Source organism: Acipenser ruthenus, chromosome 18 (genome assembly GCF_902713425.1).
Source record: "Acipenser ruthenus chromosome 18, fAciRut3.2 maternal haplotype, whole genome shotgun sequence".
Classification (NCBI taxonomy): Eukaryota; Metazoa; Chordata; class Actinopteri; order Acipenseriformes; family Acipenseridae; genus Acipenser; species Acipenser ruthenus.
The window spans coordinates 32,604,362-32,832,757 of record NC_081206.1 but is presented as its reverse complement, the minus strand read 5'-3'; the positions used below and the strand labels follow the sequence as shown (position 1 = coordinate 32,832,757).

At 40.3% G+C, this 228,396-nt stretch overlaps 1 protein-coding gene across 2 annotated transcripts; it reads left to right on the top strand.

Moving 5' to 3' along the window:
- The first annotated feature begins 97,367 nt into the window (after nucleotides 1-97,367).
- On the top strand, nucleotides 97,368-227,538 carry LOC131698700 (MAM domain-containing glycosylphosphatidylinositol anchor protein 2). 2 transcript variants are annotated; one of them, XR_009307722.1, is made up of 16 exons: nucleotides 97,368-98,590; nucleotides 140,977-141,116; nucleotides 149,097-149,271; nucleotides 158,149-158,345; nucleotides 160,177-160,309; nucleotides 162,867-163,136; nucleotides 171,058-171,387; nucleotides 173,179-173,472; nucleotides 187,028-187,297; nucleotides 194,681-194,829; nucleotides 211,026-211,203; nucleotides 216,714-216,734; nucleotides 217,992-218,147; nucleotides 221,283-221,441; nucleotides 223,237-224,922; nucleotides 225,461-227,538. XR_009307722.1 is itself a non-coding variant. In XM_058992061.1 (16 exons), the coding sequence occupies exons 1-16, from the start codon at nucleotides 98,518-98,520 to the stop codon at nucleotides 224,928-224,930; spliced, it is 2,784 nt and encodes a 927-aa protein (XP_058848044.1). In that variant the 5' UTR covers nucleotides 97,368-98,517. The 2 variants fall into 2 exon arrangements, 1 of the variants encoding a protein (XP_058848044.1); XM_058992061.1 differs by lacking the exon at nucleotides 225,461-227,538 and having other exon boundaries at nucleotides 223,237-223,367; nucleotides 224,823-224,930.
- Nucleotides 227,539-228,396: the final 858 nt, after the last annotated feature.

Here is a 228,396-nt window from a genome sequence, read left to right as displayed (position 1 = left end):
TTTTAACAATGACTGTATTCAGATGCAACATGGTTTAGATTGATTTCACAGACCACACCAAGGTCTTATCTGACTAAATATCAGCTTTGCAGGGATATATATATATATATATATATATATATATATATATATATATATATATATATATATATAATATTTTTTAAAACCTTTATTTTACTAGGTAAGCACATTGAGATTAAAATTGCTGCTTAAATGTGATACAACTCTCAGAGATGGTTCTTCCCAATGCTATTTATGTCATTTAATTGGGTATTTTCAAATGATGAACGAAGATTGCTTTTCAGAGCAAGGCAGGTAGCCTAGCACAGTGCAGAGAGTGCAGTGATTACAATGTGACTTGCGTAAATTACGTAACCCGCGTTGAACTCTTGAAGGAGCTGGAGTCTCCTGTGGTTTCTCAGGCTGCCATTGCAAATGAAGTTGGCGTGTCAACATCGCAGGAATAAAAAAAACAAAACATTGACTCATATTTTAAATTATGTATTTAACATTTAATCATAATGTGATGTGATTTCATTCTGTTTTTCTTTTCATTAAGAATACAAAAGTGTGATTAAGGTGGTCTGAACCGCCTCTCGTTTAATTGGGGCAGCCTCTTATTCTGGATATTGATACTTCTCCCGAGGCGCCCCGATAAAGCAGCGCTGGCGTACTTCTGACCCAATTGCAATAAATGTAGAACTCTGAGTTCATTTTTAAAGCACTGGAGTCTGCAGTTTAATTAGAAATACACAGTACTGTGCCATGAAGCAGATGGAACCAACAGAGTTCAAAGGTTATAATATGATGTGATAACTCAGAATCAGGAAGCAAGCAACAAAACAATCAGCTATACGTTGAGCATCATGTATCATACATCTGCAAAATATCATGATCTGATAGTCATGATAGGTAAAAGAGAATGTGTCTTAGGAACTCTTGGTAGATCATTAACAATTGTAAGTCGCCCTGGATAAGGGCGTCTGCTAAGAAATAAATAATAATAATAATAATCATGTTTTCAAGTGATTGTATACAGCTTTGCAAGCAGTGTTTGCAGTAGACGGTGATAAGGCACTGAAATACAGCAGTCTGGTAGCATTGCTCCCACTGCACTGCCTCTTCAGGTTTCCATCCAGTTGCCATGACCAGTCCCCTGATCAAAGTCTAGTGCAATTCTGGGTTTACAACAACATGTGTCAGCATCAAAATGAGAAGACAGATACAAATAATGTTTCACCACTTAATCAATAGTTTGTCTCAGATCGGTAATTGAACAGATTTCATTAGCCCAAAGCCTCGCGAAACAAGCAATAAAAAATGTGCTTTCCGTCATTCTTTGGAGCCAATTCCTTGGTGGAAAATATCTCTCCTAATTGTAAGTTAGAGCACCACAAACGTGTCGTTCAGCGTGTTTCGCCTGTGTGCAGAACTGTACATAGAAGGGAATAATTGTTCAAATGCATTTTCAGTCTTATAAGCAATAGCAGGTTCAGAATTAACAAAGTAACACGACTATACCAGAAAATATTCACACACTCTCATCAGTTCTTCCGGATCTTCTTATATTTGTATTTATATTTAACTTCTCTTTTGTATTGAATGTTCTCATTTTCACATATCTATTTGATGTTACTTATTTTTATTTTTTGCCAACTAGCCACTCACACCTCTGCAAGCTCAATGCCCCATTTGTGGATAAGTAGCAAACACACTCACCCACTCCTCTTAATGTGCCCACTAACAGACCATCAATCGGGGTGGAGTCCATACTCAGAAATGATAAGCTGAAGCCAAAACCCTTCCATCATTTGAAGTCATTGAAAAAGACTTTGAGTCGAAATGTTTGTCATTGAATGTATTGTGTTTCTCAATGCATAAGAGAAAATGTTGTGTGTCTAGTCTTGAACCAGAGAGTTAATGTTTAAGGTAATTGTTCAATTTCCAAGCCTCCATAGAATAATTTGTGAGCATAGTTCTGAAAGACACACACACACACACCCACGCACATACAAAGCTTATATATTTGATTGAATATAAAAAATCAGCTTACCACAGCATGAAAATGAATAATATTAATATTTAACAAGTAGAGTTACCTGAGTTTTGTAAAAGAATGAGAAGCTTAGAGATCAAAGGCCCATTGGCCTATGGGGCAGTTGATTAGGAGGAAAGGAAGGATTGCTTAGCATTTTGATGACAATAATATCAATTGTCCTTATTTCAAGCCTACTGGCCTCTCCAAAAGCAATTGAAATTCCAGCAGCTGGAAAGGAGATTGTGGTTATACAGTACTGCTTTTTAAATGTATTATCCTTTAACAAGAGACATACAATAGTCATTTTACAATAATAATAATAATAATAATATTCATCATATTGACCAAGAGGCTATAGCTGCAAACCTGGATAAGGGGGCTGAGGCAGTGCTCTGAAACTGCACATGTATGCAAGGAAAGGAATGCAATTGGGTGATAGTTTTGGTAACTGGCTAATTAATAGCGTGACATGATTTTCATGATATGAGAGTAGCTGTTATCTACTTCATGCTAATATAGGACTCAGTTTTCACCCAGATAAAATGAGATAGTAGTGGTGGGGACCAACCCAGATGTATCTTCACTGTAATATGTGATATACAGTGAACTCCCTCCTAGGGCTTGGAGTGGAATCAAAGCTTCTTCAATAACACTATGTGTATCTCTTTGTACCTCAGTCCCACTTAGAGGCAGGACCATCGTGAAATTTAGATACTATTATTATTTATTTCTTAGCAGACGCCCTTATCCAGGGCGACTTACAATTGTTACAAGATATCACATTATACATTATTTCACATTATACAGATATCACATTATTTTTACATACAATTACCCATTTAAACAGTTGGGTTTTTACTGGAGCAATCTAGGTAAAGTACCTTGCTCAAGGGTACAACAGCAGTGTCCCTCACTGGGGATTGAACCCACGACCCTGTGGTTAGGAGTCCAGAGCCCTAACCACTACTCCACACTGCTGCCCAGAAGGTGTGCAAGGTGTGCAAGCCCCTGTTTTGTGGATACCTGTAAAGACATATTTCTGTTTATCTGTCCTTCACTGATGCAGTTAGCAATGGTGCTTGTCAGAAATTTAAAAATGGCCCTGAAGGTGCTGAGATTACCAAAAAAACGAGAGCCTAAGGGAGAGAGATAAGTGCGCAGGCAGTGGCGCTCGCTGAATGTGATGGAATAGATGTATGGATCTGAGGCGTAATTGAAACCAAATGGAGATCAATAGCTGAAGGTGATTGAAGTGACGGCTGGATGGGCCCCGGAATTGATCTTTTCAGATTGTTTAAATAACATCCAATAGTTCTCTCTGTCGCTGACGGTGCTGAAGCACTCATCTCCCAGCCGGCTTGCAGGCCCTGAGGTCTTGCTTTGTGTTTGTTTAAGAAGTTAGAGACACACTCTAACCAGTATGGGCTCTATGTACTAATATACTTACGTGTATGTAAATACTGCCAATTCATAGCCTCCTTCCTTCATAGACACATAGAGCATACATCTATTTGTATCTCCCAGCTGGCTTGCAGGCCCTGAGGTCTTACTTTGTGTTTGTTTAAGAAGTTAGAGATGCACTCTAACCAGTATATCTATTTGTTAGCAAGGCAAGTAATGGTCTGAGCAGAAACAACACTGTAGAATTATACACAATGCATATAAATTGCATATTAAACAGGCAGCTCATTTGCAGATGATGAAGTATCTCTTGAAGTACTTGACCTCTTGTTCAGAATCGTTATCCTGCCTCTCAGTGAGCTCTAAGAGTATTCACATCAGGATGGTGTGCAGAAAATATAATAAACCAACACAGTTTGGAAGGCACTGAGGGACTCTTTCCTAATAAAGCGTCAAAGTAACCTTGGCAACAAAAGCATCTTCTGAAGATGCTGATTTCTGCTTAATCAGAGAATGGATGTTCTGGTTGTGTGCTGAATTATATTTCTCTTGTGCCTCAGAATGAGCTGCACAATTGGTGTAATTAATCATGACTCCAGCAACTTCCTATTTTCCCTAAGTAAACAATGCATTCATTTAAATCAAATTCAATCTCACTGCCAAGTTTCCATCATTGTTTGCCTTACTTGTTTTAAGAGTCTATGCACAAGGAAATGCACTTTACACATAGACATCTAATGTACATATATGCAATACTGCAATATGAGCTCCAAGTGCTGGGATTCATGAACGGTATCCAATATATACTCTTGGCTACATGGTAAGCTAACCCTTATAAAAGTGTTCCATAGTAAAAGCATAGCAAAGTGTAATAAAGCACAGTGAAAGCATGGTAGAGCATAGGGAAGCATTGCAGTCTAGAGAGGCACAGGAAAGCATATTAAGAATAAAACATGGTCAGCATGGTACACTTTTATATGGGTACATAGATAACTGACTGCATAACGTCAGTGACATTGTATGGGACAGAACTATTCTGAAATGACAGTTTAGGCATGAATATACCTGTAATGCTGTTTATATGTGCTTTATCTACGAGGTTCAGGTATATGTTGTATAGTATTGTAGTTGTAAAGATGTATACACTGTGGTACCATGCTTCTTTCTACCGTCCTCATCACATGCAACATCTACACATCTTCAAACCAGCTGAAGATTTAGACTAAGGCTACTTTAGTTAATCCAGCTTTTTTAATTTAGGATGTTTAACTTTAATCCTCTAGTTATTAACTTTAACTGAAGTATTTCAAACAAATGTCAATGCAGCTGAGAAGATACGAGACATATTCTAACTTCAGAGGATTAAAAAAAGACAGAAAAAATAAACACTAATTCAGATGATTTTGCTTACATGTGGTTATAATAAAGATGGCAAAATATGATAAAGATTTCAAATTACTGCAATGTTATTATGCATAGTTACAATGTACTTACGAGTATATATTTTGCACAATATGTGTAAGTACACAATTGTATCAGAAAAGGGTTAGAGATAGGGTTAGTCTTATATCATGCAACAAAGATTACACATTAAGTACAGTGTAACTATACATAATAACATTGTAATTATGTGTACATGCACATGTATTTACTAAGTAACTACTATGTAAATACACAGTAATTAGAGACACTTAATCTAAGTGTTACCTCCAACCCTAACCTTGCCTGTTACCCTACCCTGACTGAAACCGTGCCCCTACCTCGCTTCAAGTTTGTATCGCTTCAATTTATATTATTATTATGAATCTTATTGAAATTAATCAAATATTGAGTTAAATTCACACACACATACTCCAGAGACAACTCCTCTCATTTAATATATTCTCAAAGGTATATCTTCTAAATCCTGATGGGGCAGCAGTGTGGAGTAGTGGTTAGGGCTCTGGACTCTTGACCGGAGGGTCGTGGATTCAATCCCAGGTGGGGGGACACTGCTGCTGTACCCTTGAGCAAGGTACTTTACCTAGATTGCTCCCGTAAAAACCCAACTGTATAAATGGGTAATTGTGTGTAAAAAAAAAAAAAATAATGTGATATCTTGTAACAATTGTAAGTCGCCCTGGATAAGGGCGTCTGCTAAGAAATAAATAATAATAATAATAATAAAATAAAAGGGATGAAACCACATTTTTTCTCAAGGGATAGAGTTAAGCTAATTCAGTGATTAATAGGATTATGCCACGTGAAACACACTTGGGAGCACTGACAATAAGAAATCATTGAATACGTGTTTTCTGGGCACCAGAGTGAGGCTCAGACATGACTGCCACTGTTAACAAAATCCACGATATGCACTAGCTGTGCAATTCCTTTTCAGATAATATAGGTAAGGCTGCATTTGTTTCATGGTTATCACAGATTTTAATATACCTTTGCATGGTGTATCTAATTACAATGTACTTACATAGTAGTTACTTAGTAAATACACATGCACTTACACATACTGTAATTGCAATGTTATTATGCATTGTTACTTGATGTGTAAAGATTTTTGCACAATATAACCCAGACCCTAATCCTTTTCAGATTAAATTCTGTATTTACATGATAGTGTAAAAAGACTCATTAAGTATATTGTAACTATGCATAATACCATTGTAATTGTGTGCAAGTACATGTGTATTTAGTAAGTAAAGACTATGTAAATACACAGTCATTAGAGACACAATGTAAAGCGCTTGTTACAGGGTGTTCACAGGTTGTTTACCCAAAGCGGATTTTAAAATAATCTTACTTTGTTGTTTTTTTTTCTTTTATTGAATTTGATGTGACCTCAACAATTACCCAGGCTTAGCTGACAAACTACAACATCGGTGTTTTCAATTGCTGGAGCGATCCATGAAAGCTTTCAATGCAGTCCCCTTTGTCCCTTTACATTTTATTCATCCATGACTGTTGAAGTTGTTTTGAAAAACCAAACCAAACCAAAAATCAATTAACGCTATTCGGGAAATGTAAGTGGGGTAGAAAATGGAAGAGCATTATTCTGACAATGCAGTCAAAAAATCGATATATTTTTAAGTATAAAATATTTAGAAGAAGCAAACACGCTCCATATGCTGTACAGATCAAATAAAGCATTCCACCCAGCAGCTGTGTGGAAGTCATGGATTATGCTATACTCTTCACCTGCTAGGTCAAGTTCAGATAGCTCTTTGGGCTCATGTTAAATAGGACATTTCCATGTTTCTATTTCTGTGCACACACTCATTCCTGACCTTCTACAGAACATTGTTAATTCCAAACTAGCTGTGAATCGAGTGATGAGGCTGGGATGAGTCTCACACGTGTGACATGCAGTATAATGGGAGCCTTGGCAAGCTTGACCTCCTAGTTAACCCTATTTTTCCTTATAAATGTCAATATGATTTTGGTGGTGCTACAATTATCTCTTACCGTGTGCTATTTGACCCCGTTGCAGAATGACAACATCACTGAAAAGATATTGAAAAAGACTTTTCCAGTCGAAGCCTTTGTCATTGAGTTTTAGTTTCTTTTAATATTTCTATATGTCTAAATTGAACACTGTCGAGTGTTTAATAGTGTAGGTATGGCTGATGTGAATATTGGATAGATGCGGCTAGCTATAAGAAAGTCAAGTACACATCCTTTTCGGCTTGTGCCTCCTTCAGTCCACTTCAATAAAAAAAGATATTGTCTTCTGAAGATATCAGCTCCTCTTATGCACTGCGCTATAAATAGAAAAGGCCATCTCTCACAGCTCTAACATGCAGCTACTCCCTTTGTGATTGATAACAGGTCGACTCCACTGATCCTTCCTGGCTGCTAACATTTTGTAGGGAAGGCAATTAACAAGTTCCTGGAATAAAAAAAACAGCCAATTAACCTTTTATAGCATCGAAGCTGAGCAGACCAGTAGCCCATCCATTCTCCGCTGTGACAGAACATCACAGCAGGAGGAAGCAAACAGCAATTAATAGAGTTTGTGCACACCTTTAAATTAAGAGACAAGAACTTACCCCCCAAGGAACTTCAATCAATCTCATACTGATCAAATAAATAAATAAATATATGAATAAATAAAGCAGTTTCATTAACTACCAAACAAGACTAAACAATACAGCTCTGTTAATATCACACACACTACCAAACAAGACTAAACATACAGCTCTGTTAATATCACACACACTATCAAACAAGACTAAACGATACAGCTCTGTTAATCCAGGAAGCAATCAGGCTTATATTTTGGTCTTTTTTTTTCACTGCATTTCATCTGTGGTGCTGGACATCAGCAGGCAGCTCACAGACTACAGGAAAGGCTCAAGGATATCAATTATGGATTATTTGTAACATGCAGCACACAACAATAATAAAGAGGCGTGGTGTTTGTGTTTCTATTTACAGTAATATTGCAGACCGGTCCTCCTGTTTCATTAAATGCAGACTGCTTTTGTAGCTATTAACTATTCTGAGTATGGAATAATGACATCACTTTGTCAGACCACTGCTGCTGGTTCCATCGCTCCCCACCTTCCAGCCCTCGGTTGTTATATGGATAGACTTAAGTGGGTTCATACAGTATTGTGGAGTACAGATTGAAAACGTATAATGTCAACATCATATTTAATCTTATTTTTTGCATTTCCATACCGTGTCCCACAATTCCCTGATTTATAACCTGGTTCATACCCCAGGTGCAGCCACAGGACTCCACAGAACGGTTCTGTTAACAAAGTATTAGAGTGACGGACAGATTAGAAGCTGTGAAATCCCACGCACTGAGATTGGAACAGATAAACGGAGCAGACAGCAGGCTTAAATTACATGCCCTTTCAAGTCATCAGCAGATAAGAGCAAATACAGTGTTCAGACTTCATTTCCAGATCTGGAAGAATATGTTTTTAATTCTTTGCTTGATGTAGTTTATCAGTTTAAAAACATCTGCCTACACAAGATTAATATGAATACAAAGACCAAGTGTTGTGTGTATGTGTGTTCATAAAATGAATCACAGTGGTAACCATTGCTCTTATACTCTTTTAAACTCTGAATACTCAACCAATGAATTGCGAAAATGATTTTTAACTTTTAAGATCATGTAGTAAAATCATTAGCAGTTTTTATTTTATATCAGAGGTGTCATATTTTTCGAAAGCTATAACTCCAGTCTTAAATTATGAACTTACATTAAGATAAAGATAAAGTTACTTACAAAACCAAGAAATAGCATGCTTAAAAGACTTTGAACTCAATTATTTAGATCTGTGGTTGTTGCTTTTATAATGTTTTTTTTTTCTCATTTAAAACTTGCCCATTATTAAGCCATGCTGATTGAGGTCCAGGGCATGCATGCTGTTTGTTCTGTTGACCTGTGCTTCAGCCAATGATATGTTATAGTTTCCAACGTTCTGACTCCCTGAACCAATATGCCTTCAGTAACATGGTTTTAAGTTAATGGCTTATTTTTATTGTGCTCTTTACCTTTCATTGATTTAGTAACACGAATCATGCATCTCCATGGAGATTATTCATTCACCCCCTTAAAGTCATTGAACTGTTAAGTGTAAAAATGAAGGGGGTAAGTAAATACAGAGTGTGTCTCCACTGTTCTGCTCTATTTCACCATTCCTCTCTTCCTCACTTCCCCACTTTTAAATCTTCGGCACCATATCTTCTGTTTCACATCAGTCATGCATAAAGATACATGTGTTCTGAAACCAGTCTGATAGCAGTGTTGAGTTCTTTTAAACAGCACCCCATGGGCCTTTGCCTTCTCTGCTGCAGTATGTAAAGAACGCATGTTCTGTATATTAATTGCTCACAGCTGAGCACACACTTGAGTGCCCATTAGGGGAGATAGGCTCTGCACAGTGTTGTTCTCGTTGCTCCTAAAAGGAGGTTTAGTGGATTAGATGTCTTATTTCTGAAGGTTCTCTTTTTACCAGCACAGCTTAGTGCTAGTTCCCATACTACACCTGCACATGCAGATTTCAGCATCTGAATTGCTCGTTTGTTCTGTGGGCGTGTGGCTGACAAGCACGAGGTGGATGTATTGTGCATACGGATTACATATCGTATGTTTTGTCTGCATGGGTGGATCGTGCATTAAATTTGTTTCTTAAAAGGAAACTCTTGTCTGTTTAAAAAGAGAATTTAATTAAAAAAGGTAGAGAATGGAACCTTAAAGTAATAAGCTTCATATGTTTTCTTTGACAGCTCACAATATTGTACAATGCCTATGTTGTTTATTTGATATTAATTCTTTTTTAACACAAAGGCTTACGGCTATCCCCCGCCCCCCTCTGCTCTTGGAGAGAACAGCGTACAGTATGTGAGCATGATAAAAGCCTGTGGCAGGATAGCGGCAGAGGGAAGACTCAGAGACAGAAAGTGCAGTGAAACCAAAATATTTTAATTATCAAAACACAAATAAAAAGGCACGATGGCCAACCAAAAAGACGAACACAAAAACAGGCTTTAAACATAAACTATACAGAAAGAATCACTCACTCTCTCACACACGTCTTTTCACTGTTCCAAACACTCACCTCCTAACAAACACTCTCCCCCTAACAAACCCAACCACTCCCTTTTATACAGGTGCCTGGGCTAATTGGGCAATTCGCACCTCATTAGCCCAGGCACATTCCACACATTCCTCACACAGACTCACTGAACCACACCCCAAACTCACTCACATCCACTCTAAACAATACAAAAAAAACAAAATAGGCTGCACCCCATCACAAAGCCCCACAGCCTCTGAGAGAAAGCAGAGTTACCTGTACTTGGGCCAGAAATATCTAGCTAGCCTGGAAGTCGTGAGTGATGCACTTTTTGGGTAATCAAATATACCGGCACAACTTATAACAAACGTTCATGTAAAGCACATGAAAACAGAACAAGGAACGGGTAATTAAATAGGCAGACGTGTCAGCATGCATTTATAAAATCTCATAGTGGGGATAAAACAAACAAAAAAAACTGCAATATATTTGCAGCCGATTCTGTTTAAATACATCCAGTGTTAATGCCAAATGCTGCTAGTGACAACAAACAAGCAGTCTGCTGTCCACATCGGAATGGCTTGCATAATCCTTCAAACTGGAGCATTACATCTCCTTCTAATTGCTGTAACCCATATAGATGATATGGTAAGTGGATGAATTTTAATGCAAGCTGCAGCTCTCTGGCTGTGTGCCTTTCCAGTCTAACCTTCACAATAAATCATTCCAAGTGACTTGAAGGGATCATTTATTTACCACATGATGTTTAACAGGACTAACAGTTCTTATCGCTTTTAATAAAGACTGATACAAAGTCATTACCATGTCTCTCCTTAATTTAAGTCTTTGTTATTTTTGCAGGAGAAATCTGCAAGAGAGAAAGAACGAAACAAAGATTAACTTAGCATATCTACCAAGCTAAAGCAACTGCAGATCTACATGACTGTACCACAGAGTACTTACTGAATTACTTACTGTTTTTGTTCCGTGTATTTAATCTTAATAATTTGGGGTAATACTTTACATGAAGTGTCTCAATTACTGTGTGCTTACATAGTAGTTACTTAGTAAATACATGTGTACTTATACATAATTACAATGTTATTAAGCATAATTACAATGTATTTAAGATGTAAATCTTTTTGCATACACATTAAGTACATTGTAACTGTGCTTAATAACATTGTAATTATGTGTAAGTACAGGTGTATTTACTAAGTAACTACTATGTAAGTACATAGTAGAGACACATCATGTAAAGTGTTACCTAAGTTTTGTTTAAAACAGAACTGCTTTTGTTGTATGTTTATGTTGCAATTCTACAGCATAGTAATAGCAAGCTCTGACATTTCTGAGAAAAAATAATACTGTCCAACAAAAGCTTTGGTAGCAAATCTGACTTGCTTTATATTAAGTTATCCTGCTAGCACAGCATAGCCTGGCCACAGAATTGGCAGATCAAGTTAAAAGCTTTCCATTGACTTGTTTGTAGTTTCAAGGATGCTCACAAACTTTTTTGATCTCCCTTCACTTGGGGTAAAAAAAGTCATCAAATCTTTTTTTACATTTTTTTTTTTTTAAGAACGCATTTCAGAAATCTGCACGGACGAGCCATTTTTCATCAGAAGGGATTTGCCTTGTAGCCCTCTGAGCTGCTTTGCATAAAGATTGCTTCAAAGGACAGTTCTCAAGAAGTCCATTATGTGCAGTTTTGCTCATGCAAAATCATACAAAAATTGGTCATCTTGCCACTGTAATATTCATCAAAAGAACATGGCTCACCGCTGCATGGATGAAGGACTCTCAGTTACACAGTGGAGTCCCCAGTATGGCATTAGCTATTCTCTGGTGCCTTAATCAATATTTTTTTTTATGAATGCTATATATATGTATATACCTACTGCCCGAACTGAAGTGTAAAACAAATGATATTATGGATCAAAATGGGGTGGCAGATATGAATCTGTGAGTGGAATAAGCATGTCCTTTGATAAACAGCAGTTCTGAGAGTGCGCACACAGACTCGCACAGTCAAACCTACGCTGTTAGAGCATATGTATTTGGGCTCAAGCCGTGTGAAAACAAATGTAATGAAATTGAATGCAGGGCATGTGAGGAGGTCACATCGTGCTCTGGTGGCCATCCTAATTGAATGCGCTATAGAAAGGAATAAATCCCCTCTGCTTTGGGAGATCAAGTTTATGAATCCCACATTGAAAAAAAAGCCAATTAGACTTAATGCTGTTAAATTAAAGTCAGGGAATTCGTTTAATCTGTGCGGTGGGTTTTCAAGAAAGGGTGGTTTTAATCACCATTGAATCTGTCTGCTGAGTAATTAGTATAATATTAGCCCTTGCACTACACAACACCTCTCCCATAAGACACTAATAAATGTATCTAGCATATATCAGAATGATATAATAAATGTAAACTGTATTTAGTTTTTCGGTATTATGTGTTATTAATTAATAATTCATCTTTTCCAAGAAGAACACACATAACCCCCATGGGCACCAAGTCACTTTTTAATAGCCCCTAATCCTCATGTCCACATTCAAACAACACGGGTATTCAATAATTACACTCAATGTTATTGAGTTTATAGATGGAGCTTCTCTTGTTTCTGCTGCCCGATTTCTTCTGGTTCTTAATGTCCCACTTTATCCTGCACAGCTAAAAAATACAATCCAGAATATATCCATATTATACAGCAACCAGACACTGCTCTACCATTGCTTTCTGTGGAGGTCAGCTGTTCTTTTATAACTGCATCCTTCAAATAATTATGTTGACTCGGGACTTCCAGTATTACCTTGTAACCCGCCACAGCAACCCCATTATCCCTCACATATATCTTCTATACAACACCTTCATACACGCTTTGGAACACTATTGAAGCATGTTGTGGCCTGCCAGCCCTGCAGACTCCTGTTAACTGAACTCCTGCAACTTGCAGACAAATATTCCCAGCTCTGCAAACTCTGTTTGTTGAACGCAAATAGAGTAAATGCTGCAGAGAGCACCATGAGAGCTATTGGATGACCGTAGCTCAAAGTGAGGTTTACTCATTGCACACATATACAGACGACCCTCATAATCTCAAACTTCACTAATATACAGGTTACTGACTTGTGTAAAATCCAAATGCAATCCAAAGTCTATGGGTGGCTAGGAGTCTATTGTGAAAGTTCAGAGAAGTTTAGTGAAATATCAAGGCAGTTTTGTAGAATGTGACAGGCATACAGGCCCCTAATAAACATCTATAGTGTGACAGGCATACAGGACCCTAATAAAATCTTGAATGTGACAGGCATACAGGACCCCAATAAACATCTAGAATGTGACAGGCATACAGGACCCCAATAAACATCTTGTCTGACAGGCATGTTACTGAGCCTGTTTTGAAAGGTTTGGAAAGAGGACACACTTCGAAATACAGTGGCGATAGACTTAAGGACAGAGGGTAGGAGACAGAGAATGCTGAGCGTTTGAAATTGGTTATCTAACCATATTGTTGAATCATTGGGATTCTTTATGATCCTTTATGATCAGACAAATCAGCAAATAAGAACCGTATGAGCACTGATGGGACGAATGGCCTCCTTTTATTTATACATTTTATTGTGTTCTTAAATAAGATGAAGTACCTCTGTGGAAGAATTTAGTTTTGTTAGAAGAATGGCATATTATCTTGACCACTGACATCTCATGGGTGAAGCTGCTACTGACATGCCTGCTGAACGATAAATCAATTTGCAATTGTGTCTTCTGCTGACTCTACATACATGATGGCTCTTTTGCTGTTATTTAGATATGGCGGTGGTGGTGGAGGGGGTCTCATTGTTTTCACTATATACAAATATATGCTGTTTAGTATTTTAACACAGATCAACCATTACTCAGCTTAGGAGAATGCCTACCAATGTATTAGCTGTAATAGTTCATCCCAACCATGTTGCTGTTTTTTCTGTTTCAGCATTCACAGATAGGAATGACTGCTGGCATCTATTCATGAGATTTAAATAGATGGGCTATGGTTTGTTCACAGCTAAAGCCCTTTTCTTAACAAAACCGAACCAGGTAACTACAGACCAATAAGCCTGAATTCTATTATATGTAAACTTATGGAAACTATAATAAGATCTAAAATGGAAAATTACCTATATGGTAACAATATCCTGAGAGACAGTCAGCATGGTTTTAGGAAAGGGGGATCGTGTCTAACTAACATGCTTGATTTTTTTGAGGATGCAACATTGACAATGGATAATTGCAACGCATATGCCATGGTTTATTTAGATTTCCAGAAAACTTTTGACAAAGTCCCGCATAAAAGATTAATTCTCAAACTGAACGCAGTAGGGATTCAAGGAAATGCATGCACATGGATTAGGGAGTGGTTAACATGTAGAAAACAGAAGGTACTGATTAGCGGAGAAACCTGGAGAAAGGTAACCAGTGGTGTACCACAGGGATCAGTATTAGGTCCTCTGCTATTCCTAATCTACATTAATGATTTAGATTCTGGTATAGTAAGCAAACTTGTTAAATTTGCAGACAACACAAAAATAGGAGGAGTGGCAAACACTGTTGCAGCAGCAAAGGTCATTCAAAATGATCCAGACAGCATTCGGAACTGGGCAGACACATGGCAAATGACATTTAATAGAGAAAAGTGTAAAGTATTGCATGCAGGCAATGAAAATGTGCATTATAAATATCATATGGGAGATACTGAAATTGAAGAAGGGAACTATGAAAAAGACCTAGGAGTTTATGTTGACTCATAAATGTCTTCATCTAGACAATGTGGGGAAGCTATAAAAAAGGCCAACAAGATGCTCGGATATATTGTGAGAAGTGTTGAATTTAAATCAAGAGAAGTAATGTTAAAACTTTACAATGCATTAGTAAGACCTCACTTAGAATATTGTGTTCAGTTCTGGTCACCTCGTTACAAAAAGGATATTGCTGCTCTAGAAAGAGTGCAAAAAAGAGCAACCAGAATTATCCCGGGTTTAAAAGGCATGTCATATGCAGACAGGCTAAAAGAATTGAATCTATTCAGTCTTGAACAAAGAAGACTACGCGGCGATCTGATTCAAAATCCTAAAAGGTATAGACAGTGTCGACCCAGGGGACTGTTTTGACCTGAAAAAAGAAACAAGGACCAGGGGTCACAAATGGAGGTTAGATAAAGGGGCATTCAGAACAGAAAATAGGAGGCACTTTTTTACACAGAGAATTGTGAGGGTCTGGAACCAACTCCCCAGTAATGTTGTTGAAGCTGACACCCTGGGATCCTTCAAGAAGCTGCTTGATGAGATTCTGGGATCAATAAGCTACCAAACGAGCAAGATGGGCTGAATGGCCTCCTCTTGTTTGTAAACTTTCTTATGTTCTTATGTTCTTAACAACGATAATTCAGCACTCTGGACAGCTCCCAGCAGAAGTCAGGGACTGAAACCATACAACTCAAGAGCCAACAGCAACTGCATATTACTCTCTTTTGACTGCAATAATATACTTTAAGAACTGGATTGATCTGATGGCGCTGTTATTATCTGTTTTTGATAAAGCAGCTTCTAAGATGGAAATGGTTAATAATATGTATTTGCAAACAACCCCATTTCGACTGTATGTATCAATGTATATTACTACATTCACTTGCAACAAGTTATGAATGATTGTACAAAAGGGGTATTTCGTCTCAGACAAACTCTTGAATATGTAATGTGTCCCAATAATTCAAAAAGTTATTTCAGTTTAAATTGCTTCAGTTAGGGAGCCATAAGTGTTTTGTGGTCCATTTGCATTTATAAGGCGATTACATAAAATAATTTTATTTTGACAAAAGAATAATATTCCAACTCGGTCATTAATGTATTTTTTTACTACAAGAGAGCTGAAAGTTGCAAATGAATTCTTCGCAATAAGACACATTCCACCACTCACATTGTATTAGGCAGTGCAGCAGACTCCTTATTATCAGAATAATAATCTTATTGCTGTGCACCTTGGGGAACCATATGCTCAAATTTATGATAATTATCCAGTCCTTTCTCTCCTCGCTGGAAGAAACAATCATCAAAAAATGGAAAATACATTTTTATAATTGACTTTTTTTCATGACTTGGGGCTTTAAAGTCACCTGAAAGGCTATACCTTGTTTGATTGACTTTGCAAGAATTAGATTAAGTTTGCAAGAGGGGGAATGAACTCTCAATCACATGCCTACTTTGTGCATTCAGAGCTTACCTAGAATAATTGAACCGAACTGGGAGCAATGAATATAGCTGGTACTTTGAGATGGGTGTATTATGTACTGTGCTCTTAGCATTTCAGACAGAAGGCCAATGCTGTTAGGGGTCATAGCTGAATAGCTTAGAGATGTTTACACAATGGACAGGAAATGATGGATTGTAAGGCATTCATAATTGGGGAAGAGGGACAGAACATATGTATTTTATTATGAATGTGCGTGGCATTGTGCATAAACAAAAGTACACGAGAGCTGTCTACTTCACATTTAGAAACATTTTATGTTTTTGCCATTTCGCCTAAAGGTATCTATCGTGTGAATGAGAGGACCTTGAAACAGCAATGTCTTGGAATCAACAACTACAAGAGCAAAACAATGAACAACAATAACTGGTATTGTTGCCAATGCAGCATGTCTCTGCACCCATAGATAGAGGTGTTTGTATCATGCTATTGGTCTGTACTGGGAGCCAATGAGGAGCATGCAGAGGTGGAGTTGCCATGATATTGTCTGTGATTTTTTATATTTCTTTTAAACCCAATTTGAAATAGATTCCAGCCAGACCAGTGTTGCAGCAGGCGTGTGGGTTTACAGGACAAGGCAAGCCAACGCATAGACATTGGCTAGTATGCAAACTCGTACTGTACCTTGATCTTAACCACTGTACGAAAGAGCCAGTTGTTGTTTGGATGAGCAGCTTCTGACACTGGTACCAGTCTCGTTCTGCTGCTCGCTGCTTCTCTTTCTCTAAACACCTCATGGCATGACACAAGATAAAACAGAGAAGAGACACAAACCCAGGCTTAAAATGGTAGAAACAAAAGTAACAGTGATTTGAAGTAAAGCCGCCAGTGCAGTACTGTAATATGGCAACACATAACTGATGCTCAGCCTCACACTTATGGTGCTTCCATTAAACTTTGAGAAACATGCGCAGGATCCCACCGAGGAGAAAAGAAATCACATTCTGGTGAGTTCTGGGGTTGAATCTGGTTGGTTAAATTGTCTGTCTGAAACTGTATATACAATCTTGTGGTCCGCTGTTTCTGTACAACATTCAAAGAACAGCTTAGCAACAAGGGCAAGCAAATACGAGGGTCCTGCAATGGTGCTGATTGTCACTTGTGAATGAACATGTCTGAACATCAGTTTTGACCCTTAGTCAATCCCTGATTGTACCCCGGCTTGACTGGCAGTCAGTTCTAATGCATGTTTGGAGAAGGTATTTTATATCTCATCTGCTGGAGGTCATTCCTGACCCTGACTTCCATCTGTTAGTCCTGTCCTAATGGATTCTTCCAATTTGAAGGAATTGATTGGGATTCCAGACCTGCTTCTACAGGCAATGTTTCATAATTAACACTTTCCCCTATACAAGCTGTTGCAAGACAAAAATGATCATAGATGGAGCATAACAGCCTCTTGCGTCAGTTGAGGAGCAGACAAAAAAATGAAAAGAACGGAACCTTGTTTGACTGTTGCACCCTGCCGCTACTAATAAGCTGCCTGCTGGATTGATCAGCAAGTAATGAAAATGAATCTTTGTCTAATTTTAAATTAAAACCACAACATTAACATAATGACACCTGCCCGCCTGTCTTCATCTGGTTTCTGAAAAAGACATGGTGTACATAATTGGACAGTTAATCCAATATCAATGTTTCTGGAAACTGTTCATTTAAATTCTAAGAACACAAAGGTTTCTAAAAACTGCCAAGATTATGGTGTGCATAAACGCACCAATTCAAAACATTGATGGCATTAAACAAGACTTCTAGTTTATCATTTAATGTATTTAATATCTTTCAATATTCCTTCATTTAGCACTATTGAGTGATTTATAGTTTGGGATGTTCTTTATTTTAATTAATTACTGTGCTACCATTAACATTTACAGCCTAATGGAACATTTCCGTAACCCAAATTAAATGTGTTATTTGAAATCAATTTATTGTTCTAATAAACAAGTCTTTCTTATCTTCTTAATTCAAGCAAATTAAACATGATAATGTATTTTAATTAGCATGAGGCAAACATTTGTAATTGCTTTATTTATTAAAGTGCCAGTTTTATTTGGTATCTTAAGAACATGGGTGATACACAGTAACTCCATAATGACGGAGCCTGTCATTAACCTTATTTCATTAAACCTTAGAGGAAAATAAGGCCTATCCCGCTGAAACAGGGAATGCAGTCACAGTGAACCCCTCTGTTGACAGACCCACGTTCACAGTGAACCCCTCTGTTGACAGACCCACGTTCACAGTGAACCCCTCTGTTGACAGACCCACGTTCACAGTGAACCCCTCTGTTGACAGACCCACGTTCACAGTGAACCCCTCTGTTGACAGACCCACGTTCACAGTGAACCCCTCTGTTGACAGACCCATGTTCACAGTGAACCCCTCTGTTGACAGACCCATGTTCACAGTGAACCCCTCTGTTGACAGACCCATGTTCACAGTGAACCCCTCTGTTGACAGACCCACGTTCACAGTGAACCCCTCTGTTGACAGACCCACGTTCACAGTGAACCCCTCTGTTGACAGACCCATGTTCACAGTGAACATATTCTGTATGGACTCGATGTTGTTTCTTCAGACCAGACTAATTTATTCACAAATAACAGGATGCGAGAGGCAATAGGCTGTCTTAATTCACTCTTCCAGTTAATGAGACAGTGCATTTCTCTTCAGCCTCCTTCAAAGGAGTCAGATTCCCATTACCACATTGATCTCATGTCACCGCAATAAGAAACAGTGTTTAAGATGACCTCGATATTGCTACATGCGCACATCAATACACAATATCAGGTCTTTGTCAATTTCATTAACCGCTGTTGGGTGCAGAAGAAAAACCCATCCCAAACTATAACCCTCATTTTAACTGCAGCCCACGGTGCGATCTTTACAGTCTGACTTTATTTACGATATTTCATAAATTGAGAAGCATATTATTAGTTGACATTTCACAGTGACGAATTGTAAACCCTGCTCCCTTAGACTGTGTACAGGATCATTTCTGTAATGCCAGACAGTCCTCAAAAAAAACCCCACAATCTTCTTTAACAATGCATTTAGAGCTGCTTATAGATATCTTTAAAGTGAAGTCTGACCAAATACTGTTCTACTTATACTATGAAAAATTCTGCTATGGTAGTTTAGTTTTGCATGAGTGCCTGAAACTGGTTTTATAAAACAAAATATGTTCTAACTCCTACACGGAATTGTATTGCACACAATAGTTTACATTGTGTTTGAAAGGGACTTACCATGTTTTCAGACATGTTTTTGTGCAATGTAATTTAGTATAATTTTATGCAAGAATCATACAATAGTGTTATGTGGATATAAAGATGCAGTTGAATGACTTGCCAGTACTCATCCACTCTATTAAACAGTCCTCCCAGCACCACGGGCACATGCTAGCTTAAAGGTCAGCGTGTCTTGCAGTTTTGGACGCTTCATTAACTTTTATAAATGTTAGCGCCGTCCTTATAGTGTCAAATGTGTGGACGTGGACAGCAGGGATAAAGGTCCTCATAGTGTCAGATGTGTGGACGTGGACAGCAGGGATAAAGGTCCTCATAGTGTCAAATGTGTGGACGTGGACAGCAGGGATAAAGGTCCTCATAGTGTCAGATGTGTGGACATGGACAGCAGGGGTAAAGGTCCTCATAGTGTCAGATGTGTGGACGTGGACAGCAGGGGTAAAGGTCCTCATAGTATCAGAGGTGTGGATGTGGACAGCAGGGGTAAAGGTCCTCATAGTGTCAGATGTGTGGACGTGGACAGCAGGGGTAAAGGTCCTCATAGTGTCAGATGTGTGGACGTGGACAGCAGGGGTAAAGGTCCTCATAGTGTCAGATGTGTGGACGTGGACAGCAGGGATAAAGGTCCTCATAGTGTCAGATGTGTGGACGTGGACAGCAGGGGTAAAGGTCCTCATAGTGTCAGATGTGTGGACGTGGACAGCAGGGGTAAAGGTCCTCATAGTGTCAGATGTGTGGACGTGGACAGCAGGGGTAATCCTATAATACAATTGCTGGTTGGCTCCCTGAGGCTGGCTCTAACGCCTGGCACAGCACTCAGATACAGAATGCAGAGCTTACACACAATCCTCCATCGCACAGTTGCCAGTGTCTCCAAGCTGATTAAACCCCCTCTGCTGACTCCACTAAGACAGGTCCATTCTTCATACTCCACTCCCTCTGACGAATACATTATTAATGGGGAGTTGTCTGTAATGGGAAATCAGGCTGAGACACAGATCCTGTGGGCTGGAACATTAATTCTTGGTGTCACACACACAATGTGCTCAATGCAATCACAATTATAATGGTTTTCTTTTTTTTCTGGGGTGACTGATTAAACAGACGACTGTTAATTATTTACACAGAAAAGAAATGGTAACACTTTACTATGTAAACACACAGTAATGCAGTTACATAGTGAATACATGCGTACTTAAGTGTGTTCAGTGTCAATGGAAAGTAAGAAGCATCTTTTATTTTTAAAATCATCCCTTTTAAAAAACAATTGATAGGGGTGCTGTGGGCAGAAGCCGCTGAATCTATGAACAGCCATGTTTAACTGCTTGAAAATGAAGACTCTGACATAATTAATGCAACTCTGGATTCAGCTGTCAGCATAGATTAGAGAGACATACGTTAAAGAAACTACGCACGCTCAGACACATTTCTGATGCAGCTGCAAAACTAAACATCTACGGGATTCGTCTGGGCCCAATCGGAAGTACTTGAAGAAAGAGACAACCACAGTTACTTCATAATGCTATACATATTCAAAGTGGGGCTTCATCCTTTTTAATAAATACATACCAGTCAGCCATATGTGTTTATATGCTTCTAATAAATAGGTTAGTTAGAGCCCAAATTTATCCAGCAAATTATTTAGTAAATTCTAGAATTAAGTGGAAAACCCTGCAGTAGTCAATAATACTTTATATTCAAATAGAGTTAAAGGGCAGTCCTATTTAAACCAAAAGCCATTTAGATCATTAACATAGACCCCCTCAACGCCAAATTATTTTGACTGACACTGACAACAGATTCCAATTCTGTTAAAAAGTGTTGGTGACAGCAGCAGCCTAGTTTTAAAGCAGAAAATTAACACATCGTTGCAAAATACCCAAACGTCTTGTGTTTCTATGGGCCCAGTGGAACAGGAGCTTACACAAATGAATCATGACTTAATAGACGAAAGTAATGCAAGTTCTATATAACTCAATGCACACTGCCGTCATTGTATCCAGCGTTTCTTCACAGGAGGTGAAATAGCGCATTGGCATTCGAGGCTCAATAAATTCATATCTTATTACAATTCCAGTCGACCAATTTAAAACTGAGAGGGCAGAAGGGTTTGTTAATCTTGCCATGTAACCCAGGAATAATTAGCAATAAGCAATCATAAAGTAATGGTCAGATAGGATTCAATTATCAGAGCTATGCGGATGCAATTGGTCTATGTTTGCATGTATGTCTATAACACAGTTTATTTAGGTTTTTTTCACCTCCAATGCAAAATAGTAGGATGTATATTCCATTTGTTTGGATAGCCAAAGTTTAGACAGTCCAGTAAATGTCATCAACCGTACAATGACCTTTTTCATTGCAGATTCTTTGGACACTATGATGGATATGTTACTGGTAATTGTTTGTGAAACATTAGTTAATCGTGTTAACTGAGCCAATGGTACTTGACTATCAACATTATTAGCCACGACAAAAGCTCAATCATGACAAAAGTATTGATTAAGCCGAGTTTATTTCTATGCCCAGAAGGGGCTGTTACACAATGCATTTCCTAAATTAAAAACATTATTCAAGTTAAATGGGCTTCATGTGGGATAGTGCTGGTTGTATCTATGCATGTTCATTTGTATCAAACTAAATAGTAATGCCTTCTTTAAAAGCCATGGGGTTGAGTCTGCTCTCAGCAGGACTGCGCAACCTTGTGATAGTGTGAAACCAGGACAGACGGAGAGCTGATAATGTGAAAGCCTCATGTTCTGTAAATTCTGATCGACGTTTAGAGAGCTAAAGAATGAACATTAGACACATTATAAATACCACTCAGATAAAAACAAAAAACAAAAACAAACGTCTACCCCTATCTTTACCAATCTTGCCAGGATTGGTGGATGATACCAATGCTGTAAAAATGCTCCGTGTTGGGTACCTGAATGGCTCCCCTGGTGATCTGCAGATTGAGTCATACAGTTCGGTGAGTGCAGGATTGAGCCCTGGCTGTGCAAAGTGGCCGTTCTCATTTTCAGGGACTTAGACACCTCACCGCGCTACAGCAGCTCAAGGGGACACATGCAGGGACTCAGACACCTCACCGTGCTACAGCAGCTCAAGGGGATGCATGCAGGGACTCAGACACCTCACCACGCTACAGCAGCTCAAGGGGACGCATGCAGGGCTGGTGACACCTCACCACGCTACAGCAGCTCAAGGGGACGCATGCAGGGACTCAGACACCTCACCACGCTACAGCAGCTCAAGGGGACGCATAAAGGGACTCAGACACCTCACCACGCTACAGCAGCTCAAGGGGACGCATGCAGGGCTGGTCACACCTCACCGTGCTACAGCAGCTCAAGGGGATGCATGCAGGGCTGGTCACACCTCACCGCGCTACAGCAGCTCAAGGGGACGCATGCAGGGACTCAGACACCTCACAGTGCTACAGCAACTCAAGGGGACGCATGCAGGGACTCGGACACCTCACCACGCTACAGCAGCTAAAGGGGACGCATGCAGGGCTGGTGACACCTCACCAGGCTACAGCAGCTCAAGGGGACGCATGCAGGGCTGGTCTTTGCCCTTCAGTGGCCAGTAGCTCACCTACAACCTCCAGTACGTCGAGCTCCTGGGTGTAAAGAAGCGATTGGTTTGTCGGTTGTAAAGGAGGATATGCACACACTTTCAGTTCTCATAACCTCTTGTGGGCAGTTGCTGCGGTCAGGTCTAAATTTGAGGAGAAAAAAGGGAGTCAAATAATTGGGCACACTAAATGGTCTTAGAGCATCCAAGTGATTCTGCCTCAGCAACATGACTAGGTAACCCATTCCATACCTGCAGACTCTCTGTATGAAGAAGAGTTCCCTCTGTCCTAAGATTCTTCTGGTTGCTCGCAGAACTTTCTTCACATTTTAACAGGTTTATTTTTTTAATTGGGGGGAAAAAAGTATAGAATGTATGATCTTGAGGAAGCAAGATTTTATTAAAAAGATCAATGCCTGAATCGCAAATAGAATGAATTGCCAAGACAATGCATAAATCTGATCAATAATATCAAGACAGTCTTTTTAAAATGTAGTGTTTTGAAAAAAGGCCATATCATTATGATAAATGAACGCGCTGGTCTGTATTTTTCAGATTTGTGGACCAATTTTAGTTTCGTTTTTAAAATCAATGCAGCTTGACATAAACGCTGTGGTAAGTAACAATTTTTAAAAGATGTAAAATCAATTTGAAGCTAATCAAGCATTATGTCAAATTGTAAGTTGGTCAACAAAAATAACATTAACAAAAAAAAACTCATTTTTTTTACTTGACGTTGTCATTAATAATGTTAGAATCATTACTGTAAAACAAAACACAAACAAAACATATTCTTAAAGGAGCACCAACCAATGTTTTAAAATCTAACAATATCTGAGCTGAGAATCTCTTCATTTTGTAAACTTGTTTTCCACTCATTCAGGAGATGCAGATATTAAAATATAATGGCAGAGGTAAACTGATGCAATGCTGTGGGTCATGTGATCTGATTGCAGCCGGACCAGTGAGTCTGAACAGCAACACAGGAAGTGGTTAGGTTGATGGAATAGCATTGTCTGCATTTGAAAACTGAAGCAATGGACCAAAAGATCTAGAAGAGAAGACAATGGGAAGCCAGTAATAACATAAAAAGTACCATTGTTAACAGCAGGATATGTGTCCAAGGACTCTTACCATTGTAATAGCTAAATGTGTAAGTCATTTATACATTCATACTGTGGGTTTGAACAAGCACTGCCTTGAGCCTCAATGGGTCGAGGTGCTCCTGTGTTGTGTGTTGCATAACAATGTGAATCTTAGTGGATCTGTGCATCCTTGTACGTCTGTTCTTTGTTCTTGTGTGGATTAGACACAGGTGTTAAAAGTCAAGGACGCATTGTAAATCCACAGTCACCTAAGGAAATGTTATTGTAATATCTAATATGCCGTTTTCTAGACCAAGATTTCATTATTTACTCTTAGGTTTTTATTTCTTTAATTCAAATAAAATCTACAGTAGAGGTCAGCTGTCAATAATCTATGTGTCCGGATGGGCTACAGCTGCATTGATAATTTCTTGGTAGTAACATTGCATTGGGTGAAAATAACGGTATATCATTTTAGCAATACAGCAAAAGTTCAGTAAGGTTGCAAATGGTTAAAACAAGTGAATAAATCTCATTCATAACCATAAGTATAGAAAAGGCTAAAATATTATCATAACTACAACTATTGAATTATCACTCTCTTTCTCTTTCTGTATCGTTGGTGTCACAGCCGCGGTCTGTTTAATTTCTGTTTCAAGATGAGTTATATACCGTTTCATTTATTAAAACCCTCCTTTTCCAAGTGCAAATTAACTCCTTATAAATTATGAAATTTAACACAGATTTCCTTTTAAATTCCTGCGCCAACAAAAGAAATCATCGCAAGAAGCGCTGCTCGGAAATCACATCAGCAAGATTATTTAATAACGAAATAGGCATAACGACCGCTTGAAAATGCCAAAATCAATGCTACATACCGATGTGTTGATTCACACTGGAGTCATCATTTACGACCTTTTGAAAATTGTGCCCCTTGTATTGAGATCTGCTGTTGTTTAGAGATGTGGCTCTCAACCCGGGTGTTGGGACCCCCCTAGTGGGTCTCAGAAAGGGTTCAAGGGGTTTTAATAAATACTCAGTCAATTGCAGGGAGTATTTTGTGTTGTGAGTTGTGTTATGAAAGTCCATCTGGCTTAAGAATAATACGTTTTGAAAATGTAAAATATTGATTTAATATGAATTGTTAAGGGGTATATGAAGGGGGTTTGCATTAGACCTAAGATCTAACTTCAAAGTTAGAAAAGCTTGAGAAGTGCTGGTTTAGATCAGTGAAATAGACTCTGCTGTGCTTTTCTTCACTTGCATAAAGACACGCTATAGATATGTGGATGCAATAAAGACACGCTATAGATATGTGGATGCAATAAAGACACGCTATAGATATGTGGATGCAATAAAGACACGCTATAGATATGTGGATGCAATAAAGACACGCTATAGATATGTGGATGCAATAAAGGCTAAGACCATTTATTTTGTTTTCGTTTGCACTGTTAAGCACCGTCTTGAAAAACACATTTAAATTCTTGAAATGGAATGCGCCAAAATGACTTTAATTTCAGTAAACGATTGGAAAGCAGATAAACTCATCTCTTTCTTATTGTCCTATGAGATGGAGTCACTGAGTCTACTTTCTAGATAATAAATACCAATAAATGCTAATCCAATGCTGTGAGTTTTTAAATTGAGCTATATTGTATTTCATCTAAGGCACCAGGAGCAGAGATGGAAGGATAGTAATTGAATAGAAGCCATTTCCTTGCAGAAAAATCCCCATCAGCTAAAGCAATCCGACTGCTGCTACAGTAAACATTCAGACATGATGGTGCATTATCATTTTAATTAGTTTCACGTAACTATATTTTATAACCCTTTATTAGCTTCTGTACCTTTTCACTCTCCTTATCATTTTAGATGCACTTTACATTAAGTTCACTTAATTGCATTGTCATAACACGGTAATTGCACTGGCAGTTGTGAGTAACTGCATGATTAGCAACAGAGTTGTAATAACACTGTATTTATATTGTAATGAAAGTGTATGTAGAGTAACCTCATGTTACCAGTTGTTTCAGAGTGCCCTCGTGCTTTTGTTTTTGCAGTGCGAGAGAGTACACATCCAATTAAAATGTCAATTAAAACCCTTGGAACAACCAGGAAAGTTTTTGAAAACTTCTCTTAAAAACCTCATGAACCAGCTTTTTTAGAGGACAGTGTGAATATTCAAGCCCCCCATTCTAAACAATCTCGATCTGAGAATCTTGAGCATGTCCCAGACAAAAAGTTCCTTGCAAAGTTGCCAGAAAAAGTTGCCTGGTGGTACACAGGAGTAACACATGCTACTATCATGTATTATGCACTTTTCCCTGTGTAGCATGTATTATGCACTTTCCCCTGTGTAGCATGTATTATGCTTTTTAATTTTTATTTTTTTATTTTACTGTAAATCATGTATTATGCATTTCTCTGTGTTTAAAGTATTATGGATTTTCTTCTTGTTACTGCATCTTGTAAAGTGCTTTGTGATGGTGGTCCACTATGAAAGGCGCTATATAAAATAAAGATTGATTGATCTTGACTTGAGGTGTATTACAGAGGTACATGCATTTCAGAATGCAGTCAATTATTCAGAAGAATATTGGAATATTGCAAGGGAGGTGCCTCTTCTGAACTCAAAGCCGGTCGCTCACAAGTTCTTATGCAGAAGTGCTACTTTGTTCCTTCCTGCGATTTGCATTTCAATGACAGCAAAACTTAATAAAAAATCACCACATAATGAAGGCCTGTGTTGCCACCATGTTTACAGCCTTGATTTAGTATAACGCCTGTGCGATTGGCAGTATCTTGATTCCAGCTCAGCATCGTGAGCTGGATTAGCAAAACCTCCTCTTTTACATTTAGGAATGGAACAACATTCTTTAAGGAGAGAGCTCAGTTCTCTTGTTAGTGCATTTCACAGCACTGCCTGGGGCCATTTTAATATCGTCTGAAAATGTCTTCAGATATTTATACATTTCTTTAGACACCAGCTGAGAGTACGTTTCCAATTTCCCTGCAGATAATGAAAAATAAAAGCGTTAATTGTATCAGAAAAGGGTTAGGATTAAGTTTAGAGTTAGGGTTTGGTTTATCTCATGTAATAAAATGTACACATTAGGTACATTGTAAGTATGCATAATAACATTGTAATTATCTGAAAGTACACATGCAACTACTATGTTAATACACAGTAATTAATGTAAAGTGTTATCCAAGATTCTTATTCCTCCTGATGTTAAACTGAACCTACTGCAGCTAAAGGTAAGATGTGGAGGTCCTGTTTGTTTAATAGGCATTGATGATCCCATAGCACTTACCAAATGCTCCTAACAAGCTTTAAATGTTTGAATTGTGGTTTGAAGACAGGTCCTAAGCGTTCATGTGGAAACAGCATTCCTGCATAAGTATTTTCTAAAAATAACATCTAACAGCTCAAAGCCCATAGCGTCCTCTCTCTCACTCCCAAAACGCAATACAGTATTCAGTTCTGTTCTGCAGAAAGTTCTATAGGGTTCTCAGGGTTCCTCTGCTTGATAGATTTAAGCGTTTGGTGGTTAATTGGCATAAAGGTGTAAGGGAATATACCATGTGTATTTTACAACATTCTCACGTCTGCCTCCTGTTGCAGCTAATTTCATTTTAAACACAATGCTGCTTGCTTTACTCTTTTTTCTCGATGTCCTGTGTCGTTAATCAACTGGGGTCGTGACACAAATAGAATTGCTTTAGGAGGGAATTGAACAGCTTACATGATTTTTTTTTTTTAAAACACATTGATATTTACCAGATATTTTTAAACTATACAGATTTAATGTAGTTAGGTTTGGTTTTCGGCCTTGAGTTAAACCTACACCCTGAAACAAGAATACCACATTGGCTAGGTGTCGTAATCTATATATATATAGAAATATAAAAATATTATATACCAGCAAAAATGTTGCAAGCAATCTCAGAATGCACACATATGGACTTAGACTTTGGTAACATTTATGCTTTGAACTGGTTGTGTAATATCAACAAGAAACTAAGTTGTTGCCATGCTGCTGTCCCTCTTAATGAGAGGGTTACCATGCCTTGCCACACTGTACCATACCAATCTCTCATTTATATCTCATTTATATAGCCACCTTCATGCGTACGTATGTCAGGGCGCTTTACAAAAATAAACAGCATGCCAAAGGAGCTCCAAACTGCTCGCTAGTGACAGGTCAAATCAAAGAGATGTGCTTTGATCTTAGATTTTAAAATACTCAGCTTTCCAGATACAATTTGGAAGTGATTTCCAAAGTGAAGGAGCTTGAACACTCAAAGCTCTGACCGGTAGGTTTTTATTCAAGTTCTTGGAATAACCAAGAGGCCAGCATTGTCCGATCTCAAAGTGCGAGCCGGTTTGTAGGGAGTAAGAAACTCGCGCAGGCAGGCAGGGCCAGAACCATGAATAGCCTTGTAAGTGAGGAGCAGTGTTTTGAAATCAATTCGCTGCTTCACGGGAAGCCAGTGTAGTGACCTTAGAACTGGTGAAATACAGCAAATAGACTTTTAATGTGTACAGATTCTTGCTGCAGCATTTTGTATTAGCTGCAACCTTAGTTGAATAATCTTAAACAAATAATTGCTAATACATAAAATATATAAAAAAAAAACAAACAAACAAAAAAACAATACTGTGTCATTGCCACTGAAAATGTCTTGGTAAGGGAAGGCACGTACAACGACCGAACGACTTTTATATGATAATTCCACTGAGGAATCTTGATATGATAATTCCACTGAGGAATCTTGATATGATAATTCCACTGAGGAATCTTGATATGATAATTCCACTGAGGAATCTTGATATGATAATTCCACTGAGGAATCTTGATATGATAATTCCACTGAGGAATCTTGATATGATAATTCCACTGAGGAATCTTGATATGATAATTCCACTGAGGAGTCTTGATATGATAATTCCACTGAGGAATCTTGATATGATAATTCCACTGAGGAATCTTGATATGATAATTCCACTGAGGAATCTTGATATGATAATTCCACTGAGGAATCTAGATCCTTTTTCATGTATTGTTCAGGCTTTGCTTTGCCAGAGGCACAAGCCTTGATCTCTCAATGCCTCTCTTGCAGTGTTTGTGGGAAGAAAAAAAAAACAATAGAAAATTGCTAAAAGCTTGGCCTTGTGATGTTGAAGATAAACAAGAATCATGTCTGTGGAGATTATACCTGTTGATTTGATTTGTAAATCTGTGCCTGGCTGTCAAATATTTAGCAACGCATTTAGTTTGATTTCACATTTCATCGTATTGCTTATTGGGGTGCTTTCTGGATTACCATTGCTTATCCTATGGATTGAATGATTACTTTATTTGGATATTTCTAGCTTGCAAAAGTTTGACAATGACTGTATTACTCAAAAAATGTAGAATAAACAATTTGCAATACTGTTGTCACTCACCTGCATATCTTAATTTGCATTTGTATCAGGAATCAAGATTAACGGCTTTCCTAACTCTGGTCTTGGAGTGCCAATCCATTACAGGTTCAATTACACTACTAAGAGATTCAGGACCTGGCCAGTGGCTTTATTGGTTTGTTTTAATAATAAAGGACATGGTCAAAACAAGACCTGGTCAAGAAGTCCTGAGGCTACCTATCCCTGGATAGAGAACCACATGACAAAGCTGAGCGCAGACTGCAAACCTGACTAACTACTTCACTCAGCTTACTGTACATCGATGCAAGGTTTAAGTTAAACTCATGGCTAGTTTAATTTACAAAGCAGAAGGCAGGAGCGATTTCTGCACTGTTGTTTAAAAATGATTTTCGCTGTGGGGCCCTTTCTCTGTGCCAGAAGTGGAGCCCCCTAGGCAAGAAAGACATGCTGTCCCACAGGGGAACTCGAGGAGCAAGGAAACACACACAGCACTGAACTGTTTGTTCAATCGGAAAACAATTACAGTAGAGCTGTGTAACTCATCTCTTCTCACTTGTGGTTCAGTTTTACACCAGCATATCTAACTGAACTTTTAATTACAAAAAGATCTAAAGAAAAACAATAGAATTGGTTCCTTTCCATATCGCTTTGATCAGTTCACCTAACCCTATAATAATTATCTGCAGAATCATTTCACCTAGTTAGCAGGCAGAGAGTCGTGTGTGAGCTTCGTTAATTCAGGGGCTGCATTTCCAAGTAACCCACATTGCTGCAGTGCAACTGTCTAACTGCAATTTGAATCACACTCCTTCGGTTATCACTCTTCTCCCAGTTTCAGCAGAGTTCTCTCGTCCATCTCCTTACCTTGGTAATATATTGGCCTTAGGGCTTCCGACTAATGTCTGATTGAATTTAAAAAAGCAGAGGAGGAGATGGCAAAGAAAATCTATTGACAAAAACAATAGACAAGACTGCGTATATTTTTTAAAGAAAGTTATAGAGAGAGTATGAAAAAGACAAAACCCAGCACCCAGCCTTGGCTGACCCCTGACCCACGTCGGAGGTCACACCTCAATTGAGGGCGGCTCCTGCTGGACCAGGCTAGATCCTGGGCTGAACAGTCTAATCATCCCGCACTACATTACATACTACATCTAGCCATGCTATGCCTCGATCGTTGAACTGATAAACAGAATGAAACAAGGGATACACAAAGCATTGATGTCTCAAGAAACTCAATAAAGAAAGAAATACATATCAGTGACCCTGCTGACCATGTAGTGTTGAGCAGATTTCACAAGGGCCGCTCAGGCGGACATTCGAGTCCTTCCACAGTAATACATCCTGGCACTAACAGAGCAACTTATTATGACAGACTGACAAACATGGCATTGAAATGACACTGTGTGTCTAGTTGAAGTGATGGGCAAACACATGTCCCCAGATATTACAAATGTGAAAAGAGATGAAAAGAGATTTTAACACTGCTGAAACTGCAGCCATGAAACGAAACACACTCAAAATAATAAAAAAATAAATAAAAAGAGCTAATATTAACTGAAGTGTCATAATGGGCTGGTTTCTTGAGCTGTCGAAAGTCATTGCTAACAAGGAAAAGTTTAAACTAGAGCACTTTTAATAATACATTGCTTCAATTAGTTAGTTAGGAACTGCCTCACAGTCTGTTTGGACAATTAACCTTTCAACAAAACAGTCATAGTGTATGCACAGCTCTGTATACCATGCAGTGGCTCAATACCATCTACTGAGTCCTGTAATTATGTGTAAGTGCACATGTATTAAAACGGCCTGTTTTGGAAAAAAAAATACACAGCTGCATTGTGATTGTTTGCACTGGTTAAAACCCCCAAAGGACCTTTTTCTTTCGAGAAAGAAACTCATTTCACTTCTCATTTATTCAATGCTGCAATATGAAAACGGGGGAAGTCAGAAATCATAAACATGTTGGCCTTTTTAAAGGTCAGGCAAGATTATATAACTTAGGTTAAAAATACGTAATGAAAGCAAACTCTGTTCTGTAAGAAATATAGAAAAGCAGAATGAGCCGGAGCAGCAGTACATACAGTAGCATGCTCATGCTTTCATAATGCTGTTATACAAAACCTGATGCCTGTATGTAGAGTATATTTGAAGAAAATACTAAAAGGTGCAGCAAGATGGTAGATTCAATAACTTTTACTAAAGTCTGCTACCTAGCAGAGAACTACATTGTATTTACTGTGATAACATAGACATCCAGGGGCAAACCTTACTATCTAACCCATATAAAACAGGACTCCTCCAACCCAAGTGGAAAAACCTGCAAAATGCACCCAAAATAATCCATACCCTTGATTCCCCTCCCTGCACCCATTTGTATAGCAGACATGTTATACAATAAGTGAACCCTGTGCGTAACAGGCCTGTAATTGTCAAAGAGATTTAATCTGGTACAGTTTGAGATGAAGAGCAGCAAAGTAAAGCCGAGGTTCGCTGGCTGCTGACCCTGTGAGGAATCACATGTCCTTCAATAAGAGACACCCTGCACACAATGCATTACTTATTATAAGGCACACAAATGAAGACTGTACTTAAGAACTGCAATTACACAGTACATAACACAAGTTTTGTTTGTTTGTGGTGCTTTGTGGTAACTTCCATGCAGGGGATGACAGGATGGGATTGTGTCAGTGTTATCTTGTATCTTTTTGTGTTGTTTTGATGTATATTTGACAGGTTGAAGCCGGATGATGGATGCATGCAAACAATGAACCGCACAGAAGTACATCATCTCAGGAGTCTTTCTTTCCACCCATGATTTCAAGGTATTGAGCTGTCTTTCCATGTCAAGCGCTAATCCACATGAAGTCAGCTAAAGCCCAGGGATACAGTTGCAATCGCACATCGGGGCTGAAAGCCTGTGGATGCACCCAAGGGTTTAGTTGCTTGCTTTTCTCTGCCTAGTCATTTTAATAAAAGGTTTACACCAGTATGTGAGGATTAACATAACAACCATGCCTCTCTAATATATATATATATATATATATATATATATATATATATATATATATATATATATATATAATATTATATTGAATACGTCTCTCATGGATAATGGGAAATGTGTTCCTATTGTATGTTTAGGCTACGATGAACACTGCATGAGAAACTGAATGCAGACCCAGTTCCTTGTCATTTGTTTTTATCAAACTTGGTGAACCATTGTCAAAACGTGTTGATCGCCGACGCCTCCTCAAGACACACCTCTTCAGACAACACCTGTAAAACTCAACTCTCCCCTTCTGGGCAATATAGCACTCTGCCTTTAATGCACTTTAACTTGCACTTATCTGCTCCCTATTTTACTGTATTCAATCCTGCACTGAACCCAATCTGTAGTATCTTGTATTTCAGCTGCACTCGTATCTAACCCTGATGTAACTATCAACACTGTTATCTGCTCTGGAGCTGCCCTGATATCAGATCGTACTGTGTTTTGTATTCGCTTTTATTAGGACTGAAGTCATTGTAGTTTGTATCTTGCTCTCAACTGTACTGTAATTCTTGAGATGTATTTTTTGTACACTGTAAGTCACCCTGGGTAAGGGCGTCTGCTAAGATATAAATAATAATAAAAGATGAACACTAACAGTGACAGGATAACCCCGAATGTGTCAAAATGTCTTAAAGTCAAAGACTCTGTCGTACCATATTATCAATACACAGCCCTTTCCATGATCTCTGGCGCTACACAGATCATCTTAAAACCAAAACAACAACTCAATGTTAACGCAGGGGACAGGAAGAGCCCTGCCAGATTTCGTTTTTGAAAAGCTGGTATGCAGCCAGCGACAGTCAGAGGAGAGTGTGTAGAACCTGGCAAGCCCAGCTAGGTCACAGACACCCAGAAACACAGCAAGTGATGGATAAACCCCCCCTCGTATCCACAGACACCCAGAAACACAGCAAGTCATGGATAAACCCCCCCTCGTATCCACAGACACCCAGAAACACAGCAAGTGATGGCTAACCCCCCCTCGTATCCACAGACACCCAGAAACACAGCAAGTGATGGCTACCCCCCCCCCCCCTCGTATCCACAGACACCCAGAAACACAGCAAGTGATGGCTAACCCCCCCCCCTCGTATCCACAGACACCCAGAAACACAGCAAGTCATGGGTAACCCCCCCCCCCCCCCTCATATCCACAGACACCCAGAAACACAGCAAGTCATGGATAAACCCCCCCCCTCGTATCCACAGACACCCAGAAACACAGCAAGTCATGGATAAACCCACCCTCGTATCCACAGACACCCAGAAACACAGCAAGTCATGGATAAACCCCCCCCCTCGTATCCACAGACACCCAGAAACACAGCAAGTCATGGATACCCCCCCCCTCGTATCCACAGACACCCAGAAACACAGCAAGTCATGGATAACCCCCCCCCCCCCTCGTATCCACAGACACACGGGGAATGTTACCCACGTTCACTCCTGCCAGGGTGTGCCTCAGAGAGACTCGACTCAGCATGATTAAACCCAGGGGACACACATGTGAAAAGAGTCCTCTCTGCTTGTATAACGGTAGATCACTAGATGACACAGATTCTTATTCTATATCCCTGGAGTCCCCGGGTGCATTCATGCAGGTGTAAAATGATCCTGTTAAATCTAATTTATTTAGTCACTGTAATTAGAGGATAAAGACACTAACGATCTTGCCTAATATGTAACATATTTCTATGGCAAGCAACTAGAACTGAAGAGCTGGAGTTCATGAACTCAGTCAGAGCACCATAACTAAACATGCAAAACAATAAGACTCAAAATATCAATCCCAGTACTTGAGAAATTTCATTAGGATTGTAAGCATCACAAAGGGAGGGTAAGGGGGTAAGGGAGCAGTAAACGCATGAAGATTCCAGAGATTCTAACTCTTAAATGTAATACAGGTAAAAAAAAACATAATATATCACTCTATAAAAAAAAAGATATCTAGGGAAAATAATTTCATTTTATAATGCTTGAACAGTACAATAGTAAATTATTCATGATTCTCCCTCCGGCAAATAAAAAATAAATCTGAACTCACTTGACTCTAGTGGGTATGCTCGTAAACATACAACTTTAAAAAACACTGTCTGTTTATTTAAACCTGTGCGGAGATATCGCTGCCGATAAGAGTTAGGGTCAGGCTAGGGCACGACCCTTCCAATCAAACACGCACATGGACTTATTTATACACAGCACCTCACAGTGCTTCCAATTAAACATGCACATGGACTTATTTATACACAGTACCTCACAGTGCTTCCAATCAAACATGCACATGGACTTATTTATACACAGTACCTCACAGTGCTTCCAATCAAACATGCACATGGACTTATTTATACACAGTACCTCACAGTGAAAATTAAGATGCCTTGATAGTTACCTATAGATGTAAATAAGTCTCACTCAAATACTCAAGTGCCTATGTAGTACAGTCTCATCAGCTCAGAAGAGTCAGCTTCCCCACGGTTTCAGCGTGGTTAACATACCTTTCTTAAAGAAGCTTGAGTTTGCAAAACAAACGTTCAAGCTATGCTTTTATGACTCTGATGGTATGGTGACTGACTGTTTTTGCTCAGATTTTTGATAACCTTCTGTAAAGAACAGTGATCGCATATTAGTGGGAGTGTTCATGAGTACAATATTAACAATTCGGCTTGCATTGGTTTTGTTTTGGGATCCAAGTCTTAGGGTCTATGCAGTAGGTGTAAATGGCAGATCTAAAACCACCACTGGTTAAATCATTATCTTATTAGGATAATACTCCAGTTGTATTTAGACATGCCACTAGATGTTAATTTGATGCTAGATGCCCACTAAGTTCGGTATGGTTCCGTTTTTGGTTTGTGCTTTGTGGACACTACATGTTTTTAGGCATATGATTGCATCCCTAGCATGATTTATTTCGAAACTGTATGCTTGCTGAATATTACTTAAGATTCAAGAAAACTTGAATAAACAGCATTTAATAAATACACAATGAAATATAATTATAGAGTACTACTAAATCTTCTGGTATCATTTAGTCAACTTAAATCTGCTTTGATATTAAAATTTTCAATGGATTTATGCATCAGCGCCCTGTCCTTCTGTTAACAGAAATTTAAAATGATTTCTAATTTCCCAGCTTATTATATAGCATTACATTCACTTAGCTGTTTCGTCCAGAACTCCTCATCAAAGCTCTTTTAAATGAGATAATTTCATTGAAAAGCTTTTCAAAACTGCATTTTGATATGATGGCTGGAAAGCCTTATATATGACATTCGAATAAATTGACTCTTTTAAAAAAAAAAAGTTTTTCTCTTTAAAAATATATTTCCATCAATTCCTCTTTAAAAAAAACCCAGTTCTTAAAATATTCATTTGTGATTCCTCAAATAACCTCTGTAAGAAATGACTTTGGTGTTGAAGGAGCAATAAATAAATAAAGTGTCACATTAATCATTCAATTTCTATTACTTTCAAATAAACAACCAGACAATCTCAAAGAGGAATAACATTTCATGCTGAATCAGAGCTTATTCAAATTATTTTAAACATCAACGTATTTGAGAAAGAATATCATTGGGAACTTTCCCCTTTAGGATAGTTTCTGATTCATGATTTTCTGATTCATAAAACTTTAAGGAATGTGTTTTTAAAGCCTATTTTGAGTAATTAAATCACATGCTTAGTGAATACATGTGCACTTATACATAATTACGATGCTATTATGCATGATATAATCCTAACCTTAACCCTATCCCTAACTGAAACCCTAACCCTATCCCTAACTGAAACCCTAACCCTATCCCTAACTGAAACCCTAACCCTATCCCTAACTGAAACCCTAACCCTATCCCTAACTGAAACCCTAACCCTATCCCTAACTGAAACCCTAACCCTATCCCTAACTGAAACCCTAACCCTATCCCTAACTGAAACCTTAACCCTATCCCTAACTGAAACCCTAACCCTATCCCTAACTGAAACCCTAACCCTATCCCTAACTGAAACCCTGACCCTATCCCTAACTGAAACCCTGACCCTATCCCTAACTGAAACCCTAACCCTATCCCTAACTGAAACCCTAACCCTATCCCTAACTGAAACCCTAACCCTATCCCTAACTGAAACCCTAACCCTATCCCTAACTGAAACCCTAACCCTATCCCTAACTGAAACCCTAACCCTATCCCTAACTGAAACCCTAACCCTATCCCTAACTGAAACCCTAACCCTATCCCTAACTGAAACCCTAACCCTATCCCTAACTGAAACCCTAACCCTATCCCTAACTGAAACCCTAACCCTATCCCTAACTGAAACCCTAACCCTATCCCTAACTGAAACCCTAACCCTATCCCTAACTGAAACCCTAACCCTATCCCTAACTGAAACCCTAACCCTATCCCTAACTGAAACCCTAACCCTATCCCTAACTGAAACCCTGACCCTATCCCTAACTGAAACCCTAACCCTATCCCTAACTGAAACCCTAACCCTATCCCTAACTGAAACCCTAACCCTATCCCTAACTGAAACCCTAACCCTATCCCTAACTGAAACCCTAACCCTATCCCTAACTGAAACCCTAACCCTATCCCTAACTGAAACCCTAACCCTATCCCTAACTGAAACCCTAACCCTATCCCTAACTGAAACCCTAACCCTATCCCTAACTGAAACCCTAACCCTATCCCTAACTGAAACCCTAACCCTATCCCTAACTGAAACCCTGACCCTATCCCTAACTGAAACCCTAACCCTATCCCTAACTGAAACCCTAACCCTATCCCTAACTGAAACCCTAACCCTATCCCTAACTGAAACCCTAACCCTATCCCTAACTGAAACCCTAACCCTATCCCTAACTGAAACCCTAACCCTATCCCTAACTGAAACCCTAACCCTATCCCTAACTGAAACCCTGACCCTATCCCTAACTGAAACCCTGACCCTATCCCTAACTGAAACCCTAACCCTATCCCTAACTGAAACCCTAACCCTATCCCTAACTGAAACCCTGACCCTATCCCTAACTGAAACCCTAACCCTATCCCTAACTGAAACCCTAACCCTATCCCTAACTGAAACCCTAACCCTATCCCTAACCCTCACTGTAACTCTAAACCTTACCCTTCTTTGATACAATTGTACACTTACGTAGATGTACACATTAAGTATGCATAATAACATTGTTATTATGTGTAAGTACACATGTATTTCGTATGTAACTACATTGTAAATACACATTCATGTGAGACAATGTAACCTAAAGCCTGGCTGCCCATAGTGAGTACACACCTATTGACAGGCTGTCAGGTGTTTCAGATTGTCACTCCACTCTTGCACCTGGGTCTGGGTTGCAGGCTTTATCCAGCAGCTGTGGAGGGCTTGCATGACATCACACTTGGCATGATCCCTGGGGCTGTGTGCTGTGTGTTGCTGGCATGCACGATGAGGCTCTCTCTTCCCTGCAAGCAAAGCCCCTGCACAAGTTCATTTGCAAAGCAGCAGGAAGCTGCAGTCCTAGAGGCTGCTGCTGGCAAATGAATGGTCAGTCACAGGGGCAGGTGGGGGAGTGGTGTTCGGGCTGCTCAATTCACATTGCTGCAGAGTTAGGAGGGAGACTTCTCAAGTATATACCTGTATTGTGCAGCATGAACATAAGATAGTTTCACACTTCAGCAACACATCTTATTTCTAACTTCTAGAACTGAAAAAGAAGGGAAACCATAAATAAGTTTAAAAATTATTATTTTAGCCCGCGAGGCTCATTTGAAAATTCCCATTTTAATTTAAAAAGAGGATTAAATATTACCAAAATTACACAGTGATATTTTTTTTAACACATTTGTACTAGTTGAATTAATAAAGTACGTTCTACAAATGCCCTGTAGTAACGCTCTACATTTTATGTTGTGTAAAATATATTTCAATTTTATTTTAAGTGTTTGCCCTAAGAGAAGATATTTCAAAACTCACACATACATAATAAATCAATGTATTTCACCAGCCCACATCTGAATAGAGATTATTCTCCACTTCATTTTTTTAAAGTTGTTATTTTTAATTATAAATTAATAAACAAATCCATTAACACCAGGGGTCTTGAAGATTTATTTAATCAAATCAGCTCAGACGAATTGATATTAGAAACAGGGATCACATTTAGATTTCATCCACAAAATATTTGTTATGTTCAGTTTAATGAAATCCAGTCACATACCCATCTAGAGTATTCTTGAACAGTTTCACACTTCTGTAGTCACACTTAAAAATGGACAGATTGGAATTTTTTCAGCAGCACACTTGGAAGAGAATGGATTTGCAGTCCGAGACGCGGTTTTTTGGGCACTCAGCACACACCTGTAGGTCTCCAGCCTGCGCAGTAATACAAATACATCCATGAGGTTTAATATTGTTTGCACACTGTGCTAAATTGATTTCTCCCTATATCATTACAGCCCTGGTGTATACATGTTTAATAGGAGAGAGAGAGAGAGAGAGAGAGAGAGAGAGAGAGAGAGAGAGAGAGAGAGAGAGAGAGAGAGAGAGAGAGAGAGAGAGAGGTGTGTACATCACACAACCTCATGAAAACACCTCTCCTTATAAGGAGAATAGATTTTAAGTGAGGATTTACAGTGAGGCTGGACCACAATTTGTAAAGATATTCAATGCTCATCCCTCGAGGATCTGATAAGCTTTCTCAGCATATGAGGCATGGACTATAAGGATTCGTTTTCAGGATATGAGGATTGATCTATAAGGATTAGTTTTCAGGATGTGAGGCATGGTCTATAAGGATTCATTTTGAGGATATGAGGCATGGTTTGTAAGGATTCGTTTTCAGCATATGAGGAATGGTCTATAAGGATTAGTTTTCAGCATATGAGGAATGGTCTATAAGGATTCGTTTTCAGATTCACAGTGCCATTTTCATTTTTTTTGTTTTGTGTATTGCAGGAACTCTAGAGAGACACATGCATGTGTTTTCTTTCAGAAATTGAATATATTTCTTTCTCCTTTAGTAAATCCTTGTTTCTTCTCACCAGCGCATTTCATACTGCTACTTTGTGTTTCTTCATATAGGCCAAACCGAGGAGCCAATTTAATCAGTAACCTCTAATGCCTTTGGAACTCCTTTAAAATGAAGAGGATGTAAAAATCTCATATACGTTGTATATAGGCTTTACCCTCACTCAGACCCCTTGCTTACTGAATACCTTGAAATCCCCAACAGCATCCCCTTCCATTAAAAGCAAAACATTTTAATGAGCCTCATACCATGGCAGTTTAAATTCCCAGTATTCCAGTCAGGCAACAGTGCTGACACCCCCCCCCTCCCCCCCCCCCCGCTCCCTCCAACCTCCCTCTTCTCTGCCTCTACAGCAGCCCCTAGGCTTATACATGTAGGGGTCTCTGATTGCCCTTAAAATATGCATTGGACGTTCATATTGCTAAACCTCCTTGAGCAAGAGGTCAGATACTGAATCAATATACTGTTGTGATTTATGTGCATTACAGTGCCAATTATACTTTCAAATCTGTTCATTAAAATCCCCTTCTACTAAATATTCGGGCCGTTTGTCTTGATCTCCAGCAATGTCTTTCTCTTAACTGATTCACTGGGCCATGGCTCCTAGTTTGAAAACTTAGGGCAGCAATGTGGAGTAGTGGTTAGGGCTTTGGACTCCTAACCAGAGGGTCGTGGGTTCAATCCCCAGTGAGGGACACTGCTGTTGTACCCTTGAGCAAGGTACTTTACCTAGATTGCTCCAGTAAAAACCCAACTGTTTAAATGGGTAATAGTATGTGAAGTAATGTATAATGTGATATCTTGTAACAATTGTAAGTCGCCCTAGATAAGGGTGTCTGCTAAGAAATAAATAATAATAATAATAAAACAGTTTAGCCCAGTTCTATAATGAAAACAAAGCATGTTCTACCTGCAACCAATATATAAGACATAGGGATTTCTATTGCATTTTATTGCAACAATGCATGTGTTACTTAATGAAGTAGAAAGTCCACGATTATTTCAACCACTAAAGTTATTTCAGGGTCTAAACCTAATACCATCAGTCTTCCCTGTCATAACTAATTACCCTATCTTTTTAACATGCAATATTAATATCCCCTCAAGCTAGAAGCTACTGGCAAACTGCACATAGAAACATTATGAATGTTTTAAACCTCCAATGATAATATCTTGGATCTTTCCCCATTTGCTATTTCTTATTCTTGAAGTGACTAATTCCTTTTTTCATTATCATTATCAACTTCAAACCTAATAACCTCAGAGAAGAATCACTGCGTTTTCCTGCAACCTTGGCCCTTCCTGTCAACTCCATTGCAGGATCGGTCCAATCAGGTCCCTTATTATCAAATTGACCCTGCTGAAGATCAGTTAACAAATGGAAGTTGCATTCATGTGCATTCACAACTCCCATGCCCATCTGCTTCCCCACCCACACAACTACAAATCCACTTGTTGCAACATATTTTCTTAACACAAGAAGGGGTCACAACAACTGCCTGCTCCAATGGGCAGCCAAGCGGTTTAAGGCAAGGTCTGTATGTATTATGCACAATCAGTTCAGTACCGAGCGGCTGAGCCCAGTCTGTGGGCTACTTCAGTCGAGTGTGTTAGAGAGGGCTTGTTGAGTGTTTGCTTCCAAAGTCCAGTGTGTTTAGAGAGACAGCCATCTGGATCAATACAACTACTGTACTGTATTTGTGCTCGGTGATTTTAATGAAAGTCTACAAGTACCTCAACACAATAGGGAATCTCTGTGTGGAGCAGTTATTTGATTTATTGGATTATTGTGTGGGGTGTACAGGAGGGTCATACTGAGCATTGTGAACAAGGCATGAAGTGCACATTGTTAAAAAGGCATCTCAAACATTAGAAATGAATTTCCTTTCAAAGCTCTGAGAATTCTTCACTTGGGCAAACTGGAAATGTTGTGATGTGGAGTAATAAGAAGTTCACTTGGCTACTGAGACTTCACTTCTGTTCAAAAGCCTTTGAATTTGTAATTGCAAATTCACAGTGAATTATTTAATACAAAATGAAATTTTGATTGCACAAGCCTTTGTTCATTATTTACTAATGCATGACTTGTTGCAAAAGATCTGTAGCGTCATGGAGATCCATTACAAACGCTCTCTGACCATCTTTTTAATCATTGCATGAACATTTCATGCCAGCATGCATCTCCCTACAAGAGAATTGACAGAAGCAATGAAGTTCAGCTTGCTTTTCCAGGTCTCATTTATGGTAGCAGCACAAATTGCTATTTTTACTAATACTTTGGCAGAAACTAACAATATTTGGAAACTGTCCAGTCGATTTATAGTGACATGAACAATTTTTGAGCTTCTTTTTTTGGAGTTGAAAAAAGTATGTATAGTTTCTGATTTTGATAAGAATGGAGGCAATCTGCAGCCATTAAAATAATTAATATGTATCACTACATCAGTGGCTCATTGCCAGGGTCTGGATGTTTCTGCAGTCGACTGCTCAACCATTGATGAAGGCATTGCAGTGTAAATAATTGGTATCTCAGCCCATTAAATTGAATGAAGAGGCAAGGGCTGGACACAAACTGTTAAGTCCACCTAGGCTCAGGGAGTTTCAACGCCGGGCTTGTCTCACTGATCACTTGCCGTCCCCCAGAATCAGAGAATCACATGTCTTGCAAGCCAGACGCCAGCAGAAATGCTATAGTTTATAATAATGCAAAGTCCGCCATTAAGTTACCTGTTTCAAACACAGGATCCTGTCCCTGTTCAGGTGCCACTGTAATGAACTGGCATCTCAGACCATTCAATTGTGATTCCAGGCAAAGCTATTTCTGACATTTACCCCCTTTAAAGCATAGAAGCAGAAGAGTTGGTTGAAGTATGATTGTGGAATAGCTGCTGTGTGTGAAAGCCAAAGGTTTTACAGAAAAGAAACAGAGAGAATTAACTCATTGGCTCCCAAAGCTCACCAATACCAAATACCTTCCAGAAATCTAATGCACTGCACAGGCTGCTTGACGTCCAAAGCAGCCAACTTTTGCTTAATAAGTTGTGTTTTTTTTTTTGGCAAAATGGCCACATTTGTCAAACTGGAATTTGAATGCTTTGAACAGTAAACAGAATGATAAACACATTTTCTTAGATTTTCAGAGCATTGTTGGGTTACAGAGGCCTTCAGAAGCCATGCCTAAAAAGATGTACATTGCCAGTTGGCATTATCAGAAACACTCGTTATGAATCACTGCAGCTGATGTGTGTGTTTAACTGTGACAGATATCAACATTGCAAATGGAATGGTTCAGTGCAGCTTCCCCTCTGAGACATGGAATCACATTAAGTAAGATTAAAAGGACCACATATTTTTTGCTTTTTACTGTTTGTTTCTTTTCCCCCTATACATATCTTGGGCCTACAATTATTAATTAATTAATTTATTTATTTATTTTACAAAATGTCTGCACATATTGCATATTGAATGGACTGAATCTGTTTGTGTGCAAGTCAGACCATTTGCAGTCAATAAAGCCACCTGTACTGTATACTAATTAAACATGTAAAGAACACCGACCTCTGTCCTTTTTTATATAAAAAGAGACATTGGATTATCTAACACAATAACACCAACCAATCAGAACAAATACAAAGGAGCACGTGAGTCTCCAGTTACCCCAGAAGTAAAAGAACAATGTGAGCAGAGACGTTCATTTGCTGACACTTTACATTAAGTGTCTCTAATTCCTGTGTATATGTGAGGGGCTGAGATACTGGTATCCAAAGTCAACAATAGGAACACATCAGGTATGTTTGATACCTGCTTCAGTTGCTGTGAATGGGGACAGCATTATCTCTCCATCAAATACTGTATCTGTGTCAGAAAGTGAGTTGGAGATTCAAGCTGATAAAATCTGCAGATGGATCTGTAAAAACTCATTGGATCACCATCAGTTCAGCTGGGAGTCACACATGACAAGCTGTGCTTCACAAAACCTGACCAACCCCTAGAAAACACCAAACAATGACTAAACTTGGTTACCTTCATGACCCAAGGCTGATAAATGATTCAATTCACTGGAGTTCAGGAATAAAATTCTATAATGCATTACAGTTTTTAAATGAGAAACTGGGATTCCATGCATCTCTCAACCAGAACAAAATTATACCCAGAATGTTACATTATTTACTGCATAATGCTTGCTCTGCAGTTCATGTATGAGAAAATGTCCAGGCTATGCCCCAGGCAATCCAGGCTTAAATGTATCATATTTTATCAAATATGCTATTTGATTTGAAAGGATCTTTTCTATATTTAAAGGACATCTGTAACCCAGAGATGTATTGCTGACATTGATCTGCAAGGCGTTCATTTAAAATAATTGATCTCGATAAGGACAAAAAAAATCCTCTCCAGCATCAAAGCAGCTTTGGAAGATAACTAATTAATGATTTGGGATATAAAGGCCACTCATACTCACATAAATAGAACACTTTCTATTCTATAAAATAAAGTGGACACAAAGTCATATCACACATGTAGAAAACTGGAGCTTAAGTGATGGCAAGCAGAAATATCTTTACTTGACTGAACACGCCTGCTCACGCATGACGTGTTCACTTGATTTTGAATTTATTCATGATTTTAAAGGGTTTGGTCGTTGCTTAAGGACATTCAAATTAACACACAGATGTAAGGCATGTCAAAAAGGTTGTCCTGTTTTATGTTAACCAACACTGAAATAGTAATTGATGATAACATTGCCTGTGGGTATCACAGAACACAGAGTGCTATTGATTATGTTAGGGTCAGGATTGAGGCTAGGGTTTGGGTAAGAAAGACAGAGAAAGGAGGACCAGCACTGCTCATGTTCATGTGCTCAGACAATAGGTTTGAAACCCTTTGTTGGCACTCCTTTTAAGAGAATAGTTCACTGATGGGACAGGAACAAGACAAGTGACTTCTTGAAGACATTTGCATTGAATACTGCATCTGTCTGGGAATTCTGTGTCCTTGTGAATGCCTATTGCATCTGTCTGGGAATGCTGTGTCCTTGGGAATCCCACTGCATCCATCTGGGAACGCTGTGTCCTTGGGAATGCCTACTGCATACATCTGGGAACGCCGTGTCCTTGGGAATGCCTACTGCATCCATCTGGGAACGTTGTGTCCTTGGGAATCCCATTGCTTTACCTGGTCTCTCCCTGTTCCTATCAATAGGCTGCTTTTCACCCATTCTCAAATAAAGACATGATAGATTGATCTGTTACTGCTATACCTACAGCAGCACTTGCTTAGGTCTATTGGATTTCCGAGAATTTAAAATCAATAACACTCTTTTTGATCTTTCCTTTGAAGGTATAATAAATTGTAACATAAAGTCATCCTTGATTTAATTTGGTTTAAAAAGGAGAAACACACAGCAGGTCTTCATCGATTAGTTACACAAAGCGTGCATTTAGGCTGCCGTGGTTGATAAATCCCAATATGGTTCATAATGGTTATATTTGATTACAGTAAAAGGAGCATTACATTTAAAACAGTGAATTAAAGGCATGTGTCTCCAAGGGTATTGATGTTTCATCCATATCTTAATATACATCAAGCCTGGGCCCTCCCAAAGCTTTCATTCCAACATTATCTTTTGTTTAGTTTTTTTGTTCTTTTTTTTTTTGAGCAACAATTTCAATAAAACGCAAGCTGCACTAAATGAATGAGATTTGTACAGTATCAAAACCTGTAATGCAGATCATTTATTGGTTTGATTTGATTTATTTATTTTAGCATTTTAAGCAACTATCTTTACCACCATCTATAATTTAATCTCAAATCTAATCCCAGCCTAATCTTGTTTATTTGATTTTTGAACACCTCTAAAATTATTTGAAATAAACCTAGATTTGACATCCACGGCGAATGCATATAGCCACAATGTTCCAAAGGAACATGATGTATTCCAATAAAACATAGCACAGCACAGACATATTTCTATTCTTACTAAACAGCTGTGAACTGTTCATTGGAAGCAGCTCTGTCTCACGTGGACCCAGCCATATCATACTCTGCATCTCTATACAGCGTGCCATCTGTTGCAGAATGAGTACTGGCTCCTCTGTGACTTGTGCTAAATCTCTTGGCTCGTTACTGCACAACTCGCACACGCTACACATTACGTTTTCAGTTTGGAGCAAAGCACAAAGCCACGGGACATATCATTTGTAATTAAAAAATGACACAGCTGTATTTGGAGGCAGCCTATTTAAAATGGAAGTTGGCAGTGAAATAAATTGAATTTCAGGAAGTCTCAGTTAAAGCCTGAGGTTAATTCTGTCATCAGCGTTTTACGGACTAACACTGGGAGCAAAGAAAGCTACTTGCATTGCGAAGGGGCGTTCATTGGTAACCTCAAACACAGAAACACGTATACAGCAAGAAGGACAAGTAGACAAACGTTCCCATCAGAAGTATAATGGGTTAGACTTTGATGGTGGTATCAACTGGGAGGGGCTGGGCCCTACCTGTGAGAATCAGGAGCTAATATGATCCATCATTAGTATTAATATGTTAGGGGTGGAGGGTTAATCACGCAAGAGAGAAAGTGCAGACTGGAAACCTTGTCAACCGCCAACATCATGCTTGCCTCCCTCCGCGATCTAGTAAACTAAATAGACTTCTGTGAGCAATTAACACAACTTCTCGTCTATCAGCTCTGTTCAGCGAGATCCATCCATCCATCCCTTGTCTGCACACACATTATCAATGCACCCACTGCCTGCTACGTGTAAAGAAGGTACCTTCAGCCATAAAATATCACACGTCTGACTGGAGCACAAAGATCCTTGACAATTTAATAAGAATTCCTCTAGATGCCTCACAGACTCTTTCATAATTTGACATTGTGCCTCCAGGCAGAACGGATAGACTGTGAAAAGAAAAAAAATATTAATAAAAAAAACACAACCATAGAGAACGTAATGCATCTGTGTATTTATAATGCTTTCCATTCCAAGTAATTGACTAACAAATTATCATTTTATATTTGATTTAGTTTCACCCTCGCCTTTATCATTAAAGACATCATGTGACCTTTAAGCAGAGATTGTGCACAAGATGACAGTGAAGATGCAATTTATTATCCACATGCCATAAAAACACAACTGAGGTGTTTCTTGCAAGGTATGCTTGGGGTGTTGCGAGTACTTGGACAACGTATGCTGGACTACATGTAGTTCGGAAGAAGATAATCCTGAGATCGCCGTAAAGTCAAGCCCACCCTTGCACCTCCACCCATGCAAAATACACCTTACAAATGCTGCCCAGTGTGGGTCACCACTTTAATAGCTTGGCGTCTCAGCCCATTGAATTGAATGGAGAGGCAAGGGCTGGACACAATCTGCTAACCTCATGGTTCAAACATAAACGTTTTACCATTCAACTCAAGTGAAGGCTCTGTAGTCAAGAGGGAAGTGTGTGTCATATGCAGATGTTGTGTTATTAACTCTGCAGCCACTAAGGACATCCATTACACTGGGGTTTAGCAATGACATGTGTTCATGGTGCTTTACTGGACTAAATTACTGGAAGCTTTACCTGTACCAGTGGATGTATTGCACTGCTTCCTGCCTTTCCTACAGTGCTGTAGAGTGTCTGCATCCTAGCAGGACATCTAGAGTACAGGCAATGCCAAGTGAAATGCGATTGTACCGGTATTATCCATGATGCTGACGGGAATAAGCACCACAATGGAATAATCCTCTGGAATGAAGGCATGCTGGTGATAAAGGTGTTTGTTTTTATTTATTACCCAGGTTACATTAAAATGACATTTGTCTGGGATAGAATGGATGCATTTTAGAAGAGCTTTACCATGGATAAGATACATTAGAGCAAAGCTGCTTATTGTGAACCCCTTGTAAGAGCTTAGCTGTCAACGTTTCAAGTATATAATGTACATAACAGCAGGGTACTGGTTAGAGCCAAGTCCATTTATGAGTTCCAGAAATCTGTTTTGTATGACATTTCTGTAACTAAATTATATATATATATATATATATATATATATATACACACACACCGGGAGTAAAAACAACATTTATTTGTTCATTTATTGGATTTGCTAGAAAAATCGAATTCAGATAAATCAGCAGACCTTTAAATATGAACGCCTCCAGTATTTACTGGAAAATCATCATTACATTATGTAATACAAATCTTTAAACTGTTGAGTATTTCCAAGAACCATACTGACATGAAATGTTACCTCTCCGGGGGACTGTAAGTACAATACATTCATATCCACACGATGACGTATTTTTTCTCATTAGAATCCTGTTGGATGATTAAGCATTGTAACAGACCCATCGTCACAGATCCATTTATGGTGGCTACATTGTTACTGTATATGGAGCCAACGTTTCTCAATACATTCCCATAAAACACAGCATGAAAACGATGTATATCTCTAGAATTTGAAATATTGAATGGGCGGCAGTCCCTCCCTTGTGTGCTCTGGAATATACATGTAATGACCCAGAGATTTGTGGAGCACAGTCTGTTTCGCAGTGATCACGCAATGGTAGGCTGCATTATCCCTAAAGAAGACATTCATATTTTCAATATGTGACAGGATTACTAGTGTCCAATATTATGCCATTGGCCTGGTGTAATAGCTGGTGTAATAAATGAGGTAATGCATGCTGAGAAAGATCTATGAGGGCTGGTGTAATATATGAGGTAAAAAACAAAAACAAAAACAAAAACCTTCCTGTTCTCTTGCAATAGTTATAGGACTTGGTCTATTGCATTTTACTAAATCTCATCATTAATAACTATGCAATTTTCTAAACAGGTTTTTCCCCCCAAGTAAATCCCGCATATCAAAGATACTGTATATTCTCCTGATAATAATTGCACGTGACACATCCCAGTTTTGTATGTGAAGTCTAGCAGAGATTGTCAGAGGTTAAAATTCAACAAAGGGACAGGGCTAATCCCTCAGCAGGTGTTTTATTTCTAATGTCAGATTAAATCAAATCAAAGTGATTGCAGAGATCAACAGTGGTATTCATAAAAGGTCATCCTATTAAGGTTATTCTAATCAGAGATCAATTGGCAATTCATTATGAAGATGGTTATTAAAAATGTCTTGACATTCCTTTGCTGAAGTGCCATGGCTGAGTACCAAAGGGAAGACATTGACATTTGACATTAACTGTTTGACTGTCCTAATGGTCCTTAAGGTACATCAGAAGGGATTGCGTTTCCCCACAAGTCTTTAATAATGAAATAAATGTATAATCCTAGTTTCTCTTTGGGTGGAAGTGCCAGCTTCCAAGTAAACAGAGTTGACAGCTATTTTATTCTCTCTGATTTACTCCCAAACTTAGACACATTCAGTTTGGCAAGTTGGAGATGTTGAAATGAGGTGTACGATTAATTAATTTACCTATGCATTCCTTTTAAAGTTTTTCCTATAAAAGTACTGAATATCTTTGCCTTTTTACATTTCTTTTTTACATTTGCACTTCACAAAGCATAAAGTATCAGTTTTCAAAATGATAGAACTTTCTTTGCCACAGTTTCTCTAATTAGCCGTGTCTGGTTCAAAACCCACAGTACTTATGCAGGGTTGTTCAGAAGATGTGGGAAAGTCAAAATCTTCAATGAAATAACCTGCATAATAACTGGCTGCAAACATTGGAGTTGGTGTTCTACACACTGTACACGCCCTGTCGAACTCTGTTGTACTGTTTGCATGACTTCTGTATAACCCAGTATTAATGATGAGCCCCCTTTAACGCATTCTGCTATCAAGAATGCCTTTATACAAGTTTCCCATAATAAAAGCATAGCAAAGCATAATAAAGCATAGTGAAAGCATTGAAAGCCCAGAGAGGCATGGTAAACTAATGCATAGAATAACCATGAGAACAGCATGGGGAAAATGTGAAAAACACTGTTCATATTTACTGTGGTAAACTGTTGCAAGGGTGTGCTGATACATGCCATGCCTCAGGTGCGTTGTGGGGCATGAGGAACAGCTGAGTGCTTATTATGGGTATGGAACTTTCCTGATTGGAATGAAATGAGAGTTATGTATTATTTTAACCATGTGGGATTAGAAATCCAGCAGCCAGGACATTTCCAAGCCATTGTATTAATAATAATAATAATAATAATAATAATAATAATAATAATAATAATAATAATAATAATAATAATAATAATTTAATTGACCTAAAGACATTACTGATAATTTGCATTTACTCATCTAGCAGTGTTAGCCCAGCTTATCAGTTGAAGTCCTCTCCACCCACACACAGAAAATGCATTGAAATGTCTAAACATCTAAATATTTCATGCATTTCCTCAAAAATATTATCTTGAAAGTAACAGTGATCAAAATACAGAGTTGTAATACATACATCTTGTCATAACTGTGAAAACTGAGCCACTAATACAAATGGGCTTCACTACTAATGAGTACTCAGACAAGACATATTGATGTCGCATTTAATAAGCACATTTCTGCTGATACAATGTAAAAAGGACCTGATGAACCAGATATCATTGTGTTACGCATGCAATTCATTTTAAGTTCCCAGTGTGATTGAAATATGAACCCTCTCATGGTTTTAGGGTCTGTATGACCCATGGAACTGTTTTTTCTACTCCAACCATTTTCAAACTATATTTTAGGAATCGCTAAATAAATAGAGGCAGCGATCCTATCATATTGTAACTAAGACAGAGAACATAATCAACACTGTGAATAATGAGCCAGCATAGTGAGCTTTCAAAATAGCGCCAGGGAGCAGATTTAACTGAAGGGTTGCGATGCCTTACTCAGAATCATTGCATAATTCCATTCATGTTAAGAAAATAGCTTTCCTGCCTTCACACAGTGACTTCGTATTCTTGTGGAAGTCAGCACACTAACTTGATTTATACTTGAAAATCAAAGTGTGGCTATTGAGGGAATAACTTGATTAATTGCAATAAGCTGCTTACCGGCCCTACAGATTTAAAAGCAAAGATTTGACGAGCATTAGTTTATGGTGATGTTAACCCCATCATGCCCTTTCATTCTAATATTGTATCAGGGTTAGGGTTAGGGTTAGGGTTAGGGTTAGGGTTAGTTCACAGTTATTTTGTAAGGTAAGTGTGCAATGTAGAGTACCGAGGGTTGCCAGGTAGCCAGAGGTAGAATGGTGACTTCATGACAGTGTATGAGGGATCCCCAAGTGGCTCACCAGATTCGCATCCTATCTGTGGGATGTTGCCATTTTTCTCATTGACTCTAATGAGCCCGTGGGTAAGTGAGGCAAAATCAACAGGGACTGAGTCCTACTGGACGGGCGGCCCGTGAGCTCAACCGGACTGTGTCCAACTGAGTTCTCAATTACTTATTCAAACCATTAATTGAACTAATAATGTGCTTAATTAGACCTTTTCAATTGTTCTCAGCTCCTAAAAGGTTGCCGATTTCAAGTTATTTATAAAAGTGTATAGTAAACTTGAACTCTCCAATGGTTTAAAAGCTGAAAACAATTAAAAAGGTCTAATTAAGCTAATAATAGTTCAAAGAAGTAATTGAGAACTCAGTTGGAATGAAAACCAGCAGACACAGGGGTCCCCCAGGACCAGGACTGGGAAACCCTGGGATAGAGGATGACCACTGACCTGCAGTTCTCCTGAGCTGCGTAGAGAGTTGCTGTGGTGTCGGACATTCTAAACTGACAGGCAGCTCATTTCCAGTGCTGTGTAGAGACAGATCTACATGCTCATTTGGCTTGTCCTTGTGATAGTTATACTGTTCTAGTTTAATTTCCAGAAACAGCTGCAACACACATCAAATAAGGCTCTCAGACCAACATTTTGCCCAGAAGGCATCATTAGGGCAAGTGAGCGAGGAAGCTCTTCTGCTGACCTTGTAAGCGCAGGTCAGATGAACAGCCGTATTACGCTGTTACGCTGATGTCCTGCTGCATTATGATGGCATGTGGATGATGGCTTAGTGACACAGCCTAGTTTATTGACCATAAACACACAGGATTATTAAATAATGTTAGGTTAATATCAGGTTGCCTTATGACTTGGCACTGCTATCCGCATGCTCTGCTGATTCAATAGGAAGCCCTTCAATGATTGTTGGGAGTAAGTGATTCACCTTATTGCAACGACATGTTTTGTTCTGGCTAATTCCAGAGTTATATCAATTAATTTAATGTGCTGTGGTTTAATTTTCCACTAAACTGATTTGTACACAGGGAGGTTAAGCACTGCCCTAATCACCTGCCGTTGCTCCCCTGTAGATATTGCAGTGGTGTGTTAATTGCACCAGCTCCTCCCTTACTACAGGCTGGTTATTTACAGTGTAATTTACTACAGGTTCCCGTGCAGCCTGGTCACGTTCATCAGTTTGCATGCCTTTGTATTTTCTTTTTTTATTAAGCGATGGTGATGCTGTCATATCATAACATGAGAAACAGAAGGGCTGTTTCTCTTTGCGCTCCAGCAGAATTCCGTCTTGCTGGTCTTGACAGGCAGCAGCGTGTTACAGATGTCATCTATATTCCCAGCATTATGATGAACTATGCTTCAACTTGGAACATGCTGTGTGTGTAATCTACAAACTGAGCTTATGTGAATTACTAGAAGTAGCTGTGACCAGATGGGAACGTTGTCGTACGTTTCTAAAGGCATTGATAACCTGTCAATGGTGGCAGTAAGCATGGGTGATATTTGAGTCTCGCAGATTGAGAGGGATGGTATTGGAAAGCTCTGCAGCTGACTGCTGTTTATTTGCATGCTGAAGATATTCAGTTTGTGTAAACGATGTTCATGCTGCTGGTTCCGATTGTCCCGTCGAGGGATGCGTGTTCGCTGTCCTCGTTTGAGGCTGCATTGACTCCCGCAGTGAAAACAAATCATTCTTCAGACTTAATGAGAACAACCCAGAAGACGGAGTCACTCAGAAATCACTTTTCATGTTGTTTGCTAATCCAGACTGCCAGGCATGTTCAAAAAAGCATATTTCCAGGGATTCTGTGCAGCAAATGTCTGCTGCTATTAGAACTGAAGCATTTTCTTAATTTACATAAGCGCCGGTTTTAGGAATTATACAACTGGAGCGTTTACCATGTAATAAATAAATAAATAAATAAATAAATAAATAAATAAATAAAATAGCCTTCTTTTTACCAGAAGCCAATTCGTTCCACAGTATAAGCCAGTTAGCAATAAAGACTGGGATTCGCAGACCAGGCGGGTGTAGTGATTTTGATTTTATATAGCTTTCTTTCTTTAATGCAGTCGTCAGATATATATATATATATATATATATATATATATATATATATATATATATATATATATATATATATTATATAAATATATATATATGCTACAAAATGCAAGTGCCACTGCTTTAGAGTTGCTTTTACAGGACAATTTACCAGAATAGTTACCTTTCTGGGCTCTTGGATTTATTGGTTATTTAACGGCTAACTGATAGTGCAGTCAGCTTTACTCTTCTCCTGATATAGTTACGTGGATGGGAGATAACTGTAGGCTTCCATCAGTGTTGTTAGTCGGAAAGAAATTGTCTGAGTAAATGAATCAGGGCTTCCAATGGTTCAGATATCCAGAGACAGCCCTGAGTATTTGAAGTGCAAGAGATCCCTCAGACCCCGTCCATGCAGAGCTCTGCACATGCTCTGCTGGAAACCACCTCCCTCATTTAACCCATTCGTCCTCAAAAGGGTTCATTTGCAGTAAAAGCTGTTGATTTGGGACACAGAGTTCAGCCATGTGAATAGCTCTTTCTTCAACAGTGCAAGATATTACCAGTCATTCGTCATCCTCTTCAGCAGTTTGTTTTAATGAGATTTACTGTGAGCTTTAAAATAGACTAGGCTGCAGACGTAGATTTTAATTATTCATGTAGTTAGAGCCTTTTCTTCATCCTTAGGAACCATTAGCCACAGATTGCAAGAAATGCTTGTAAGAAAACATGCCAAGCTGTTTACAGATTTGTGACCTCATCGTAAAGTGGGAAGGTTAAAGCTCAGTAGAATGCAATGCTTTTCACCTTTGCAGAGGAAAGGACTCTTGATATAATGCACAGAAGACATTTCATTCGTCCTTCATAAATACAAAAAAGAAGTGTCACTAAGGAAAGAAACACATTTCTTTTTCTTTTTCTTTTTTTTCTACGCTGTACGTAATCCCTTTTCACAATGCAAACCTCTCTCAACTTTTGACATGTTTCAAACAAGCAGAAAGACAGCATGGTGGTGACCTTCAAATTAACCCCCAATTTAGGCTTCTGACAGCTGTACAAAGCCGTTTATAATAACCATTTCTGACAGGTCTGTTCAGTTATTGCAAGAGGCTGTTATTTCTGGAGGGGAGTTTTCTTTTTTTATAGTTTCAATAGGAGGATGAATTATACACTGTGAATTTCAATTTAATGAGCTTATTAAATGTGTATAATTATTTTTTTAACAGGTAAGAAATGGTACAGCAATTGTCACATGAAGCAACTGCACAAGTAAAATAACACGTTGCACAGTTTTTAGTTTAAAATTGATTTAAACATATATATTGTTGTATTGCAGTAGAAGTATAGCCAGCGTCTGGTATTTTACTTCTTTTTTTAATGTGCTTCAGTCTTTGCCTATCTTTGTAGGTGCTTTGATCCATAGATATTATTTGTTATTTATTTTTTTCTGATATGCATATAGACCACCAGGCATTCGTGGATGAGATCTAGACAAGCTCTCTGTCTAGATCTCTGTCTCTGGCTCTGTCTCTGCCTCTCTTGTTCCATTCTCTCCTGATACTTCCAATAACATTTTATTGAGTTTCTGTACACAGTACAGTAATTCAAATATCCAATTGAAAATACAGCAAGTACCGTTTTGGAAGAATTTCATTGATGAGGCTGAGTGAACCGTGTCTTTTGAATTATTTTTCTGTCGTCAATGATGTATAGCAAACAGGTGTTATTAATTTGGAAGCAATCTTTAAGACATTAGTGGTCCCAGTGTCTTTTCAGGCACGAACATTTCATGGTCTGTTTCTTCAAAATCACACGGGTTTTATAATCGAATTTAAATTGAAACCTTGATACCAGTACTTACATGGAACTTTTATTTTTTTTATTTTTTCTGGGGTGGTACACTTTCAGTGAATATTCAAAAACCAATTACTTGCCAGTTTGTGGCCATGCCATGAATGGTAAAACTGTAATAAACTGGGTAACATTAAGTGTCTCTGATAACTGTGCATTTACATAATCCTGTACTCATCCTCTTTAATTTGCCTCATGATCTCTGAGTCATGACTGAAATGGTAGGCATAGAAGAGACGTTTCACACGTCAAACATCAACATCTCTGTAACGTATTGATGGTACTGTAAGGAAACGCATTTGATATCTGCAAATGAGTGCACACAATACCAATTGCTACGTTAGTAAGTTTCCATTTATTGATTCAAATATTCAAAACTTTCACACATACAGCTCAAACATTATCGTCAGACACAACAATGCAGCACCTGGTTATAAACAGAACTCAGATACAGATCAGATACCTCGTGTTCTAGGAGAAAGCTCAGGTTCGGTGATGGTCTGTCATCGGGAGAAGATTCAGGAAGCTTTTCTCTCTCGCACTCTCAAGTGCCTGTCTTAAATATCTTGACCCCTACAATACCTAGACATAGCATTCAGTATTTAATTCCTTAACATTTCCACAAAACTATTCTGTACCAGGGGCGCTGGAATTAGGGGTGCTGGGGGTGCGGAAGCACCCCTGGCTTTGCATGGCTTCCATCATAAACAGGGGTTAGTTTTGTTCAATGGCATTCAGGACCCCCACTATAAAAATTGTTCCAGCACCTCTGTTCTGTACTGTTCTTTTTTAGCGCCAGCCCAGGAATGTCTACTACATAACAGACTCTCTTCATCAAAGAAGACTTCTTGAAATAAGTGATGAGTTATGATCAGATAGATAGATCAGATAGAGCTCAATGCTGATGATAATGGGTAAGGAAATGCTTTTTCGTTCTCTGTAAACTCAACACATGGAGATCAAAATTAGAATTGAACAGCACCTGTTTCTCTTTTGTGAACGTCATTGCTTGTTTTTAAAAGTGCGTATTTAAGTCACTGTTTATTTTATCCATTTTGTTTGTTTTCTTCTCCTTGTTATAAAAAAGACAATTCTTACTCTATCTGCGATACTGAGGGACCACCCACCGCTCTGGCTGATGAGTAATTCAGTGCTCACACTGGTTCAGTTCAGGATCTCTTATAACCAGTGAATGCTGAATGTGAACGCAGCTGACAAATTACTTACATAAGCTTTGACTGAAGTATAATGTTGCAGTAGGACTCACCAAAAAAATAAACACCCTTTCAATTAAATGTGTCTGAGACTGAAGGATCTATGCATGCTGATGCAACCCATTACTAACAGATATATGAGACATATGCAAGTACACAATTGTATCCGAGAAGGGTTAGGGTTATATCGTCCACAAAGATTTACACATTAAGTACCCAACAATTGTTACCCAATCTGATCTAATCTAAACATTTTAAAACAGAGCAAGCAAAACTCCCATGAGCACCATGGCCTTCAGTTTCTAATATATTCAGATATCAACATTAAAAAAAACAAGCAAAAAAAAACCAAACAAACAGAATTACTTCAGGCTGCATAGGTTTCATATTAATTTGAAGAGGCATTTCCAGTGATGGCACAATTGATTCCACGTGATACATATCCAGTCATTTTTTTTCATGCTGCAGTGTGCCAGTGCTCTAACCTAGGAAAGTGACAGTTCCCCCAAAGCCAGGACTGCTGTAAGAGCTGGCCTGTGGTAAAAGAAGTATGTATATATATATATATATATAGAGAGAGAGAGAGAGAGAGAGAGAGAGAGAGAGAGAGAGAGAGAGAGAGAGAGAGAGAGAGAGAGCGAGAGAGAGAGAGAGAGAGAGAGAGAGAGAGAGAGAGAGAGAGAGAGAGAGAGAGAGAGAGACCAATTCTAAAATGAAATCATCCATCATGTACCTTACAATGTACTTTGAAAGTTAGCAAAAAGAAACTCCAACCAGACTCTCCTAAGGGCTCATGTTAGCTGTGGAAAATGTAAGTTTATTAAAATGCAAATGATTCAGAACTTTATCATCCGTATTCACAAAATGAACTTGACTTGCTGATCTGTGTCGGGCTCCTGACATTCATTATGTGTCTTTCCAGCACTGTGAAGAGTCAGGGTCAGGGTTAGCGTTATATCATGCTTCCATTGTGTGTACGTACACATGTATTTACTAAGTAACTACTCTGTAAATACACAGTAATTAGAAACTCAGTGTAACGTTAACCCGAGCTGAAACTGCTTTTTATTACCAAAACCTGCACTTAATTATGAAACTCTTAAATCCAGAAAGAAAACCAACAGATAAGCCCTATACTTCCACGGTCTATCAGTCTCTACACAATGTAAACTAAACAAAATAAAAAATACAATGACAGAATCCAGCGCAATCTGTTTCCCCACTCCCAGGAAAGCTGAGCTCAGTAGAATCGGCTGCTTGCCTCTGTACTCCGAGAGGTTTTGCCCACATCAATCTTGTAGTTTTGTTTCCACCCCAGAGAAACCCCCACATTTTAGCACCCTATGAGATACAGCTTAGAATGACCCCTGACATATAATCCGCCTGCCAGCCACGAAGCAGCACTGGGCTTTTGTTTTTAATTCCTGAAAGGCATTGTTAAACTGAGAATAAGTCAACAGTCATAAAAGGGCCTGTTAAAGCTCTTTATATATATTTTCCACAAAACAGACACGGGTGCTACTAGGGGTTTTTATTTTCAATCCTCCTGGACGCAATTAAAGGACTCAAGCTCAAATCTCTTAAAGGCAGAATTTCCTATGTAATATGATTCAATTTCTTATTCTGAATGATACCAAAGGTATTTGTTTATTAATATGGCAGAGGTGAGATTAAATAGTTTTATTTTAAAACCAAGTGTTTTTAATAATGGTGAAAAAAAAAGAAAAAGAAAACACTGGCACTGATATAACTAATGAAATGAAAACAAAATCTGTCTGGTAAATCATGTATAATTCATGACTAGCTATAGCTGTGCTTGCCTACTGCACCCAAGGCTCTGCCTGCCTACTGCACCCAAGGATCTGCCTGCCTACTGCACCCAAGGATCTGCCTGCCTACTGCACCCAAGGCTCTGCCTGCCTACTGCACCCAAGGGTGTAGCATCTTGATTACAGTGTCCGGGATACAGACGGGCAACAGAGAACCTCCGGTTCACACACTGAGCCCTACAAAGCACCCGTGAATGTGGCTTTAACCATGTATTGTACCATGCACTCAGCCATTTCAAATGAATAGCCAAATTGTCATTATGAACCTAGCAGTACTTGACAGCTTTCATATAAAGTAACTGTGTTCTGAAATTGTATTATTCTACATTAAAAACCCTATATGAAAAAAAATAAAATGATAATGTGAAAACAGGTGTTTTTGTTCAGTATCACCATCAGTTGGAACTGAAAAAAAAAATTGTAAATGCACGTGTTCCATGAGTCTCCAACCCCCCCCCCCATCTGAACCACTGTTCCAAGAATTCACAGCTCTTGCCTTTTCGTTCAAACATTCTACTGACAAGCGCTGTTGTAATACGAGCTGTGCTGTAGATAGGATGTCATGTCAGGGAAAAGCCTGAAGACCTTCTCTGATTCAGCTCTTGCTACATAGCAAGCGTCAGCATTACCTCCCTGTGAGCTGACGGCAGCCACTGCACTCCTTCTCCTGCAAAGATACACATCTTTACATTAAGAAAACACACATTTCACAAATGTAAGATTGCCCAACCTTGAATCTCGAATTCAGGTTCAAGTAATCCATAAACTTTCCCAAGTCACAGTTTATCAGGTAACAAAAAATAACAACACATTCTTCTATTCTAATGCAATACACAGGTAATCATATGTTGCATTTTATTCTAGATAATATATCCCTTATCAAAGTTTAACTCAGTTCATTTGCACTGTAAAGTTTTCCCATGCTATGCTCATGGTGCTGCTATGTATTTACCATAGTTTACCCTGGTTTGCCTTGTTTATTCATATTCTTTAAGATACCTCTCTGTGCTTTACAATGCTCACCTGTGCTCTATCATGTGTTCACTGTGCTTTTACTATGGGAATCCACTGATGGATTGTACCTTTAGATATAAATATGATCAGATGCTCCATGCCTAGTAAATGAGGGAAACAATGTTGCCTACAGCTGTACTTGTGGCTACAGTTTCTTATGGTTTTTCCTTGGAATTCTGATTGAGCTTTTTAAAGCGATGGCTGCTTATTTCTAATACACTTAAAACATTTAACTGAAATGCTTTCAAGATGGACATCTTTCACTGAAAATATGTTTTAAATGTATGACGCATTTTGTTGCTTTTACAAATCTACACTTTTTAGTCCCTTAGTAGAAATACTCAGCTGGGTGATAAAGGGTGGTGTTAAGATTGCTGTTCCACTTATAACAGGGTTATTAGAATGTACCCAGCCCCTGCTGGTGAAATATTCAAACTGGCCCATTATCTTCAATTGCTGAGAACAGGACAATGTTTGTTTTTCACATATGTTTCTGTGCTACCTCAGACTGGAGCCTGGGAGTCCCGTGAGGTTCCAACGTGATTTCCGACGGCACATGTTAACATACGACACTAAGATAAGGGTCAGCACTGACAGGGTTAAAGATAATTGGGATGTGCCTCTAATAGGGAGAGTCAAGTCCGAATTTCCTGGGTAATCTCTAACACATTGTTCTCAGAAAGCTGCTTTAACGTTTCAATACAGTTAAACCTTCATTAGATCTATAGCAAACCTTTATGTGTTTGCGAGAGCCGAATGAAACAAGATCAAACACATCATTAGCATACTAATTCAAATTGAAAGCCTTTGATGAAAAAGCCAGAAGACATGCGGAATTGAAGGCGATAGACCAGCATCACTTAACTTAGTTATTGTTTTTGCCATGTGATTGGTTTTTTTAAATTATTCTTTTTATTTTGTATTTTGGCAGGCGGGTGCAGGGAAAACACAGAATGACTGTGAAACAAATTGATTGTGTTTCAGATTTAGTAAGCGGATCCTGAATGGAAACTTAAAGCAGGGCACACAGTAACACTACTTGCAGGTACAAATGGAGTAATCTTAAGGCAAGCTGTCCTCGAAATTCACAGTATAATTTAGGAGAATTGCGACTGAGCTTATCCAGCCAACAAGGGAGAACTGCATAGTTCAGAACAGCAGGCAAAAAATTACTCAAAGAATTGAAGCAGTGATATTCCACCAGCCTTGTGTTTAAGGATCCATTAGTAACGCAGCAATAAACATGCTGCCAAAGCATGCTGACAATGCATTACCAGTTTATTACCATATCATTAATCTACTTTTAATGTTGTTACAAAATAACAGTAAGGTTTGGAGGCTATCAAATCATAATTGCTAATCGTCTGTCACTGTGTATGACATCATCATTAGCACACACATACTGTGGATGTGTCATAGACCTTGTCTAATTGTGATGTGATGCACCTGTAGCTGTAGTTCCTAATGGACGAGGCTTGAGAGATGGGTAATGACTTTATTACATATTTATCATCAGATAAAGACCAAACTTATTAGTATACATTGAATCACAAAGCAAACACTTTAGTTAATGCAACAGCTTGGCTAGGGTTTGGGTTAGAGTAATGCTTCAGATTAAGGTTTTAACAATATATATATATATATATATATATATATATATATATATATAATACGTAACGTTTAGAATTGTACTAGTTTTTGTATTTCTATTTATTTAACCCATGCCTTGGTCTGTATGTCTTGAATTGCAAGTACAATTTATCTTTGTGTCAGTAACAATAAAAACAGAGTAATCCATTGTAATATAAATGCTTCCTCTGAAGTACTGCACTGCAATGCTGTGATGTGGATTCCCTGGACTGGATTCACAATGCACAGGCTTCAGCATTGTGGATCCTCTCCTGTCAAGTACTGCACTGCAATGCTGTGATGTGGATTCCCTGGACTGGATTCACAATGCACAGGCTTCAGCATTGTGGATCCTCTCCTGTCAAGTACTGCACTGCAATGCTGTGATGTGGATTCCCTGGACCGGATTCACAATGCACAGGCTTCCGCATTGTGGATCCTCTCCTGTCAAGATCGAGCAGGAACCCAGCTTGTTAAATTGAATACAAATAATCCTATCCAAATGAGCGTGCATTGCAATACATAGCATGTCCGTAGCCAGGAGGTGAAAGAAATGGGTTCTGACAATCAGCTTTGGAAACAAACCCTAGGAATGGAAAGCGCTGCAGAATGGCAATGAAATAGATTGCTCCCCTTAGGCATTTACAATCTGCATGCATTTACTAGTCAGTACTGTCTCGTTACTTACAAATAAGACAGCTAGCAAAAAAAAAAAAAAAACCTACATTTGATACAAGTCTCAAAAAGTCAAACAGCATTTCTGACGAGAGCACAACCTAAACTAAAATGACACTGTTTAATTTTAGGCAGACACAAGGACGGTTCCTCCAAATATGAACTCAGCATCTGAACACAGAGACACAGAATGATACAGCAGTGAATTAAAATTCAATTAAAAATAGATTCAATTTGTTTGGAAACATACAATTAAAAGAACTCTTATGAATTCACATCACAAAAGAACTCGCTTTAGCAGGATGGGAACATAATCGTTTGTGTTGGTTCTCTTCCACATTTTTCTAAGCTGGCTGTTCTTTCACTATTACCAAAACAAACAAGCAAACTCAGTCAATTAGCCCAAGCGATTAGAACAATTTCTAAAGCTGTCTGAATTTGTTTGGAGAATTCATATACATCTTAAAGAAACACAGTCACCAATAACTCCGCAAACAAACTCAGGGTAGATGGGATTTAATGGAGTAAAAGCTACTTCACATGAAACAAATACAGAAACATCTTTCCTTCAAGACTCTGCCTGTAATTTGCGATGAAGACTGACACTGATGAACTTGAATTGCCCTTTTTGCAAACATTTACAGAACCATCAAAATGTCCAAACAGTTCTGCATATGCTGTTTGGGGTCAGCTCATACTGCTGAAATTAAAATGATCCATGGTTTAAGAGGTAAAGAAAGGGAGCCAGCATGACCATGTCTAGTTGACATCACGTGCTTTTTTAATCATTTTGAGCTGTAGTTTGGATTACTGAGGATACAGTTATTTTATGTCAATTCTTTTGATTGTGCACATCTAGGAGACTGGAATGTCTTTTTTCTTTGTACAGGCGTTTTTAATGCCTGATTGCCTGATTAAGTCATGGCACGTACGTTTCTCTAAAATGATCCCATTGTATATGACAGCACTATGAAGAGCTTTTGATTCTGCTGTATTGAACAAACAAGCCTGTAAAAGGAACCCAAAACAAGTTAGTAAAACCCTTTAATGCCACATGCTATTATTCTCCATATTTGTTTCACAAAAAAATATACACACTCTGACTATTGTTGCCTTTTCCAAATGGCAGCATGGTAGGGTGAAGCCTAATGGAATGTGTTAAGGAATCTGAAAGGATGTGCCCATCTATGCTGGTCTTTGTCTGGTTGCTGGTAGCTTGTAATGAATCAGCACTCAGGGGTCACTGCAAGGGGTCCTTGGAGATCGTCCATCAGCGGCAGGTTTGGCTGCAGGTTCGATGAGAGGCCACAAACACAGAGACATGCAGCGTTTCAGGTAATCCAGTTCAAGAGTTTTTATAGGCATTGGGCAAACTGCCTCTACATCGATAACATAAAGGAACAACACAACACATATCCTCCAAGTGCATTGTAACTATGCATAATAACATTGCAGTTATGTGTAAGTACACATGTATTTACTAAGTAACTACTATATAAATACAGAGTAATTAGAGACACTTCATGTAAAGTGGTACCGAATGGGGTTACTTTAAAACTACTGAGCTGTGTCCTCTGTGTTTACATGTGCTTTTTCAGCCAGTGAGTAACGGCCATGTTTCCTGCACATGTGACCCAGTGCTGGAACAACTAGAACTGAATAAACAAGGTAAGGGCTGTCAGTCTCCAACCATCTGTATGCCTGTTTTTGATTTCCAAGACATTAATCCTCAGTGCAATAATCCTGTTAGCAGCACTTTACTGAATTGCCCTTTCTGGCATATCAAGACCCCTGGGCACATTTACAAAGGGACGGGCAGGTAGAGCTATAGCCACCGGAGCGGGAGGGGGCTGTTTGAAGGATCTCGTTATTGTAGCTCTTTAACTCTTCCACTTCATACAATATGAATTCAGAGGAATAAGGCTCATGACAGTTCAGGTTGATATACTGTATATGATATAGTTGAGGGACACGGTGTTTAGATCTGCAGTTTTTTAGATACCATTCCACCTCAGGTAAAATTAGGTATTAAGTACTTTAGGATCTGGATGGGGGGGGGGGGGGGGTTAATTGGTCCAATTGAACAAATTAGAAGAGGGTTGGAAAGACTAGGACTGGAAGGGCCAACTTTGGCCACCGCTGGGATTTATTGATTTTTCAACTACAAAAGAAACCTGAAACTGCATTTCAAATCCCCGGTTAGCACGCCTGTAAAGAAAGTCAATTCCACATTTTCAACACATCTCTTAAGCACAGCCTAGTTTACTTTTCAAACAAACAAAACCAGCGAAGCACTCTAAGTAAAGGAAAATCTAATTTGTCTATGTAAATAAAATGTGCTTTTTCTGAGACAGTATCTCCTTGCACTGGAATATAATAAATGTTTCTAGATAAGCCATTCATCTCATATTCCATTATTCCTTTTTATCAAAAAATTGGATTTCCTTAAAATTTCCAACACCCAAATGGACTATTCTGTATTGATGATCAAACCCTCTGTATTATCATCTCAATGCGATGAGCTCTATATTCTGTATTGATTATCAAACCCTCTGTATTATCATCTCAATGCAATGAGCTCTATATTCTGTATTGATGCTCAAACCCTCTGTATTATCATCTCAATGCAATTAGCTCTATATTCTGTATTGATGATCAAACCCTCTGTATTATCATCTCAATTCAATTAGCTCTATATTCTGTATTGATGCTCAAACCCTCTGTATTATCATCTCAATGCAATGAGCTCTATATTCTGTATTGATGCTCAAACCCTCTGTATTATCATCTCAATGCAATGAGCTCTATATTCTGTATTGATGATCAAACCCTCTGTATTATCATCTCAATACAATGATATTCTGCCATATTCTGAGCTCTGTATTCTGCCATATATCTTTATTTCTATGACGGCTCTTTCTCTGTTAAGGTTGTGCAAGGTATCTTTAACTTGGGCAGCAGTGTGGAGTAGTGGTTAGGGCTCTGGACTCTTGACCGGAGCGTCGTGGGTTCAATCCCTGGTGGGGACACTGCTGCTGTACCCTTGAGCAAGGTACTTTACCTAGATTGCTCCAGTAAAAACCCAACTGTATTAATGGGTAATTGTATGTAAAAATAATGTGATATCTTGTAACAATTGTAAGTCGCCCTGGATAAGGGTGTCAGCTAAGAAATAAATAAATTTGATGTTGACAGATCAATGTATTTTAAACATAACTTTTCAATACGCATTGCTTACCTAACTAACCAGGGCATGACACACAAGTCAATTATTTGTGCTGTTTTTCATTTGTTTAGACCATTGCACATGAAATCCATTCAGTCTATCATCTGTACATGTCATTCATTAGTTCATAGCGCACCAGATGTGCTGGCATACCGATACATTGAGCACAATGATGACTGCTTTAATTAACTTCTGTCAGGTTTCTCCCAAGAGTTGGCATTGAATCAGAATTAATCAGATTCCTCAACCAGTGCATAACCCTTGTAGGACTTTGTGTGCAAGGTACAATAAGGAGTGTGCATGGCTGGTAAATAAAGAAAGAAACTCGTCTGATGTGCAATGGCCTTAACTCTCCCCCACTCAGCACTTCCAGGTTCCACTTGATCTGCCTATAATTGCCTTCTGAGCCTTGCAAGTTACAGGAAGATGTTTATGGAACTCCACACAACCTTTCTAATTTAAAAAAAAACAGACTCAAGACACATTATTGCGTACAGCTGCATGCTTGTAAGAGGGCTGTATCTGATTCTGGCAGTGGATTGCACTGTTTCAACACTCAGAAAGAGATGAGCAAAACCATATTGAACATGTGCTGATACACTGCTAGCGGGATGATGCATGCTGTGATAAGCACGTGTTGCACACATATTTGGAGCACTTGGAAAGAAGGTATTAGATCCATAATTCCCATCTTTCCCGTCTTCATCTTCTGATCTTTGAGAAGCCTGACGAGACTCATCCTTTTGCCACCCGAGAGCTGAAAGGTTGATGCACTAAAGCTTTGTGGTTCCTGCGTCTAGACCAGCATGCCAAGCATTCTGATTCCGTATCTGCCTCTTCATACTTCATCTTAATGGCCGTTATGTATTATTGAATCCCCTGGCATTCTAAGCAGGTTCCTGAAGCAGTTTTGAGTGCCTCTTATATAGATGACAGAAGGTGTATTTTTTGACATACTATTGAAAACACATTTTTGCAGATTGTCACATCAGATCAATCATGACTACCAGAACACGATTTAGTGTTCCGGATTCTCCGAAGAGGGAATTTAGATTTCCTCTGTGCTGAAAATATGCTGTTCCCAAAGGGCCTGTTCTGGATACTGAGGTCCGAGACTTCCAGTGTATTTATGTATTTGACATTTGTCTCATGAGATCACGTTCTGGTGAGGGGGGATTCAGCAATTACATCAAGCATCGCAATTGCGCAACATATAGATGTACAAGTAGGATTTGTATTTCTTATAAAACACTAAAAGTCAGCATGTCTTTGTATATACTGTGTCCTGTTTAAAAAACAAGCACGTTGGGGATTGTTGAATCCCTTGTAGTTATCCTGTGGAAAGCACATTAATGTATTCTCTCTCTTCAACCCAAACATGTAGGTTCCTGAAGACTTGCAGTACTGTACCTGGGGCGTTAAGTGCAGATATGTACAGAAGAGATGTAATGATGGAAAGTGGTGGTTCAGGCAGGGAACCCACTTATAACCTTAGGTCAAAATGATGTAAACAACAAGCATATTATAGGCACTTCCAATACCAGAACAATTCGTCAGTCAAATAGCCAATGATCTGCAAGGACAGGATTTATATGTTACCTCAATCCATTATGTCTCTGCTCAACACCAGTTCTCCTCCTCCTCCCCAGCCTCCATCTGCTTTTTCGCTTTGTCTAACGGGGAGGACAGCTATCCCTGCCATGGCTACCCTAAGGTCAGCCTCTCCATTTATCTGCAAGCTAATTTATGGGCAGGGGTACTTTGAAAGGGGAGGCCAAAGGCCAAAGAATGTAGTGAAAAAATATGTATAATCTAGTAGAGTACCCCTTCAATAAATAGTCTCCTGACTGAATTCTCCTTTTTTTCTCTGCGCACAGGAAGGTGGTGCCTTCCTCTGAACCACACCTCTTCATTTCAGCTTTTATCACCAGGGCACGGTTTGAAAAAGTCTGGCATGAACTTCATCTCTGCAAGGGAAGCAAGTATGAAAACTAAAAACGTTGCCAAAACGCTACTACGGATATGGTTGGTGCTCCTTGCCCGTTGAATTGTTTTTCTCACTGTAACCACAACAAGTACGTGTTTCAGTTAAACATCAGCATCAAACGGCTTCTTTTTCCTTTATTGAAATTGTGGTTTTAAATTATTCAGCAGTATTACTCAAAGTTCCAAGAGATATCAGCTTGAAAACATGATTGCTACAGCCTCTGCATTGGGAGGGTGAAACTGGAAGCTCTTAATGCACAATAACATACCAGGCAATTTAATAATAGATCTATTATGAATGGGAAATGATAACATGCTCCGCTGCTGTATTGTAGCCTTTCAAAGTGCAGCTTTAATTAAACTAGCCTTTGGGAAGTACTCAGTAGTAATCCACTCCAAGTCGCAGTATAAACATAACATTACCATGCATGTTGTCTTAATCCCATGCCAAACTGTTGCATATTTATGTGCCTTTGAGGGCTTCACTGTTTGACTGCTGCTGGCAATATGCAAATGAGTGTGTGTTAAGACAAGGACCTGCATTAGTAAAGTAACTACAGTACTAGTGCCCCCATGGCTATATCTTATAATAGTCATGGCAGTGCCATCATTGTGAGGCCACAGTTGAATACGCTGTATTTTCCAATACTACAACAATAGTAGAACTTGGTCTTTTTTATCACCATGGTTTTTTTTTTCTTTTTCTTTTTCAAAAACTAGAAACAAATTATAGTCTGCAGTATGCATCTTTGAGAATTATAGTCTACAGTATGCATCTTTGAGAATTATAGTCTGCAGTATGCATCTTTGAGAATTATAGTCTGCAGTATGCATCTTTGAGAATTATAGTCTGCAGTATGCATCTTTGAGAATTACAGTCTGCAGTATGCATCTTTGAGAATTATAGTCTGCAGTATGCATCTTTGAGAATAGGGCTCAAAGGGATGTACTTTTTATTATTGCCATTAAATATAATTTGCCTGGGGATCAAAAAAAAAAAAGTATTCAAACTGGCAGATTATTGTGTGTTAAAGCATTCCTTATAAAGTCACAAATAGCATTGGGCTTGTCTCGTACATTTCACCAAAGACTTCCAAGTCGTTTGCAACTGGTTTGCGACTATTGTGATAGGAGCAACGTTTCAGTACACCTTCCTCAAGAATACAAGAGAGCATCAGAACATGCTGGGGAAGATGTACTGTACTGCACAGCAAAGGTCTCCCCTCCTTCACATTGTGCAGTAAAAGCACACAATACAAGCTCTCATTTTGTCATTTCATCTTATTGTCCTGCCTTTTTCAGGTCCACATATGGAAAGTATGTCTTACTTCTGTGCTTCTGAAGGATCAGATCATAAATAAACTCATCTAATCATGCACGGTTACAGTTCTTTCTATTTTCTACACACACATATAAAACACATTGCATCAGTACATCTCTGCTGTAATACTGCAGCAGATTTAAATCAATGGATAATTATTATGCAGACAATCTGATGAATGGTCCTAATAATACATATTTATTCTCTTATTATCCAGGCTGTTGATAAGGAGATAAGATGTCTATGCTGTCAGAGAGGTCTGGTTTATCACAGCATGCTCATTAAAGCTGGGAGTAAAAGCCAGCACTTTTAATTAAAATAACTTTTTGTTATATAAAGAGCAGCAGACTACTTATAAAAAACTGAACGCATAGAATACGAATCCAGTTATTTTAATAATATACCATTTTAGTTCATTACAGTCCTTTCTAGGGAAGTAGGCGGACACTAATACAGATCTTATAAGAGATCTATTTTTACCCTGTGCTGGTAGTAATAAGAGGAAGAGTGTCGACCATGTCAAATATTAAAGCAAAGACGTGGCTTCTTACAGTGCACATTCACGTCTGATCGGGTGTCTGACAGCGTGTCAGCATGGCTTGTCACATCCCATCTATTCCCCTTCTTTCTGAAGAATATTATACCTGGCACTTGTCTTTGTATGCTGATAGCAGGCATGGTATGTCAAAATTGCATTTAATGCTTTTGATAAAGCATTTAGTCTGATGCATTCTCTGGTTTCACACTGTAATCAGGAGGGTTTTTTGAAGGGATGTGGAACAGCAACGAGGGCTTGGTACGGTTAGCACACTGGTGCAGATACAGTCCCATACAGCACTATAGCAACGGACTGTCAGCGTGTATTGGTTCATACCATTGTGGTACCAATCGGTTATCCTTGTGCTGCCATTCTACAGAACCACTGCATTGCCATTGTAGTGTCAAAGCATTGCCACTGAAGTGACAAGGACGGTTGTGTTGGTTAAGCATTAGCATGGTGGTAAAAGCATAGGATTGGAAAGCACTACTGCTAATTCTTTACCCAGCATGCCCAGAGACTCACATTCATCTCAGAAGTACAATGCTCATCTCTGCAAGAGCCCAGGGAGATTAGCCGGTGTGAATTATGTCCTGGTAGCATGTGTCATTCATATACATTTCCTATGCAATTGTTCTGTGTTGAGATACAAAGGTTTGTTTTATTGTACAGTATTGCATAATCAACATTTTCACTGAATAGTATGAAGATTTAAACACATCTCTTTAACACCGTATCTATGCTAACCCAGTATATATATATATATATATATATATATATATATATATATATATATATATATATATATATATATATATGCATGGGTGCAAAGACAGAACTATGACCCGTGACTCATTTCTTTAGTATCTTGAAGTAAACCTTGCCCTTGACAACTCTTTTTACATCAAGCACCTAACTATTATCTTCAATAAAGTCATCATGAATCCTTTTACTTTGAGACATCACATCTAATGCAAAAGAATGGTATTGCATTAAGTCCTGTGAGAATTAAATAAGTAGCTTTAAGACACAAGCCAGGATCAACAGCATTGATTTCGTGTGGCTAGGTGCCAGCTTAGAATGACGCAGGATTGTTTTATTTGTGTGTTATATCAAATCTCATTTTGCTCTTGCAATCGTATATATAAAAGGGTTGTGAACAGTAAGCCGAAAATGACTCTACATGAGAGAGCTGAAGAGAAAAAACAAGATGCTATCAGAACAAGCATTGTGATCCTCCTAAGGTGATTACCAGATGCTATCATCAGGAAGGATGACAAGCAGTCCTATCATTATTAGTTGTATACTGAATTATTCAAGTGGGAACAACACAGTGAAGATAGCCATTAGCTTCCACTCTAATCTGAAGCCGGGTCTACAGTACGAGTTCAGGGAGAGGCTTCAGGTGCTCATATTTTCCATATTTTCAGTGTCCTTGGGATTTGAGCTTTGTACTATTCTGAATCTTAGATTGATAATGCTATCTGTTTTGTTCTGTTTTTATATACTGATTTTTATAATTACTACTATACTACTACTACTACTACTACTACTACTACTACTACTACTACTACTACTACTACCAATTAATAATAATAATAATAATAATAATAATAATAATAATAATAATAATAATAATAATAGCTTGCTTTAAAACAGTGACCTAGCATGGTTAAAAATAATAATAATAATTTTAAGCATTGCACATAATAACTCAAATAAACTTCTTTGTCCAGTTGCAAATGTATCCCCTTTTCAGGTTGCTTCAGTGTAAATGTTTGAAGACATTGAAAACGTATACTCTTCTAACACTTGCCATTAAATGTATTACATGTCTTTTAGTATGTCTTCATTTAAGAGTTTAAACAGCCGTCGCTTGAGAGTACAGAGATGTATAAAATGGCAGTTTTCTGTGATCTGTCTGGAGGCAGAACAAACATGCAAGACACACAACAGAGCGGGGAATGCAAGGCATCTTGTGCAACCCCAGCCCAGGGCACCACCCTTTGCAAGCTCTCGATCACAGCTGCAGTCTTTCAGAAGTACATTGGGTTAAAACATTTACATATTTACATATAAATCTATCTGATACCTTAGAGGGACTTTCCCATTGACCTCAACCCCCCTGCATTTGATCCTGTCACCTTAAAGCACTTTATAGCTCAGTATATACACCCCCCCCCCTCCCATCCTCTCTCCATTAGAATTAGGGTTTTTCTTTAGATTTTGTTTCCCAAACACGTCCTTGAAATAAATTAGCATATGCTTAGCTGGCTTATTGATTCTGTTCCATTTTAGTCCCTATCTAAATAAAGTTAGACTTCATTGCACGGTATTGAATTCCATTGACTGAGAGAACACAAGAGGAGTGGGTGCAAGGATGAGATGAAGCCTGACGCTGGGGAGACTGATGCAGTGAATAATGAATGAAATCAAAACAGCAGTTCAGCATCATGGTCTGACAAGGACTCTGAGCAGGCCTGAGCAAGGGGGAAGGCACCACCAGAAGAAATGACCCCCTTAGAGATAACCAGGGGTGAGCACTGCTAATGTTTGCATCCCGAAAAAAGAAACATTTTCCCATTGGAAATAAAATCAGGGGGGAGAACGTGCATATGTAAGGATCATCAGGCTAAACAGATTACACTGGAGCCCAGCGGCGGCAAGGAGAACGATGATGACAGTCAGCTGGAAATGCTGTGGAGTTAGAAGAGTGAGCTAAGAGAGCAAAAGAAAAGGGAAGGCGTGTGAACTGCTCCCCAGGCAATGCAAATGCAAATAAAATGAGTTATTGTGAAGCATGCTGCAATGAATCAAGAGTGGAGTGCAACTGTCCTGTAATAAGTGAGACTACAGCCTAAGGATGTATTTATGAATCAATAACTTACTGGCAATTCCAGAGAAAGTCTTATGCATTTACCAAAATGCTCAGATGAAAATTACCAGCAACTGCTGGTGAGCAAGTGATCAGCAAGATTAGGGAACTGGAGCACACTTACCAGCGTCTTACAGTCTACCCAAAACACAGCACAGGGCTAGATTAATCAGTGTTAATGTTTGAAAACATGAAAACTGGAGCACACTTACCAGCGTCTTACAGTCTACCCAAAACACAGCACAGGGCTAGATTAATCAGTGTTAATGTTTGAAAACATGAAAACTGGAGCACACTTACCAGCGTCTTACAGTCTACCCAAAACACAGCACAGGGCTAGATTAATCAGTGTTAATGTTTGAAAACATGAAAACTGGAGCACACTTACCAGCGTCTTACAGTCTACCCAAAACACAGCACAGGGCTAGATTAATCAGTGTTAATGTTTGAAAACATGAAAATGAACTTTGTCGAAATGTTTGTCATTTAATGTATTATGTTTCTTTTAGTATTTCTACATTTAAGAGTTAAACAAGCCACTTGATTAGAGAAGGGGTGTCCCATCCCGGCCCTGGAGGGCCATTCCCCACTCCAGGTTTAACAGGTAAAATTAGATAATGAACTACTTTAGGGTCTGGATGGTGGTTTCATTGGTTAAAGTAAACCATTTAGAACAGAGTTGGAACAAAGATCAGCAGTGGAATGGTCAACTTTGGTCACCCCTGCTCTGGAGAGATTTGTAATATCAATTTATTTATTTCTTTCTTTATTTATTTTTAAAAACCCATCTCTACTAACAGCATTGTGGTAATTTGCAACTATGTAAAATATGCGCCCTCTTGAAAGAGACCCTCAGTTCAACATAGCTACTGAGGAGACCCTCAGTTCAACATAGCTACCGGCCTCAGTACCCCACGAGACCCCAGGCCGGTTTTACCTCCCTAACTGGAGCCGCTGTTGTGTTTGGGGCTCAGAGGAGGAGATAGCTCTGATGACAAACACAGAACCGCAGAGTTGCTGTGCCGATTAGAAAGCACACATAAAGGGAGCAGTTATAACTGGAACATGTGACTGGGAACAACTGCTGGGCTGTCTGCAGATCAGAGTCAGCAGCAGCTTTGAGGCCTTTCAAAACAGTAACAAAAGCAACTATTTAGAGAATCAAAGGTCTCACAAACCTCCGAGGAGTCATATCACTTTTGGAATACCTGGCAAGGAACACGGGATGCCAGATCAAAAGCTGGGAAGAAGAATGCTGTAATTGTAGCGCCTCCTTAGAGTGTCAAGAACAGGCCTTTCTTAAAGAACGGTGGATCTGTGCCACTGTCCTTCAGCTCGAAAGTGACCCAAGTGGTGTTTACCCGCAGGGGTGATTTATTCAGCATGATATCAGAGGGTCCTGATGGAGCAGAGTTTTGGGGCAGCTGTAGGTCATTTAAAGTAGACCCAACACAAAGCAGTTGTGACCAGTAAAGGTAAATAAAAATGCTAATTTTATTACATGCCTAACACATAATCATGTTTGTTTGTTTTACATGTTCATTCCTCTGCATTGAAGGATTTTTGTTTAAAAGAAAGACAGACGTAACACACATTTTATTCTATTATTCATACTTTGCATAGATACGTGACAAACCAGAAAATAAGTCACTTGTGTGTATGTTTCCTCATGTTACCTAACATTCAGAGGGAAGACAGCCAACAGCATCTAAAGCTTAATGTCTTTCCTTCATCTCCTACAGGGGCTATGGGAGTATCCATGGCAACCAGGTTGACTTAAACAGTCTGCTACATTTCTGAATAATAGTGGGTGCATGTTTCATGGGATTGAGACCAGGTTTTGAATATTGTAAAATCTTTAACGATGCCAATGCCATTAAAACTGTAGTTTAATTAGTAACTGCTGTGGTGGTGTGGCTCGTGCACCATGAAAAATCTGATCAAAACAATGCAGTTCAGAAATATAAATAAGAGGTTATGATAAAGGGAATTTATTAAGCAAGCATAATGCTATTTGAAGTTTGTCATTATTAACATATGATTGTATATACACTCCATTCATTGACGAGTTCTTAATTATAATTCAAGTTGCAAATGATAATGTTGTTTTCTTTTTCTTAATTCAAAGAAAGGGGATACCCCCCCACCCCAGCAAAAGAGTCTGGACCAGCATTCCAGCTGATTAATCCTAGGATCTATGCATTGCACTGGTGTACTGGATCTGCTCATCCAATTGAATATCTTATTAATAAAGAAAAATAGTCTATAGCATTCACAGAATCTTGGATATAGGTCTTATTTAAAAAGTTCTATCCTTTTAAAGGAAAGTATTAAACTTACAGCATACTTTACCTAGGACAGGTTAAAAGTGAATGCCATGAACGCCTTTAAGAAATGTGCTATATATGCTAATGGCTTTCTTTATAGCTATTTATCTATTTGAAAGGGTCATTTTTACTTGCCATACTGGGGTGACAACGTCACGCAGTATTATTATTAATTAATAGTCTTTTGTCTGCAGACTGCCTTGTGAAAAGCCAGGTCATTTTTATTCATGAGTTTAAAGTCACTGTCCCTCACCTTTTTCAACACCCAGGCTGCTTGAAATTCATTGGGTTTGCTAGCATTTACACTGGAAATTTCCACAGAGAAAATGCATTTTAAGTACTTAAACTCCATCATGGATTATTTACACTGAGCCATGCTGTAAAACACAGTGTGCAAAAAAACCCCAATAAATCTGATTTGCACATGCAATGCATTCCACTAAATGAACGGTGCCAGTGTTTTGTCTCGATGTCAAAGGTAATTGTAGGTTTTACAAGAAAGTGCTTGAAACTTGTCATTTTTTTGTCTGGGGAAAAGCAGGTATTGAAGAAATCAGGGGGAAAAAATGATAGCACAAGAGTCATAAAACAAAGTGTTTCTCTGTGTCTGCCGTGCTGGAAGAGTGATGCTTGTTCAGGAGACACGTGAAGAGCACTAGAGGTCTTTTTAACTACAGCTCTCCGCAGGCATTCGTTTGTTTGGTTTGGGAATACTGTAGCTCCAGAATACAGCTGAGTCAACGGCAGTCTTAATCGCATCAGTGACTTGTTACAAATAATTGGGACGTAATTTAAGGTGAAATGCTGTTATTCATGCTCAATACACAGCATTTGGTAATTGGATTTCTAATTTAGAGTACAGGTTTCTTGTTAACAGATGGTAACAGACAAACAGAAAAACGATATGGTAACACTTTACATTAAGCAGCTTTTAATTACACACAATTACACTGTAATAACATTATTATTATTATTATTATTTATTTCTTAGCAGACGCCCTTATCCAGGGCGACTTACAATAACACAGACGTTAAACACATGGTTGTGTAATTACTGCAGTTAGAAATGTTAGCAGTTGCTTACATCTTTTGCAATTGCACTGCACTTCCATGAAATAAGCAACATAAGAGCAATTAAATAATAAAAATGAGAGAAAAGTTGTCTTGATTATAGCATTATGTCTTTATGAATTTAATAGCCTGCAGTTATTCTCAACGCACACACACAAACACACACACTCATATCTACAATGTGCATGTACGGAGCTGTCTCATGAGGAAATATATCAATGCGCATTACTACAAATGAAAATGTAAAGGGTTTCTTTGATTTATTAGAGTCTTCCAGATAACATATTTCAAGTGGAACTGAGTTAGTAGGTAGCTCATCTGAAAGGATTACAAGAATCTAGAAAAAAGGAAACATTTTAGATTCAGTGTCTGTAGTGTGTAGTTATAGTCATTACTTAGTAAATACATGTGCACTTACACATCATTACAATGTTATTATGCAGTTACAATGTACTGAATGTGTGCATCATGTGTGCATGCTATAACCCAAACCCACCCCTAACCCATCCCTAACTGTAGCTCTAACCCTACAATTGTGTGCTTACAAAAAAGATGTGCACGTTCAGTACATTGTAACTCTGCACAATAACACTGTAATGATATGCAAGTACACCTGTCTATACTATGTAAATACACAGTAATTAGAGACGATGTAAAGTGTTATCAGATTGTGTATAATGCATTCCTGTTTCGTTTCACAAGCTTCCCTTCAAAGCCAGCACATCTCCGGTGCTCAGTCTAGATGCTATCAGCACATTGTCTACTGCGTGTGGCATTTCATCTTGTGTCATGTTAGAATTGAATGGTGGCCTTGACAAATAACTGTGGAGATTAGTGTACTGTATTAGTGTACTGTACATTCTATGCTGAAAAAAATGGAGTTTAAACTTTTTTTTTCATTCATATGATCACAGTTTCAACTGAATGTCACTTACATATTACAGCATCACAGAAGACAGCTTGGGGCAATGTCAGCTTGCTTACACAACTGAGCCTTCCATCTCAAGTGCCATCAGCCTGAATTAGAGAAGAAATGCATTTCAATAAGAAGTCATCAGGGTGGGATCTAATTGCCTTAAGTGGAATCGAGGACCTCCTTGAATCAAAATCATCTGCCCTTTGCTTTCTACGACATCGCTGAGTATATGAAGTAAGCGTATTCGTGTACTGAGCACCTTTACAATACTGCTCTGGGAATTGCAAATCATTCAAGCAAACAAAGGGCAAATCAGCAGCATCAGGGAAAAATTATCTTCATCATAAAATGTTTTTTTTTTCAGCAACATCTATTACAAGCACAGTAAAATAGGACAAAATCCATTAAATTAAGGGCAATGTCACAGCACTTTGTGAAATCGTAACTGTAAGAAATGGCATCTGGTAAGCACATGGTGCATGTAATCCATGCTCAGCTTCACTGATTCCTTGTGCTTCCTCTGTTTGGTTAATGTATGTGTGGCACAGAGCCACTGCAAACGGGGATGAAGAGGTTTGACTGCCTAGAATATCAAAGACCGGCCCAAAGCTGCCTTAATAGTGAAAAGCAACAACAGAGACTTATTTTAAAGAAATCCTTTGTGGATCCTCAGATCAAGTTAATGGTCGGGTTTGGAACAAACTGTAAGTGTCACCTACAGTGAATGCCCCAAACTTGCATATATATATATATATATATATATATATATATACATATATATATATAATCAGAATGTAAAAGTAATTTGGGCTTTTCTACTGAATGCACCGTTTGTAATGTTTATGTACACAGCAGGATTGTTTTTGATATTCAAGCCGTACCCATGCATTGAAGATAATAATACCCAATTGTGTTACATGAGCAGAGTAATTACCAATGGCACGCTGTTATTTATGAAAATAATGCTCTGTAGCATTTCTATAAAACGAAGCAGCGAGACAAACATCAGCACTGTTAATATCCTTGTAAGACCTCTTATGAAACAGACGTGAACAACAGGAACATTTTCTGGAGTCCTGGAGTTAGTTAAGAGACAGCCCTGCAGCTTTTTTGCTGTCAAGCCCGTTTCAATTGCAGATTTGCTGTTAGTTATGGGACAGCTCAGGAAGAGAGAAGCAACTAAGCAGGACTGTGCAGAACTAAACACTCGTAATCCCATTCACCTTTCAATTCATTTAGAGGAAACCAGATGCTTGTCCCACCAAGTGCTTAGCAGTTTTAGATTGTTCTTTCTATTTTAGCGCTGGAGCGAATGTGCAGTGAATCTGGTCCTTTTCTGTGTTTTTAAATTCAGTCTCCCCTAGTTAAACCCTGGGGTCTGCACAGTCCTTGTCTGTGTAGCTGTGCTCCTTCACTTCTGTAGGGGTGATGTCACACCCTCACTGCCTAAGAGGCTGAAGCCGAGCTGTCTGCACAGTGGGGGACCCATGAGTTAAATCATGCCTTGCCTCATGCACCCTAGACTCTCACATTCATCCAGTCCTTGTGCCACCAAGTGAAGGCACACATGGTTAAAACAAAACTTCAAAATGTGCATGATTGCACTGCACTGTTGTTGGCAATGCATTATGATTAGGCACTTAATTGCTTGTCTTTGCTGACTTGGCTTATCTTTGGGAATAACTGTTAGTCACTGCCCAATTACTGTGTATATAAATCAAGCAGAAACCATCAAACCTATAGGAAGCACTCCAAACAGACAGTGAATTAAGACCCAACACGTTTTAGACAGGCCACTGGGATTCCTGTCTTTCTGCCATGTTCTTCAGTTTCGCTCATGTTTGCAAGCAATTCAATAAAATCTGACCATGGGAGCCTCATCAACCTTCAGCCCCAGACCTTTTCTTTTTTTTATACCTATTAATGACCGAGTCAGCAAGGCTGAGAGGAGTTAAGTATGACTTTGTCAGCAGATAATTCGAGTTGTCTGCAGCGCAATTCTTGTTGGGCTGCATTGAATTCCACGAGGATCAACTTGTTATACAGATTTATTGCATGTTTACATTCTACATTGAACGTTATTAATTCTATACAATTTGTGCCACTAGTATTAACAGAGATCAGCAGCCTCAGATGCTGCACCAACTGTCCTGATGATTCTGCAGGTCTTGGAAGCTTCTCTATCTCTGTATGCCTCTATGCCTCGTAATTATATTCTAGTAGGCTCATTATTTCTGCTATCTTACTAATTACAATAGAAATTAGTTATTCAGCTGTTACTCCATTCAGCTGCAACCAACCGCTAACTACTCTCTCTTTTACAGGGTTACTGTGGTTAATTGTTTATCACATGTTCTCCTTTCTCATACATTTGTGCACATGCTTTATCACTCCAGCAAACTGGTTTAACATTAACAACACATTTCCTTTGATATGATTACCAATGCATTTTACTCTACAACTCTGCTTATTGATTGTCTGCTTCCAGTTTTCATTGCATCTTTCTCATGCCATTGGTTAATTGACCACACAAAACAGCACTATAGAGAGATGTCCCCGGCCACTCTTCAGGCTCATTGGTTGATGTAGACTCTATAATATTTCTACTGAGACTCCGAACAAGAAGCAATGCTTGAGAATCTGCATTCAAACATTCTAAATGATTCAAGTGCTGCCTCTATCTGTCCTAGAAAGTACTGCAGCAATCCAACGCCTGAACGCATGAAGCCTTGGATTTAAACACAATAACCTGATGTTTTTACCTAACCTACTCTTACTGTCCACAGGTAATTTTAATGTATGTTTTAAGTGTGCTACTTAAAGCAATACTGTTGTAGCAGTACGTAACAGTCCTCCTTAAATCACCTGTCTCTTGACATCTGTCTGGCACCATCATGTAAATGTTGCAACTGTCACCTTGATATGGATATGCGTTTATTACCAAATGCAGTACGATCTGTCACTCCACGTCCCAACGCTAGGCAAACAAGTTCTGCCAAAGGAGCCATCAAATTACTCCAGCCTGATGGCCATGCTCGCAGAATGCATTGCTAATGTGACACCCAGACCTGATGATGGATGTTCAAATTGATGCATACACAGATGCAATGGTCATCCTGCCCTGATAGAAATTGCTGATATAATGCTCAGAATAATGTACTGCATTGTTGATGTGACATTTATTTGGACGTGCGGGTTTGCAGACACAGATGTCAGTGCTGATGTAAATGCGTAGCTAACCCCATAGCTAAAGTGCCTGTCAAATACAATTTGTGCTGTAGGAAGCGTCTGGAGATTCAAAACCATTCCAGGCATGGCACTGAAACAACAGGGGGAGGCATCCCTGTTTTACTAGATGTCTGGGCACTAGAAAGCCCTTTGTAAAGACTGATTAAGATGACCATACAGTGCACCGCTTTGCATAATAACCTGATGCTATTCATGACATTGCTGCAATATTAGAGGACTAGGGGTTAAATGCTCACAAACAAGGAAATCAACTGTGAGTCATCAATACAAATGATGTTTGCAGCAGACAATGGAAAATGATATGGCCACGAAAGCATAAATCACTGCCAATAGAAGCCCTCGATCATTGGCTTTACATTATCTTAATGCACAAGCCCATTTGTGCTTTACAGACTCGTGCTTAAAAAGCTGAAAAGAAGATTATGCACCATATAAAAGAATATGCACAGAGCCACTGAACCAGAGTAAGAACCATTAAAAAAACGGAGATTCGATTTCCATGATGTAATGTACTGGAAGACAATGGCAATATTTGAGTTATTAATATAATAACAACCATTCCCCCTTCTAGATTTCTGCCTGGTGGCTCTGACAGCAGACTGGGGCCTCTGTGATCTGCCAGGACTCTCTGTCCTGCCAGCCAGGCAAATAAAGGTACCATCAAGCTGTCAGTCAAGGTGTCCACCCCTGTCAAGGGAGACGGCAGTCCAGATAACCCTGTCTCCCCAAACCAGATGATCTGGGGGGGGTGGGGGGGGGGGATCACAAGGACCTATTGGACTCAAGTGTGTCTTTTGGAAAGGAAAGAGAGAGTTAGCATAATGGCTACTAGTGCTAGCAGAATATGGCTATTGAAAAGTCTTGGAATCAGCATTGTTATAAAAACTGGTATCATGGTTTACCGAATGACTGGACATTAGAAAGCCTTTTGGGTGATACTTTACATTATGTGTCTCTAATTACTGTGTATTTACATAGTAGTTACTTAGTAAATACATGTGTACTTACAATGTTATTATGTAGTTACGATGTGCTTAGCATTTCTTTAGGGATGCACCGAATCCAGGATTCAACGAAAGCAGGGTTCGGATTCGGCCGAATACTAAATCCTATATCCGCCCAGACGCACATCCATTTTAATACATCCCTCCAATGTGTGCGGTGCTTTAAAAAAAGACACAAATCCAGTATTGAACATAACTGTTTTTAATAACTGTATTTAATAACAAGAACATGTTTGATGAACTCTGTCATGGCTCTCAACTCCCTATTACTGGAGGCGCACGCACTAAAACACACACAGCTGCTGAATGCAAATGTACCCCCCGTATGCAACAGCACAGTCACATCACACTTTTCATGGAGTAAAGTTATGCAGTAAACCTGTAATATATAGTAATGGCAAACTGTTGTACACTTTTGTGCTTTGTTGCTTTGTCTGAGACGTGTTCTAGAGATCATACTGAGAGAAAAAAAAATAAAAAATCAGTGCACAAAAATATATATTTTTTGTAACTTTACAACTGTCAAATGTGCAAGATGTTGTTAAACAATATACTTTAGTAAATAAAATGTTACATTACTGTAATGTAATGTACAAGTTGAACCATTTGGGAACTGCTGTGTTTTATTAAAATATATTTTTAAACTATTTCGCAGGCTATTTGATATGAGTTACACTTTATTCCTCATACCTCTCAGATAGGGCTGTCCACAGGCTCCAGAATCTTTAAGATCTTGCACAGTTTGCAGGTTGTAAGCAGAGCTTGTATTGTTTTTTTCACAGAATAATTGTTGTTGAAGCCAACCCAGTACTGTAATTATGTGCCTCGGAGGACACATACACACAATCTGGTCGTCTGAGGTCTGATGGTGTATACGGAGAGCTAAAGCTAAAGTCTTTATGAAAATGGTGTACGTCTGTTACAATGATAAGCCATCACTATAATATTAATGGCATGCCCAGGGATATTGTGGTCTATCGTAGCACACAGAAGTTTGATCATTGAAAAAGCGATGGCCTTTCCAGCTGTGTCTGGTATCCATGGCTTGACATTCATTTTCCTGGAATGGCCCCATTGCTCCTCTGTCAGAAAAAGCTGATTGGAGATACTATGCAAACAACACAATGCTAAGGTTTTGGGGAGAGCAGAAAAAGTTTGGTAGTCAAAGTCCCTTCAAGAACTTCAAAACCGGCATGATGGTAAAACCATATTTCTGATGCATGTAACTTGGGTCAGAATCTGTAACGGCAATACTGCACACAACACTGCCCATTACACATACTTTCAGTTTAGTTGCTGCTATAGTGAGAGGGCACAGTTGCAGAAGATACACCAACCTTCACCCATCACTGGAGGGAAGCATATCACTGCAACTGATTAGAAATGACCTCCCAGTCACATGCATGGGCTCTCACAGAGACAGTGGTCTCATTGTAAGAGTGTGGGTTCATATGGTAATAGTGCCCTTAAATGCAGGCATGGAATAGAGTTAATCAAGAAGGCCTTGTTGGTTGAGATAAGAGGAGGTAATTAATGCGTAAAAAACTAGATAATTCAGCACTGACCCCAAGCCTTTGATCAGACAATTTGGTACATGCCAGCTGCGTCAAGCCTAAGAGGGAAACACATCAGCTTTTGTCCGTCTCTAATATGGTGTGCAATTAGCATTCAGCTATTGCTCTGGTGATTAGTCTGGTCTTTAGGACCTGCAAGTCATTAACATTTGCCATGGTATTACAAGGCAGGAATACCTGGCTTTATCTTATCTACCAAATCCTTTGCAATAAAGGTACCTTGCTTTTGTAAATGCTTTTAGTGCAATTAGTGTGACACAAAAGAAAGAAAGAAAACAAATAGCCATTAAACCAACACAGACCTTCACTTACAATTCAAGCAGTTTTTATATTTTACATTCTAAAGTAGAAACAGACATGCTTACTCAGTTTTAGGCAGAGCTCATTTAATTTTCACTACATGTAAATTGGGGATCTGTCTGACAACAACACAGTTGTCATGACAGTGTATTAACAAAATATTTGCAAAAATGTTGTGACCTCTTCCATCATAATGGAGATTTGACACATAAGATATTAGGGGAATTGGAGGGCATGTGTAAGACCTGATTGAGCTGAGTAAACTTCAAAGTCCTTCCTGAATTATGAACAGGATCAAATACATGTGCTATAAATAATCAACAAAGAATTGCAATGCCAGTTTTAATTGAGGGTAATTTAACTATACTGTTATGTAATAAAAAACACAATTTTAATTCTAAAACAAATAAGAAACTACATAAAACTGCTTACAAGTTCTTAATTTCAAAATCTGAGGGTTTTTTATATCTGGTGTGGTACTGAAAAAAAAGTGCTAATGATGATTTGGAGCGCATAGCTTTGGAGAGTCTAGCCTTCTTTCTGAAAGAAGAACACCAAGAGTTCTAATGGAAATACAGTATATATATATATATGAAATGCATTCCCACTAGAAAAAATACAAGGCTTTTACAAGGCTGGACAAAACAACAGCACTAGAGAGTTTTATCTGTCTATTATACTGCATTATATTAGTCCCACGAGAAGTGGTTTCTGCAGCTTGAGGTGAGAATTACATTCTCTTTCAACTTTATATCTGCCTTCATATCTTCTTTATCTCATTCCACTGTTTACTCTTTCTCATTCTGCTTTAAGACAGATGAGGTTTCACTGCTTAGCTGGCGCTCTGCAGGAGAAATCTGTGGATTAATATTCCTGGCAAGACGAAGGTGGGGGTGGTAATTTAGATGTGTAACATCATCTAGCCAGGTTAGGAATCCTATGGGAATGAGCAGAGTGTCACTGCAGCAGCACCCGCTGTGCTAATGATGAGCAATCTCGACATGTATTACCCCATGAGCACTAGCGATGCAGGCTTCACTTGCTTTAGTTAAATTGGTAAACTGGGTTTTCAGTGAAGCATACAGTACCCTTAGTGCATTTCAACTCTCACTGTGTTTATAAAGTAATACTACTGGTTCCTTAGTGCCCGTCTGCACTATGGGAACAGGTAGCCATTTATATCAAGGCATGTACTGGTGGATTCCAAGCTGTACAGGTAAGCATAGCTTAAATGTATAATTTATATAGCTAACCATGAGTTAAAGGGTTGTCGCTCCCACTCGGCCATTGAATGGTTTTCTTGGCTTTTTCCGGAGAAAAAATGACTAGAAACCCGTTTTTTGCGTTTTTTGATGATGTCAGACAGGGTCCGACAATGGACCGGATAGGAATAATTGCAATGTCGGACCAGGTCCGACAATGGACCGCAAAGGGTTAAAGGGATCATTGATATACAACAGTGAGCACCCCCCTCACCCCCCCACCCCCCTCACCAACAACCACCATTGTAGAAGGAGCTGTCCAGGTGCTGAAAGTGCTGAGCAGGAAAGAAGCGGCTGTGCATAGTGTGAATGCCAGCCAGGGGAGAGAGATGCCTGTGTTTTGTGTCACTTCTCTTTTGGGCTTGCCTGCAAGGACAAAGTTCCAAAGCTTTTGGTTTTCTGTTCCTGTTTCCCTGCTTGTTGTACCATACCGTTTTTGTTGTAAACTGAAGTCGAACCTTCTACGTCCATCAACAACTTTAAATACACAATCATGAATTCATGCAGTAGGGTCGAACAAGTCAAGCAGTCAAGTTTCAGCTAATATGCTTCTTCAGCTTTGAATAAATATTCCACGCAACCATAACTGAAGTACGTCTTTATTTCATAGCAACAGAATAGACCAGCTTTTCATACACTAATATAAAGGGGACACAATAAATATACATGATGTATAATTATATACCGGTGCTGGTGCTGATTGAAGTTATTTGAAAATAAAGTTTTAGGGAGTAAAATGAAGTTGCTGGGTATGAGCTTTGCAATACAAGGTGCTCCGACTAGTCACAGTTTGGCTTTCCAAAATGCAAATGCATAATTCAGTGCAAAATAGCTTTTTATAAAGTCAGCTCTCAGCAGCTAATTCAAACACGCCATGTTGTATTATAAAAATGAAATTAAATGCAAATCCTTGATAATCTGTAAGCATAAACGCACCATATGAAACAGTTTTGCCAGATTTCTTGTCAGACTGGAGGGGAAGTCATTAGACAAGGTGTACTACTGGCAAATACTTTAGCAATTAAAATGCAAATTACATTGTTAGATGGATTGATTGAAAATATCAACAGAAACGTTGGTCACAACTTGAAAGAAGAAAAAAAAAACCTGATGTGTTATGCCTGAATCATCTTTTGTTTGTATTACTATTACCAGAGCACTTTGCAAATGCATTTCTTATTTAATATGTGTTTATTACTGTTATTATTATTATTATAAGTTTAGAAGAATCGTTGTGAATGCTGTTTATAGTTTTGTAAATGGTTCCTGCTGGAAATCTGCACTGTTAGAAACAGACGAGCATTCTGGTAGTAATATCTGATAGTAGGCATTGTCTTACAGAGCTCTTCCAAGTATCGTTGGTTATAATTAAAATCAATCACATTTAAGGAATATCTCCATTTTAATATCTGATATTATCTTTGACATTATCCCTCATTGTAATAATTTAGTATTTTCCTTGGACCCCCCTTTTTTTTATCTAGCTCCACTTACAATCTTCTTTCCCATGGACAGACTCTTGTTTAAGTAAAGGCTGTTTACAGCTACAGCATGGTAAACAGCTTTCAGGTCTAGAGGTTCACAGGGTACAATCCTGTAAACAGATGTGGATACATTGTTATACTAATGAACTCTTATTGTCATGTTAATGTGCATCTCATCTGCCTATCTTACCATTCAAACCCTGCTTTTTCCCCATGAGTCTTTAGGGTTCAATTGCTCGTGTTGTTAAGATGTACCAATACTAGGAATAATGTAGCTATTTGTAAATTAACAAATAACTAAATAAATAGATAGGTGACTAAAAAAATGTTTATATGTTTTACACAGCAGGTGTTTTCTATTGTTATACTAACAGAGACATCCATTATATATATATATATATATATATATATATATATATATATATATATATATATATATATAAAGAGAGAGAGAGAGAGGCAGAGAGAGAGAGAGAGAGGCAGAGAGAGAGAGAGAGAGAGAGGTGTGTACATCACACAACCTCATGAAAACACCTCTCCTTATAAGGAGAATAGATTTTAAGTGAGGATTTACAGTGAGGCTGGACCAGAGAGTTAATGGGGTTTAGCATTAATATATTCATCAATAAATTTTAAAAAATATATACATTTATTTTATATTTGTAGAAACATCTTGCGGTTGTTCTCTATAGGCCCCCCCCTGTGAAAGGTGGAGGTACTTGGATTCTGTTTCAGTTAAGTATTAAAAATGTCAAATACTGAGGTGCTTCTAACCCTGCCTAAAGAAAGGCAAAGGGAAATCAATAGTTTTGAATTTGGTTCAAACGGGCGGGTTGCTGTATTTGTATTCTTTGTGCAGTGTCCTTGCTCAGAAGGCACGGTACGGTTTCAAACAAAACAAACACAGGTTTTCAAAACAAAACAAAACCCAGTTTCACACGGAACTCTCTAGCTAAACCTGTTTAGCCTTATCTGTCCATCAGACAGCTAAGCTGTTTACTGACTTGTTCACTTATTATCAAATTCGCACACTTCCTGTATGCACAACACAAACTCAGTTGTATAGTCTCCTAGTCTCCTAGTCTCATTTTCTAGCTCTCTCTGATTCTCTTTTTCCTCCCCATCTTTAAAGCACCCTTAATTGATCTCAGGTGTAGCTTAGCACCTGGCTGATTAACCTGTGCTACAGGCTCTGGGAAACATAGTTCCTTTTCCCCTTCTGGTACCTGTAAGAACTACATTGGGTACAAACTTCACATAATTCCACATACTTCCCTTCAATTATTTGACCATGCATTACACTACAATATATAGATTGCAAAACAAGTCCTTTATTGAGAGACCTTGAGGTGAGGTTGGAATGTGCCGCCCACAGTCAATAGGAGCCTGTTGATTTATGTCACAAATGAGATGGGGTTGGAACGTGTGCATGCACTTGTGTTTGTAACAGCAGTGCCGAACACTTCAACACCTGAAAGGGCTCCTCTTCCACAGTGTGTGAATTGTGCACAGATTCCCAACAATGCATTGATGACAGACAAGTAGCCTGGCTTGCCTTTCAGTCTTTTTACTTGCAAATGCAGTTTTATACAACTGAAATTAATACAAGTTAACAAATATACTCACATTTTGAAAATTAGAGCCACATTCTGGAATTGAAGTTATTTAGATTCACCCCTGCTGCAAATACTATTATCTTCGTTTTTCTAATTTTAAATTAAAACCATTTTTTAAAATCAAATTCTGTATTAGGCTGTTTTTAGTTGAATGGTTTAATTGTTATTTTGTTTTGTGTGTCAAAGCTTTTAGTTTTTTCATGGAAATGCTTGTGTACGGTTTTGCTATCTTCGACTGGCATCAAATTCAAATGCCTTAAGCTGGAATTCTGGTTCCAAGATAGCATCTATTCTGTATTCATCTTACAGATTTTTTTCACTTAGTATTATTTTTGTAATAGGATAAGGCACTAACTGGAGATCTAATTGACTGCTCTGCTGTAATGCAGTTTTGTCAAGCGAAGGACAGACAAGATTTAATACAGAAGAATAAATGATTGTTGACATAAACTGGGTTTATGTTTGATTGCATATTTAGAATTGTTTGGATTACCTAGCAGTGTATGCAGAATGTAAAACTATTGCCCTGTTCTGAAGACCAGTTAAAGACCAGCCTTTAAGACATCTGAAGGTGTAAAAGAATGAATGATACAGCAGTGATATTGGAGACCGGGGAAGGGCTACATTCCCCTTGGAGTCAACGCAATATTAGGGGGTACAGTTTCATTTATAGGTCCTGTATTTCAAATAAGACAGTAATCTAGAGACCAGTCTACTGCAAGAACAATTTTTGAAGAAGAGCAGTGAAAAGAGGCTCCATTAACCAGGAGGGGGAGCGGCGGTGCTGGCGGTTTCCAAGCTGCATCAAGAAACAATCTGTGCAAGCCCTGCACACTCCCAACGCTCTCTTCAGAGTCCTGTCAGTGGATCTCAATCTGTGCAAGCCCTGCACACTCCCAACGCTCTCTTCAGAGTCCTGTCAGTGGATCTCAATCTGTGCAAGCCCTGCACACTCCCAACGCTCTCTTCAGAGTCCTGTCAGTGGATCTCAATCTGTGCAAGCCCTGCACACTCCCAACGCTCTCTTCAGAGTCCTGTCAGTGGATCTCAATCTGTGCAAGCCCTGCACACTCCCAACGCTCTCTTCAGAGTCCTGTCAGTGGATCTCAATCTGTGCAAGCCCTGCACACTCCCAACGCTCTCTTCAGAGTCCTGTCAGTGGATCTCAATCTGTGCAAGCCCTGCACACTCCCAACGCTCTCTTCAGAGTCCTGTCAGTGGATCTCAATCTGTGCAAGCCCTGCACACTCCCAACGCTCTCTTCAGAGTCCTGTCAGTGTATCTCAACTAACCTGCTTATAGCATCCTTTTTCAAATGAAAAAAACAGACAAATACAATACTTCAATTTCCCGAGTCTGACCTCTTTGACTGAAGATCAAATCACAATAACATTTTAAAGGGTTACGTATGAACTGCTTTCAAAATTTCAATCGGTTACAGAATAACAAACATTGAAAACCATTTCCAGGTGCTGTTCTATTCTAGTGCTGCTGAAAATGACTTCCCTGCATCAGCTGAATATTAAGAGGCTTGTGACAAGTCTATAGTATATTAGGAAGAAATACAGATATATTACACTATATAAACATAGTCTATAATCCTATTAAATCCAGCAGATTCAATTCAGTACGCTAATATTTTTTTTCATATTTATCGGGTATAGTACATGTCTACTCTAATTTGGATTTGGGTGATATGACTACACTATGATTTGCTGGACATGAGTGCTTTTCACCAATGGGGACAATCTCCCAGAATGGCAAACAGCTATCTGGACATGCACATGGAGACTGGAAACAAGGTACCACTGCTGGGTAAACAGATTACCCAACACAGTCAACCCAGCCTTCCACAATAAGCCCTCATTTCTGGAGGCTTACACCACCATGGCAACACCAGGCAAACCTGAAGACCTGACCTTAACAAAGCCAAACAGGAACGGAAATGCCCAAGTGCATGGCTGCATGTTTGAGAGTGATGCAGTTAATTATTCATTCAGTGAATGGGTGACTGAGGACAACTGTCCTGTTTGAACACATGTGTCATTAGGCAATTCGAAGCAGGCGAAGCCAGGATATTATTACACTCAATTAAAAATCATTTGAAATGCCTTCCTTAGAGAGAAAAGTGTCAGATAATCGGTTGGGTTTCAGGGCTGTATTGGTGGATGCGAAGGTTTCAGTGTGTAAGGTATTGTATTGGGTCTGGCTGGTTCATGGTTGACTATGGATTTTGCTGTTGGGACCGGAGGTAGACTGGCATATGCACATGACGTCAGCATTTAGAGGTTCACATGTTTCAGGTGGTCCAGTGACAACATTTTCTTATTTCACCTGTAACCCATCGGAAGAGCAATGACAGTTAAGAGCTGTTACTCTTACAATAAAGATAATATCAGCTGTACTTTGTTACTTTAATTGCGGAAGTCTTACAGCACTTATGATGATCAGCTGGAAAAATCTAAAATAATCACAGCTAAAAGTGTCATTTCATTAGCTGAACCCGATTCTGGTCCCCCAGAGGGAGGTAAACGCTAACATTAGTGAGTTTATTGTATGTTAATCTCACTTGAAGGCATTCATTATTCATCATGCTTGATACAGTTGTTGAAGCCTCCACTCCAAAACTAATAAGCAATTATTTATTCTTGTAAAATATTTAAGAAATGTGAAGCCTAAGGGTTTCCAGGTTCCAAGCAACCGAAACGTCACCTATATTTACCTTGCAGAGTTCTTAAGAGATGAGTTTGAAGAGCAACATGGGATGGGTGGGAAAAAATGCAGTGATCTTAATTATCATAAATCACATATGAGAAATCAACCAATCACAGAGCAGCTTAATTACTATATTCTTATTGTTGTTTAGGTTCACTTTGAATGGAAGAAAGACGCATTTTATCCAAGTATTTTTCTTACTAAAGTATTTTTTCTTACTTGAGAGACCTTCGTGAGGCCATAAGGGTGCTTTAAAATACACACAGCAATTCTAGAACCATGCTATTCTAGACCTGTGATATTCTAGACCTCTTCCAAGTTGTTTTAAGGTGGGTGATAATGGGATTACGACTGAAGAGGTCAACAGCCAGGTCTGAGAAACAAGACGAGGACAAACTAATAACACCATAACACCGTTTCTGAAGAGCTGCAGATCACACTTTATTATGCATATGTATTGATGAACACTGAGTAACACCTGAATCCTATTTGTGTACGGTATATACTATATGCAGTACATAACTACATACATATGTGGAACTACCTAATAAAGAATGTACAGTATAAAGCACATATTAAAGCATTACCCCTTATTTTTAAGTTACAACTTGCACATTTCTTTGGAAATGCAACACATGGCTGAATAAACAGCAATTGCCCGACCATATCACACTACAGAAAAGGGATTTATAATGGAACTCAATGCATGGTCTGCCACGGTCAGTAGCTATGACCTAACCATGTGTCATAATGTTGCAAACACGCTTATCTTATAAGCCTGATAATTGCGGGATTTGACTGCTAGCTAAAAATCTTGCTGGTGCAGAACCTTTTGTAGTCGTTCTTCCTCTTCGATTTGTATTACAGGAGAAGAAAGGAGATGCGTAGCCCTCAAGGGATGCACCAAGGTAACACTAGTACATTTTCATTTTATCTTAAGTCCTTTAATTGTTGCAGATGTGCTTGAAGATTTCCGTATGTAGAATATAATTGACCCTGAGGCTTTCTGTCATTTTGCATCAGCGTTTTGTTATCTGCTCTTGATTACATGCTTGTTAGAGCTACCAAACAGGAGTAGAGATGGAAGGCAGTGCAAGGGTACAGTCTCGAGGGACAGCCTCTTGTCTTGCTTGAAAATCCTATGCAATCTAATAACGTATCTCAACCTCAGTACAAGAGTGAGGGAGCAAAAACTTTTTGGATGGAATTAACTGCAAGTAATTGGAACGCTTCCTATCCCAAAGTATTCCTACCTCCAGTTTTCTGAATCAAGCTGTGTTCTGAGGCTCCCAGTATCCTGTGAGACAGTGAACCCTTGTCTAAATTACACTTGTGGTCCCCTGGCAGCATAGTTTACACACCAAAGACTACTCTTGTAGTAGGTTTTTGTCCTTGCATTGTCACGGTAGTTATACTGAAGGACGGTCATGTTAGCTGCTCAAGTGCATCTCCCTCTCCCTCTCAGTAATCTGATCTACATGCTGCCAGTGGAGTCACACTTATAGCCCCCTGAGAATATGGGCTTTGTATTCTTGTGCACTGCTAATCCCTAACCCCAACAATTCAAGCAGAGAAAATTAACTGGAAAAGTGTGAAAGGAACGACTTGGGAACTCTGCAGCATTAGAGGGGCCTAAAAGAATCAACAACTAAAGCTGGGTCCACATCCACAACTTTCCTTTTGCGAATAGATGCCCTAAAAGCTGCAGACTCCGAGCTCCTAGCAATCACACTGTCCACACATCCACCACTCGATTACCTGCTGTCAACAGCTGAATGGAACCAGCCAATCAGGGACAGCATGGCGTGTGCATGTCGATTAAACTGATCGCTTGGAAGTAGAGCTCTTCTCTTTTGTATGCCGGTTGAGAAGAACCGAGGGTTATCAAGCTTCACTTTTTTTAATGGCAAAATAAATCCAGGCACAGCTCCAAGACATATAAAAGCAATTACTGTAGCTTAACACTGCACAGCACTTGTCCACAGCATCAACCTTATCAGGCTCAAAAATACACTGTTACTGCATGTTACAAATACATGGCAAGCATAACAAAGGAAAGGATGCATGCACAGTGCATTGCTATTTCTGTAAGGGAGCTATGTTATTTTAAAGCCTATCAAAAACACGTTGTCTTGTTGTGTTTCTCCCACCTTTCTCCCCCGTGCAGCAGGTTTCTCTTTGCGAGGGCTTGGGCGCTCTCTGGCAGCCTGGTTTTAGCAATAGCTTGCTGTGCTGATGGCTCGGACAGGTGAGACCAGCGGGCCAACTCAAGGGTTTCCTACAATCAGGTCTTGTAATAAAAATAAAAAAACACAATCTTTTATGTGTATTTTTGTTTCCTGACTGCTATTTCCCTATGGAAGTTAAGCAGCATACTAACTGTTCCCAGGCTGAAGACTCATTGCACAACACTCTATTAGTGGAAGTAAACTTCTTTAAAAAGTCAAGGAAATGTATCAAGGTACCACTTTGTATCATTGGGCTACAACATACCAGAACGTAAACCTCCCTGGGGTGAATTCTAAGCTTTTACCAGCAATTTAGAGTTATAATGTCAACAAAACTTTGGTATTCTCCTATTGCCATGTACTGTAGGAAGCAGCTACATGTCTTTCACATTAAAGCCTGCCAAGGCAAGCATAAAGAATGCGGGCACCTGGTTGTCGGCGCAGTTCATAATGAAAGAGCAAGGGCAAGAATACAAGCACAGCACTGCAGGCGAGGTCATACAGCTTGAGCTTCAGATACAAGCACAGCACTGCAGGCGAGGTCATACGGCTTGAGCTTCAGATACAAGCACAGCACTGCAGGCGAGGTCATACGGCTTGAGCTTCAGATACAAGCACAGCACTGCAGCCGAGGTCATACGGCTTGAGCTTCAGATACAAGCACAGCACTGCAGGCGAGGTCATACGGCTTGAGCTTCAGATACAAGCACAGCACTGCAGGCGAGGTCATACGGCTTGAGCTTCAGATACAAGCACAGCACTGCAGCCGAGGTCATACGGCTTGAGCTTCAGATACAAGCACAGCACTGCAGGCGAGGTCATACAGCTTGAGCTTCAGATACAAGCACAGCACTGCAGGCGAGGTCATACAGCTTGAGCTTCAGATACAAGCACAGCACTGCAGGCGAGGTCATACGGCTTGAGCTTCAGATACAAGCACAGCACTGCAGGCGAGGTCATACAGCTTGAGCTTCAGATACAAGCACAGCACTGCAGGCGAGGTCATACAGCTTGAGCTTCAGATACAAGCACAGCACTGCAGGCGAGGTCATACAGCTTGAGCTTCAGATACAAGCACAGCACTGCAGCCGAGGTCATACGGCTTGAGCTTCAGATACAAGCACAGCACTGCAGGCGAGGTCATACGGCTTGAGCTTCAGATACAAGCACAGCACTGCAGCCGAGGTCATACGGCTTGAGCTTCAGATACAAGCACAGCACTGCAGGCGAGGTCATACAGCTTGAGCTTCAGATACAAGCACAGCACTGCAGGCGAGGTCATACGGCTTGAGCTTCAGATACAAGCACAGCACTGCAGCCGAGGTCATACGGCTTGAGCTTCAGATACAAGCACAGCACTGCAGCCGAGGTCATACGGCTTGAGCTTCAGATACAAGCACAGCACTGCAGCCGAGGTCATACGGCTTGAGCTTCAGATACAAGCACAGCACTGCAGCCGAGGTCATACGGCTTGAGCTTCAGATACAAGCACAGCACTGCAGGCGAGGTCATACGGCTTGAGCTTCAGATACAAGCACAGCACTGCAGCCGAGGTCATACGGCTTGAGCTTCAGATACAAGCACAGCACTGCAGCCGAGGTCATACGGCTTGAGCTTCAGATACAAGCACAGCACTGCAGCCGAGGTCATACGGCTTGAGCTTCAGATACAAGCACAGCACTGCAGCCGAGGTCATACGGCTTGAGCTTCAGATACAAGCACAGCACTGCAGCCGAGGTCATACGGCTTGAGCTTCAGATACAAGCACAGCACTGCAGCCGAGGTCATACGGCTTGAGCTTCAGATACAAGCACAGCACTGCAGCCGAGGTCATACGGCTTGAGCTTCAGAGACGGGAAATCATCAGAGACTCTTTTGAAAAGAAGAGGACACTTTGAATACTTGAATGCTGGGGTTTGGGGAAAAAACAAACCCTGCGGTATGTAGCACACACTTGTGTGCCAGTTGGCTATCTCACACATGATTTATTTGTTTGCTATTGAAATGGTGTTCTTGGTGTTGTGTAAAATATATATATATATATATATATATATATATATATATATATATATATATATATATATATATATATATATATATATATATATAGACTTGAAAGAAGGCTGCTAGTGGCATTCAGATGTCAGGTGACTGCAGGGATAATTCAACAGGGGCTGCCTGAAATGAAGTGCTGAAGAGAGTCCAGAGCAGAACAAGCAGACGAATCCCAGGACTTACAGTAAAGGAGTGAGTTGCTATGAGGACAGGCTGAGGAAACGGAATCTATTAAGCCTCACACAAAGCAGTGTGCAGAGAGACCTTTTTTTTTCAAGTCTAGCGGTTTATTTATTACATTGCAATTTACTATGTGACTGCTATCTAGATACATCATGTAAAATGAAATTACATTTTTTGGCCGTCACTTGCGGGCAACATTCCCATCTTGTAGACCCTTGAGCTTTTAAAACCCATTAAACACCGATAGCTCCTGCGCTTCCTATGCTGAAGCCACAGGTACTAAAGGGATGACGTCCAGTTCTTGTCCTTGGGTCGTGTTGTGATGCATGCAACACAGGGGCTGGATAAATCCCACAGTCGTTTCACAAGCTTCATTTCTTTCATGTTCTAGTATAGCTGAAGGCATCGGTAAGTGTGTGGATAGGCTGGCTCGATCAAACTGTACTCTCAAAGACCTTTCAAAGGGATACAGATGAAAACAGAGCGGACAGTCATGCACGTTTTGTAACATTTTCTCCTGCATGTTTATGATGTTACGGTGGCCGTACAGGGTACGTTTTCTATTCACATAAGGCGGTTTTATTCAGAGACAGTAATGGCAACTTAAACATAAAAATGCTATCAGCCTTAAAAAAAAAAAAAAAAAAAAAAAAAAAACTCAATGAGAATATATGAAACGGCTGAATCAACGTACAGTAAAGCCTCACATTGTACTGTTAGATTGGAATTTATTATGGTCAGTGCAGCTTTGAAAGCTGTTTTCATATACAGTATAGTAAACGTGGCTATTTCTTGCTGTAGTTCATGACATTCTTCCAATAAGCGATATCCTATTCTTGCTTGTTATTTTGCTCACTCGCCAGTAGAGTGCACTGCATCCATAAGTGCTGCAGGCTCCATTATACATTGAGGATTGCACAGGACTCTTACGAATAGAAAACGTATTTAATGAGCAGTGGTTGGTTAGGCGCCAGCTTCGGGAACTTAATTGTTTGTGTGTGTGTGATGAAGAAGAATGCAGTTTCACCTCTGGGGGGTTATTTATTCAGGGACTGTGCTGTTTAAAAAATGTTTTTTTTTTTTTAAAGTACAAAAATGCTTCTGCTTTGCAACGAGAGAGAAAAAAACACACACACACACAATACAAGTTTGAATGTCACAGACCAGCACACAATGACGCAGTGATGCAGAATACCTCTAAATGCTTAAACAACACTATTGGTAAATTGCATTGCAGCGGTACTTCAGGAAACCTTCTACCACCAACATCTAACACATGGATTCCGTGTTACTGCAATTGTATATTGATATTTTAACATTGCAACATTTTACATGAAGGTCTAGCACAGGCCACTAGACTAATTACATTCTATTAAGTTTAATTGATGTAACATGTTCTGCCTCCTCGCCACAGCACTGCGCACATGTATACAGTTATTGAACTCGCATTGTGACGAGGTTTCATAATACCTATTTCATACAGTAATCAGCAGTAGTCTGACCGCTTTGTGTATTTTAAAATGCTACTGTAAACAGCAATTAAAGAGATTCAATAATTCAATTCAATTCATCAAAACTGTGCAAACATGTCATGTTTTTTTTATGTCATTATATCTTGTAATTCGTTTTTTTTATGTCTATATGAGACATTCATTTTGAACATAATTATTGTCGTATTCTGTATAACAGTATAACAGTTCTAGCGCTCCGGTAATTGACTGTAATTGTTCTTATTATTAAAATGCATCTTCCCAGCTAGTTTCATAGACCCTGATTAGCGCTATCTTTGGTGATTTACATGTGAACAAGTGTTAATCAGGGTCAGGACAACCAGCCTCTTAAAGCAAACTGAACTGAATATTACAGAAATGATAGATTTAACCATGTCCTGGGGTTAGAACCTTTATAAACTGTACCCAGGTGTAATAAAGTGAAGCACAGGTAAGCTTTGTAAACGCATAGAGGTATGGTTGAGTTACCCTGATCTACTCTCTCTCCAGTGTCAGGTACTAACTGCCCTTTGCTACTCCTCCACTGTTCTGACAGACCAGACCAAAAGCTCATCTAATATCCAATTCATTAGTTAGAAGAATAATTGGTATCAAAGGTCTTGTAATACTGCATTCCAAAAATATGCAAATGAGTTCTGCAAATGCGTGCACTGAAACTTAACAGAAATCACAAGCAACATTCATAAGTCCAGCTTAAAGTAATGCGTGTTCTTTTAAAAACCTATTCATACAAAAAAAGATATTTACACTTTGATTACCTTGTAATCTTTATCAAAGAGCACACGTATCCATAAGGGGCACCATATGATTAACCACAAAATATATCAGAAATGATAGTTTTATATTTTGACCCCAAAACTTAAGAAAAAAAGATACATCTGACAGATAATATACTGTGACCTAATTGAGCATGCATATTTTAATCTCATTAGTCAAGAAAAAGCAGTCTAAATTCTCGCAGCAGAAGGTTCAGCTGTGCCAGACTGTGATTAATAAATGGAATTTCATGCAAATGTATTAGCTTGTTCATAGCAATATCAGTGCTGTGATTTTGATAACAGGGCAGAGCACAGTGTGTTCATTTCCAGCATTAAGAACATGCTGCACAGACACCCTTTTCTTTACAGCCAGGGTAAAACCTGTAACATCTGTTATAGTAATGTGATTGTACAAGAACAAATTACTTTCTTCTGCTGGGAAAAAAAAAATCCATTAGAGAAAGAACTAAATAAACAGAGAAGGTGTCTATCAGTTGGAAATTAGGGGAATTTATAAAAAAAAAATGATGAATTGAAATTAATGATTGTGTGTTTGATGTAATGAAGCAATGAAGCATCTGGAGGCCAGATATACGCTGACAAAAATAATCTAGACTGCCCGGTAATGTGCTACGCATTGTCAAAGCATTCAATGCCTGCAGCAGGAGCAATTTCACTGTAACAAAGTAAAAGATTGTTCTTTTCAGCTATGGGTTAGGCTAGTGCAACAGGTGATGTATTTGTTTATTTATTTAGATGCTTTCCCATGCCTCTCTGGGATTTACAATGCATATCTATGATTTACCATGCTTTGGATTATGCTTGGTTAAACTTTGCTGCGCTTTTACTATGGGAAACGTTTCTAAGGACAAAGAGAAGAGTTTGAACCCCACTAGAAGAAGTGAGGACTGTCTACCATGCTGGCGCTGTATGTAAAAGCATAAAGGCAGTGCAGAATAAGCAGGCAGCACTACTATGACGCCTTTCTGATATCACTTTACTCATCAGCTGCTGGGTTCGTATGTCTCTTCCGACTGCATGTAAGACAGGCAGTATTTGTCCTGGGTGACGTTTCCCATTTCTTGAAGACGTGTCACTCGGTGGTCAGATACTTCCCTGTTCCTGCATAGATCCGCACCCCTGCTGATTTCTAACTCCACAAAGATTCACACAGCTAAGGCACACTTGCTGGCAGGCTTACAAAGCTTAACTGACTAATCTTTCTGCCAGTTGTGTCAAACTGGTGAAGCATAGGTCTATTCATCTGAAACATCACGGAACGAGCATAGCATTAATAACCTCATTAAGTGCACTTAACCAGCATCCCCTCTTAAGAACCAAGAGCACAAAATGCACCAGAATACTACTTCAGCCGAGAAGAAGGAAAAACATATTAAATTAGGCTAAATTAAAATGCAGTGCAGAATAAATACATAAATCAAATTCATGCATAGCACATTGCATCGGAAAAATCCATTACCTTCAGTTAACTCCTATGTCACATAAATATTTAGTAGATGAGTGAATTTACAATTTAAATGATTTTTAATTAAAGTAAAAATGCCCCACGTCAACTGTGCCTTGTGTAAGATAATCAGATCTATTGCTGCATTAGACACCATAGATGGCTAAATGACTGTGCCAGTTGTTTCAAGAAGCTTTGGAGATTCACACTAAGTTGGGGGTGGGGATCTGCAGTAAGGTCTGATCTCCAGAAGGAGCCTGCAGAGTCAAAACTTCCCGGAGTGTTCTTCTGAAAACATCGGAGCTGTGTGGAGTCTCGGACACGGAAGCACCTGACAACCGAGCATCTGCTGTGAAGGGAGATGCACCTTCCACATATTGCCACAGAGATTACTTTAGTATTACAAATGAAGCACACGTGTGTGCTTGTTGTACCACCCAACCAGTACAAAGCAGCACATGAAAATGTCACTGCGCTTCAATTACTTTCATTTCTGAGGATAATTCGAGCCGATGCAAATAGAATATCAGCAGTCTACGCCCATTGAAGCTACAACACATTGACAGTGAAATAACGTGCTGCTGGATGACTAATACCTACACAGAGGATTTGTTTTACAATCTTGGGTTATATGCGTTATCACTAAAACTGAGATATATATATTTTCTTTAATGTGTCCCCCGCTTTGTGTTACCGCACGGGTTTTCACATGGTCGAGATACAGTGAGGCTGCGCGTTGCAGCACATCCCAATGCGTTGTGAAGAATCACGCACTCTCTGACGTCGCCTTGCTGCGGCTGCCCGCTCACTCCAGCGCCACAGCACGTATTGCGCAACGTGACTGTTCATGCCCACCAATCCATCCTCCTTTTGTGCATTCTGTGTGGAAGAGAGAAAAAAAGAGAAGAAACGCATCTCCTCCTACTCCTTCTCCTGCCTGCTCTCGCAGAGGAATCGGGAGGCTCTTACGAAATCAGGTGCATTGTCAGTTTCTGCGTTAGTGGATCTGCGAGATGACACGTTCGGAGGTATTGCGGATGCTGCAGAATTCTAGCGGTGGGGAGCGCATCACCTTTACTTACCAATCCAGCGCATCCTGGAACTTCCAGCATTGAGGCAACCGGCTCGCTGTGGGGGGAGAGAAATAAGCACGGGAAGAGAGAGAAAGGCAAGCTGTATTGTGTGATCTTAAAGACGGTCTCTCTGGGTTGCAATAGCAATGGCAGCTGATGGAATTGGTAAACAGGGGTGCGTGTGGATATTGCACGACTGCAATCAAGCGTGTCTGTTTAATTATTCTCGGGGGAGCTTCGTGAGCTACTTTTAAACGCAGAAGAGCCCTCCTTTCTTCCCCTCCTAGCTCGATCCATTTTAAAAGCTCACTCAGCTTATTTTTTATTGGCTTGTGAAACGTACATTTCTTCATTTTCACCGTGAACGACTCTGCTTCTCCTCGAGCGCAGAGGCTTCTTCTATTTAATTATTTTAAATATATATACAATAAAGAATTGTTTGTAATTCCGAATGCTTTTCGGTGGTTGAAGAACCCTCCCCCTCCCTACTGCCACTACTGATTTATCAGCGGGAGTGCTGTGTGACAGTAGCCGGGATTCGTGCTCTGTCTTGCAGACACTTTCCCCAAGAAGGCTCCGTCATCTCTGGGCTGGATATGTTCACATTTACGTCAAGATGGATTTAGTTTGCGGTCTGTTGTGGCTGCTCACGGTGTGTCTGGAAGGCATTTGTTGCCAGGGAGTGTACGGTAAGCTGATTTACACTGAAATATTGCATTGCATTTTAGTGAAGATGATCGTGACCTTGTACATTCACAGAGGGAGTTTTGTTCTGGCGTTGCATCCTACTGCCCTGCAATACAGCTGTGTGATAATCCAGGGAGGTGTGTGGCTGTCTGCATTTCTGAATCAAATAAACCACAGGTGACTCTGTGCAGATTTAGGATGAGGTGGACACACATTTCCAAGCCGCCCTGCGGTATGTGATCCATTGGGGCTGGACCGGCATGCTTCTGGGTAGCCTGTATGCACGCGGAAAGAACCCCTTTGGAATGCTCACACCTTACTGTGTTCTGAAATAAACGAATCACCAACCGGGACACACAACAAGCATTTTAACACAGCGTTTATCTGACTGGATTGATAACGAGGACTTCAGGTCGCATCCGACCCCCCCGGACTGGAGCGGTACAGATACAGATGCAAATGCAATTTACACATACTTGCTCCAAATGACAGTGTTTAATTTGTATTGCTAACGTGCCACTGCTGCATGACTGGTCTGCCTTTCAGGCGAGGATCTGCCTTTTATTACGAGTTGCAATGTATCAGAATTAGAAGCGTAACATGCGGGGCGGTACAATGCACACTGCCGCAGACAGAGTTCAGTTAACTGTTTCGAAGCATGTAGGGGCTAATCCAGTACTTGGGAGACACTTAACATAACTGCCATTGCTTACAACAGATATTATTCTATTTCCTTAAACAAACAAACAAATACACAACTAAACACATACATAAATAAATACTGTAGCGAACCAACCATACATAAACATCAGCGTCACCGCTTCTTACAAGTTCTTTAATGACTCGGGTTGGGTTCCACCGGCACCCGTAGAGTAGATGGGTGTTTTGGTTCTACGTGCAATACTATAGTTTTTAGAGCCTCATGGTTATAATAATGACTGTCATTGATCACAGGTGCACGCTTTATTTGATGTCAGTCTATTCCCCGAAGCACACGGGCTACTGCGGTGTAATAACTTAACTGTATGCCACGTACAATTCAATGACACGCGGCGTTCATTCTAAAAAATAGATATTGAAATATTGCAAATCACGACTCTGAGAGCAATATGGAATAAGACGCGTTTGCTGTTAACGTCACAGACAGTTACGTGGACGGTTCAATATCTATATGGACCCAAAGGGGAATATTAGCGCCCTGTAAACACACCCAGGAGTTAAGATCATTGTTATTGTTGTATTTCGTAGCCCATGCCTTTGCATTGACAGAGAAGTATGGGCGGATGGGATAATGTTTCATTCTCTACATTGAGCAGCAAGTCACTGAACACCGTTCAAATTGACATCATGCCGCCCTGGTTTGTAATACATTAAGCTTGCACGATGCCAGGGTGAATTTACATCGTTTTATAAATGGCAGCGGACGTTAAGACACCGACAGCCTTTCGGGTTTTTATTTTCTGCTGGAGAATTATCCCCGGAACTTCAACCCTGGACAGAGACCAGGAAGCAAACGTCACGAGACATCACGTCTACCTGGCGACGTGCGCGTTGACGCAAAAGCCGTGGTGGCGCTAGTAGACGAGAGAGAGCTTCATGTAAATGGCCAGTTTCTTACGATGTGATGTCCCAAAGAGTTTGAGTTGCATTTCTAGTGATTCTTTGAATGATGTCATGGGTTTCCATCCATATGAAACATGATCACCGTACACTTGCACGGTGATTTTGCAGTTTTCTTTCAGCATGGTTGAAATATGCATTTACCATAGTTTACACGGTTCGCACTGTTTTTTAGTATGCTTTACCATACATCTCTGGGCATCTACAATGCTTACCTATGCTTGACCATGCTGTCACTGTGGTTTATAACCCTCCGCTATGCTTTTACAATTCTGCACTTTTATAGGGACAATACTGAAGCTGCTAGCTCTAGCATGAAAGTAAAATATAGCATTTAGTGCTTTTAGAAATTTAAAGCGTATCATTAATAACTTAAAACCAGTGGATACCTTAAAATAGCATGTCAGGTATATATTTGTTTTACAGTACCTTATAAACTTTCCATCAGTACAATATGTACATAACAGGAGAAGTATACTGTAGCATTTCACCAGAGAGCAGTTAGAAGGTGCATCTCCTGGTCTGTAGCATTTCACCAGAGAGCACAGTTAGAAGATGCATCTCCTGGTCTGTAGCATTTCACCAGAGAGCACAGTTAGAAGGTGAATCTCCTGGTCTGTAGCATTTCACCAGAGAGTACAGTTAGAAGATGCATTGCCGGGTTTGTAGCATTTCACCAGAGAGCGCAGTTAGAAGGTGCATCGCCTGGTCTGTAGCATTTCACCAGAGAGCACAGAGCAGCGGTATATTATATTAGGGTACATTAAAGAGCAGATTGGTACAGGGCTGAAAATCCCAGTTATCTTCACGAGTGTATTCTTCTTGTTTCCAATCACTGTGTATCATTTTCTCTTTCATTCAGCACATTCTGGAAACTTCTTTAAAAAAAGAAGTTAAAAGGACCCCTGTGGCCTCTATAAAGCTCAAACATGTCTTCTCTCTAAGTGCACCGGGTACACCCGAGTGTAACCATGAGTCTGTCCGCCTACAACACTCGCAGTGGGTGAACCATTATTTTAGGTATTTTTAGGCACATTTGTTCTGCCTGTTTTTTTCTTACTGGTGTATTTCTTATATCAGCTAGGGGCAGATTGTTGCAGGGGGATGTTGAACTTTTATTAATATGATAATTCGTTCTTATTCTCTGTAATAATTATTCCATCTCTATGTGTAGGTTTTATGTTCAAATTGATATGTAACCGTTATACAGGTTAAAATATAGTAAACAGTAATTTAACATTCATCACATTTTATCCTACCACCATTATAACATTATTATGAGATCATTAAGATTAAACAATAACATATCAAACAAGAGATGAGACATTACTCTGTGTTCAAGGTTCATAATACCTTATTGCAGCAATTCATATTCATCATATTATATTGTAGAGTGATATATAAAATTGCGAACGCATTATTTTACAGTTGATAGACTAATACAGAACAGAAGTAATATTTACCACGTCTGGACGACCCCCCCTGCCAAATTGGAATGCTGCTGTTGACTGTAAGGAAACGCAGTGAGGTAATCTTCACTTCTGACTCGTATATAGGCTCTTCCCCTGGTGTAATGTGTGCCTCGCATTCCTGTTTCTTTGCCACAGCCTTGTGTCATATATGGTCTTGTCAGCATCTTTTCTAGCTTCTCTGCAAAATGTTAACATATGGTTTAGCACAGAGGACCGCACCCAAACTGGTTAGACAAAGCAGAGGTTTTACAAATGAATTATTGTAACAATGTGTTTTCAAATACATACACACACATTATATAGAAAAGTAAGGTTATTCCAACACTTCAACCCCCCCCCCCCACACACACTCACACACACACACACACACACACACACACACACACACACACACAGATCATACAGCTGTAAATGAAAAGAGACCTGCATGTGTTTAAATGAATCTTGCCATAAGTGCAAGCCTTTCATTTGGGTTCATTTCAGAGGGCTGGCTCACTCTTGTTCATTTTGCTGTTTGTTCAATGTCATTGCAAGCCTTCCTTTAGATGTGTTGCCTGGTCTGGTCAATAACAACATGTGTTACGACATTTTAAAAAATGAACACACTGTCTGCTGCAAATACTTTTCCAGTGGGTTACAGCTTTCCTGTAACTTAAGAAGAAGCAATGTTAATTGAACAGTAGAACATGGAGTTGGTACCTATCTAATCACACTATCTGCTGCAGTTGGTATCTGGAAGTCCTGTTAACCCTCTTGTGACCCCCCCCCCCCCCATTTCCTCTCCAGAGTCATCAATTAGATTTTTGTCAATACTGGAGCAAGCCATGGGAAGAACAAGCATAATTACTTATGTGACAAGTAAATCTGAAATTAATAAGGAGGCTGTGTGGTCCAGTGGTTAAAGAAATGGGCTTGTAACCAGGAGGTCCCTGGTTCAAATCCCACCTCAGGCACTGACTTATTGTGTGACCCTAAGCAAGTCACTTAACCTCCTTGTGCTCCGTCTTTTGGGTGAGACGTAGTTGTAAGTGACTCTGCAGCAGATGCATAGTTCACACATCCTAGTCTTTGTAAGTCGCCTTGGATAAAGGCGTCTGCTAAATAATAATAATTTGGGTCAGAATTGATGAGTCTGTATGTGTGGAGAGGATGCTGTAATTAAATGTATACTTTGTATTGCGTTCTCTTTGACAGCGGGTCATCTAGCACAATTAAAGCCCACTGCCAGCCTTCTTTTATCCTCCCAAAATGAGTTGTTAATTAAAAATTGGGGGGGGGGGGGGGGGGGTGCAAAACATGTCTTTTGTCAGAAGGAGAAAACATTATTGTAGCTGAGACCAGCAGCCAGATTGGCAGGGTTGATACCTGTTCTGAGACCTGGCTCTCCACACTGTACTTTGACTCTGTTCTTGTACACCGACCCTGTGGGTAGACTAATTGCTAGAGGCCCACGAAGGAAATTAGAATTGTAATTCCCTGCTGAATTATTGTATCACCGCGTTGGTGACCTCATGGTTTTTAACTGAGCTCGTTGTCAACAAGACTTGCATAACACTTCTGTTTTTTTCTGGAAATCAAAAAGGCTGCTGTCTTGGAAGGCTCTGACATTATTTTATGGAGACCCAGTTCAGATTAGAATGCACAGTACTTTACAGAAATCTTCCCAGTAACATACTCTTGTCTGACAGATGTAACCTCTGCACCCCCTGTAAATCTACCCATTTTTGACCTTTTTTGCAGCATTTAAAGTCATATGCAATGCCTGCTTGTACATCACCAGCCCCCAAGTGTCCCCAGCTGCCAGCATCTGGGCAGATACTGATTAATGTGTGATTTGTAAAACTGAGGTTTGCAGAGGTAACAGATGGTAATCTGTCTGTGCTGAAGAATTTAAATTGTATCGTAGAGAAATCAGCACGATAACACATCTCAAAGTCTTTTTAAATTATTTAAACAGCAGCAGATCTAAATACTTCTGTCCTTTACCTCTAGATCAATGATTTATCGACCCTCTGCTAAAGATCACATAATACAATATAATGTGATGGAGAGAGGTCTGAGAGAGCGGGGTTATGAATTCCAGGGTGGGGTGGTGGTGGTGTTTTTTTTAATTAGTATTTGCTGCTGTTTAAATAATTAAAATATACATCTGTTTGCAACAAAAGCATGCAGTTCCAATCCTGGTCTTCCCGTTTCATTAATGAATTACATGTCTTGTGTTAATTGTGCAAAAGAAAGTCCATAGATATTTCAAATTGCTGAAGTTACAACAGATTTAAAAGGACAATGAGTTTATAACTGCATGTAACCCCCATTCAAACCAGAAAACCGGCCGGTCAAGCTTGTAAATCAATAGCTAATGGTGAAACACAGGAGTCAAAAAGTAATCAGTGTGACGAATCTGTGGTTTCCTCTGTGTAATCAGTATAAACGAGAGCATTTATGCGAAGCACCTCTATCGCTTTGTCTAATTGCCGATTTCCAGCTAGTGTGTGAGGTTTTGCACTTCAGTGCTTTGATTCAGATTCCTGCAGTGAGAGTCTTGTTTAGGCTTGGCACAGATAGCTCCCCCAATTTGTACAGAAAGGAGGAGGTTATGTTCAGGTTCCAGATCTGCTGGCCTGTAAGCAAGGACTCCATGTGGAGAGTTAAATACACTGCTGTTCTCCCTTCCCTTACCAAATATCCTTCAGTAGCATTGCCCTGGCACCACAATGAAAACACAGTGCTTCTTTAAGGGGGAAGTGCTGCCCAGCTGCAATGGCCATTGACAGACGGGTGGCACAGTGGTACCAATGAACACTGGTCATCCGTGACAGTACTGTGGCACCAGATAGGTGAAAGTGTGCTGCTCAGGACCACTTTGTGATATTTGTTTTAAATCAATCATGAGAATAAAGGCCAGGGGTGGCCCAAGTTGTCCCTTCCACTCCTGGTCTTTGTTCCAGCCCTGTTCTGTATTGTTTAGTTGAAGCGGTTAAATGATCTCATTGCACCTGTTAAACCTGGAGTGGAATGGCCCTCCAGGACCAGGATTGCACAGCCCTGATGTAATCAGAGGGACGTTGCTGAAGGACCCTGACAAAGGGACTTGTATCAGATGAAAATGACATCACATTAAAATTAGCCATACTGTACTGTTTTTTTTACCTAGTGGCAGACTCATAGCTGTATGACATCAAATTTGAACCCTTCACTGGAGTTCATGACATCACAGGGGGGTCTCTTTGTTAAAGCATTTCCATGGTCTGCTTCAAGCTAATGGGATTATCGTTCTGTCGTAAGCCTGCCTCTGGTGCTGTTGGTCCAGGCAGCATCGGTCAGCTGGGAACTGACTGCCCACCTCCTCTCTGTGCAGGGGCTTCAGATGGGTATTATTACACTGTCCGTATTGCGAATGATGTATAGCCTGTGCTTCAGACAGCTGACAGGCCAGAGATATCTTTTGAGGCTTTTGAAATATTGCTGGATATGATTTATGGAAAAAAGGAAAGGTTCCATTTAGCCAGTGCTGGGAGCTATAGTTACAAAACAGACCTTTGTGTTGGGTTGCTAAATATAACTGTGTACAAGCAGTGATCACTGTGTCACTGCTGTGTGGAGATCAGACTGCCACCCGGTTCAACACTGGATCCCTGTTCACTTACCCTTTCAGAATTCCAGTGCAGACTGTATTTAGTAAGGAATTGTTATGTGCTGGTTATGAGAAGACCTGGACACTTATGTCAATGAAGGCATGAAGAGTGTATGTTCGGGCTTCAAGCAGGTCATACGAGTGGGGCTACATTGCTGGGATTGCTTATTGAGTGTGCTTGTTTGTCTGTTTTCAATAATAAAGCAGACCAAATTCTCATTTGTGAAAATTCTAATTCTTCTTCTTATTATTTTCAATTTTAATATGAAATCATAATATCATCATCATCATCATCATCATGCTTGGAGATTTCTAATAATCATATAAACTGCACATTCAGGGGCTGAGGTGGCCTCGATTAATTGAAGGGACAGTGTATTGATTTGGGACTGTTTTGGTATGCATCAGTAAACATTCTTTTTTTTCAACAACATATATTTTAACACGATCACCATTTCAGACACATTTATTGTATTCGTATGACCCTTCATTCTTGTCATAGCCCCCTCACAGTTAAAAAAGCGATTTAATTTAGCCTGTGTGCCCTGTCAAGAGTTGGTGACATTTAATGTTCAACTCATGTCGTTTTTCTTGATTTGTAGGCAGCAATGTGTTGCTACAAGCACAGAACTAACAGGGTAAATCTCACAGGCATTTTCTTATAAGACATTAGCGTTGATTTACTGCAAGGCATTTATCAAAGTATGATCACAGTTTATTTACCTCTGTGTCCATTATGACCACAGGCCACAAATGGAGGCACCCTGGTTGCCTTGGTAACAGTGAGGTGGCTGAAGGCCTAGCAATCTACTTACCGCAGAGGAAGAGACTGTAGAAATGGGAAAACATCTGAATGATAAGCAGTGCGTGAAATCCTTGTTAATTATGCAAGCAGAACTGACTAGACAGGATGTGAATTTAAACCTGTGTTGATGTGCTAAGTGAAAATAAAATCGCTTGAACCAGGACCATCTTTCTAAAACAACACAGAAACGGAAACATACCTCTCAGTAGTGTGTAAGCAGCTTTGACAGGAAGAAGCGAGTCGGAGGGAGCTCTCCTCTGACAGTGAAGCCTTTGGAAGTCTTAAGGCATTACATCCTGATGCTAAAAACCTCAGACATCAGGGGCTGGAAATACTTTCACCCCCTTGCTATGCCGTAGCTGCTGCAGTTTGCAATCCACAGTCCCAGGCAGATCAAATAATAATACAAATCAAAAACACGAAATTGCTGTACATGGTTACTTCTGTGGTGTTTTTCAGCAATGAATGGAGAATATTATTAGCTTTATCTTTGCAGTTTTATTTTTTGATTTGCAATTTGTTTCTGTAGCCATCTTGGTAAAGCGCCTGTGCCTTCTCTGTGTTTTGGTTTCTCTTGTTTTTGAGGTAGAGAGATGGGAGGGTTAGTTGTGATCCATTCAGTATCTGTGAAGCTGGAAGCTCAGCTAACTTTGTGACTTTGCTAATCCAGATAATTATATCAACAGCCGTGCACGCATTTAAAAGCATAGGAAGCTAAAGCAATGTGTAGATCCTCTTCAGACTTAATGAATGCACTTTTGTTTTGCCGCACTGTGCATGTAACCCTCTAGGAAGGGTTTGTTTTGAATAATAATAAGGTCTGTACTGCCACGCATTTGATGCAGCACTCTCAAAGGAAGTTACATTAATTCATATTTTATATCAAGAGGGAAACATTTTAGAGAAGAGGTCGGGAGTCAGTGTTTCCTTTAAACTACATTTTATGTATGCATATTTTTTTTTTTTTTTTACTGGAGTTTAAGCAACATTAAGTTGACATATAACAGTTAGCAAGTGTGCACAAGAATATCGTTTGAGATTTTAATGCATGTGTGCAGCGCCTGTCATCTGCTAGATGCTTTTAAACTCATGTGCCTAGAATCACTACTGCAGCCACACTTTGAGGTTGGATTGCCGAAAATCTGTACACTGGAAGATTATAGGAGCGATAACTGACTTTAAAGTAAACACAACGGAGCCTTTACCTAGTAGAGTAAGCCCATCTTCCAGTAGGTTTTGTTATTAACCAGTGTCTATGAGAACCTCATCCTGTTCATTAAATTCACAGTGCAGTCAGCTGCTGACACTGAGAGTGTGTGCCTCAGCCGTGCCCTAAGGTTTTAGCTTGGATGGTGGTTTGCTAAAATGGGATGATTGTTTCTTAACAGCTAGTAGTAATTTCACCCAGACCCGCAACAGCAATCAGGTTGAAATGACTTATGATTACCTCCGACCTTCTGCTGGATCAGTTTTGCAGACTAGAGGCAAATGTCTTTGTGTTCCCATTGTTGCCAGTGTGCTTTGAGCAACCCAGCCTTGGCAGGAGTTGACTTTAAGTAGTCGGCAGACACAAAGCTAAGAGCACCGGACAGTTGCTTGTGACACAATGCTTTCTTATTCCTATCTTACACCGAGAGCAAAGCTTAAAGCGGGCAGCTGCAAGAGACGGTGCTCAGAGAAGTGCACAGTTGCACATGACTCTGATTGTTACATTGAGGATGTGCACCACCTGCGTGAGACACACCACACCGAACAGTTGCCCCAGACGTTTCTTTTTCGTAATTTAAAGCTTTCGCGTGGCGCTGAGCTGCTTATGAGGATGGTGACCATGACGGCATTTCATTTCACATAATGCTGGTGCCGGCATTCTGCAGTGCTATGGGGGTCAGGAAGCAGTGTGAAAGACACCTAACAGCTGGGGTATGGAAGCAGACATGAGGTAGAAGGGGTTAATGGGTTTATATGTGGCAGATGAGCTGATGTGATTACAAATGGATGATCTGATCTGGGAAACTTCCATCTCTGTGGTGCAAGTTTCATAAAATGTTTTTAGCAGTGGTTTTCACAAAGGTACCTAGTTTCCCTCTATAGATTTTTTCTTTTTTTACAGCCATCAAATAAACTGCTTTAGTTACTGACCAGGGCCCCGTCTTAACTGCTAACACAGCTATAAGGCCTTGAATTGCATTGCATAGCAAACCCCTCAGTGTACTGTAGTCTTATCAGCTCCATTGGTCAGATATCCCCCTGATAAAAGCATTGTGTGCATGTACTGTAGTACCTATGTGACATGCCCAGATAGAATCAGTGCATACAGCCCAGGGATCCTTTTCACCTTTCTATTCAGCTTTTATAAATGTTCATTTTGTAAATGGATCGTTTTCTTTTTCTTATCGTGATGTGTTGGTTTCTATTGCTTTTCCTAGGGTAATCTGTTGTGTTGTTTTAGTATCTGGAGCAGAGAGCTCAGGCGGATTTAAATCTTTGCTTCAGCCGCCTGCCGGTGCAGCAGAGCCCAAGCCTGCCAGCAGGGAGAAGCACATGGCATGGCAATATCATAATTGGAAGACATCACCAGTTTTTTAAATAGAAATCCTAAGCGGGTTATGAAACTAATGTGCTGATGGAAGGCTGGCTAGTTTTACATTTGTTGCTTAATCTTTATTAAAACCTCTAAATTTAGCAGAGAATACGAAGGGATAGGCATCAAATAATGAGGAAGATAAGTGCAAAGAGACTATAAATTCATTAGGCTTAGCATCCAGTGGTGCCAACCCCCCTTATTAGCTTTAGATGACGGTAAGGAATATGATTATCAATAATTGATATTATCATGGTGATTGATTATTGTTCCTACCCTGTTCCTTACCCCCTGGGAAAGTGGGAAGCTACTGTCTTATATTGATACATATACAGTGTATCAATGTGCTTTATCTTGCACAGAGAGGTTGTTTAAGCAAATATTGTGCATAAACTGACTTGCCTTTTATTAGTTCCACAGTGTTATTCGCAGTGATTTACTGAACCTACCAGGCTTTATCAGTAGCCCCTTAGTCAGCATTACTGGCACCATACAATGAACAGCTCTCCAATTCCACCCAACAAACCCACGTTCCCTCTAAGCCAAAGTGGATAATGATCCTGACAAACACGTCCTTTGGGAACTGTGCTTTGGCCATCACTCGCTCATTTTGTTTTATCAATTACGCGCCTCGGGCACCTTTTCAAACTGCGATCTGTTTGCCAGTGACTGTGCACTCGATGACTTGGGGACCTGAATTATTTAAAACCCGCTCCCCCTCCCTTTCCTTACACTTAGAATTTGCTCTAAACTGGGCAACTGTAGCATGTCTGCTGCTTGCCACGATCCAGTGAACAACTCTTACGCAGAACATTTTTTGATCAGTCAGACAATCAAAGATAAAGAAAACTTTTATGCATTTTTTTAAAAGACATACAAGTTTTAAATACAGAGTGAGTTACAAATAGCCCTATGTTTTTGCTATGACATACTTTGGGTCCAAGAGCTCATTAAACATCAGATGCTAGGAGGCTGCTTGTTCTTTTCACAATAAAACCGATTTTAATTATGCCACACAGCAGTGGCCTATATACATTTATCAGCTAAAAGTAGTTCTCACAGCTACATTTGCAAGATTAGAATTGTGAGCAGGTTGGGGATGCCTTCATTTTCTGTCAAGACAACATCATTGTGTAGTCAAAATAAAAATAAAAATGGTACTGTAGTAATCTTTAACCCTGAGAAACTGCAATTTTGAGGACTACAAAAAATGCGATTAAAAGAAAGCCCTGATGTCTTTGGAGAGCTGATCACTCAAGATGTCGGCACTTGTATTGCTTTCCTGCTGGAGATCTTGCTTCTGTTTTACACTTTATCACTATTTTCTTTATTCGGTTTCATTTTCTTTCCCTTTTATTAACGGCACTCTGTGTGCCTCCATGACCAAGCAACTCAAATCACTGTAAAATACCAATTTACTGTACACTTGTACACACTAAAAAATAATTTCTACCTACACAATGCATGATCAGCAGGTGCTACCACAACAGGATTGTGAATGAAATGAGTGGCAGTCACGTGGTTTCAGTGGGTGTTGCTTGTGCATTATTTAGACAGTGCCAATGGGGTATTAAACAGTTTCTTTCAATGGGACCAATTAAGGTTCAACATTAGTGCAATAACAGAAATTGCTTCCATTGTAAAGACATTGATAAATACTGCTTGTTGAAGCATTTTTATTTAAGTTTATTTTACCATTAATAGTATGTTGCTTAGCCTTTATTACTGAATATGATGAGGCACAAGGTAGGGGGTGGGGTATTATCAATTAAAAAGTGTGTTTATTGCTAGTTTTGTAAGATTAGCAGTTAGATTTCTGGCTAACGGGACTACAGACCTGGTGGCTTGAGCAACATTCTATAAGCATTTGTATTGCTAGGATAGGAAAAAGATTCCTATCCCTTTTCTCACGATATCATTCAGACCCCATTACTTTGCTCTGCCTCTTTATTGATATAATGCAATCCGTTTACACCCCACGGGCTGATGTTGTATGAGATCCGAAGGATTGCTGAAGTGTACAAGCCACTAAGTGCCCTGGTTATGATGCTGGGTTGTGATTAAACAGCACCATTTATCCAAGCCCTCCAGTTGTTAAAATAGGAGAGGAAATACAGTATAGTAGGTTCAGAGTGAAAACAGAGCTCTATTATGCACTGGGACTGTCTCCAGAGCCCCATTGAAGTGATAGAATGATGCACGTAGTGATGATCATACAGTCGTTATTACAGAATATCAGTATGTGCCGTGCTTTGTAGTTTAGGGGCTTGTAAATGCCCCTGGGGACATGCATTTAATTTTGGTTACAATTTATTGGGGGCTTCCGGCAATGAAAAAGAGTCCTTTTTCTAGAGGCATAGCCGTCTGTGGCACCCAATCCATGGCTTATCAGCCGCATTAATACAGTCTCGAGTCCAGCATTTCATACACAGAGAGAGACAGTAACCCAGATCCACAAGTTAGCTGTATTGTTACCTTTACAGGTAAAAAACGTTTGCTACTGTTTGAATGTATATTTGGTTTAGAAATTGTAAATGAATCTACTATGCAGTCATCGCTCAGCTTCTCGACTCTCCAGAACATGTTGTGCTATACCTATACCTGTACCTGTACCTGTACCTGTACTGTTGGTAGATACTTTTATCCAACTGTGATAAACTCTGGATCATCTGCTGTATGTGTTCCAAGTTCTGATTCCTTTTCAAGCCTTTATGTCAGTGTCCTGGATCAAACAGCAAATCATCATCACCTCTCAGATCCAATTATTATTATTATTATTATTATTATTATTATTATTATTTATTTCTTGGCAGATGCCCTTATCCAGGGCGACTTACAATTGTTACAAGATGTCCCATTATTTTTACATACAGTTACCCATTTATACAGTTGGGTTTTTTACTGGAGCAATCTAGGTAAAGTACCTTGCTCAAGGGTACAGCAGCAGTGTCCCCCACTGAGATTGAACCCACAACCCTCTGGACAAGAGTCCAGAGCCCTAACCACTACTCCACGCTGCTGCCCAATGCCTGTTCACGCCCTATTTTGCCGTTACTCAATGGAAAACATACTAACAGCATTCTCAATAGGCCTCTTAATCACTGAGCACAGCAGTTGTTTGCTCTGTAGAATCACCTGCCCTGCCCTTTCTTGCTGGAACCTGGCGAGGGCTGTCTGCATGACAACACGTTGACATGAAGCTGAACTGTGTTGGCAGGCATATATTCTCTGGACCCTGCTTGTTAATTAGCACTGAATGGTAGACATTGACATTGTAATGTGTTTGCAAATAACCGTGTACCAGTAATTGCTAGAGGAATTTTTTATTTGAATGTCTGCATGATCTATAGCTGTATGGACGCATCTCTTAAGAGAACTAAATCAAAGGCTTACTCATACAGTGTGGAGAGGAGTTTTTACTAATACATGTATGGGACTACTGGAGATGCATTTAACTGAAAGAAACCTGAGGAAATGGGACGCTTTGACAGTCTTGAGAGAACAGCCACATGTCTGCACATAGTTTGAATTTTTAGAAGCTCACTGTGCCTATAATTAATGCCTCATTAATTTATAAAAATATTCCTAGAAAGCGCTTATCTAATGGAAGTATGGTTATGTAGGTATCAATCTTTTGAGTTTCAGTTCTGAAGGGGGGGGGGGGGGGGGTGGATCTCTTATGTAGTAGGGGTAGTTAAACCTTTACATTATAATATTATTTTTATCACCTAGTATATTGGTATTTCACCAGTATTGGAGAGCAGTTGAATGTATTTTCTTAATTTTGGTAAAAACCACCCCAGTAAACATGCAGGTGGAGCCTAGTAGTGTGATAAAGCACAGCAGTGTGATAAAGCATAATGAGAGCATGGCAGTGTGATACAGCATAATGAGAGCATGGCAGTGTGATACAGCATAATGAGAGCATGGCAGTGTGATACAGCATAATGAGAGCATGGCAGTGTGATACAGCATTGTGAAAGCATGGTAAAGCTATGCATGGTAAAGCACATAAAAACACACGTAAAACCATTGTAAACTATACTTAACTAGGCTAACTGCATAGTATAGCCACGAGAAAAGCATGGAAAACACTGTGCAAAATTACTGTGCAAAATGATGTAAGGGACAGCTTGCCCAGTGGGATTCAAGAACCCTTATCAACAACCGTCAGGGCTGTAACACTGCACTGTGTGAGCCACTGGGGGCCACTGGATTGCTAATCTTTAAAAAGAAACCGGTTTACCAGAGGAATAGGTTTTGCAGCCCTTGGTTTGGTAACAGTTTAGCTGTTATGCCGAAAAATCTAAAGATATGTATGGGCAACACAGCTAAGTTGATTGTATGTCGTCACAGAGGTTTGAAGTATTTTATATAACAGCTATTTTAGATTGAAAACATTAACAAAAAAACAAACACAAAAACTACTTCAAATATAAAACCATGCAGCATTCTCAAAGGAATACTTGGAAAATGTTATAGTGACAAACCGTTTCAGAATATAATGTCAGCAAAAGGAGAAATTGCTTTAAGGATCACTAGCCTTTCTGCCCCACATAACTACTGCTGTTTTTGCATAACAGCATCATTCATTTATTTAAATTTTATGAATATAAAAGTCATACTGTATCAAACTCTTTAACAGGATACATGCACAGCGTTTGACACAGAAGTTAGAGTCCAGCATTGTCAGAACAGATGAAGATCAGCTGCTATTAGAAACAGCCTCTAGTTCAGTTTTTACTAGTTCATTTTCTTCTCCGCTGAATAAGGTTACCTCTGAATCTACAGGAAGAAACAGAACGGTTTTGTGGAGGATGAAGCATTGATGAGGCCGTGTTAAGCCTCTAACTCATCGGCAGCTCATTCTGCAGCTTCACACATAACTTTAGAAAAAATAAAATGGTTATGAAGATGAAGTTATTTGAGAAATCAGAAAGAAGCCAACCCAACACACTCAATTGATGATGTTATGGCAGGTGTTTTTTAATTGTTATCCACCATTAAATGTATTGTCAGGAATTCAAAGCCAAATGAAGGAATTATTCATCAGCAAGGTGTTATATTGATACGGTCATCATATTTTACAACCCAGAGGAATAACAGAGCATATAAAAGGTATATTAATTAGGTAACTGTAAAACACTGTGCACAGTTCCTGCATCTTCAGCATTGCCACTGAATGGACGCACAGCGGTCTCATTCAGATGGGAAATGCTGGATGCTGGAATCTTTCTTTTGGAAGCCTGCCATGGAAAGGAAACATAAATGCAGCTGCAAGAGAAACAATTTTCACAATCAATGAAGTGCTGAGAATCCCATCACTACAACTGCACAGGAATGTGCGCTTACACGTGATGCAGCAGCTGAGCCACGAGGAACAGGATTAATACTTCCTCAGGACGCTACTGTGGTTCTGGGGATGTACCCTTATAACACATTACCACAGTACATGTGCACAGTCATTTGCAGTTTTCCCATGCTTATGCTCAGCGTTTATCATGCTTCTTTTTTATTTGCTTTACCGTACCTCCTGGGCTCTGCAATTCTTCCCTATGCTTTGCCATGTTTTCGCTGTGCTTTATTACACTTTGCCATGCTTTTACTATGGAAAACCTTTATAACCATCCAAGAGCCGGAGACTATTGTAAGTGATAAATACATAAATAAGACCATTTTCAGTATTAAAAAAAAATAAATCAATCAAAGTTAAATTCACCTTAAACGGCTGTGCAAAGAAATACCCATCAGACTGATTGCATCTGGATAGCAGCAATGAACTCAACCAGCCCCTCTCAACACAATCGTCAGCAGGGAAGCTCACACAGGTGTCAAACTTGGCTGGATTCAGACTTTTTAAAAATAGGTTTCAAGGATTTAAATTGAAAAACGGAAACAGAATAAGAATTGGAAACCAAATACCAAGAATGCTACGTGGGGAGAACATGATTGAATGCTGCACACCCTGTGTTTATTCAACCTTTAATTGAATTTTCAGTGTTTGTTTGCACGCGGAAGGTCTAAGCAGCCCAATCCCTTCTGCGAGTCCTCTCATCATTCACTCACACTTCTGACACATACAGGCTATTACACTCTCCTTCACTCAGGGGTGTCCAGAGAGCTGCCATTAAAAATTCTCTCAGCATCACAGATTTCACAGCTCACCACTCCAGCCTATTGAGAAGGTGTAAGGCCATTGAGAAGGTGTAAATATCAATTTGGAATTACAGGCAAAGATCATTAAACTACCAAATGCATTTACATCAGACAGAATACAATGTTCACGTGCTAGATGAAGAAACATCACTTAGCAAGATGTCACACAAACATATACATACACTTATGTATACTTTTAAAATAACAATACAACAAAACAGCACTCAAACTGTCAATTCACTTTTAGTTTTTTGTCCCACTAGCTGTCTGCTTCCCTTCCACTGTTCAAAGGCAAGTGCTCCTCCAGTGAGCTCCCAATCAGCAGAGGGCAGTCGGGTTAGTTCTGAAGCCAGTGTGAGCTCCCAATCAGCAGAGGGCAGTCGGGTTAGTTCTGAAGCCAGTGTGAGCTCCCAATCAGCAGAGGGCAGTCGGGTTAGTTCTGAAGCCAGTGTGAGCTCCCAATCAGCAGAGGGCAGTCGGGTTAGTTCTGAAGCCAGTGTGAGCTCCCAATCAGCAGAGGGCAGTCGGGTTAGTTCTGAAGCCAGTGCTAGGCTGTGCAATGGGAACCAGAGGAGATTGGATTTACTCACAGCTGATTGTCTTTGGAGACTGACCTGGGGATGATTCAGAATTACATTAGGTGCAGAGTGGAGTTTTGAATGTGCAATGCAGTTTCACCTACGGCTTTGACAATGCTAATGCTGCCTGAGTCATACCTAACTGCCTCTTCACTATGAAGCCTGGTATCCACAGGTTAACGTATGACCCCTCAGATTTATTTTCCAGTGGTATCTATCTGTGATAGTCTTAGCATCCTTAGTTGACTTGATCCTTAAGTCAGCTAAAACAGTATGTAATCCTCAGTACTGTGTGTGCCCAGGCCTAATATTTAGCTACAACATTTTGGCTTCTGCCTTCTCCTGTTGTGGCAACTTTCAAACTTAAACAACATCAGTCTACCTAACTGTGTCTACCATGCTATCTGAAGAAGGCAGAAACCGAAACATTGTAGTCAATTCTATTTATTTCTAGTGACTGATGAGTATCCTGTTGGATCCTGATTCTCCTTGATATAGAGCTGTATTTATATACATATACCTGTTCGCATGCTGTATATATGTATATAAACAGAGACGCTCCCAAGAGGTTGTGCATTGTATTACGCTACACTTCATTTATTTGTGCTGTATGAACTGCTTTTATCGACTATATCAGCCTCTGTGAGCTGGAAGAATCAATAAGCTAGCAAATCATCTGCACTGTTATTAAGTATGTGCAGCAGAATACAGAGCCTTACTTTGTAAATAATGAAATGGGATCATCCCCATTCCCTGGTTCTGTTTACAGCTGCAGCTCCAGTTCAGCTGCAGCACTGCTGTGGTTAAAGGGATCCTTTAGTAATGTAATTGATGCCTTGTTTATTATCTGTGTGGGTGCGTTCTCTGTCGTTCTCTGTTATTGTTTCTGCTTCGCTCATTATAATAATTATTTACCAGCTCACTAAACGCTCATAAAAACACTGATAAACACTGAATTTCTGAAGTTAGGTGATTAAAGGAATGACCCCGAGAGTGTGCAGCTGTAATATCTCTCTGCGCTTGTCTCTTCAAGTAAGACGGATGAGCCACAGTATATCACTGGTCCTCGCTTGTGGCTTTTTCAATCCATTTCATCCCAGGAACTTGTTCCAGCCATGCCTTTAACAATTCAGTTCCGCAGCCCAGAGCGTTCTTCCAAACACATCTTTATTTTTTTTTAATTTAAGATAGTCGTTCAGTTAAAGTAATTAAGCTGAATTCCAAAAGAACGTTGCTGTCACCACCACCTTTGAAGTTTGTCCTAGTATTGGAATTGTTTGTTTTTTGTGCACAAGGATAATTTGCATTTAATCCCGGTCGGTCTGATCTCTGTCAGCATTGATCAGGAGCAACCAGAGACTCCAAAAGCCCTATTTAAATGTAATTTTTTATTGATTAGCTACGATTGCTACAAATACCTTAAACCATAGTGAGATATTCCTGGATGCTAAGGGGTTAAGCAGTTTCTTTTTTTTTTTTCAAAGTCAAAACGAAACTGATGTTGACAGCCTTGTACTTTTGGAAATCATAACAGCCAGCCATAGTGGTTCATCTTTTAAAACCTCCTCTTTACTGCATGTTTATCCTGCTGTGAAGCATACCGAGAGTTGTGTCAACATAATTAGGCATAGCCATAGCATTTCCTATGAAAGCTTTTGCACGGTGGATGAGTTGCTGCTTCCGTGCAACATGACTTGATATTCTTTAGTGGCTTCTCGTCACAGAGCTGCTTGTATATTATTGCAAGTCTGACAGCATGAGTCGATCCTCCTGCAATCTTCCCCCTACCTATAGGAAAAGTTCAGATGGACTGAGAGACACTGAGATCCTGTGTATCATGTGGGAGGGACTGAGAGACACTGAGAACCTGTGTATCATGTGAGAGGGATTGAGAGACACACTGAGATCCTGTGTATCATGTGGGAGGGACTGAGAGACACACTGAGATCCTGTGTATCATGTGAGAGGGACTGAGAGACACACTGAGATCCTGTGTATCATGTGGGAGGGACTGAGAGACACACTGAGATCCTGTGTATCATGTGGGAGGGACTGAGAGACACACTGAGATCCTGTGTATCGTGAGAGGGATTGAGAGGGATTCAACTACATTATTCAGCAAGTTTCATTCGACTGTATGAAGGAAAGTTAGTTCAATCTGTACGGTGATGCAACACTTTTGGCCCTAGCTGTCAGTAACTCCCCAGCCCCGTTCACATGTGCGGTCACTGGGGCAGGTTGGGGCAGGTTGCAGCACGTTGCTAGGGCAGTGTGTGGAAGCTCACCCTGCAGACGTGGGGCAGTTCCTAGTATGTGGGTGAACAGAGGGTGTCAGTCTCCAGAGCTCTAACTCTGGCACCTCACATGAGCAGGGAATTCGTCTCCCGGATTTCAAAGGAATCTGGCTATCGTGTACAGAGCCCTTTCAGCTCTCCCAGAGCCCCATTGTCCTGCTGATGAAACGATCCCTGCGGATTGGATTTTAATGAGCAGCAAAACCTTGTGCATCAAGTGAGGCATTTTTATTGACCCAGCACACTTCACTGAGTAGGTGGAATCGATCAACACATGAATAATGCGCCTTCCAAAAATAAGACTTTTTAGGATGAAAAATAAAAACAGCAGCAAACTTAGGGGCTCTTTATCAGTACTAGTACTGCTTGATATTTTCACAGTGAACCAACTGTAGAAGCAGTCAGCTCTAGTGGGCTTAGATTAGCTGTTTTGTCATCATTACTCCAATCTGATCCAAGTCTTATCTGATGAATGAAATGGCAAGCAGAAACCACAGATTTGCAATACTTGAGAATGACATTCACATGTGCAGAGATACCAAGACATTGAAATGAGTGAGATTAAAAAAAAAAAAAAAAAAGAGAGATTTGTCATTTTCATTTAGAGGTGAGACTGCTAAGATTGCTGCCAAAAAAAATACAACATTTTTGCACGATATATGTAAGTACTGAATTGTATCAGAAAAGGGTTAGGGTTCGGTTTAGAGTTAGGGATAGGGTTATATCATGCAAAAACATTACACATTAAGTACATTGTGACTATGCATAATCACATTTTAATTATGTGTAAATACACTGTCCTGTGTTTACTAAGTAACTACTATGTAAATCAGAGACAATTAATGTGCAGTGTTACCTATAGTGCCTTATTGGAGTCCCGCTCTGGGCTGGGGGCCTACAGAGTGCACTGCATTGTCCTTTGGAGATGGATAGTTCGCCCCATCACACTTCAGCAGCTCCTGCTTGTAAGTCATCCATGGTCACCCATTGATCTCCAGTCCCCCTGATCGGAGAGCGAGGCGGTATGCGGATTGTGCGTTTCGCTGCAGAAATGAGACTGTTGATTGGAGGCAAACGGGAGAAGGTCTGGCCTCGAAGCATGTGCCGGCAGGGGAGAGTGTAATACTCCAATTGAAGCTGATGAAGGAACCCCTCTCAATAGAAGTGCTGTGTTACAGTACATCTGTGTTTCCCATGGCGTGATTAGTTCCCATGCAAATGCAGGCTCCATTAATCATTAATGATACTGTTTTTATTTGGGGTTGTGTGCATCAGATCTCAGCATGAAGGAGCTTCGAAGCCCCCTGCTGTGCAATTTGATTTGAGGGTTTTCAGTGAAGGGCCCCCTGTTCACAAGTCTCCATTATTCAGAGGATGCTCATATCGGACTAACAGTAGCAGCCACTCCTCGTCAAATCCACACCTTTGTGCACCACGTTATAGTATTTCCACGGAAGGTACAGTAGTAACAAGCCACTTTCACACTGCATGACCGATTAGGAGCTCTTTCAGAAAAGGGAGAAAATGCATTATTGCTCCCTAACTGACATCTTAAGCCACTGTAGGGCTTCATGTCCTGTTAGAAAATGATTTGAGACACAAAGGTCCATTAGAGGAGCCACAGTTAAATGCTCACAGACCCGAAAAACAAACCCAAGGTCTCAGATGAGATATGCGACAGAGCCATGTCATTAAGCAGCTCACCGCAGACAATCTGTCCAGCTAAAACAGTTAATTACTCCAGAAAAAAAACAGCCTTAATTAGAAGAAATTGAGTTTGTGGGTAAAGACTGCAGTGTCGTCAGCGGAGTTGTTCTGTCCTTGGGAGTTACTGTGAGACACGGGCAAGCTTCAGTAAACCCGGACTCCTACGGAGTACTCAGTCCTTGATCATTGGCTTTGTCTTAAAGGGATGTTTGATGTACCATATGTACAGCGTTTTAATTCCCATTGGACTTACTAGTTTTCCACTGCGTGCTTTTGATTGCTGCTACTTTTCATTTTCCTCACATAATAAGAAGAAGAAGAAGAAGAAGAAGAAGAAGAAGAAGAAGAAGAAGAAGAAGATTCTGCATGTCATTTTATAAATTGTTTGGGGAGTGTGATTAAGATTTAACATACTGTTCACCTACAGTACGGAAATAAAAATATATGTTTTAAAACATGCATCTGAACAGACGTGCATTCAGCTAAAGGCTTTACAGTACTGTAGTAAAGCGAATAATACCAGTGCTCGATTGGTGCTACATATCCACGCTTGCTCTCCTGTGTGTGTTCATAACGACTGCTGCAAAAAAACTCTTAGAAATGTATAGCACACATTCAATAGAATGGGAAGAGAATCTCATCAGTCTAAGAAATGTCGGTAGAATAAGCACCATTAAATGTTGCAGGGGGAAGCTGTTAGCTCTCCACAACTAAACGCATGTATCTTGACGAGTCGTGTGACGTTGGTGGTGTTTCCTCTTCCCTGCCAGTTGCTCTCTCGCAGCACACACAGCGTTGCCATGGCCAGTGTCCTGTGCATTTAACCTCTGCCCTTCCCTTAGGTACCCATTTAGAGCGAGATTAACGAGGAATAGAGTCATACGATTCCTCTCAGCGCTCCAGGGGTGGCGCCAGGGTCAAGGCAGGGTTAAATTAAATTAAAATGCATAGTCGTACAATATTGTGTTTAGCCTATGAAGAGGGCAAAAGGACATTTAGCAGGGGACAGTGCACTGGGGAGCTCGTTCTGTTTCCACCACATCTATCCATATGCAGTGTATCGCTGCTGTTCTATCCATATGCAATATATCACTGTTCTATCCATATGCATTGTATCTCTGCTGTTCTATCCATATGCAGTGTATCTCTGCTGTTCTATCCATATGCAGTATATCACTGTTGTTCTATCCATATGCAGTATATCACTGTTGTTCTCCAGGTGACTGACTACAGCTTTAATTTTACCGGAGGCATATGAGCCATATTGTGAAAGGAACGCTGACCTTTGCAAACAGGAACACCCAGCTCTGCGCGCTCATTCCTCCAGAAGATGCCACTTTAACAGCTCATAAAGTTTTACAGTGATGAATGTGCTGATCACGCCACAAAATGAGTCTGGCTGCATTGTTATACAAGGCAATAATTGGATGAACATTTGAGGATGTGTACCCTGCTGCTGGTCATTTCAGTGCAATCTGTATGAGAAATGAGGCTGCACAACCCAAGCCTGCTTCGGGCCAAGAGAATTCTTTAAGCATTTGCTTAAAACTAAAGGAGCTTCGGAATGGATTTCAGTTTTAGACATCATAGTATAATTACTCTTGGTGTTTACTTACCCCTCTGCACACTCTACTGCATCAGATAGCAGTTCAATTAATATAGAACTGTGGGGACATACTGTGCGCTTTATTCATTTTTCCTTCAAGAAGTCTGCTTGGAGCTACAGTGTGATATACGCTTTGCTAGCCATTTTTGTGCTAATAATGACTTGGAGTAAATGGCTTTCAGAATCCAGCACTCGGTAAGGCACAGATGAATCTTGTTGGCTATCATTTTTAACAGCAGGAGGTTATATTGGGTGTTTTCAAGCTCTGTTACAGCTTGGGAATTATAAAAAGGGAATTGCTGTTCTTCTAAGTTAACTTTCTGTTATATTGGTTTTTACTTAACAATTTTCTTGGCTGTGCTGTATTTTAAAATGTATTTTTTTTAGTTTATTAGCTGTGGATAACTAGCTTACTAACATGTTAACAAATGTTGTTCATCACTTAATTAACTAAATGAAGTTTCCCTTAGAATAAAGCATGGGCATCTTCCTAAATATGCTAGGGGCTTCATGCATTTACAAGAGTCCCGGTGAAGAACACAAGGCGTCTCTGTTTTCCCAGTCCTCTTACTTGGAGGCATATGGTGCAAGTTTAACCCTTCTCCCTTTTCAATGTCACCAGCAGGTAGTGACTCGCAATGATTACCTCTGACAACCTGCAATTCTGTTTTTAATTATCACTTTTGACAGCCCTGCAGAGAAGCATGCAATCACATTTTCAATCACTGCTAAATTGATTCTTATCTTCCATTCATGTCTTCCCTCTGCCGCTTGGTATTCCAGGGGAGTGGGGTGCCAAGCGTACCTCTAGGACGGGCACAGAAAGGTGGAATTATGGAAAGAGAAGAAAGTAATCTCTGGTTCAGACATCTTGCATGCTTGGATTTCCTCTAACCAAATCCCTGTTGAGGCAACATGCATTAATACACAAGCACCACACAACAATCAAACTCCAATGAGACAATATGCATTAATACACAAGCACCACACAACAAGCAAACTCCCGTTGAGACAACATGCATTAATACACAAGCACCACACAACAAGCAAACTCACATGAGACAACATGCATTAATACACAAGCACCACACAACAAGCAAACTCACATGAGACAACATGCATTAATACACATGCACCACACAACAAGCAAACTCCCGTTGAGACAACTTGCATTAATACACAAGCACCACACAACAAGCAAACTCACATGAGACAACATGCATTAATACACAAGCACCACACAACAAGCAAACTCCCGTTGAGACAATATGCATTAATACACAAGCACCACACAACAAGCAAACTCCCGTTGAGACAACATGCATTAATATACAAGCACCACACAACAAGCAAACTCCCGTTGAGACAACTTGGATTGATACACAAGCACCACACAACAAGTAAACTCACATGAGACAACATGCATTAATACACAAGCACCACACAACAAGCAAACTCCAATGAGACAACATGCATTAATACACAAGCACCACACAACAAGCAAACTCACATGAGACAACATGCATTAATACACAAGCACCACACAACAAGCAAACTCCCGTTGAGACAACATGCATTAATACACATGCACCACACAACAAGCAAACTCCCGTTGAGACAACTTGGATTGATACACAAGCACCACACAACAAGCAAACTCACATGTCTGGAAGCTCTTTCCAGTGACAGGAGGCAGCAAGATAGTCACATGGTTTGCAATGTTTTAAAGGGGATGTTTGCTCTTTGGAAACTCTGTTTGTGATACTCTTTGTGCGCCCCCTAATGGGCAGGCAATTCCAGCGCACCTGCATCACTGCTGTTTAAATGTGGAACAGGATTCTTTTAAGATAAGCTTTAGTCTGTCAGCCAGCCTGCTCTTTGCTCTGATATTGATCATGAAGCTAAGTTATATTTTCAGATCTCTGCTCTAAAGCAAAGTGATATTCCAGATCTCCGCTCCAAATCAAAGTGATAATCCATATCTCTACACTGAAGCAGTTATATTTCAGATCTCCCTTCTATTGCTTTGGGGTCTGTGGTCCTCGTTGATAGGAGAAAGATTTGCAATAGGATTCAATGCCTACCATCCTTATTCCTGTCCCTCTTGCTGGCCACGGTCAAGGCAGATGGTCAGAGGTGGTGACTACCAGGACTGGTGCGATGCTCAATCAGGTGTTGGCAATCGCGGTAGCAGAAACACATTTCTGATGGTAACACAGGGAAATAGTGCACTAGTCTTTCTGTGTCTATTGATCTGTTGCAGTATTTGGAGGGCAGTGTGTTCTACAATTACAACACTAGCAATGCAATCAATTTCCCAGCAGGGGACATCTCTTGTGCCAAAGGAGAAGCTTTTTATGTGTGATATATGAATCAGATCAGATCCAATATTATAATAAATGATGGTGTGAAAATGATCAGCGAAGGTGAACTGCTTTGGGTAATGTATCCTCTTATTTTATTCAGGATTTCATATGAAATATCAAAGTGAGTTAAGACCTAACGCGTGATGAATCACACTTCTCCATTGTTTATCTGCGATACTGACCTCTCTTCGACCTCAGTTGATTAATAACCTATGTGATCATTGACCTTGCCCTTACAATGACAAATTGTAAATCTCGCCTCACAATTAGTTTAGAACTGTCATGTTTCTACAGTTCATTTCACAAAGATTCTACAGTTCATTTCACATTTAAGATAATGGTTTTTACTTTTAGTATGTCTTTGACCTCTATGCTGCAACATACATCATTCTCCGACTGAAGTGCATGTATTAGTGCATGTATTGTCTTTTTACACATACATACAGTTCATGCAAACATGTACACATACATGCATATTATAGTGTCAGACTGATTTTCCAAAAAAAAAAAATGTATTCCTTAACACTGGGTCTACTAAATATTGAACTCTGTGCTCATGCCAGAACTTGAAAATGTCAATTAACTGTTAAATCAGCTGACAAAAATATGTAAATGGCTACGGAAAGATGGTGACAAACCAATAGAAAGAATGTATTGAATTTGTCAGTGTGGGCTCTAATCGATTAATGACGCATTACATGATAAATTGAATAGAAACACACGGCAGATTTTCTTTGGTACACTTGCTGTGTTCGATATATACACAAAGACTCAGAGTGCAATGCTCTGGCTCCATTGAGGTGTGATGGCTTGGGTCTAGTTGGTCTAATTGACCTGTGTTTGAGGAAATTCAGATTTTGTCAGCAAAACAAAAAAGCCTCACTGGGAACAACCGGCTTGGAAAATGGGCTCCATATCATTGCACTGGCTGCCAACTTACTAGATCTTTAAAATGTGTGAAACATTTATTAACACATATACAACGTGCTCATTTACATTCTCAAAATACGTTTGTTTATTTATTTTTGTGACATATCAAAATATGGAAATGTTACCTGAGCTTAAGGCTCCATTCTGGCAGTAACACACCATTAGAGATCCCATTCTGGTACCACTTTAGTACAAAATGATGAAATCACCTTTGCAGTGTGAAGGTTGCTATACCGAGGGTGGTTTTGTATTGTTAAATAGCACATTCACAGTGCAAACTACAGTACAAACTAAAAGAGCTGAGTTCTGAACCCGGGATTCCAGGGAGTGTGGAGTTTGTGCTCACTATCCTAACCTGCCTTTGGCTCTTAAGGGACAGATCTTCAGCACTTTCTGCCCATCTCCACGGCCCCTTTAAATCCCCAGGGCTGCTTTCATCTTCGCCGCGCTAACCATAACAGTTTATCGATCCCTTTCCATAATTTGCAGCAGCTTGTTGAAACCTCCTTCTGTCTGCCGGTGTAATGCCCAGCATCAACAGACTCACCGCTGGCACCTCCTCAGTAAATTAATTAGCCGTAAGCATCCTAAAAGGATGATGCTGTTTCTCATATTGTCATTTTTTCAAGATGATTAATAATATTGTCATTGAGTATGTAACCTTTTCTTTGCGGTTTGCAGCCATAGCCAATCCAAACCTAAGTGCATATATTAGTCTTCACAAGCAATGTATTCCGGAGTGCTCAGGACCAAATGCACTGATGGAGCCATCACCAGTGTTTTATTGGACTGATGGGGATAGCAATGGTTCCGTACAATAAATATCCTTATGTAAGGGTCTTCTGGGGTCACTTGTCCAGCTAGCTCAGTAACGGTCTCTCGTAATCACAGTGCATTTTCAAATTTAATGGATTATTGCAAAATGCAAAGGTGCAAATATCTGAACATGTTCAGGGTCAGGGCTACTCTCCTGGCACATGCCCGCTATCTCCCAAAAGGCATACAGCTGAGTAACTCTTAAGGGGTAGCAGCAGTACACAATAGGGCTCTTTACAGATCCCTTCACTTTAGAAAAGGGACTGTCCTCGGTCCAGTGCACTACAATCATATCTGCAATATATAAGAGGGTTTGTTACGCATACAAAACCAAAGATTTGACTATGTTTTGTCATAGAAGACTCATGGAATAATCTTGCTCGTCTCTTGTCAACAGTTCCCTGGGCTTTATGCATGAACAGCTGCCTGAGACGCGTCTTCGATAGAATCCACTAACTGTTTGAAAATGTCACTGACACCCGGTGATAATTTCAGCACGTTTCGCATGACCTCCCTGTCTGTGTTTCAGAATGATTATGGATTTAAAAATAAAAAAAATGTTCTGTGGCTGCTTGTAAAGCATCACATTTATCCACTTGTGAAATTACCTGGCTTTGTTATACATGAATGAGTTGCAAATATTAGCCTTGGCTGTGTGCAGCATCCGTAAACAGGTGTGTAGCTGTAATGTCATCTTTTTAAAAAACGGTTATGTAAATAGTGAGATGCATTTTCAGCTTAATGTTTGAACCGGGTAGGATACACAGTCGCCTCCTTTCTATATCCCTGTGTCCTAAAACTGGTTGGGAGGGTATAGTACTGTAACAAACCTCTGATGATTTTAACCCTATAAGTTAGAATGCATGCTTATTTTCCTCTTGCAGGACAAGGGATGTTTTACCTCAAGTAGACCATTACAGTACGTTTACTTACAATAAAACATGGTGGAAGAGCTGCAGCTTAGTGGAGGGTGGCTGGTTGTACAGTTCTATAAGGTGCATACAGAGAAGTATTTATATATCTCTCTACCAGGGGAAAGTGCCCAAACCCTCAACAGTGAATGGTGTAATACTAAATATAATGATATCTACAATCTGTAATACTAAATATAATGATATCTACAATCTGTAATACTAAATATAATGATATCTACAATCTGTAATACTAAATATAATGAGATCTGCAATCTGTAATACTAAATATAATGAGATCTACAATCTGTAATACTAAATATATTGAGATCTACAATCTGTAATACTAAATATAATGAGATCTACAATCTGTAATACTAAATATAATGAGATCTACAATCTGTAGTACTAAATATAATGAGATCTACAATCTGTAATACTAAATATAATGATATCTACAATCTGTAATACTAAATATATTGATATCTACAATCTGTAATACTAAATATAATGAGATCTACAATCTGTAATACTAAATATATTGATATCTAAAATCTAGGTTTTCTTATAACGTCAGCATTTCCAGTTTACATTTGTTATGTTTTTTTTTTTATTTTATTCAAAGTCCCTACAGACCCTACAGTGCTGTTTATACGGCGGGTCTTTTCAGAGCAATACAAAGTTAATGGCTCTCAATGGGGTGAAACCATGGTGTTTTTGTTTTTGTAGCTAATGAGCGAGCCAGTTCACATTCCTGTTACCCATGGGCTACTCTGACTTTCATCCCACGCATATACATGATTTATTCCATAAACCAAATAAAGCGCTCACAATAAGTGCTGAAAATGCTGAGCCTGGCATACGACTGCCCCTATTGGCCCTCCCCCAGCGTCCGCTGTTGTTTCGATTTCTTTGCAGGGATTAAAACAAGATTTCTAAAATGCAAGGTGGATTTACTGCAGGCTAGACCTTCATCATGTTCATGCATTTCCCCATTTAATATACAGACTGATCTATCACTGCAGTGATAACCAGTGCAGTTGATTGTGCTTCTTTTGTTTCTCAATTGCAATGTTTGTCTCCTTGGAATTGGTTTCCCCAAACTAGCAGGATTCTCTCCAAACAGTAAGCCAGCTTTCATGAACATGGTGATTTAGAAGGGCTTCAAGCCTGGGAGTTACACTTGGCTGGAAGACCATATGAAATATTTATATTCACAAAACTTGTTCAATTTTGTCATGGTGTGGAACACCTGCTATAACCCTAACCCTAACTCTTTTCTGATACAATTGTATACTTACATATACCATGAAAAAAGATGTACACATTAAATACATTGTAACTATGCATAAGGACATTGTCATTTTGTGTAAGTGCACCACACAGTGTATCATTTCACTGAGACCCCAGTGCAGTGTAGAAAAGAAAATATTTCCAACCTGTGCACCTGCTTTGCATCCTGGGTAAATAACTGAATTATTAATCAGTACCTTAAGCAGTACTATATTGGTGTGTGAATATTTCATTAGGGGACCAATCACAACTCTGAAATGTTTATGTGGCTATGTTAGAATTTATATTAACAATTTAACATTGCAAAAAATATGATGGAATGATACATCAATTCAGAGTACCAAGTGGCACAGCTATTTACTTTACTTTATCATCGTCTGTGACAGATTGTCAAGCGCGAGAACAATCCACAGTATTCTATGAATTGAATGTTTTTATGGAATGTGAACTGGGGTCTCATTGAAGATCATACAGGTACTGTGTAACATGTGTGCTAACATTAAATACAAGCTAATGTGAAGAGAGGGAGAGAGAGACTCCAATGAAGAGGATCATCTGAGCCGTCTCTGGATTTCCAACCTGAACTGAACTTTTCAAAGCTTTTGCAGTTGAACCTCGTGGTTCCCAAGAGAGCGTCCGAACAAGTTTGTAAAAAGGTATCTGAGTGGCTTGAACATGCAGTTGATGCATCCCATTACCTTGCTTCACCTGCTGGAGTCTGAGGCAGAAGTGCATCACACCCTATCCCCCTTCTGAAAACTCAGAGGTCTACATCTGACCAATGAATAAACACGTGTGGTAACTGATGAAGGCCATATGCAAACCCTCCCGCTCCCAAAGCAAGCCTGTACCCCTACAAAAGGGTCTACCCTTTGGCACATGACTTGTTATTGGCCCAATTTAATATAAAAAAAACCTGATTTAAATCCCAATCTTTTTCTTATTTTGTGCTCAAGTTGGCAGTTTACTTACCGTCTCTGGTCGGAATAGGAAGTTTAGGAGTTCATTCCTGCAGGAAAGCGTGATTTGAATTGGAAATGCAGTGTTTTATTAAATATTAATGTGATGCCTTTACACCAGCATCTGTTCTCATAGTTTCCTGACTGCCTTTCTTCATCATTGTCTGTCTTCCTTTTATTTTCCATACCTCATAAATAGTCTGATTTCCATATTCCTTTCTACTGTCTTTTGTAATTTCTGACAAAGCTCAATTTGCCTGTTTTGAACACCATACAGCATCTTCACAGGATGTTTCTGTAACAGAATCAGCTTTACTCCTGTTTATTTTGTAGAATAATGGTTCCTACAAAACACCCTTTTCATTGCTATCCATATTTAATAAGGATGTGCTTGAGTGCTTTCATTGTTTAATGCACCCTCTGCAAAACCGCTGCTTATTATTATTATTATGACATGAATTCTAAATTTGAATACAGATAACTGTAGTCTCGTGGGTGAGAGCCATGCCAGTGAGTTCGCATTCAGGATGCTGCTTTTTTTCTAAAGGTCTTTGGTCTGGGTGTCAAGAGAATGACATGCCTTTCAAACTCGACAGATTTAAATATAGGCCAGGCCAACTGAACAAAGATAGTTTCCAGCTGTTTAATTCTCTTTTATTATTTACTTCTTAGCAGAATCTGCCATGTGTGACAACAAACACCTTTCAGGTTTCCAAAAACATGCCTGCTTAAATATTTTTTAATATGCAGGATCAACTTGGAAGCAGGCATGTGGTCAGGCGTACTGCTGTTCCATGCAGGTGAGCTGTTTTTATATTCAGCAAGGCTGATTCAGCCTGCTCCCCATGGAGAGCATGGTATTCCCTGCAGGTAGACTGCCATGACAAGCTGGTGCCATCCTGCGCCCTGGGAATAAGCAGCAGGAAGCTGCAAGCAACCTTGGAATGATCTGTCTTAAGAAGCTCAAATTGAACAGGCTAGAGCATTAAGCTTGTGATGCCCCGTGTTTGCAATGTATCTTTTGCATGTTCCCTCAAAGGCTGGCATCTATAAATAAGAGGCTGTAAATGAAATATTTGAACTGGATATCTGACCGCCTCCTTCTGACTTGATGACCCTCCTATCCCACACCAAAGCTGGGAGAGAGCTCCAGAGAGTCGGAGCCGTGAAGCTGAACGAGCGTTCTCCAAGTGTGGTGCACTTGTGCTTGAGGATAACAAGCAGGCCAGAGTCGGAGGACCTCAGCTTGCGGGCAGGGACATAGTGGGTCAGCAGGTTGAAGAGGTACTCGGGACCTGTGTGATGAAGGGCATTGTAGGTGAGCAGGAGAGTTTTGAAAGTAATCCTGAACTTTACAGGTAGCCAGTGCAGCTGGGCGAGACGGGGGGTGAAGTGTTCATGTTTTTTACATCTGGTAAGGATCCTGGCAGCGGCATTCTGAACTAGCTGCAGTCAGTTTATGGCGCGTGCCGGGAGACCACCATAGAGAGAGTTGCAGTAGTCGAGTCGAGAGTAGACAAATGCATGACAGAGTATCTCCGCATCCAGGAGGGAAAGGTAGGTTGGAGATGTTTTGAAGATGGCAGAAGGAAGATTTGACCACGGAGGAGATGTGGGCATCAAAGGAGAGGTTACTAGAAGGAGTTCAGATTTGCTCGTGTTGAGCTGAAGTAAATTGGCAGACATCCAGGCCTCGTTGTCTTGAATGCAAGCTGAGAGACAGGCCATGGCAGAGGGGCTTCCAGGGTCGAGTTTTAAGTAGAGCTGGGTGTCGTCAGCATAGGAGTGAAACACCACAAGTGACTGGGTTTGCAGCACCACTGCATCCAGCATAGATAGGTAAGAGGACATCCAGGAGAGACAGGTTCCACAGATCCCAGCATACTTCTGAAGGCGGTCAAGAAGAATGCTGTGATCTATGGTGTCAAAAGCAGCTGTTAGGTCAAGGAGGACAAGCACAGAGGGAGCTGCAGCATCAGCATTGAGCAGGAGATCATTTACAATCCAGAGCAGAGCAGTTTCAGTACTGTGATGCGGCCAGAAGCCAGACTGCAGAGATTCAAGCAGATTTTTATCCGTGAGATGTTTCATCAGCTGACTGGTTACAGCCCTTTCAAGACTTCTGGAGAGAAAAGAGAGATTGGAGATGGGACGGAAATTAAATAAGACAGCCGGGTCGAGGGAGGGTTTTTTGAGTACCGGCGTAACTCGGCAAGCTTGAGGGCAACAGGAACCGAGTCAGAGTCCAGGGACAGGTTCAGAGTGTGCATAATGAAGGGAGTAAGATCAGAAGCACAGAGACGGACAAGATTAGTCAGCCAGGGGTCCAGGGAGCACGTGGCAGTAGTTGATTTCAACAGTAGGCTGGAGACATCATGTTTTTATTCTGTGAAGCCATTTGTGTCACTTTATAATTCAAGGTAATAGCTACCGTGTTGTGTAACCACCTAATAGCTGTATTTACACGAAGGGGACAGGACCAGAATACCTTGGAGCTGCTGCTGGGATTCCTCACTGGACAGGGAGGCACATGCCTTAGAGACCGAGGCTGGGAGTCTTTAGAGCTCTGTTCTAGAGCCACACGATTTACCATCAAGGTTCAAACACATACATCTGAACTGGTTCTCTTACTGGAAAAAAAAGTCACAAGCAAGAATAGGATGTATTTAAACATGCAAGTCATTTGGCTATTATTTAACATATAGTGTATACTCACCCCCTTACTGACAACAGATATATTAATGCATGTGAATCAGCTCAGAGAGGCTACCCGCAAGGTCACGTTTATCATCTATCTGAAATTCGGATACTCCATTGTTTGATTTGTAATGCGTTGTATATACACTTGCATGCATGCATACGTACATACATACATACATACATACATGCATGATAAATACAAATACACAGGTAGAAAATCTGAATTGTCACACGGTCCTGGAAGATGCCCATCTGTCATGGTTTATGGTAATTTCAAGTTCACATCTGGCAACGAATCTGTTTTTCTCCTTTCCTAACCTTTGTAAGATTGAAAATGAAGAGATTAACCAGCGTCCAAGACAGTTCTGGCACAGTTCACTGTTAAAAAGGTATATTTATCTGGGTATGAAAACAGATGAATAAAAACATACTATTTATATTTATTAGGGAAGCTGCAAACATGTAAAAAAATGATTCCGCTGCAATGTTTGGCTCCTGCTCCCCAAGTGTGACTAGAAATGACATTGAATCTGTGTCGCATGCCAGGGACAGCTTCCGCTTGCATGCAGCAGCATCCACTTAATTTCAGCTTGCTTTGGATTAATCTGAACTCTGATGAAAATCTTATCCTTTCGTGAACTAGCTGCTTCTGATTTTAATAGGGAATGGCCAGGGTTTACAGAAAAAAACTAAAACACAAGCAAGCAAGGAGCTGTACCAATGAGCTTTCCTGTAGTGCTGAAGGGTCGTGTGCTGTATTTAACTGTGAGATTGTGGTTCCAGTGTAAGGCTTCATTAGCATTCAAAGACAGTCGTGTAATTACGCCGGCTCTCGTTCTGTTGACATGACAGGAGATTTCTAAAGCTGCGCATAATCCTTTCACTTGTATGATCCCATCTCATTTCAAGTATTTTATGCTTAAATAAAACCATCGAAGGGGGCAGAGAATGAGGGCGCAGACACATCAGTGATTCGGCTTCAAGCTGCTTTTACATTTTTGTGCTTGTGAATTGTAATGGCCTAAACTACCACTCCTCAAATTTTATCCTGGACGTTTCCTAAGCAGAGATTGCCAAATGGTGATGTAGTTTTGTGGAGCAAGCTGCTGTGCACTGTGGCCTTAATTGGTTTAATTAATTTCATTTCAGTGACCTAAACGGGATTCAAACCCAAACCTCCACTGGTAAGTGCATAGGGTTTGCAAATAGGAGAACCTGTGCTGTGCACCCATCTGTAATACAAAGCAGTGGAATGCATTACTGAACAACATAGTACTGCATGTTCAATTGTGACAGTTTAAGCAAATAGTGATGCATTGGAATTTAGCAAATACAACTGGATAGATAACATTGTGTACCTTTACTCAGACAAACAACACCAGTCTGGACCATGTGCCAGGGGAAGCCTTTTACATTACAAGACTTAAAAAGTATTACTTTTTGATTGAGTCATTTTAGTAGAAACACCTTTTCCCCATTTCTGGGCAGAACGCCAGTACTAGCTGTAAGACATGGGTTGTTTAAGGGGTATTGTTAAGTGTGGTTTCCTGTGATCACTTTACAGATGGATTATGCTAAGCCTGCATCGGTCAATAGCAATCATAATGATAATGGAGTTTTGCCATGAAGGTTTGCAGCCCTTCCAGTATTATTTCTCTGTTTGGTTTTGAAGTTAATTCTGGTGATGCTGCTAATTCTGGTGATGTGTCCCGTTCGAGAGACTAAAGGTGACGCGAGGTTCTAATGAGAGCAGAGAGAGAGCGAGTTCGGTGTAAGAGGAGGATGTGTGCTGTGTTGCTCCGTTCCTCCTTTATGTTATCGATGTAGAGGCAGTTTGCCCAATGCCTATATGTGTATAGGATTGATACTGCTACAGAAGGGAACCCAGCTATGTTAACTTGTGAGATATAATAAAACTCTTAAGCTGGATTACCTGAAACGCTGCATGTCTGTGTGTTTGTGGCCTCTCATCGAACCTGCAGCTGAACCTCCCACTGATGGACGACCTCCAGTCTTAACAAGATAGCACCCGATTCTAAAGAGTGGACGTGTTCAGTATTCATTGGGGAGGCAATTGGGAGCACGTTCTTTGTGTGAATTAGGCAGAAATGCATTTGGTTAGGATGTGTTATGAATTAGGCAGAAATGCATTCAGATAGAGTGTGTTATGAATTGCCACTGACACACAGAATGAGACTTTCTCAAGGCAATAAGTAGGTTATCAGCTGTGATTAATGTTGACTACCAGAAATTAGGCAGCATTTTAAAATGCAATTCCAGAGCCACGCGCACACACACACACACACACACACACACACACACACACACACAAAGTCTTCACAGAATTAGCTGCACTGTAATGAAAGGTAATAGATAATTTCACTCCAGTAATTTAATTGAGGCAACATAAATCAACAAAAAGGAGTGTGAAATCCTATCAGCGGCTGTAGCTGCCCCTCACGTTGTTTGAACACTGATCCTGCTGAGCCCATTTTAACGTTTGTTCCCATTCATCTATTTATTTATTTATTTATTATGCTCTGCAGCTGGTGGTAGCGGCCAGCGGAAAGCCCTGGGTCCAGTACTGAATGATCTTCACCTGGTTTAGCAACACTACTGTGCAAACCAAACAGCTATATGACTCTGTTCAGAGGTGCTCAAACAGTGCCTAGAATTTCAAGCATACGCTGTTGATGTAAATCTCATCATAAATTACATTCTTGCATAGTAAATCAAAACTTTAGGCGACTGACATTCAAAAATGTATTTCTTTATGTGTTTATTTTCTTAACAGAAACTTGCGTTCTGTGATTAGAGTAAATTACACAGTGTCATCGTGAGGAGACAGAATGGCAACCACCTGAAAAGCTTATATAGTGTACCATTTAAACAGGATTGTAGAGATGCTGTCAATACTACAAATGCACAATATTTAAAACCAAGACATCTGCAATCCTCAGAATAGCCACCGACCACAATTACTGTCTTTCTTTCTTCGTGTGGCTCTTCAGCGAGGCAGCTTCTTTCATTACATACACTTTATTACATCTTTCATTACATACACTATTCAATATCCTGCTCTGCAGTACCACTTACTAAAAGCACAGTAACTTGGTAACCAACAGCATGTATATCATGTCATTGTAATGGCCTTGTTTTCATTGTTACTGAGCAATTACCAGAGTTTCACGACAGCCTTGTTTCCATTTGCCATTGTCTGCCTTTCCCTGTGTAATAACTGCTATTAAAGCTGTTAATTCCACTGGAAATCCTGAATACGTTACGTTAAAGTTACACATCTAATTACCTGTAATTGACAGCAAACTGAGATACATTAACTGTGATTTTCACCCACGGATATTAGTCGGGTTGCCAAGGTGCTGAGTAGTATTCAGCGTGTGGCGTAATACATGTGGAACCTCAAGAGCCAATGAGAAGTCTCAGAGGGTGTAGAGTATTTCACTGCTAGGTATCCTCCTGTGATGAGTGTGATCGAACATTAGAGCAGTAATTACCTCACACAGAACTGTCATGCACACCTTCAGCACATGGACTCTCACCAGCACATTCTCATTGCATGGGGGTCAGGTTATGATTAATCTGACCTAAATTATTCAAATTACTTTCAGATCAATGCAACTTCCCCCAAGGTCTAGATGAAACACTGTGGCAGTGCAGCAGCTCAACTCCCACCCCTACAACCACAACTGCATTACTGCCTGAGTTTTATTAGCTTCACCTGCACTTTATTCTGAAGCAGCCCTCCTGAGCCTCCCACAGTAATTCTCTGCAGTGAGAGCAGGCTGTGCTTCCAGACTCCCACGAGAACACAGTGCAATCCTCTTATTAGAAAATCTGTGCAAGACCCTTAACAAGCGGTCCCCTCAGCCAGGTTCATGTCACTGCCTCAGCGCGTGAAATCCAGTGAGAGCAGGCTGTGCTTCCAGACTCCCACGAGAACACAGTGCAATCCTCTTATTAGAAAATCTGTGCGAGACCCTTAACAAGCGGTCCCCTCAGCCAGGTTCATGTCACAGTCTCCCATCCAGGTCTTGTGCCGCCAGCGGATTAAAACCCCCTCCGTTAGTTCCAGAAATCGGCGGTTTATTGATGTTTTCAGCCTGATCGAATTCATTATCCCTCTGTCACTCTGGATCATCAGAAGAGACATTTTTACTCTTTCTGAAGGCTTCAGAAACAAACGTATCTGCTTTCACATGCTCGTTATTATCAGTAAATAAACCCTACAATTCAATAAGCTTAAAATGCCTGTTTCGCTTCAGCCGATCTCGCGGGGTTACATGCAAGCCCACACTTGATGCTGCTATTATTATTATTGTTGTTGTTATTGTTATTGTTATTGTTATTGTTATTATTATTATTTGTTTATTTATTTATTTATTTATTAGCAGACGCACTTATCCAGGGTGACTTACAGTTATCACAGTACATAGTATCACACATTGCAAAATATCACAGTACAGATAAGAGCAGTTACAAAGTACAGCAAAATCAGTAGAAAGTGAGATCAAATTCAAATAAGAGCAAAATAAAGAATACAGTGAATAATTACATTTAATTATTTGACGAAGAGCAGTAAACTTGTAGTAAAAATGTTTGCTTATAAGAGTAAAATCCATTAAGAGCACGTAGTAAGTAAGATTAATGGATAAGAACTATTTCAAATAAGAGCAATTACAAAAAACATGAATACAGATACCTTTAAGAGTAAAATCAATGCAAGATACAGAAAATAGTTATAATTAAGAGCAGTAATAGAATACGGCAAAATATGGAGCAGTTCAGTGCAAGTACAAGATGATGCAAGTACTGGTACAACTGGGTGCCATATAGTCCATTATAGTCTAGACATTGATCACAAATCACCCAAGGCTTTACCACTGACACACATGCAGCACTACCAGGCCATACATATTATGAAACGCAGCGATAGCTAACTTACTGTGCCCCTCCCAATCACCTTTCACACCATCGATTCCAGTTTGGCAAGCTTTACACTGCTGTTAGAGAAAACAACCAAATGCAATTGTGACTCTGCTGGAGGAAGTCACTGTGGTGGAGGGGTCTGCGGTACAGCATACAAACTACTTCCCTCGCAGTGATAATGCTGCAGCCCTTTCCTGCCTTTCCATGCATTTCAAGTCCTTCACAGGTGAGGAAGATTGGTAAGGGGTTTGACTTGAGCGGCTAAACAGCTCTGCTGCCCTGAGGGCTGCAGGGGTCCATTCTGTGTGGTTTACAGGAACACAGTCCCATGGTACAGTGAGCACAGGGAGACAGCTGGCCTTCAGTGGGCAACAGCCAAGACTACACTTGCTTGATGTTATTGGATTTGTGTGCAGCCTTGAGGGTAGAACGCGGACAGCTGTCTTGCCTTGCAGTACTGTTATCCCACAAAGCATATTGATCCGTGGGAACAGAAAAATGTCTCAGTTTTCCGTTATGTATCAAGAAGTCTTTTGAAAGTATTCTTTGATACCAGAGCTCCTTGTTGTTAAAAATATCTGCAGGATACTTAGCTGTCACTTGCAATCGCGTTACAGGGCTTCTTGAGGGCTGGTTTGTGGAGGTGTCACTCAGACGTGCAGAGTTTGGGGAACACTAGTTTCCAGCACAGCCGCTCTCAGTGTTGTTAGTGGGGTTAATGAAATGATTCCTGACATTCCTGTTATGTACTTCCATACACTATACTTGGTGTTCCGCGTTTTCGGTTTTTATCTTTAGAAAAAAAAAGTTTATTTTACATATATTAAAATAGGGATAAAATTAGTAAAAAATTGTTTTTAATTGAAACATCGGTAAAAATCAGGGTGGAGAATCTCAGTATACACACTTTACATGTGGAATATGATGCGTAGCAGTTCTGGTTTCTGATTAATAATGTTCCTGGCATGTATGATGAGCAGAATCTGTGCAAGTCGAAGCCACGTTTTCTCAAGTTAGCTGGTACTTTGTAAACGTTTGGGCAATCGCTGTGCTGACGGAAATAGTATAGAAGGCATGAACATGACATCAGCACAAAACAAGCCAGGTTTATTTGCCATGAAATCATAAAAAGCCAAGAAAATTGACAGAACTGGGTGGTGCAAGCCATCGGGAGACGCGTCAAAAATCACACTGGACATTTCCATTAATGCATAAGCTTACCAACTAAAGCATCACCATTTTCTGTCAAATATTTGCAATTAAGATTGTCGGTGTTAGGCAGTGTTTTAGCTGATGGACAGACAGTACTGTCGCACGAAGTCACCAATACATAACTCTGTACAATAAACAGTGGCTGTCCAGCAAAGCTCAGCGCGGCTCTGACAAACTCATTAACACAGTCATTCTGCGCTCTCTTTTTATTAAAGCGTGTGTAAAAGCTGCATAAATGGATTGCTTGTCTCTCAGTTCACTTTCTTGTTTTAGTTTAATGTGTCACTTGTTTTTCAGTCTGTTCTTTTATTGTCAGAGCGAATGCATCAGTATTTGCAGCGCTGTGCATCCTCTGCCTCATCTGACCCACTTCTGCTATTTTTGCTTTTTGCATACTTCGAAACATTCATTTTCTTTTGAATATTCATAAACTGATTTATGTTTTCTCCCCTTCCTCATTGTGGCAAAGTGCCCCGCCCCTGTGTGCATTTGTGTGATCTGTGTTGTATGTTGGATGTTGTGTGTGTTAATGTCGGTGTATAGATTGGTACACGGGATATAAACGGGTCTGTGTTTCACGTGTATTTAGAAAGTGTAGAGTTGTATTTAGGCACGAGGAGAGCACAAATCACTTCACGTGCTGGTTAAATGTAATATGTGAGCATGGGGTTGCACAGAATTAATTCACGTGCTGGGATTCAAGTGAATAATTAATTAGTAATTGAATCCCAGCACGTGAATTAATTCTGTGCAACCCCGTGCTCACATATTACATTTAACCAGCACGTGAAGTGATTTGTGCTCTCCTCGTGCCTAAATACAACTCTACACTTTCTAAATACACGTGAAACACAGACCCGTTTATATCCCGTGTACCAATCTATACACCGACATTAACACACGCAACATCCAACATACAACACAGATCACACAAATGCACACAGGGGCGGGGCACTTTGCCACACTCATCCACTAAAAATATTATATTTTTGTGCAAGTATTTCAATTTTTGATGTTTTTGATCAAGCTAGTAGTTACTACGCCCAGCAATTGCCACAATAATCAGACTTTGATTGGCCAACATAATCAGGTGATAATGTGTTTGTGAAGTGACAGGAACCACGTTTGAACGCTATTTGATCCTCTGACATCTAAACGTCTGCTGTATCCTAGGATACAGTGTAGGTCTGCTTATTACAATGTCAGAGTCAAAATAAAACAGCATTTTAATCAAAATATTGTGTATTTCCTAGAAAATAGTACCAGGAAAATATTGAATAATAGACAAGAATCGGGTATAAATCAGTAAAAACCATGTCCAGTTAAAAAAAAAAAGTCCTGTATTTTTTGGTAAATGCGGAACACTAAGGATACTGTAGGTTTGCAGTTTAAAAAAATCAAAATAAAATACAGTCATGTATTTCAGGTAAACAGTTTGGATATCATTCTTCACACTGACAAGACTGCACCCACATAGCTGAGTAGAAGTATTCCACAGGCAGGGCTTGTGGAGCTGTTTCATTAGCTAGAACTGGCTACACTTGGTAAATTGGGTTGTTCACTCATTGATTTAACTGGAGGCCATCGTGTAGCTTTTGACAACAGCACACTTTAATTTACTGTATAAGGCCCCTTGCTATACCGAGGAGAGAGGCCTAAATTACAAATGTATTTCAGGTTTATTTTGCGAGTCACGCGTTTTCGTTGTCAAGTGAAATCTATTTGCAAAATATCGTGCTGATCTTTTATTAGGAAGATGCCAGTTGAAAATGACTGACAAACAGTCTCAGGGCTCCGCTTGCTGGCCTTGGCTGCTCCTTGCCAGTGCTGCTCTGTCATCAAATTCACGGACGCCTCTTGATGCAAAGCCAAGGATTCACTTTCCCTGAACTCATGGTGTGATAAAGCAAAGGGAGAGCACAGCGCTTGATAAAATATTCACTGCAACTGGTGGAGAAATGAAAAGCATTCCATAAATAAAAACCGTAATTACGCAGAGGTGAAACAGGGTCATCTTTCATCACAGTCATCAGCAGGAAGAATATACCTTTTGTTTTCAATGCTGGGTTATAAAAACATGTTTAGTAGAGCTGCCTCTGGTTGTATTCGTTTTATTTATTGCTGCACAGGCTCATAAAAAAATGGTTCTGCTGAAGGGAGTGCAGCTGCACTGGCTTATTAAAATCCTTGTGGAAATGAAAGGGGTACACAGTATAGTGTGGAATCGCTGTTCACCATCTCACACCACTCCTGAAATCTTATCCCACAAACATGTGTGAAGTACGTTCCTCCGTGTAAGAAGCAATAGGGTAGGTACTGCACACAGAAAAACAGACTAACCAACCAAATGCAGTGCAATTTCAGTGTTGAAAAGAAACACCATTTTACACCATTTTTCCTGTTTTTTTCTTTTTTTCCCCCAAAAAGGTACGAGAGACACAAAATCCATGAAGCGCTGGGATGTTTTGTGTTCATCTCTCTTTTCCATGCAACCCTGGGCCATTACAGATTCTCTGCATCACCCAAAATCGCTTCTGAATATAATGTTTCCCTCAGGGGTGTATGCCTGCCCCAGTCTCAGAAAGTGGGTGACAGTCAGTAGATGGCATCAGTGCCACAATATAAACAGGCTTATAAAGAGAAGCAGGGAAATCAACACATAATGGGAAGGCTTCTGTCCTCAAAGGACGCTTCCGATCTAAGATGACACTTGTTGTCGTTAGTAAACAAATAAATAAAGAAGGGTCAAACCAAACAAGATCCCCCCTCTTTCTTATGTTAAAAGCCCTGTCTCTAAGCAGATAAGCCTTCTCTTTTTAAACAGCTCCTGGTCACTTTAATTAAGGCTATCAGCAGACTGATAGCATTACAGTGATAGGGAATGGGTTTAGCCTGTTCTGCTGCATTAGGATTTCATATCTTGTGTTACGTGGGGCCTGGAATATATAACACAATATAAACGTAATCTTTCTTTATCTAAGGATTCAACATAATACTGCAAGTGCGCCCGTGCTCACAGTAATACTTGAGATGCCTCGACAAGTAATCTTCATCCAATCAAGTCAGAATCGATTTGTTATTCAGTGTGTGCCTGACAGTGTTTATTCTTTTCTTTCTCCTGCGCTCATCCCTGCGTGAGTCTCTCATTTGGACCTGGAATGCATGATTCAGTCATCTGAACTGCAATGAAGAATCCAGACGCAGAGCTGTACATGTGCACAGTGTAGTAGAGGCAGGCATCCATCATGGACAGTGTAGAGAATACAGTACCAAGCTCCCTGAGAACCATGGCTCAACACAATCTCTGCTCAAATTGCACACATGTATGCTTCTTTTGTCTCAGTGATTCGGTTGTGGACCTCAATTCCACAACAGAACGTCATTTTCCATAATTCTGGAAAAAAAAACCTTCGCTGTAAAAGCTGATTATGAGTTACCAATTGCAAAACATAAACCCAACACTGTTCCATTGTTTTATTTGTATTCTTGTCAGTTTCAGTGGTATGTCAGCAGTGTCAGGCCATCCGTTTATGGCTTATTTGAAAAGAACATTTGAAAAGAACATATTGCAGATTCAACTCCCAGAAAGATACACTGAGGTGTATCTGGCATGCAAAAACAACCTTTTGTAAATATATATAAGAACACACATTTGATTGTTAGATTGTACTGGCCATGCAGTATGTGTTTTTCTGCATTTTGAAATATTTTGTAAATATTCTGTTTTTTAATTGCTACCCAAGACTTAACAGCCTCAGTTCAATGCTCCATGTACTCACAGGTGCCTTTTTCTGTTTACAGCGCCACCTAGTGTCCGCATTGTGCACTCCGGGCAGGCATGCAACATCGAGGAAGAACGATACACAGAGCGAGTGTACACCATAAAAGAAGGAGAGACTCTGGAATTAACATGTCTTGTAACTGGCCACCCGCGGCCACAGGTGAGTCAGCCATTAGAAGTTTACTGATGCCAGTAACTTGTTGCACCTACACATACCTGCACAGCAGAGGAAAGTAATATCGTGATACAGGAAAACTGTTTAACAGTGGACTGAGAATAGATACATCGTGAAGGGAAGGTGAATGAAAATTGACTCGCGTTGATACAAAAAAAAAAACAACATTATCATTATTTTATATATACCTGTATATTTAATTGGATGTCAAAAGCATTAAAAGGTTTACTCAGAGGGGATTAAGAAGAGCTCAGGGCTATCTCAATAAACAATTTGTGTTGTTAGCTGCACATCACTTTGAATGAGGTGGAGAAACAGCGTTGATAAAACTACTGTAGTAATGGCAAAGTGAAAAGATACCAAATGAAAGTGTTGTGAAACCTAGGAGAAGGCTCTTCAGGAGTTTTGACACTCAGGTGGTTTTATTGAAAGTATTTCACAAGGAAAAGCTCCATGATAAGTGGGTACTTGGAACTGGTTATCTTTGGCATGGTTCAGTGTGTTATATGCAAAACCCACTGCAGCTCTTTACTCCATCTGTCTTACTTAAGGCAAGCAACAGGACTTCACAGCTTAGCACAGACAATACTGCCTGAATCTCGCACTCGGATGTCTGCAAGCTGTCAGCCCACACTATTCCAAAAATAGTGCATGTGGAGGGAGGGTTGCTTCACTGCTATCCATCAATCAAACAAACACAAAATAAAACAAGCTCAGTGATACAGTATGAAAACCCTTAAAGAACAACAGCACTGGGGAACACTTTACTTTAAGAGCCTCTGATTACTCTGTATCTGGAGATGGACAGATTCCCATGCAAGCAGCGCGACCATGCTGTCCACAGATAGCTCAAAGTAGACCTTTCAGGATACATGTGAAGCAGGGAGTGATTCATGTCCTTTTAAAAGTCATTGGGTCTTCACCATGCTGCAAGCCCCCTTGAGCCCATTCCGAGAGGTCACATGTATTTAATGCACAGTCAGACTTCAGGCTTTCAAGCAGACATTAGAATTCACCTGGATTTCTGGATCCCGAATCACAGGTCACGCATTACAGTGCTGTTGATGACATCATACAGGCTGTGCAGGAACAGGTAACCCGTTTCACCTGCGTGGGTCGGCATTCTCTGTGACTGGATCACTACTGACTGTATCACAAAGTTTCAACCTCAATTGCATTTCTGAAGTTTGAACATCATCACAGATGTGTGTGTGCGTGTGTGCGTGCGTGCGTGCGTGTGTGCGTGTGTGCATGCGTGTGTGTGTGTGCTTTCTTAACAATGCCCTCAAATAATTCAACACATCCCCTTCTAAAAGGTAATGTTTTTTTTTCAGTGCTTCAAACCGTACTGTGCTCCTAATTATGAAGAGGAACCAATTGAACCTCTGACCTGTCAGTTCTATGTTAGTTAAACAATGAATCATTTCTATTTAACCTGAAGTGGAACAGCACTCTTGAAAGGGAGTTGCGCTACCCCTGGTGTACACTATCTACAGCACCAGCAACCTGGGCATATGTAAAGGGGTGCTCCCATGGGATGAGAAAGAGAAGTGCAACTGCTTTTCTGGTCCAGAAAGAAGTAAGGGTGCCTGTTGAGGATACAGTGGCACAACCCATGCAAAGAGCCACAGGTTTCTATTAGGATGCCTTGGTTTCTTGAAGCATTACTCACACACCATGGTGTTCTTTCCAATTAGCTGTGCAGGGTCCCAGATGAGACTAGAGGCCATTCAGTCAGTGGCTGGCAAAGACCGCCTCCGTCAATCACTCGGGCCGCTGTGCATCTTCAGTGCACATGCTTTTACAAGTCGTTAGGATAGTTCATACAAAGTTCATAGGATAGTTGTACTTCACAGCGTGGATTGTTCTGTCTGCCGTTTCTTAACTGAGAGGATTAAATGCTGACAGTTGCTTTGAGTGACGCCTCTATAGTGTGTCAGTAAGATGGCTGTTTTTCATGTCAGTCTTCTGGAGTCTTGCCTAGTGCTCCACATGTAAAGGTTGTAAGTGTGTTATGCAGTTCATGAGTGCCGCAGTTGTGTATATACGCAGTTCATGCACACAGTGCTTTCCTGTCTTGAATTTAGCTGTTTCCAGTCTGTCCTTATTTATTTTTTTAACGGACTCTGGTTCAGGTCATTCCCACTCAAGGACGTCTCTGGTTCAGGTCATTCCCACTCAAGGACGTCTCTGGTTCAGGTCATTCCCACTCAAGGACGTCTCTGATTCAGGTCATTCCCACTCAAGGACGTCTCTGGTTCAGGTCATTCCCACTCAAGGACGTCTCTGGTTCAGGTCATTCCCATTCAAGGACGTCTCTGCTTCAGGTCATTCCCACTCAAGGACGTCTCTGATTCAGGTCATTCCCACTCAAGGACGTCTCTGGTTCAGGTCATTCCCACTCAAGGACGTCTCTGGTTCAGGTCATTCCCACTCAAGGACGTCTCTGCTTCAGGTCATTCCCACTCAAGGACGTCTCTGGTTACAGTGTGTGTTCTGCACACAGCAAGGGGTTTTAAGCTACAGTCCAGGGAAAAGAACACCTAGCTAAAGCTGTTCTTAGAGGTCATTGCATATATTTAGAAAAGCAAAGCCATGATTTGATTTCTTGGTAACACTTTACATTAAGTGTCTCTTACTACAATGTTAGTACACCATTGTAACATAGTTATAACACATGTGGTTGTGTAGTTACAATGCAACAACATGCTTAATTACAGAATGAAACATACTGTTAACAGTAATTGTAGCTACACTATATTGACACGTGCGGTGGTGTATTTACAAAGTATTTATAACCATCTGCGTAATTACACAGTGTAGTTACAGACACTTACTGTAAAGAGTAAACAATGTATTTTACTCAATATTTGCTTACTTATTTTCCAATTTAAACAAAGGAATCCAGAAATGGTCCAAAGTAAATGGTATTGCTTGTTTTTTTTTTTCCTTTAGAAAGCTTTGCCCTGAGCTGAGCAGCAGTGCTATAAAAGCACATTCAACCAAGGTGAAGCTGTCTTGACACAAGTTGTCTGCAGATTCCATTAAGATGTTGAAGCGATTCCTCCTACAGTAGTTAACATCCCTGCACTCGCATTAGGAAGCTAATGACTGGAAACGTTTCACTGCTGTGTGTTCTGCCTTTCCATTTGTGTGTCCTTCACCGTGTTCAGTGTGAGGCTACACTTCATATCATAGAGTAAGGAGGCAGGGAGGAGAAACGCCAGCAGAATGCAAGTCTGTCTCCCGGGGCTGGCGCAGTAGCTCAGCACGCTGTAGCTTCAAACAGGCAGCATGACAAGATTGTGAATAGACCATGCATTTCATCATGAAACAGTATTTAATAGCAACGTGCACTGAGGATTCATGGAATGACGATATGGGATAGTAAAGAATTCAAGTCTGGCCTTCAGCTTGCACTGACTTATTCTTTGGCTCAGGAGAGAAAGGCATTCACTCAACAAGTCAGCATTGAATTAAGCAGCACTCGCAGCCTGCTGACAGTGTATTCTGTGGTTAAGTATTCCAGCAATGAAATATGTATGTTTTAATGGCTTGATTACAGGGCCTTATTGTTCAAAGACAACTGTCCAGTGAGGAATGAGAACATTGTGCACAAAATAGACAAGAATCAACTTAGGTACTGGAAGGAGCTGCTCAGTGATGTGTTTTTAATAGTTTAAGCAAGTGAACATTATTTTATTCATCTCAGTACTTGCTATGCCTGTTATTATACATACATGCACACACACACACACACACATACATACATATACATACATACATACATACATACATACATACATACATACATACATACATACATACATACATACATACATACATACATACTCCTGTAATTCTAAGCAGTTTATTACACAGCAAATTAGCACCACATATTGAATGAATAATAAATAATAATAACAGCCGTATCACTAATAAGGGAATTGCCTTTCCATAGACTGCAGTATTTAGCTCTGCCGCTGTTTAGATCAGTTGTGTAGACCCCATGTTGGCTGGAGATGAACTGAAAAAAATGTTCAGAACCCGTTGCCATTACAATTACCCAATCAGCCCCAACATAAATAATAACCACAAACAAACAAAAATCAGTCGCAGCTGCTGCACCTGTACAGAGGGCAGCTTTGAGTCTGCTGTCCCTGGGGAGAGCGTGTATGAAGTCAGGAGGAAGAAGCTGTTTGATCCGCCTGGTTTAGAGTTTGTTGTGTTGTTTCTCGTAAACCACGTGATGCTGCTTTGTTTGCGTGGTACGTTTTACACAGAGAGCCTTCTTTCAGCTTCTTATCCAGGCGACATGCAGTAATTATGTGAAGCGGCTGTTTCCCCCTCATCTTGAATTGATTCCCATAAGAGACTCTAACATGGCTACAACTCTATTCAGTAAAACACATTTCTTCTTCTCCAATTAAAAACTCTTTCTTTCTGTATTTGAATCCCATACTCCCATAGGTCTTTACTGTACCCAGTTTCTAATCCTTCCAGAAGGAGGTCAGAATAAATGGATACATCCTTTGTATTTACTTAGCGTGCATAGCGAGAGCATTTCACACCAATAATGATTTTTTTTTTTATCAATGAGACCTTTTTTTTTTTTGCCGAAATATAAAATGTTCATTAAGTGGCTTAGTTTGTTGCTCAATGATCGATTAGTGAAGACCTTCAGCATGCTGATGTGTCAAGCCACATTACCATCAATCTTCATTATAAGAGGGTTATTAATAATACAACAACTGTTTAAAACATTCAGCAAGGCACACAAACTGGCTGCCTTTCCCCTGAAACATATCAAGGTTAATAGAGATTGCAGTCAATCAGCAAGGATGTTTTCCAGCGTGTGAGTCACATCAAGAGATGTCTTTAATGTTCCATGTCAGAATGATCAAACAAAGAACACTCAAGCCTGGAGCGTTTCAAAGTTTGAGAGTTCTTAGGAGTTAATATACAAACTTGAGACAGGTGTGACTGCAGAAAGTGCATCACTGAAGAGGAGACAGGTGTAACTGCAGAAAGTGCATCACTGAAGAGGAGACAGGTGTAACTGCAGAAAGTGCATCACTGAAGAGGAGACAGGTGTGACTGCAGAAAGTGCATCACTGAAGAGGAGACAGGTGTGACTGCAGAAAGTGCATCACTGAAGAGGAGACAGGTGTGACTGCAGAAAGTGCATCACTGAAGAGGAGACAGGTGTGACTGCAGAAAGTGCATCACTGAAGAGGAGACAGGTGTGACTGCAGAAAGTGCATCACTGAAGATGAGACAGGTGTAACTGCAGAAAGTGCATCACTGAAGAGGAGACAGGTGTAACTGCAGAAAGTGCATCACTGAAGAGGAGACAGGTGTAACTGCAGAAAGTGCATCACTGAAGAGGAGACGGGTGTGACTGCAGAAAGTGCATCACTGAAGAGGAGACAGGTGTGACTGCAGAAAGTGCATCACTGAAGAGGAGACAGGTGTGACTGCAGAAAGTGCATCACTGAAGATGAGACGGGTGTGACTGCAGAAAGTGCATCACTGAAGATGAGACAGGTGTGACTGCAGAAAGTGCATCACTGAAGAGGAGACAGGTGTGACTGCAGAAAGTGCATCACTGAAGAGGAGACAGGTGTGACTGCAGAAAGTGCATCACTGAAGAGGAGACAGGTGTAACTGCAGAAAGTGCATCACTGTTTGACCTTACTATAGCAAACAGGTCATACCTTATCATTATAGCACGGTGGTTCTTCATTAACCAAGTCAGTATAGCATTTTAAGTATCAAGTATTTCAGCGGCCCCAGATACCTTTTGTTTGTGAAAAGCATGATAATAAATTAAAGGCTTATTGCAATGTAGGCTTATTGCAATGTAGGTCATCCGCACAGGAAGCCCGAGGAAAGCAAGGCTGTACTGGAGCTGAATGAAGGATTTGCTCCGCCCCCCAGCACTGCTGGCACAGGGGGCACGCAGAAGGAACTTCCTAAAAGGACAGCAATCATACAAACGGATCAATTAACATTTTCATAGCATTCGGTTGTCTTTCTTCAGTTTTCCACACTGTTTTGTGGAGGGCCACATTACTTTAGTAAAGAATACAAATTAAACACTCACAGTATCCTGGCCCAGGCAGGACCTTATTTAGGAAGCCATGGTGTCAGAATGTCTGTTCACAGCTTCAGGATCCTATTGTAGTGATTTGAAGCACAGTAACTTATTGTAACTTAATGATCAGCAAGGAAAGGATTTATATCTTACCTCAATCCACTACGTCCCTGCTGTGTGAGTTCACCTCCTCCTCCCCAGCCTCAAACCTGCTTTTTTTCGCTTTGTCTAACAGGGGAGGTCATCTGTCATGCCCCCCTGCCCATGGCTTCCCTATGGTCAACCTCGAAAGGCAAGGCCAAAAAATGTTAAAATGTGTATACTGTAGTAGTGTTGTGTAGTCTGTTTTATTAATAATCTATCGCATGAGTTTCCTGACTGAACTAAAAAAAAAAAAAATCAATAAACAAATTCAATATGTAACAGAATAGTCCTATCCTACAGGCTGTAGCCTGAGTTCCAGAAGAGAATCTGCCAGGGCACATTGAGTGCAGTCCTTCTCAGCGGTGAGGGGAGGTGTTGCCGACACGGTTCTGAATGTTAGGCAGACACAGAGAGGCAGCAGCTGGGAGGGAGCCTGGTCCTTCAGTGTCTCCCAGCATGAGTCTCCATTAGCAATCAAGCTGTCATTGACAGAGTCCTGCTCTCACAGCTGCAGCCTCAGCAGCTAGAGAGAGTTTATTTCAGTTGCCATCTAAAAAGTACATTACCATCAAAAAACATCAATTTAAAATAACCACCTAACAAACACTTGCATTTACTTTTTGAATAGCTAAATATGCATCATGAGGTGCAAGTTATCATCCCAGGTTTGAAAGAAAGAAAGAAAGAAAGAAAGAAAGAAAGAAAGAAAGAAAGAAAATAAAGTGCATTAATAACCCCTGATGTAATTAATTGTACAGTATCAGCCAAACTGAGAGTGGAAGGTATTGATTGGAAGTGTTCACTACAGCTAGCTTGTTACATTCCTTGGTAATGGGCAGAATTGATTTGTTTGTCATAAAGAACAGCAGAACCATATATACAGGGTATTAATGGCAGGCAAGGATGTTTGCTGATTGCAAGTGAATTTAAGAAACAACTCATGGAGAAATGAAACTAAATAAAGGAATAAACTTCTTGGGGAGATGATCCTTTAAATAACACACTGATGTATTTATAATTGGAGGGAGCCCACAAAGTGTGTCGTTAGCACATTTAATTTTTTTCTGAAAAAAAAAACCCTGTGGAAGGGTATCTTGGAAAAGGCAGGCAAACGACAGCAGGAGCAGGATGCATTCTGGGAGAGTAAGGTTAAGCAGTGGATGCTGCACTGTTTAAAATGAAGCCACATAAACAAAATACAAAAGAACAACATTCAACCGAGCGAGAGCAAGACAGAGAGCACAGGCCTCCTGAGCTGAACTGACTCCAGCAGCCAGCACTGGGCCTAAATACAACTGGAAGAAAAAAACAAACACACAGACAAAAAGAAAACATGTGGTCAGGTTAAATGATAAATTGAGTCCCAGTTTAGCCTGACCACGTTCAAACACACATGTTACATGTTATTTTAACCTCATCTATGCCAGAACTGTTGTGTGTTTATTTTTATGTATGTATATATGTTTTTTGAACTTCTTGTTCAATGACATGTTTTGGCTAACCCAAATTTTCATTAGCACCCAATAGAGGTACTAAACCAGAAATAAGCACAGACAAAATCTTGATCGTAATTGAACTAATTATGTTTTTGTGGTGAATAGCTTTGATAATCTAGCCCATTGAAGTCAATGGCATGGCAAGGCCTCCCCAGTGTGTATTGTAGAAATGCTGATAGTATCTCTGTGCCAGCTCATCCTAAAACCCTCTCTGTGATCCTCGCTCAGATCAGATGGACCAAAACAGCAGGAAGTGCCTCCGACCGGTTCCAGGACTCGAGCGTCTTCAACGAGACCCTGCGGATCAGCAACATCCAGCGACACCAGGGGGGGCGCTATTACTGCAAGGCAGAGAATGGGCTGGGCTCGCCCGCCATCAAGTCTATCCGCGTGGACGTCTATTGTAAGTAGACAGCTTCTGAATTGGGTTCACCAATCCAACGTGCTGGCTCTCTTTTATTCGTCACCTATTTGCTAGGTACAATCAGATCCATGTATTGTGTAGTGACAGTCAGAAGCAACTGTTTTCAATGGATTAATTACAGTGTTAACACATCAAGGTGTGCCTGATTATGTGCAGCAGGGTTGCGTTCAAACACACAACCCGTCAGTTTTTTTTCCGTTCCTGGCAATAGGGAAACATGCTGAAGCGGTAATGTGTTGCAAATACATTAGGCAGATGTAATTATTGCCTAGTTTTACAGCAATTCTTACAGGTAATAGTGACTCCTTCAGGTGAGTCCAGGGAATGGCATAGAAGTGCCACTAATATATTGTATTTATATTCTTATATTGTAGCCTCAGCGGGGCACAGTCAGGTAGCCAGTATGCATCCAGCTATCCTGGGTTACACAGACTGTCCTGAACACATAGAAGCTGCATTCTCCTACATGCTGGAATATCAACCCCTACTTTCTTCATGCATTGGAGAAAACACATGTTCAAAAAAGTGTTAAGCAGAACATAAATCAGTACGTGTGCAAGGCATCGCTATGCATAGCAATGCACATCCAGTCGCATTTTCATTTTAAATTACGGCTGCTGTACAAACAGACTCCAGTGGGAAGCGATGAGTTAATGTGTCACATTCCATAATTGCATGAACCACTGTAATGGATTTCCTTCGAACCTACAGCAAGCATTTCTGATTCCAGCCTCGAGCCTGTCTGAGCTGGTGCTCCACGGAACCAGAACAATCAAAGGGGTCTGAAGGCTTCTCTTCTCTGTACTACCGTTTGTGACGTCACTTGAGTCTGGCAGCTCACAGCAGCCAATCAGGGCTTTGTCAGTCCGAGGTGGTTCAGAATGAAGACTAGAACACAGTGTTAAGGGCTAGATGTATCCAGCCTGGTGCACTGGGAATATAGCAGACATTTCTGGATGCTCAGCACACTGCAGTATGAAATGCAATTGTGATTTCTAAGGAAAGATAAAGCAGCAGTATATGAAATGGTGCTGTAGATACACAACGGTAACCAAAGGATGTGACAGTCTGTTCTTTCAAAGCTGACATAAGCAGCCTTTGGACTTCACAGGAGATAATTAGTTGTTATGTGTGACTCATCCTGGAGTAAATTAAAAAAAAAAGAGAGAGAGAGAGAGAGAGAGAGAGAGAGAGAGAGAGAAAGAGAGAGATAGAGGAAGGGAGGGAGAGGGAGAGAGACGTTTTGCATACTTTTTATTTATTTTTATTTATTTATTTACATTTATATAGCTTCTTTCATCACAAGGACCTCAAAGAGCTTTACAATATTTTACAATATAATACAAAACTTAAAAGGCAAAGATAATTCCTATAAAACAGTTTTAAAAAAATGATATATAGTCAGTGATAAAATGATGGTTAAAAATACATTTTATAAATCAATGCTGTTTTAAAAATAGAAAGATTCCCTGCTTTTTTGAGTGAAGATGGTAGAGCAAGAGAAGGCCCTCCCTGCCACACCATCTTTAACAACCAGCAGCCCCACATCCTGCGATCTTTACCACTAGACTAGCTGCCCAGAGTCTTAGTATCCTGTAAACTGTGACAGGCTGTAGTTTCCAAACAGCACCACAGGCTGCTATTATGTCTGGCTCAGTGGCAGGGCATTTAATAGAGGGCTTGATTCATTGGCTCTAATATTAGAGTCACTTTGGGTAACCATGGTGTTTATGAGTGTCATTAACAGCCAGCCTTGTGCAGTGTTTACAGCCTTAATTTTACTTCTCTGAGTGCTTCACTGGCTGCCATGAGAGAGAGCGAGAGAGAGAGAGAGAGAGGGAGAGAGAGAGGGAGAGAGAGAGAGAGGGGAGGGGGTGAGAGAGAGAGAGAGACACCCATAAATGCAGTTTAAATTGGGACATAACATGTTTACTGCTCAATATAAACCTGGTTTTCAAAAGTATATTGCTGAGGTTGGCTTGATACCATGTGCGCTCATAAATGTAGTCCTGACAGCACACTCTAAAAAAAAAAAAAAAAAAGCAAGCATGTACCGTAAGTGTTTGAGAATGCAAAAGTAATCCAGAAGGATGAAAACATTGTAGCTTTTTATTTTAAATCTGCCGAGAAAATTTCTTCGAAAGTAGAATAGCTGACAGAATCAGTATTGTTTTTTTTTTTTTAATTTAGAGAGACCAATTATTATTTTGATTTTCCCCCTATTTGGAATGTTTAATGATGTTTTTTCTCCTCACCGCAGTCCCCACACAGCACAGACGTTCTGAGGGCGTGTGAGTGTCCTCCAATCTCACAAGCCTACAGAATCGCTTTTATGCTGAGTAATCCAGAGTAGGGGTGGGCGGGCTATAGATCCCACAGAACAGAGATCAGCCCTGCTTTTTATTCACTCTGAATGTGCTCTGTGTCTGGCCAGTAGGGTTCGCTGTGGCGTGATGAGGAGAAGCATGTTTTCACGGTGGCTGCCCTGCTCAAAGCCACACTGGTATCCTTGTACTGTAACTACAAACACAGTGCCCCGGAAACAAGACGAGCTAGACTTTCTGTCCTAGCGGATTCAATTGTCAGTGTCTGCTTGAGAGAGGGGCTGGACTGAGTGGCTGTGATGTGTTCAGGACTGGATTGCGAATGTAATGAATGTTTCTTAGGTGCGTTATATAGATCTGTATGTGTACACGATGGAGTCCTGCTATTTCATTTCTGATCCTCTAAGGATTCTTTTTATTTTTTTCTAGCGTGGTTCAGAGATGTTTTCGTGTTTAACAAAGGTACACATTGTCAGCATAATAGCAGGTTAAATGGTTATGTGTGAAGCACTAGAATGTAATAAGATAAATGGGGCCCACGTAGTTGAAATTCAGATGGATGCTACCTTCCCCGGCGCGGTGCAGATCTCTGTAATTAAGAGGTGTAAATAAGCTCTTTAGAGACAGAGCAAGCAGACCTTTGTCGCTGTTGAATCTCTTGTCAATGGCAGACATCAATGTTCCACCCACCAAATTCTTACCTTTAGAAATTAATTAGCATGTTGGTAAGCAACCTTCCTTCTGAAATACAATACTTGTGAATCTGTCACACCAGTTTGTATTGCCGTCTACCAGTCCAGTAACAATACAGTTCTGTGGTACACATGCCAACTGCATCCCCCAAAATATTTTTATTTGTACTAACCTGTGGTTCTGTAAGTTTATGGCTTGCTGGCCGTGTGTATTGGATTGTATATTCTGAGTTTGTTTCCGGCTTGGGTTTTGTGATTGCTTGATTGGATCTGAGTTAATGTCTCCTTTGTTGGGGAATCAAGAAAAACACTTTGATCAGCTTTTAGAAACGTCAGCCATGTGATTTTAGTGCTGTTAGATGCCTATAAAAAAATCAAATTCTATCCTGGTTTAGGTTCTAGCTTGATGAACACCTCCCATGTGCTCTAGTGTAAGGGAAAGGAGAGCCCAGCAGATAGAATTCCATACAGAGTGAAAATCTCTTTTCTGTATAATGTAAACCCCTTCATATATACAGCCTCTTATTTTTTGTTTGTACCAATTTTAAACTAGACAGACAAAATTAGACAGAATACAGTTGCTGTATTGTACAGTAAATAGTGCTATTGGAAATACAGAACAGATGCAGCATGTGTCTGATGCACAATATAAAAACGTGTAACAAGAAATGTACGACAGTCAATGGACTGGAAATAGTGCAGGTCCATTTGAAAACAAAAGAATATAAGTTTTTATTAAAGTACAGAAAATGAAAGGGTTTTGGGTGAGTCCGGTAAAATACAAATACAATCCGATTCTTTTGAAAGCGCCCCATGAATATTTCAATGACGTCCAGTCCCATTTATCAGTATACAATCTGCTATCTCTTTCCCAAGTCTTTTAATAATGATTCGGGGCGACGCTGTGAAATGAATGGCTGTGGCCTGCCTGTCTGAGTATAAATAATTCCAGTCATGAATATGGATTGTAATGATATTAATAGAGATAGTGAAAAGGGAATGCTTGAGCCTGTCCAGTGACTGAATCATACGCAGAATCAATCACTTCATGGGGCTCGGCTACCAAAGACTGAAATGAGACATTATGCAAATGTGAAACGCTTGGAAGCCTTAAAAAAATATTGATATCGACACATTTTCATCAGAGGGAAACATACATTTAATTACAGGCCTGTATCACAAAGGAAAAGAAGCAGATCTCTGCCTGAGGGTTAGACTTAACAGTAAGCAGTTTATTAATCTGCATTTACTGCCCGTTTATTGAAAAGGGATGGACCGCTTCAGTGTTTTGACACATCTAAAGGAGAATGTTTCAAGGGGGTGCCATCATCATCATCTTCATATTTACCCTCATAAACGTTTTCTGCGGTATACCGCGGTGAGAGCATAGCAAAGTTTGATCAGACATATTGAAGGGATGGTAAAGCGGAGACAAGCATGGCTAAGCACACATATACACAGGAGCAGCTGAGGGAAAATATGAAAGCTGCACAACTGCTGTTTATAAAGGTTACAGATGCTGGAAATGGTCGTAACCAAAGGCATTAAGTTAAGTAAAAAGCAGGGCCAGCTTCATCAAAGGAACTTCAAGTGTTGCTGTTGCAATCCAGATACCATCCAGAAGTTCAAACACTCAATCATAAACCTAGTTTCTTAGTATCACTGTATAAGAATACCAGTTTTACCTAAGTGGGGAGATCTCTGAGCATCTGTTTGTTCCTATTGTATCACAAAAACAGTCCAGTGTGCTGATCTAACAGGACAGAGGCTGGACACAAACAGACCAGTGTGCTGAACTAGCCGGACAGAGGCTGGACACAAACAGACCAGTGTGCTGATCTAGCAGGACAGAGGCTGGACACAAACAGCCCGGTGTGCTATCTAGCAGGACAAAGGCTGGACACAAACAGACCTGTGGGCTGATCTAGCAGGACAGAGGCTGGACACAAACAGACTGGTGTGCTGATCTAGCAGGACAAAGGCTGGACACAAACCGAGGTGACCGTGCACACCGCAACCATCATCTTAAACACTATGCAAAAGAGCCTGGTCAGAATCTGTAACGGGAGTGTGCCGCATAACACCGCCAGTTACACTCACCCCCCCTTAACCGTGGTGATCTATGAGGTCTGAGTCACAGGACCAATGCTGGCCCCATTATTCTTTGCAGAGGCTGCTATAAGCAGCACCTTAGACAGAAATGTGCCTTCTTGTTGGATTTCTTGAGTGGACTTCAGACAACTTCTCAGTTTAAACCCTGGGATACTACACTGAATCTCTAAACTGGGAAAACAGCATGTCTGCACAATAAGATGCTTACCAGCAGCTGAAGGCATTAGTTTGTTGCTGGAGAGGCAAACAAATAGGAAGAATGATGGATTCTGGCAGACAAGTGAAATCTTCAAGAGGCAATCAAAAGGATCGTATGTCATCATGCTGCCTGAGCTGGGCCTCATGATTTCTTTATTGCTGCTACACTGGGGTGAGTTTGGGGTGTTAATTACAGCTGTTCAGCTTAAACTGCATGACTCAAGTGAGACAGACAGACATAGAGAACTTCCTTTTTAACTCAACATGAACGATTCTATAAGAATACAAAGTGCAGTAGTCTTTTTTTATATATATATGTCCCCAAGAAACTGCTGCATGCAGGTCTCAGTTAGATGCAAGGGTCCAGTTTCTGAGGATGTGCTGTCAGTATTGCTGCAAAGCTCTTGTAAGTTTGCATGGCTTGCCCCTTTCAACACCCCTCGTTGTTGTGGTCTTTGATTAGATGTACTCTTCAAGCTGCTTTTGAATAGGTGCATTTCTTGTGTGTATTTCTAGTGGCCTGCTGAGACACTCATGGGAGCAAGCTGTGCTTACCCTGCAGAGGGTTTCACGTTCAACAACTAGAATGACGTAAAGCTCCATTCTCTGTAGGAAGCCAGACCCTGACTGCAGCTTGTTTCCTGTCAGGTTTGCAGTCATCGGGTGGGTTGACAGGGTTGAGCCGCTGTGTTTATTCCAAAGACAGACTGTTGCTTTTAAAATGTAAATGAGTCGGCAATTGTATTGTGCTTGTAAAACTACCAACACTTTAACAGGGCCCCTAGTTTAGGCGTGATTCTGAAATTGAAATGCAGACTCTGCTAAATGATTTAAATTGCTTAGCCCTGCACTGTAAACTTTATTTGGAGTGATTTGCTTTTCTGGATGATATGAGAAAATTATGCAGATCTAATTATTTGTGTGGGTAGTCGAGGGAAGGGAAATAAACGTTTATAAAAAAATGAGTGGGTGACAGTAGGGCAGTGTACCAAAATACTGTAATACGATTTTCTATAGTGATTAGTTTACTTGTTTGGCATAGCATACATTTTATTTATTAGTAGTTAACATATGATAAGGTTTGTACTTTGTACTTTTGGCGCAGTGCAGATTATCACATAAATCACACAAATTAATCTCAAACACATTTCACTAATTATTCTCATTAGCAATTGTCATGAGATGCAGAATTGCCTTCTTTCAGTCGCCACATCCTGTGTTTGTACCCACATCAATGCTCCCCCCTGCAACAACACTGATGCTGTTTTTCTGTCCCCACGACTGCCATTCAATCTGGATACAAACACACTGAAAGTTATCGTTATTTACTGACAGTAAACCCTTTAGACAGCTGTCATCAGACATCAAGATGTTTACTGACTGTTGGTTTAAATCATCAGTCCCTCCTGATGTGATTCTTTCACTTTGGGTAAGTCAGTTTTGCTGCATTTTGCAGCCACTTATTGGAGGTCCCACTGAAATAATGAATCAGAAGGCTAATTGAATTACCACATATTGGAGGTCCCATCGAGATACCTAAGTGAAAGTCTTCTGCCTAAACTGCTATAAAGCTCTTCCTTTTTCTGATTCTTCCATCTAGGTATAATACGTGTTCCTTGTGAAGTGCATGCCTACCTACAATGTAGTCACTGTGGCGTTACAGTACAAAGTACATACAATTCATTGCAAAAAACTTCATTAAGTTTGCAACACAAACCCACACATCAAGTGAAATTGAGGTTATGTTTTTACACTACAGCAATCTTAACTGAGACATAGGTACTGCATAGGCGTTGTTTTCATTTGTATGCTGATGATACACAAATCTATGCATCATTTCCTATGCAGGCAGACATGGCAATAAATACACTTACAGAGTGTTTAACTGAGATTCAATCATGCATGGCTACAAACTGGTTGAAAATAAACCCAGACAAGGTTTTGTTCATTGGTTCTAAAACGGGTTTAACGAAATGTAATCCAATCAATATTAATTCCGTTTTACCTTCCACTAGAGTGAAGAACCTGGCTGTTACTCTGGACCCTCAGCTTTCTTTTGATTTGATTCAGAGATGTTGATGCATGCATGTATAGCTCCACTTCTTCATTATCGCAGCTCTTTGTTTGCTGGTATACCTGCCACTAAACTCGGAAGGCTTCAGCTTGTTCAGAACGCAGCTGCCAGTCTGCTTTCTCACACTCGTCCTTCTCAACACATTACTCCTGTGTGCAGGTCTTTACATTGGTCACCAGTGATCTACCAAATTGATTTTAGAGTTGCTGTAATAACTTATAAAGCCTTTCATGGATTAGGACCATCCTATCTTCAAGAACTACTAACTCTGTATGCGCCTAGTCGTTCTTTAAGATCAGATAATGCAGAACTGAATTTCAAAATTTCAGTCTAGCCAAGTTAGATTTCTCGCAGTTCTCATGCCAATGTATAGGTAAATGTAACAGAGTGATTTTCATTTGGGAGGTTTCTGAATGAGGGACTTCAAAGCAGAGTTTAGAACCTTGGTAAAAGTTTGTGAGGTGTTGACACACACAGAGCAATCCATTAGAAAACTGTTTACACCCTCTGCAGTTCTCACTGTTAACATGCTCACTTCATGGTTTCATTCCCAGTGTAACCTGAAGACTGAATTACAAAACCTAAAGAGACGTGATGAGGTTCGGCTTGCACAACACAGGGGGGTTCTCTTTCTTGAAAGCAATAAAGAAGTCGATGAGTAACCATTGGGGGTCAGTGGTTACCCATTGGCATGGGAAGATTGTGGAAGTCTGGAGTCAATTTGTCATCAGTGTCATGGTCGGCTGCAGTTCAGAGGCTGTTTTATTTGTGTCCTCTATGGAGCAAAAAAAAAATATCTTTAGTAGGCCTGTGAGGTACTGTAGTATGGTCTAATAGGCAGAGTGCAAGACAAATAGCCACACTGTATGGGGTTATAATATTCAGCTTGAATATTGACTGACTCGTAGCCACTGACTCTTTTTGCCCCCCCCCCCCCCCCCCCCTCAAAATTTTTCTAAGGAAACTATGCTAATTTCTAGATCTTTAGCACCAGCTACTGGGTTCAGTATCTCCCAGTTGCCAGGATGGCGGAGCTGTGTGGACTTAGATGTGTCCAGTGTAATGTGGATTCACTAAATAATACCCGACTCTGTGACATGTGTTATAGAATTGAACTGTGGAACCAGGCTATGTATGGTCTGAGCAATTTGAAGACGTCAACATTTAGAGACATTTTCAAACCAGCCTGCCCATCTTACATGTTCTACAGTATACAGTGCTATGGTAAAAAGTGTAGCAACAGTCAAGTAAAACACAGGTACAGAAGTATAATGCATTATTCCATACTTGGAGGTCACACCTCAATTGAAGGCGGCTCCTGCTGGACCAGGCAAGATCCTGGGCTGAACAGTCTAATCATCCCGCACTACATTACAAACTACATCTAGCCATGCTGTGCCTCGATCTTTGAATCTGCATATGTATTCATGCTATTGGTTTGTTGTGTGTTTTGCAGATCTGGATGACCCCTCTGTGACAGTGCACCAGAGTATCGGGGAGGCGAAGGAGCAGTTTTACTACGAGCGGACCGTGTTCCTGCGATGCGTGGCCAACTCCAACCCCCCAGTGCGGTACAGCTGGCGCCGTGGCCGGGACGTCCTGTCCCAGGGCTCTGACAAGGGAGTGGAGATCTATGAACCCTTCTTCACCCAGGTATTACAGTCCTGGGTTTACACAAGGGGTTGTTACCTACAGCAGATTGATCCCAACAAAATACTGCATCTAAATATAACCATTCAAGTGGGTCCCTCCATGGCTTTCTATGCTCTGCTCAAGATATGTGGGTTTACTAGAGTCCCTTATAAAAGTCCCCCGCTGTATTTTTGCAGTTTTACACCATGCCTTTCCTATGCATTTACCATTGTTTCCCCTGGTTTGCCATGTTTATTAATATGCTTTGCCATACCTCATTATTCAAAATTTTAAATGAGTACACCGCATTTCCCAATAGTCACTGTTAAACCAGATCGCCTACAAAGAGTCTGCTGTTCACTTTGATATTGTAACATTCCTGCTAAATCCTAGAGATAGCCGATGAATGTTGGTCTTCATGTCTTTAAAAGATAGACAAAAGAAATCTGTCCAGCTTCTTAGATGATATATACATTTACATACAGTCACTTTTTCACTGTAAGGGCTCAAACTACAAAACAAATACAAAGTCCAGCATCTCTTCACATTCTCCTCCAGTGAAAGCCCCCTGCTGTTTGAATAGACTGAAGAGACTAAGGGCAGAATGGGTTTCGCTGTGATGTAAAAACAGCAGGATAAATGACTATTTCTGAGAGAGAGAGAGAGAGAGAGAGAGAGAGAGAGAGAGAGAGAGAGAGAGAGAGAGAGTGGTGTGAACTGGAGCCCATAAATCCTCGACTAATCAAATTACATTTGAATAATAAAGTGTAATTTGATAAATGGCAGTGTCTAAAGTTCATCACAATACAAAGTGTGCAATGTCCCCATTTTTCATAAAGTATAAAGTATAAATTAAAGATGTCGCGCTTGACTTACTGCCATAGAATAGTTATATATGTTTTTTCTGTTTGCTCAGTTCTGTGTTGGCACAGATCACTTCAATCTTTCTTCACTGTGATGCACCATGACACTGAAAAGCAGTATCCCCCTTTGTTGCAGACAGAAGTCTCTTTTATATCTGTTAAGTGGTGACTCTTCTGCATAAGGTTTCAGGTTCAGATCTGGTCTTGAACGCTTGCTCCCAGCAAAATGCCAATTGTTGGAATTGCCCCGATGCAGATAAGGTATTCAGAAAAGAATGCCTCTGAGACAGACATCGACATTTAGAGACAACCCATACAGAATGGGTGAAGCTTCACTTTCACATCAAGCTGAGCTATTGATGAGTGTCATTTTAACAGCATTGCTAATGTAGGATGTGTGAAATTAAGCAAAGCGATGGTTCTAGCAGGGAACTCACTTTTTAACCTTAGATCAAATCACAGAAACATCAAGAATATTTAGGCACTTCCAATACCGGACTAAATTGTCAATCGAATAGTTTGTTTCTTATTTGTCCCACGGTAAATAATACGTCCAATGATTGGCAAGAAAAGGATTTATATCTTACCTCAATACATTACGTCCTCGCTGTGCACCAGAGTTCGCTTCTCCTCCTTTCTTTGGCTTCGTCTAACAGGGGTGGGAAGCTATCCTGCCCACCTGCCATTAGCTTCCCTACGGCCAGCTTCTCCATTTATCTGCAAGGTAATATATGGGCAGGGAAAACCTGGAACTGCAAAGCCAGAGGCCAAAGAATGTAAGATATGTATTTTGGTAGTAGTGTTGCCTAGTCTTTTTTAATGAATAATCTGTCACATGGGTTTCCTGACAGAATTGCAGCTGAACTCATAGTGGACCTGTCCCATTGGGATTGATTTTTGGCCCAGCCAGGAATACCCATACCCTCCAAAAATGAAAAAATGAAAAAACACAAATGTATGTGTGGTGTTGTTGTTGTTTTTCTTTGCAGGGTGAAACCAAAATCTTAAAGCTGAAGAATCTTCGACCTCAGGATTACGCAAACTACAGCTGCATTGCTTCGGTCCGAAACGTGTGCAGCATCCCTGACAAGATGGTCGTGTTCAGGCTTTCAAACAAAACAGGTAAACCTCTCCGGCCAGCGCGGGGTAGCAGCGGATACAAAGACAATTCCAGTTGCTTTGCTTCACTGTGCCAGCTTTCCACATTCTACAATACTGCCATTGTGAGCACAGCGGGACCCTGAAACTCATCACAAGAATACAGCAAGTTACTGAATCCGCCAGAAATGATGGTTTTGTGTGCCCCTGAATTTGAGATATTGTACTTCTGTTTGTTTCAGCAGGCAAAGTGCTTTGCGACTGTGGGTAGGACTTTACCATACTACAGTAACACGAGAAGTAGAAATGAGGTGCTCTGTATTGATATCAAACCAGTTGTAATTGCATTATAAAGTAACTGTTTCTCCTGTAAACATGAGGCTTTCATTCAAACTCCAAACTGAACCCAAGACAGAAGTAAGCAGTTCTGCCCATATGGCTATGACCTGCAGTCACTCAGAAAGTCAGGTTACTGCTTATCTACCATGTAACCACTGCCTCCCACTCCATCCTAAGAGACTTTTTTTTTTTATCCAAGTAACGTCTCAGTAAATGGTCTGCAACTGTTGTTATTTATCAGGCATTGGGAAGCTCTCATGCAGCTTTAATGGAGACCTGATCTTTGTGAGACGCATGAGGAGGGAGAGCATGTGTGTAATTCTTTCTGCGTCTCATTTGACCATTGTTGAGACTAATGCTGGAAGCCCATAATGATGATGGAGAAAATCAGTCTGCCCATGCACCCTGCTGATTCCTGTGGCTTTGCCCTTTCCAGGCACAGCGGCTACCTCATTTGTATCCCAGCATGCACTGGAATAGACAATAACTTGCCTGATGACCGGCCTCTCCCTCCACCAATCAGCCCCGTGCACAGGATATTTATATGCACTGCAGTGCATTTACTGGCCTATCAGCATGCTGATTAATGACAATACAGTTTTAACAGCACACAACAGGGGCCATTGGGTAAGGTTTTCTGCATTTATTTGAAAAGGTGTTTATATAGCGGAGACCTTTAAGCAAATCCGCGCTGGATTTTATAACAGCCCTGTTTCTCTGCTGGTGTTGGGAAGCCTATTGTTGTAGACTCCAGTACTTCAGCTGTGGGAATCTATAAAATACCTGCCTTTTGTTTCCATATTCAATGGAATTACCAGTACAGTTATGCCCTATTCATTCTACCTGGTGGTGCATTATTCAGGAAGTGTGGATAGAGTTTTATTTGAAGATCTTTATAGTGAATAGTATGTCCTATTCCTAATTACAAACATTGGGGATGAAATTAAATTAGGCTAGATAGCAGCAATCCATATATATTTGGGTCACACTTTACATTAGGTGTCTCTAATTGCTGTGTAGGTACATGTGTACTTACACATAATTGCAATGTTATTATGCATAGTTACAATGTACTTAATATGTACATTTTTACATGATATAACCCTGGTGGTTTCAAAACCTACATTTACAGTTTTAGTGTAATTCAAAACTCATCTTGGAGAACAGTCTTAGTACACACTCACAGTTGATTAAAACAAAATCCTGCTGAACACAGGGGGCTTAGGACTTGCTGGTGCTTCTGGATTTCACTGTCAACCCAAGCAGGTTTTAAACTCCTTAATCCTGTCTCTGGAGATGCAGTGTCTGTGCTCTCAACTCTGTTTTCTGGCAGCGATTCCAAGCCAGTTTAGCAATGATGTCTGTTAACCTGTTGACAGCTCGAGCTGAGAAATGATATAGCAAATTTCTGACGGCAAAACTCACAAAAAGGGTTTATATTACCAGATGCGTCTTCTGAGCAATGCATGTTCGGAAACACTTTTCATGAAGTGTCTCTAATTACTGTGTATTCACATAGCAGTTACTTCGTAAAAGCATGTGTACTTACACATCATTACAATGTTATTATGCATAGTTACAATGTATAACCCTAATCCTATCCCTAAAGCCTATCCCTATCCCTAACCCTAACCCTAACCCTAACTCTAAACCTAACCCTAACACTAACCATAACTCTAATCATATCCCAAAATCCTATCACTAACCCTAACTCTAACCCTAACTCTAAACCTAACCCTTTTCTGATACAATTGTGTACTTACATATACCATGCAAAATTATTTACATGTTCAGTACATTGTAACTATGCATAAGAACATTGTAATTGTGTGTAAGTACAGATGTATTTACTAAGTGACTGCTATGTGAATACACAGTAATTAGAGACACTTTATGGAAAGTGTTACCAAATGTTCTTAGTGCAGTTGTGACCTACTCCATCACCCTGCTTGCAAAACACCATTGGCAGTACTGTATTAAACACAGTGCATTACCCTGATGTAACCCGAGGAGAAACATCAACTAGCCACAATACAAAATACTGTATGAGGTGGGTCTAACTGTATACCCAAGTCTCATGTCAGTACTGTGCTTTATAACTGAGACTCTAAAGTAATTTGAAGACAATGAAAAAATACTTTTACCATTGAATTTCTGAATTTGGATTAATCAGTGAATGTTGACGTCTGATGGAAAATGTGCATTCTGCATTTTAATTATTTTCCATTCCGTTGACTTTCAGCATCTCCTTCGATCAAGTTGCTGGTGGAAGACCCCATCGTAGTGAACCCAGGGGAGACGGTGACCCTGGTCTGTATAACGTCAGGAGGGGAGCCCGCTCCCACATTGACCTGGGTCAGAGGCACCGAGACCCTGCCTCAGAAAAGCGTGTTGAACGGGGGCACTTTAACCTTACCAGCGATTACCTCTGAAGATGCTGGGATTTATAGCTGTGTGGCGAACAACAACGTGGGCAACCCTGCTAAGAAATCCACCACCATCATCGTTAGAGGTAAATACAGGTTCAACCCAAGGGAAGACTGCCATGCTGTAGGAGCAATGCTTTCTTGATAGCTGTTACTATTGCAGGCTGGTTTCTAGTGTATCGAATCGAAACATTCATTGGGGAGGGTTTTCCAAGCATTTTATTCCAAACAAACAAACAAACAAACAAAGCACCCTTTAAAATAAAGCAATGGCAAATAAACAACTCGATTGTACTTAAAAGGACGTTTGTAACTTTATACACAGTAAAAACCTTGTTGTTTCCGTCCACGATTTGGCTCCACGCCACACACCACACACACACACACATTTCTTTCTTGTTTACTTCTTAATTCAGCGATAATTTGGAGCAACTGGATACTTTTTTTAAAACCAGAAATATGACGTTTTCATAAAGTTCCTTTCTCTGAGAGCCGAGACCTTGTTTGGAATCCTCAGCCGGGCTCAGTTCTAAGGAAGTGCATGTGCACAGAAGTGGAATGAGCAGCACTTCCAAATATTCATTGGGTTCTTCTTTGTGATTGATGTACAGTAGACCAATGTTCACTCACCACCAGCTCTCAATACATTTCGTCCCCCTGGCTAGAATCATTCAAGATCCTAGAGGGAGAGGTCGTTTAGTGCACAGCGTGGAAGAATAATGAGCATTGACAGGTGTGTAGTCCAGTGTGGCGCCGCATTCCAGAAAGCCAGTGTGTAACATAAGAGGGCATGTCCAGGCTTATTCCCAGCACCCGAAAAGAAATCTCCCCAGCCGGGAGTTGCTTCTACAACATCCGGAAGGGGAATGGCTTTTGCACAGTAGCCTGTATCTGGAACAGAATGGGGGAGGCCATGCAGGGGTGTTACAAGCCGTGCTTTGGTTCAGACACTTTGCTTGATCCAGCCTTGTGGTAATTAAAGACACTGGACGGCTCAATTCAGTAATTAAGGATTTGGTTGGAACAAGGTCCTGGACTGGAATAGATTGAAAGAGCCATGCGCGAGTGCCATTGATCTGTGTTTTACTGTATGTCTTTTGACAACCAGGACCAACAAAATAAATGCGAAAGACTCGCTCAGAGCAGATTCATGGCCAGGCTAATAGTGATCAATAGTGATTTACATCTGACAGCTTTTAAAATATGTTAGAAAAGGTCAGGTGGCATCAGTCAAGTTAAACACAATGTGACCTGCTTTCCTGAGAACCGCACTCTGATGGAAAACATTTTTTGTTTTATAATGGAGCAGATATCATAAATTACAGAGCAGCTCTTGTAAATGTTCAAGCAAAATACAAATAAAATCACTGGAGAGTCTTTAAATACGCTTTTCACTGTGTGTCTTAAAACAGTTAGGTCCACGGCACAAGGTTGCTGTTTGTCCCTAAAGCACAGTAAAGATCACAGCATGGTTATCAGGCTAATGTTTCTTTTACTGTCTGCTTGGGTGAGCTGGGACAGTGAGTGGGTTTTCACTCTGGCATAAACCCTTTAGAGGAGGTCATAGCTAAATGAAACAACTCTATAAATCTTACCTGTCCTGGACTTCCATTATAGATAGAGATCACACAGGTGCAGATTTGAAAGATTTTTTTGCATTAGTTATAAAGGGGTATAGTGCTCTTTTAGCATATGTTAGTACTCTTTCAAGTATATATCATACAGCACACAATTAAACTGTGTACATCATTGTAACAGGATTAAAGTAGTATACGGCTAAGAGCTCAAGCTATATATGATAATAGCAGCTTTATTAATTCAGTGTTTTAAACAATTTTAGCTGATTGCAAAAGGAAGGTGAGTATTGCCAAAAAGCACCAAATCAATAGAGCAAGGCATGTTGTATTGATGATGTGCCAACCTCTATGAAACCACCACATGTACATTACAGTCTCATTATCTACAGGGGGCAGAAGATCATGTCAAGATACTTCTCAACCTGAAATCAATCTAGAAATACCAGAGGCTGAATCTACTACTGCTACGATGACATGATTATTATTATTATTATTATTATTATTATTATTATTATTATTATTATTATTATTAATATTTAGCAGCAGTAGTCCTATTGATTGGACTTCAGTTGCCGTGCTTCTTTTATAATCAGACTTCATCATACTCTCAGCAGCAATTCAATATGCCTCATTAAAGCTGGCAAATGGAATATCTCTAATGTAATTATTTTCACATGGTCTGTCTTTCTCATACCGATTGAGTTTTGAACATTATGTTAAGTAAAGTACCGTAGGAACGTATGTGTACTAATATTGACATCATGTAAGTTATAGATGGGTTACTTTAGCAATGCTTAAAGCAAGCAGGTTCAAATCTCTATTACAGCTTCTTAAAGCTCTAGAAAGACTGTTTCCAAAAAAGGCTTCTTGTGGATTTTGCTGTTCTCATCTGTGGAGTCTGAGGGGAGCTTCTTATCTTCAGCAGGAGAAAGTAAACTAGAGTAACCCAACCCAGATGCCAGCTGCTTTACTGTGGAGAAGCTATTGTTCACACTGTCTTCCATTCACATTGAGACAGAACGAGACAGGTGGGATTGTGGTGGAAAGAAAAGCTGTTTCTGAACAACACTGCAATATCATTAACAGAGCATGGCAATGCCGGTGACACTTACAATTTATGAAAAACAAAACAATAAACACGGCATAGTGGGTTTCGATGATTGATTATCAAAAAGAAAGATCAGATGTGCTAACAAAACCTTTTTTTTATCATGCTAGTGTGTAAGGCTTCGCATCACGTTTTAAAGTAATTAAACGGTTTCTTATATATGCCTGGAGAAGTACCTATACATCAAAAACAAGAGGGTTTAATCGACTCTCTTACATTCTTTCTCTCTTGGTCTTGTCCCTTTCTTCATTCTCAAAGCTAATACAATATAAGGAAGATCTGTCAGGAGAAAGCAGTCTCACTCATGCTTCAGCTGAAAGATACATGTGCCTGGTTTGAAGCAACGGCTGTAATTATTAAGAAGTTGATTTCAAGGCCTCCTCGTAGAAAATGTTTTCTAATCGCGCTGACATTTATTTTTTAAAGTGGAGTTAAAAGCAAGCGCTGAGGGGAGCTGATAATAATAGAACTGCTAAAAACTGCGCTGAGGAGGAATCTGTAGAAGGAATGGGGCGACGCTGCAGATCGGATCTTGGGAGAGGAGGCGTTGAATCCAGCACGCTATAATTACTGAAACTTTTCTGTGAGGATGGCTAAAATTGTTGCTTGTTATGCCTAATACTGGACTAGATGGCTTTCCTTCCTGTGCTTTAAAGTGCTTTCTGAATGACCTTGTTGAAACAGGACACTTCTAGAAAACAGCTTCAACAGCTTTTCAGATTTTCACACTTACTAAAAGAAAAAAGAGAGACAACCGTCTTTTTGATTTTTCCTTTTTTACCTCCCTCCTTTTGTCCAGTTGATGACGATTTGTCACAGTGCAAATTTTACACTGAAGACAGAGCAGGGACAGCACATGCCGTGAATACAAAACAATACTTTATATCCAAGTCATTGAATCCATATGCTGTGTGTTGACTATAAGCATAACTATGCATGTAAACCTGACAGTGATAGCAGAATATGTTAGTTCCTTAATCATGCAGTAAAGCTTATTATATTTGGGCATGTGCACTTTGATGGCTGTACCGCACCGTTATGCAAATAATGCTGTGCTTCTAGATTCTGAGGAATCCATTAAGCTGACAATATTAACTGTGTCTGGACTAGGTGATGAGAAGCTGCAATGGTACTGTTAACTGAGTGAAGTCATAACTATGTCAGACAGCTCAGAGCCGAGGTCAGAGTGTTCGGCTGGTTCAAGGACAGATCGTTTCAACGGTCTTGCATTTCAAAGAAGTTACAATTGAAAGTTAAAAAAAATGATAGATAGTTTGGTTCTGCTTTAAAACAAGTCTCAGTAATGCAGATGTAATTATGTGTGAACTAACACATTTCCTATTGAATTCACACAAAGTAAAAATCCAATCCAAATTCAATGCTTACTTATATTGGAGTATATTTAAATCTCCGCTTATCCGTGATTAAATAAAGTTAGAATTCGGGTTCGGTATGAGCGACTGCTAACTTAATTTGAATTCAATAGAAATAATATACTTGTTCATATGTAATTACACCTGACTCAAAGACAGTTAACACGCTTGCTATAAAGTATTACCAATATGTTTTGAATGAACTTTTATTCATAAGGTAATCTGTAGTACATTTCTGTAGTACAAGAAAACCACCCATGACTGCTGAGAAGAGGTTTTGTTTGAATAACCCGTAACAGCAGCATAACACACAACGCTGCCCATTAACCAGGAATAAGCCGCAGTCTTTGACTCAGCCCAACCCCAAAGTAACACGGAACAAACTGCTTTCATTTCCAGTACTTCACATGAAACCTGGAAGGAATGCCGATATCAGCCTTTGTGAGTAACACATACAAGTGATTCTAGATGATACCTAGGTGTGAATATCCATTTGCTTTAAAGCTTCAGAGAGTGGAGGAGAATTTGAAGTAGTTGAATTTCACGACAACGGTGGCTCCCATGCCATAACCCTGTCTGACCGACCCCTATTAGTATGTCCTAGATTCATCACACCAAAGGTATGAGACAGTAGTACAAGACTTTTGTTTTCCCTGGGGGAAGCTGAAGTAAATTAAAAAGGGGCAGGCTGTGCAGTTTCTCAGTAAGCCAAGATCTCCTGACTCCAGAGCACATCATTAAGCTCTGCAGAAATCAATTCTTAATTTGCGCTGCGCTGGTCCTTGGTCATAGCTGTCCATTTTCTGTTGTGTTCAGGGAGTAATGCATCAGCGTTGACCGAGTCCCCACCGCGTTCAGAACATGCCCTGTTGACAGGGTGTAGTGCCTCCAGTGATCCAGTGCTGAGGAACAAACAGACCTGCCTAATTGTTTATATTTTGCTAGTCTTGGTTTTTACACCAGGGTCTTTAAAGAGAGCTTTTATTGCACATGTAGTCAATTAGTGCTGCCTTTACTTGCACATTAATGCAATTTGTACAATTTGTTCCTGAATGGAAAAAGGCATCACCTCACACAAATTGCAATGTTGTGCAGCAAAGTGCACCAAGTCCATTCTCACTCAGTGCCTAGAACAGGGCCAGTGAATATCAATTGCTTTTTTGAGTGTGCTTGCCAGCTGACCCATCTGCTAAGACTACACTGTCTATAGAGTATCAGAATATCTATGAAATAATACGAGTTAGCTTGGATTATAACTCTGGGGATGTTCTCATCCAGTCGTATTCGGAGTGCCTATCCTAGACTTTTACATGGTGCAGATCGCTTATCCATTACTGCAGGCCAATATCTATCTGATCATGCTTGCTATGTTGTATTGCTTAAAGGCAGCACCCAGGTAGCAAACACGCTAACTAACTTGGACATCAGAGAATAATGTTAGTGATTAATGCATTCTACAGGTACCATGGGCAGAATCACCCAGCCATGCCCACAATTCACTGTATTATAATGTCACCGTTGATATTTACATACAGACAATCGGAATGAAGGTAAATGTTATTTGTTTTGCTGTTTAATTTCAGCGGAATGCAGGGTGTAAAACCCGCTTTGGCATGTAAATCAACATGTTAATCAGCTTTTCTCAAATTCGTTTTTAAATAATTTATGGATCCCTCTGAATAGCATTTACATTGGTGAAAGAGCAGTGCGCTGTCTGGGTTATCAGCTGCATCACATCAGGCAGGCCTGGTATCTGAGATGTGGCTCTTTCTGGGAGCGTGGAATGCAACTATAAGCACGGCCAGTGTTGATATCAGCATGCAAGTGAACGGTCAACCACAGGGTTTCAAATACCCACCTGTGAGACCACTGGAGGCAAGTAAGGATCTGATCATAAAAGCTATCAGAAAATGGTCAGAGCGCAGGTTTCAAAGTCGTATATAAAGAATGGAGCAAAGAGGCTTAAGAAAAAGCTAGCTCAGAATGAGAGTGATTCCCAAAAAGAAAGAAGCATCAAACTGTAAAAGGGAAGAGGAAGGATGATGTTTCATGTCTTTTGATAGAATCTCAGTCTAACTACTGACTTAAAAACTTGTCCTGGGCCTGACAATGTCTGTGGGTGGCACTGCAGGAGTCTCTGTGACCGCTTAGTGGGATTGGGGTGGGCTCTAATCAGAAATCAGACAGGGTATTTTATATACACTTCTGTAAGGATGACAGAAACAGCAGGCAGCCTGGTGCTGTGATAAAAAATAAAAACAAGACCTTCATGACGCCACTGTGCTCTGGCTGCTGTATTGAAACATAAAAAGCCTTTAAAAATGCAGTTAGTGTTGGTGGAGACTGTGTAAGAAATGTAAGTTCTTTACGGTGAAAACATGTTCCTGTGTTTGCCATTGGGGGAATGGGAGGGGGTGGAGGAGAGTTTAGAACAGAACAACCACAGGGTCTTACATCACGTGTCCCTGGGCTGGAATATGTGGACAAAATGAATCAGCGTCAGCTGTGATGTGAGCTGTGAACTGATGAAACCGTAATAAAGATGCAGTGTGGTACTGAGCATGCTTAGCAAGTATCAACCAGTGCAGGCACATAGGGAGGGGCCTTACAATGTGTGACAAACCTTTAAGACATGACAGGGTCTCGTGCGAGATTCTAATGAGAGAGGGTGAGGACGCAGTGATAAATGAAACAGCCGTTTAAACGAAAAGGAGTTAAACGTTTAATCTGTTGAACGTGACACTGTCACTACTGTATGTACTTTCACCTGGTACGCGCAATGCCCGTAAATGATATGTAATTTATTGACAGATGCATGCACTATATGCATGCATGCATGATTGATCAATAAATAGACTGTATCGAACACCATGTGGCCTTGATTAAATTGAACGGTTTTTGTGTTGCTGTAAGGATATGTTAAAATCGTTAGCAGTATGTAAAATTGCAATCATTTAAACTACAAGACAGGACTGTACATCACGTCGCTTTTTGGGCAAGCTTTATAGCCTGAGCGTGACAAATTTAACCCGCCTTCTCCTTATGGACTAATTTGAGCTATTGACAACCTGCATACAGTCTCAGCCCCTAGTTTGCAATGCATGCAGCTCCGGGGGACGTGTCTGATGGATCACATGTCACGGATGGCTGAGTAATCTCTTCTCGTTAGCACTCGACCCACAGGAAGAGGCTGGTACTACCAGTGATCCATCACTCCCACATTGTGTCAGCAGGGGGTTCTTCTCTAGACACAGGGACTGTGAACAGCATGCACAATACAGCATGTACATAGCAACTGCAAACGCTGTACCTGGCGACTTTATATCTGACTGGTTAAAAAACAAGTCTACACTAAACTTCTACATACTAAACTGAATGCCTTATACTTTCAAAGCACAAACAAAGTTATGATTTTTTTTTTCTCAAAATCCTGCAATGCACAAAAAGAAAAGCCCCTCCTGTAAGATATTTACTTGAGAAAGTCTGTCCATATTGGGGATTATTGGGATTAAGAGCCCATTACTGGAATACGAAGCCCGTAATCGCTGCTATTTACTTTACAAGCATTTCATTTCCTTCAGTCAGGCTTAAAAACTAGCGAACAGTAAAAATGTTACATTGTTGCAATCTGATGACAAGCTACACAATGTTTCTAATTAAATTGTATCTGTACAACTATTAAATATTGATGTGTTGTAAATGTCTTGATGATAATATGATGTGATTACTACAGTCCTTCAACTTAATCAGAACTCCATAGATATGCATCTAAACATGGCCGGCCTTGCGGTTAAACAAACAAACAAACTAACTAATAACAGGTTTTAAAAAGACTGGCTCCTCCATTTTCCACAGGGCAAGAACATGATTTTTCTTGTGTGTCAGTGTATGTCAGTGTGTGTGTGTGTGTGTGTGTGTGTTTAACAGCATGTTCATTGTTTTTCCCTAGCTTTGAAGAAGGGCCGGTTCTGGATCACCCCTGACCCTTACCACAACGACGACAACATCCAGATCGGCCGCGAGGTGAAGATTTCCTGCCAGGTGGAGGCCACTCCCCCGGAGGAGCTGGCGTTCAGTTGGCTGAAGAACGGGCGGCCGCTGCGCAGCTCCGAGAGGATGGTCATCACGCAGACCGACCCCGACGCTTCCCCGGGCACCACCAACCTGGACATCATCGACCTCAAGTTCACCGACTTCGGGACCTACACCTGCATGGCGTCGCTGAAGGGGGGAGGCATAGCGGACATCAGCATCGACGTGAACATCTCCTCCACCACCGGTGAGGGCCGCCATGCATGCTGGGCTTACCCAATGCCCCTAGACAACACGAGAAATGTTTGGAGTGAGAAAAGGCCATTCAGCCCATCAAGGGGTTAGCACACCCGTCTCTCCTTGCTGATCTCCCACTACCTCAGCTGGTAGGCTATTCCATGCATTTATAACTCTCTTGGACAGAGAAGAGGTATTCCCCATCTGTCCGTCCATACGTATGTCCATCTGTAAGCCCATCCATCTATCCATCTCCATCTGTCCGTATGCACATGTACACTTATGGACAATTCATAAGAGGGTCAGATTTGAGGTCTGATTGGTCTCTGCACCGGTTAGGCTAAGGAAGGTTATGTCTTCAGAAGGTAGCCTTATTCCATCCACTATGAATTCAGGTTCACTGCCGTAGATACAAGTCCTGTGGCGCCGAGTGGCTTTGTGCTGTACATGGCCACACGCTGACACCATGTATCATATTGATCCGAGTTCACAGTGTTGCTTGTTATATACACCCTTCCCCAAATGAAACATTTTAATAATAAATAACAACTCAAAAGATTTAAATCATATCCAGCAGATAAAAGAATGTAATGAATTATTATTAAGAATCATGAATTAATAATGAACCATGCATTCATTACTCAGTAGTATTGAATAGAATCAGGCATGTTATTAATGCTTTGAGACACGTTCGCGTTCCAGAGTTAATCATTAATTGACCTGCTGTGTTTGCTTGTTCAGTGTGAGGTGCGATTCCTCTTAGTTTTATTTACCATTAAGGAATATTCTGCGAAAATGTCACTTAGAGCTTTATTAAGGACTGATGGGCTCAAGATATGAGTCGTTCTCATAGGGTCTGGAGATCTGTTTTAATGATCTACACAGATGAATCCTAAATACGCTCCTAAATAAAGTTTGGTAGGACTCAAGGAACTTCTCGGCCGTTTTTTAAAAGCAAAGGCGCAATCTTGAAGAAAGGTTACAAACACTGAAATGAATTAAACTGCATTGTGGCGGATTTCCTGTTAATCAGACTGATTTATAAATATCTCCTCCTCTTACAGTATTTCTCCTGCCTAAATGATATTTATTTTCTCTGTGCACTGTGGGTAACATAAAGCTATTTTATTGCAATATTGCCAACATACTCTTGATGAAAAGAGATTGCTTTCTCATCTAAATATGCTTTATAGCCTAGACTGTAATGCCCCATGCCAAGATTTTTAAAACATTAACAGAAGATATTACCCATCGTCTCCTGGGTGCCATCATCACTCTCGAATCGCAAAACTACTTCAAGCGCATTAAATGGCACAATCTCCTCTAATTGCCTTTGCCAGTTTTATTGTGTTGCACTTCTCTGAAATTGATGTTAGCCACAAGTTACTTCAGCAGTCAGCTAACTTTGCTTACTTTCTAGCTTGCCTGTCTGCAAGAGGACAGATAAACCTGGACTTGGAAGCTGTGCCTTATACATGTTTCTCATAGCAAAAGCATAGCAGTCGAATGAAGCATAGTGAAAGCATTACAAAGATTAGCGAGGTATGGTAAAGCATACTGATAAACACGGCAAACCAGGGTAAACTATGGAAAATACATAGTATAACCATGGGAAAAGCATGGGGAAATTGCAAAAATACAGTGCAGAAATACTGTGGATAACTTTGAGCTTACATGTTCAGTTTCCTGCTGGATTGTTATTACGTCTGGATCTAGGAGGTGAAACCACTTGTTGAATCCGCTTCTCGTCAGCAGTTACTAGAACCCATATTAGTTCCGCTTTTGTTTTTCTCTTTCTCAGTCCCTCCGAAACTCTCGATCCCCAGTGGGAAGTCACCCCTGGTCACCCGGGAGGGGGACACGGTGGAGCTGCAGTGCCAGGTGACTGGGAAGCCCAAGCCCATCATCCTGTGGTCACGCGCGGACAAGGAGGCGCCCATGCCGGACGGCAGCATGGAGACAGAGAGCTACGACGGGATCCTGCGGATTGTGAACGTCTCCCGGGAAATGACCGGATCCTACCGGTGCCAAACCAGCCAGTACAACGGATTCAACGTCAAGCCCAGGGAGACGGTGGTGGAGCTGATTGTGCAGTGTAAGTGTTAGGAACCATTCAACAGACTACCAGCTATGGACAAAAGTTTTGCATCACCCTAGAGTTTTAATATTGAGACATGATTAAAAAAAAAAATAATTCAAAATGTGTGTGAACATAATTCAGATCATGTAATCAAGGAAACTACAACATGATATTGCAGAAGTCTACCAGAAGCCATAATAGTAGCACAGTATTTCATGTTAGATGTCAAAATGTCAAATTTTTCTATTTTTGTCAGTTTTTCGTTAAGTATATGGAAAACTACAAAGCAGTGGTATGCAATTCAGTATGTTAACGTAACAGAATTCAGCAGGTTGCATTCGACTTTATGAAGCAAAATTAGTTAATTCTATAGGTTGATGCAAAGCTTTTGGCCATAGCTGTAGATCCTCCACGTTCCCTTTTAAATTGTGTTTTAGTAAAATACCACTGTACAAGTGGCATGCACTGTGAAAATGAATGTTATTTATGAGCAAAAGGAAAATATGAAACAGCTTTAAACTTTTTGTGATTGGCATCATTTTATTGGCCCTGCTAAATGAAATAAGTCATGCCTTATGATTATAGCACAGTAGGAAACAGGCCCCCTGTTCTTTACCCATTGATTGGAAGATTATATGAATCATCCCATTTGTATGGCCCTCCTACTCTTCAAGCGAGTCAATATCAACACTTCAATCTCAGATCGTACATTTTGTTCTCACTATGCGTTAGATTACAAATACCTTTGTTCTGTTACTAAATTGTGTGAACTGACTTGCATACGGTGCTGATAATCCATCGTGATCATTGATAGCATCCTATTGAGCATGCAACTAGGAGGTCCCAATAGCCTGGTGATCCTGGATAGTATTCCATTGTGTTGGTTGATAACAATAAGATCGACTGGTTATTTAGATGACCAGAATGCTGTTTTTTAATGATCTCTAGGCTTGGCTAATTCCTCAGTGATGGAAACAAAAAAACAAAATGTGCACATGATTCTTTTTACAAAAAGTTAATAAACAACGCAATGCACACAATAGCAGTGTTACCCGTTCTCTTTAGGATTTACTTTTCCAAGGAGGATTGTTTTAAGTGTAGACGATTTGTTTTCAGATGATACACTGTAATGATAAAAGACTCCTGTTTAAAGATTCATTAACATTCATGAAGCCATTAAATAGCTTTTAATGGAATTAACTGCCATGGAGATGTCTTTAATTTTGTTTTTCCAATGGCGAGTTTTCCAATGCATTTTCTTTGTTAACCGGTATTACCAGAATGAATATTAACGCTCTTTGTTAAATCAGAAATGGCGGTTGAAAATAGAAGAAATTCAGTTTGATTCAAAGCATGAGAGTTCACTTATATAAACAATAGTTTATATAAAACTATATGCATTAAACAGAACTCTCAACCTCTGGCTTTGTTTAAATTGATAAGCACAGACACAGGCTGGCTGTAAATGATGCTGCTCAAGAATGTCAGGACAGCAAACCTGAATGTGTGCTACCATGGTTACCAGGTCCCTTGTCTTATTCATGCCTGCAGCCTTTGCCATGTTTGTCCTCCACCACTCTTCTGAAGATGATAGGATGTTATTATCAGTATTTGTTGTTATTTGTCACTGAGGCATTGAAAATGATTCTAATTTATTTTTCAACAATCGTTTTTTCACTGCTTATAGTTCCTAAGAGTGATTCTCTTCTTGTTTTTCTCCTGGTTGAGCTGGGATAGGTTGTTGCTCCTTAGTGACAAGCTGTACAGTATGTTGTCATTCAGTCAAAGAATATTGTTTTTGACACTTTCGTTTATTCCTGTTCATTCTATTGACATAAAACTATATGTAATGTTTAAGAATAGTTATTGACACTTTCCTTACCCAGTAGGGTATTGCTTCTGTCCAGTAGAGCCATCAATCTCTTATCACCAGAGGCATTGTTTTTATTATTCTGGTTTCATTTAGTATTAAATTTCCTTTAGTTAGAGGAATGGTGAAAAATCAGTTTCACCAACAGTCACATCCTTTATCTTAAACAAGGACTGTTTTTAGTGCTGCCATCCTGGCAAAGAAGCTTCCTGACACAATGCTAGTGGATTGCCCAGACAGTTGTGAGGTAATGGCACCGGCTAGTGGTGCTCTCGTCATCAGAGCCTCTCTCAAACTGGGTTACAGCAACACTTTCCCTGACCCATAATCACAGCCTCTCTCAAACTGGGTTACATCAACACTTTCCCTGACCCATAATCACAGCCTCTCTCAAACTGGGTTACATCAACACTTTCCCTGACCCATAATCACAGCCTCTCTCAAACTGGGTTACATCAACACTTTCCCTGACCCACAGTCACACTGCAATGCATGGCTTAGACACAAAGTTACCCCTGCCAATCCACGGCAATGCACGACTCACAGGGTCAGATCAGAGATACGGACACCACAGTCATGATGAATTGGAATGGGTTCCAAGGATGAGCCGGGACATTGCACATGCTCCGTGGCCTCGCTGGGCTTCTTAGCTGTAAAATAAATGGCAGAGGGAAAGCCAAATGCTTCCCAGGCACTTGTAATGAATGTTGGCTCCATAGCAGTTGGTACTGATTCCTTCACAACAGTGGATCTCCAGTATTTTTCTTTGTTAAATTTAAGCTTTTGCCCAATTGCTTCTTTGCCATCTGAACAAGAGAACACCATAATCTAAAAAAACCCTAGAACATACTGTATGCTTTTAATGTGGAACTGATAATATCATCCCTTAAACAGTCAAGATTATCACAGTTGAGTAGACAGATGCTTTAGCTTTGTTTTGACGTTCCTGATAATATGTTGATTCTTTTAGGACACACTCACAAAAACAGGCTCCATCTGTGTAACTGCAGGGTTTTCCTGTGGCTGAACTGCGAGTTTGCTCAGTGATCCAGGGGTTAAAGCAAGATCAGGTAAAACTATCAGAGAAAGGCATGAAAGGAGCTTAAAGTAACACAAGAGATATAATAAGCGTGACTTACTCTAAGACTGTAGGTCAAACACCAACATTTGCTGAACAAACGTTACAAACTTGTTTTTGTGCAGTAACCTTGAATGCAACAAAAAGCTCAGTCATACCATCCTCGCCTAAGAAGGGTATGCCTTTGTACTGACACAGAGCACTGTTTACTGACGTGGAGAAACATTGTTTTCATGAACAGCTCAGGGAAAAAATCCATTAAGCAGCCTCTGCGAAGGGGCTATTATGCAGCTCATGGGTTGTTGCAGTCCAATGAGCTAATGGCATCTTTTGTAATTTTAATTGGGAACTTAGAGGGAAAAATTCCCACAGGAGCAGAAAGTAACCAGAGCTTTCATCCAGCCCAGTACTGAAGACCGAAAGACTATTGATTAGGACTGGCACAGACAAGTCTAAAATCTGCATGCAGCGTTTGAATGAGTGGGCCCGACAGAACTCTCATTGCGGAGAGCTGATCGTAAGGGAAATTAGAAAGAGGGTTATGAGAGGGGGATCATGCATTTCCCCCTCCCCCCTCCCTCTGCTGCTCCTTCTGAATAAGCTGTGTGTCTTGTCGCCCGGACCGTAGGATTTTTTTTCCTAAGAAAATTAAAACTACTGCCGAGTGCAGCTGGGTGGTGTGGTGATCAAAGAGCTGCTGTTTCATCACGCTTGGATATACAGAATTAAACAAAAAAAAGAAATTAGAAAGTACTTGATTCTCAGCCCCTAATATAACTCACACAGAAACACACACCGTTCCCAAAGTGTGTACCTTTCTGTTTGTGCAGCTGAATCCCGCTCCGCAATGTCCTGGCAGTTTTTTTTTTTTTTTAGAAACTATTCATTTGTTAAAATGCCCTTCCTTTAATAAACATGATTGTCGTACCCTGATGTTCAGCTTAATCCTGCTTAAGGGTCGTTCATTTTGAAAGGGACTGTGTACTCACTAGTGGATAATGCGTGTTTATTTCTGTGACAAATTAATTGTCCTGTCCTCTTAACTAAGACAAGAGAGAGAGAAAGAGAGAGAGAGGGATTGCATCCGGATTTGCTGTGAGCATTAGAGCATGATGAAGAAACATTACCCTGTTAGATGAAATGAGAAGCTTTATATATGTTTGTATGTATGTATGTATGTATATATATATATATATATAGAGAGAGAGAGAGAGAGAGAGAGAGAGAGAGAGCACCATCTGTTAGTTCTTGTGTTCTTGCATTTTATTTTTTTTAACTCACTGCTTTCACTGCTTGTTTGTTTTTCTGTTTTTTGTTTGGTACGTACACACCGGTTTAGACTGCAGTTGAACTGCATACTAGCTTGCAGCTTAGCCATCCTGAGATTATAGCCAGTGTAGAAGTTGTTTCTCACCTTTGTGGCTTTGCACAAAATCCCAACATATAGAAGAGGATTTCACTGTGACGCCTCGTCAAGCCTTACAGTATATTTGACCTTGTAAATAATTGCTTTGCTTTTTGCTTGTCTATAGGTGTAAGAGATTTTAGATACATGATCAAGCATCATTTTAACTGTACTGTTAAAAAAAAAGCATCATATGTTACCGTGAACCCAAGTGTGTAAAAAAACAAAATCAGAGGTAATTCGTCATGTTAAATACCTTGAATTAGTTCATCAGTAGTCAACACATTAGCGTATGTAATGGAATCTGGCATGTGGATAAAGTTTATGTACAGTACACACTAATTTATTTGTTGTCATCCAGCTTGTATCTCAGGGCAACCGTACACATGCCAGCAAGAGAAACTCGGGGGAAAGAGCGAGGTTGTTTCCAGACTCCTCACACTACGACAGTATGTGAGCCATGGTGTCAGTGACAATGCTGCTTAGGGTCATTGTAAGGAAGCTGAATGAATGTCTGCAAATGAGTGCTCACAATACCAATTGCCATGTTAGGACGCTTCCGTTTACTGATTCCAACATACCGCTTAAACATGTATCATCAACACACAGCAATGCAGCACCGCGTTATAAACAGAACTCAGATAATGATCAGTTACCTTATGTTCTGAGAGATAGCTCGGGTGCGGAGAGGGTCTGTCATTAGGAGAGGATTCAGGTAGCTTCTCTCAAGTGCCTGTCTTACACATCTTACCTAACTGCGTGTGTGTGAAGCTAAACCTTGTTTTTGCAAGCTTCCGTGTTCCATCCAAGGTCAGGCAAGTTTCCCGTCTTGAGGAGAAACACATTTCTCTGTTGATAACAGCATACTTTGAATGCTGCCTTGTGTTGCTGTTCATTGCAGGTCTCTGGTGACACGCTTTATGGAATTGTCTGGAACACAAATATCGTTTCCCATATCGGATCAGACAGTAGAGCCTAATACTTTAACTCAATGAACCCTGCTGGTATCCTGCACCAGAGCAGTGATTTACTGACCACCTGATTTCCATCACTGAAGACAATAGAAAACATCCACTGAAATGCGGTCTGCATATAAGCTGTTTTATACATTTTAGGAAGACAGTAATTACAATTGTTTAGATGATTAAATTAGACCAAGTGAACTTTAATTGAATCTCTGTGATTTATATTTCACGGCATCAGATGTGGGGGTTGCTGGAAGTCTTAACGACATTTAGAAAAGTCAAATGCTGTGCATGTCATCTTCATCACAATGCAGCTACTGATGATGAGCGTGCAAAAAAAAAAAACGACCAGATTACATATTGAATAATGGAAAGCAGTGTCAAGATGGACAGAGTATGTTCTATATGCTCAAGGTGTTCTGAGGGCTCTTCTAGGGCTCCTGTGATGGGACATGGTTCTGTGGAGAAAGTCTTCAGCCAGGGAATGTCCTGAGAGATGTTAAATCTGACTGAGTAATTTACCAAAATATCACATAACTCTGTTAGGGTTAAAAAAGAAAGCAAACTGTGGAAGAATCTACAGTCCGGCTGGCCGGGTTGTGCTTTCTCCTCCCCGTCACTTCTAGGACAGTGATGCTCTGTAGTCTTTTTGAGCACTTTGATTCAACAAGGTTCTTGATATTCTTTATACAGTAAATCCGTGTTGCTTGCTAATTTACATCGAAGAGCATCCAAAAACGTTAGCCAGCTGTGTTGAGCCTTGTTTTATATGGGCAGGGTTCCAGTTCCCCTCCCACAGTTGATCATCAATGGATTATTGGGGCCTTATTTGTTACTTAGCTACTCTACATGAATTGTTACAACAGTAATAAAGGCCAGGCTGCTCTGGCATCCTTATTGACGAATGTGCAGCCATTTGTTATCGAAGTGCAGTGCTGGCAAAGCTCCAGAGTCGGTCAGATAAGTGTAGTGCACCACTTCATTGTCCTCAAGTCCTTGCTGAGTTTATGGGACACAAGTTCTCAGTTGTTAAGGGCCTCTTTCTAAAATGTGGAAATTAGCTGCAGGAAATATCTATTGGAAATGGAAGAGCCATGTCATTCTGAATTGATCTTAGCTTCACTGCAAATTAAAACATGCACTACATAGCTGTGCCACAGATGACGAATAACCTTTATTCACAATGCAAATGTAATAGAACAAGCATGCAATTATCAGTTTTGTGATTTGGTGGAATGAAGAGTGGCATATGTCTCTTATGACTAACCTGCTTTCTCTTTGGGTACACAACATTCAAGTTATGTGGGGGAAGCTTATTTAAAAGGCTGTTGTTAATTGTGTGTTGCATTCAGAGCTGTTTTTTCTGTGTAATTAGTACAGAACTAATTTATACCCACGAGTATTCATTACAGATTCATTTATGCCGATTTGTGGAGAATGGTTCCCATAACGCAGGGATTCAGAAGTGCTTTTCACTGACGCTAGGTTCTTGCAGAAGTTCACAATTATCAGCAACACAGTTACGAAAGATGAATTAAGGGAATTCACGCTAACAAGGATTTTTCTTTTCTGGCAAAGCAGAATTCAAATGAATCTCCCTTCATCTCTTCCACTCTTAAGACATCACATCACTGCAGTAGCATTATGGTTCAGAGGCATGTGAAGCAATGGTACAGCAATGCTGCTGTGGCTGTTGCTGTGTTATTTGAAGCTGTAAAGTCCAGGATGCTGTAATGAATCTTCTCCTAATGACTGATGAGTTAATAGCAGGTAGGTGTCAGCATAAGACATACCATTACCTCTCAGTTAGGGAGCTCACTCTTTAGTTGAATTGTAAGACCTTGAAGTAAGCTTCCAAATCTCACATATCCATTCAGTTATTTGTCATGCATTTCTTTATAATGTTTCAAGAAAGCATTTTTTGTTTCCCTGGGGCCTGGTTTCGTCTAGCATGTGCAATTAACTTTGTGTGAAAGATTGACTTTCCCTGCACAAATAAAATACTTTACCAAATTTTACTGTTACCGAATTTCTTTTTGAATTTTAAATATCAAACAAGCCCCTGTAACACTTTACATTAAGCGTCTCTGTGTCTCTAATTACTGTGTATTTACATAGTAGTTACTTAGTAAATACGCTGGACACGAGAGCAGCAACAACTCCAGCCTGTGTGCTGCACACTGTGACAACAGCACCCTCCGCTGGACGTAAGCAGCAACAACCCCTGCCTGTGTGCTGCACACTGTGACAACAGCACCCTCCACTGGACACGAGCAGCAGAAAGTCAACTTCCCCCCGTGAAGCTGTCAGTTGTTTCCCTGTTAACCCTCCCACTGTACTAGATCTTGCTGTCTCGGCAGACCAGAGCCTATATCTATACCTGCACCTGAGCCTGAGATGAATTTGCTGAGAGCGTAGGGCATTGCAGGGTGATCAATGCCACTTACAGTAAGACAACACACTTTATTGAATCCCTCTTGGCCAAAGTTTAAGCAGAGCTCGGAATTACCGAATGTCACCATGGTTGTGTACTTGTTAATAAAACCCTAGCTGTATAGAAGCTTGCCTTGCGTGTAACTTTGATGAACCTGATCAATATTAGAAGCTGAGCAACCTCTAACTACCCTTGATCGTCCACTTCCATCGGAAGATAGATGCCGTTTTACAAGTTTTGCTAAGAGGTCAATTTGATTACATACTTTGACACGTTATTAATATAGCTTCTAGCAATAGCTGCTAAATAAGGCTCTAATTCAGCCGCTCTGTCAGTCTGCATGGCCGGTTCCAGGGTAAGCACAGGCTGATGGAGTGCAGGTCCGCTGTATCTCACTGCCGTTAATCACTTGCCTGTATGTCAGCCTATCCACCTGCTGCTATTTTTATCTTTCATTTCTGCCTCACTCACTGAAGCCTGCTTTTTAATTTTCGGCGACCTATTCCAGTGACAACATTTATTCCCATATAATATACCATTCAGTCCATCAGTCAGCCCCCCCCCCCCTTTTCCAGCCTTTACTTCCACTTTTGATTTCAAATAGGTTCTTTTGAAAAGTGTGCATCACAGGTGAGCAGCTCTCTCTGGCTCTCTGTGCTGGACAGTGTGTTCTTTTCATAGTAAATATTTAACTCTGAACATGTTGAGTCCTAACTGGAAAATTGCCTTTTTTTTCTGTCCAGCAAAGAGAGAAAGGATGGGGCTTTAACTGGTGCAGCACGCATATTGCTCTGTAGTGTTGTACATTCAGAGGCGTTTCATGAACAACGTGTTTTCATTTCACAATCACAAGGTGCTAACAAACCTTTGACCTGGAGCGGATTGCACACGCTTCCCTGGCTTAGACGATCAGTAATGACAATTATGTTCACAGTAAAATTTGGATCAGTACTGTTGTCCGCTGTGTTCATTTTTCTTCCTATATGCACGCTATCTTCTTTAAATAAACTGCAAGTCTGTCTCCAAACAGGCTTAACTGGAGCCCCATCTTGTGTCAGTTTGACTCCAGCTTAGGTTTTTGCTTTTGAAGTTCCGGACGCTGTCTTTGGAAAGTGTTCTGGAATGAAAACGTCCATCTGAGGCAGGGAGAACAGGAATCGCATAACCCCCTGCATGCTGTCCTTCAGCTGGTTTTGTGAGGTGGGAACATGTGCACTGGTGGTGAAAGCACCCAGTGCAACAGTGGAGAGATTGAAACTGAGAGCCACTTCATCCTTCACTGTGAAAGATACAGAGAGCTGACAGAGATACTACCTCAGACTGGCAGATAATATGGAGGGTTTCCTACTCAAGAGCCAGGAAGAGAAACTGCAGGTTCTTCTGGGAGAAACGAGAGAAGGAGCATTAATAGCTGCAGAATGTGTAGTATCCTGTCATAGAGCCCAAGTTCCACTGTAAGATGAACTCAATAGAACCATATTGTATCTGTTCTAAAGTATGTTTGTGTGTTGTGTTGCAGCGTTGGCAATACTTGTTCTGATTGTCATGCCAATAAAGCATTTTAAACTTGAACTTGCATTTGAAAGGCATGAGAGGACCAGCCTCAGACTGAGCTCTTTTCTGTGTCCCATTCTTGCTAAGTACCAGAAATATTTCCTTGTGCAGCTTTTTAATAAATGATCCACATTGTTCTCATCTATTTAAAGTCATTGCCAGTAGCCTACTTATTTATAATCCTTGTCACATTCATTTTCAAAATGTATGGAGCAGAAGAACAGAAACAATTGGGTTACTTTTAATGAGAGTCAACTTTAATCTTAGTTATAGTTTTAATATATATATATATATATATATATATATATATATATATATATATATATATATATATATATATATTCCTGTATTTAGTAACGTATCACAAATCAAGAAGCCACTCTCAGCCCATCAAAGCGACAGATTCCAGAACATTCCAGTACAACTTATTTTATAAGTCGTCTCATGCACGATAAACTACCAACTGACAGAAATTCTGAAGAGACGGATCATGACTTTACAATGTATTGTGTTCTTACTGTTAATTACAAGATGATTTATAAGTGAATATATTATTTCTAGGTTAGTACATTCAGCTGACCCTGTCTCTTATGGTGTAAGAGTGTCACTTTGTTTCGCACTTTGGGTGTCAGAACCTCTCAGCTTCCATTAGCACCCAAGGTGCTCACCAGCAGACACTCGTATAGCTTAAGAGACGAGGTCAGCTGTACACATTAACTCACATTCAGAATCCGGATCCTGAAATTGATTAAAACCCGCGTGGGGAGTTTGGTGAAAAAAGATATCAGCAGAAAATGCATTGGCAAGCAGAGCTTCATCAACAGCAAAATGAGAACATGATTAAACAATATTCTCACATTTGTCATTTCCACATGAACACAAAGGAACAGGGGCAGACTGGAGCCCCGAGGCACTCCCTTAATGGGTATGATGTTGAGTCCCCAGTACAGCACACTGCGTTCTGTTACTCAGGCAGTCGTGGAGCTGGTGCAGTAAATGTGCACTGAGATTTAATAAGCGCAGATTACAGAGTAATACTGAATGATCAGCCGTGTTGAACGCCTTGCACAGCCCCTCTGAACACACCTTCGCAGCTAGCAGCAAAAATAGCATTTATTATCATTGTTGTTACATTCAGTACTGGATGGCCCTTTTTACTTTTTTTTTTTTTTTATATTACATTTAACATCTACATACAGGGACCTGCCAAGCATTTCGTGTGTTTTATTTTTAAATCGAGAGAAACGTTTGCACACAAAATAAATGTTATTTTATGTACTGATTTTGCCTCTTTGCCTCAATAGCGTTGACTTCTTGCCTAAAATACAAATAGATATATAAGGACATCTTACAGCAATAGCTGCGTAATATATTGATCAACAATCCAGATTTATTTGGCCATTCTGCTGAGGCATGGAAGCCAGATGCAATTTAACATTTTTTGAAGGTCATACTATCAGGTAGAGAATGAAAAATAAAGAGATTTACAATCTTTTTCATGGGCACTTGTGGTATTACAGCGACTGGTTTTGTTGTACAACCTTATTCTGAAACTTCAAATGGAGATGCGTATGGCTTTGACTATGGAGCCATGTATAACGATATGGAGGTGCGTATGGCTTTGACTATGGAGCCATGTATCACGATATGGAGGTGCGTATGGCTTTGACTATGGAGCCATGTATCACGATATGAAGATGCGTATGGCTTTGACTATGGAGCCATGTATCACGATATGGAGCTGCGTATGGCTTTGACTATGGAGCCATGTATCACGATATGGAGATGCGTATGGCTTTGACTATGGAGCCATGTATCACGATATGGAGATGCGTATGGCTTTGACTATGGAGCCATGTATCACGATGTGGAGATGCGTATGGCTTTGACCATGGAGCCATGTATCACGATATGGAGATGCGTATGGCTTTGACTATGGAGCCATGTATCACGATATGGAGGTGCGTATGGCTTTGACTATGGAGCCATGTATCACGATATGGAGAAGCGTATGGCTTTGACTATGGAGCCATGTATCACGATATGGAGATGCGTATGGCTTTGACTATGGAGCCATGTATCACGATATGGAGGTGCGTATGGCTTTGACTATGGAGCCATGTATCACGATATGGAGATGCGTATGGCTTTGACTATGGAGCCATGTATCACGATATGGAGATGCGTATGGCTTTGACTATGGAGCCATGTATCACGATATGGAGGTGCGTATGGCTTTGACTATGGAGCCATGTATCACGATATGGAGAAGCGTATGGCTTTGACTATGGAGCCATGTATCATGATATGGAGATGCGTATGGCTTTGACTATGGAGCCATGTATCACGATATGGAGATGCGTATGGCTTTGACTATGGAGCCATGTATCACGATGTGGAGATGCGTATGGCTTTGACCATGGAGCCATGTATCACGATATGGAGATGCGTATGGCTTTGACTATGGAGCCATGTATCACGATATGGAGGTGCGTATGGCTTTGACTATGGAGCCATGTATCACGATATGGAGAAGCGTATGGCTTTGACTATGGAGCCATGTATCACGATATGGAGATGCGTATGGCTTTGACTATGGAGCCATGTATCACGATATGGAGGTGCGTATGGCTTTGACTATGGAGCCATGTATCACGATATGGAGATGCGTATGGCTTTGACTATGGAGCCATGTATCACGATATGGAGATGCGTATGGCTTTGACTATGGAGCCATGTATCACGATATGGAGGTGCGTATGGCTTTGACTATGGAGCCATGTATCACGATATGGAGAAGCGTATGGCTTTGACTATGGAGCCATGTATCACGATATGGAGATGCGTATGGCTTTGACTATGGAGCCATGTATCACGATATGGAGAAGCGTATGGCTTTGACTATGGAGCCATGTATCACGATATGGAGATGCGTATGGCTTTGACTATGGAGCCATGTATCACGATATGGTGGTGCGTATGGCTTTGACTATGGAGCCATGTATCACGATTGATCTGTCAGCGGTTAACCATGAGAAATAAGGGCCAAATCAGTTTGGCCATGTTTATGGTTGTGGGCTGAAGTAACTAACATTTTTTTTTTTTTTTTTTTGCTTTAATGGAGTAGGGACACAAAGAAAGCACCTTTTACAACGTAAACCTGGATCAATTAGACAGTGGGTTGTAAGAAATATTTTTATTTACAGCCTGATGTTCTAGTAGTACATCACTTTCTATAGTTGTCCTTTTTTTAATAAAAGCACATTTATCAGTAGATGTCAGCCTGTTCCAGCTTCTGGTACTGTGCATTTTTCATTCAATAGTATTGGAAAAAGTCATTTTCTCAGATTTGCAGTTCACCATGCTTTTTTCTGTTCTCATACTATGCATTCCATGTGCATTATGATGCATTCGCCATGCTTTTGCTATACATCACTCTGCTTTTAGTGTGGAATACCTTGGTAAGTTCATATAAGGTGGAACTAGTTTTATTATACAATCATGCATGTTTCAAATATAGACAGAGCTGTACATTATAATCACCAGGTCATTTGAGAAATGGAGCAGTGTACAGAGCCAGCGACAGATAGGCTGTCGTAATAATGATGTGCAATGCAGATGGATGGGCCGTGACCTGTGATCAGGCCCGCATGGGAATTCCAGTCAGACTGTGCACAGTTGCTTATGTCCCCATCTGCATTCGTTCCAGATCTCAAGGTTTGAACTTTTAAGATTAAGGCGTGAGGTCACTTTGCATGAGGGAACAGATATTAATGCATGAACACAAGGTGCCCTCATTTACAACACATACTTAAACATGCTAGTGCAACCTGTGTCGTTTTTCGTTGGCCAACACCTAAAGGGGCAAAATAATTGAATAGTGTAGACGTGACATGTTGGGAAGATTTAGTTATTTATTTTGAAACTGGCTTCAAGGGGCATTGGAGTGAGGAAGCATATTAGCTTTGGTATTGGTGTCTTTCCCTATCCAGGTATTGCTTGGTATTGATGTCTTTCCCTATCCAGGTATTGCTTGGTATTGATGTCTTTCCCTATCCAGATATTGATTGGTATTGGTGTCTTTCCCTATCCAGGTACTGCTTGGTATTGATGTCTTTCCCTATCCAGGTATTGCTTGGTATTGATGTCTTTCCCTATCCAGGTATTGCTTGGTATTGATGTCTTTCCCTATCCAGGTATTGATTGGTATTGATGTCTTTCCCTATCCAGGTATTGATTGGTATTGCTTTCTTTCCCCCTCCAGATCCACCCACCGTGGAACCCATGTTCACAGAGATGCGGCAAGGCCTGGGCCGCAACATAGTGATGAACTGCAGGGTGCTGCGGGCCTACCCGTCCCGGGTCCTCTCCTACGAGTGGAGGCTGGCCGGCAGGGTCCTGCGCACGGGCTACTTCGATTCCCAGGACTCCACGGAGTACACTGTGAGCAGCCTGGCGCGCGAGGGCTACGGGGTCTACAACTGCAGCATAGTGAACGAGGCCGGCACGGGGAGGTGCAGCTTCCTCGTCACGGGTAACAAAATAAAAACTCAACCATCTTTAAGGCAGGGGTGTCCGAAGCTGGCGCTTCCACTCCTGGACTTTGTTCCAACCCTGTTCTAAATGGTTTAATTGAATTGATTAACCTTCCCATCCAGACCCCGATGTAGTTCATTATATCATTTTACCTGTTAAACCTGGCCCCCCAGGACCGTTATCAGACACCCCTGTTTTAAGGCCAGTGATTTTTCCATCGCTTTGAGGAAAAACCCTCAATTGTTTAATTACTGTTTTTGTAAATTGGTATGATTTTATTAAAAGGCAGACCTTGCTGGTATTAAAACTGGTAGGTTTAGCTGGGGCATACACACAATATATATACTGTATAATATATATATACCCTATTACTTTGAATTACTGCCACCCTTGAATAAGCACCGCACTCAGATATCAGATTTGTAATAGACGCCACCCTTGAATAAACGGCGCTCTCGATAATGAAACACGTACATGTGTTTCCCTACCCCAGCTCAAATAAATGCAGCACATAGTAAAGAAATGCATGAAAAACACAGTATGGCAAAACATTACAAATAGAAACAAAATGAATTGAATACATTTAATTCAAATGTATTTAAATACATTTAATACAATTACACACTTGAGCATACCAGTATTTTACTGTAAAGTTTATGGAACCCAAACATATATATATATATCCAGACAGGAAGTTTGGAGAGTGGGGGGGTGTGGTGTTTTGGGGTGTCATGGGGAGCAGAAGCTAGTGTAGCTCTCGCTTTGGCGTTGCTGTTTAGGGGGAAGCCACGGGATGACCTCATCTTCCTCATGAAGCCCTGTCTGGGTCAGGAGACTGGGAGTGTTCAGTTGTCTTGCTGGTTGCAGAGAAAGAAACGCCCCGTATATTAAAGAGTTCAGCCCTGCGACTCTTACAAACTGCTGTAAGAAAAGAAAGGGAAAATAAACCGACCTCCTCAGTGTTGAATTGACATTTCTCTCTCGTTATTATCTCCCTCTCCACGCTACACTGGTATGTGACCTCACCTAGTCCAACACTGATCTGATCTGCGAGCTCACCAGCTTTCAGTTTAAAGCTGTAGGACTTCTTCACCATCCTGATCAAGCTGTATCCGCAGAAATAAACTTCAATATACACCTCCCTCAAATACCGTAAAAAAACCCACAATACTTCTAATTACCGCGGCCCTTGAATAAGCACAGCTGCTGTTTTTAGCAATTCAAAATAAACGCTGCAGTGTTAATTCAAAGTAATACGGTAGGTAGATATATATATTTTATTTTTTTTTAAAATTTTTTAATTATTTTTTATGGTATGCATTCCAAACAAAGGCTTGCCAGGGAGTAAGGGGTATGACCAAGACACCCCCTTGACAATAGAATGCCCTTCACGGATTATATCTGTATTCATAATACGTAGTGAGGTGGAATCCCATGCTATGTAAAGGGATCTCAATACTACAGGGGCACCTCTGTTTTGATATAATGAGAGGCAGCACCTGGTATATATTCAGTGCAGTTCAGCAGCGCCAGCACTGTGGTGTTTTGATTGCTTTCATTGAAACCGGGGGGCCCTGGGGGAGAGCGGCTGGAGCAGCGGATTCATGAGGCGTCTTAATGAGCTGGACACTGACCCGCTGGGACCGGGGTGACCTGGCAGCATGTTTCTGCTAGTTGGCATTTTAGATTTTTCACATGCATCTTGGCAATTGAAGATGACCCTTTCCCTGCTGAAGTTCTGCATCGTTTCCAAGAGCTTTGTTTAAAAGGTGTTATAGTAGTTAATACGTTGTGTGTAAGGTGTCCCTTATTATTGTAAGAGATGGGCAAGAGACCGCAAAACTGACCAGTTCTGTCTGTTCAAACTGTGCAAAAGGAATTCTGTTGTAATAAGAGACACCCCACACATGATGTATTAACTTATTATCAATCACAAAAAGCAAAAAGTGTACTCATGAACTGCTGTGCTGTGCACAGGATGACATCTATTCACAAGATATGAGGCGCTGGGGTTTTGACAAACCCTTTACAGTGATTGGTTCATTTCTCATGCGTGATTTATAAGGTACAAAATGAAACATTGGGTGCTACAGCTAATGAGGTTTAGAGATGAAATTCTCTATGTCTGTGCTGTCAATATACTCCAGCTCAAAAAAAAAAAAAAAAAATCAGACTTTGATAATGCCATCATCATACGTGTCACTGTAAATACACATTTTACCAAATATGCTATCTTAATCAAAAATATGGTTTGAATAGATAATAGCACAAAGTGTTCTGTAATGAATGTCCAGGTTGTTCTTTTCCCATTTCGTGATACCAGAGCCCATGACTATGAGAAGGAGTTCATTACATGAAATAAGAGAGGATGCACAATGTGCACAGCTGTGCATTCTACACTTGAGCTTTTTATTAAAATTGCCATTGCAGGAATCACTAAATTGCTAATTAAACAGGTGTGTGTTATTTTCTAATTGCAATATGTTTGCAATATCTTTGTGTTACTGTTAAACTTGTTTTGAGGTCCAGGAGAATAATATTTTCAGAATTCAAAGAATTCCAATGCAGGGATTGATTGTGGTTTTAGCCCAGAGGCATGCTTCTATATTTATATGAACAGCAGCAGAGATCAATCAAACGGGACAATTTGCAGAGCTGCCAACAGTTTGAAATTGCCAGTTAATTCATAACCAACTTGTCATTATGATTACAGCCTACTAAATCAACAGGTGTTGACAATGGAAAAGGGTTAAAGTGAATGTCTTTGTTCTGGTGTCCTTCCTTTTGTCTCGCGTCTTCGAAGCTGAGAACAGTAAAACATAATAATAATAATAATAATAGCACTGCAGCCAGCTGCTGTATACAGCTTGTGTTATTAGGGCTACCATTCTAGTCAGTAGTGTAGACCATAACATTTATCAACCGAGGAGAGCTGTTTGTCATTAAACAAAGCAAACTCGTTCATTTGCGCCCGACTTTCCTTATTCTCGTGAATTATTTAAGCAGGAGTTACGAATGAGTCTGTTCAAGAGTTTGTAAATTTGGACTGGAAAATACAGATGAGCCGATTAAAGCTTGATTGCCTTTCTGGGTGTGTTTAGCCAGTCTTGCTGTGCTTTTGGTTGCAAGGGAAGTCAACACGGCACAAGCAAAGGACCTTGTTGCATCCACAGAGCCCTCGCTCTGCTCAGGACGATCGGTTCCCTTGGATGGCTCTCCATGTTGTGTGTGACAGGACTGAGCTCAGTGAGCATCTGCACATGTCAACAGAGTGTACTAGTTGGGTTTGCTGGGTAATTTATTGCTTTGATCCAGTGCCGTTCTATAACTAGCAGCATCTCTCCAGATATCAATCTGGGAAAATACAATATTTAATATTATAGTGACAGATGGCTTGGACTATACACATTCACAGCATCTAGTATAATACAGGACTGCACATTCACAGCATCTAGTATAATACAGGACTGCGCATTCACAGCATCTAGAAGAGGTCTACAAGTTCAGTCTAAACAGGTGGGTTTTGAGGAAGCGGCGGAAGACATAGAGAGACAGAGCAGACCTGAAGTTCTGCGGTAGCTGGTTCCTCCACAGAGGGGCTAGGGAAGAGAAGGAGCGAGCAAGGCAGGAGGGGAGTGGAGGGAAAGCATGACCAGTCTGTCTGTAGAGGAGTGGAGATGGGGTGTAGGGAGACATGAGGGTTTGGAGGTAGGAGGGGGCAGTGTGGTGAAGAGAGCGGTAGGCAAGAACAAGGGTCTTGAATTGAATGCGAGCAGAGATAGGGAGCCAGTGGAGGATGCGAAGCAGAGGGGTAGCATGAGAGTAGCAAGGTTTTCTCTCCTACTGTAGGTCCTACTGTAGAGAGTTAGAGGTGATTGCATGTTGTAACCTACCTACTTAACTTCCTATCTACATACCTACCTACATACCTACTTACAAACATACCTTTATATGTACGTACACACACAAACACACACAGGCATGCATGCATGCATACATACATACACACAGACACACACACAAGCATGCATACCTACATACATACATGCATACATACGTACATACATACATACAGTACATACACACATACATACATGCACACATACTGTACACAAAGCACGGGATATGGCGAAATGTTGTATATTTAAAAAAAAATACCTTGGTGATGGATGAATGATTTGCGAACTGCCAACGAGGCCCTTTGATTATCCAGGGATGTGCCTTCTCCCAGCGATCATGAGATAACCGCACTTTCCGTCCCGTCCCAGAGTGGCAAGTGAATGAATTGCAGCCATAATTTGCAATATATTTGGCCCTTGACAACTGCAAGATTAATGGAAGTACAGGGCAAAGCAATATTGAATTCAGGGGGGTATGTGAACTTGAAAATTTCATATTTCCCATCAATTATATATGAGAAAGGAGTCGGGCTTTGGCAGGAGCCAATTGTCTTTAATAGGTTTACTTGTGGGAGAATAATGTGTACCGGAGTGTGCTGTAAATGTTTCACTGGCCCCCAGACACACCTGAGGCAGTGGAATACTAACTAGCAGTGTGCAGCTTGCTCAGGCTTTGGAAACCAAAAGCGAGATGGATGATTCAAACCCATCAGTAAAACAAATGATCAGAACCTATCAGACCCTCCCCTCGCGTAGCTGTTTTCAAATTATTATAACATTGAAACCGCTGCTAGAATCCAGTTTGACGTGGTGAAAACATGGAGCACATTTGAAGCAGTGTATTGGAGCATCAGCTCTGCAGCTTACCAGAATCATGTTCCTAATTGATCCAGGTGAGAATAATGCTGCATGTTTCTGTGTCTACTGTAACATTCTCCGCTAGTTTCTGGTGCACGTTACATAAAGAATGAATTGGGAACTTGAAGAATGTGCCGTACAGCGCTGTCCTGTTTATCAGTGGGGTTCAGGGATACAGTGTTTGAAATACACGAGTAAAGAAGGTGCTATTGGAATCTATTTATTAGTGCTGAGATGCATCATTAATGCTGCTGCTGTCAAGCCTCAGTGTCTGCTCAGAGGACCCTTTGTATTTAGCACCAGGGCGTGGTAGCCGACAGGGATAACTGAAGATATTTGGGTTGCATTATTTTTCCGGTACTCGAGTGCATGGTGTGGAATTTGTGGTGCGGTAGCTGGTGTAAAATTAGGCACAGCTTGATTTGCTTGGGTAATGGTATTACTCTAATGGCAAGTCCACTACCAGTAAATAGGGTGACAAACTATGTCTGGAAAGCAAGTACAGCACGCGCACACAATTGTAGACATGACGGAAATCTGAGAACATTACAGTCTTGTGTGGTGCACTCTTTGCTCAGTAATAAAATGCCTAATCAGGTTTTAAGACGACAGATCTTTGGATGGCTGAGGTGATTTACTGATGACTCTGGTTCTTTCACGCATATGACTTCCTAGATAATTGGATTTGCAGGATATTGCTCAAAACAGATCGCGTTCTTCAAAATTAACATAAGCAAAAAAAAATGAAAGAAAATGGGATCAGAAGAAAATGAAATTACACTGAACCTTTGCAAACACTATATGATGAAGTTTTAATCGAACACAGATGAGGCAGTGCGTTGTCAGAATCCTTTACCTCTTATTGAGCTCCATTAACAGTGTTTTTGACTCCCTGGCCCCCTCCCCGGAGGCTTGCCAGGAGAGTATGTTCTGTAAGGTAAGTGTTTTGTGCCTCTGCCCAGTGTGAGCTATCAATAAAGCATTAAATGAGTCTGGGCGTCCTTCCAAGGCTATCTAAAGCACTTCCATGAAAACCCATTGAACCCATACGTGCATCAGGCACATGTTTCTTTAACCCTTGAGGTACTGGCTCTTTTTTGCTGGCTAGTTTTGAGATTAACACTGCTTTCGATCGTGTCATTGAAATTAAGATTGATTTGTTCAAAAGCAGCTCTTATAGACGTTGCTACAGTAACGTGTTAGTATATGAAATAGAAGCGTAAGTGTTAGTATATGAAATAGAAATGGAATGAAGTTAGTAGACTTGTTAAAAGTATTTTGTTACCAGTTTGATACCAATAACATTGCTTTATTCCTAAAGTTGCTTTGGATACTGTATATCCACACATATATATATATCTAGCTGATGTAGAAGGCAGCATTTTGATTCTGGTATAGAACAAGCCTTGGGGGACGCATTGTGATTCAATGCATTGAACTGTGAAGCACCATTCATGTTTAGAACTACAGCTGTTTTAGATCTTTAAAGTAGACCTCAATGGGACGTAAAGGGTTACATTTGTTTTAGCATTTGTATTGATAGTCACGATAGTAAAGTCTTGTAAAAGCTTGACATGAAGGTATATCATTTGGGATTCCACGTTCAGTTAAAATAAACCTTCACTACACCTTTTTCCTATAAATCCTCAGTGAATATTCTATGTATCTACCGCTATATCTTGATCCCGAACAAAATAAGTATTTATTATTTCCGACTGGATTATTAAGATATACATGTATAAAAATGCTTGGATCTCAGAGATAAATTCAGGAATGCTGAATTTTTTTTATCAAAAAATACTTTGTAATAAAAATGCAGCTAAAAATGAGATTCAGTACGCTTGAAAAAAGAGAAGTTTCAAAGAGCTGAAGCGACACAAGATAAAAGGGCATTTAGACATTATATGGAATGAATACCCTGCAATTAAAATCTCTCAGTAGAAATGTTCAGACAGGGATTTAATCAGGCCAGGTCTTGTGTGCCTCAAACTCTTTGAAGTGGTTGTGGTCATACAGGATTGGTAAATAACAGAGGTTAAACCATGAACATAATAAGCGTACATACAGTAGGCGATGCACAGTGAACATAGGAAAGGTAATGAACCAGACTAGTCCATTGGAGCCAACTATGTTCATCTGGTCTGTACTATAGCTGGAGCACCAGCAATCTTTTTAACCCAATAGCATAATACAATATAGCATTGAAAAATATAGAATTGAACTATGTAGCATTGGACTATATAGCATTGAACAGTATAGAATTGAACTATATAGTAGTGAAATATATAGCATTGAACAGTATAGAATTGAACAATATAGCATTGAACAATATAGCATTGAACTATATAGAATAGAACTGTATAGCATTGAACAGTATAGAATTGAACTATATAGAATTGAACTGTATAGCATTGAACAGTATAGAATTGAACTATATAGAATTGAACTGTATAGCATTGAACAATGTAGAATTGAACTATATAGAATTGAACTATATAGCATTGAACAGTATAGAATTGAACTATATAGAATTGAGCTATATAGCATTGAACAGTATAGAATTGAACTATATAGCATTGAACAGTATAGAAGTTAAAGTATAAGTCAAATTGTTTGTTTTGCAGGCCAGGCCTACGCGCCCGAATTCTATTATGACACCTTCAACCCGCTGTGGCAAAACCGGCCTCGCGTCTACTCCTACAGCCTGCAGTGGACCCAGATGAACCCCAACGCAGTGGACCGCATTCTTGCATATCGCTTGGGGATTAGGCAGGTGAGAGAAAACAAGAAAGGCTTCAGAAATATCTTTGGCCATGCCTTCTGTATCTGTTTGTTTTGGTATGAATTGTGCCTGACGGGAGAGGTTGTGCCACAGGTCCAGGAAGCTCATTTTCACATTTGCAATGTGTGAGTGTCGGGTTCCAGCTTCACATCCTTAGAGGGTCGCAGTTGTGTACTGTTCTCAGTTTTGTTTTTCGCTTTTGTTTGCTTTTCTTTTAACTCTTCCCTTTCTTGAGAAAGATGGTTATGATATTCCAGTGTTTAGTACACTGAAGGAGGAGCTACCGTGTACTTGACTTATTTCTTTTGGTTTTATTGTAGGATTTATTTGGATGAATGTGAATTTTCTAAATCAATGCATATAATTGGTGTGCACTCTATGAGGCTTGGGTTTGGATTGCATGTGCAATGTTAAGGCTCTAGTTATCAAGTATCGTGTGTTTGGGCTATGTAAGTCCTGGCTTTAATCTGCTAATTGTACTTCGGGACATTGCCAGGGAGAGCAAACCGCAGCGATGACTTCTGACAGCTTTGACAAGCGAGGCTGTCTCTGTTTCTGGAATGAAGCCCGGAGCAGGTTATAGCCAGTCCTCTTGAGATTGCTCGCTAGCTCCCTCCAGGGGAACACAGCGTCTCTTTAATGAGGAGACACGGCTGATGGTTTTGCTACAAGTATAATCGTAAAGTTCCTAACAAAAAGCCAGTTTGGACTGTGACACCTAAAAGCAGCACAAGCTAAATAAATTAGTGCTTTGGGCTTGGTAAGTATAACAGTCATTTACTTGTGTTTGTTCCTTACTTTATATACATACAGTAGTGAGCAAATTTATTAGACAACCTCAAGATGTGTCCTTTATAGCCTTTATATACTTACTTGCGCTGAATTTTCAGTCAGTCATCAGTGATATAGAAACAGTAGGCACTCGTGTGGAAATGTTAGACCACTTTGTGCTTTAATTAAGCATCTTAAACTGCAACGTTATCAATTAAATTAGTTAGCTGTAATTTGCATCCTTTGACAATTTTCAATTACAGTGGTTTGATTTAATATGCACAGCACATGAATACAAGGGAAGCAACGGGGTGTTGTAATGCATTTGCACACGGCTGTATGTATATAAAATCACTTTGAAACTGTTACTCAGGCTGCTGAGACACTGATCTGCATTGCACACAGCTGTATGTATATACAATCACTTTGAAACTCTTACTCAGGCTGCTGAGACGTTGATCTGCAGAAGGCAGAATTGTTTAACATGCTTGCATTACAAGCGCTGATCCCTTACTTTACAATATTTGTTGATTGATCTAACGTTACAATACCAGCATTACTGGAAAGCACAGCACAGCTCATAGGGGCTGGTTAAATTCAGTTATTGATAAAGCAACCTGACCAGCAGATTCTGTGTGCTAATTCTACTAGATTAATAATAAAATAAAAAAATAAAAAAAAAATATTGAATACGTGGACTGAGCACAAATTCAGAATATTACATAACACATAAATGTGTATTCTTTATATACATTATTTCCATGTTCCATATTCCACACACAGATTAAAAGGAAGCAGCTCTGAGAAGGAGAGCTTGTGATTTCCAGTGCTTCTCAGCAGCGTGTTCTCTGTGTAAAGGCTACGCTTTCTTTCAAGACAGATGGCTTATCTGTATTGGTGCAAGAAGCCCGTTGGTGGCCCTGATACGATCAGTGCTGCTTGTTTATTGCGACACAGTTGACAGGAACCCCAGCAGTGCTTAAGATGTTAGGCCAAGTTTGTTATGGATTTCTTTAGCAGCAGTTGATTTAAAATGTCGCTTGTTTAACATGCTGATTTGTGTATTGATCGGTTTGCAGGAGTATTGCAAGACCACCTGGCCACTGGAGTTATTTCTCAACTTCTGCCCCCTCAGCGTCTCCACTAGATTTGCATTCGGACTGTTATTATGTGGGAACACATGTAGTGGTAAATAAAGAGGCAGGGCTGGCATCAAAGTGAGCTTGTACAGCATGTGGAGCTGATTGGCAAGCTTCACCCCACGCTGCCCCTGCAAATCTCAAATGTACCCATGCAGGAAGCTTCCTCTAGGCAGTGTGAGGATAATGTAGTCCCCGGTCGGCACAATCTTTGGCCTCTGAGAGGCTGCACTCAATGCGCCAGTGTGTTGCTAATAATTGGACAGTAACAGACATCATAATGGGGTTTGCACAGAATTGTGAACTGGACGTCTGTTATATTACTCAAACAGCGCAAATATTGTTTTGCAGTATTTATAATCACATTCTAAATAAGAGCAAATATTAACCCAGTAATGCCCAAGCATTTCTGAAATGAGAAAAACTGCTTTATTTATGCAAATAGATTCCTTTCCTGTTGTTCCCTGTCTGGCAACGTAAAATGTACTGCATATGAAAAATTCTGACTTGTGAGGCTGGATTTAAAAAATAATAATATATAGTGGTAGCTAAGCATTGTATCATATGTGATACAGACATGGGATTACAGGGTTAAAATAATTTATTTTGCTTTTATTTAGAATCTGATTGTAAATCAGTCACACAGAGACCAATTAATGAAAATGTTCATATAGTCACCCAGACGGGAGGTCAGCTAACCTTAGAGCTGATGTGTACTGGAATCAGCAGGTTCTTAATGGGCGGCCGTGGAGCTAGCCCTGTAGCTGACTGCTAAGGGGTCTGATCCACGAGCTTCACAGTTCACCCTGTCCACCCCCTGCCTCTCTACAATTCAAATCACTGAGATGCCAATACAACAGTCTCTATTAGAACCCAACATTTGTAACTGTGTTTCCTTTTAGCGCAGTTGAGACCGCCATTGATCCTCTCTGTCTTGAAATCTATGCAGCCTGATTGTAAACGTTGTTATGATCGATTCTTTCAGTTGACCGTCCCCTCTTTCTTTTACACGGCTGTTGATTAGAAGCCTTCTCCAATGCTTTTATCAGCCAGCAATGATGTATAACTCATTATTTTTCTTTTTTCTTTCAAGTGTGTATTATCTCACAATTGCTATATGATCTAGGGTTTCTGGAAATCTCAAGAGGCTTTCATGTTGCAGAATATTCTCAATAAAATAAATCAAACCAAATGGGGACAAGATGAAAGGGCATAGATAACTAGGGACACGTAGTACAGAAGTGAGTACAGTCGGAGAACAGATTCTAATCTGAAGCCTACTTGTTGGTTGCTTTTGAAACGGTCGCCAACACAAACCCCAGCTACCACATTTAAATGAAAACCTGAGCATGTTTGTGCTTACCTCACAGTGTTGTCCATCATGAGTTGTCTTTAGAGTCTAGCCCTCCAGTTCCAGATCATTAATGCCCTACACATTGCTTTAGAGGAGTCAGGAAGCTAATGCATAATACCACACACAACCTTGTTGGTTTTAATAACATGCAATGACGTTTGTTATCTCCACACAGCGATCGCTCTGTGAGAGAAAGTGGAAATCATTAACCTCAAGAGCACAACTACCCACGCTATAGTATACTATATATTTACATATGATATACATGCAACTTTACAACCAATCAGATCGCGCCATCACAACATCTGCAACCAATCAGATTGCTCCATTGTCGTAGGATACTACAGTTACAGCTTTTGATTTCGGTTAGTTTATGAAATGGAACTAGAGAAAAGCAAAAGGCAAAATGTCTAGATTTATTTATTTATTTATTTATTTTTATTCAATCAAAAACCTTTAAAGGACACTTCCCCAAGCCTTGCACCCAGTCCTGTATTTCAGAACTCTACTTGTTCAGGTGTATTACTGGAATGATAATGTGCCAGGAGTCTGAACAATCAGACCCCTGCAGGGTCTGCTCTGAACTGATCACACTTCTCTCCACAGCATGAGGAAGCCTCTTCTGAGTCTGTAGGGTTACTTTCTAATAAGCTCTGTTCATTCAGCTATCCGGAAGGAATCTTTTATTTAACACCAATTGTATTTATCCTAGCATTTGAATGCAGAAATATCAATCAGATTGAAATGGCGTTTCATGGCTATGACTGACTAATCATGTGCCAGTGTGCGACTGTGGGGGTGGAAGATATAATAAATGTTGAAAACAGGAAATATGGCACCACCATTTTTTTTATTTTTTTTTTTTAATTAACTATTTTTAATACCCTGTATATGTAATATATGTATATGAACAGTAAATGTGCATTTAAATGTAAATGCAATACACATCTATAAAATGTGAATAATGCATTCCTACAGTAGAATGTGTGTGGAAATAGGGAAGGGAATAGGAAATAACTGCATTGTTCAGTAATGCTAAGGGTTTTTTTTTTGTTACTTCTACCCCTCTTCTCCCGTTAGTAAATCCTGCAGCAGAAGAGACCTCGCCTCTTGGAAATGGCATCTGTCTGCAGTATTGTAGAGCAGACGGCCGTACTGGTTATGCTGTCAGAAGCCATGCAGTTTGATTCATAGGATGTCAGATTTGCCATTGGCAGCAGCCACCTGGTGTGGCTGAAAGTCATTCATAAGAATAAAAGGGGTTTGGCTTCCATAGCCTCAGATAGTTGTGAGTGCTAAGTGCTTAGCCTCATGCAGATTGTAACCCAGGGCTCAGAAGTCATATATCGATCCACAGTGTAGGCAATACTGTATGAGCTTCCATACACCGCCAGCTGTCAGCTCGGGGTGTTGGATCCACAGAGTAGGCAGTACTGTATGAGCTTCCATACACTGCCAGCTGTCAGCTCGGGGTGTTGGATCCACAGAGTAGGCAGTACTGTATGAGCTTCCATACACTGCCAGCTGTCAGCTCAGGGTGTTGGATCCACAGAGTAGGCAGTACTGTATGAGCTTCCATACACTGCCAGCTGTCAGCTCAGGGTGTTGCAGGTTGCGATCTATCACCAAACATGTGATGTTCCTGATGGGCTACCTGTACAGTGTGATGCATAATAAAACCAAATAATCATTTAATGACGGACTGCTTTGTTAAAACACACACACACTGTATGAGACAGACAGAGGATATATTCAAACACACACACACTGTATGAGACAGACAGAGGATACATTCAAACACACACACACTGTATGAGACAGACAGAGGATACATTCAAACACGCACACATTGTATGAGACAGAGAGAATATACATTCAAAAACACACACACTGGATGAGACAGAGAGAGAATGCATTCAAAAACACACACACTGTATGAGACAGAGAGAGAATGCATTCAAAAACACACACACTGGATGAGACAGAGAGAGAATGCATTCAAAAACACACACACTGGATGAGCAGAGCCCATTCTACCCTACAGAGCCCATTCTCTAGGGGGAGCAAGGTCAGTCCATCTCCAAGATCATCCGATCACTGGCTTCTCTGAGACACTGCCTACAAAGCTGTGCCCTGGTCCCTGTAGGAACAATAGAAACTGGACTGAGACCACTCAAACTCATTTTAAGTACTCCCTGACTATAGATATACTGCTAGTGACTCCCAAATCTTCAGTAGCCTAAGCTTTTTCAAAGACAGCCATGAATTAATCTGCACCTTTAAGGCCTGGCTTTGTCCTTTATAAAAACCACAGGTTGCTTCTGGATTGTTTGTGAGGCAGCCTTCCTTGAGTGCCCTAAACTGCGTGCTGTAACATTTACAATGACAGTGATCTGCAGCACACATCTGGAATAGGCATCTGTGTGTACTTTATTATTAGCATTATGTTTAGTAGTGCCTTAGGGTTACACACATCCAATTATGTGGAGCAATTTGCACGAGATATATATACAGTATATATAATATAATATAATTATATATATCATTTATTTTTTATTTATTGTTTACATTTCCTAGCTGTAATTGATGTTTTTATTAAACTCTGTGGTTTTTAATGGCGCACAGCAGTGTAGGCGACTCTGGGAACCACAATAAAAAATGTAACGAGTTTTTTTGAGGCATATATAGCATAAAAAACAAAGAAGAACCATGCAGAATATCTGGAATAGCGACTGTATAAAGTTGCATGAGGACAGTGTGATGGTGCGGGGGTTCGTTTTCGGCTTGCTAAATGGCCCCAGGGCAGAGCAGCGTTTGGTCTGCTCAGTCTCAGTGCTCTTTACACTGCCAGTGGCAGATGTCCTCTGTGCACCACGATCAAAAGGACACAGCAGCTAACTGCATTCCTTATATCTGTGCTAAGCAATCCGGATTCACAGGACCGGTCATGTGAACCTGTGTTCCACGATGCAGTACGTGGATATGGGATGTCATTGACCGTCCAGGCATCACCAGTGTAAACGGCACAGCCATTGGGTCACGGCGACTCTCAGCCCCATGTCTGGTTAATGAAAGCCAGTTTAAACACATGCTAAGAAGGCTCAGGATGGTTCATTCTTCCAGAGGTCTCTGTGTATGCACTTCTTATTCATGTATCCCGTTATGTTAATCAGCTATTGAAAGGTTAGGGGGTTTTAAACAGCGTGATTTCAGAAAGCCAGCACGCAGTGTAGAAGTACTGTAAAGATCACGCTTTACAAACACGGCCAGTGCAGGTCTGCTTTTGATTTAGATGCGTGACAGACATGCAAATATCAAAAACAGCACTCTCATAATCAACATACATTAATACTGTATGTTTACAGTTAGCACTTCCACGTTAGCTTCAGGTAACCGTTATAAGTGCTTATATACAGCGTATAAACATGTTTGTTGTTATGCTGTTAACAGGTATGATTCTCAGTAATAACAGCTCATTACAATCAGTGGTGTAGTTCTGAATCTGAAGGTCCTGGAACACCATGATAATATCGGTCTTCTTAAACAACATTATTATTATTATTATTATATAAATTCACATTTTATTTGTTATACTGAACTTCTAGTAATGCATAGTGTAGGGAATGCCTTTATGTAATTTCTACAAAGTATTTCCACAAAGTGTCTTTCTCCATCTTGTCAGAATGCTTTACCTAATGTGTGTGTGCGTGTGTGTGCGTGTGTGTGTGTGTGTGTTTGTGTGTGCGTGTGTGTGTGTGCGTGCATGTGTGTGTGTGTGCGTGTGCTTCTTCACTGCCATTCCAGGAAGAGCTTTGTTTGTGTCTGTATCCACAGTCGTAGTCGATGCACTGCTGCTGTCGTCTTCGTCATCATTTGTAGCTTCTTAAAGAAGTAGTTCATAATACAGTAGAAGAAGTTCATAATGCTGTTTGCCTTGCATCAAGAGGACTACTGACTGAATCATACACGTATGTATATTTTGCTGACCATGTAATGTTTGAAGTTTATTAGGAAATGTCACTGTTGTGTTGCTGGTTTTTGTAGTGCCACCCTTGGTATGAACCTGCTGTAGACTTGTTGTTCAAGACAAGTGTTACAGTATTATGTGTAGGGAATGTTGATCGATTATACATGATTATACATGATAAGGAATGATGGTTTGGAGTGGGCTGGAGAGAATTTGCATCAGCATCGCCTGAGCTGTGTGCATCTTTCACAGAGGAATCTGCAGGATGATGGCATGAATAAAAGAGAGACTTGGTAACCAAGGAAACAAATGAGGAGTTTTACATCAGTCTAGCATCACGAAATTAAAATAAAAGCTACAACAGCCTCACAAAAAGACTTGAAGCGAGGGAGTCCAACTGTGAAGATCTGGAATTAACACAAATTGCAGTTCTCCTGGGGTTTCTTCCCAAAAATAAAACCAAATGCTCATAATGTTTTTATTTTCCCTCGCTTTCTTTCCCGTTTCCAAGTGAAAGCAGAAGCAATCTTCTTCCAGACTAGACAGACAAGAAGACATTGCTACAAAACCGCAGGTGACATCTGTTAGTGCCAGAACAGATGTCTTTTATGACTTTCACCTTAACAAAAAGGCCCGTTGTTTGACAGTCCCAAAATATCAAAGCCTTTTATTAATTCATTCTTGCTTTTGATGAGCGAGTTTCACTGCTGTGCAGACTTCATGGGTGAGACCCGTAAATAACCTGAGTTGATGGTATGTGAATAAAGGTAATCTGGAAAGGAATGAAATGTCAATATCATCATCTACAGCACCAGAAAACAGGTCCCTATAAGAGATCAGGCAAGCTGTAGCAATCACTTACTAGGGCAGGGGAATTATAGTGAAATCCTTAATCAATGCTTTTAATCCCTCTGTGATGAATGATGCTGCAGGAATTTAAGTTTTTTTTATGTATAAAGGTTTTCCACAGGAATATAACAAAGCAGCAAACAAAGGCGTCCAATATATGCGAAATTTACTAAGTAACTACTCCGTAAATACACAGTAATTAGAGACACTTCATGTAAAGTGAGTCTTTCAGCCCTTCAAGAAGCCTTTACTCAAATAAATACATTGAAATCTGCTTACAGGGTAAAGTGGTTTTGAGGAGGATCTAAAGGCAGCAGAATCCTGTTGTAAAGAAGCTGTGGAGCCTAGTCTTTTTAAAGACACAACGTCCGGGCCTCGTATGGGTGGATCTGCTTAACAACCTGCCTGATGGCACGTAGCATGCACCTCTAATCAGCTGGATGATCACCATTGTTATGACCGTGCTATCAGATTGTTACTTTGCCACTGCCCTTCCCTGTTTACAGATTTGTGCTTCTAATTAAGTTCATGTTACTCACAGGGACTTCTTTGAATTGTTCCCTGTCTGAATTGTTCTTCTTTCACTTTCATTCAATTGCAAAGAAGTTCTGCATACAAAAAAAGAAGGAAAAAAAAAGAATTGAAGTTCCTTGCTTTATTTATAGGCAGTTACAGAGTTTGGTTCATCAGCAATGAAACTAGCAGACTGGGCTTAGGCCTTAGTGGTGTCCTGAGACAAATAGACTGGCCCCATTTACGCTTGTGAATTGCCTGGGCTGTTTAATTGCCATATTTATTTTCATTTGAACTCATAGAGATATAACACCTATGGCTACTAGCTGAAGCACAGGAGTAACCGTGGAAACCATAGAACTGGAGCATGTTAGAGTAACCGTGGAAACCATAGAACTGGAGCATGTTAGGCACAGCTAGGGTTTAAAATGGCCCCCATAGAAGGAACCTCAGCAGTCGTGCATTCTATTTGAACAGCTGCTACCTTTAGTATTCATACTGGATGAGGATTGTAACCTTCTCTGGGCTAATTAAACTCTGCCAATGATCCTTACTAGAATACAGTAAAGCAATGTGATGTTACCATTAAAGTGGAATCGCTTGTCAACTGATTAAACTTCATTTTTGTGTTACTAATGAGTTTGAAAAAATACACTGGGAAACCAATATAAAAACCAGTGCATTACCCTCGGAGGAAACCCCATCAGAACCACTTGCCTAATGGAGTGCCGGCAAATATTGTAGGGCGGTCCGGATACAGCAGAACAGCTGGTACTGATCGTACTGCTGTAGAATCACGAACATGGTGGTACCATTCTACAGTCTGTCAGTGCCTCAAACCAAATGTAACAGCCTTTGTTGATTCTTGTTTGTGCTTCACAACTAAAACAGTTGCCGCGCAAGACAACCCACGGTGTGTGGCAGAAAGTAGGTATTTGACCGTCCGTTTTCATACTGAGCCCAACACCGAACCCAGGGGCGCCAGCTCTTTCCAACAGGGGGTATAGAAAGTGTTGAATGGACAACAAGTGTTACAATATATAATGTGCTGTTATGCGCTTCTTTATCACCAGTAGTAATAAGCGTGAAGAATTCCTTTAGATACTGGATTCCTGAGACCCCCAAGAGAAACTACCTTCAATAGGGAATTCAGCTGTGGTGCAGTGTTGTTATTTACACATCTGTGAATGTATACCCACAGCATAAAAAATATCATGACCATATACGATTCCATATGATTTTCTTTTTTAATTGTTCACAAATATTAAAGAAGGAAAAAAGGCATTGCCATTTTGCCTTTGTTTATATTTTAGTCTGCTGGCCTGTGCCACCCCAGAGCTTACAGCTGACATCTCTAACCCTGGCTGCTGCAGGTAGTAGCAGGAGAGAGCTGTTCAGTTCACTTAATCACAGAGTGGCAGGAAGGCTTGTGTGTGGCTGCATCTCAAAACTGCCTTTATTGAATGTAAACGGATTGAAAAGGTCTGGTTTCTGATAAAGCAGAGCACACAGGAGAACCATGCAGGAAACAGCCTCCCCCAGAATCATATTGTAATATAACATAATGTGATTGTGGGGCGCTGCTGTTTTAAAAACCAGGAGAGCAAATCTCTCTGAAAGGTTATCGCAATACACCTGGCTGGCAGACATTATTGCAATTTCTCTATCATTAGAATACATGCAAATGTGCTCAGCTTATAGGCTTTAACAGTGTCAGCATGGTCTCCAGCACAGCATTCTCCTCGGAAGAATTAGACCCCCCATTCAAATGGAAATGAGACCCATTGTACCACACGATTTTAAATCTAGGTGAGACAGGCTGGGAAGATGGAACAATGCGATGACTGCTGGGTGCGGCATAGAGAATTAAATCCATTCCTACATTACTGGGCCAAAAAAAAAAGAAGCAGCAAGAACAACAGAGATAGACTGACTACAATGGGAGCTGGCATGCTCTTGTTTTCAATGGGAGCTGGCATGCTCTTATTTTCAATGGGAGCTGGCATGCTCTTATTTTCAATGGGAGCTGGCATGCTCTTATTTTCAATGGGAGCTGGCATGCTCTTATTTTCAATGGGAGCTGGCATGCTCTTATTTTCAATGGGAGCTGGCATGCTCTTATTTTCAATGGGAGCTGGCATGCTCTTATTTTCAATGGGAGCTGGCATGCTCTTATTTTCAATGGGAGCTGGCATGCTCTTATTTTCATTGGGAGCTGGCATGCTCTTATTTTCATTGGGAGCTGGCATGCTCTTATTTTCAATGGGAGCTGGCATGCTCTTATTTTCAATGGGAGCTGGCATGCTCTTATTTTCAATGGGAGATGGCATGCTCTTATTTTCAATGGGAGCTGGCATGCTCTTATTTTCAATGGGAGCTGGCATGCTCTTATTTTCAGTGGGAGCTGGCATGCTCTTATTTTCAGTGGGAGCTGGCATGCTCTTATTTTCAATGGGAGCTGGCATGCTCTTATTTTCATTGGGAGCTGGCATGCTCTTATTTTCAATGGGAGCTGGCATGCTCTTATTTTCAGTGGGAGCTGGCATGCTCTTATTTTCAGTGGGAGCTGGCATGCTCTTATTTTCAATGGGAGCTGGCATGCTCTTATTTTCAATGGGAGATGGCATGCTCTTATTTTCAATGGGAGATGGCATGCTCTTATTTTCAATGGGAGCTGGCATGCTCTTATTTTCAATGGGAGCTGGCATGCTCTTATTTTCAATGGGAGCTGGCATGCTCTTATTTTCAATGGGAGCTGGCATGCTCTTATTTTCAATGGGAGCTGGCATGCTCTTATTTTCAGTGGGAGCTGGCATGCTCTTATTTTCTTTTGACGCATCTCTCCATTTGTCTTCTGTTAAACATGCCGTGCTGTTTCAATTACTTACTGTTCTGCCTTTATCTGCGCTGACAAGAAAGCAATTATAGCACTTCACGAACATCCTCACAGTCATATTTGTGGATTTATTTATTTATTTATTTATTTATTTTCATTTTAAACACAGCTCTTGCACAATTACCTGTCAATGCATTAGATTTCCTAGATTTGCAAAGGCTGCTGTTTTGGAAATGCAGTTTTGCTCATGTCGGATGTTTATTTGTTTATGCATTTATTTTTTTTACTTGATCTGTGTCCTCGTGTCCTCATTCATTAAAGCCCAGTTTTCATCCCTCAAAATGTATTATTCTAATGGCCTACTGGTTTCTAAATCATTTAAGTAATGCTTCATTTTTTGCAAATGAATACATTACGCTGTGCCTGTAGTGGTTGCCAGAGTGAGTTTTGTTTAGCATTTGCTGTGATACTCTAGTCCACCTGCTGGAGATGTAAGTCATGCTGACATACTTTATCATGCTGATGTTATTTATATCATTGGTGTGGTATATGAGGCTTACGTTTCAGTAGACCGTTATGTCATGGTTAAAAGGTTTGGTTGTGAATGAAACATGGTTCACTTTAATAGCACGATTTGAAGATGAATACTTGCACACTTACTGGCACGCGCCAGCCAGCGATCCTGCAGAGCTGCACACAGCCTGCTTGTTATAAATGCGATTATTATTATTAAATGTCAGGCTGCATCAGTTTTCAACAGTGATGCAGCCTTTTGACATAGTAAAAAAAAAAAAAAAAAGTAGAAATAAATGGTAATGATTTCTGGTAATGATGATTCACGTCCTTAAGGGAAAATGCTGATCTTGTGAATTTAATTTAAAACAATAATAACAATAAGCTGTGGGTCAGAGCTTCATATTTCTGACAACTAGACTCAAACGAAATGCAGGGCAGTGCTTCAAGGGTTGCTTAGGCCTCCAGGAAGGCTATCGAACTTGTACTAGATAGTATTACATATTCAGTTAAAGAAAGGTCACACAGTGGACACATACATACTGTACTGATACCCTAGGGATTCTTCATCACAAATTTCAGTCTACAAATAAGTTAGGTCCTCTCATATTAACTTCCGCAGCACAGCCATGTCAAGAACGAGCACACAGCCTCTATGTATCCTGAATCACTGTAATAACAGTGACCCACACAGCAATCTGGTTCATTTTGAAGGGGAGTTCGCTGACTACTGAACCAGCCACTCCTCCTGTGCTTCGGGAGCTGTTGTTCTACAAGTCTGCACACAGGAAACCTGCACTGTGCTACCCTCGTCCTCAATGGGTTACAGAGGGTTAAGCTCGCAGAAGGCAGTCCAGATTGTAATTGAGCAGCTGCGCGGCTTTTCCTCTAGCTCCTGTGCAGCTTTGCTCAGAATCTGTATTGATTTGAACTCTGTGTTTGCGTTTCAGCCCAGGGAGTATTTAACGAAAAGTCACCTTTCGCTTGTTACTTCCAATTATACCTAATTGTAACTCAGCTACGGCTGGATTGCATTTAGCAGAAAGTTAATATAATGCCGTGTCTTTGTAAAGAATGGCGGACGGGAGCTACAGTCTCAGGTAGGTAAATATACAGTAATCTACAAATCCTACAATCAGAAAGTATTAGTCTTCTAAGTAAGAGTTCACGATATTGATTGGAAACCGTTTAGCGTTGGATCAATGGAGGGCTTTAGGACCACAGAACTTGTCTGGCTAAAGGACAGCACTGCTATGTGGGGTCATTGTCTTGCTGCTCATTGGATGCCTGCATCGACCAATAAGGTCAGAGACTGAAGGAGGGACCAGGAGATAAGAATGTGCGTGTTCCCTTTTCCAGTTTCCAGTAAACCCTGAAGGTTTTAATAACAGCACAGAGCGAGACCGTGCTTTGATAGGTGGATAACTGTCACGCAGTAGGACATCACTGATCATCTCTCTTGAGTGTTGCATGTCAACTCACAAACCCATAAAAAACACACCATTCTCCAATTTTAGGTCTTCACTTCCAAATCTAGAATATCCCCAAATTGGGTAGCTTCCCGCTTATAGGTTTCAGCTTTGGGGACAGACCTAGTATATTGTGTGTTCGGTTTATTTCTGAGTAACCATGACCTTCTAGACAAACTACCTACTAACCCTCAAGTGCCCTTGAGAATTAATAAAAACCTCTGGCATTATCTGAAATCTTAGTATACTGTCCCAAGCTGGGCCCGAATGGTATTTAATGACCTTTTATCAGGAAGCAGTGCTGTTTCCCAAGAGAATGGTCAAAATAAAATACATAGTGGATGGTGCAGTTTCTGCCTTTACCTTGCTTTGTTGAGGTGGCTGTACACTGAGCAATTTTTGTTTTTCATTTGTTTCAAGGCTGCTTAACAAGAAAAGTAACAGAATGCTATGCCTCAAGAGTTCTGCTTTACACAGAAATGTTTGTGCATGAAATTATCATATTTGCAGGCATTATAACAGCAATTGAATCCGGAGATGGACATCTCATTATTGACTCCATTATTGAATCCTGATGTGAAAAATATGAACACTGCAGGCTTTCTGACAGGAGGCTAGCTCTATTTTCTCACTTGGTTTAACCAATCAGCTTTCATTTGTCCCAGGTGAGGTACTGGCTTCCTGCTCTATTCAGAAAGTTTATTACCGTCTGGGAATGATCAACTTCCAGCGAAGTGACTGAACATCATTTACGGTGCAATGCAGGGAGTAGAATAGAAATCAAAAACTTACTAGAGAAAATAACCTTCTGACCTTGTTTAACAGAAATAAAGATCCTCTCACACTATTACCGCTTTTATCAAATTCATTTTTCTAACGTCTCAATAATCTCATTTATTGCCCAGCCAAGAATGACAACTTGGCACAGCCGGGATGTCCGAGGCCTGTTTGTTTCAACAATGGTGTATTTTCCACTGCATATTCCAGTAGATATTTATATATGGGCTGTTCCCTCACTGCCTGGTCAGTCTGTTATGTAAATGGCACCCTTGCTGTGTATTCAGTAACTTGTCAGTTGAAGCTCCCTGTAGGAAGTCAGTTCCCAGTCACAGAGAGGTAGATGGCATATGTGACAGGCTTTGACAGAGGGCTGATACAAGGCTTCAGCTGGCAAGCGCAGGACTGCACACAGGACTGATATTCCATGTGGAGCAGGCTTATAAGTGACACCTCTACATACTGCTCCATACATACTGTGTAGAACACACTGTGCTTCCACGTCCCTCAAGGAATTAGAAGCAGTGATCACTGCGGAATGGGCACATACCCCTCCGAACTCGTTCAGACATCTTGCAAACTTCTCACGTTGAATCAGTGTCGTCGCGGCTGCTCAAGGCTGCCCTATACAGTATTGACAGTGTCATAGCAGGTATGTTACTATTACTCTGTGTGTTACTATTACTCACACTATAAAACACCATAGCATATTCCCTATAGAACTGCTGTAACCCAGTGTATGCAGAGAACACACATTAACACACAGGAGCTGAACTCGGGTTTGAAAAGGGTTCCTGTTGTGCTCCCAAAATTACCTCAGAAAGCCAAATGGTGAGCAGTGATGAGAGAGAAGAATTTCATTCATGCCGAAAAAAAACAGGTATGTGAGCAGTGATGAAAGAGAAGAACTTAATTCATGCAAAAAAAAACAGGTATGTGACAGGGACGGTTGAGCTTCTGTGTGATACAAGAGAAAATTACAACGTTACAGACTTTAATGATTGATGTGGACAGTAATAAGGGAGTCCCTCGCACACACAGCTGATTTCCCTGTGGCAGACAAATAACCCACTGTTGTTTAAAAAATATAAATATATAAACTCATACCTCACTCCGGTTTTGATTGCAATGATTTCAGCGCTCATGTCTCTGGGTGTGTTCTGATTTAGTGTTCTGATTTTATGTTCTGATTTAGTGTTCTGATTTTGTGTTCTGATTTAGTGTTCTGATTTTGTGTTCTGATTTTGTGTTCTGATTTAGTGTTCTGATTTTGTGTTCTGATTTTGTGTATTTTTCTGCTGTAAATGTGATTTCTGGATGCATAATAATGAGGTTAGCTGCACGTGCCCATACAGAAGACAATGTAGTGAATATTCAGACATGACTGGTACAGGATTATGATGGAGGTCCTTTGCTTGAGAAGTGGTATTAACGATGCTAGATCATATTGGTGGTAATGACATCATAAACGTAATGTAATGGCAGGTAATGATGTGCCTCCCGCCACATTGTAATTCCATATCCCACTCACTACAAAGCAGTGAAGTTTGACTGCTAATGCGCAGGACAGGAGTTTGAAGTGAATGACCGTGACGAGCAGCGAGTCCACTTCGCAGTCTTCAGGAGATAAGGGCACTGGATTGGTTGTCGTTGTTTTCTTAACATTTCTATCACTGTTATTTGTTTTTGCTGCCACATTCCAGTAAAAGATCAATCAGGAATGCTGGCCTGCAGTTAAATCTTTGAAATCAGATTTGATAACATGTGTGTTTGCATCGGCTTATTCCTGAGCTGGACTGATTGGCCAGTGGCTTTTTAATTTGTAGTTATTTTACAGAGTTTTTATTGTGACGCGCCCTGGGAGGCTCTGCATGAGGAACTGCATTGCATTGAAGTGAATTGCATTGTGTTGTAAACGATGGCAGACTGTGACTATGTCGTCTCTCCCAGATTGCACGTACAGTAAGGATTTGTTTTAAAAGCTTTTCCTTGTTCCTAGGCTGGTCAGCAGCGCTGGTGGGAGCAGGAGATCCCAGTGAATGGGATGATCCAGAAGGGGGAGCTGATCACCTACAACCTGTCCGAACTGATCAAGCCAGAGGCGTACGAGGTGCGCCTGACCCCCATCACCAAGTTCGGAGAGGGGGACTCCACAATCAGAATGATCAAATACAGCGGTCAGTACCATGGGGGGCGGCTCTTACACCAAGCTCTTAAAATAGGGGGGGGGGGCAGCGGTACAACCAAATGTGGCAGATATCAAAGAGCATCAAATGAATGTGTGGCCATTTAAAACAAAGTATCTTCAGGACTAGAAAAATCATTACAAAAATAACAGCAAAACATTTGTTATTCAGATGTTACTCCTGTGCAATTTGATGAAAAACTTATGAATTTGTGGCAATTATTATTTTGGCGCGTTATCAGAATTTACAACAACAACGGCAGTTATAAAGCACTGAGGATGGAAACCTATCCATTCAGAATTAAGCTTGGAATGTTGGGTGACACTTTACACTAAGCGTCTCTAATTGCTGTGTATTTACAAAGTAGCTGCTTGGTGAACGCATGTGCACTGACACATCACTGCAATGTTATTATGCAGAGTTACAATGAAAGGGTTAGGGTTAGGGTTAGAGGAGGCTGTATTCAGAGTTGTAATGCAGGGCTAAGAAATGGTCGTTGCCACAAGGTGTAACCCGGAAAGCAAGCATTACGAAAACAAAAAACACTGGCGAATTCAATATAGACAATAAAACCCCTCCTTGACACACACCCGTCTTTTCATTCCTCGATGATCTTCAACATAACATTATTTTGTCATCAGTTACCTTATCAAAACTACCTGATAACGGATCTATTTTATTTAATTACTAACAGAAAAGGCTAGCTGAACATTATTCAGTTTGTTACCTGGATTATTTCTAAGTCAGCTAGAAATAGATTAGTTGAGTATTGGACGTTTATTAAAGTGATCCATAGGAAACAAAAATACCATGTATGATGTGTAAAGATTTCTGACGGACATTTTTATCCCTGTATTTATTCGGATGGGTTCTTTTACAGGTTCATTATTATAATTAGGCCAATACTGTTGTTATACAAAATAAGATTTAGTTTATTATAGCAATAATTTATGCTGGATTTGACTCATTATTGGCTACATTGTGCACATTTATAAACAGTCAAAATAAAGAAAAATGAGTAACTGCATGTTGAGATCCCCTTGTAAAATGTCAGATATAATTCCACCAGTTGAGCCAATGGCATAACTAATCACACTTTCAAAGGGTTTCATTGCTATTAAATCAGCACTAAATCAAAACATCTGTTTTTGTCGCATCACTATGCTGTTCTCAAATTTAAGATGCAGGCCATTTTTGAGAAGAAAAAATTGGTTTAAAAAGTGCGTCTTAAATTTGAAGGAATACGGTGAATGTATCCCCAAACCACTACCCCGTTCAAGCAGTCCCATTGTATATCATTCCCGCTAATTAGATTTGACCGGACTGACGGATAGCGTGATTCGGTTAGGGGAATATTAGATTTTATTTTGATTAAATATGTGTAGCTCTGCTGGAATCACAGCAATTATGAAACTAAATTAAATGTCTCTCTGTCACGGTATGGTTCAGGAGCTGAAATGAGAAATTGTACAGAGCCATCCAGCATTTCAGCATGTGTCAACCTGAAGCACAGTCCTCAGCTACGCGGTAATTGGAAGGTTGCCCTTTGAATACATCAGCATGTCAGGCTTCTTTCGCTTCAGTGACAAGAAGGGATGACCTCCTGCAAACTAAACTGTAAACAGGATATCTGCTCGAATCGGCACCCTGCACATATTGTTTGGTTTATTTGATAAAACTACACACAGATCTTTTTTCCTTCTTTTTCTGTGGGGGGCTGTAACAATTATATGACCCTTTAAAAGCAGCTGCAGTTTCTGTGTTAATGTATGGTGGCTGTAGTCGCTTGTTTAGCAACAGTGCAAGAACTGAGATGATCGCTACAATGTCTGCTTTTCTAAAGTGTCTTTACACTGACCTGGCAAGTGCACTTTTCAGAGAGGGCGCTTTGCAGCACACGGCATACACAGCGTCTATAGACAATGTATTGGAAGTAATTGGGAAATAAAGCAGACTAATAACCCAGAGGTATTGTGAGGTGGAACTGGCCTGAGATCACAAGCCTCTGTGGCAAAGTGGTTTGCAGGGTACATGTGTAGTGTAGTGATGCGGTGCGTAAAGAAGAGACAGTCAGTGATAATCCAATCAGAAAGTGATTGCATGCTGTAATCCAGGTCTGGTGACCAAACAATAAATCCCAGGTAATGCACAGCAATGTGTATTATTATGTATTTATTTCTTAGCAGACGCCCTTATCCAGGGCCACTTACAATTGTTACAAGATATCACATACAATTATATATTTTTTTTTTTACACATTATTTTTACATACAATTACCCATTTATACAGTTGGGTTTTTACTGGAGCAATCTAGGTAAAGTACCTTGCTCAAGGGTACAGCAGCAGTGCCCCCCACCTGGGATTGAACCCACGACTCTCCGGTCAAGAGTCCAGAGCCCTAACCACTACTCCACACTGCTGCCCTATTGCACTGTTGCATAAACACAGTCAAAGTACACACACACAATATACAAACACAGTCACCAGTCCTGGGTGAGTGCTGCAGTGCTCATGGTGTAAATACAGTTTATATTGTGATACAGGTGCAGTGATGTCCGGGCTAGTGCTGGCCTCTGGCGACAGCTCCGGTACGTGTTAGCCATCTACTAATAACAACAAATAGCAACAATTAGAGACAAACAAACAAAACACTCACGGTACGATAAACACAATACGGGTCCTTCCGGGTCGTTTCTGAACCATAAACAAAGGAACAGATCACGTTGCTTCGTCCCCTATTTGTACCGTCACGCATGACCCCTTGGTAAACGATTGCAGTCGCTCCTCCAATCCACGGCTGCCACATCGTTTCCCTTCCGGGTCGATGAGTTAGTGCACCGAAGCCCTGCCCCCTTTCTAGATGACGGACTTCCTTTTAACCCTGGGAATGAAGTGTCAGGCCAACCAGTCCAGGGTGCACTGTTCCTGTTCCTGTTGCCCTCACAGGTCGGGAGGGAGATTTACCACCAAGAATCATTCTATTTCTGTCACAGCCTTTTAAACAGACGCAAAACACAAAAGGGCTTTTGATCGCGGCAGATCCGTTTGGGAGCCAAACATCTGATCCAGAAAAGCAAGATTTCAATTGCACATGCGGCTGCTGAGCTCCTGGCACATTCCGTCTGAATTGCTGTAATTGTAAACATATAAATAATGAGAGCAGCGAATGCATGTTAATTACAGTTTGTGCTAATGCTGTGTGCTTTGCCAGATAACAAACAGCTGCTCGTATTGCAGCTTCAGCAGGGTTTAGGGGGGGGGGGGGGGGGGGGGGGGTTGGTTTCATAAACAGTGGTGTGGAGTAGAGGCTGCCTTGAGTATAATACATGAGTGAATGCCAAATAACTCTTCCTGTTTCTTATGTACCTTTGTTAATGATTTTATTACTTTCTATATTCCATCATTTATATTACACCTTGATTCTAACTTTCATTTGTGTTTTGAAAATGCAGCTCACATAGTGTCCTATGTAATTCAATGGAATAGAAATATTAAATATAGAAATATATTTGGTTGTAGATGTAGTGCTTCAAAAATGTGATTTCCATAGTAGCTAAGTGAAGGGAACTGCAGAGCAAATGCAATAAATAAATAATCACTTCCATGATGATTATCATGGTTTTGTGTTTGGGCACACCTTTGCTAAATGCTTATATTTTGCCCCCTTTCTATTGGCCAAAAAAATAAAAGGGCCATGTGGTAGTTGACACCTGTCACCTTTTTAATGTAAATTGTGGTCCTGAAAATGTCACTTTTCAACACAAGCTTTCTGATCTCCAAAAACTTTGATGCAGGAGATCCGTTTAAGATGACTACATGTAATGGACCAACCCATGCAAAGGATTAACAAAGCACCAAAATCAACTTCAAAAAGAAGAGGCGATGTGATCTCATCCTGCCTGTCATCACACTCCATTGACCTCTAATGAATAAACATGATTCCGTTCCTTTTAAACAGGCATATCTATTAGTGCCAAGAATCTTCCCCTTCCTATGCAAAGATATTCACACAAATGCTTTATCAGAAGCATATTAATGCAGTTACATGTGAATTAAATCACTTTTCTTTAAATTACTCACCACATTAGGTGGCGGTATCTGCTGTGTTTCTCTGTGTAAACATGAGCACTTACATTAAGAGACTGAAGTGAAGAGCCATTCGGAAGTCATTAAATGAGTGATTTATTAGATTACGCTGCCAGATTTTTTAGTATGCACTGAATACCTCTGGCACATGGCCTTACCCTTCTTGAGCACCCCTGTGTCACTCAATTGTGTCAGCAGGGATTGGCAGCCATCAGAAGAGGCCAGGAACTCACCCACCACCCACAGAACAGGAGTGTTCCATAACACCAAAAACGGGCTGTAAGGATGTTCTGCATTGATTTTACCTGTGATTGAATTCAAGCTCCCTTTGAAGTAGTTATCAGCCAGTTGGTTTTGAGTGCACTACCTCATATCACTCTCAGATTACACTTCAAGACAAAGCTGCTCTGTATTCCACCCTTTGTGCCATAATGTACCTCCAATGACTCAAGTGTTTGAATGCAGTGCCATTGCCAGTCTCTGCTTCCTTGTAATGGGTGTGATCATTGATAAGCACACACCACTAACGTGTAAAGCTAGTAATAGAATACAAACAGGGCAGCGAGCTCCGGTCTCAGTAGGATGGACTCCTGAGTTCTGGACACTGGGTTGCGTCACCCTTTATACATAAAAGAGTTTCATCCCTCAAGCACAAGACATGCACAGCATTTGAAATACAAACATTATCCATATATGGTTGTTAATAAGTAGTTTAATTAATTGCTACATGTGTAGCTCTCAGCAATATGTTATTATTAAGCAGATAATATGCAGATAAGAAGCAGATAATATACCGTGAGAATGGAAGACAGGACGGCATGACTCCAGTTGTTTTCGTTCTTGCATGATAAGTTTTCGCCGGTGTTCTGGGTTTCTGTGAGATTCTCCCTGCTTATCTCATGCCCCTGACACAGTAAGCTCAGAATAGACACTGTCAAAACTGCACTCACTCCTGACACACAAGAAGAAGAAAAGACAGAAATTGATACAAAAATCCTACACTGTTACAGGTTTTTCTATAAACCCTTCACTGTGCAGTTTACGATTATTATAAAATAATCTTACATCATTGTAACCATGAGATGGTTCATGGGGCAGGAGCAAAGGGCTCCTCCCCATCCTATCTTAAACCCTAGTTCAAGCACTCCTCCCTGTTTTTACCCCTCCATCCTCCCCTCTGGGGGTCAGGGGAAGCTTGCTACCCCGACGAGGCTGGACCACGCCGGCCTCACCCCCTCCAGGGTGGCTGTCAGCGAGACAGCGAGACCCCCGGCTAAAGCTCCAGCCCAGCTAAATACACAAGTACCAACCCCCCGCCTGACCCATCGCAGTCATTGCTCCTGCCCAGTGAGTGAGTATAGGAAATCCAATGCAGGCTCTCCACAAACTAACCTTTTTTTTGTTTATTTTACAGCTCCAATGAATCCCCACTTAAGTAAGTATCCATTGCATTCCTTTTTATTCTGTGCTTGTTATTATTATTATTTATTTCTTAGCAGACGCCCTTATCCAGGGCGACTTACGATTGTTATATCCTTTGTAAAATGTGGCTCTACAGGACCGCAGCTACCTTCTATTGCATTAAAGACAACACACAACGTTGCTTACCTATTTTGTTTCAAAATCATGAATTCTTCCAAATGCGAAAGCATGAGCTTCCATTGCACGTGCTCAGACGTAAATCAAAGCGATGGTGTAATCCTCCTGTTGCGCAGATGATAAATGCTTTGCCTTTTGCTTGGGAATTAATGTAAAATCCCTATTTGGGACATGCTGAGCAGAAAAAAATATATCTTGCCTACAGGCAACAAACAGGCAGCAACGCTAGGTTTTCCTAGCATGGCGGTAACTGCAAATTACTACATCTTCCTATTCGAGATAGAACAAGCCTCTGAGATTCAGTTCCATCTGAGCTTGTTAAGGGGTCTAATTGACTTACATGGCAGCAGTGTTGAACCCATTTAAACCCTTGAACTTGCTGAGCAACAGCAAGAAAGGCTTAGAAAAAACAGAACTATCACCAGCCGGCTGGTATATTTTTAAAAGAAACAGAAAAAAAATAGGTTTTGGATCTTTTGACAAAAAAAACAACTACTCCAAGCTAGAACTCACAGTTGACATTTGAAAACTTTGAATCAATGTCCATGCAAATGAACGACTTGTTGGTTTACAACGGCTGTGAGATGTGCAATGAGATATTGAGAATGTAATCTGCAAGCTTCTTGTTCAGAGCTAGGCAGGGCTGGGGGCAACGGTATGAATATAATAACAATTAACAATATAATAGTAAATTATATTAACAATAAACGGCAATTAACAATATAACAATAAACGGTGCACCCTTTAGGCTGAGACTGAGCCACTTAGTTGGCACCTATGGACTGAATGCTGGCAGATTCGGTATGATTCTGCTTCCAGGTTTGGGCACACCACTAGCTAGTTAGTGTCTTAATTCACATTTACACCCAGAGGCAACTAGATTGTATCTAATGTGCAGAAGAAATATCTTGCTAGATACTGTAGTAACTACTTACAGTACTTAAAAGACTTGGATAACTCAGCGTGTAACTGCACTGATGAGCTTCAATTCCCTTTAATACTATTAGCAGATCCACGAAGAGTTTCCTTTAATAAAATGTGAATTCACTGTGGTTATCCTTAGCATTTCTAAGAATCGCTATTTCGTTAACAGGGAACTTTCACTGTGGATTTGAAGAGGACCCCATCTGCATGTTCACGCAAGAAAAGTCGGATAATTTTGATTGGACCCGTCAGAGTGCTTCAACCAGAGACACAAAGTATACGCCTAACACAGGCCCCACCACCGACAGAAGTGGGTCCAAACAGGGTGAGTACAGGGAGAGACTTGCCAAGTGTCTGTGCTGTCCCTTAAAGCTGAGGGAACACAGAGCTGTGCTTGGAACATGGTTTCAGGAGACTAGGTTTCAGGCCACTGCATGGCACACCAGGAGAGACTTGGGGTTTAATACAGCAAATTGGGCTTTGTTACAGTAATAAAATATGAGCTAATGTTAAACAGGATCCAGCAGCCCTAGTGACTGACATCAAATGATTTTGTTCGAGGACATACTCTGAGCTGCGGACTGTTCTTCAAACATTCAAACGACTGACCTACCCGTGCCCTCGGAAGTGGGTTTTTTTTTTGCTAAATAAATTGGAGTGGGAGCCAAGCTGCATGGTGGAGTAAAACTCAATCATTCCCCAGGAGTAGGATATCTTCTTGTATTATTTAGATACACTGCAGTATAATTTAATACGGACACAAAGGGTTCTGCAGTTTGCAATTTCAACCTTCAAAAAGAAAAAAATCCTTGAAGGAGCTCTTCTAAATAATTGAAAAATTACATTTTGTTTCAAGGATTATGGCAAAAGCTCTCGTCACAACACAACCTGACCTACACATCGTTTAAAATGTCCTTGGTATCGCTTTAAAAAAAACAAGTTTCGATGCCTTGCCCAAGTTGTAGAGTCTGCATTGTGTTCTCGTTGTATAAACTGGTATTTTTTATAATCTTCATGTTAATCACACATCATTTCTTATTTGTTTAATATCCCATCAAGTGCATGGTTTCTATAATCCTCTATGGTTGTTTCCACTTAGGTCATTATTTACCAGGCGTGCAAACTAAAATCTAAACTATTGCAATTTTCAGTTCTTACAATCTCAAAAATCTGCTCCAGGACCTTTTCTCGCAGTGCACCTTCATGCAGAGGATTGAGATTTCTACAACACTGAACTCACTGTTCAGCTGCAGACGCGTCACCTAGCCAGCCAGTCTACAGTGGATGGAAATTGCTGATTGCATGAATAACACCCAGGGCCCGGTTTATTAAGTTATTGATTTGTTTCCTTTGCAGTTAGGTTCCAGTGAGATGAAAAAAAAAAATAACCAACCGTAAAGTGCACAAAATTATTTTCTTAAGCAGTCAGTGGTCTCTCTAAAGGGAGGGGCGTTGAAATGTATTTCTATGACAAGAGCTCGCCAGATAAAGGGATGGCTATCTCCCTGAATCTCCTTGCTGCAGTTTTATTGCACTTCAGTTGAGTCGGTGTCGATGATTGCTTTTTCAGTGGACGATGCTGGACCTCAATCACGATAAATTCCACTCTGCTTTTGTTCTGTTAATGAATCTTACTTACGGTTCTCCTCAGGAGATTGTATTAATTGAAATTGGGCCTGAATGACCCTGCAATAGCTCTGATTGACCATGCAAGAAGAAAAAGTCTCACTGTATTTATGAACTGCAGATTGACCTCTTCAGAAGAATTCCACGAACCAGTCCTCAGAATAGCCAGAAGTGAAAGTTGCTGTTGCTTCCTGATACCAAACCACTTATCATGCTGGAGCCCTGTTTAACGCCAATACAATCTGACAATGCGATCTGTCCCGAACAAAAAAGAAGAAAAAGATACTGTACTGAATACTGTATAATTTGTTTTCCAAATCGTATTCAAATTTCAGTATCTGCATAACCTTGGCAGGCACTTGTACTTGCCTAGGAATGGTGACTGTTACGTGTTTGTGTTACTGTTTGAAAAAGGAGTAGCGTGAAGCAGTGAAAAACACTGTGCACCTGGAAGCACCCACTAACTGCAGTGCCCAGGATAATAACCTCTTCACTTACACAGCAGCGATGTGGACGCTCATCTACATCTTCATGATGAGTTTCCAGCTTGTAAGGCTGAGTATGGCTCAGAATTCACAACCCTCAAACGCACAAGGGCAGAGTGCAGGCCTGCTACTGTGAAGAACCACTACTCTGGTTCCAACTAAAGGGGTTCTGTTGTACTGACAATCATCCTCAAAGTCTTCAAGCCTCCGGGCTTCCCGCAGATAAGAAGAAAATATATCATTACCGGGTTTCGCCGCGGGTGTGCTGCTGCAATTTATCACTCCCCTACCTTTCCTGGCTGCAGCTTTATTAAACTCGCCAGAGGAACATGATGGGATTTTCATTGATTTATTCAAAAGACACTGTTGCTGAGCTGGGGTTTTTTCTCTCTCTCTCTCTCACACACATTGTGTGTTTGAGTATTGTTTAACCATTTGTTGCGCACATTGATTACCAATCTGTTAAATATATTCTTACCCCCACGATGTACACAAGCAATATGTGATCCAAAGTATGAAACAAAACACTCAGAAATACACTGTATTTAATAGTCTTGCTGCTCGGTTACCAACACTTGAAAGCCACAGTTATAGGATGGTGCTAACCAATGCATGAAGTACTGTAGCTGCTATTCAAGCCCTGAACCTTATTGAAAGAAAATGACTTAGCTTGAAGTGAGCCCCACTTTGGGCATGAAGGGGGTAATTATGACTGGAGATCAGCTAGACATAGTTAATCTACAGACATGTCAAGAGTGACATACAGAATACTCAACTGAGGGGTAAACCTTATGGGTTTTGTCAAAACAGAAAAGACATTACCCTGTATACTCTGTATATAAAATATGAGCAGCGACCATTGCAACAATTGCAGCCTGGCCCATGCAAAAAAGGTCAAACTTATCAGAAGCTAGTGCCGCATTTCCATCTTACTCTGGGGCCAACTTGAAAGCAATTTTAAATCAGTCCTGGAGATCAAACCGATTTGACTGGGACTCTGTCAGCCCCAGTTAGGATTGTAGACTGGTAGAAGCACATCTCTCCAACTCGCACTTCCATAGGGAGCTGCCTAATGAGTCGCCGCTGTGAAGAGTGATAGTTTTAAAAGCCTGGACTGCAGAAACAGAAACCGCATGTAGGCAGAATAGAGGGCTGTTAATGATCATAGTATTGGGAAATATTGGAGATAGGCAAATTCATTTATAATTGAAAATAGACTGAAAAAAAAGCTTTTTTTTGCCAAGGATACTTGTCATTAATCCTCGATAGCTTACTGTGCCACAGTTACAGAAGCTCATCCTTCTCATGTCCATTACATTCACATAAACTCCTATCCTGTTCTGTTGCAGGCTTCTACATGTACATTGAGACTTCTCGGCCCAGACTGGAGGGTGAAAAGGCGCGACTGATGACCCCTACCTTCAATGTAGCCCCCAAAAACCCCTACGGAGCCACCAACTCAGCATACTGCTTCAGCTTCTACTACCACATGTACGGAAAGCATATAGGTATGTGGAAGGATGTCTTCAATAGTGAAAGGACTTGAGGTATGAATCTGATGGTGCTGGTTTGGTATGGCTGAATGTAACTGCATATGTAAAATGGCTAGTCAGCTGAATTTCTGAATTTCGGGTGTGGTTTTAGAAATGACTGCTGTAATATTGGTCACCTCCATACCTGCATCTAGCAGATCTTTGAGTTAGGAAATCAGAAGTGATAGAAATTACAGGTACCGTATGAAGTAACATTTATATTTCCTGGAATATTTAGTGAGCCGAAACAACAACAGAGAGAATGATGGAGAACATGCTAGGATAATAAACAGGCATGAAAGGGAATATAAGGAAAGCGTGGATGGCATATCCCTTTAAGGTTGTTCTGTAATTTTTCGGCCGCTGTATTTTTCTCATCCCCTCTGCGCTGTTCATTTACCTGCAGCCTTGTTTATTACTCTGGGGGTTGGCGTTTTCCAAGTCTCGCAGGACGCTGCCCTGTGTGTCTGACAGCTCATGGGGAATAGGAGATTGCTCTCTACAAGATGACATTTACGGGGGGCAGCCGAGACGTGAACATCAAAGCGTCCTCTGATCGTCACTGCTGAGACAGCCGGCACCATCAAAGGCAGTTTAGTTAGAGATGCTTTTTTTTCTCTTCTTGAACTCAGAGGAAGATTCGCTGCTCCTGCACTAGAGCTTGCTGTAATTGGCACGAGCAGTGGGCACATGACCACGCCGCTTGGTGTAAGGAAGTCTATCCTGCCATCAGTGGCTAAACCCTGTTAAGAGTTGAAAGACTCAATCCCCATCTGCACTCCAAACTGCACTCGAGTCCTGGCAGGAGACCTGAACTGATACAGCGGTATCATGCTGGCTCGGGTAGTTATCCTGCGCAATAGATTTCACTGAACGAGAGGTCCTGCGCAAGCATCCACAAGCACATAGTCACACACACAGCAACTGTAAAGGGTCTTGCCCATTCAAGGCATTTGTTAAAAAGTCACTCAATACATTAAAAAAAAAGAGTGCAGGCACATTAGTTAAATATTTGTGCGAGTTTACCAGGTTATAGCTGATTGTACACCGGAGCGTTCATAGGATGGGAGGACTGCATGATATTAGTTTGAGGAAGGCTAGTGCAAAATCAGTTTAGCTATCATGTTCACCATGTACAGTGTGACAGACAAACTGACACGAGGTGCCTGAAACTGACACGTTGCCATTGAGTGTTTCTTTTTGCACTGCAATTGAGTGAGCAGCTGCTTAAAACTGTTAATTTAGTAATTAAACATGCTGTTGCATTGTTACTACACAGTGATATATGTCATTACATTGTTATTAAGAGACGTTAGGAGACATGTAATGTAAAGTTCAACCCAAAGAATTCCCCTTTTTTTTGCACCAAAAGATTGAAGGTTGAATATCATTGCTAGTCTGTGTAGACTCTGTTTCGTTTTGATTTCCATATAATGCTCTCTGTAGTCTGAGGGCATTGCTTCTAGCTGGGTATTATTATTATTATTATTATTATTATTATTATTATTATTATTATTATTATTATTATTATTATTATTATTATTATTATTATTATTTATTTATTTATTTATTTATTTATTTATTTATTTATTTATATTTGAATGACTTGGCAATCTTCAAATTTGCAGTTAGAATCTGGTGGATAATATATTCATAATAAATATTACTGGTACTGGTGCCAGTGCTAAATGGAGCTAGAACATGGATGTATTCTAAAAACGTAGTCACCACTCCTTTAAGATTTCTGTTCTTTCTTTTCCTCTCCTTGAAGGTACTTTGAATGCATATCTACGTCTGAAAGGCCAGACCACAGTAGACAGCCCGGTGTGGGCGCTGAGTGGGAACCAAGGCGAGCACTGGAGACTGGCCACCGCGAATATCCACCCCAACACCTCCTTTCAGGCAAGTGCCGTTCTCCCTGCAGTGTCAGGAACAGAACAAACTCGACAGGAAGATAGGAACAGTCTGTATTCTAATTAGGTCATTGCCATCTATAACTGTTAAACACTCCATGGGACTACATTTAGAAATACTAAAAGAGAAAACGTGATCAATTCAATGACAGACGTTCCGACTGCAGTACAAATCTTTTACAATGTCTACAAGCGTTGAAAAGGGATTCTAGTGGAAACATTTGTTGTTGAAGTTTCTTTTAGTATCCCCTATTAGGTAATTGATCAGACTTGCCTAGTAGCAGTACACAGTGGTCCTGCGTTATTAAAAGCTCACTATATTAGTAATACACAATTTTAGATATACTGTACATACTTTAGTATAACTTAGAAGAAATGTTCTAGCCAGAAAAGCTGTGAATAAAACTGTAGTTAATGAAGATAATGCTGAGCCAGGATTTAAAACCATAATATACAGTTTATGATAAACATGCTGAGCAAAGAGAAAAATTGTCCTTTTTTTCCCTTTGGAAAAAGTTTAATATCGCTGTAACATAAAATCCAATGTGACTCGCCCGTCCCAATCATCGTAATGAGGTTTATAAAAGAGGACCCATGTACAAAGGGCTTTTGCCATTCAAAAGCATCCATCCGTGAAATGTTGGCTGTTCCATTCTGAGTCCTATAATTATAAGGGATTCAGACTTCAAGAAGCTGAAAAGAAGCCAGGAAAGATTAGGAAATTGTCTTTCTGTTCCCAGTTGTAAATTACTTAACAGTCACCAGTCACTAAGGTGACATATAAAACAAATGGGGTTACAGGCACACGGCCCGCTCCAGGAATAGCTAATCTTATTTGACTCCCCTGATGGGACAACACATTTATATCCTGAGCGAGCTCCCAGTGGGATGTACGAGCAACAAGAGTGTGGCTAAAGAGCAGTGTTGATGTTGTAGAATCAAAGACTAACACCAGGAGCACACTGTCTTAAAAAGACTTTCATGATGCTTTCATAGTACAATGCCCATGCATTGTGAATTCCCCATATGGAGGCTGCATTGCTGAATCCACATGGATCCTGTTGGATTAAAAGCTTGGTAGAGAGCCGACTGTAACAAGCAGTGATGCACTGCCGTTACAGATTCTGCCCTGTCTCCTGTCGGGGAAGTGAGATCAGAATGCAGACGAGCCCGGCTCTTTTGCATGGTGGTAAGGACACTCGCTTGGGTACGCAGGGTTGCTGGTTTGTGCCCAGCCTCCGCCCTGTTACTCAAGGATCAGGCTAGTAAACTGCATTAGAAGAGCACGCTGAAGAGAAGAATCGCATTGCATCATCAGAAACCAAGCTGTTGAATTACAATGTGTTAACCTACATGTTGATGCCCCTCCCCCAACACCTCTCTTCATTTTACACATGATCATCAATAAAGAAATGTGTCTGACCAATAATGTACATTCTTGCAGATAATCTTTGAAGGCATTCGAGGTCCTGGTATAGAAGGAGACATTGCCATAGATGATGTGTCTCTCATGGAAGGGGAGTGTATGAAAGCAGACGAGCCGAGTAAGTGATGCAGATTAATAAGAAACGACACACCTGGGTCTGTGGGACAGGAGCTCAAGGACTCAAGATATTTGATCATAGATGATGAAAATCTTGTACAGCGTGCTGTCAGAGTCCCAGTTCAATCTTTGTTGATATAGGTCTGCTACTGATGGAAACGAAAAAGGAGATCGGTTTCAGCGCATCCCGGTAGCTTAAGTTGTTTGTCATACCTGATTTGTATTTTCCTTCTAATAAAAGAACCAGAATGCAATGCATGTAGGCCTGTAGTGTATCATGCTAATCAATCCAGCTCCTTTCAGCCGCAATGTTAAGCACATGTTAGCCATCCATAATTATAACATACAATCATTAACCCTGGGGCTAAAACTTAGATGAAAAGTCAAGCAGACAAGTGTTTCAGCAGATTCCTTCTAACTGTTGTGGTGATTATCTGTTGACAGCCTAGGTGTAAATTTCCCCTGTCGCTGTGATTAAGTGCATGTGAATGGTAAGCATGAGTAATGGACTGACAGAACAATCCGTGTCTTTTCCTCAGACGTCGCTGGGGTATCTGCCTGCTCTCCTGGTGGATCGCATATATGGCAGCTACCAGTCGCCCTACTCCTGGCTCTGTATAGCCATCGAAGGTGACCTTTCACAGGCAGAGGCTACAGAAAGATTCATCAGGCATTGGCATGACGAAGGAGTCTTTGTACTTGGACCTTCATAATAAAATTACCAAAGATTCATCCGCTGAACTGCTGAGGGGAACAGAAAAGCACCTAGGGTACCCGAGGGAGCAAAAACAAACAAACAAACAAACAAACAGAAAGGAAGAATAAAAAAGATAAAAGCCACTTATTTTTTAATAAAATATATGCAGAAGATGCTCCCAAGGGCAGAATGGAGAGCTGTTTATGTGACGTTTTGGTTGTTTCTGAAATAATGGCTGGGCAAGTCTGGATTGTTTTTATATCAAGGAGAGAGACTGATAAAGATTGGAAATTCCAGTAAAGCACAAAGACATGGCTGTTTTTTTTTGTTCCATCATGTCAAAATCACTTGTTGCCAAGAAATCAAATGGATTGCTGAAAAAAAAACAGGATACAGAAAGTGTTGTCAATTACTCCCCTATACCAAGGCATTGTCAAGAAAGAGTGAATTCTGCTCGCACATCTGTGGCTCTCGGATTCTAGCTGACAATATCCAATACTCCAAGATTTGTGTAGCATTCTGTTCCTTCTTTCTTTGTATCCCCATGCAACCTACAATGACCCAACACTGACAACCCCAGAAACCCTTGCCTTTCACTCTTAGCATAGCTTCACAAAAAAAAAAAAAAAGATAATTTCTTCTGCCTCTCCTGCATGATTGGCTGTCCACTGTACCCCAAAACTGGGCCCACGTTATTTTATTGGTCTTATTGAAATCTGCTTGTGTGTTGTGGAACAGGGGGTGTCTGTTTTACATCATTAACACTTCCCTGCTACCAGTCCTACATCCGCCATAGGAATGTGAGCCACCATCTGCCATGAACCAAGTGCCTTTAAATTTTAAATAAGCCTGAAAATAAAATAAAAGTATATATAAAGATAAATATTTGCACCACTCCTGGTGGGGCTATTTTGTACACAGTCGACAGCCTACCTGTGCTGTTTAAAGGTAGTAATAATAAAAATAAAAAAAAAAGATTAATAAAAAATTGTATTAATGACCCGGAGCAGTCCCTCCATAGCTTCTGAAGAAGAAAAGAAATGAAAATGCTACCTAAGTCGTCCTGGATGGGATATTTGTTATAGTCTTCAAGGCAGCCATGGCCTTTGAGCAAGCAATCCTCTTTGAATTAAAAAAAAAAAAGAAGAAAAAAATAGTTCTGTACCGAGACTGTAAATTGGAAGCAGTGCTTTGAGTGGGGTTACTGAGCATGAGCGGAATGACCAGTACAAAGGTGTCTGGAGAGGCGAGCACAGCAAAGGAGAGCAAAGCCTGTGATTGATGCCCTTATTTAGAGGAGTAGTCTCCATTCCAGATCGAGGCGGCCCTAGGCGTGCAAAAAACAAACCCCAGTATGGAACTGCAGTGCAATGGGAATGTGTTTCTGTGTCCGGACTGTTCGGAGCGAGGCGCCGTCCTGAGGCTGAGGATTGGGAAGGATGACTTGTGGGCTCCTTGCCTCTGCCCGTTTTTGTCAAAACTTTCTGAACAAAATTAAAACAAAAAAAAAATATTTTATTACCTTAGCTGGAGTGTAATATTACTTTTACACAAAATTAAGAAACTGTAAAGAATGACTTGGAGCTACCTGAGACCATACAATACCTTGACCAGCTGGTTTTAGAAATGTATTGTGAATCTCCCTTTTATCCTTGATTATGATGACATTTAAAGACTTTTCTTTTTTTTGGCTTAAATTATCTGACCTTTTAACTTCATATAACAGACTTTCATTTCGTTTTCTTTCAGGAAGATGTACTTGTCCTTCTTGACTCCCTTGCATTTAAAACAGAACCAGAAAAACTGATATGCAAATAAATGGGTAAATCAATAATTTAAAATAAGTTCTATAGGTAACCTTTGTGACTATTCATACACAAAAAGCACAAGATGTAATAATAATAAAAATCATAATGCAGAGGCTTGATTTTTTCTTTTTATTATTCTGTAGAAATACTTTGAAAAGAAAAAAAAAACCTTGCAACTTCAAAAAAAAAAAAAAAAAGATTTTACATCCGTGTTCAATAAAGCTCTTTTCAGGTAAGATGAGACAGATTGCATGTGTGCTTGCTGTTTTAAACAAGTCTGATTACAACAGGCATTTGCATAAGGAACACCCCCAGACGACAATGACATGTTTGATTAGTTGTGCTTACCTTTGATGTGTTCAGGATTGAGAAGCTGTCCTGTCTTGATATGTTCAGGATTGAGAATCTCTCCTGTCTTGATATGTTCAGGATTGAGAAGCTCCCCTGTCTTGATGTGTTCAGGATTGAGAAGCTCCCCTGTCTTGATGTGTTCAGGATTGAGAATCTCTCCTGTCTTGATGTGTTCAGGATTGAGAAGCTCTCCTGTCTTGATGTGTTCAGGATTGAGAAGCTCCCCTGTCTTGATGTGTTCAGGATTGAGAATCTCTCCTGTCTTGATATGTTCAGGATTGAGAATCTCTCCTGTCTTGATGTGTTCAGGATTGAGAAGCTCTCCTGTCTTGATGTGTTCAGGATTGAGAAGCTCCCCTGTCTTGATGTGTTCAGGATTGAGAAGCTGTCCTGTCTTGATGTGTTCAGGATTGAGAATCTCTCCTGTCTTGATATGTTCAGGATTGAGAAGCTCCCCTGTCTTGATGTGTTCAGGATTGAGAAGCTGTCCTGTCTTGATGTGTTCAGGATTGAGAAGCTGTCCTGTCTTGATGTGTTCAGTATTGAGAAGCTCCCCTGTCTTGATGTGTTCAGGATTGAGAAGCTCCCCTGTCTTGATGTGTTCAGGATTGAGAAGCTC

Bases quoted from the DNA above. Each gene is read 5' to 3' on its own strand.
- LOC131698700 (XM_058992061.1), top strand. From the start codon at position 98,518: ATGGATTTAGTTTGCGGTCTGTTGTGGCTGCTCACGGTGTGTCTGGAA. The intron at 171,388-173,178 runs GTGAGGGCCGCC...TCTCTTTCTCAG, and splicing joins GAACATCTCCTCCACCACCG to TCCCTCCGAAACTCTCGATC. The intron at 218,148-221,282 runs GTGAGTACAGGG...GTTCTGTTGCAG, and splicing joins CAGAAGTGGGTCCAAACAGG to GCTTCTACATGTACATTGAG.